The sequence below is a fragment of the Pelodiscus sinensis genome, chromosome 5 (genome assembly GCF_052426305.1).
Source record: "Pelodiscus sinensis isolate ZL-2025 chromosome 5, ASM5242630v1, whole genome shotgun sequence".
NCBI lineage: Eukaryota > Metazoa > Chordata > Testudines > Trionychidae > Pelodiscus > Pelodiscus sinensis.
Window position 1 is genome coordinate 92,695,939 of NC_143056.1, and position 288,358 is coordinate 92,984,296.

The window sequence follows — 288,358 nt, forward strand, 5'->3', positions numbered from 1 at the left end:
GAGCAACAGCGCCCGGTTGAGCTGCATTCATCGCAGTGCAGAGGGGGCGCAGTTTCTCCGGCCGCCAGCACCACTCGCCCTTCTTCTTTAGAAGCCGGTTGGCTCTGCACTGCCAGGCGCTTCAAGCGGAGCCGCTCTCGCCCCTTCACGCCACCCACTGTGTAAAGAAATGAACTTTAATGACATAATTGAAGAATGTGCTGCCAAAAGAGCTGGACAGGTATAATACATTTAAATACAAATGACAAATTTTAATTATTAATGCAGAATTTTGTTTAAGAATGAATTACAATATAATTAAAATAGAAATTATCCAGCTAAATTAAGTTTCTATCAAATTTACCCAATTCACATTTAATATGAAAATAGCCTTCGATTTGCGCATTTGACACCTTTTTCCTATTTTTTCTCCAAAGGGGGCCTCGCAAAATTGTGCTGCCCTGGGCCCCGCAAAACTCTCATCTGCCCCTGCACCCAGCTAACTAAAAATCATGCCAGACACATGGATGTTGCCAGACCAGAGAGTGCCAAATCTTGAGAGGTTCAACGTGTGGTAGTTGAATTACTTTGGGGATTTTTTTTAGAAAAAGATTGACTGCAAATTACATTGGCAAAAAAGTACAAATTACAGTTAAAATTTGTGAACCCAAAACTATTTTGGGAAGCTTGCCCCATTCCTAATCTTTACCATATTTTTAAAAGGTATTTCATTTGGAAACCAACCCACTTGGAGCTGACAATAATACAGAAGATACAAATTGTGGAATAATATATATAAATCCTAATCCTGATTCTGAAATATCCTACTGAAGGTTCAACTTGATTTTGGCCTTTAATTCTGTACGTAAATGATTCAGAATAACAAATATTTTAAATAGCACTAGGGATTGTACATTTTCCTGCTAATCTTTTAAATAGCATTTGGGATTGTGTATTCTCCTGCTACAGTTGTAATGTGGAAAGTTGGTGTAAAAGCATATTCATCCTGTTTGCAAAAAAGACAATTAAAACTCACTGATTTTTATCCCTCTTAGGGTATATCTACACAGCAACATTATTTCAAAATAACTAGCATTATTTCAAAGTAACTTAGTCCACGCCTACACAGCAGGCAATTATTTTGAAATAGTGTCTAGATACTGTCAAGCTGAAGGACTTCTTACTCCGATTCCTGTAACTCTCAGAGAAATAGTGCTCTATTTCAAAATATGCGCTGTGTAGATGCTCCCAATTTCAATTTCAAAATAAGCTGCGCAATTGATGTAGCTCAATTTGAATAGTTTATTTTGAGTTAAGCCCTGCTGTGTAGATGTGTATTTTATTCCATGATAGATAATCCTTAATCCTGCCATAAATGCAGGGGACTGGACTAGATGACCTCTCAAGGTCTCTTCCAGTCCAATGATTGTATGATTACTGGCAGAAAATTGTACCTTTGCAATGCTATAGAAATCCAGTAATTCAATTAGTTATATCACATAACTGTACAATCAGGAAAAAATATTCAAGAGCATTCTCGCTTAACATTTGGTTTTTCAGCCTGTCCACTATTATGTCAACCTAGTAGTCCCAAAGGTTGATCAATTAGCCTAAGCCAACATAATGATTACCATATTTGATTAATAAAAAGGTTGAACTGGAGTCTAAACCATTCCTTCTTGAGTATCTGTACATGGGAGAAAACAAGCAGAAGATTAAATTTAAGGAGTTTCATGTTTGTGCTATAATTTCTTCTTGATTATAAGTTATAACACACAAAACCAAATCTTCATTGTAAATAGCATAGGCTTGATCCTCCACTGCCATACACCTTGTGTAGTCAGCTACTCCTGTGCAAAGTTAACGTCCAATGCTAATCTTCTGGTATGTTACAGGTACGTCAGCATTTCACATTAATTTTTCATGGATGTAAATGACTACAAGCAGGGCATGGCAGTATAGACTAAAGTCTCACATATTTACAGAAAAGTTTAAAAGATATCACTTTGCTGGAAGCTAAATAATATCAGTTAAACCATGCAGAGCAAAATTACATGCAACTGATAGGAAATCTTTTCATATATAGTATGTCCAATTCACTGAAATATTACTAATCAGAAAGCAATGGCTTACTTGTGCTGAAAAAGCAAGCTACACATGAGGAACTGAAAGACTAATGAGAAAGGTGGCTTTAGCCACACTTTCTAAAATAGCTGGCCCATAAACTAAACACAACTGCCTTTAAAACCTCCATATTCCAAAATTTCTACAGTAAATGTTCCTCTACTGGAATGTTCTGTTCATGGAACTAGACTATAAATAGGGATATAATATCTTTAATAGGTTGCAGAAACCATACTCTGTTCAAATATCCTGACTTTGCTTGAGGCTATAATGACAACAGTGAAATACCTTAGATACCACTGGGACCAATTTGCCAATGCAGTGCACAGGGTCCAGCTTTTTCCTGTTGTAATTAGTGAATGGTGTATGCTGGCCATTAGCTTTGGTTACTATAGTAATTCCAGATGCCACCATATGTCTGTTGACTAGTGAGGTGCATATATATTTATATCTCATGTACCTTTTGCAAATTGTTCTTGTGAGTCCCCTGCAATATGTTTCTAACAGCAATCTCAAACTGACAGCATCAGTGACACATGCTTTTGACATTACTGTATTGAATGACGTGTGTCATTTTTCCCCTCCTCAAATTAACCAGCTACAAAATGTAGGCAAGTAAGAAAAATACAAAAACACCTGACTTGGATTGGATAGGGAGAGAATAATATGCAATTCTCTATCCATTTATTAAATAAAAGACTTTTTCAGTTAGAATATTTCTATGCTCTCCTAAAATGACCAAGTGACTTTGCATATTGCAAATTCTGTACACATAACCTGCTACTCCTAAGCACTTATTTGCCCCCGTATAGATGCATACATGGCTTAAGCAATCGTTTATTCTTGCATTGCTGGGGATAGCACTTCTGCCATTTGGAACCCTATTTTGCTTGCATTACAGTCCGCAGCTAAAATTGGATTGCCTTCAATGGGAGTACTATTGAGCTCATCCAGACAAAACTTATCTTCTCACTCCTAATGGATATATTCCAATAGTCTTAACCAATGTTCTGTTCACAAATATTACAGCTTTTCTTTTAGCCATTATGAGCCATATAATCTGTCCTATTCTCACCAGTTACAGGAGATCACCATCAAAAGGTCTGATAAACAGCTAGGTACTGAAATGGGGAAAGGAAACTACTGGCAAGATGACCTACCAATATTTGGATCAGACATTCCACTATAAAGATGCCATCTTTGCTGAATATGAAAAAGTCCTTGGTTTGGAAAACAATTAGAGGAGCCAGGAGGAATACTGTCACACTACAGCATAACTCAATGTAAAAACGGCATGGTAGGTTAATGTTTCAGTAGTTGTCATTATCTTTCAGACCACAAGTAATCCACCTCTTTGTTTCAGTATCACTAAGCATCAATAGCTTGTGGATTGTAGAAGGCCATTCTGGATCTGCTAGTGATGGCAGAGACTCCTTGTTAATATGAAATGACTAAATGGTGTTAGATCCGTATCCTCATGCCTTCCAGTAGGCATATAAATTTGGTTCAGAACAATATATGTAGCTTTCTGCTGTGAATGACATAGGCACAGTTTTTTAAACAGATGTCCACTGTGCTTCGTACTGTGTTAAAGAGTGTAACATAGAATATCTGACATGAACATTTTTCTGGTATCCTTTTCAGCAAATTTTGGGTGCACTGTAAGAGGTACTGATATCTAATTTTATACATAGACTTTATAAAAAGAATCAGGAAATTATTCTTCTCCACTATTCTAGCAGTAAGAAGGTATATTTCAGTACCACACAACTATGCTGCGAAAGTTACTTTCTGAAATTTAGCACTTTCTTCTTTGTCATTCTCCTATGCATGCTACCTGAAAACTGAACCTATTTATGTGCTTTTTTAAGTGCTGTGGATGGAAAGGTGTATCTTTGGTTTTGTAGACAGCAAATTTGATCATATAAATTGCAAGTGAATTCATGATCAGAAAATAATATATGAAATATCTAGTGACAAATTCCATCTGCTCTGAGCCAAATTATTTCGGACACATCCCCTCTTTTGGATTGCTTATGTAACAATAAGGCTGTGTCTAGACTGGCCAGTTTTTCCGGAAAATCAGCTGCTTTTCCGGAAAAACTTGCCAGCTATCTACACTGGCCACTTGAATTTCTGCAAAAGCACTGACTTTGTACTGTAAGAAATCAGTACTTTTTGCGGAAATACAATGCTGCGCCCGTTCAGGCAAAAGTCCCTTTTGCGCAAAACTTTTGCACAAAAGGGCCAGTGTAGACAGCTGAGATTTGTTTTGTGCAAAAAAGCCCCGATCACGAAAATGGCGATCGGGGCTTTTTTTGCGCAAAAGCACATCTAGATTGGCCATGGAAGCTTTTCCACAAAAAGTGCTTTTGCGAAAAAGCATCCGTGCCGATCTAGACGCTCTTTTCCAAAAATGCTTTTAACAGAAAACTTTTCGGTTAAATGCATTTCCAGAAAATCATGCCAGTCTAGACGTAGCCTGTTTTTCAAGACCCCCAGACTTACGAGCAAATTGCACCATACTCTGCCTTTTTCTGGCTCCCTCTAAAACCTGCAGAAGATTTTTCCCTTTCTGTATCATCTCACTCCACTCCATGCAAGGATTTTCCCACACAATACAATTCTAAGATGAAAATTATAGTATTTAGACCCCCCTCACAGCATATACAGCTACACTTACAAATGCATAGGGGTTAACATCAAGGAGGATCTCTTAAGTGCGGAGAGAGCTGGTTAAAGCCCTACAAAATCTGGATAATAAGTCCTGACAACAGACTGGCTTCAATAAAGGCTGTGGCTTCCTATGTGTGTATTTGGAGAATTGAGTTTGAAAAGTATAGGGGATAAAATTACAAAGCAATCATAAAACATCTGAGTTCAGACACTTTCTCTTCAGTATGAAGAGTAATGACGCTAGGGCACAGGGCAGTACAAACATTAATTGTCAACAGCCTAATGATTTAAACCTTCCCCCCAGGGCATTCCATCTTGTCCCAGCTGAAAGGACAAGCATAGCCCATTGTGACATTAAGCAGCTGATGAATGATCTTGTTGTCACATTCATGATTCAGAGATTGATCATGTCCAATTAATTCCTGAAAAAAATCAATTGTTCCTACCTAGATCATTTACATTGATAAGAAACTATTAAAGAATACACTGCCTACATATATTTACGTATTAAAATAGTGAAGGCTGCAATTATACCTCAGCCTGCTTGTACTGCGTCCTAGTAGTTCAAAATTGCTTCATATTCTGAAAAAGGGCTCTGTATAAGCTTGAAATCTTGTCTCTCTCTCCCTCCAACAGAAAAGCTGGCCCAATAAAATATATTACTTCATGCACTTCGTCTCTCTTATATTCTTTCTGGCATTTAGTAGCCAGAACTAGAATATTGCTTTCTGCATTTTACTGATAGTTATACCATACAACAATCATCTGACGAAGTGGGTCTTTGCCCACGAAAGCTTATGCTCCTACTTCAGTTAGTCTATAAGGTGCCACAGGACTCCTCGTCACCATACAACAATGTTTTCTTTGACATTTCTTCTTGGATTATTAATTTATTCCTACTGGAAGTTGTGGTGTCATACTGTTCCTGTTGCGAGGCAAGATGGCAGCCTCGACTGGCCTCCAGGCAAGGACGGGCAACTCTGCATAGCCAGAAGGGGTGGGGCCTTTGATAGAAGGGGCTAGGCAGGCAGCTGGCCCTTGGTAACATCCAGACTGTACCTCCCCCCATCCAGAGCACGCTATCCAGGCCTCTGCAGTGTGTGGCTCCAATGGTGATTTAAAAGGCCTGGTGCTCCAGCCATTGCCACTACTCTGGTGGCTCCCTTTGAATCTTCAGGCCCTGGAGCAGTTGTTCTCTTTGCCCTTCTCCCCCCATGGATGTGTCTGCCTGTTGCACACTGCAGAAATTATTCCATTTGCAGTAACTGCAACCTTTCTATGTAAAAGCAATGATGTGGTTTTTGTTCAGAAACACTAGATGACATAAGACTTCCTCTTTGCGCTGTTGTAAAATGTAATACATTCAGAGGCACGATGTTTAGGAAATTTAAGAAGGCTTGTGTTATTTGATTTGGTGAAATAATCCCAAAGGAAGCATACAAACTGAAACTCTTTGGATTGGCATTCAAAACTCATCACAATTTCCACAAACAATGCTTTCTCCAATGCTGAAATTAGCCTCTTTGCAAGTTAGAGTAAGTATGTTATGTTTCTGAGCAGTCATTTTGAAGTTTCATTAAAGTGGGAAAAACAGTAGGAGGGCAAAGCTGAGGACTGAATTCAGGATCTGATTGTTATACTCCCAAAGTAATGTATATTAGGAACATTTCTGCTAAAATGTTCTAGGTTAGGGATTACAGTAAATTGATCACATAATACTAGAGGAATTTATCATGTAACAGAAGAGGAATTTAAGAACTGAACATTTCATATTAATAAAACAGGACTACAGATAAAGACAGTTGGGGTAACAATTTTTGTTATTACTTGGAATAATCCTCTGCCAATTTCAGGACCTATTAATACCGGCATGAAGGGATTAAAGGAGTAGAATCTTTATGAGGTTTCCTCATGGAGATTTATCATTGATTGCTTTAGCAGGAGAATGTAGTTTGATCCTCTTTCTGAAGTTTCAGGCTCTAGAGGTGGCTTTGCTGACACTTTGAGATCAGGATCATCTGACCAAAGACTCTTAACCTTCACAGCAGCTTCCTCTTTCATCCATCCATCCCACAAAGCATTTCAACTGGTCAGTAGCTGTTCAAGACAATGCCCATCACTGAGTCCTAGGAAGAATGACATCAGAGTGGCTAAGTACCCACCCTGTGTGAAGGTGATGCAAACTGCCCAGAGAATTATAGGAGATTAGGGTTGGTTGGAAGAGACCTCAGGAGGTCATCTAGTCCAGTGTTTCTCAATCAGTGCTTCGACTACCCTTAAGGGTACTTGAGAGAAGTCTGGGGGGTATGTCAACACAACTGAAATTTGGAGAAAACTGAATTTTTGTTTTAAGTTTTATAGCATTTTATTATTTTTGTACTTTTTACACTCACAAATTTTATCGCCCGCCTGGCTACAATTAAGTTGTTTAAACAAATGTATGGCAATGGTAGAAAAAAATTGTGCGTCTGAAAACTGTAGGTACTGGGGGTACTTATATATATTTTTAAAGGGGTACTTTATCAAAAAAGGTTGAGAAACATTGATGTAGTCCAAGCCCCTGCTCCAAGCAGGATCAAACCCAAGTAAATTATCCAAGCCAGGGCTTTGTCAAGCCTATCGTTAAAAACCTCTAAGGATGGAGATTCCCCCGCCTCCCTGAGCAACCCATCCCAGTACTTTACTGCCCTCCTAGTAAAACAGTTTTTCCTAATATCCATCCGAGACCCACACACACACTGCAACTTGAGACCATTGCTTCATGTTCTATCATCTGTCACTACTGAGAATAGCCTGGCTCTGCCCTCTTTGAAACCATTTTTTAGGTAACTATCAAATCCCCCCCATTCTTCTCGTCTACACACTAAATAGGTCAGACTAAATTCCCTCAGCCTCTCCTCATTAATCATGTGCTTCAGCCCCCTAATCATTTTCATTACTCTCTGCTGAACTCTCTCTAATTTGTCCACATCTTTTATGTAGTGGTGGAAGGGTCCAAATCCAATACTCCAGATGTGGTCTTACCAGTGCTAGCAATGCTCCCACTAACGCAACCCAATATTTCATAAGCCTTTTTGGTTACAAGGGCATATTGTTGACTCTATGGGAGACTATATCAAAAGCTTTGGTAAAGTCAAGAAATATCATGCCCACCAATTTCCCCATATCCACAGAGACAATTATCTCATTATAAAAGGTAATTAGGTTGTTCAGGCATGACATGCCCTTGGTGAATCCAAGTTGACTGTTCCTGATCACCTTCCTCTCCTCCAGGTGCTTCAAAATGGAGTCCTTGAGGACACCTGCTCTATGATTTTTCCAGGTGCTGAGCTGAGGCTTTCTGGTCTGTAGTTCTTCAGATTCTCTTTCTTCCTTTTTTAAATATGGGTGCTATGCTTGCCTTTTTTCAAATCATTTGGGACCTCCCCCAATCACCGCAAGTTTTCAAAGATAATGGCCAGTGGTTCTGCAATCACATCAACCAACTCTCTCAGTACCCTCTTATGCATTAGACCTGGCCCCATGGATCTGTGCATGTCCAGCTTTTCCAAATAGTCCTTAACCTTTTCTTTCACTAATGAAGGTTCAACTCTTCCCTGTACTGTGCTGCCCAGTGCAGTGGCTAGGAGCTGACATACCTTTAGAAACCTTTACTGTTATCCTTCACATCCCTTGCTAGCTGCAACATGAATTATGCGTTGGCTTCTCTGATCACTCTCCTGCATGCTCTAGCATTATTTGTATACTATTCCTGTGTCACCTAGTCAAGTTTCCACTTCTTGTAAGCTTCCTTTTTTCTGTTAACCCAAGCTGGTCACCTGCCATATTTGCTATTCTTTCTGCACATTGCGATAGTTTGTTCCTATGACCTCAATAAAGTGTCTTTAAAATACAACCAGCTCTCCTGGACTCCTCTCCCACTCATATTATTCTCCCAGGGGATCCTACTCATCAATTCCCTGAGGGAGTCATGGTCTGCTTTTCTGAAGTCCAGGGTCTGATTTTGCTGCTCCCCTTACTTCCCTTGATCAGAATCCTGAACTCAGCCATCTCATGGTCACTGCAGCCCAAGTTGCTACCCACTCAGGGGTGGCGGGGATAATAGGTGGGGGAAGGCATTGCCTTCTCAAACCACCAGCCTGACCCCACACAGAATCTATCCCCCCCCCCACCCCCGCCACAACAACAAATACAGGTGTATTGTGGGTGGAGTGTTGTTGCCCCGAGTGCCCCTTGCTCCAGGGTCAAGGAGACTGAGGTTGCACACTGCCCACCCTCCTTGTGCTCCGGGGCTAGGGAGGCTGGGGGCACCTGCTACCTTCCCTCCTTGTGCTCTGAGTGGAGGGGGGGGGGGAAAGAGGCTTCATAGAAGGGGTGGAGCTGGGGGCTTGCCTCCCCCAGCCCTACCTTCAGCCACCACCCATGTACTTCCTCTACCAATTCTTCCATGTTTGTGAGCAGCAGATCAAGAGGAACAAAACTCCTAATTGGTTCCTCTAGCACTTGCACCAGGAAGTTATGCCCAACACTGTCCCAAAACATCGTGGATTGTCTCTGCACTGCTTGCTGTATTGTTCTCCCACCAGATATCACGATGATCGACGTCCCCCATAAGTACTAGGGCCTGTGATTTGGAAACGTCTCTTAGATGTCTGAAGAAAGCCTCATCTACCTGTTCCTAGTCTGGTGGTCTATAGCAGACCCCTACTACAACATCAATCTTGTGCTCTCACCTTTAATCTTAACCCAAAGACTCTCAAGAGGTTTTAATCCAGTTTTGTACTGAAGCTCTGAGCAATCATACTACTCTCTTATATACAGTGCAACTCCTCCATTTCTCTCCTCTGCCTGTCCTTCCTGAATAGTTTGTACTAGAGGTCAGGAACCTCAGACCTGGGGGCCAAATGTGGCCCCCAGCTTGCCTGAATCTGGCCCGAGGCTCACAGCTCCCCCCTGCATTAGGGAGCCTGTGCTGGTGCTCCAGCCCCTGTGCTGTCCCATCACAGGGCTGGAGCACACAAAATCTACTAGGCTGGGCCCCCCTAAGCTCTGGTGTGTGAGGGGAATGTAAGGAGCATCTTTCTGGCTCTCAGTCAGGCACCACGTCAGTGAGGGGGTTTTGTGTGTGGCCCCCAACTGATTTTTCCACCTCAAGGCTTAGGTCACCATCCCCCAACCACATTTAAAGTCCTCGCACTAGGTTAGCAAGCCTGTTTGCAAAGACGCTCTTCCCATCTCTTCCTAGCAATCCTTCTTCCTGTAACATCCCATGGTTGAAGAATCCAAAGTCCTCTCTCTGACACCATCTGCATAACCATGCATTTATCTCCAAAATTTGATGCTCCCGACTCTGTAGTTGGGCCTTTTCCTTCAACCGGGAGGATTGACAAGAACATGACTTGTGCCTCAGTCTCCTTTTTTTCTTCTTCCTAGAAGATAAACTTAACACATGGATGTAAGAGGGCACTGTTATATATAAAAAAGCGAGGTTGAGGGTTTTTTTTTTTTACATGTAAGACACAGTTTATTCAAAACAAAATAAATATTACTATATTATAAGGAACACATTCTCTATCTACTTAGGACAGGTTATGCTTCTCACTGAACAAAAATCTACAAATTAAGCTTTCTATGCTTTTTGCTCAGGAAAAATGTTTTAAAAGTCATTGGTAGAAAATTAATTGGTAATAGGCAACAAAAAAGAGCTCCCCCCCATCAGCATGTTTTTAAAAATCACATCTATAGACCTTTGTGTGTTTGCTAGTACAGTTTATTAGTAAAGATAGCGGATTATTTCCAAAATATATAGAGAAAACAAAAAAATTAATTGTTATACATTTTCCGAGGTAAACAGGCATGGAAAAGAGAACTAAATTATGTAATTCATTTAGTTTTTTTATTTCCTGGGATAAAAATGCATTTAATCCCCACAAAATTGTGAAAAGCAATGGAAGGTGAACAGTCTGTCCTCTACTATCATATTTCGTGTACCAGCTGAAATTGCTTTGATTAATGATACTTAGGGTACGTCTAGACTACATGCCTCTGACAACAGAGGCATGTAGATTAGACTACCCGGCATAGGAAAATGAAGCAGCAATTTAAATAATCGCCCCTTCGTTTAAATTTAAATGGCTGCTGCGCTGAGCCGATCAGCTGTCTGTCGGCTCAGCGCGGTAGTCTGGACGCTCCATGGTTGACATCAAAGGCATTTGTCGACCTCCCTTTGACGTCAACCACAGAGCATCCAGACTACCGCGCTGAGCTGACAAACAGCTGATTGGCTCAGCGCGGCAGCCATTTAAATTTAAATGAAACGGCGATTATTTAAATTGCTGCTTCATTTTCCTATGCCGGGTAGTCTAATCTACATGCTTCTGTTGCCAGAGGCATGTAGTCTAGACGTACCCTTAGTCATGTGTCCTAAGGCCTTGGGCAGGGATGAAAACAGATTTCATCACACCTTTTCCTCCCTTGACCTCACTTTAATTTAAAAAAAATACATTTCTAGCCCTTATGATTACACACATTCATGTACTCCAAGTCTCCATAGATGCTCAGCTTCTGAGATGGAACATACTGCTATACAGCTGTTGCAACAGTAGCACAACAAATCCAGAGCAGCACCAGTATGGAAAGAACAAATGTAGTACTTAAAATCTAGCCAGAGTTTGTAGAAAAACATTTGAAAAAGCTGTGGCTTTCCTCTTCTTCAAAAAAATCCTCTGTGAGCCTCCATGCTGTAGGTAAGATGTTTTGCTTAACAATGATTCTTTCAGATCTGTTGTGTCTTGATCAATCTGTGGAATATATTGAACCTGTTACACATTTTTCAGGCAAACCAATGCAATGTTGCCTGCTTGACTCTCTAAACAGACTCAAACAATAGCAGTAAGAGGTTTGAACTACCCCATTCATTTAAATCAACATCATGCAGAAATTACCATTTTGCAAGCCATGGAATTTGTTGTTTTGCTGCAGCAAGGTGTCTGACAGCATGCATGCTGTCTCTCTGCCCTCCTGGGACTTGCCTATAGCTCTTTTTGTTCTTCAGTTTTCCTCATGAGGAGCAATTAGATTACAGTGCAGGCTACCTCCATGGTTGCATGGAGACAGGCAGCGAGATGGTAATATCCACTCTTTCTTTTCTTACCATTTCCCCTTTAATGAATCCTTACTTTTTTCGCTAGAATGCTGAGCTTGCCAGCTACTGCTGTACTGTGAAGATGTTGTGGCAGTAGTTAGCAAAGTATGATAGGTGCCATTAGAGCAGTGATGGACAACTTAGGCTAATTAGTGGGCCAAATGAGTATCCTTTCATTTCAATGGGCACAAGGCTGTCGTAAGCATGATAGTCTCCCAGGATAGGGTAGTTTTGCCTACTGCACTTGTGTACGTAGAATTTGCAGGGTGTGACATTTGAACCATAACAGCGCTTTGATTGGATACAGAGGGAGAGTAAAGCTCTCATAGTCAATGCTGCATGTACCTCAATTCCTGTGTCCTTGCTTTATGTGCACGTCATTTTAGTAATACCCGTACAAAAAAAATGACATGGACAAAAACCGGTGAAATCTTGCAACTCTGTGCATAAGCAATGGTAAACAAAATCCTGATGGGCTGCTTGTTGCCCTCAAGCAGCAGGTTTCCCACCACTGCCATTAGAGGGAATGAGCACTAAACAATTTGGAGAGCAAGTAACCCATCTTTATGAAAGAAATTCTTTGAATTCTTCAAACAGAAAGCTTATGGATTTACAACTCAGATAGTTTTATTATCTGCCAATACTGTAAACCTGAAAGTACTCCACACATCAGACTTAGTATCTTTGTGTATCTCCATGAATAACAAAAGCCGTCAACCCTCATGTTTGGGGAAATATTAATTGCATCATGTATCTTGGATATTGCTAGGATAAGATCTTCTGCTGCCAGAGTCCAAGCAACTCTCTTTCTTCATTTGACAGGCAATTGGTGAATTCATGACATGAACACCAATCTCAGAACAATTTAGAAAAGTTCAGAAAAGTTAGTATTTCTTAGTTCAGCTGAATGAAACTACACATTATCTTCTGCATAACTTTCACCGCTTTGAAAGTATATATCCTTCCCACCCATACATTTGATCAGTATATATCCTTCCCACCCATACATTTTTGGGTGCTGTGTTGCAGTGCACTGAGAGGATGTGCAACAGGAAAGCAAAATTCTTTGAAGTATTCAGATCTTGTAAATGGGTTGGATTATTGGAATTGCTGTATTGGTATTTGCACTGAAGGTGCCTAAAGTATGGCAGGGTAAAACAATGACTTTATGTCAAGAATCAAGTTGACTGCACCTCAAACCATTTGATACATTCTTTAATTCACCAGGAAAATACATGACTTTTAAAGTCTCCCTAAGTACCCTTTTCAGGTCTACTACAATCTACCTTCCAGTGGCAAGGTAGATTGTAGTAGACCTGAAAAGGGTACTTAGCAAGACTTTAAAAGTCATATATTTTAAAGAGGATCAGTCCACCCGCCAGTACATGCCCCTTCACTATTTCATGTGAAGAAAAAGGAACTCAATAGTGTTAGTTTTTCTTGCACTTGCACATGGCAATATTTCTAATGAGTTATTTGAGCTCATAGAACACACGAAGATTTCTCTGGTTCAGTGAGGATCAGTCAGTGCTTCATAGACCACTAACAAGCATTAGCTCACTCAGAATGATTCTCTGCAGAGACAGGAGCTGAAATGGGTTTTTAACCTGAAAGTCGTGTACTGTGACTACCCTATTATTTGATATTGCTAAAAGGAAGGTGGGTCTGGCTAAAGAAATAGGCCCCAAGTTAGTCCTGTTCTAGAAAAAGGAAAATGGTTATACTGATGACTCCAGCCTGCCTCCAATATACCTCATTTAGATCATAGGCTATGTCTAGACTGCAGGCTTCTTTCGAAAGAGCCTCTTTCGAAAGCATCTTTCGAAAAAGGCTCTTTTGAAAGAGCGCATCTAGACTACAATGCGCGGATCGAAAGATCGATCCGCTATTTCGAAAAAGAGCGTCCAGACTGCTGGACGCTCTTTGAAATTCAAAGCCACCCGGAACTGCTTCTGCCAGGGCATGGGGACAGCATTTCCTTCCGGGTGCTGCCTGCCTGCCCTTTGCAGAGACGCGTGGTTAAAGGGACACTCCTGAACACCCGTTGCTCTGCTCCTGCAGCTGCCTTTGCTGTCCCTTGAGGAATTTTGCAAGGCATTGCAGTGCTGGTTTGGAGTGCTCAGCTTCCTGGGACACCCCAGCAGCTTTTTTCTTTTGAGGTTTTTCTGCTTGCAGACCCTTATTTTTGGCATGGAGCCAGAGCTGCCCCTGGGCAGGCGATGGCCCCACACCACCATACTGCAGCTGTTGCTGCATCTTCATGACACTGTCATGAGGCTCCTTCCCGAGCTGCTCCCAGACCAGAGGGATGAGGGGTTCCTCCGTCAGGCAGCCGCACTGCTCTTGCCTCCGAACTTTTTCGTGAACAGGCGTGTTTGGAGGTTTGACACCAGCTCTGAATGGTGGGACCGGCTCGTGATGGAGATCTGGGATGACCAAGACTGGCTACGGAACTTCCGCATGAGAAAGACCACTTTCCAGGAGCTGTGTACCTGGCTCGCCCCTGCTCTGGAATGGCAAGACACCCACCTGCGGCCCGCCAGCCCCCAGGAAAAGAGGGTCGCCATTGCCCTCTGGAAGCTGGCAACCCCTGACAGCTACCGTGGGACACCAATTTGGCGTGGGGAGATCTACTGTCGGGGCCGTCTTGATGGAGGTAAGTCATTGTCTGGGGACAGTCACAGTTTGGGGTGGGGGGAAGGGAGACTGTCAGGAAGGGCCAAGTGGAGTGGGAGTGGGAGGGAGCTCCTCCACTCACCCTGAATTGTGTGTGGGGTGGTTCTGAGGAGGGGATTCCCAGGGTGTTTGAGAGGGAAGGTGGGCGGTGGGTTCTCCTCCTAAGACATAAGGCACCCCTTCTAACACTTTGTTGTCTGTCTCGTTCTGCAGGTGGTGAGGGCCATCAATTCGGAGCTGCTCAACAGGCTCATCTGTCTACCGGATCTGGACAGCGTCATGGCCGGCTTTGCTGCCCTCGGCTTCCCAAATTGCGGAGGAGCGCTCGATGGGACACACATTGCCATCCGTGCACCGCCCCATCGAGCAGCCCAATTCATCAATAGAAAGGGCTACTTTTCTATGGTCCTCCAGGCCCTGGTTGACCATCGTGGACAGTTTTTGGACATTTGTGTTGGGTGGTCAGGGCGGGCATACGATGCCCGCATCTTCAGAAACTCGTACCTGTACCGGAGGCTTCAGGCAGGAACATTTTTCCCCCATCGCCAGTTTGCGGTTGGGGATGTGCACATGCCGGTGTGCATAGTGGCTGATGCCGCCTATCCCCTGATGCCGTGGCTGATGAAGCCCTACACCGGCCAGCTGGATGCGAGCAAGGAGCAGTTTAATGCTCGCCTTAACCGGGCTCGCAACCAGGTCGAATGTGCGTTTGGCCGTTTAAAGGGCAGATTCCGGTGCTTGCTCACACGCCTCGACATGGGGGAGACCAACATCCCCGAGGTGGTGGCTGCGTGTTGCGTCCTCCATAACCTCGTGGAGAGGAAAGGGGATGCCTTCCTACCAGGGTGGGGGAGAGCTGCTGATGCCCAGGAGAGGCTCTTTGCCCAGCCCCGGACAGCTGCCATCCGCCAGGCTCACCGGTCTGCAGTTGGCATCCGGGAGGCCCTCCGGGAGCAATTCTCCAGTGGAGGCCACTGAGACTGAGTGCACTGAGGGGCTTCTGCCTGGGGACTGGGCCCTGGCCCAATAGAAGCTTCCCTCCACAACCCATCTCCTGACCCAGTTTGGACACATCACTTACACCATGGTGTGTTTCAAAATAAAATGTTCTCTTTACTTGTTAGGTAATATGTACAAAATTATAAATGTTGCAAACATAACAAAAATTTTTTTTCATTTTTGTTGCCAAACTATATACAATAAAGAAACAGTTCGTTTAACCCTTTGTTTGTGCTTTATAACTGGGATGATGGGGGTGATTGAAACCTGGAGGGGGGAAGGGGACTGGAAACCTGGAGGGGGGAAGGGGATCAGGTTGAATGGGACTTGGCAGATTTCCCTTTCCTGCCTGGGCCTCGTGTTTGGGGTGCTCCCCGGCTACGGGATCGGGTGATGCACCTGTCGGTTGGCTGGCTGCTGGGGTGCTCTTGGGACGTGGAAGCCTGGGGGAGAGGAGGGCCAGGGGGAGAGAGGGGCTGGGGAACTGTGGGGGCTGGGGGAGAGGGAGGTCCAAGGGGGGAAAGGGATGCTGTTGTGGAAGGGGGGTTTGGTGGGGTGGGGTCATGGGGTGCTGGAGGAGCAGGACCAGGCACAGCAGCAGGCAAGCCGCTGACCTCCCTCAGGGTGCTGTACAGGACCGTGCGCTGCAGGACCAGCTCGTTCATGAGCCGATCACGCCAGCGCTCCTCTGCCTCAGCCCTCTGTCGCAGGATGGAGTTCTGCTCCTGCACAGCCTCGACGTGCTGTCTGAGGATGTCCGCGTAGACACGCCTGTGTCTGTGGCTCCCATGTCCCCGAGATGGAAATGGAGGTGGGGCTGGGGTGCTGCGGCCCTCTTCCACGGCTGGTCCGGCTGTGGAGGAAAAGAAGAAGACACAATCAGTCCTATAAACTGGACTCTGTTGCACTGAAAATACTAACAGGATGGTTTATTAGGGGATGAGCTTTCCTGGGCCAGACCCACTTCCTCAGATCAGAGTAACATGGCTACATTTCTATCACAATCAGTCATGTGTGCAACAGCTGTCCAAAAGGGCATGCCCTCTCCCTTGAGACAGGGGAAGCAGACATTCTGAAGGTCACACTGTGTGTGTGTGTGTGTGACCTGGGCATCAGCCTAAGCATGACAGGTTTCCCTTGTGCATCACCCACTGTGCACCCACCTACCTCCCCCCCCCCCGGGTGTGACACAACCTCACTGTACTCACCTGCTGCTTCCTCTCCTGCGCCAGATGACGCCTGGGAGGCCTCAGAGGTCTGGGTGACTGGCTCCACAGTGGTGAGGGTCGCCGTCTCCTCGCTGTCCTCCTCCTCCTCTGGGACCATGTCCCCGTCTCCCGAGTGCTGTAGCTCCCGCTCTGGAGCGTCCACCACGGGCTCTGCCAGTCCGGATTGCACGAACCTCCGTGGTGTGCGTGCTTCTGCACTGCCACCCAGGATCTGGTCCAGCTCTGGGTAGTAGGGGCAGTAGTGGGGGGCTGCCCCAGACCGGGAGCTCTCCTCCCTGGCTTTGGCATAGCCCTGCTGCAGCTCCTTAACCTTGGACCACACCTGGTCCTGGGTGCGGGGGTAGTGGCCCTTCTGGGTCAGGGCTTCAGCCATGCGGCCATAAATTTCGGCATTTCGCCGCCGGCTTTTGAGGGCCTGTAAGGCCTCCTCCTCTCCCCACAGCTCCAGCAGGCTCTTTATCTCTGCGCCGGACCAGGATGGTGCCCAGCGCTTGGAGCCCTTGGCTGGGTCCTCAGAAGGCTCGGTGGAAGGGCCAGGACGGTCTTGGGGCTGGGACATGCTGCAGCAAGGTCGCCGTGTGCTCTGGCTCCTTGTCTGCAACAAGTGTCTGTGAGGGTGCCTGTCCCTTTAAGGAATGGCTGCAGCCAGGAACCACAGACGTGCAACCCATGCCCCAGATTGTCCACCAGGGCTTCTTCCTGGAGGCCAATTCTTTCGAAAAAAAGGGCTCCCCCCGTCCAGACTCACGTTCTTTCGACGGATCTCCCTCGAAAAAGGCGTTCTTCCTCGTGAAATGAGGTTTACCGCCGTCGAAAGAAAAGCCGCGTTCTTTCGATTTACTTTCGAAAGAACGCGGCTTGAGTCTGGACGCAGGGGAAGTTCTTTCGAAAAAAGGGTACTTTTTTCGAAAGAACCCCTGAGTCTGGACACGGCCATAGTGATAGCCTGTTTTAGTCTGAATCAAGACTTGAAAACAATGCAGTCTTTTCTGCATAATTACACACCAGCCTGTAGCCCATCAGGGCTCATGGAGAGGTTCTTCCCCTTCCAGGTCAGTGAGCAGCCACTCTGTCTAAGTCCACAGAGTCCCTTTAGTCTTGGGTCTGGGGCCCATGATCAGCTCCAGTCAATGGGTAATAAGCCAGTTCAAGTAGTCAGAAGCCCAGGTCCTGGTTCAGGATGGAGCAGCAACAAACTGTCCACTGCCCTGGCCGCGGGTCAGGGCAAGGTGGCAATACAAACAGTCACCAGTTGCAGTTCATAGCCCAGGCCCTGATTCAAGGCTGGGCGTCAAAACAGTTATATAGTTCAGTGGTCCAAGCCCTGTTCAGGATGGGGCCACAAGCAAACAGTAAATGGCTGGGTCTTCTTGTTCAGGCAGAGATCCAGGATTCTCAGGCAGTTAACCTGAAGTGGCAGAGGGGGGAGACTGCTACCCAGTGGTTGGGTGGCAGGGGAGACTCAGGCCTGCCCACTCCACTGTGTGCCAACCCAGGACCCTAACAACAGCAGAGCGGTCTGCTGCTCGGTCAGTGGGGATCCAGATCACAATATGTTGACTCCGGCTCTAGCTTAGCCAAAGTGTGGTCAGCTGTCCCTGGGCCACTTTCATTCTCTCTCTCCACGCATACCTGGTTCTCCAGAAGGTTCACTAGGGTGTTGGGTATTGGTATCTCCAGCAGAGGACCTGGGGGTCCAAGCCAGTCATCAGGCTCCTGCAGGAACAATGGTGGAGATCGCCCGCTGCACACTGAGGTTATATCTACACTGCAGAATTTTTGCACAAGAAAATTTACAGTACATTGTAAGAAAAGAGAGCTTTTTGCGCAAGAGTTATTCCTCGAAGAATAAGCCTTTTTGCACAAGAGCTCTAGTGCAAAAGGATATGTGTGGATGGCAAACAAGTTTCTCGTGCAAAAACAGCACAGGTGCTCTGATGGCCATTCTGTTAATGGCCATCAGAACTCTTGCGCAAGAATGTCCATGCAGTGTGGACGCTCTCTTGCGCAAAAGTGCTTGCGCTTTTGTAGTGTGGATGTGCTCTTCTGCAAAAAAGTTCTTGCATAAGATGCCTGCAGTGTAGACATAGCCAGTGTGGATGTTTTCAGAGAATTATCCACAATGACTCCAAGATCTCTCTCTTGTATAGTTATAGCTCAATTAGTTCTCATCATTGTGTATTGTGACGGACCGGGCCGTGTCTGGATACACTGAGGGCGTCCACTCAGGGCGAATTGCTCAACTTCGGGGCTCCTTATAGTCCCCAGACTGGTGACCTCTCCAAACAGGCCATATGCACCCCCTTCCCAAACCTCCCTGTTAGCTACAGGTAACATAAAAGGTTTACATTCATACATGCTTTGGGGTTGGGTCATCACATCAGCTGGGCAAAACACATCTGCCATATCATAAGCATACCGCATACCCACAGAATTATACATTGAACCTTCAGGTGGATACAGTCTCTCTTGTTCTTTTAGTCTCTTAAGCTGAAGTTCAAGTCTAACATTTTCCTCCTTGGCTAGGGCCATCTTCTCTGCAGGCTCTGCAATTCTCTCGGCATGTTCTGCTTTTCTCTTCTCAAGTTCCCGATCCAGCTCCTGCTTTCTCTTAGCAATTTCTTCATCTGCCTACTGCCTTCTTTCAGCAGCTTCCTTGGCTCGGTTCTGCTCCCTTACATCCATATCTCTGGCTAATAACAACACTTCCAGATCTAGTTTAGAGGCCCTCTTCCTAAAGGCAATGCCTCTCCCCAAGCACAAATCCTTCAGTGCACTTTTAGGTTAATCTATTGTCTGACAATTTTATTTTTTACTATAATTTCAATTAATTCGCCAGGTACTGACGTTAGACTTAACAGTCTATAATTGCCAAGATCACCTCTAGAGCCTTTTTTTAAATATTGACATCACTTTAGCTGTCATCTAGTCATTAGGCACAGAAGCTGATTTAAAGGATAGGTAGCAAACCAGTTAATAGTTCTGCAATTGCCACAACAGAAACTCATTTGTGAATGCGCCAAACAAACAACTGTTGTAGAACAACATCTTTGTCCATCTCTCACATCTTCATTTACTTCTTTCCTCCCACTCCCTGCTGCCCTCCCCCCCACCAAAAAAAGAGGAAGGCAGGAATTCTAAGTGCAAATTAATGATCAATTATGTCTTTGTCAGTGCTAAAGACCTCACCTAATCCCTAGTCAATAATAGAACTCCCTATTGACTAAAGGACTAAGCAGCTGGCTCTCCGGGAGCGGGTCAGGCAGAGCTGCTGGCCCCGCTCTTAGGGAAGCTTTGCTGCAAGGTCTGCGCAGTGCATGTAATCGCTATGATTTTTAGCAGTTACAAGGTTACATTTTTAACTGCATTTTTACATCTCTAGTTAAAACTAGGGATGTGAGATAGCATGTAATTGAATAGTCATGGAACTGCATCAAATATTAGCAGTTACATGACTATTCAATAGTCCGCAACTATTCAATACACCCTGGAGGTCGGGTTGGCAGCCATTGTGCTCCTGGCCCCAGTCTTGGGGAGCCCCGACCCACCTCATGCTGCTGCTACCTCTCTATCCAATAGTTTTATTATCTACCAAAACTGTAAACCTGAAAGCACTCCACACATCAGACTCAGTATCTTTGTGTATCTCCATGAATAACAAAAGCCACCAAGCTTCATGACTGGGGAAATATTAATTGCATCATGTATCTTGGATATTGTTAAGTCTATCAGAGGCAGCAGCACAAGGTGGCAGCTGCCCCTATCTGAAGGGAGCTCAGACCCCTCATAGACAGAGGCTGCTCTATGGGATACCAGAGCAGCCCCTGTCCACAGCGGGCCCAAGCTCATTGCGGACAGAGGATGCTTCATGGGATGCCAGCTATAGGATGTACGGGGGGGTTGGGTGGCTCTGCGGAGCCAGCATGAATGGAGAGCTTAAAAGCCGGCTCCCTACATTTACTGGCTCCCACCTGCCCCCTCTCAGCCTTCAAGCTGCTACATCTCTATCAGAGGCAGCAGTGAAGGGGTGGGGAGTACTCACTCGCACTCTCCCCCACCGTGCTGCCTTTGATACAGAGGCAGCAAGAGTAGGGGAATACCTGCAGTTGACAGGATTAACTGATAAATCCAGGCTTATCAGTTAATGCGGTAGCTTTCTATACATTGACATGACTAGTTAAAACATACATTTTAAACAAGATAACAGCTTATTTAAATATGTAATTGTACCAAATTTTCTTGGTGACTGATCAAATATTTTAACAACTGCAATTGGTTAATAACAGAGTAAATGCACCCTGATAGGTTAATAATTAAATCAGTTTTAACATAATGTGCTGTAAACAAGTGTAAGAGACACACTAAAGAACCACTTGGGGCTCATGAGCCTCTGTCTGAGAGTCACCGATCTAGGGCTGTGTCTAGACTGGCCAGTTTTTCCAGAAAATCAGCCGCTTTTCCTGAAAAACTTGCCAGCTGTCTACACTGGCCACTTGAATTTCCGCAAAAGTACTGACTTCCTACTGTAAGAAATCAGTGCTTCTTGCGGAAATACTATGCTGCTACTATGTTCAGGCAAAAGTCCTTTTGCGCAAAACTTTTACGCAAAAGGGTCAGTGTAGACAGCTCAGTTTTGTTTTCCGCAAAAAAGCCCCGATCGCAAAAATGGCGATAGGGCTTTTTTGCGGAAAAGCATGTCTAGATTGCCATGGACACTTTTCCGCAAAAAATGCTTTTGTGGAAAAGCGTCCGTGCCAATCTAGACGCGCTTTTCCGAAAATGCTTTTAACCGAAAACTTTTCCGTTAAAAGCATTTCCGGAAAATCATGCCAGTCTAGACGTAGCCTAGATGTTTTACTATAGGTAGGAATGAATTATCCCCATCCAGAGTATGATTTGAAATGCTAAGATAATTCAGTAACACTATGGAAAAGGTAGTAGCTTTAGTATTCTCACCAAAAGATGAACTACAGAGTGGACATTTGGATGCCATGTTTCTTTTCTCCTGTGCAACAGCAAGAAGCAGGTACCAACAAGGTATGAAATTACAGGATAAAATTTGATACCAGACTGAAAAGAAATAGGAGCCTGATTTTATTTTATACTAAGGGGCTGCACTCCCTTCTCATTATCCTCGCCACCCCTTCCACCCCTCGGAGGTAGAATCATAGAATTCCAGAACTGGAAGGAACCTCGAGAGAACCTCAAATCCAGTCCCCTGCTCTCACGACAGGACCAAGCACTCTAGATCATCCCTAATAGATGTCTATCCAACCTGCTCTTAAATCTTATCTCCAATGATGGAGACCCCACAACCTCCCTCGGCAATTTATTCCAGTGTTTAGCCACCTTAACAGTTAGAACATTTTTCCTAATGTCCAACCAAAACCTCCCTTGCTGCTGTATAAGCTCATTGCCTCTTGTCCTATCTTCAGAGGCCAAGAAGAACAATTTTTCTCCCTATTCCTTGTAACATCCTTTTAGGCACATGAAAATTGCTATCATGTCCCCTCAGTCTTTTCTTTTCTAAACTAAACAATCTCAGGTCTTTCAATCTTCCCTCATAGGTCACGTTTTCTAGACTTTTAATCATTTTTGTTGCTCTTCTCTGGACCATCTCCAATTTCTCCACATCTTTCTTGAAATGTGACCAAAACTAGACATAATACTCCAACTGAGGCCTACTCAGTGCAGAATACAGTGGAAGAATAACCTATCGTGTCTTGCTCACAACACTCCTGTTAATGCATCCCAGAATCAGGTTTGCCTTTTTTGCAGTGTCACACTGTTGACATATATTTAGCTTGTGGTTCACTATGACTCCTAGATCCTTTTCTCCAGTACTCTTTCCTAGACAGTCGCTTCCCTTCTGTATGTGTGAAACTGATTATTCCTTCCCAAGTGGAGTACTGTGCATTTGTCCTTACTAAACTTAATCCTGTTTACTTCTGCCCATTTCTCTAGTTTATCCAGATCATTTTGAATTATGACCCTATCTTCCAAATCACTTGCAACAACCCTTCCCAGCTTGGTATCATCTGCAAACTTAATAATCATACTTTCTATGCCATCATCTAAATCATTGATGAAGATATTGAACAGAACTAGTCCCAAAACGGACCTCTGCAGAACCCCACTTGTTATGCCCTTCCAGCTAATAATTACTCTCTGAGAATGGTTATTCAGCCAGTTATGCACCCACCTAGGTTGTATTTCCCTAGTTTATTGATAAGGTCATGCAAGACCGTATCAAACGTCTTACTGAAGTCTAGGTATACTATGTCCTCCGCTTCTCCCTTATCCGTAAGACTTGTTATCCTGTCAAAGGCAGCTATCAGATTGGTTTGATATGATTTGTTCTTTACAAATCCATGCTGGCTGTTACCTATCACCTTATTTTCTGCCAGATGCTTGCAGATGAATTACTGAATTATTTGCTTCATTATCTTTCCTGGCACAGACGTTAAACTAACTGGTCTATAGTTTCCTGAGTTGCTCTTATTTCCCTTTTTATAATTTGCCCTTTTCCAGTCTTCTGAGATCTCACCTGACTTGGATGATTTTTCAAAGATTATAGCTAAAGGCTCAGATATGTCCTCTATCAGCTCCTTGAGTATTCTAAGATGCATTTCATCAGGCCCTAGTGCTTCGAAGACATCTAACGTTTCTAAATGTTTTACTTTTCTTTTTAAACTTCTAAACCTACCCCATTTCCACTAGCATTCACTATGTTAGGCATCCCTTCACCATCAATCTTCTTAGTGAAAACTGAAACAAAGGAGTCATTAAGCACCTCTGCCATTTCCAAGTTTCCTGGTATTGTTTTACCCTCTTCATAGAGCAATGGATCTACCCTGTCCTTGGTCTTCCTCTTGCTTCTAATATATTTTAGAGTATCTTCTAATTACCTTTATGTCTCTAGGTAGTTTGAGCTCATTTGGTGTCTTTGCCTTTCTAATCTTGCCCCTGCATACTTGTGTTGTTTGCTTATATTCATCCTTTGTAATTTGACCTAGTTTCCACTTTTTATGACTCCTTTTTGTTGGTTAAGCCAAGGTGGTCTCTTGCCATACTTTCCTTCCTATGCAGTGGAATACTTTGCTTTTTGGCCCTTAATAATGTCCCTTTGAAAAATTGCCAACTGTCGTCACTTGTTTTTCCTTAGTCTTGCTTCCCATGGGACCTTACATACCAGCTCTCTGAGTTTACTAAAATCTGCCTTCCTGAAATCCATTGTCTCTATTTTGCTGTTCTCCCTTCTATCATTCCTTAGAATCATGAACTCTGTTTCATGATCACTTTCACCCACACTGCCTTCCACTTTCAATTTCTCAACCAGTTCCTCGCTGTTTGTTAAAATCAAATATAAACAGCTCTCCCCCCCCCCCCCTTAGCTCTCTCAACCTTCTGAAATAAAAAATTGTCTCCAATGTAGTCTACAAACTTATCGAATAATGTGTGGTCTGCTGCATTAGATTCCCAACATGTCTGGATAGTTGAAGTCTCCCATCACCACCAAATCCTGCACTTTGGATGATTTTGTTAGTTGTTTAAAAAAAGCCTCAGGCAGTGCTTCTGCTTGAGTAGATGGTCTGTAGTATACCCCTATCATGACATCACCCTTGTTTTTTACCCCCTTTTAATCTGACCCAGACACTTTCGACAAGTCTGTCTCCTATGTCCACCTCAGTCCAAGTGCATACATTTTTAATATATAAGGCAACACCATATACAAGGCAACACTGCCTCCCTTTTTTCCCTGCCTATCCTTCCTGAGCAAGCCGTACCCTTCTATACCAATGTTCCAGTCGTGTGTGTTATCCCACCAAGTGTCTGCAATACCAATTGTATCATAGTTGTATTTATGTATTAGCATTTCAGGTTCTTCCTACTTATTTCCCATACTCCTTGCATTTGTATAGAGGCATCTAAGATTCTGATCTGATAAGTCAGTTTGCTCATATTTGATAATTTAACAAAGGAACAAGATTTCCACAGCAACAGAATATCTGGAATGTTTTATGGCACAGCAAAAGAATGCTAGGGGCCCTGTAATTTGTCAAAAGTATCTATAGCATTTTATTTGAATCCTTTAGTGTCTTTGTGCTTTGAAAGTTGTGTGTTCTGCAAAATATCAACAAGGCAACAACAGAAATGGACTTATTCAACTTTGATTTAAAAAAAAAAATCTGTAAGAACTTCCTTAAGTGCAGGAGCTTGAATGCTCTGGCAGCAGAAGTTTCTTGCTTTAACAAGCCACTCTCCAGTTGAACTTATAAAACTCAGCATTACAAGATGACTCAATTGTCACTGAGAGAGATAATATTGTACAGAGCAGAAGTTCCATTTACCCTATAATAAGGAAGGGCCTTTCAATTAAGGATTTTAGTCTATTTTCCTATTTTCAAAGGTTTATCATTTGCCTATACAAACGTGCTTGCAGATTACACTAGACTGGGTAGTTTAGAGGAAGTTTAAGAATTCTAACATATTCCATTTATATAGTGTTTTTAACCTAAAGCATTTTTAAATACCTTAATAAAGGTGTCATTTTACTGATGCAGTTTTATAACAGTTGCTCACAGTGGGTCAGATGATGATTCCCTTTTTATGTTCCATGGATGAGCAGCAATTGCTCACGTAAGTAATAACATCACCTCAGTAGTCCCAGCAGTAGAAGGGTCATCATTTGGTCCTGTATAATCACCATACAGCATTTCAGTTGCTTTGAAAACAAACAAACCACCAGATTTGATATAATTTTATGTGTAGGTAGTTAGCATTATGGCTCATAAGTATATTGAGGCTGTAGGTCAAATGCATTCCATGTTCATTTGTAACATCCCACTCTTGCTTTGTGCAATAAAGTGTTTTATTAAAAAAAAAAAAAAAAAAGAGTGGGTAGTGAGCTTCAGCCTTTCACCAACTGCAGGAGCCAGTTAGGGTAATAACTATTCTGTGTTCAAATAGCCCACTATTTGAAGAAGTAGGCTGAGCCCACAAAAGCTCATGATACCATCTACATGTTTTGTTAGTGTTTAAAATGCTACCATACTATTTGTTGTTTTTAAGCTTATCCTGTACAGACTAACTCAGTTACTCCTCTGAAGCTTTTGAGCTATTTTATAACTCAGTCAATTTCACCATCTAACCTTAGTTTAGCAAATCCCCACCAGTAATTATTTCCCCCCCACACAGAGACTGACAAAAGTCAGTTTAATAATGACAAAGAAGGGATGAAAGCATTCCTGCTAGAGATCTACAGAATTAAGGGCATTACCACACCAAATGGCCCAACCATATGTACTGGGAAATATCAGAGCTGGCAACAAAATAATAGGCTAGGGAGAGGGAGGGGGAAGAAGTGAAAATGTAAAGAAGAGAACAAGTTGACTAGGAAAGAAAAAGTTAACTCATAACTGCATGGAGCCACAGCATAGGTGTACATCAGCATGTGCAAGAATAGAACCTAGTCCTACAGACACTTTTTGTTGAGCATACTCAAGTATTATGGCATGCAATCTAATCACAAAATTGTCTTTTCACTCCAAAAGAAGATATAATCCACTTGGCCTTTGATGTTACCTACAGAGAAAAGAAAGTTACTCTGTTTATTGGATTTCAGACCTTTTAATTTCCTATGAAACCTATTTAATATATCTATCTTCTCTTCCTCCTCCTCCCAGCTAAGGCTCTAGTCCAGTCCTTTCTTTAGCGAGGTGTCTGCCTGCATCTCCAGCAATAGGTCACTCCAGACACTCAGGCCACAGACTTCAAAATCACCATCCAGAGTCTTCAGTTTTTTCAGAGCAGACAGGGCTGCCTCTCGGAGCGGAGTCGGTCCCCTCACAAAACAGCTGAAGCGCTCGCGAAGCTCTTCCCAAGACAGCTGGTCCTCACTAGGGCAGCAGCTGTTGGCCCACTGGCCGCACAGCGGATTGTAGCTCAGGCGACTACCCCAGTCGGTAAGGAGCTGCAAATAAGGGGAGCCCAACTGGGGGTATCGGGCAGTAAGCGCAGCCAGGATGGAGCCCGGAAGGAGGCGACAGAAGGCGGAGAGCCGGCCCGAGTTCCCGAGCAGCCAGAAGAGCACTGCCGCAGCCAGCCCGGCTGGCTCTCTGCAACTGGCCTCCTCGCCAGGGTTGGCCCCGGCCTGCTCAAGCAGCAGCGCTGCCAACACCTGGTAGACCCTGGGCCCGGGCAGCTGCTCCAGGACTCTTCCCAGAGCTTGCTCCTCCTCCTCCTCCTCCTCCTCTAGCCGGGATAGCAGCAGCTGGGCCTCTGTCCGCAGCTGCGGCCCCAGCTCCTCAGGGCGCGCCGGGACGGAGCTGGGCGTCGGCAGCAGGTGGACGGCGGCCTTGCGGCGGGCCAGGAGGCCGAGGCTGCAGGGTCCCGCAGTGGCCTGGTCTCCGGGCGGCAGCAGGAAGCTCCGCAGGAGGCGGTGGCAGGCGGCGGGCGGCAGCGACCGGTTGCCCAGCAGCGACAGGCCCAGCAGCTCCGGGCAGCGCCCCAGGTGCGGGAAGCCGAGCGGCGGCCCCTGCTGCCCCCGGCGGAGCCGCTGCCCCAAGGCGGCCCGGAGCCGGGGCTGGGCGCGGAAGCGGCCATGCAGGTGCTGGAAGTAGCGGCCCCACTGCAGGGCTCTGTCCAGAGCTGGCGGGTCCCAGTCCCGGACCTGCCCCGAGCGGGACACGGCCAGGAGCCCGGGCAGCTGCTCCACCTGCCACAGCAGCGTCTCCATGGTGACGGCTCGCCTAGGCGCCGCGCGTTTCCCGCCACACGTTCGAGCTGCGGCTCTGCCTTTCGCCCGCGAAGTCGCCCAATCGGGACCCGGATGAAGGTGAGCTCTGCAACCTCATTGGCTGATGGTGATGTCAGTCTCCTGCCATTTGACTTCCGTTTCCCTCGATCGTTGGGGGTTAGGTTGCGTGTTGTTGGATTGGCGTCCAAGTTAGGTAGAGCGGGGCAGGCAGATGTGATTGTTTTGGTCGGTGCTGTCTCGGTGCAATGCTGGCGGGTAGCCCTCTCCTAGCTAGGCAGCCCGCGATACAAATACACCCTCCTCAGGGATCAGCCCCTGCTATTAAATGTTCTGTAGTTAGAAAGCAGCTGCCTTTAAGCGCGATTGCTACCAATGCAATAATACTGCAGTAAATGTGAACACAAGTGGACGTACCATGGTGCACATTGGAGTATAAAATAAATCCCACAGTTATGCCAGGGTTCTAACACTAACTTTCACGTGTATACATTGTATCCACACTTCACCCTATCAGCATTTGCACCCACAACCTTCACTTCCACAGCAACACAATCATTTCAGCTCCCCAGTGGTTATGAGGATTTGGGGGGGGGGGCCCTTTTGCTGTAATCTTGTGATTAAGTGTGGCTCAGGTTCATTTAAAAAAGTCTCTAGGTCTTATGCTGAAAATACAACGATCTCTAAAAATTCAAACGAAAAATAATAATCCCGAAATTGTTGTTAAATCATGACGTTTAACGCAATCATGATTTCGAGCAGGCTGATTCATGACTGAGAGTTAGTAATGTTAATCAGAGGCCTCTTCACTTTACCTATATCAAATAGAGGAATGGCACACACATACCCACCATGTCTCTCCTGGGTTAGGCTGGACCATATTAGTGGGTTACACAGCTATCTGTGATACGGAAGTGAAATAGCAGGCAACAGGTTGGTTTCTATTCCTGGTTCTGGGAGCAGATTGTGTTCTAGTGCAGCATTTTTCAAACATGTAAACGGCAAACTGCAGCCAATAGGAGCTGTGAGACTTTGTGCCTACAGACACATTAAGTAAACAAATCAGCACGGGCCCAACAGCAGCTTACCTTGGTGCCATGTGATCCAAGTTTGAAAAATGCTGGTGTAATGGATACGCTCAGCATATCCAAATGTAGCAATTCTCATATCTCTGTCATCGTGGGGATGGAACTCTTCCCCTGTTTATAAAAAAGCATGATCTTTGGCCTGAAGAAACAGATTTATTTGCCTCATAGGGGGAACTATCTTAGCTTCAAAAGCCCCTGTAACTTTAAAAGCAACTTTAAAAAAAGTTGTTTTCAGATGTAGTAGTATATAAGCAATTGTCATCTTCATTCTCTGTATACTGTATACTAGTCAGTGGATGACCCAGAGTCACTCTCTTAGTATAGGTTATAGTACCACAATTTGGCATGTTCCTTTTGAAAGACTGGCCAAGATTTGACTGGAAATTCATCACATACTCACGAAGTCACCTACAATGGGGAGTCAAAATTGTGACAGGGCAGACAATACCGTGAACTATTACAAACCACCACACATCCACATGGCATAGGCTTACTTCTACATCTCCCACTGTTAATTGCATCATTTGTCTCGGTGTGCCATAAATTCAGAGTATTAAGAGCAATTCTTCTTTAGCTCAAGTGGCAGGGGCCTATGTTTCTCAATTGGAATAATCAATTTTAGCTTCACTGCTACTGTGGAGCACCAAATGATGGCATAGCACACTAGTGTACAACTTCTCAGCTTCAGGGCCACATGCATCATATCAGGAGAATTAATGCTCTGGAACAAATTTTCTGCCTTGTTCTCTCTTTGTACCACTCAAGTGATATAAAGGGAGTACAAACCACCTGGAAGTTCCCAGCAGGCTTGTAGATAGTATAGCAAGCTCCAAAGGTCCTGGAAGCCTAAAGGGGTGTGTTAGCAGAAAGGGGAAGCAGCTGGAGTGTACTGCATTTTAATTGTCCCTAGACAGCATTTGGTCCTAAGAGATTGTTGGAAGCAGCGCAAGCACCTCTGACATGGACTGAAGCAGAGAACTGGGGAACCATGAATATTTGTAGTCAGCCTCTCCTGTTTTCTCCCCTCTTGTGCTATCTTAAATGGCTCTGTACAGAAGAGGAGCCATCCTTGCCTGAGTACTAGCTCTCAAAAGCAGTGAAGCACCTATCCTAGTCTCACTTTGAACTCTCCTACTAGACGAACCCTAAGGAGCCACTAAACTGAACTCAGAAATAAAATCTTTTTCCTATTTTGACACTATAGAATTGTTCTCCCACTCTTTCACACTGCAACACCTTCTAGACCAGAACTATCTCCTTGGAAGTCAAGCTTTGTACCCACTATTCCTTCTCCCAGTGGTTCCGCATCACCTTCTCCAGTGGGGAATACACATATGCTCACCTTCCCATCCAGGGTGCCATTCAAGGACCCTGTCATAAGTAGCTAAGATTTGCACCTTCAGATACCACATTACCTCCCTAGATTCCTTCCTATCTTAGTCTTCCTTCAGCCCCTTTCTTACAGCTTTCCCAAACTTCTTTTTTTCTATTCTCTGGGGCTACGCCTACACTGGCAGCTTCTTGCGCAAGAACTCTTTTGCGGAAGAGTTCTTGTGCAAAAACTCTTCCAGAAGAGAGCGTCTACACTGGCATGTGCTTTTGCGCAAAAACATCCATGCCAGTGTAGACGCTCTCTTGAGCAAGAAAGCTCTGATGGCCATTTTAACCATAGGGCTTTCTTGTGCAAGAAATTCATGTTGCCTGTCTACACTGGCCTCTTCTGGAAGAGCTCTTGCACAAGAGGGCTTATTCCTGAGTGGAAGTGTCAGAGTTCTCATGCAAGAAGCCCTGATTTTATAGATTAGAACGCCAGTTTACTTGCACAAGAACACGCGGCCAGTGTAGATAGGCAGCAAGTTTTTGTGCAAGAGCGGCCGCTTTTGCGCGAGATCGCGCCAGTGTAGACACAGCCTAGGATTCAAAGAAGGATTATGACCTATAGATCTTTTTATATGTGGGATTCTGTCCTTTATGTTCTACTTAGCTCATCCCCCAGCTGGGCTTCATCTTCTGATGGGCCTAGATCATCCTTCACGTGCAACCAACCAGTTACACTTATTGCTCCCTCTCTCACATGCACACACTCACACACACTCTCTAATTAACTGTATAATTATGTGTGTGATTCACACCCACAAAAATTGTAAAATTGTTATTAATATTAATAATTTATTCCAAAAGATTAAAAACCATGTTACCAGCTACAAATGCAAAACAACAGTTTAAGATAAAAAGTGGGAATACTGGGAATACTGTTTTCAGTTGAAACTACAAGAATTGTAGGTAGTCAGAAAACAGTTATGTGAACGGAAATGTGATCAGGATGCCAGTAATTAACAGAGTCCCTCTTCCAATAGGTGTTATGGTCTCTAAAGTGAGCAATTTCACTGACTTCTAAGCTCGCATATATTTCAATGAAGGATTTATTTGAAGGTTTGTATGCACCATAGCAGAAGTGAAAAATTTCCTTTTAGGAATTTCTCACAGGAAATCGTTGAGAGTTACAGGCAGACTTATGTCGGATCCGCAGTTACGAACGGGGCTTTTCTCACCCCGGAGGACACGGACTGCGGGACCTCACGGTCCCGCCGCCCGTGTACTCTGGGGCGAGAAAAGCTGCTCCGCGTCTCCCTGGTCTGCAGACCAGGAAGACGCGGAGCAAAGCAGCGGAGGGGCTCGGGCAGCCGGGCAGCCCAGGCGCGCCTGGGCTGCCCTGCAGCGCCAGCCCCTCTGTGGCTTTGCAAAGCCTCGGGGGAAGCCGGCGGCGGGACAGCCCAGGTGCCTGGGCTGTCCCACTGCGGGCGTGCTCCAAGGCTTTGCTCCCCGTCTCCCTGCAGACCAGGGAGACGGGGAGCAAAGCCGTGGAGCACGCCCGCAGGGGGACAGCTCAAGCGCGCCTGGGCTGTCCCGCTGCGGGCGTGCTCCAAGGCTTTGCTCCCAGTCTCCCTGCAGACCAGTTTCAGCTGCTCTGCCCCAGGCGTCCCCAAGTCAGCCGCTGCTGAAACTGACCAGCGGCTGACTACAGGAAGACCGAGGCAGAGTTGCTCTGCCCCAGGCTTCCTGGAATCAGCCGCTGATCCGTTTCAGCAGCAGCTGACTTGGGGACGCCTGGGTTTCTTAAGTTGAATCTGTATGTAAGTCAGAACTGGCGTCCAGATTCAGCCACGGTTGAAACTGATCAGTTTCAGCATCAGCTGACGCCAGTTCCGACTTACATACAGATTCAACTTAAGAACAAACCTACAGTCCCTGTCTTGTACGTAACCTGGGGACTGCCTGTACTGCTCTTAGCCTTATTGGATGAAATGTACACCGTTATATAACTAAAATGTGCCTGTACATTTCACTTGAAAGAAATCAAATAATCACATTTGGAGCACCAGGAACCTAGCAAAAACAGATTATGACTGCACTGGACAAAGCCCTAAGAAATCTGGAACATTCCAGCATGTAAAGGAAAATGAATGGGATTTCTAACTGTAGAGTTGATTGAAAATGGAATTTCCAGGCTATGCATAATTCTGGGATTTTAACATTTGATTTTGTCCCAAATTGGGGTGAAAAGTCAAAACACTGGCAATTTTTAATTGAAATGAAACATTTTGACATTATGAAATTAAATGTTTGTTTCAGTTTGTTGATGCATAATGGTGCAGTATGGGAGATGCAGTCTGTTTGGGTTTCACTAATATCAAGTAAACACAAATGAACATCCAGAAGACCCCCAATACAACAAATAGATGTTTAGCCACTCCATATTCTCTTCCTTGATGTTGTAAAATGAACTTGAAATCTGTATTATAAAAGCTAAAACAATTGCACTCTACAAAGTACCTGAGCTTCTCTTGTGGATTTTCAGGTTTCTTAGGCAAAGTCAGATGAGATTACAATACGTATACATTACCAAACATGCTAATTTCATGAAAGGATGCTAACAATCAGGGCAAAAAAAGGGTTATATTCAGCTTGTTAGTTTCCATGTATGAACATTAATTTACAGCAGACCAGTTTGATAACTTTTGTCTTGACATCATGGGAAATGTATGGGATTTGGGGCTCATAACTTGTGTTAGGTTTTCTAATGAAAAAAGGTGGCAGGTGTCCCCATGTTAGCTTTCTTTCCTGCTTTATTGCCTCTGAACCTATAAAAGAACATAAGACAAAGCCTAAAGCAACACAAATTTTTTGCACAGCTGCCATGGTAAACACCTGTAACTTGAACCTCCTCCCAACTTCCAAACTCTTTTTTTTTTTGCATTGTAGCAAGTGCAGCTAACGTGCCCCATGTTCTAACCAAAACTCTTGCATTTTCCCTTATTATGAACCTTGAATCTCAGCATGCAAACCTCCACTTCACACAACTCTCTCCCAAACAGAAGTATTTATCCCAGATGCCAAATTCTCTTCCAGATTTGTAATAAGCTTTTGTTATTTATTTATTTTTTATGTTGCAGAAGCACCTAGAAGTCTCAACGAAAGATGCCCCCCTTCCCCCTTTTAGGCTTGGCACCATACATACACACAGAATGAAAAGTTAGAATCTTGTCCAAAAAACTTGCAATCCAAGGCCAAAGATCACAAATATAAACAGATGAGAGAGCACAAGTTAGCACTGAGACAAGTTATGATATATGTAATAAGTACTGACCTTAGCCTAAGAGCTACCAAGCCATAAATTTCCTTTTCTACACTCTCCACTGAGTAAACTCCCTTAGGCTATGTCTACACAGCAACATTATTTTGAAATAACTAGCGTTATTTCGAAATAACATAGTCCACGTCTACACAGTCAGCAATTATTTCAACATAACGTTGAAATACTGTCAAGCTGGAGGACTTCTTACTCTGACTCCTCATCTTACTCTGTAACCCTCATTTTATGAGGAATAAGGGAAGTCAGAGGAAGAGTGCGCTATTTCGAAATGAGTGCTGTGTAGACAGCACCAAAACTCGAAATAAACTATGCAAATGACGTATCTCCATTTGCATAGCTTATTTCGAGTTAAACCCTGCTGTGTAGACTTGCCCAAAATGTCCTGTATCCTACTGCTAATATAAAAGGCATCCACGTTTATCATTTCAGTGTTTAGCTCCCCCAGTAGTGTCTTTTGTGGCCTTCCACTATGAGGCTATGTCTAGACTACATACCTCTTTCGAAAGAGGGATGTAAATTAGACATATCGAAATTGCAAATAAAGCCAGGATTTGAATTTCCCATGCTTCATTTGCATAAAGGCGGATGCACGTTCTTTTGAAAATGGATATTTCGAAATGAAACCGCCGTCTAGATGCAGTTCTTTTGAAAGAAAAACCCTTTTTCGAAAGATCGTTTTTCTTTCAAAAGAACTGCATCTAGATGGCGGTTTCACTTTCAAAATATCAGTTTTCAAAAGAACGGGTGGCCGCCATTATGCAAATGAAGCGTGGGAAATTCAAATCCCGGCTTCACTTGCAATTTCAATATGTCTAATTTACATCCTTCTTTTGAAAGAGGGGTGTAGTTTAGACATGTAAGTCTAAAGCCTGCTGATCAGCCTGGTCTATTGATGTGATCCAATAATCAAATTTAGTGGAGCAGATGGAGAATTTTCTTTGAAGAAGAGCATAAGCTGCTTCCTGTCAAACTAGCTGTCTTTTCCAGGTATACACTTTTTTCTCTGGGGGACGCTTTAGGCCTTAGAAGGCTCCTTTCTACTGTTGACAACTTCAATAATTGTCAGCATTGTAAATATGGTAATATGTCTTATGTTGGGTAAAATGTACAGGTTCACCACTTTCTTCAGGGAGAATAGGCAGCCAAAAGAAAACCATCCAGATTTTGTATGTTGTAGATGAGCTTGTTCTTTCTTTCTTTCGTTCTTTTGTTCTTTCTTTCGTTCTTTCGTTCTTTCTTTCTTCATAGCATTTGTCAAGCATTCCAAAGAGCTTATCATTTCAATGGCCAGCCTAAAAAATACTTTTCACTGTAATACCCTTATCTGTACTGCCTAGAGTTATAACAAAGTGTCAGATTCTCAGGTGGTGTAAATCACCATAATTTCACTGACTTAGTTGGAGCAAGGTCTATTCTTATCTCTTGGGAATATGGTCTTAAATCTTGTTTTTAAAATAGTATCAGATAGTTGAATATATCATCTGTTTGTGATAGTGTGACCCATTAGTAGTGTCTTCAAGTTTCTTTAATAACATATAAGTTGTTTTTTCTGTTTATTTTTGTTTTATTTCATGTGGCTGCTATATATATTTGATCGGATGTATTTTCCCATTTTAAGAGCCTAATTAAGAGAGAGAGAGAGAGAGATGTCTGAGACCTTTGCTAAATGCCATGTAAAATAGGCATGATGGAGAGCAGGCAAGACATACATCCAGGCTTTTTACTTTTTAAAATAAAGATCCTCAGTGTATTTTAGAAGTCAGATTTTAAGCAGGAGCAATTGTCTGGGAGAATGTTCAGCAGTGTTAAACAGTATTGGGGGGGGGGGGGATTCCCCTGAATATTGGCTTTTGATAAATAGGATGTGGAGTTTCCAGGGAGTAGTTGGATGAGATGATATTATTAATTAAAGAACCGAAAGGACAACAAACCAACTAAACCCAGTTTTCAGTGATCCATGGTAGCATGGTTTTACAACTTCTATATTTGTCTTGAATTTGTCTTGAATCTTGAAGAATCATATGAAACCTTCTGAAACTCATGAATTTCATTCTTTTTGTTATGTAGCCAGTAAAATTCCTCAGGCAAGAGTGGCTGAGTTTGCAGCAAAACTGATCAAATGTGCCAGAGATCTGTACTCTATTGTTCAATTCAGTTTCCTCTGAATAGTCACACTTACTGTAAAGTGGACACAATTTTTCCACTAAAAATAAGAAAGGAGGTATACTTTATTTACTACTCACATACCTAGAACTACAAAATGGAAAAGGATTGTGCAAAGGATTTACTTTTTCAAACACAAGCTATTTGGGGGAAGACAGTGTCGTATCACCTGTTACTGTTTGGTCAAAAAGTTCCAAAAGCTTCTGGCCACTTGGCAAATGACTAAATCGCCAATATGGCATGATCATCTTTTCTGGTGATTAGTGGAGAGTTATTTATGGACCTCTGACATGTCTCAGCCAATTAGATTTTGGCTATCAAGTGATAAAAACATGCCTGTCTCAGATATCAGAAACTAAGGCTGTGTCTACATTGGCACCCCTTTCCGGAAAAGGGATGCTAATGAGACCAGTCGGAATTGTAAATGCTGCGGGGGATTTAAATATCCCCCGCGGCATTTGCATGAACATGGCTGCCGCTTTTTTCCGGCTTGGGGTTTTGCTGGAGAAAAGCGCCAGTCTAGACGGGATCTTGCGGAAAATAAACCCTTTTCCAGAAGATCCCTTATTCCTACTTGAAAGTAGGAATAAGGGATCTTGCGGAAAAAGGCTTATTTTCCGCAAGATCTTGAAAGTAGGAAAATAAACCCTTTTCTGGAAAGTAGGAAAATAAACCCTTTTCCGGAAGATCCCTTATTCCACCTCTTGAAAGTAGGAATAAGGGATCTTCAGGAAAAGGGCTTATTTTCCGCAAGATCCCATCTAGACTGGCGCTTTTCTCCAGCAAAACCCCAAGCCGGAAAAAAGCGGCAGACATGTTCATGCAAATGCCGCGGGGGATATTTAAATCCCCCGTGGCATTTGCAATTCCGAAGTGTCTCATTAGCATCCCTTTTACGGAAAAGGGTGCCAATGTAGAAACAGCCTAACTGTTTACTGTCATATTAGAGATAGACTAAACCAAAAGTCAGATTGGATGGAACATCTTTGATATTTAGAGACATTTAATTCTGTGATCTAACTTCCTGGTCAGTCTCCTCTCTGAATAGTGGACCTGATCAGAATAAAACTCTGATCTTCTGAGAAGTTTAGATCAGTATCTAAGTTTTGTTGCTTGGGCTCAACTGTAGTTCTGATGTTATCAGTCATCCTTATAATATGACAGTTGTGACATAAAGCTCAATTCAGCCATGCTAGAGATGCAGTCAGTGCATCTGAGAGGCCTTGGATAAAGGTAGCTTTACACCACCTCTTGTGTTCTCCTGAGCCTGGGGCTAATCAGTTTAGCTGCTACTGCACCTTACAGATCCCTTGGGGTATGGCTACACAGCAGGGCTAAAGTCGAAATAAGCTACGCAACTTGAGCTACGTCAATGGCTCGACTTTTGGAGCTGTCCACACAGCAGGAAGTCCAAGAGAGTACTCTTCCTCCGACTTCCCATACTCCTCATAAAATTAGAAGTCGGAGTAAGAAGTCCTCCTGCTCGACATTATTTTAACATTACGTTGAAATAATGGCTTGCTTTGTAGACGCGGACTATGTTATTTCAGAATAACGTCAGTTATTCCAAAATAACACTTCTGTGTAACAACCCCTGAAGAACAGTTATACCAGACAGAGATGGCTGAAGTATAGCATACTGTGACCATGCATACCTCTGGCAGGTCTCCTATTCAAGGTGATAATTTCTTCATGTCAGGAAAGCTCTCTTCTGTTCATTTATGGTAGCATTGCAATGGGGTCTGGCTGGCATATAGCTTGCATGAGAAAACTCCAGATAACTATTACAGAATTTTAGGCCACATTTATTCTGGGTGTCTAAATTGAGACACATTGAGATCCTGGTTTTCAGAGAATGAATAAGCAGCACTCTCTAAAATCAAGTGTCTTGATAAGGTATTTCAAGTTGGATACCCCAAAAATGGGCCATGTAAAATCACTAATCACTCTTGAAAATCTTGATTTTAAATAGTAGGTTTATAGTATGTAAATGTGGTAGAGTGGGCGAGGACTGAGTTAACTTGAGTATCTCACAGCTTTACTTTTGAATAATAAATTGTTAAAATAAAATTGTACGTTTTAGAAAAAAAAAAACTTTAAAAGTTTTCTCCAACTGGTAGTTTTCATGTGTTTCGGTGACAAAATTTTATCCTCCACAAGGGTACAGGAAAGTTTTAAAAACACATTGTTCATGTTGGAGCCCATTATGTTTTAATGTGTATACAATTCAATGCAGGATAACTGAATAAATCTATTTCTATATCTGTCTGGATTCTAATAATACAGGCCACTCAAGTTTCAATCACATGGTTACCCTGATATCTCAGAACTACTCATTGTCTGGATAGATGATATCTCAGTTACCTATCTAATATATGTACATGTATACATGAATATATACACACATGGATAAAGATTTCTTTTGTGCAATAAGTTTTCTCAGTGTCTGTTGTTTCCATTTTCATGTCTCCAAAGTTTTTATGTGAATTCTTCCAGCACGTTTCTCATTATTCTCTCAACCTTTCCTCTGCTGGATGGCGGGGTTTCCAGACATATAACCTGAAATGTCCTGGGAGAATTTACATAAAAACAATAAAGCCAAGGAAATGGAAACCACAGGATATATACATTTTTTTCAATCTTTGCTAAGAAGATCATTAGTTCATATTTACAAAGGAATTCAATTTTCCATCCTTTCCTTGTGAAGCAAATGTGGGAGAAAAGGGATGGCAGAAATCATTAAGGCTGGCATTTACCTCATTACTTAAGTGAGTATTCTGATGGTAAGGGTTGTATGCTAATCTCATTAATGATTAAAGTGTTTCACATGCATTATTCACATCATATTAAAAAGAATGTACTGTGAAAAAGTAATATAAATGGTTGGATCAAGCATTAATGCATAGCTTGGAAGGTGGAGTTGGTTTGTTTCCCCCCCTCCACCAACACCACATTTAAGGAAAGTTTAAGGTGGTTTTGTTTTGTTTTATTTGCCAAAATTGAGTGGAATGGCGATTTTCTAATGTCTAAATTTAGCACCTTCTGAAGTAAAATTGATTAAAAACTGGTACATTTGTGCAGGGGGTAAGTAATGTCACAGAGAGACTTTAGGTTTCCACTTTGAGCACAGATTGGCAATAAGCAAATAACTTCGATAGACTTTGTCTGATACTCAGGGGACAGATTTCACATCACGGAAACCACCACCATAATTGCACATCCCAGACTGTGGACATTTTGTTCTCTTTTTGCATATATTACTTGGTTTGATGTTTGTTGATAAAGATTCTCTCTGGCTGAAAGAACTGACTGTTTCTGGGGGTGTTTTGTTTCTTGTCAAGGCTACAGGCCCTTTCCCTTTAGAGTTTTTACATAGTTTTGGTGGGGGGACGATTTTTTTGGATAGATTAAGGCCCTATTACAAAACTCTAAAGCTCAAATTACAAATTGCAATTTTTCCTGCTGATATGCAAAATGGGTGTCTTCTTTCTCCCCCTGCTTGTTTCATTGGCAATTGAGACACTTCTCAGATAATTTGAATTAACCTACTAAGGTAGGGGTGGGCAATAAGTGGCCCGGAGGGCAGACACGATTTGCCGGATTAGCCCCAGCAAGCTGCCAGATGCTTTATTTACCTGTGTGTCAGCAGGTATGGCTGCTTGCAGCTCTTGTTGGTCATAGTTTGCTGTTCCCTGCCACTGGGAGCTGGGCCACTGCTTCCCATTGGCCGGGAGTAGCAAACTGTGGCCAATGGGAGCTGCAAACGCTCAAATTTGCAGACACATAGGTAAAGAAAATATCTGGCAACCTGCCAGGAGCTAAATCTGATGAACTGCATCTGGCCTGTGAGCCGCTTATTGCGCACCCCTGTATTAAGGTTATGTTTACACTGAAGTTGGGAACAAGCCTCCCAGACTGGCCAGACAGACTTACTAGCAGAACTTGAGCTAGCATGCTAAAAACAGTATAGATACTGCAGCTTCATCTGCAGCTTTGGCTTTCAAGCCAAAACAGTCAGGTGCACAGGAGAGCATTGCATTCTGAGTTCCAATGTTCACACGGCTGTTGTTAGAATGCTAGCTCAAGCCCCACTGGTTTGAGTTTGCCTACCTGGGCTGGAGGCTTGCTCCCTTTTGCAATGAAGACACACCCTGAGAAAATATCCATTAGGGTGTCTGTCCTAAAGTAATACATGCAGATGATATGCTTTTGTTTGAGTTTAATCAGTAAACTGCATGTGCTCCATAGTCTGTATCCTACTCCTGTTTGATGATTTCTTGGGCTACAAAATTAACTGCCATAATCCAGAACTGTTGCCCCTTTCACCTGCCCCCTATTATGCATTTGAATTTGACCCAAAAGAGTTCAAATATGTATTTGCTGAGAACTCTTTGAGTATACCCAGCCTATTTTATCTGAGCTGTATGCAAATCACTCCCAGCATTCTTAAAGGCCTAATTAATTATTCTGAGCTCCTGATTTGCTAAGGGAAGAATAAGCCTTCCTAAAGTTGAAGTCCTGCCCAGACTTTTTTTTTTTTTCAAAGCTGTGTTTCTCGTGAACTACACAAGATGAGCCTGATTTTCCTCTTGCTAGCTCCATTTTTACTCTGGCATAAATCCATTGGCTTCAGTTACCGGTAAATGGCTCCTGATTTACAGCAGCATAATTAAAGGAGGCCTAGGCCATTCTCAAAATTTATCTGGAGAATTTCTACATTTTAGATGCTCAAATGCACTTATTCTCCTTTGAGCTTCCTTAAAATTCTCACACAGTACCTAAGAGCACTTGTCTTCTGGAGGTCACTTATCTTGATGTCTTGCACTCCTCTCCTAGGCTAAGTCTACACTGCAGATTTTTTGCACAAAAATGGCTGTTTTTGCGCAAAAACTCACAAAGTGTCCACACTACAAGCGTGTTTTTGCACAAGTAAATTTACAGTAAATTGTAAGACGAGAGGGCTTTTTGTGCAAGAGTTATTCCTCCTTCTACAAGGAATAAGCCTTTTTGTGCAAGAGCTCTTGTGCAAAAAGGTGTGTGTGGACAGACAACTAGGGGTTTTTGCAGCAAAAGCGCCAATTGAAAAAACCACAGGTGCTCTGGTGTCTATTCTATGAATAGCAATCAGAGCTTTCTTGGGCAAGAGTGTCCATGCAGTGTGGATGCTCTCTTTTTCAAAAGCGCATCTGTTTTGCGATGTGCTTTTGTAGTGTGGATGCGCTCTTGCCCAAGAAGTTTTTGTGGAAGATCTCTTCTGCAAAAAGCTTCTTGCACAACAAGCCTGCAGCGTAGACATAGCTAATGTGTTCTTGAGCTGCTCAGTCAGGCCATTAGGGATCTGAATTGGTGCTCCCAGTATTCACTGGGATCATCTTTATTCAGGTTTTTCAGATCTTGCTATCTTCTTTCCTTGTTTTGATTATGATTATTATTAGATTAAGACAGGCTCAGGTATAGTGGATTCCCCTACTTACTTTATTATTTTATCGTTGGCCAGTAAAACTTAGCTATACAGCCAGAATGATAAGGCAAGAAAGGTGAATCACCAGGCGTGCCCAGTCAGACCATTATATATTTGGCTATATACATTTTGTTTCATCTCTTCAGTAAGGAACAAAATTACAGGTTAACCCATAATTTCACACAAAATCTAGGAGACAGAGTTCAAAAGTTATTATCTCCTTTAGGGCTTGCCTACACTCAGTCTGCAGTTGCCCAACTGCATCAATGCATTGTAGCTCTTAGTGAAGACATTACCTACACAGACAAAGATTCTGTTGTTGGCATAGGCACTCCACCTCCCCATGAGGCATTAGCTATGGTGAGAAGAAAAGCCCCGCAATTGCCATTGTACTATGTACACAGGTAGTTAAGTCTCTATAATTACCTTAATTAGTTATACTGACATAAGTTATACAGACCAGGGCTTACTCTTGTATACATTACCTTAGACTTTGCTTCTTCTTTATGAAACACTGGGCTGTTACTACAGGTACTCTCAATTCTACTACCTTTCAAATCCTCAAAATTTCCTGATAGCTCAGAAATTACTATAGAAGGAGCATTTGAAGACAGTTCACTTATTTTTGTAATGACAGAATTATTAACACTCATTCACTTTAAGCAGATACTTAGTCTGAATATTAATAAAAAGCAAATTTTCTTGGGTCTCAGTGATTTTTACCTATTCACAGTATGAAATAAATTATGCACAGGGTTTTTGTTCAAACTGGCAGGATAATTATTAATCTGAATATTTTAATAAACTCTCTGACACTTGACAAATAAAAACATAAGTAATATACTAAATTAAAGGGTTTCCCTGTGTTATTTTCAAATGTGCCCACAATATTCAGAAAGGGTAAAACTCTGGCTTATTATCTCTGGCTTTCTCTTCTTATTGTTGGTTTTGAGTGTCTGGTTTTAAGGTTGGTCTGAAATTTGAGCTTTTCATAGTCTCTGAATGTGCTTCAGCAACATGTGTCATTAATGAAGTCTATTGGGTAACTAGTCTTACCACTGTTTGTAATTCAGCCTATGACAAGCCCTGGGAAAGCAAGAGAGCCTGAGCCAGCTCTAATTAGGAAAACATGCCTAAGGCACAGGCTGTAGTATAAACAGAGACAGGACAAGCCACTCACTAGAAGAAAACCAAAAGTGAGCATTTGGCAAAGATGTTGTGCATTCTTACCAAACAAGAAACCTGCTGAACATAACAAACCCCACATATGGACATCAGAATGATGCATTGTCACAAGAACCAGCCAGGGAATATATGAAGAGGCACTAGAAAGAAAGATCCTACAGAGGGTGCTGAAATATATTTAATCAGAATAACAATTTCTAAGATTAAATAATAACATCTGAATCAATGTACCAAAATAATATTATGCTAAGTATGAATATAATAACAGTAATTAGTAATGTGATGGCTTTAATCAGTACAGTAGACTTCCGATAATCCAAAACCTATGGGACCTAGGTGGTGCCGGATTATCAGGAGGTACTATAAGATGGTTCTATATATATACTTTATACATTATATACTGTATATAAAGTGTTCTTAGCCCTTTTAATTGTACATACTGTACAGGCAGTCCTCGAGTTACGCGGATCCGACTTATGTCGGATCCGCAGTTACGAACGGGGATTTTCTCGCCCCGGAGGACTGGAGCGGCGGGATGCCTGGTCCCGCCGCCCGTCTCCTCCAGGGTGAGAAAACCTGCTCCCCGTCTCCCTGGTCTGCTGGGGGAGCCAGCAGACCAGGGAGACGGGGAGCAAAGCGGCGGAGGACCCGGGGCCGGACCCGCGGCCGCTTCCAGATCAGCTCGAAGCGCCGCGGGTCCGGCCGGGTCCTCCACGGCTTTGCTCAGCATCTCCCTGGTCTGCAGATCTGGAAGCTGATATGGAAGCAGCCACGGGTCCGGCCCCAGGTCCTCCGCCACTTTGCTCCGCGTCTCCCTGGTCTGCAGACAAAACTCAGTAGTCTAGACACACCCTTTGAGTCTTACTAAACTAGACCTAGGTGGAGGTGCTGTGAAACACTGTAGAGATTGTATGGTGTGCTGCCTGAAGAGGGAACTAGGAGGAGCGGGGTGCCTCCAAAGGAATCCCTGGCCATGTACGGGTGCTCAGAGGCCATGTAAGGGTGCTCTCCCAGGCATCCTCCAAGGGGACGGATCATCAGGTGAGTGCTCTTTTATCCTGCCCTCCTACAATACAGGATAAAAAAAATTATATTCTATAATAAATGAATACTTTCAAAATATAATAAAATAAAAAAGACAAATCAATCACACCTTAAAAACACATCATATTACCTTGTAAGCAACCAGACTAAAAAGTCATATTACCCTCTAAGCAACTCTATAACATTGCTGTTGAACTCTTGTCCCCCTGTTACCTCTCTGGTTGCTTTCTGTGTCCATAGTGGGCAGATTCTGACACCTTTAGTTATGTTGAGTTGTACTTCACTGTAATAAGTAGCCCCATTGAGTTTATTGAGGATGCTGATAGAGTAAGTTGCTGGTGTGAACAAGATTAAAGATTTTAAAGATTAAAGATCTGACCTTTAGATTATAAAATCTTAAAAGCAGGAACTGTCCGTGTCATAACATGAGTTACTCCAGAAAAACAATACTTGCATCTGCACTGCAATTGCGTTCTTTTGACAAAAAGTCAAAAGAACTAAGGGTTTTTTCCAAAGGTGTTAAACCTCTTTCTACAAGGAAGAATGCCTTTTCCAAAAAAGTTTTTTTGGAAAAAGGCGTGTGTGGACATGGAAGAGGGAGTTCTGTTGAAAAAAGAGGCCCCCAGGAAATATCACAGGTGCCCTGCTGTCCACATTCATCACAACTCTATAGTTCCTGTCTCCTGCCAGCTCTTAAAGTCGTATGCACCCAGGCCAAGGCTTGTGGCAGGAAGCTGGCACTGGGAGCTGCACCTCATTGTGCTGCTCACTCTGCCACATTCCTTGGCATGGCCCATGGCCCAGCCTCGAGCCCCCTAAGAGCCGACTGGCTTTCCCAGGGAGCATGCCCAGGGATCCCAGGAGCCTGCCAGGGGCACCAAAAGGCATGTGTCATCATGGTCTGGGGTGGAGATCCTGGCCCTCCTGGAGGTATTGGGTGAAGAGGAGACCCTCCAGGATCTCCGCCCCAGATGGCGCAATACAGACATCTACGGCTGGATGAGCAAGGCCCTGGCCATGAGGGGCCACAACCCCAGGAGCCTTGAGCAAGTGTGTAGCAAGGTCAAGGAGCTGCAGAAAGGCTACACCAGGTCCAGGGAGCGCAGCTCTTGCTCCCAGGCAGAACAACACTCCTGCCCCTACTTTAATGAACTCCACCTCATCCTGGGAGCCAGGGCAGCCTCTTCCCCACCCCGATTGTGGACTCGGCTGGAGATGCCTGTCATCACACACTCGGTCACCCCAGAGGATAAGGTGGAGGAGGACGCTGAGCTGGAGGAGGAGGAAGAGACAGCCAGCACCTGCACCCTCAGCCTGGAGCCAGTACCCCAGGTACTCCCAGGCATCCTCCAAGGGGATGGATCATCAGGTGAGTAATCTTCGTTTTTCACATACAGAGGGCTGGGGAGGCAGGCGCTGGGGTGCGGGGGGCTGGGGTTCTTCTTGGTCTGGCCCTTGCACTGCAGTCCACACACGTGGAGGCAGCCCTGGAGCACCCCCAGGCTCCTGCTCACAGGCTCTGGGGAGGCCCCACACACATCTGACCCCCGGGGTCCATCACCAGCCACTGCTGGAAGCAGTCCGGGGACAAGGGCGCTCACACGCCTACACACAGACTGAGGAGAGCCGCATACGGCCATGCCTGCCCCCTTGAGGCACCACCTGCTCCCGGGGACAGTGCTGCCAGGTGCAGGTGTGTGTGCAGCCCTGATAGAAGCCTACGCTGCTCCAAGCTCCTCTCCCATCCATATGATCCCAGTGTGGCCAGACACTTCCTTTTCCTGCTTGTCTGTGGGATGGTAGGGTGTGTGTGGAGGAAATATGGTCCTCTAGGCACCTCGGGACCCCTGTAAGGCAGGGCCTGCTGTCCAGGTCACACATGGCCTTGCTCCTGGGACATCACTTTCCTGTGCCCCGAGGACTGTTGCTCGCAGCTCACCTAGGAGGGCAAGGCCTCAGGGACAGTGTCTGCGTGGATGACTGACCACCTCTCCCTCTTTATTCTCCACAGCCGGAGCAGCCATTGCTGAGGGGCAATTAGCAGTAGGCGAGCCAGCCGCCTGACTCCGGAGGAGCCACAGGCACCAGAGGGTCCAGGATGAGGTCACAAGGGAGCAAGTGGTTGTCCTCCGGGACATGCAGCAGACCCTGGCCCAGAAGGTTCAGGATGACTCCTAATGGCAGACCCAAATGTAGACTGAGCTGGTGCAGGGGCCGCAACATGTGTGCCACCATCCAGGAGATGAAGGCATACCGGGCTCCTGTCCCTGCTCCTGTCCCTCCCCCCCCCATGCCTGATCTCGCTCCAGCCTCCCCTCCTGCCTATCCCACTGTTGTCCCTGGCCCCCGCCATCCTGAGGTCGCTGAGGTTCCCGGACCCGAGGCAGAACTTCCAGCTGCAACACATGCCACTCCCAGCCCCGGCTGTGAGTCTCCCTCCTCTCTCCCCTTATCCAGGTTCTCAGACCCCCTCTTCCCCAGTTTCTTTTATTATAAAAAGAAAATACAAAGATTTTGATTGAACACAAACTGTTGAATTTATTGAGTGTACAGGGATGGAGGGAAGTGAGGGGTTGTGGTGGGTAAGGTGTAGAGGGGCAAGGCACAGGCCCCTAGTGGGGAGGCCCTGGGGAGAGTTACTGGGGTCCTTAAGAGAAACTGTCCCTCAGGGCCTCCTCCGCCACTTGATGAGCCTGGTGGATGGCAGCTGTGTGCGACTGCTCGGAGGCCCTTCCCTCCCGGACGGCCTCTGCCCCCCCATCCTGGAAGGAAGGCCTCAGCCCTTGCTTTCCACAATGTTGTGGTGAACACAACAGGCCGAGATCACCTGGGGGATATTGTGCTCCCTGACATCCAGGCAGGTCAGGAGGCACCTGAACCATGCCTTCAAGTGTCCAAAGGCACATTCGGCCTGGATGTGGGCCCTGCCCCGGCAGGCATTGAAACTGTCCCTGCTCGGGTCCTGGTGGCTGGTGTATAGCTTCATAAGCCACAGCATGAGGGGGTAGGCCACGTCCCCCACGATGCACAGTGGCATCTCAATGTCCCCGACCATGATGTTGCACCGGGGGAAGAATTTGCCAGCCTCCAGCTTCTGGTAGAGGCTGGAATTTCTGAAAAGGCGGGAGTCATGCACCCTCCCTGACCACCCGACAAAAATGTCTGAAAACTGTCCGCGGTGGTTGACCGGGGCCTGAAGAACGATTGAAAAATAGCCCTTGTGGTTAATGTACTGGGCAGCTCAATGTTCTGGGGCCTGGATAGGGATGTGGGTTCCATCTATGGCTCCCCTGCAGTTGGGGAAGGCTAGGGGAGCAAATCCAGCCACAATGGGATCCAGGTCTCCCAGTCGCATGACCCTGCACAGCAGGATGGAGTTGATGGTCCTCACTACCTGCTGAAGGAGACAAAGATACCCACAAAACAGAGAATCAGAGGGAGTGCCTGAATCCTTGGGAGGTCCCCCCCAAACACCCTAGGAGGCCGTCCCCTCCCACAGGGCTGTGTGAGGGTGGTACTGCAGACCCCCCCAGGGGCAAGGCTTCCCCCCCGGCCATGCCTACACCCTCAACCCCCCTTTCCTTAGGGTCCCCCTTTCCAGTATCCCCCCACTCCCGCTCCACGGTCTGCAGCCTGACAGTGCTTTACCTCCATGAGGAAGGAGGGCCCCACTGGTGGACTTTCCCATGCTGAACTGGTTTCCCACAGACCAGTAACTGTCTGGATTGGTGAGCTTCCAGTTAGCAATGGTGATCCGCTTCTCCAGGGGCTCGACGGGTCACATCTGGGTGTCCTGTCTTTGGAGGGCAGGGGTGAGCCAGGTACACAGCTCCAAGAAGGTGGCCTTCCTCATTCGGAAGTTGTGGAGCCACTGCTGGTCATCCCGCCACATCACCAGGTGTCCAGCCCCCAAAAGCGTCTCTCCATCATGGGGTGTGGTTGCGAGGGCCTTGCTCCCGCACACAGGCAAAGGATCTCGATGGTGTCAAACTCCAGCAGGACCATAAAGGCAGCTTGCACAAAGTGCTGCAGAAACTGCACCATAGAAGTGTAGGGCCATTGTGTGCCCAGAGGCAGCTCAGGCTCCATGTCAAGGAGTGTGCTGTGGTGACCAAAACTGGACAACCAGAGCGCACACTGCAAATGCTTTGCTGTCCCTTGGAGCGGTAGATAAGCAAGCAGAGGAATCTGAGAAAAGGCTGTCCAGGGGGGTCCCTTTAAGCATGCGTCTCAGATGGATTTAGGCATCAGGACCTGCAAGCAACTACTGACCTAATGCCCTGCCTGAACTGTTTCTGGGTGGCCTTAAATGCTAGATAGCATCCAATCAGTGTGCTATTTCATTGCACTTTTTGTGTCTGGACACTCTTTTTCGAAATAAGCTTTTCCGGAAGAAATCTTCTGGAAAAGCTTACTCTGAAAGAAGCTTGTAGTATAGACGTAGCTTATGTTTTGTGAAGCACAGAGCAAACTAGTGAGCATAGAAAAAACAACAGTAGTAATAAGAACATAACATAAGAACATAAGAACAGCGGTACTGGGTCAGACCAAAGGTCCATCTAGCCCAGTATCCTGTCTGCCGACAGTGGCCAGCACCAGGTGTCCCAGAGAGGGTGGACCGAAGACAATGATCAAGCGATTTGTCTCCTGCCATCCCTCTCCAGCCTCTGACAAACAGAGGCCAAGGACACCATTTTATCCCCTGGCTTATAGCCTTTTATGGACCTAACCTCCATGAAATTATCTAGCTTCTCTTTAAACTCTGTTATAGTCCTAGCCTTCACAGCCTCCTCTAGTAAGAAGTTCCACAGGTTGACTACACGCTGTGTGAAGAAGAACTTTCTTTTATTAGTTTTAAACCTGCTACCCATTAATTTCATTTGGTGTCCTCTAGTTCTCCTATTATGGGAACTAATAAATAACTTTTCTTTATCGGCCCTCTCCACACCACTCATGATTTTATATACCTCTATCATATCCCCTCTTAGTCTCCTCTTTTCTAAACTGAAAAGTCCCAGTCGCTTTAACCTCTCCTCATATGGGACCTGTTCCAAACCCCTAATCATTTAGTTGCCCTTTTCTGAACCCTTTCCAAGGCCAAAATATCTTTTTTGAGGTGAGGAGACCACATCTGTACACAGTATTCAAGATGTGGGCGTACCATAGTTTTATACAGGGGCAGTAAGATATTCTGGGTCTTCTTTTCTATCCCTTTCTTAATAATTCCTAGCATCATATTTGCCTTTTTGACCGCCGCTGCACACTGTGTGGAAGTTTTCAGAGAACTAATCTGTGCAGATAAGGTTTTTCTTATTGTTGAATGATTGTAAGAGCTATGGTACCATAGATTATTTTCAGACTATTCTAGAAGTACTAATGTCATAGATTGCAGTGGCAAGCATCCATTTTTCACCATCCTAGACAGAACATTGTACATTTAGCCAGATACAGATCAGCAGATCTCTTGTGATAGGGGAGGTTACATAAGAACATCACCTTGAGTAGTGATGCCTTAATTAATACATCAAGTTTAGGATAAAGAAGAACCAATTTACTATTATTTAGATTTGCAGTTATCCACACAATGTCATTTGGTATTTTTGCTCAGACTGTGTCCTATAGAAATGACGTTACAATTGTGACAGATGGCAGTAAAACTTTGTGAAAGTTTTTGAAGCAGTTATTATAAATGATGTACTTATGGAAATGTTTCTGGTAAAATAAGTTTACACAATAAGAGGTAAATCATATTTTCTCATAATGTCAAAATTGTTTGTAGATGTTATTCATAAAATGTACATTTTAGTGCATTATTGATAAATGCTTATGAAATCAACATGTGCCATGATTGTATAAAGACAGTGTTAACTTTTGGCATGCCCAATTTTGATGACAGTTAAAATAATGAATCCAGTTGTTACTTTCAATGTGTAACCGACTTCTTTTGAAAGTTTGCCCATTTTCAAAACATTTATTTCTCTTCTTCAAGCTTCCAAACACGGAGATGACACATATTACCCTAGATTTGTTCATTCATCTAATCTATCTAATGAAGATATAAAAACTGAGGCATCTGGCACCATAGCATGGATGCTGAATTCCCATATGACCAGATGGAACTTTTTGCATAATACAGGCCAGTGATTCCCAACCTTTTGTATACCGCAGACTGGCAAACCCATTCACAAACTTTTGGTGGACTGGTTACATTTTGTTTGCATAACTGATATACATGGAAATAAATTGTTACCAGTCCACCATATGTACCACAGCCCTGGCCCTGAGAACCACCGCGAACAGCTGGCTTGAGCTGTGGCAGCCGCCCACCACGTAAGGGCTGCTAGACTTGAAGCTGGTTGCTGTGTGGCAGTTCATGAGGTGAGGGTGTGCTCCGACCCCCAGAGCTGCTGTGAACAGCTAACTTCAGCTCCGGCAGCTGCCACAGGCTGGCGGGAACTGCTGATACAGGCCATACAATTTCACCTAACAATCCCTGCATCAACATAAATAATCTCTGAGATAAAGCTTTTATTTTAGAGGAAAAATCTAGTTTTGATTTAAAGATTCCAAGTGATGGAAAACTTATCACTTGCCTGAGTAACTAAGTAATTGTCCCCCATTTCAAATTTGTATCTTATTTCCAGTTTGTACTTTGCTGACTCCGACTTCCAGCCATAACCTTAAAACCTCAGGTTACATAGATATCTTTTCCCTGTGTAGATAAAAACCATGATCAAGTAATTTTTAAATCTTTTTTGCTAAGTTTAATAACAGGAACTACTTTAGAGACATATCAGGCACATTTTCTATACAAAAAAATCATTTTTATAACTCTTCTCTGAATCTTTTCCAATTTTTCAATGTCCTCTTCAAAATATGGACATCAAAACTGGAGTCACAAATGCCATACTCAGAGGTAATGTCACCCTTTCTAGTCTTAAACTTACGAGAATGGCCAGGTATGATACATGATATTCTAAATGTGGCAGTAATTTTGACAAAGTATATAAATAATTGAAGCTTAGTGTGCATTGACTAAAACTTCCGGTAGCATCTCCTCACAAACCTCTTTTCTCCTCAAGCCTCTTCAAGCTCTGTTCACTATGCTTGCTCTCCCTTTCTTCCCATGCCTGCTCCTCTCCCTGTTGTCCACTCATCCCCCAGGTTCCTTTGGTGATGGTCTGTGTCTGGATGTTACCAGAATGAGTTCATAAAGCTGAATGATTTGTGGGACTATTGCTGTTCAACAGAAGGACCAAAGGAAATATGAAGAAAACAGGACAAAATTTCAAAAATATTTTTGTGTTTCCTCTGCAAAAGTTAACAAACTGAAAAGTCAGTGATTCTTTGAGTTACTGTGTTCAATTCTGAAGCAAAATTCACTTATTAAAGTAGGAAACAGTCATTAGCCCCGACCTTTAAGTGCCAATCTCAATATACTTCTAACTGTGGTTTCACTATTGATGGTTCCAAAGCATATGTATAGTGTTGATTTCAAATCCATGCTTGGTAATCTGTTTGAACCAGTCTTTTTTGTACAGGGTTTAATCTAAATTGTACCGGTGTTGTGGATTTTAACTTGCACGGTATATTGCATATTCCCCTTCTGAAATTTGATTTTTTTTTTACCAAGTGATGTTGAATAATCATAGCAAATAAAACAATCAAAGTATAAAAAGATTAAACATAGTAAGGAGAACAAATTATCCTTTACTATCAGTCAGGGTGCTGGAACAATTTTTATAATGGGGGTGCTGATCACAGAAACCAGGTTTTTGGTGTTTGTTTCAGCACCACTGCTACCAGTTGCAGATCTTGGAATGTTTGGTAAAGCTCTTCATATGAAGGAGGTGTCCACATATCATTATGGCTAAGAAGCCTTTGCATGACCTTTTGGAACCTTCCTATAGTCATTACACACATGCACATTTGACTTTTTAATTGTTCAAAATCTGGAGCAGGGTTAGAATCTGAGTGCAGTGTAGGATTTCTCCTGAACATAATGGGAAGCCATGTGCTTTCAGGATAATGTAGGCATGGAACTACAGAAGAATTAACTAGAGATTTCTAAACTGAATGTTTTCTATTAGATGATAGCAAGTAATTTAGCAATATAGCGGTACTGGAAAGTTCTTTCTCTGCTCAAGATTGTTTTTAAGACTGAATTGATATAGAATATAAATATCACTCATTATCCTTTATAAGGTTGTTTTCAAAGTCACATAAGTCTACAGCTTCCCCTTACTTGTCTTCAGATTTTTACTTTAATGAAGTATTTGTTCTGTTAGTCTGCAAACTCTTTTCCTGACCTTAACCCAGTGGAGTTCAGAGGGCTATGCACAGTCTTAGAGCTATCCCTTTCATCTTCCTAACCAGAACTTTGGGCTAACCAAAGAGAAGACTTCTCACTCCCTCAGCATCCCAAGTTTTATACCATAAATGCTGAGCCAAGTGATGTGCAGATACTTATATTATGGATAAAGGTCATCATAGTTGTGTACTTCTCCATGGAGTCTCAGTGATTTCATTGAAAAAAAATAAAAACCAGCTGAACTTGTAATCACCAATCAAAGCAAAGAGGTTTGGAGCAGCCAGTCGGGATACATTAATTTACAGGAAGCCTCCATGTACTAATTAGCTGGTTGGTTAATAAGCAGAGTAGAGTAAATTGCTTACATGTGATATTGAGAAATAACCACGCATTAATTATGCAAATCAGATTTCTCAGCTGATCAGAATGCAAAAACAATTGCATCACTGACAAATAAGGGTCAGTATGAAATGCATCTCTTCCCTCTGACTGGTTAAGACAGTCAAGTCCATTTCAGTATAGTGGTTCATAATGTGCATTGGGCAGAGCTATTAAGTAGCACTATGAAAGAAAAATAATTGTGTGCTGTTCATCTGGGGGTTTCTTATGGAAAGCGATAACATGATGCCATTAGGAAACTCAACAAGACAATAATCTACATCCATTCACAAGAAGCAGCAGAAGTTTGAACATCTGTTTCCCTCTATTGAATTCATGAAAGGGCTTCTCTGCACATAGAAAAAAATGGACTAATAAACAACAGTTGGGGAACATTATCTCCTTCATTTACCATAACATTGAAATACACCAAGTGTAATAAAGGGGAGGTATTTAAACAGCTTTCCAAACAAAACACCCCACCAATTAGTAGATCTTTTAAAAGTATTACATTGAGTTATTACTGTATCTATTTACATTTCATAAAATACATTATAAAAGAAGCATGGTGTTGGGAAAAGGACAATTACAACTCATTATCAAAGATAAATTGCCTACAAGAAATAGAGCTGCAATTTTGGGCTACAAAATCAAATGGGTTATATTATAAAATGGTGCTAGTATGTGCTAAAAAAAAATCCTAACCAGCAATGTTTAGGAAAAAAAAAAGTTTAAACTTAAAATATGGGATTTTTCCCCCCAGAATCAGTTTTGGAAGGCGAATAATAATAATAAAAGGAACTTTGGACCCAAGCCTCAAGTTCCCTGCCAAAGGGTTGTAATACAATCTCGCAGAGTTTCAAGGGTAATTCAGTGTCAATTGCGCTTGCCGTCCCCCAGAAAAAGTAAGCATTTAACTTCCGTTCAGTCCATGTGGACTGATGAAATGTAGGAAATCTGTTTCTGGAGGGGGGGCGGGAGAGGGTTTCCAAAGAGAGCACCAAGCGGAGCGAGCAGAAGTATGAAGAGTGGCAGTGCTGCTGCTGGTGAGCTCAGGCGGGGAGAACCGGACTGGCTGCAGGAAGCAGAAGGCTCTGTGGCACTGCACGAAGAAAGTGAGTGAGCTTTCTCCCGAGCTTAGGGAGTGCGGGGTGAGGCACGCTGCACTCACAAATGGCTAACGAGGGGGGAGAGCGCTGCGAACGGCTACTGTAGCGAGCGCAGGGCAGGCATCTGGCTGGATTTACAGAAGCCAGAGCCCGGGTATCTTGAAATTGTGAGGTGCAGGGCTGCGTTTGAATGCGGACAGAAAAGGGGGGGGGGAGGATTTAAGCAGGGAATAAGGTTTTTCCCTTCAGTCTGTCACCTTAGAGCGGAGGTACCTTTGGTTTTCTCCCTCTCAGCTCGAACTTGCGAGAGATCTCACCCTCCCAGCGAGTTGGCAAGGCAGAAGATGAATGGACACGGCAGGGGAAGCGCCGCAGCAGAGGGAGGGCGAGGGAGGAGGAGAGCGGGGCTAGGAAGTTTGCAAAGCGCTCCTGCCCAGGTAAAAACCTTGCTCGTGCTACACGCTGGGGGAGCGGCCCCCACCCTCCTCGCCTTTGACGATCTGGAGTTTGCAGGTGTCACGGCGGCAAAGTGTCGGGTGGGGAGGGGTGCAATGTTCATGATTTGGGAAAGATGCTTATTTCCAGCTCAGGAGCTTGGTAGGGTGCAGCCTCCCCGCGCGAATAGCACGAAGGCTCGTGAATGGCGTTTGCAGCGTGTGCGCCTCAGGGAGCCGGGAAGCTGGGCTGCACACACGGCAAAGCCGGTGTAGTGAGCAAAACACGGGCCCAGCCGTGGGCAACGCCACGCTAACTCCTCCGAGGGGAGCTGCGCCCTTGCGTGGGGTCGGGCTGGGGGGGGAGTGGCGTGCCCCAACATGCGCTCCCAGGAAGGGGCTCTTCGTGCTTGACTGACAGTCTGACCCAGTCGGGACCCTTCTTTTCGGCCTGCCCCTACCCCCTTCCCTCGGGTTGCAAGACAAGGGACAGGTAGGCTGGGCCCGCATGGCCCATTTGGAAACAGCACCCCGCGCAGGAGCAGGGGTGTGGCGGGCGGCTGGAAAGCGAAAGGGCCACCCCTCCCCCGCCGAGCCGTGCCCCTGGAATTAGGCTAATCCTGCTCTTCACCCCCCCCCCCCCCCCCAAACCCTAACCCTAACCCGAGCCCTTTGCCTGCTTTCGGGCCGGCCTTGCCTCTTCTGGGGGCGCTCCCGCTTGGCGTGGGTTTTACCGCGCTCGTTGGAAGGGCGCGCTCCCCTTCCAGCGGGGCGATCCTCTAGCGCCGCAGCATGGCTTGCTCTGCCTCCGCGTGCAGAGGGGCCGAGCGCGTCCTTCGCCGGGGTCTGGGGCAGACGCGTTGCAGCCTCCCTCCCGAGCACGCCTGACATTTCTTTGAAAGAGTGTGCGGGGGGGGGCTTTTCTTTCAGTCTGCACAGCCCAGTCAAGCTTGGATCGTTTCTTCGCTGCCGGGCCGAGGCTGTGCCAAGTGTAATGGGTTTGTGATGTGGATGGTGATTTAATAGGAAATTATCTGACATTCCTAAATTCATTTCATATGGCACAATAGGCCATCTGATGAGAATTACACTGTGGGTCCCAGGTTGGAACCGCAGCCAAACAGTGATGAAGGAGGTGAGGCAGTGGGGAACGAGCATTGCTTCCAGACACCCAGCTCTTACTGACTTTCAGTGGGACCCAAGCCCCTGAATCGCTTAGGGGCTTTTTTTTAAAAAAAAAAATCACCTGTCTTCTCATAATTTGACCAGAAAAGAAAACAGGCTTAACATTAGGGGCTCCCATATTAGTCATTTAGGTTTGGCCATTGATTTCAGTGGAAGCAAGAGCAGGCCTAGCAACATTTAAGGATGGAAGGTTACACCAATTACATGCAAAAATCACAGGAGCTGGTGATTATTCACATGAAGCCTACATTGTTCTGCACAAATCTGCAGGCATTTTAAAAAATAAACTCATCAGACAAACGCCTATTAAAATCTGGAATCTGTAATACATATTGTCATTTCTTTAGCTAATAGACACCAAGATTTAAATTTGGCTGTTCTATATAGATTTTTGTAAAGATCAGTTTGAGCAGGCAAGTAGAAAAATGAGAAGCAAGGGCTAGATCCAACAGTCCTGCAAGTCAACAATCAGGATTTTTGCCTGCTTTATGAATCAGGGTCATCTAGAGCTTATCATTTTATGGCCAAGTTAATATTGAACATTACTAAAGCTTTGTTATTACATGTGTGAGAGAGACAAATGACATTCCTGTTTTCCTTATGGTGAAGCAGACATTTAACAAGACAGCAACACTGTCTCTGGTAAAAACAGTCTTGAAAATGCCTAGACTTTCAGTAACTTTGCTTTTTTTTAAAGTTCATTTGGTGCTGGCTTCAAACCAAGGGTCTTATAAGTTCAAAATATCAATATACAGGTCTGTGCCAGGTTCCAGATACACATTTTAGTACAGTGTACATTTGTATCCTGTATGTTCGTAACACAAGGGACAAAACCTTCTAGCGAATCAGAGTTTACTTTATCAGTCTAGATCACATTTTGATGTAAGCCCTTAAAAATTCTAATTGATTAATGAGTTTCAGATGGTGGTTCCCCTCTATTCCCCCGCTCTTTTAAACATGTACAGTATACTCTAAGCTAATCTGGAAGAGCACCAGGAACCCTGGGCTAATTTAGTTGTGGGTAGTTTATAAGGATTTTCTAGTAAGTAGAAAAATGTATTTCTTACAAAAATATCAACTTGCTTTCTTCATCTGTGACAATATGGTTTAATCTCACTGTTGCAGTTAGAAAAGACAATTAAAATTAATGTTGTAACCATGTTGGTCCCAGGATAACAGGAGACAAGGTTAGTGAGGTCCCATACATTATACTAATTTGCCCACCTTGTCTCTCTAATTAAAATGACAGATATGTGTATTTTAAATAATGTAGGTAAGAGTGACATCTAAATTATTATAGAAGAGAAAGTTCTTTAAATGTTCAGTAAGAATAATATGGCAGCAAAGTCAGAATTGGATAAGTACTGTCGCTGTTTGGTAAGAGTTAAAGGGTACAATGAGAGCAATCAATGCAGTACTCAGAGAATCTTAGAAGTCAGAGACGACAAAGACTGATTAGATCATATATTGTCCATTCTGTTCAATGGACAATATTTGTTGTCTTTATCTATAATATATAAAGGAGAATGCTTGTGTGCTAATAACTTGGACACTGTAAGAGCTACTGCAACCAAACTTTGCATGGGATAACTTTTCCTCCAGGAGGAGGTTTTAAGATATTGTGGGAGGGAAGAGATGACAGACTGATGCCTCTCCCCAGTGCTGCATGGAGCTTGGCAGTGCGGGGAGAAGTGGCTTCCCGGAGGAAGCAGCAGGGACAGTCACTCACTAAGGCCAGGGGAGGTTCAAGGAAGTGGAGGGTGGGCTTGGGTGCCGGTGGCAGGCGCACAGCTCCCTTCCCCCTCCCTCCCCTCAGGCTCCTCACCTCAGTTATATCAACTTTCCCGAGCAACACCGGGTAACTCTAGCTAGTTTATCTATATTTTATTTAGTACTATATTCAGTCCAGTTTTAAATGTCTCAAATGATGGTGCTGCTTCTACTTCTCCTGGGAGACTATTCTACTGTAGCAGATCTTGCTACTAGGAAGAATTTCCTGACATTAAGAAAAAGAATTACAAGAATTGTAATTTTCCTCTCTGGCTCTAAGGAAGATGTTAATCAATGTATATAGTAGAAATAAAACAAATATTTATTTCAAATGCAATATTTAGTCTATAGACTAATCTTGTACATATTCTGAGTCTGCAGGATCGCAAGCACTGACCGAAAGACTTGTAATTTTTTTTATAACCTTAAGATCAACATTTCAAATGCAGGTGTTTTAATTGCATCTTAATATTTTATGCTCAAACTCATTGCATAGCATGTCATCCTTACTTCTGTGATTCTGGCTGCAGAGCTGGGCCCACACTCCAACTGCTGAGCCCTGAAGGCGGCAGCGCAGAAATAAAGATGGCATGGTATGGTATTGCCTCTCTTAGTTCTGTGTTGCTGCATGATGGCACGGCCATAGGAGCTGGGTGCTCAGCTACTCTCCAGTCATCCAGTTCTGAAGGCAGGGCAGAAGTAAGGGTGGCAATACCACAAGCCCCTTAAAATAACCTTGAGATCCCCCTGTAACTCTCTTTTGGATCAGGACCTTCAATTTGAAAAATGCTGATCTGCTCCCATGAAATGTGTAAAGTAGAAGCACACAAGAGACCAAGTTTCACAAGGTGAGACAAGATTTCATGGTCTGACACATTTTTCATGGTGCTTAATTTGGGAGGGCTCTCTTCATTGTGCATGCAAAATCTGTATTTGTTCTCCTGGAAGCAATAATTACAAGCAAGAGATCCCTTTGTCATGCAGGTTCGTGTTTGCTTACACAAATGCATGAACACACTTTGTATGAGCAATTTATGTATGAGCTAATGATGAAAATTTGATTTATTAAAATCTCTATTTTAACATCCTTTTTTGCTAACCCCCAAATACATAGTTATATGCATATGCTTATTACAAAATGAGTCGACCAATGCTCCAAACACCATTCTGAAATTCTTTTGAAGGGCCAGAATTTTGTTCTTTTTCCATCCCCGTCTTGACATGATTAGATCTAGCAGGGAGATCCAGCAGAGATTCATGCCAGATACTTATGAGCTCTGCTTTGGCTTTTGATCCCCAGTTCTTCTCCTTTTCCAAAATGGCTACTATCCAAGACCATTACCTTCTCTCCAAGTCAGCAGGAGATTGAGAGGGACATCAGCTGCAACTGCAGACAAAGGCAGTGTATACTGCTTCTGTGTAGACTGCAGTCCCCTTGGTGAAAGCACTGGCTGCTCGCTTCCAAGATGTTTTCTGCTGCTGTTACCAGTGACTGCAGAGTTGTGCATCACATGAACTTTTTGCTTTTATAATATAGTTTGCTTCTTCTGCAGTTATCAAGGTCTGCCAATGTTCAGTGTACACAGGAGGAAATTTGATCCACTAGCATAAAAACTGAGTATTTGAGTTCTTTGCATGTGGAATGAAGTTCACCCCCTTAATCCAGCACCAAGATGCAAGGTTGTCACACAACCCTTCAACACCAATTGCGCCGAATATGGGAGCCACTAGATCAGCATAACAGATCAGCAATTCCTTCAATAGTCCTAGATAAACCCAGCTCACTTGCAAATTGACTTTCTGCATTGGTCTCACATAGGCTGAATCATGGATGGAAAGGACCAGTTTAAGTGTATTAGGTACAGAAAGAATCCTAACAATAGTATTGCTCCATTACTAAATAGAAATGGTGGGGATTATCAATGATGCAGAAAAGGCAGACACATTCCATACATTCTTCTGTTTTGTATTTTGAGAAGCAGATGATGTTGTCCTATCATATGATAACATTCTTTAGATACTGCCGGTGGTTCAGGAGGATGTTAAAGAGAAGCTACTGAAGTTGGACATATTAAATCAGCAGGTCCAGATAACCTGAATCCATGAGTTTTAAAAGAGCTGACAGAGTTGCTCACTGGACCATTAATGTTGCTTTTCAATAAGGCTCGGAACACCTAGGAAATTCCAGAAGATGGGAAGAAAGCTAATGTTTTTTAAAAGATGAAACTCAATGACCTGGGTAATTTTAGGTCTGTCAGACAGACTTTGATCCTGAGCACGATAATGGAGTGATTGATATGGAATTCTAAAAAAGAGTGAAGGGGGTGCTGGTTATATTAATGCCAATCAACATGGTTTTATGCAAAAGTGATTGTCAAACTTACTTGATATCTCTTCTTGATGAGATTAAATGTTTCATTGATATAGTATACTTAGACTTTTGTAAGATGTTTGACATGGTACTTTGCACAACATTTTAATTAAAACCTAGAACAATATTCAAATTACAGTGACAGACATTAAAAGTATTAAAAGCTAGCTAAATGTGATTGATTGTAAATGAGGAATCCTTGAGTGAGAGTGTTTCTAATGGAATCTCACAGGGGTCAGTTCTTGATCCTGTGCTATTAACATTTTGTTATCAATGACTGGAAGAAAACACAAAATTATCATTGATACAGTTGGCAAATAACCTCAAAATTGGAAGAGTGGTATATTATGGAGAGAATAGCGCAATCTGGATTACTCGATAAACTGGGTGCAAGCAAACAATGTGTGTGTTAATGTGACTAAATGTAACTACATAAATCTAGGAACCACAAAATGCAGGCAATATCTACAGTATGCAGACTCTATTCTGGGATGCAGTGACTCTATAAAAGTCGGGGGACATGGTGGCTAAACATCTGAACATGAGCTCTCACTGTGATGCTGTAGCCAAAAGAGTTAATGTAATCCTTAGATGCATAAATGGGAATCTCAAGTAAGAGTAGTGAGGTTATTTTACCTCTGCATTGAGCACAGGTATGATCACTGCTGGAATATTAAGTCCAGTTCTGGTACCCACAGTCTAAGAAGCATATTGACAACTTGGAGATACCGCTGGGAAGAGGCACAAGAATGACTAAAAAGTTAGAAAACATAACTTGTAGAGATAGGGTATGTCTACACAATATTCCTCTTTCAAGAGAGGAATGCAAATGCAGACAAACGAAATTGCAAGTGAAGCATGGATTTGAATTTCCTGTGCTTCATTTGCATAATCGCGTCCGGCCACTATTTCGAAATACCCTATTTTGAAAAAATAAATGCGGTGTAGAAGCGGTTATTTTGAAAGAAATCCCTTCTTTCGAAATAACCCTTAAACCTCATTTTATAAGGAGTAAGGGTTATTTTAAAAGAAGGGTTTTCTTTCGAAATAACTGCGTCTACACAGAGGGTACATCCAGACTACAAGCCTCTTTCGAAAGAGGCTTTTTCAAAAGACTCTTTCAAAAAAGCCTCTTTTGAAAGAGAGCATCTAGACGGCAATCACTTCTTTCGAAAAAGCGAGCCGCTATTTTGAAAGGGAGCACCCAGGCAGGCTGGATGCTCTCTTTCGAAAAGTCCTGTTTGCATTCAAGAATGCCTTTTTTCGAAAGGGCACTTTCGAAAAAAGGCATTCTTCCTCATAAAATGAGGCTTACTGTGGTCAAAAAAACCACCACGTTCTTTCGATTTAATTTCCAAAGAATGCAGCGGCAATCTAGATGCAGGGGAATTTTTTTTTTGAAAAAAGGCCACTTTTTACGAAAAAACCCCCTGTATTCTAGACCTACAGAGTTTCTTTTTTCGAAATAGGGTATTTTGAAATAGCGACCGGATGAAATTATGCAAATGAAGCACAGGAAATTCAAATCCACTCTTCATTTGCAATTTTGTTTGTCTGCATTTGCATTCCTCTCTCGAAAGAGGAATGCAGTGTAGACATACCTATATACTCAAATAGACTGAACTCCTTAGATTATCAAAGAGAAGGTGGAGGGATGACTTGATTATGGTCTATAAGGGTATGTCTACACTTGCACCCTAGTTCGAACTAGAAATGCAAATGTAGGCGTCTGAAATTTCTAATGATGCAGGGATTTAAATATCCTGCACTTCATTAGCATGATTTTGCTGGTGCATTACTCCGCTCAACAGCTGTTCGGAAAGTGAAAGTGTGTGCCTGGACGTGTTAGTTCAAACCAAATCCCTTGTTTTTTGAGGAGTAAAGTTAATTCAAACCAAGGGGTTTGGTTCAAACTAACGTGTCCCAGCGTGCACTTTCACTTTCAAAATAGCTGGTGAGCAGAGTAACGTGCTGGCAAGATCATGCTAATGAAGCACGGGATATTTAAATCCCCGCTTCATTAGCAATTTCGGTCACCTACATATGCATTCCTAGTTCGAACTAGGGGTGCATGTGTAGACATACCCTAAGTGTCTACGAGGGTAATATATATGAAATAATAGCTCTTCAGTCTAGTGGAGAAATTTATTACATGATCCAATGGCTGGAAGTTGAAACTAGAGAAACTTAAACTGGAAATAAGCAATGTGTTTTTAATAGTGAGGGTAATATACCACTGGAACAATTTAATAAGGGTGGTGGTGAATTCTCTATCACTGGAAATTTTAAATCAAGGATGTATGGGTTTGTTTCTAAAAGATACATGCTATCAACCATTTTGCAGAAACTCTGTGGCCTGTGTTAAAAGGTCAGACTAGATGATCCCAATGGTCCTTAATGACCTTGGACTCTCAATCTAGGCCAGCAGAGATACCAGTTCCAGAGCATGTAGCAGGTGCAGAGTTATCCCATACTGCTGTTCAGCATACCCATGCAGCTTTTTGCTAGGTGGTATAGAGAAACCATGCTAAGTGGTGTAGAGAAATGTATGCTAGGCCCTTGCACCAGGAATAAATTGGGTGAAAGTAGTGTGAACGCAGTCTCTATTTGGCTTCTGAAAATACTTCATTTGCCAAATGCCCTTCTTAAATCTTGGTGTGAGTGTAGGGTTTTTTGTTGTGGTGGTTTTGTTTTTTAATAATTGAATGCAAATCTTGTGAATGGTTTTGCTTTTTGCAGCCTTAGATGTTGAAATCTTCTATTAATCCACAAAACGCAGTGCATTGGTAGCTACAGAACAAGATTTACCATACTATTCTAGGTCACCTCTGACCCGGAAGAAAAAACCCTAAGGGTGAGAACAGGTGCATAGGCCAAATTCTTTTCAGCTCCTTACTCTGTCTGCTGAGACTGCAGACAGAGGTGGTGTGAATGCTCATCCAGTAGCAACTGGGTCAAGACAACAACATTTATTGTATGTGGATCACTGGAATAGCTTTGAGCTGGTAATAACTTTTCAGTCATTTCTTACCTATGCTGATTTGAAATGTTAATTTAGAGGTGAAAGATACTATGTCCTCTTACTAATTCCCTACCTATCGTATTTATATGTCTCCAATTAGACCAGTATCTGAGCAACTCACAGTGTGGGAAAGGGAAGTGCCATAGTCCCCATTTTGTAGGTTTAAGGCCCAGAACCTCCAAGGTATTTAGGCACTTTGCTCCCATTGAAATAAATGAGTGAGGTGCCTTAATATCTCTGAGGACCTAAGCCCAAGTGACTTGCTCAAGGTCGCAGAAGGCTGTAGTGGAACAGCAAATTGAACACATGTCTGCAGTCTCCAAAAGTAGGCCTTAGCTATTGGCCCACCTCTCCTCTCTGGTCTGCATTCTCTCTCTCTCTCCCACTCATCTATGTTTTGTAATACACAATGTGTGGTATTTTTGTGCTTTTTGCAATAATAATTATTCCAAAGAAAAATCAAGAAAAATTGCTTCCTTGACTCTATGGCTTACACCTGATGATCGTTGACAAACATGAGCAGTTTAAATTACCGTGCTGGCAACACACTCGGATGAGTTACAATACACAAAAAAACTAAATGTGCCACTGTAAAGCAAAATAAAAACTTCACTGTTTGGTGGGAGCAAACAAGGAGGAACGTAACTTTCCAGCTTATTGAAACTGTTACCTGTCATTAGGTGCACTATAAAGCATCCTGAACTGAGTTCTTTACTTGGACAATGAACCTAAGAATTTGAGATGCCTTATTGCTGTCACAGAGATGGGGGGCGGGGAAGGATCACAATGCATAAATATGACTTGCAAGTTTCAACAAAGCAGAATGTGAGTAAAGTTCTGCCCTACTTTACATTACTTTCAGAAGAGTAGCGGACAAAATTTGTTTCTCGAGGAACAAGGCAGTTTAGTGGTAAGTTTTTAAAATGCTTATGTGTGTCTGGTGATAGGTTCAGTTTTGTATGGAAAAGCTGACAGATTCCATAACAAGAGAAATTGTACATGCTTTTATACAAATTGACTTTAATGCTTTGTTACAGCTGATCTACCAGTGGCTTTAGTGTTAAAATACAATAATGTTGGGGGGGGGGGGGAGATGCTGGTAACTTAGGGTTAGACTGTATAACCCTAATGAGAGAGGGAGGAGACGGTGCTAGATTGACTTGGGAACCTTAGTTCAGGTCCGTGCGGTACCGCAGTCTGTACATTTGACATTAGGGAAGTCACTTAGGGCATGTCTAAACTGCAATTAAAAACCTGCAGCACTGAGTCTAAGTCTGGGTCAGCTAACTTTGGGTACATCTACACTGAAACATTATTTGTTGTTGGAATTATAACATTATTCCAAAATAACTTAGTCCACGACTACACAATAGGCCGTTATTTCAAAATAGTGTCAAAATAGTGTCAAGCTGGAGGACTTGTTACTCGGACTCCTGTAACTCTCATTGTATGGAAGAGTGCTCTATTTTGAAATAAGTGCTGCGTAGATGCTCCCTATTTCAAAATAAGCTATTTCTAAATAAGCTACGCAATTGATGTAACTCAGTTTGCATAGCTTGTTTCAAGTTAAGCAGTGTAGACACACCCTTAGACTCACAGGACTCAGGCTATGTATAAACTACATCCCTCTTTCAAAAGAGGGTTGTAAATTAGGCAAATCGAAAGTGCAAATAAAGCAGGGATTTAAATATTCTGTGCTTCATTTGCATAATCAAGTCACAGTGTTCTTTCGAAAAGGGGTATTTCAAAAGTGAAACTGCTGTCTAAATGCGGTTCTTTCAAAACCCCTGGGCCTTTTTTTCCAAAAGATCCTATACTCCTTGAGGGATTGAAAGAGGGATGTAGTTTAGACACACCCTCAGGCTGTAGGGCTAAACATTTCAGTGTAGATGTTTGGGCTGTGAATGGAGCACTTGATTTGAGACCTGCCATGGGTGGAAGGTACCAAAGCCTAGTCTTCAGCCTGTGCCCGAATGTCTGCACTGCAATTTCATAGTGCTTTGAGCCTCAGTCAGTTCACTCAAGCTAGCTATGGCTCTGCCATGGATCTTTTATCGCACTATGGATGTAAGCTATATTTCCCTATGCTTGAGTTTATCTGTAAACTTTTGGGATAACAATACTTCCCTATCTCACAACATAAATATATCAAAGTTTTTCAGATACTACGGTCATGGGGTTTCATTTCCCCTGAGTAAGGGCTGATGGGTCCTGCCTTGGTTATGGATAGAATTTTCAACAAGAGCGAGGAGCTCAAATCCCATTGACTTTCTGTAGGATTTGAGTGTCTGTCTCCTTTGGGCTTCTTTAAAAATCCTAACCAATGTGCAGAGAAATAATGCTAGACAACATTTGGGACAGTACTGCTAAGGGGAAAGGGATAGCTCAGTGGTTTGAGCATTGGCCTGCTAAACCCCAGATTGGGAGTTCAATCCTTGCAGAGGCTATTTGGGGCAAAAATTTGTCAGGGATGGTATTTGGTCCTGGTGTGAAGGCAGGGGACTGGACTAATTACCTTTCAAGGTCTGTTCTAGGAGATAGGCAATCTCCATTAATTTATAATTGAATTTATTTATAAATGAACTTAGACAAGTGTTTACATGGTACCCAGATATTTTATCACAGTCAGTGCAAAGGGTTACATTTAGTTTGGATGAACTTCCCAGATTTAATACGAGGAAGATCAGTGTGTGTTAGCGCACACACACACACAAATCTCCTACAATAAAGAATTCAGCAACTCTCTCCCACTGGTACTGACAACTTGAAAATACATAGCCAAACCTACCAGTTGTCAGCATTTCATTTTAGGTAGATCTTATTTTCAAAGTCATCATGGTTGTCAAAGGTAAGTAGTTAGCTGGAGCGGCGGGGAGAGTAAGACAGGTTGGTGAAGTGTGGAAGGGAGCCCTCCTTCGCTTTTAGGAAGAAAAATAGTGAAGCTTCACAAAAGTCAGTGGGAATCAGCATTTATCCACCTGCAATTTTTTCACTGTTCTTTCCTCATTTTAGCCTCACCCTGCCAATCTAGCTGTTACATTATGGTTTTCCCCCCCTCCCTTTTCACATTCACACATAGCCAATTCACATTCTCCTATTCACCAGTTTACTTGATTCACCCTGCACTGAACCATAACATATCAATGTGCCCCCCCCCTCCTGGATTACACCCCCACCCCTGCCCAGTCCTTTCCGCTCCTTCTGACCGGTACCAGGTCAGAAGAGCCATCCTCACCACTCACCCAATGTACTAGTGAGAACCCCTGTTCTTCTGCATAAACACCCTACCATTCAGAAACATTCTTTTCTGTGTGAACCTTCTCCCATCACTTACCTACTACACACCCACATCTCCATGATCAAAACTATTCCCCAATTCTGTGTCACTCCCATCCTCACCAGGCTCCTGCTGGAACCTTCTCTATTTTGTATTTGTGTCTGGGTCTGGAAGAGCACAAATTAGGTCAGCAGGGATTGTGTGCAAACAGCTCTTTACAGAACTGAAATAGCAACATGTATGTGTGAATTCCATGCTTTGTGCTGCCTTCTGCTGACAGAAGCCCATATGGGCTAGGCACTGCAGGGACTGTGAGCAGACAATGTTGTCCTTTGTTTCCATTTTTTTCCACTAGTTCCATACTCCCTGCTGTGTCGCCACCCCCTCCCCTCCGCCCCAAGAATCCTTCACATATAATTCAGCCTACAGAGCCAGGGTAGCTAGCCCATACACTGACTCAAATTCCTGGGACTGGGGCTAAGGGACTATTTAATTGTGATATGGACATTCATGCTTGTGCTGCAGCCTGAGTTTTGGGACTCTCACATCTCTCAGGATCTCAGAGCTTGGGTGCTAACCCAGTCTCAGTTGTTTCTACCACAATTCAACAGTCTCATAATCTAAGCCCCGGGAACCTAAGTCAGTTGGCTTGGGTCAGCCGCAGACTTTTAATTACTGTGTAGAAATACCCACAGTGGCAGCAGGTGGCACTGCACTCTACAGCATGACAGCCACATGACAGTTTTTAATTGGTGGGGCTCCTTGGTGGGGAGAATTTCACAATACATGTGTCCGCAGATGCAGAAAGGCAATTTACTCCTGAGGGTCCTACAGCCTAGTTCTTCTGGAGCAATGAAGTGATTTTTAGATTTTCCAATGATTATCTCAGAGAAGAAATGAAATACAATAAAAAAGATGATTATCATAAACTCTTATCTGTAAACCTAAAAAGTGACTATGCAAAAGTGATACCTTCTTCCTTTGCTTCTCTTGTGCATCCTCAGTCATATGTATTTATTTTAACAAGTAATATGTTTTTACTACTATTACCCCACAAAAACAGCTGTGCGAGAGAGATTTGCATTACATTCTGGCTCACACATGAGCATAATTGTTAACTGTAGAAGAGGAACTTTTTGAATCCTTTATAACTTCTGGAGAGGAAGGAGGAGGTAGAGAAGGTTTTAATCCTGACTGTCATAGACTCCCTGTGACATTTTGGACAAGTTGCTAAACATTTTTGAGTCTCGTTCCCCAAGCTGCAAAATGGCGATGAATACTGTGCCTTATCTCACTGTAGTGTTTGAGGCACTCAGCTACTCTGGTGATGAGTGACATAGAAAAGCTTTAAAATAAGTTATGATTGTGGAATATTTATTGTTGATGTATGGGCCAGAAAAAGCCCACTCAGAGAGCCAGATTCCATGCTGAGTTAGCAAAGCTGACAACTTGAAAAATCTTTTGTTGTTTGCCCAAGCAAAATGAGCATATTTGATCTGGATGCCATTAACCAAGAAATTATAAGCCCACAATGCCATTTTTACAAAGTTAGTTTTCAGAGCAGAACTGCATTTTAATTGCTCACTCCAAAGACCTTTCTCACTCCAGAGACCTTCATCTTCCAAAGGAGTTTTGCTGCACAAGCAATTTGAGATCTGGCCCATTGTTGTTGTTTTGTTTTCCACATACCAACATACATCTAAGAGCTAATGATAATTCAAAAAATGCTATTTACTTTGAAGGGGGAGTCAATTTAGTTTGTTTGTGTGTTTTTCATCAACCAAAGAAGCAGAATGATTTCTGTGGAAAAGTCATATTTAAAATAAATATGACTAGTCTGAGCTTACTTATTCAAAATGCGTCAGGGATATCCAAAACTTTAGCAGAAGCAGAATTTTGGATGAGGAGGAAAGTGATACACTTAAAGTATTGACAAGGGTTAAACAAGAGATTAAACAGATGTTTTGTCTAACAAGGAATTTGTAATCCAGGGCATGGTAACCCCAGGGAGGAATAATTTCAACCCATATATTATAATCCTTTTTAATATATATGAAATGCTGCAGTAATTTTTTTACAAAAGCCCTTGTATATCTTGCATCCATTTACTTTTCTTTGTATATAGACATTCTACTGAATCTATATCTTAAATTAACAAAATCTGAAAGTTAATACAATTGAATATTTCAAAATGACAGTAGATACAACATATATGTCAATTTATTCAATGTCAAATGATTGTCTATGTAACACGCAACGTATACCTAATTTTTCTTTGAGAGAACCATATCTCCTCTTTGCCACCAAATCTCTTTTCAAACCTTTGCAGCTGCTTGAACATTGGCTGGAGAATTGAAGTGATATTTATCATCAGAAAAATGACTTAATTGGCAGAAAAATGGCTCATATAACAGGTTGTTCATAAGATTAGTGTTCATAAAATCAAGTTTCCACTGTGTTACTTTTGCCATCCCTAACACTCTAACCACTGTCATAGAATAGAAAATTGTTTTCTCCTATTTTTAAAGTCACTGTTGCCTATAGGCCTACTCATAACTTGTAGGCATTCTGCAAGGGGTAGGAGGAAACTGCCATCAGAAGTACACCCTGCACTGCAAGTAGCTTACAAGTGCAGGCCACAATGGCACAGAATAGTTAGGGTACATAAACTTTTTCCTGATCCTTTGGAATAGAACAGTGAGAACTCTGCCTGATCCCACCTGCACAATGCAGCATATGAGTTATCTGACCAGGGCCTGACTCTTGGGCTACGATGAGCCATTTGAGACAGTAGCCAGTCCTCTAATTTGGCACTCTTTCTGGGTACGTCTACACTGCAAGCTTATTTCGGACAAAGCTATTCGGAAGACATCTTCCGGAATAGCTTATTTTGAAATAGAGCATCCACACTACAGGGAAGCCTCAAAATTAGTTCGAGGCAGGGTCCCCTAATGTGGACGTGCTATTTCGATGTAGAGCCACAGGAGGCACTGGGGAGGAATAACTTTAGAATGGCCCTGGTGAAGAGCTATTTCGACATAGCAGTGGTGGAGCGTCCACACATACCCTCTTCTGAAAGAGCTTTTTTGGAAGAGGAGTTATTCTTCATGGAAGGAGGTTTACCAATGCTGGAAAAACCCCTCAGTTACTTCAATTTTCTTTTAAAATAAACACAATTGCTGTGTGGACACTAGTATTGATTTTCTGGAATAATGGCCATTATTCCAGAAAAAAAGAGCATTGTAGACACACCCTTTAGCATTAGGCTGAAACCCTGTTGTACTTCATAGGGATCGGTAGAGTCTGCTGCTGTCTTCCTCCCCGAGCACACCTATGTGGCACATGGATGAATTTGACCTTGACTAAGAGGAACTACCATTCCAGTGGGCACTTTGTACCTCCAGCTGTTGAAATGATTTTCAAAATTAAATTGGGATTAAAATATTGAATGGAAAAATGAAGTACCCAGAGGCAGTTCTCACAGTTCTGAATTGAGGCCTATTGGCATTTGTGGAGAGGGATGGTGAACTCAGAAGTTTGTACTGCTACATTATCTGTTTTGTGGATAAATTCCATCCTCCAGGACTGCCATGCTTTTTATATGTGTATAAAATAATACAGTTACATTGAAAAATATCTTAAAGGGTTCTTTGTATTTTTTTATCATATTAAAGCTGTAGAACAAACTGATTTCATGTGGTGGAACGGGTATCTGTTTATTACTATTAACAATTTGTTTCAGTTGCAAACCGTCCTTACGTATGTGCTGTTTTAGGGCCTGATCCAAAGCCCACTGAAGCTTTCCCTGAGTTTCAGTGGACACTAGATCAGATTGTAATGAATTGTTAGCTCTGTGTCTAAAAATATTTTGATTTGGTTTTAATTATTGCTTGCAGAGTAGTGGATTGTTGGGAACATGTGTACCACTAGGTGAGTACAAAATAAAGTAGACATTATCCATATGATTACATTACCAGCAAAATGTTCCATTAGCAAAAAAGACTTTCATCATGTATGTTGTTTCCATGTGTTAGACCTGCATGGGGTTTGTCTGGTTAGTGCTGTGTATGTCTGAAACATCTTGCATCCCAGGATCATAGTTTCAAACACCATCAATAAACTTAAAAAGCCTTGTATAGTATAATGAGGTATTTTTTTAAAACAGGTACTACAAGTGGATAAACAATGTGCACTGCTATAAGCCCAAAGGCACGAGGACCTGGCCTCTCTGATATGCATCAATACAGCCAGTGGCTGGCCAGCAGACATGAGGCTAACTTACTACCAATGAAAGAGGATCTAGCTCTGTGGCTCACAAACCTACTGGGTAAGAATATTTATATATATATAGGCATGCCTGTACACTCACACATTTAAAATACAATTTTTGACAAATTACACTTGTTAGCATGGTAACTTTTGGCACTGTAGTTCAACTGGAAAGGTGGTTCTTCCAACTATTTTCTTTTCCAAATAGAGTAGTTACAATTAACTGGTTCCCTCTGGGTATGCTTCTACATTGTTTATCAAGCAGCTCCAGCAAAGAGCTAGGTAAACTTTGTTCTTCACTTGGTAACTATTGTTCCATGAAACATTCAAATATTGAAACACTGGACATTTTGAAACATAAAAATGAACATTTATTTGAATTGTGTCTTTGTGTGTTTGAGTATTATTATTGTTAGAGTAACAGATGTGAATGGTTGTCATCAATCATGTCTTCTTAATCTTGAGATCGATTTCAGAGCTAGTCAAAGTCGATGAGTGACTTTTCATTCAGGAAGAAGGGTAGAAGTATTATGTCCCTTTGTGTATTGATAGCTGAAACAATAAGAATTTGCCTCCAAAGGCAAAGCATTGTATGATAGGTTTAATCAGAGCTAAGCCATGTGAGCTGACGGGTTTTCCTTGGGACTAATTACCAGTGCAAGATTTGAGGTATTGACTGGTTAGAGTTGTGTGTCCATAAGTGGGATAGGCAGAAAGTGAGCAGACAGTGAGAAAAGTGATCATGGCCCTAAAAGAGAGCAAAGACAGATCTCTTTGGGGCACTAGACTCACTGGAGAAAGAGACTTGGGATTTATGTGCCAGGAAAATTCCCCCCGTTTGTTTCTACTCATTCAAGAAAACAAGACTTTGTCTAAATTCTGGATTGTAAATAAACAAGATCACATCACAGAAGTACTTGAGTCATATAATCTTTTTCTCCTCCTAACTGAAAAAACTTGGCAAGGCTTCAACTGTTAGCTAGCCCGTCAGGCCCCAAAGGGTGACCATATTTTAGAAGCCATAGTAGTAAGCACTGGAAGGATAAGTTATAACTTCCATTATAACCTCTGTTCTTCAGTTGCTAATAAACTGCTTTTGAGCTCATGTTCCTTACTTGATCCTTTAGTTCAGGTATGAAATGTCTGTCTTTTGGGACAGACATTTCAGCAAATCAGTCTGTTTTAGAGTTATAACATAGTGGGGAAAAACACAATTCAGATATATTCCAATCGAAATGTCTGCATTTGCACAACTCAGAAAAGGAGAACTTGAAGTTCAACTTTTTTTAATATTCCTCACTGAAACTCAAATCAGTTCAATTTTGAAGAAAATCATATAAGCACTTTTAAAACTGGGAATATTTAAAATGGATAATCCTATATATTCATACTAGAGCTGTTCTTTTCATTTATTTTTGCATGTGGTTAGAAGAAAGAGAGAAATATGAATGATTTAAATATATTTAAATGCCTTATAACTTGAAAGGCTTCCAGTGTACAGTATGCAAAACATTTGCACTGTCTTCAGATCAGACCGAAGAATATAGTGGCAGCATAGAGAATCAGTTAAGAATTGCTCTGGATAGTATTCTGCTCTACTACCACTGAGCATTTACCTTGGAGAAAACTGAAATCTATTTGGCTCAGCACAACAATTAGAAAATACAAGTTAAAGAGACTGTAAATTCATAGGGGCAGGGACCATCTTTTTGTTCTCTGTGCTAGACACTGTGCATTGGTTCTGCTCCACAACTGGCGCTTATAGGCTGTAACATAATACAAAAATCATTTGATGTCATCTAAAGGGAAAATGAGGAATTGGCAGAAATGCCAAATGATTTTTTTCAGTTTTCACCAAAAATTTTAGCAGCAGTTGGCTGTCTTACATAGTAAAAATGAGGTAGCATCTGAGGCTAAAATAGGGAAAGGACAAGTTAACAATTACTAGACAAGTTTGATGTCCTCAAGTTAGCAATACCAGATGAAATACAGGCTAGAGTGCTCAAGGATCTGGCTGATGAGATAGCGGAGCCATTAGTGATTATCTTTGAAAACTCATGGAAGATGGGAGAGATTCCAGAGGATTGAAAGAGGACAAAGATAGTGCCAATCTATAAAAAGGGGAAATAAAGGCAAACTGGGAAATATTAAGCTCAATACCCAGAAAGATATTGGAGCAAATAATCAAGCAATTGGTTTGCAAACACTTAGAAGACAATAAGGTAGTAAGTAACAGTATGGATTTGTCAAGAACAAATCATGTCAAACAAACCTAATAGCTTTCTTGGACAGAGTAACAAGCCTTATGCAAAGGGGGAAAGTATTACGTTTGGTATATCTTGATTTTAGTAAGGCTTTTGATAATGTCTTGCATAATCTTCTCATAAACAAATTAGAGAAATACCACCTAGATCATCAGTGGGCAAGAACTGGCCCATGAGCCAAATGCTGCTCCCCAGGGTAGTCTCTAATGGGCAATGGGTGCTTTATTTACCCACGCCTCCACAGGTACAGCCACTTGAAGCTCCTATTGGCCACGGATTGCAGTTCCCAGCCCAGGGGAGCTGCAGGAACCAGGGTCCTGGTCCATGCCAGTTCTCGCAGCTCCCATTGGTCAGGAGTGGTGATTCTCAGCCAGTGGGAACTTCAAAGTGGCAATACCTGCAGAGGTACAGGTAAATAAAGCACTAGTGGCTCATCACAGGTTAATACTGGCAAACTGCCTCTGGCTTATTGCCCATCCATGACCTAAATGGAGCTACAGTAAGATGGGTGCATAACTGGTTGGAAAATTGTTCCTAGAGAGTAGCTATCAGTGGTTCACACTCATGCTTGAAGGGCATGTTGAGTGGGCTTTTGCAGGGATTGTTCCTAGGTCCAGTTCTGTTCAGTGGCACAGAGTAGAGATTTTCAAACTAAGGGTCATGACTCAGTACTGGGTCATGGAATGTCAGGCACTGGGTAACCTTGCTGTAGGGTGACCAGCCAGAGTGCTAGGTTAGATTTCTTCACTGTCCTGACAATGCAGACCCTGCTGTGCCCCAGAAGTGGCCAGCAGCTGGTCCGACTTCTACATGGGGCTTGATGGGGCTCCCTACGCTGCCTCCACCCTGAGCATCGACACCCTGGGACCTGTGCCTGTTGGTGAAAGCAGAGTGCAGAGCCGCTTGTGCATCTCTGCCTATGAATCAGGCCTCCTGCTGGCCACTTCCAGGTCTGCAGTGCAGTCCATGGAGCCAGCTCAGGCAGGAGGTTAATAGAGAAGGTGTCAGTACAGGCAGTCCCCGGGTTACGGACAAGATAGGGACTATAGGTTTGTTCTTAAGTTGAATTTGTACATAACTCGGAACTGGCTCCAGATTCAGCGGCTGCTGCTGAAACTGACCAGGGGCTGACTACAGGAAGCCCGAGGCAGAGTTGCTCTGCCCCCAGCTTCCTGGAATCAGCCACTGATCAGTTTCAACAGTGGCTGAATCTGGAGCCTGGGACAGAACAGCTGGGGCGCTGCCAGGTAGGTCCCCCCAGGACCAACCCGGCAGCACCCCAGCTGCTCTACCCCAGGTGTCCACAACAAAAGCCTGGTCTGCTGTGGGGGGGGGGGGCACACTAGCTGCGCCCCCCCCCCCCCAGCAGACCAGGGAGACCCAGAGCAAAGCCGGGGAGGCGGCGGGGTCCTGCACCTCTGCGGCTTTGCTCCGGGTGTCCCTAGTCCGCTGGGGGGGGGTCCCCAGCAGACCAGGGACACCCGGAGCAAAGCCGCAGAGGCGGCGGGGTCCCGCGCCTCCAAGGCTTTGCTCCGCGTGTCCCTGGTCTGCTCGGGGTGTCCCTGGTCTGCTGGGAGGGGTCCCCAGCAGACCAGGGACACCCCGAGCAAAGCCGCGGAGGCGGCGGGGTCCCGCGCCTTCAAGGCTTTGCTCGGGGTGTCCCTGATCTGCTGGGGACTCCCCCCAGCAGACCAGGGACACCCAGAGCAGCTTTTCTCGCCCCAGAGGACGCGGTGGCGGGACCACTGCACGTCTGGGTGGTCCCGCCGCCCGCGAGTTCCGGGGCGAGAAAAGCCCCGTTCGTAAGTGCGGATCCGACATAAGTCGGATCCGCGTAACTCGGGGACTGCCTGTAGTTGACACTCAAGAATATGCAACATAATTCCTGTGCTTTATAGAAACTAGCAGGCTGTGCCCCTAATCGCTGCAGTCACCAACCCCCCTCTTGCAGGGGGTAGGCAAGCCCGGCTTTCCCCCAGCCACCAGGGAGGGCTGGGCTGTGGCTGCACCAGACCACGTCCCTTTTCCCTCACCCCCGCCAGCCTGGGCCCCTTCTCCTCCCCCACGCCTCCTGCTGAGCCAGCCTAAGCCCCAAGAGTGCCATTTTGGGAGGGTAGGGGGTCAGCAGCTCTGGGATGTGGCTTACTTTTCATCCTGTACCTGGGATTCTCAGGGAGTGACGGGAAAGTGTTTGCATTCTGTGCATGCCCCTCACACCTGGCTGCTGAAGGGAGCTCACCAGGCAGGTGTGAGAGGTATGCAGGGAATGCAAGCACTTTCCCTTCACTCCCTTAGCATCTGGGGAGCCAGATGAAAAGCTAGCCAGTCCTGGAGGGTATGGTTGCTGAACCCCCACCCTCCCAAAATAGCGCCCTTGCCAGGCCCTTTCTCTCTCCTTCCCCCTGTCCCACCAGCCCAGGCCCCCCCTTCTCTCTCCTCCACCCCACCCCACCAGCACAAACACCTTCTCCCACCCCCCGACAGCTCAGATCCCTTCCCCATCCCCCACCAGCCCCTTCTCCTGCCATGCCAGCCTAGGCCCACTTCTTCCTCCTCTCCCTCTCCCTGCCATGCCAGCCTTGGCCCCCTTTATCCCTTTGCTGGGGAGGGGGTGAGTCTCCGTGGGGCATCCAGACTCTGAGCAGTCGGGCACCGCGCTCCACCTCTCCAAGAGCCTGGAGGTGGAGGAGCCCCCAAGAGCCTCCTGCTGGCACATAAGCCCAGCTGGGAGCCCTGCGCCTAATGCCTGTCCCTGGGTTGCTGCCCTGAGCACCATACTCTCCCCCTCCCCCTGCCCTGCAGCTGTCATGGCTGAGATGTGGGGTGTGCCAGCTACTGTGCCATGTTTCTTGGTATTGAAAGCCCTGTGGGGTGGGGGGTGGAGGAAGGGGAGTAGAAGCTTGGTTTAAAATAGCAATTCCAAGTGGTGAGGGGAAGCAGTGAGGTTGGGCTCAAGCTGGTTGGGTAGGAGTGGGGAGAGAGGGAGGAAGCAGGCAGGATGCAGACTGACATGATGACATCACTCTGTCGTCCTGCAGGAAAAACTTTTTTGGATAGATAGAGACAACATTTCTTCTTGTTTTCCTAAGTGGTTGTTGTATAGCTTTATACAAGATCTCTCAACACATTACGCCAACTGCAGAGATGGGAAAGTATGGTACAGCAAATTGAAATGTCTGAGCAAGGCCACAAAGAAAGGGAATGATTTTATATGCCTTCTATGCATGGAAATACAACTGAAGTTAATGGGCACTGTAAGTATAGAATTGGCCAAGTGAGCTACAGAGGTGAGAATCTTGATGCCTAACCCTCACTTAACCACTAGAATTCCGTTTTTCTATTTTAACATTCTTTAAAGTCACAAGAAGCTCTACGTGGTTTAAACATTGAACACGGTGCTTAGACACTAAACAAAAAAGTATTTCAAATCACTAGTGAAGTAAAATGGAAACTTGCTTACAATCTGTAACACAGAGGTCTCACATTGGCAAGATCGTGAATGAGGTCACGTTTCAGCAACAAAGTGGCACCAGCAGGAGGGTCTGAATTGCCAAATATAATTAAAAATCTTATTTTCAAATACCTGTCAGACTGCAAACCTTAACAATGCTTTGGTAAGCTAAACATGTGCTGCTTAATGTTAATTATGCAGCATATATTGTCCAGAGGTTTCATTCTCTCTCTGCTTTTCACAAACGGATCCTTGCACTTTTTCAAGTTTGGTTGCAAGGGAATTCGACTTGTGTTTTTAAATCTAAGTTTCTTAACTGACTAAGCATTGTTGGTTTTGCTGAATCAGGACACATTTGTTTCACCTTCTGTTGATTATTAATTTACATTGCACTTAAGTGGCACAATAGGCAGACAAGGAATCAGACACATGTGGACTCAAAGCAATACAGAAGAACCTCAACATTATGAACACCTCCAGAATGGAGACTGTAACTCCGAACAAAACGTTACAGTTCTTTCAAAACTTTACAGCTAAATATTGATTTATTACGGCTTTGAAACGTCTCTGTGTGAAATAAAAATGCTATTTTCCCTGTATTTTTTTTTAGTAGTTTATGTACCATACTGTATTTGTGAGGGTTTTTCCCCCTTCTGCTGCTGATTTTATACTTCCTGTTCCAAATGAGGTGTGTGGTTAACTGGTTGGTTCATAACTCTGCTGTTCATAACTCCAAAGATCTACTCTGTGCAGTTTTACAAATACACAAAATACCTTCTTTTGCCAAATGTATTGTCTGAATCACACCAGAATTCCATGGCCGGAAACATCAGAGGTCCGGCATAGGTGGTGACTCCATGGGTGTTCTGGGGCTGGAGCACTCACAGGGAAAAATTAGTGAACAGGCCTTGACACAGAGGTGGTCTAGGTATACTTCATCCTGCCTCAGTGTAAAGGGTGAACGAGATAATCTCTTCCAGTCCTACAAGTTTACGAAGACAATTTTAGAATCGCAGAGATCCTGGTAGTTTAAGCACACATCCTGCTGATTATCTGGGACACTATAGGTATGTCTAGACTACAGGCTTTTGTCGACTGATACTGTTGACAAAGCTTCTGTTGACAGAGCATCTAGACTACATCCCATTCTGTCGACAAAGCAAGTCGCTTTGTCGACATGATAGTGTAGATGCAAAGGACAGTGGAGATGCAATAACGCCTTCTGTGAACAGAGCTCTGTCGACAAAAGGCGTTATTCCTCGCAGAATGAGGTTTACAGCCGTCGACAAAACTGCTGAGTTCTGTCAACGTTATGGCAGTGTAGACACAGGTATAGTTTTGTCGACAAAAGTCCACTTCTTTCGACAAAACCCTGTAGTCTAGACACACCCTATCTCAGTAGAGTGTACTGTTCAGAGTGGCTCAGAGGGCTGTTTCTGACAACTGCTGAGTCTGTACACATGTGGCTGCTTTTCATTACGCTGGCCCTGCTGCCCTGCCAACTCCACTGACCAGCCATCACTGCGGTGGCTCTCAGCCCTGCTGGGAAGCCACATGCTGGGGCTCCAGGACCCAGCTGACAGTCACGTGCCATGGCTCTGGGACCATCAGGCAGCCACGCTCTGGGGCTAAAGGACCACTGGCAGTCGCTGCCGTGCGCCATGGCTCCCTGCCCCACTGAGCCACTACTACTGTGGCTCCCAGCCCTGCCAGGCGGCCACGCACTGGGTCTCTCAACCCTATTAGGCAGCCTTGCTGTCATGGGCTATGTGGCCCTGCTGACCCTGCAGGGGTCTTTTCTTCTGGCCTTCCACCAGGACTCTCCGGTCCTGCAACCTCCATCCTGGATCATGGATGTTTCCGTACCGAAAAATCCCAGTTAAGAGAGTTTCAACCTGTTCCTAAAATCAGTGATTTGGATAGTCAAATCATTCTCTCTTAGTTCTGTTTGCATCCTACTGGGGAAGATGTTTCAGTTGGACTTTTGCTTGGGTAGGGACAGCAAGACTGTATCTCTGGAAAATATTTTTAGCTCTGGCATGAATGTATACTCTTAGCTATTTCTGTTTCTTTGTTTGATTTTTCTTTAGGGACTTTTGAATTTACTTCTGTATTTTGTTTTGTCTCATCAAAGATTCTACTCCTTGCTTCCCATCTTTATAATTCTTCCCTCCCTTACACTTTTTATTAGTACTGGAATTTCATGATCCTTCATCAGTTCTTTGTTTTTTGTCTTTTAGAAATGGTTACATGTAGCAAACCATATTGCTGTGCTTGTTATCGGAGCACTATTCATGGAAAGGACAACGTATCTCTTGCCTTCTGCTTTTATTTTTCAATAACATTAGTGAGTTTGTCCTGCCTCATGCAAGGTAGCTGGATGAACCAGGCCTTTTCAATTTAGCGAAATGTTGTCCTTTTCATTAATTCATCCATAAATAGTCAATATGATCTTAGGCTATGTCTATGCTACAATGTGATTCCAGGATTAACAGAACCTGAGTTAGCAGACCCTGCATTTGCTAACATAGGGCTTGAGCATCTGCCCTGATTTGTTACCCCAATTTAGGAATTGTTGATCCCTGTGTCCTTATAGCATCTACCCTGTATTATGTGGGCCCATATCCCAGTCTTCCTAGTAACCTCTTAAAACTGCTTTAGCTCTTTGTTCCCAGTGAAGTCTGACAAAACTTGACTGTCTACCAAACCTGACTGCCCAGAGGACAGTAAAAGACAGTCCATTGAACTTTGGAGTACTTCTGATGACTCTTAGAGCCTGGGTCCAGTGGATGTGCATTTACAGTGGAAAGAAATAGGGCTTGAATCTGGGCCCCAGCTTGAGTCCAGCTCAGATCCTCCTTCCTGGTGGGTCCTGGGACCTGGATTTTAGCTCTGGATTTGCATGATTTGTGTGTAGATAGAAGGGGGATGGGCTCCAGCCTGAGTCTGAACGCTGTGCTTACATTTCAGTGTAGATGTAGCCTCAGTTACAAATGCTGTTTTTGAAGGTCATCTTTGGAAAACTGGGATTATTCACAATTGGTTTGCACGTGTTTAGTAAGAAATTCTGGTAGTTTTGAAGATACCTCACAATTTTATATTCATTACAACTGCATTCAGGTGGTGGTAATCTGAGTATTTCCCAGTTAATATGCACAGGCATGATTACCTGCCCTTTCCTGGTTACTCTTTGTGGCCAGTCGCAGTCATGTCCAGTAAAGAAAATATAATTTACAATATAGTCATCATAATCCAAATTAAGTATTTATTAAATAGTTAAAACCTTCATATATGAAAGCACAGGTGAAAGTGTAGATAAATTAGTGTTAAAATGACCTCTTTCACTAAAGTATGGGTCCTCCAAGGTGTCTAAATACTTAAAACTTGGATTAAAATAATTTACGCTTAAATTATCAAAAGTGCCATTGGTAAAAACCAAAGGTAAAAATGGTCCTCACCTAATACTTGACATTCCTCAACTCCCATATTTTGTCTGTTTGGGGGGGTCATCTATTTTAGTCTTTTGAGTTATCTACTCAAAAACATTTTATTCATAGGCCCAATGACCTGAATTAAACACCTAATATACTTTATGCTGTCAGCCAGAGCAACAGAACATACACCAGAGGCATTGTTTATCCAGTCCAGTGCCAATCCAGTATGAAGATGAAAAATTCCTTTCCTCCATAATTAAAAGGATGTAACCCTTCTCAGGGAGAAGCAATTCCGTGCCAAGGGGAGGATGTCCCTTACCAAGGGATATCAGTGTGATTTATATTCCACATAGAGATAGTCCTCCTCTCTTACACTAATTTTGCTTCATCTCACTTGGGTTGAGCTATTCTTGATTCACCCAGGGATGAATGAGTGGATAATCAAATATCAGAGGGGTAGCCGTGTTAGTCTGAATCTGCAAAAGCGACAAGGAGTCCTGTGGCACTTTATAGACTAACAGTTTATTTGGAGTGTAAGCTTTTGTGGGCAAAGACCCACATCAGATGCATCTGATGAAGTGTGTCTTTGCCCACAAAAGTTTATGCTCCAATAAATCTGTTAGTCTATAAGGTGCCACAGGACTCCTCATCACTTTTGGATAATCAAAGAAACTTTACAGCTTCAGCATTATATACAGGTTGAACCTCCCTAATCTGGACTTCCCTAGTCTGCTACACCCTTGGTTCAGAGTTGCAGGATCAGGGAAGAGCAGAGCTGGCAGTAGGCCAGAGGAGCAGGGGGTTGGCAGCCAGGAGAAGAACCCTGTATCCCCAGGGACCGGAAGCAGAGCTGAGCTCTGAACGGCTGGCAGAGGGGAGCTGAACTCCAGCTGGCTTGATGAGGGGAGCCCCACTAGACCACAGGCTGGCAACTGAGCCCCTGGGGGCCAGCAGTGGAGCTCCAGTGCCCCTAAGTAATGGAGAGGCTGGTGCCCCAGAGGACAGTGGTCAGGAGAGGAAGGGCCTGTACTGACCTCCCACACCTGGAAAATTCCCTGATTTGGGACCAGTCAGATCCCAAGAGTATTGGAGCAGGGAGGTTCAATCTGTATTTGATTCTAGGTGATGATGAAGACAGAGGGCCAGGTATTTGGCTGCAGTATTGTCTGTTTTCTGCTACTCTGGTCCTATTGAAGCAGTTGGAGATTTCACATATGTATCTACACCACCTCTCAGCTTCCTGATGTTGGGGGCATGTTGGAGTACGATAGGTGTGAAAAGATGCAGGCCAAAGTGCTTTGTGTTTCAGTGGCCTTTAATTGCTAGAGAAGTTCCTGCTGTTGTGACTCAGAGGAGCCCGTTCCTTGTTTTAGGTTAGTTGGGAGCTGGTCTCCATCTGGTCCCAGAATTAGGTCCTTTACAAAGCACAGCTCAGCCAGATCAGAGAATCTGTTCCAAAATGTCTCACTTTACAAAGCATTAGTTCATGACATTAACATTTAAAAACTCAAATAAATACAATGATTGATAATCTAATTGTAAGTACATAGGCTAGAGTGATGATTCAAAACCTACTATCACTGCCAGAGATCCTTGGCTCCCATGATTTGACTACTAAAGGTTCTCAGAATAAAATTGGAAAGTCTGATCCAGCATCAGCAGGATTTGGAACCTAATCTAAACAGCCCTCATTTATGTAAGCAGTGATCCTAATTCATGCAAATAGTTCCATTAAAGTCAGTGGGATGACTAGGATAAGCAGTGATTGCTAGACTGAAGATGACTTTCTTTTCCTGTTTGAGTACCACTAGTATTTGTTTTTATTGTATAGTATGTGGTTTCTATCCTATAGACACGTTGTAACTGCTTTCTTGTAATTATAGCTCTTAAAGATTTTTTTAATGGAGTTTAATGTTTTTTCCATCCAAATATATGAAGACATTTTTTTTTGTTTTGTTTTCAGGCTATGAACACAAGTTTCATTTGAATCAATACATATAAACTCTTAAATATGTCATGGTGTCTCTTTTACCAAAGAAGTGCCACCTTTTGGGGCCATAAAATACAGTGAATTGAAAGCTAACACCTAATATATTTTTCATTAAATACAGATGTTCAGTGCAAAACTCATTTTTTCAGTATTCATAAAAGGCAGCAGAACCAAAGTATTCCATCTTAATGTACAAAAATGCAATAATCAAACTGCTAATGTAAGTGTATTGTTAAATGGCAAGAGAAGATAGAAGCATTTTTTCTGCATTTGTTTAAAAAGGAATAAATATTTTAAGCTTTTTGCTTTAATTAGATTTATAAAATCAGCGAAGAGACTAGCCAAATCTATAAATCACAGGACAGCATAGGCATTTAAAATGAGGGTTATTTTACCTAGGTAGAAAATCCTAAGAGTCTGCATTTAAAACAATAAAGCTTCAGTTATGGTTAAAGATATGAATGTATGTACTTACAATAGAGTTCTATATTAAAATAAATACTGCCTTTTAAAATAAAACAGCTTCTAATATGTCCATTCTTTAAATTAGCTTTCTGATCGTTTCATACTTTTTGGCAAAGGTCGAAGGGACAAAATGGAAAATATTTTTCATTATTAACAATAGAAAATGTAGGCCAACGTGGTGGTGAAGGTATTAAGGCACCGGGATGCTGACTTTTTTTGTGTCTGGGGGCTATTAATTTAATTCCTGGCTCCAGAAGCGCTGCATGTACCACTAAAATAATGTCAGTTATGCACAGACTTCCATTGTGATGCAGTGCTGCTACTGCTCTTCTGCCACCTGCAGAAGTCATTATACACACCAGAGGCTACAATGTGAAATATACAGAGGAAAGAATCAAGGCTAAAAAATGAAGGGGGAAAAGGCTTTACATCAAACAGATGTTCTTGAGGAACAAATGTATTGGAATCAGCAAGTTTAACCTGAACCAGAAAAGTGAGTCTATTGTTGCACCTGAGAATCTTATGCTTTAAAAATCTTGTTTTATTCATCTCTGGTTCTAGTCTAATGAAGAATACTGGGAACTGTTTTCCTTCAAAGTGTTACGCTATTGTCAGAGTGCCTAAAAGCCTTTCAATAATTTCAAAGACCTGGGCAGATAAGTCCTACTGTGGTATCCTTTTGATTTTTGTGCTTTTTTTGTACATTACCACTTCCTGGCTGCCATATATAATTTTTGATTACCAGCAAAGAGGCTACTACTGAAATGTTTCTCATGGGTAATACATGTATCCCTTTTAGGGTTAGCAGACATGGTTGATTAAAAGTATGTTTTCTGATAATTTTGAAGGACTGGATTTGTTTTCATTTTTATGGAAATTGTGTTGGTTTATATATTTTTGGACAAAAAATCAAAATGAACTGGTTAAAAATGTATATTGTTTTGAAGAAGCAGAAAAAAAGGAGAAATGTATTTTAAAAAATGAAATGTGGTTCAAAACAAAACAACCGAACCTTTCCCTTTTCTCTCCTTTGCACTTTTTTAAAATTAGTGTGAGGCTTTAAAAAAAAAAATCATTATTATTGTTTGCATTGTATTATTGTATGCAGTCCAAGGTTTAGGGACAACTAGTACATAGGGCTAATAGGTCCATTGATGGCTATCTTCCATGAATTATCTAAGTCTTTTTAGAACTCAGTTATATTTTGGCCTTCATACCATCCCTGACAATGAGTTCCAAATATTAACTATGTGTTGTAGGAAGTACTTTCTTAGGGTATGTCTATACTACAGCGCTAATTCGAACTAACTTAGTTCGAATTAGTTAATTCGAACTAAGCTAATTCGAACTAACGCATCTAGAACTAAAAACTAGTTCGAATTAGCGTTTTTCTAATTTGAACTAGCATGTCCACATTAAGTGGACCCTGAACCGGGGTTAAGGATGGCCGGAAGCAGTGCCGGCAGGGCATCAGAGGAGGACTTAGAGCGTGGAGCTGCTGTCTCAGGCTAGCCGAGGGCTGTGCTTAAAGGGACCCGACCCCCACCCCGGACAGACAGTTCTCAGGAGTGCCCTGCTTGCAAAGCAGTCCTGGCTTGGAGTGCCCTGAGTGACCACACTGGGCACATCACAGCACTCGGCCATCAGACCGGCTGCACTTGCCGCAGGCTGCCATCTGGGCAGAGGGGGCAATTGGGGGGCTGCAGGACAGCTTCCACCCCCAGAAGCCCGCAGAGCCAGCCCAGTCCTCCCCATTGGGGCTCATACCCCATTCCTCCCTCACCTCCTTCCACTTACCCTTCCCTAGCCCCCCTTCCTGATGTACAAAATAAAGAAAACATGTGGTCAAAAATAGAATCTGTCTTTATTGAACAAAACTCGGGGAGACTGGGAAAAGGAGGTGGGAGAGGGGAAGAGAGAGGGTGGGAGAGAGGAGGGCAACTACAATGATCAGAGGTTTGGAAGAGGTCCCATATGAAGAGAGGCTAAAGAGACTGGACTTTTCAGTTCAGAAAAGAGGAGACTTGAGGGGGGATAGGATAGAGGTCTATAAAAGCATGAGTGGGGTGGAGAGGGTGCATACAGAAAAGTTCTTCATTAGTTCCCATAATAGAAGGACTAGAGGACACCAAAGGAAAGGAATGGGTAGCAGGCTTCAAACTAGTAACAGAAAGTTGTTATTCACAAAGCAAAGAGTCAACCTGTGGAACTCCTTGCTGCAGGAGGTTGTGAAGGCTAGAACTAGAACAGAGTTTAAAGAGAAGTGAGATAAAGTCATGGAGGTTGGGTCCATGGAGTGGTATTAGCCAGGGGGTAGGAGTGGTGTCCCTGCCCAAAGTTTGTGGAAGGCTGGAGAGAGATGGCACGAGACAAATGGCTTGGTCACTGTCTTCGGTCCATCCCCTCCAGGGTTCCTAGGGTTGGCCGCTGTCGGCAGACAGGCTACTGGGCTAGATGGACCTTTGGTCTGACCCAGTACAGCCATTGTAAGCTCAGGGCTCAGGGTCGGGGGTCTCAGTGGACCACCTTGATTTTCATGCACACCTGCGCCTGGGTGGCCAGGCTGGCAGCTCTCCTGCCCTAGACGGCCACTTTCCTGTGCTTAGTGCGGAGGTCGTGGACAAGGTCCACGATGTCCGCAATAGACCAGGCGGGTCTACACAGCCCTTAATTCGAACTAGTAAGTTCGAACTAGGCTTAGTCCTCGTAGAATGAGGTTTACCTAGTTCGAACTAAGCGCTCCGCTAGTTCGAATTAAGTTCGAACTAGCGGAGCGCTATTGTAGCGCCTATCAAAGTTAATTCGAACTAACGTCCGTTAGTTCGAATTAACTTTGTAGTGTAGACATACCCTTAGGCTACATCTACACTGGCCCCTTCTCCGGAAGAGGCATGCTTATTTAGAACTTTGGAATAGGGAAATCCGCGGGGGATTTAAATATCCCCCGCGGCATTTAAATAAACATGGCCGCCGCTTTTTTCCGGCTTGGGGAAAAGCTGGAAAAAAGCGTCCAGACTGGCGCGATCCTCCGGAATAAAGCCCTTTTCCGGAGGATCTCTTATTCCTACTTGCCAGTGTAGACGTAGCCTTATATTTTAAACCTGCTACCTATTAATTCCTTTCAGTGATCCCAGGTTCTTGTGTTCTATGAAGGGGTAAACAGCCTTTCCTTATTTACTTTCTCTACATCATTCATAATTTGAGAACATTATTGTATCTCCCCTTACTCATCTCTTTTCTAAGATGGAGTCCCAGTCTTTTTAAATCTTCTTTCAAGGCAGTTGTTCCATATCCTTAAACATTTATGTTGCCCTTCTCTGTACTTTTTTAATATATCTTTTATAAGTTGGAGAGACAGAACTGCACTGAGTACTCAAGATGTGGATGTACCAGGGAATTATATAGTGGCATGATATTTCTTGTGTTGTTACGGCTTCTCATATTTTGTCAGCTTATTTAACTGCCTTTGCACATTGAGCAGATGTTTTCAGAGAACTATCCACAGTGACTGCAAGATTTTTCCTGAGTGGCAATGACTAATCTAGACTGAATCACTGTGTAGGTATTGTTGGGATTATGCTTTCCAATATGCATTGCTTTGCTTTTATCAGCGTGTGCCATTTTCTTGCCTAGTCATTCAGGCTTGTGAGATCCCACTGTAACTCTTTGCAGTCAGACTTAAAATTAACTGTCTTGAGTAGTTTAGCATGGTCTGACTTAGCCACCCCACTGTCTGTCCCTTTTTCCAGTTCATTTATGAATGTGTTGAACAGCACAAGTCCCAGTATGTTCCCTTGGGGGTTCCTGCTATTTTCCTCTCTCCACTGTGAAAACCGACCATTTATCCCTGCCCCCAAGAGAGGTCCTTCTCTCTTATTCCATGACTGTCTACTTTGCTTAAAAGCCTTTGGTGAAAGATCTTGTCAAAAAGCTTTTTGAAAGTTCAAGTAGAGTATATCCACTGGGTCACCCTGGCCTACATGATTGTGATCCTGCTTCCTCCCCTACCCCAGAATGCTAATATATTAGTGAGGCATGATTTCACTGAACAAAAGCCATGTTGATCTTCTACAACACACTGTGCTCAGATGTGCCTGATATTATTTTAAAAAGAATATAATCCCAATCAATTTGCCTGGTACTGAAGTTCAGTTGCCTCTACTATAGGAAGGCTTGGCAGCATTCAATTTTTAGTTTTTTATATAATTTTGATTGGTAATATTGATTATTTTAAAGCATTTAATTGTTATCTTTTACCGATTTTCAAAGTTGCAGGAAATTATCCGGGATATCGGATAATTGTTTAATGATAGTAGGCAATGTGACTCAACGTTTCTAGAACAGTTAAAAAATAAATTGGGTACGTTTAGACTGTAAGGCTACCTCCGGTATCCCGAAATAGCTACCCTTTGTCTAAAGAACACATCCGCTATTTTGAAATAATTTTCGAAATAACAAACGTGCTATTTCGGCATCCCTGTAAACTTTGTTCCACAAGGAATAAGGGATGTCTCGAAACAGTGCTTTATTTTGAAATCTGGTGCCATGTAGTCGTGCCAAATTCTGAAATAGCCTATCTCTCAATAAAATCTTATTTCGATTTTAGAGTGCAGTCTAGACATATCCATTGTCAACTTCATATGTCAAAATATACATATTAAATATCCTTAAATCAAATTCATAAGTTTTCAAGTAGCATTTTCTTACTTCTCCAATCTATAAAATTTCAGTTACGATCAATGGAAACATTTTTTATCTTGCCTGTATAGTGACAGTTTCTGACAAATGTCCAATTCTTCCAAGCCTGTCTATAGGCTTGGCACCCAGATTAGATTACGTCTACCATAATGTACCACAATATCTTCTCTTGAAGAGTGGAAGCAGTGCATTATGTTGAAATATAGGGTGCGTCTACTCAGCACCCTAAACTTGAAATGAGATACGCAATTTGCACTATGCGTCTATACTGGGATGGTGAAATAGTGCACCAGTTATTTCTAAAAATATTTCAAAATAACAGGCGGCTTGTGGGGTACCTTTGGTATCGCGAAATAACCAAGCAGTGTAGACATACCCATCCATAGTCAAGCCCAGCCTGTAGAGATCAGTGTGGAAATGAGGCAACTGCTTCATGGTGATTGACATTTAATATGACATTATTACCAAAATGAAAATGTCTTTGTTCAAGGGCATTACGTTTTTAGGCCAAAAAATTGGTATTTTTCCATGGAATGAGACACTCCTTTAATGAAAATATTCATTTTGTCAATCTCAACTTTTCTTAAAAAATGTTAACAGAAAATTGTTAGTGTCTTCCAAGATCAACCCCTAATTAACAATGAAACGGAAATTAACCTTTCATCTCTAAAGCAGGAAGATTATACCTCGTTGGTGGATGGAAGTGAGGTGGAGCTTGCAGTGTACCTGTTGTGAGGATACAATTAAGACATTGTGCTGTAGGGCTGTCAATGTGGCACTTTTTTAATGTCACTAAAATAAAAGAGGGGTCCTGTATACTAAGAAATTATTAATAAAATTATCAAAATCTGGTATCTTATTTGGATTCATTTTACAAAAAATGTGTTATTTGATTAGATGAATGTTTGACAATATACCATTCCAAAAAAAAGAACAGATTATCCAACCTAAAATGGATCAAAAAATATTTGTCAGTGCCAGGAAAATAGCAGCAAGTCTAAATAATAAAAGTTTAAAAAATTCAGTATAATTTGAGTTATTCAGTTAGGGCCTGTTTCAATGGTATTTGGTTTATGCATTTTCCTTGCAAATCCAGTATTTAGATTTGCTGGGTGGGTTTGGGTTTTTTTTCCCCATGTTAATTTTCTTCTTTCCTTCCAGGTAGGGAAATAACAGCAGAAACTTTTATGGAGAAGTTGGATAATGGTGCGTTGCTTTGTCGACTAGCTGAGACCTTGCAAGAGAAATTTAAAGAAAATAGTTTTGATGCAAACAAGCCTGGCAAAGTAAGTTTTTTAGGTAAAATGTTGTAGTACATGCTATTAACATTTGGAATTTCATGGAGCTGATTGTATTTGAGAATTTCAGAAGTTTTGTTTCTGGAAACTCTACCACTTGGTACTTGGGAGCACAACTCCACATATCACAATTTATTGTATATTTGAGACTGTGTGCCTGTCTGAGTCTGTTCAAGAACTTTTCCTAAATAGTAAGAGCTAAGGACACCAAATCTGATATGCAGCTTCCTTACAGCAAGATTAGGGTTTGATTGTGCCTGGGATATGCCCGGAATGTGATTGTTTCTCATAAAATGGAAAGGGACGGGTCAGCTATCAGGGCCAGTTATATAGGGGAAATATTTCTTATAGTCAACTGCTCTTTAATCTAGCAAAGGCACAACAGGCTCCAATGGCTGGAAGCTGAAGACAAGCTCTGACTAGAAATAAAGTGCACTCTTTTTATAGCGGAAGTAACTCACCTTTGGAACTACATACTTTAAGGTGTGATAGATTTTCCATCACTTGAAGTCTTTCAATCAGGATTGGATTTCTTTCTAAAAGTTATGCCCTCACTCAACTAGAACTTATGGGCTTGATGAAGAAACCATTTGTTGAAATATTCTTGCACTGCACAGATCATAGATCACATTTGATGATTGGAATGGTCCAGTCTGGCCTTGAAATCTACTAAATCTAGATGCAGATTGGCTCATTATATATTTGCATAAAATATCACGCGCGAGTCTGTGCAAAATTTGGTAGCTAAGAGTTTTACTTAAGTTCTTTTAATTCTTAATCACTAGGCCTGATCAAAAAATTGCACATTCAAATTTTTTGACAAAGACACAGTGAAAAATTTTCCCATTCTGCAACCTATCCTATTTGACATAGTTTGTTTGTATATTGTATTAAGGAGGAAAATGTAATGCAAGTTACGGTGGTCCATCTAAAATATTGATGTAGAACTATGACTGGTAGCTCTCTTATACAGACAGTTCTGCTGTCTCTTGGTGAGCCAGAAAGTCCATCTAAAGAGAGTAGATAGCATTGGCATAAAAGGTTGGCATAAACTTTCAGAAGGGATAGACTAGCACTAGATGAACTCTTGAGGTCCATTCTAGCTCTACTTTTCTATGAGTCTACATTTTCTCCTCTCCTAGGGTATGTCTACACTACCCTCCTAATTCGAACTAGGAGGGTAATGTAGGCATACCGCACTTGCAAATGAAGCCCGGGATTTGAATTTCCCGGGCTTCATTTGCATAAGCCGGGCGCCGCCATTTTTAAATCCCGGCTAGTTTGAACCCCGTGCCGCGAGGCTACACGCGGCATGGAGTAGCTAGTTCGGATTAGGCTCCTCGTGGAATGAGGAGTACAGCTAGTTCGGATTAGGAAGCCTAATCCGAACTAGCTACTCCGTGCCGCATGTAGCCACGCGGCACGGGGTTCGAACTAGCCGGGATTTAAAAATGGCAGCGCCCGGCTTATGCAAGTGAAACCCGGGAAATTCAAATCCTGGGCTTCATTTGCAAGTGCGGTATGCCTACATTACCCCGCTAGTTCGAACTAGCGGGGTAGTGTAGACATACCCCTACTCTCTATATAGACTATTGAGGATTTGATAGATTGATGAGACAGGTTTTTGATGAAAAACATGAATCAAGATGGATTAGCCAATAATTACAATTTAACAAATAGTATATGAAATCGATACCTCAAGCAGTACAGCTCTGCTGGGCACTTGCACTTTGATTTTCTGTATCTTCACAAATTCATATACCTTCGTTATCTGAAATTACTTGGAGAGAGAGAGAAAGATATTAGCAAAGATTAAATGTATCAAAATATAGGAACTATCCTTAGATCTTTTGATATTCTGGGCTTACACTAACACTAGGTGAGAATTTGTCCCTAAAAGAGCCAAGATTCACTGATCTCACCCTTTGGAGTAAGTATAGCAGCAGGTAAAGTATAGGACAATTAGATTTTTGGTGATCTGTTATACTGGAGTTACTTAGATTTATAGGTAATTTTCTTTGTCATACTGGTATAACAAATTGAAATAACATAGAAAAATCTCACTCCAAAGCTATTTCTCAATGTATATTTCATATCTGGAATAATAAGAATTCAGAGAAATGGGAGTGTAATGGCTTTGTGTCATTACAAGCTATTAGGGTCTGTTTATCCTTTCACATTGTAATTCCCTAATGTAGCAGTTCTGGGCAGTAGACTTCACAATTGGAAAATTTGACTGTTGGTGCCAAGGAAATTTATATGAGAATCATAGGGTATGAAATTTAGCATAGTAAGAATTCTACAATACTCTCTGGAATCATTACTGTAAACCATGTTAAAATATATTTAGTATTCTGGAGCCATTCATTTGTTAAGAATAACATAGGAATAAAGGAGTGCATAGGAATAAAGAAACATAACAGGCGTTTACCCAGCAGCCTCCTTGAAGATGACATTTTTGGCAGCTGTGTCTATTAGATATTCCAGCTTTATTAAAATAGAGAAAGCACTTAGATCCTTTAAAAAAATAGAAGCTGACTGATCTAAAAGGAATGGCAGCCAGAATAACTGGTTTGGAGGCAGCAGCCAGGCCAAAGCTGAGTGAGGGGGAGGCAGACAGTGTCGGGCGAGTCCAGAGGAGACAGATAATGGAAAAATCCCGCAAGGTACCTCCATAAAGACTAGAGAGAATTTAAACAACTTCCAAATGTGGCGTTCTCGCTTCTGTATGAGCTGCTTCACAAATGGCAGTTCAGGCTCCATATATAATACTCTGGGTTTGATTCATTTTTACAAGTTTAAGGAAAAAATAAAGAAACTTCCTGTTACCTCAGATGTCCATTACTAATTCCTGTGCCCTTCTAAAAGTCTTTCAGTTTTCTGCCTTTGATGTCACATCCAGCAACATATCTAGGAATGCATTAAAATGGACCACTGAAGGAAGTTATTGTTCCTTTGCTCACTGGAATTGCACGGAGCTAGATTGTGTTATTCTTGAGCCCGAGTAATGCTTTACACCCTAGAGTCCCACTGATACCAATGGACCTACTCCTACTGGTAGGTGTTATCAAAATCAGGTCCTTTTAGTACAGGAGGGTATAAGAAAACAGAAAGATTCTCCAGTTTGGGGAGTACCATTTGGCTGAGATTGTTGCCCTTCCTTTTCCTCGCCTGCTTAGGAACCCAACAGGAATTGGTATTTGTAGAACAGGGAATGCAAGAATTAGGATGGAGTGAACCAATGGCAGAGCTATTTCCATGGCATTATCCTCTCTCCATACCTGGAGAACTCTGACAACATTAATTGTTTCCCCCCTCTGTATTGTAGAAGCATCTCAGTGGTATTGGAACTTCTCCAGAAGAAGAAGTGGGCTGGAAATTTCCTGGCAGTACAAGAGACTGAAAGGGAATGTGGGGACTCAGAAGCCAGCATGAAAGCATAGGGTCTGCATGGGACTTGAGGGATCCCTGATTTCTGGGGCTGAATTCCCTGATACTTTCACAGGCAAGCCCTGCAAAACCCTGCCTTCCTGAGGGAAAAAATTGAAAAAAGTTCTTTAAGATCAAATACCACTTCATGCCCCTTATGAAGATGAGGCACAATTTTCAAAAATGTATAAGTTATTTAGGAACCTATAGGTTTAGGTTGATAAATTATTTTTCCAAGATTTTCCAAGGTATTTAATCACATAAAGATGCAGTAAGGCAACAACTGGGATTTTTGAAAGCCCCCATTTTGAATTATGAAACCTGTGTGTTTTTTACAATCCTACTTGGTGCTTGTATGTGTTTAGGTACAGAAATATCACTGAAAATATAGCCCGCAGAGGCTTTTGAAAATTCTGTTCATGATTCATATTGATTAGGGGTCTGATCTTACACTGCTGAATCAGTGCTGGCATTAATGAGAACTTTGCCTGAACATAGACTGCTGGAGACCCTGGAGCACAATGAGTGTAGAATATGTTTTGCAAAAGAGGGGCTGGTTTTTTTTGTTTTTGTTTTTTAATTTCAGAAGCATAATAGGTGCTGTTTGCAATATCAAATGAGTCATAATCCTGCAGGTTTAGGAGGTTGGCAAATACGGAGATAGTGATATTAATAAATTCCAGAGAGTTGTACAGTAGTAAATGTCTGAAACTATCCATGTTGCAGTTAATGACTTGCTGCCCAGAAACTTCTTATTACAAGTGCAATTCCATAAAAGTGATTCATATTGCAGGATGCCATTTTGTAATTTTCTCCCACTGGCTTAGATTTCATCTCCTAACTCTCCAGGCAATATTTTACTTTTCCTGACAGATAGTTAATTTGAGAATTTCACAGCTGTACAAACAAATTTAAAGCATCAAGGCATGTGTGGTATGCACTGAGCGCACATTTGGTACAAATGATTTAAGCAACTTGTAAGATTTTAAAGTAAGCTTAAATAAAACGTGTTAATAGTTATCAGTATTTTAATATACAGACCTAATATTCTGCCCATAGTGCTTAAAGCTGCCTGTATATTTGTGCTGTATTGTCACTGAATTCCATTAAGGTCATAATGGTTGTATGGCTAATAAAAGCAAATAAAACATTCAATAGACATATATATTTTTTTAGACTCCAGAGGTTTGTACGTACTCATTCTTGGGTTTTTATTATGATCTCTCAGAAGGGGTGTCTTAGCTCAACTTCAGTTCCATTTTTTTTAAAAGATATAAGCCTGAATTATGTGTCTGAATCCAAAATTTTCCCCACAGTTGGGAGAGTCTGCATCTTGGGCTTTGATTTGGGCCAGTTAGCCCGGGTCTACATTAGGGACTTATTTCAAAATAACAAGTGGAGCATCCACACTATCAAGCCCGTTATTTCAAAATAAGGGGCTGGTTATTTCAAAATAATAACTGCTGCTTTCCATGAGGAATAACGCTTATTTCAAAATAGTTATTGCATTACTGTTTGAGATTCTGAAGTTGTAATTTATGTGTTTATTGTATGGGTCCAGGGCTTGAGTGGTTTAGGGCCTCACTAGATCATTTCCTTTGGAAGAAGAAACTGATTACATGAGATGACTTGGATATCTTTTTGACAGTCCTGTTTATTTTTAAAATGTGCACTGTGCCCTGTTTCTCTGAACAAAGTAGAAACACACAACAGGAGGTACTTTCCATCCAACCTGCCTTTCCATAGGGTCCTGTACCCCAATGAATTCTGCTTCTGTTCCCGCTTAGAGCCATGTTCACAACACTTCTCTCGCTGTCTGCTGCTTTTATTTTGCTTTCTGCCTGCTCTCTGCCAGTTGCATTCAGTGCTGCTGTAATCATCATGGTCCTAGGATGTTAGTGAGACAAGGTGGGTCAGAGAATATCTTCTATTGGACCAACTTCTGGTGGCGAGAAAGACAAGCTTTCAAGCTTCAGAGAGCTCTGACCCAAGGAAGAGCTCTGAGTAACCTCCAAAGCTTGTCTCTCCACCAGAAGTTGGTCCCATAGAAGATATTAGCCTCGATAGCACTGGTCCCCCACATAATAATGTAACACTCCCATATTAGCATTTGCCTTGCGTATATCGCTGCCAAACTTCAGCACCCACTTCATGAATATGACAAAGTTGGTTCTAGCCCATTTATGCCCAAATAAATGTTAGTCTTTATGGTGCCACAGGACTCCTTGTTGTGTTTACTCAAACAGACCAACATGGCTACCCCTCTGAAACTTGTCACTGAACTCAGTGGTCATCAGCAATGAGTAATAAATGTTTAGAAGCCAAAGCTGTTATGTCGCTAAGGGATTAGGACAGTGTTGGTGGTCATGAGTGTTATGTGCAGTGTTGAAGAAGCATTACATATTTCCATATCTGAATCAGGCATCTCAATGGTGGAATGAGGTGGGATACAGAAATCTGTGTTTAAGAATAATACCTGAAGGGCAGATTAAGACAGACACTGGGGAGTTCTAGCTATGCCCATAAAAGATTCCATAGAGTTTAATGAGATAATATTTCGGAGTGGAGAAGACCATACAGTAGAATGTGTATGATTACCGAATCCCAAGGCAGATATGAGCAAGTTTATAATTCTGGCTATCTGGATAGGAAAAGGACATTGAATATTCAATAGTGAGGGAGATCGGAGACAACTAAATCTAATAATGAGGCTATAATGGGTGACATCAGTACACAAACTGATCAAAAGTCACATTGGGACAAGACTTGGAGAAATATTTTCTCAATTTATTAAACAGTAATTTATTAAAAAAGCTAGTCCTATAGCATGCAAAATAAAAATTGAGTCCCTAAGTAGTAACTATAACAAAATAATTACATTCACCATCCTTGAGTGGTGGAGGCGAGATCATATAAAAACTCCAGCAGAATGGCAAATATGAGGGATTTTTTAAAATGGGGACATTAATGAAAAATGCCCAAAGATGCTGATTAAAATCTTACAGACACTCTAACTGGACTATTTCCAAGTTTATAGCAAGTGCACTAAATGCCTGATTCTGCAGGCTACAGACAAGCAACTCTCCACTGAGTTCTGTGGAAGCATTGTTTATCTGCTGAGGACTATATGGTGATGTAGAGTTGTGTGTTCAACTACACTAGCTGATGCTATTCTGGAAGAGTGATGCTTTGCAATCATATAGCACCTTCCAGTGAAGGATCCCAACACACTTTATAAATAAGGTTACCAGGTGTATGGTTTTGGACTGGAATGCCTGGTCGAGAAGGGACTCGGGTGGCTCTGGTTAGCATCACCGACTAGGTTGTTAAAAGTCTGGATGGTGGTGCAGCAAGGTTAAGGCAGGCTCCATGCGACTCCCAGAAGCAGCAGCATGTCCCTCTTCTGGCTCTTATGAATAAGGGCAGCCAGAGGCCTTTACTGCCCACACCCCTAGTGCTGGCTCTGCAGCTCCCAGCTGGAAACCATGGCCTATGGGAGCTGCAGGGGCAGCATCTGTGCACAGGCCAGTGTGCAGATCCATGTGGCCATGCTCTGCTTGGGAGCTAGAGGAGGATATTGTGCTGTTTCCTAGAGGTGCTTGAGATAAGTGCCACCTGGAGCCTGCACCCCTGCGCTCCCCCCTTGCCCTGTTCCAGCCCTGATCCTCTTCACACCCTTCGATCTCAGCTCAGAGCACCCTCCTGTATTCCAAACCCCTTGTCTCCAACTCAACCCCAAAGCCCATGCCCCCAGATGGAGCCCTCAAACCCTAGCCTCCTGCCCTAATCCCAGTCCCCCTCTTGCACTTCAAACTCCTCAAAAAGACAAAGATGCAACTTTTGTTTAAACAAATGTACAATGACTTTGGAGAATCAAATTAAACTGTCTTCAGTATAGTGATGCATGAAATCCTATATGAGTAATTTTGCTGTCAAATAAAAACTGCATCTTTGTTAAACAGCTGGAAATCTGAGAAGAAGCAGATAAAGCATTGCAAAAGAAAAACAGTCTAAAGAAAGAGAGACCGTCTTTCCTTGCTCACTATCTTAGTCTCTAATTTTAACATTTGGCTAATGCTAGGTAAAGCATTTGCAAGAAAGGAAACGACATCCCTCTTCACTGACACTACCACATTCGAAAGAATCAGAGGGCATGAAATTGAGAGAAAACTGGAAAGAGAAGGAATGAGAAGGAGGAGAAGAGGCTTTATATTAATATGACACTAAACACCATGTCATGATGGCTACTCCTAGGAATCTGTTGTTCAGCCAGCCAGTGGCAGGTTATCTGCCTTCAGTTCTGTAAATCTGTGCAAAATGCTAGTGCTTTGGGAGCAGTGTCACATTGTTCACTGAGTGATAGCAACAGCTATGATAAGGCTGCTACCATTTTCCTTTTTAAGCCTTATTTTAGTTGCTGATACCTATGATTATTGAGGCTGAAATTATAAGGAACTGTATGTTCAGTGAGCACAGAGGATAATTTCTCGGTGGTCACTCGATAAAGAGTACATCTTCCTGTCACCCTCCTATTTGTGGATCCATTGATGGCTGACTTGCCCAATTCTGGAGCCGCAGGTCTTATTGCAGAAGGAGCTGGTGATGGTGGCTATTGGAGGGATGGGGGGCAGTTTTTGCCGCTCTTTTCTCCTTCTCCTCCTCCTCCTCTCCTCATCTTCATTGCTGCAGTACCTTTCAAATTGTGCCACCCCCTTACAGATTACCGCTCTCCACTAGGGACAGTCCTGGGTAAGGTTCTCCCAAGTGTCGACGCTGATGCCATACTTTTTCATGTTTGCTTTCAACACGTCCTTAAATCACTTCCTCTGGCCCCCAACGCTCTTCCGTCCTTCCTTTAGCTCGGAAAACAGAATCTGTTTTGGGAGTCACTGATCAGACATCTGAACCAGTGCAGCAAAGTTGTTGGTAGATGAGGATAGCTTCAATGCTGGTCATGTTCAACTCTTCCAGGACACTAGTGTTCATGCGCCTGTCCTCCTAAGGTATATTTAGGATTCTCCTGAGGCAGCGTTGATGATGTTGTTCGAGTGCCTTCAGGTGATGCTTATATGTTGTCCAGGTTTTACATGCATACAGCAATGTTGGAACACCCACTGCACCATACACAAGGAGCTTTGTCTTGGCATTGATGTCCCAGTTCTCAAAGACCCTTCATCTCAGGTGGATAAAAGCAGACTTGTGCAGCTCAGGCGATGCTGGATTTCCATGTCAATGTTGTCTTTGGTGGAGAGATGACTTCCAAGCTATGGGAAATGCTCTACGTTTTTCAGCAGTTCTCCATTTACTTTAATATATGGTACATAAGATTGTCTTGTATGCAAGGGTTGATGGAGCACCTTGGTCTTTTTGATGTTCAGTGTAAGGCCGAGATTCTCATACACCTCACTGAAGGTGCTTATGTGGTCTGAAGAACTATGGGGGAAAGAGCAGTGACCATATTGTTATCCATGGACTGGAGCTCCACAATTGAAGTTGTGAAGGTCTTGCTTTTGGCCTTCAGTCTCCTGAGTTTGTCTACAGAATGAATGGAAAGCTTTTCTGTCTTCACACCATCTGGAAGCTTGCCATCAATGAGATGTGGGATCATGGCGATGAAAATACAGAACAGCACTTGGGCAATAACATAGCCTTGTTTGACTCCTGTTTTGACCTCAAAGAGGTTGCTTCAGGATCTGTTGTTACTCAGCACTGTGGCAGTCATGTTGTCATGAAGCAGCCTCAGGTTGCTGACAGATTTTTGGGGGCAACCAATCTCTGAGAGGATGGTCCACTGGGCACTACGATTGATTGATTGAATCGAACTCCTTGGTCAGGTTGATGAAACTCATGCATAAAGCTTGATTTTGTTCACAACATTTTACTTGCAATTGCCAAGTGGTAAAGATCATGTTCACTGTTCCTTGGAATGGTCGGAAGCCACACGGACTCTGGAAGAATTTCTTCTGTGTGTGACAAGAGTTGATTGGCAAGGATTCAAGCTAAGATTTTCCCTGCCATTTTCAGGAGGAAAGATGCCATGATAGTTTCCACAGTCCAATTTGTTGCCCTTCATGAAGAGACTGACGATCAGTGTGTCTCTGAACTCTTGCAGTATCTGCTCCCTATTCCAGATCTTGAGAATCAGGAAATGGAGGTGTTTGTGGAGCTATTGCCCGCCTTCTTTGAAGACTACGGTGGGGATTCCATCCAGCTCAGTTTCCTTGTTGCTCTTCATCGCTTTGATGGCAAGTTGGACCTCATTCAGGGTATGAAGTACTGCAAGATCTTCTGTAGGCAGTTGCTGAGGGATTTGGCCAACGGATTCTGGGACCATGGTGGAAGGGTGGTTCAGGAGCTCATAAAAGTGCTCCCTCCAGCGAGAAGCAATAGCTTTATTGTCTTTCAAGAGTTGGGTACCATCCTTTGATCTCAGGGGATTAATTCCATTGTTTCTCGGTCCATAAACAATGGCATTGAAGAAACCACTCGTATCCTTGATATCTGTGAGCTGCTGGAGCTCTCGTGCTTTCTTGGTCCACCATTGATTTTTCAGAGTCCTTGTTTTGTGTTGGACTTCTGCCTTGGCCTTGGCATGAGCTTCTCTCATCATTGTGCAGTTGATGTTGCTTTACCAGGCCCTGAAGGCTTTTCTTTTTACCTCAATCAGACGTTCAATTTCCACATCATTCTAATCAAATCAGTCCTGATACTTCCTGGACTGGTAGCCAATGTTTTTTCCACAAGCTCCAATGATGGGATTTTTCAATTGACACCAGGTTCTTCCATATCTTCAGGGTGTGCTGTCAGACGCTTCCTTTGGAGAGCTATCTGGAAGTGACTTCGTCTGGTGGGATCCTTCAAGCCTTGTACATTGATCTTTCTTTGGACAGTTTCTTCTGAGTTCTCCATTTGGTGACAATCCTAATCGCCATCATGGATTGGATGAGTTGGTGATTGGTCCAGCAGTAATCAGTGCTAGTCATTGCACATGTGAGAAGGACATCACACTAATCCTGAGAGCGGATGAAGACATAATCTATAAGGTGCCAGTGCTTTGATTGAGGATGGTAGTTGCTATAGGAAGTATAGGACAGTGGATGGTAGTTGCTATAGGACTGTGACCCAGAGCGACAGTGCCCTGCCACCCTCTGGTTGGCCCAGAAAGTTGTTTGGGAAATCATACAGACTTTGGTCTACTGCAGTGCCAGACTTTGCTTGGTCTCCTGTATCTGATTCCAGCCTGATTTCAACTCCAATTCTTGCCTCTTGATTCTAACCCAGAGTTGCCTTTGCTCTCATCTACGAGTCCAGCCTGATGCTCATCCTAATTCCTGCCTCTTGATTCGAACTCGGAACCATAGCCGGACACTAACCTGACTCTTGTTAATGGGATCTGGCCTTGTGATTCTACCAACTCCAACCTAGTGATTCTTATCATGGGGGCAGACCTCTGCCAAGTTGTGATTGCTAGGGAAGACTGCATCATTGAAGCTATTCCTGTCTTTTACAGAAATTTTCCATGCTTGGAGGCTTGATTTGGGGGGGGGGGCGGTTTGGAATGATGGGGGCAGGGAAGGAATGGCTCTACCATTTTTTGAGAATGAGGCTAATGAAAAACAGGAAGTTTTGTTAAAATTTTTTCTAATTTTCAGTTTTAAGAAAACCTAGCGCTTCCATCCTTTGGAGAAGGACCTTTAGATTTGCCAGGGTTGACCATGCAAGCATGGAAGTGTCTTTTACCATCCCTGTGAAAATCTGCTTAGATTTAGATGATTTTCCACAGATTATGAATCAGCACTTGTGCATACCAATAAAACTCATTCAACAATTGTTCCTTTGTTTGCTGAATGTTCCAAGTTCCCTGCATATGCTCACAGGCCCTGCCCAGCACCATGCATCATTCTGAAGCTGATAACGCAAAGCTTAGCCTCTCAGTGGAATATGGACAAAATTGATCCTCCAGCTTTCCCTCACCAAATTATCATGAAGGGATAATAAGCTCAAGTGGGAGTCATAAGTTCAAGTCTCACTAATTGATATTAATAATTCTGTGCGTTTCATGAATATCATTTTTAACAAGACCTCAAATCTATACCAAGGATTGGGAAGAAAGTTACAGGAAAAGAACATAAAGTTATCTGTGAAAATGCTGGGAATAAGAATCAGGTTTCTTACATTACTGCATCAAGTGTCCATGTGCCAGATATATTTTCTGTTTGCAATACAGTGGGTTAAGAAAACTACAGTATTGCACAATTTTCATTAAACTCTTGTGGATGTAGCTAGAAGAGAGTGTGCATTTCTCTCTCAGAATGAGGCACTGACAGAATGAATGTGCAGTGGCAAATGGTAGTGGTTTTGGTCTGGAATTCAAACTATGAGGAGAAGGGGGGCAGGGTGGAGAATGACACAATTGTTATCTAACTTTGTGACTGTGGAAGAAATAAATCCTTGAAAGTATGAATCAGGGATACACAATTGTTGTCCTCCTGATTCTGCAGTTAGCTTCTTGCACTGTACAGCATTGCAAAGAGCATGAACCAAGCATTGGAAATCTTTTTTCCTGGTCCATATATTACAACATTAGTCCCGAAAGTTTCCCTTCTCTAAGTCCTGTTAGACAGAAGGATTCTTTTGATTGGCCATTTCTCCAACTGCCCAGTAGCACACCTACTTTGACAGACACTCTGACTTCATTCATCATATATGGCCCAAATATTTCCTCCTTCCTTTCCACATAACTTTATAAAACAGGGTTTTTGAACTATTGAATGACTCTCGATAGTCTTTATAAATTCATTCAGTCTAACACCTAGTATTTTCCTGAGTCAGTTGCTTTCAAAGGCATTTAGACACTGGTCTGTACTTTTGATGGTTTTCCAGTTTTCACATGCATATATTAAGGCAAAAATAACATTAAAGGTGAAGATTCACAGGTTAAGTCTTTACATTGTAGATTTTCAATGATCAAATTTTGTCTCAACTGGTGAATGTAGCTGCCACTTTGCCAGTTCATTACATTATTTCCTCCTGGATATCCCTGCTGATTTGTACATTACTGCCAAGGTATGTAAACTGACTCACCTCTTGTACTACTTTGCCTTCCAACATGATGATTTCATTGGGAGTTGTTAGTTGTAAAGTATACATACCAACTGTAGTGTTCTGTGGAGTAAGGGCATTATGTCGCAGGGAGCTTTGTCTTTTGCATCTTCTTTTGACCATTTCTTTAGCTCTATGTTGATCTATATTTTCCGTGACCTGGCCAGAGGACTCTGCCCCCCTTCTGGTCCAACTGAAAGTCCACACAGATATCTATGTGATAATTCTGATTTCTTATGCGGCACTGTGATTCTCTGTTTCTTATCCCGTACTCCTGGGCTCCACAGACATTCGCCTATGCTACTTCCTATTAGCCAGTTCCTCCCCAGTGGCTCACCAATAAAAGAGGGATTTCTAGCACTTTGGAGAACAAGATTAAAATCCATAAAGACGTTGACAAATTGGAGTAATGGCCTGAAGTCAACACAATGGAATTCAATCAAGAGAAAAGCAGGGTGCTACATTTAGGATGGAAAAAAACCCAAACTCACAGCTACACAACAGGGAATAAATGGCTAGGTGGCTGTACCGCAGAAAAGGATCTGGAGGTCACAGTGGATCACAAATTGAACAGGAGCCAGCAATGTGAAGCAGCAGCTGTGAAAAAAGGCTAATATTATTCTTTGGTGTATTAGCAGGAGTGCCATATGTTCTGCTCTACTCGGAATGGTGAGGCTTCAGGTGAAGAGCTGTGTGCAGTTTTGGGTACTACACTTTAAGAAATATGTAGACAAATGGAGAGAGTTCACAAGAGAGCCACAAAAGTGATAAAAGGTTTTTAAAAACTGGGCATATGAGGGAAAAAAAGAGAATGATTTTTACAAAGAAGATGGTGTAATTTATTCTCTAAACCCATTATAGATAGGACAAGAAGAAGGCTTCTTATATATTTAACAAGGAAAATGTAGGTTAGATATTAAGAAAAAACTTTTTAAATCGTAAAGGCACTTAACTACTGGAATAGATTGCTATTGGAGATTGTGGAATCTCCATAACTGGAAGCTTTTTAAGAACAGATCAGATAAACACCTGTCAGGGGTAGTGTTGGAGGGTCCACCCCTGGTGTGGCGTGTGTCCCCCTTCTAAGGTCCCATGACCCAAGTGCAGGCCCCTTTATCAGGGCATATACGGCACTAGCGGTCCCAATACAAAGCCTAGGTCCCTCTACCAGGGCATATACGGTACTTGAGGCCTAGCTCTGGGAGAAACCTCTCCCGGCCGGGGTGATTGGCCAGGGTGCAGAAAAGGGTGCTAGGGGGACCCGGGCCCTCCCTTTCCACCGGGTCCCAGCCCAGGGCCCCTTAGGCAGGGACTCTTGCTCCTGCCTGCTCGGTGGGGAATCCAGCCAATACACAGCAAGCTGGGACGGCAATCCCTTGCCCTGGGCTGCTTCCTGCCACCCTATAGTCTGTCTGCCTCGGCGGCGGCCCTTGCCAGGGCTGGGGCTGGCGGCGTAGGTGGTCCGGTCCCTCAGGTGGGGTTGGCTGCCGGCTTCACTCCTGGAGTCCGATGCTGGCCCTCGCTCTGGCCTCAGCTGCTGCAGGAACACCGGGGTTGCAGCCTGGGCCCTTCTACCCTCCAGCTGCCTCCGCTCCTGCCGGGCTCCCTCTGCCTTTATATGCTGGCTCTGCTGGGAGCATGCCCACAGGGCTGGAGGGGCGGGGCTCTTTCCGCCAGTGGGGCCTGGGCTACTCCCAGCCCTTCAGTGCAGGGCCTGTTCGCCCCGTCACAGGTAGTCTAGGTAGATTAACTTGTTCCTGCCTCAACATGGTGGGTCTAGACTAAGGGTAAATCTAAACTATGTTTTTTTGTTCAAAAGATCTTCCGATATCACTTTTAAAAGAGGATCTTTCGAAAGTGAAAGTAGTCTGGATGTGGTTTTTTTTCAAGGAGAAAACCCCTTTTTCGAAAAATTCATATAAACCTCTTTTTTAAGGAAGAAAGAGGTGGTTTTTTTTCAAAAAAGAGGGTTTTTTCCGGAAAAAACCCCCCACCTCCAGACTACTTTCGAAAGATTCCCGTGGAATTTACATATCCTCTTTCAAAAATAGTCTAGACATAGCCTAAGGGTATGTCTACACTACCCTCCTAGTTCGAACTAGGAGGGTAATGTAGGCATACCGCACTTGCAAATGAAGCCCGGGATTTGAATTAGCGGGGTAGAGTAGACATACCCTAAGTGACTTGTTATAGTCCTTTTCAGCCTTACATTTTTAAGATTTCCTTAGTGGCCCTTGGTCTTCATCTGCAGCTGCCCCATCTTTTGCCTTTCTGTTTTATTTAGGCTTTCACTTTTTGTGAAGTGAGATGTCATAATGGGAAGATTTAACTATTTATTTTTTTGATCAAAGTTAATAGTTTCTTGTGGGGTGGCGCTGTTGAGTGTCTCTTGAATAAAAAAGAACCTGAATATAGCTTGATACAGGTGATTGTTTCCTAGGGGGAAGTGAACATTTAACTGGTTAACTGGTGCAGGCTGCTCCAGCCCCACAGGGGGCCTGCCACAGACAAGGGGTGTTCTCTCTGGTCAGGACACCATAGCAGCCCCTGACCTACTGCAGGCAGGGGCTGCTCTGGCATCATGGCCAGAAAAGCCTCTGTCTGTGGCAGGCCCGAATGCTCCGCAGGCAGGGGCTGCTCTGTCTGGGCTGGAGCAGCCCCTGCCTGCGGCGCGGGGAGGGGACTACTCCAACCCAGTGGTGGGCTGAGGGTTGCTCCAGCAGGGCTGGAGTGGCACTCTCCACCTGCTCTCTCCTTTAATTGGTTAACCAATTAAACAGTATTTTACATCCCTATTGTTTACCCCTCTGAATGTTTTCTGATCATTTAGACAGTGCTTAATTCATACTCACCTATGCTTGCCAAATTCAGGGTCAGTACCTCAGGCACTATACAGTAGCTGGAACCATTTTTTCCAGCCCTCAAGTGGAATACACGCGGGGGCAAAAAATTTTGAGCTGTGGATGGGGACTAAGTTGTTTTAGGAGGATCACTGGAAATGGGAGTGTAGCAACTGCATAAATGTCGCCTGGTATTAACTAGTGTTTATTATTCCTTCCTGTATATGGAACATGATATGGGGCCTATCCTGCACACATTGCTAGGCATACTGCTTATGAGACAAGATTCATTATAGTATGACAGTACAGTAAACTTCCGATAATCCAGCACCTTTAGGACCCAGGGGGTTCTGGATTATCAGATATGACGGAGTACCAGAAGGGGGGCTATGAGGGATCTGGGGTGGGGGTGGGAGTCGTTGTTGGTGGGGAACTGTGCAGTTTGGGAGAGGGCGGCGCTGCGAGACCAACCCAGCAGCACCCCAGCTGCTCTGCCCCCGGCTTCCCCAACTCAGCTGCTGGTCAGTTTCAGCAGCAGCGGACTTGGGGAAGCCAGGGGCAGAGCAGCTGGGGTGCTCTGCCCCAGGGCTTCCCCAAGTCCACCACTGCTGAAACTGACCAGAGGTGGACTTGGGGAAGCCAGGGGCAGAGCAGCTCCAATTGTCCGGCTGGCCAGAGCACTTCCGGGTTCCAGTTAGTGCCGGACTATCAGGAGTGCCAGACCACTGGATGCCAGACAATTGGAGTTTTACTGTAGTAAGTGTTTGCAAAATTGAGCCCTAAGTGTATTTCACACTTCACGACTTCGTGAAAGATAAGAGAAGAATTCCTGGCCACACTGAGTCAATGGCAGGACTCCTTTTTTGAGCTTCCTGCCCTAATAAGCTAATTCAAACTAAATATTAGGCTACATCTACACTTCAGCAGGGAATGACTCTCTGAGATTGATCCACCAGCAGTCAATTTAGTGGGTCTAGTGAAGACCCACCAAACCAAATGCAGGTCGCTCTGCAGTCAACTTTAGTACTCTACCCCCAATGGGAAGAGGTAGGTAAGATGATGAGAGAGTTTCTCCCATTGACCCCCCCACAGTGTAGACACCTTAGTAATTCGACCTAAAGCACATTGACTCCAGCTACATTATTTACATAGCTGGAGTTGCATTCTTTAAGTCAATTTTCTGTAGAAGTGTAGACATAGGCTTAGGATATAAACTCTATTTTAAGAAGGGTTTGACAAGGATCAAGATGGTAATTTCAGGATACGAAATGAGAGCCTGTTCCAAATATAGTGGTAGAATGAAAGAGGATAGGAAGCACAGACACTAAAATGGTTTGGAATGAGTTTTTTTTCTTAGTTATTTTCTTGGAGTGCCAATTTGTATCCCTTATTATCTAAATAAATCTCATAGATGTACACATCTATGGTTAGATATTGCAGTATTCAACAATATCTCTCTCTCCACTTTTTATATATTTTAGGCAATTTGGAACATAACAGAACATTTCCTGTCAGAGCCAGCCATAACCCCCTTCTTCAGCATTAAAAATGGCTAATTTATTCCCTGAACTTTGTGACAAAAATGGGGGAGAGAATAAAAGGAATGTACCCATTCTCAGAAACCTTCAAACCTGCTTTGGGTCTGTTTAAAGAAAATAGGCTTTTTTATAAAAAAAAATATTTATTTATGGACCCTCATTTTTGGAAAAAAGTATACAAATACATTTCTTTTTCCATGTGATTTCACAGCACAGTGAAACAGAGTCCCTCCTGGGTACAGAAGTGAACCTAACAGCATTTTTCCAGGATTACATCATCTGTTTCACTCACACTTTCACATCCTGCATTAAACCACATGTATGCACATCAACAAGACAAGATTGTAAAAAGAGTGTAACTGGGGAACTGTTTGCATGATATTTGATAGGCATAATTGTGGGCATTGCTATTTCAAAGTAACAGTAGATATACTATACTATGTCAACAAAAGTCACTCTTGCCATATGGAAACCTAATTATTTCTGAATGATCTGTTACAAAACGCTTTTGAGACATTCAAGCCATTTAAACAAATCAGTAAAGAATATTTGAGCATAAAACCTGTCTTTAATAAGAACTTTCATGTGTTTTAGAGTTGGGACTTACAGTAATAGATTTGGAAACAGTGGAAAAAAGCATATTTTAAAAGGAGGTAGGGAATTGTATCAGGTGTTTAGAAAATATTGGTATTCCCTTATGATTCTTCAGAATTGGCCCAGTCCTCCAGTAATTGAAATGAAAGGGCATTTTGCTGTTGGGTTGGGAGTAGGATTGGCTTTAAATCTGTGGGCAATGGCGTAGAATATAGTGTGATATATATGCAATGTGTGATACAGTTCTTTGGCACATAAGGTAACTTAGGCTATGGTACTTTGCTATTCTGTATTCTTATTATAAGCATTTTTTACGGTGATATCATTGGTACTGATAAATTCTGTCATCTGAGTAAATAGAAGTGTGGCCATGAATTATTTATAACACAAAACAACACACACACACACTCAATATTTACATGCCATTGCTTGTCACTTCTGATTTCATACTTGTTTCATACTTGTTCGGGTCACTTGTCAGTGACATTGGCAAGATGTCTGTTGGTTAGACTGGATACAGCAGTCAGTCAAACTTAATGGTTCAGGAACCTAGACTTGTGATTTGCCTTCAGTAGATCTTCATATAAATTGTGTAATCTAGAAGTCTTAATCATTATAAAAGAGAATTTGCTAGCTTCATGAAAATATCTGTTTCATAGTGAATCTAGTTTGACTGATATAGTTAAGGGGGTGACCTCAACTGTGACGGTGAATATATTTAATGTATGGGTAGCACGTTACATAACTATTATGTACTGATACTAACCCAATATGGGTTTGACACATTAACAGTCTATTCTGAATTGCCTTACTCAATTGCATATTTTTATCTAGGCTTTGCCATCTACTTAAACTAGGAAACATAGAACATTAAGAGTCAGATTCTATTGGTGTCAATGCAGAGCCACACTACTCCATGTGAAAGCTGTGAAAGACATTTTGTCGTGGAGTACAGGTAGTTCGGAATAGGAAGCCTAGTCCAAACTACCTAGTTCGTGCCGCGTGTAGACGCGGGCACGGAGTCCAAACTAGCAGACATTTAAAAATGGCGGTGCCCGGCAACATGCAAATGAAACCCGGGAAATTCAAATCCTGGGCTTCATTTGCAACTCCGGTTGACTACATTACCACCCTAGTTCGAACTAGGGTGGTAGTGTAGACATACCCTCGGATAGGAGCTCTTTAATCCTTCTCACAAGGTTTTTGGGGAGGCCAGCCTTAATCTTTCCTCCCCAGTAGGGCACCTTCCCTCGCCAGGACATCAGTAAGTGGTCTGGCATCATTGAACCACAAAGCAATGCAGCATTAGACCCAGGTGACTGGCCATATTCAGTCAACATCTGCTCCCGATCACTCTGTAATTCGGAGAAGATTGATATCTCGCATGATAACCTGGGGGAAGGAGGAGGGGAATCTATTAGCACTCTCCCTGGGAAGCCATGTATGCCAGACACACGTTCTCTCCCCTCCCCTTACCCCCCACCATGGGCATTTCCACCTCTGCAACTCTAATTTTTCTGTATTGGAAAAAAGGTGTCACTGCGCATCTTTTGGAAGAGGCAGGAGTTCCAAAAGATGCAGTCCTCATGCACCTTTACCGATCATCCCACAGTGAAATGGTCCTTGTGGTCCACCAGTGCCTGCAGCACCTTGGAGAAGTACCCCTCATAGTTGATATACTCAGTGGCAAGGTGGTCAGAAGCCAAGCTGGAGATGTGTATTCCATCTATGGGCTCACCTCTGTTCCAGAAACCCATGGCAGCAAAGCCCTCCACTATCGTGTCCACATTTCCCAGAGTTACAACTCTTCATAGCAGGATGTTACGAATCTCCTTGGTTACTTGTATAGCTGGACACTCTTCCCCGTGTGCTGTATATTTCCCCACTCCAAACTGATTTGCCAGACAACTGTAGGTGTCTGGCATTGCATGCTTTTGTGGGGCAATTGCCACACGCTTCTCCACGGTCAGAGCAGGTCTCATTCGGGTATTCTGGTGCCTTGGGGTAGGGGAAAGCCATTCGCAAAGTTCCAGGAATGTGGCCATCTGCATTTGGAAGTTCTGCAGCCACTGCTGATCATCGCATGTCTGCATCACACTGTGGTCCTACCAGTCTGAGTTTGTCTTAGCACCAGAATTTACATTCCACTGTGTCCAGAGGATTAACTGGCAGCTGCGCTAGTATCAGCATCAGGCCTTGCATGAGCAGGGCTTCCAGGCTCCACCAAGCTTTGTCCTCGTCCTCTTCCTGGAGGAGAGACATGAGTATGCTCTCCAAGTAGTGCGCCATTAGACAAACCAGGGCACATCACCATTACAATGGATTGCTGCAAAGCAGGCTCTGTGCTCACACTGCTATGGCATCTGAGTGGGCGACCAGGGCTCCACAAGGTGCAAGCACACTGCCTCCCCTTTATCTCACACAAGGATGGAGGGACTAAACAAGTGCTGTATGGAACCCTGGTGATATGAGCCCTTCCAACCATCCGCTGCAGAGTTTTGGTTACAGTGGGCACCATGAGCATAGACCAGAATGCAAAGCTGCCATGGTGCCTCGCTCTGAGTTGATGGTAGGCTCCCTAATGGGGATGCTCTACTTCCGACTACATTCGATTCTTGCCTGCAGTGAGGACACGGAGCTTTGACTTTGTAAAATCTGGTAGTAAGAAATCAACCATGTTAAATTCAACCTTACCTCATAGGGTGGACATGCCGTGAGGGGGCTGTTAGCACAGGTATTTCAGTGCTGATGGGCTGCTATCCCAGGTGTGCAAAAGGGGGATGTTTTGTGCCTGAGACTCTCAGAATTACCTATCAAGGGTTGTGGGAGTCAGTCAAGGTTTGGCTCTTTTAAATTAGCCTTGCATGAAATTATTACAAACCTAACAATTAAAAAGGGCAAGGTACCCAGATTTTGGGAGGTGAATTCATTTGATCTTCTTAATGTCACAGCTAACTGAGTAAAATGATTGTCCACATATCTCTAAAGACAGTGTGGTACAAATGCTCAAGTGATGTAAATGACTTCTTCATTGGCTTCAATTACATCAACTAACTATGTGTAAATAGCATCTGAGTGGGTTTTTTGGCATATATATATTCTAGTGAGTCAAATTAACAAATAATAGTGCAAAACAGCACACCTTTGAGTTCATCCATATATTGGCTTAATAATGAAATTATATTTTTAATGATGTTGAGTTCTTTTTTTATTTGCTTCTTGGTATTTATTTTTTATCACTTTTTAAATCGTTTCTTTAAAAGGGCTAGAAACCTACAACTAACAATGTGTAAGTCAAATGTTTCCTTATTGTAAAAAAATATTATAAGCCATTGGGCCAATTTCTGAACTCATTACATTGGTCTTGCACTATTTTAGCTTTGCTGATTCCATTAGTTACTCCTGATTTGTGGAAGTATGAGGTCAGATTTGGGGCCAGTGTGTGTCTGAAGGAAATCATATTGATGAAATAGTGGTATAATTTGTACTCATTATGAGAACCCTCAGCATCATGGTCTCAGTTCCATAAAAATCAAGATTTCTCTCTATTTTGATAGCTTTCAGCAGAACAGAACCTGGCCCTGAATCCTTATTCTGACAAAACTGCCATTGGTTTTTTTCATTAGCTTTCTTTTTGATTGTTGCTCTTCCTCTGAAAGCTCCATACTTTGATTTTTATTCCAATGAAATTCTCAATCACCGGAAGTTCACCTGTGAAAGGAATGAGTTAAAATGGATGAATGCTTCATTACATCACCAAGAAGGGTGATAGTCGTGATAAAGAACTCAAATGAACATGTGAAGCAGTCAGTCCCTCTTCGAGAGTGTTCTGATATGAAGAAGGTATTACTATAGTAATCTGATCCATGCTAATTGTTAAAGCCCAATCCTATTAAGAGGAACTTCTTTTGACTTCAGCTCAGCACTTCTCAGAGAACCTAAAACAGAATGGAAGGAAAAAACATCGGTGGTGAGGGGAAGAGGGACAGAGGGACGGGATGGTATTTCAAATAGTGGTCAGCAAACTCCTACTTATATTCTGGAGTATTTTTCCACCCTCCATATTTTCTCTGACTCTCACCCTGTAACATAAGACCTAAAATGTCACATCCTTGGTACTGCCAACCCCATGTCTACAAAAATCATGAGACAGGTTCCCCAAATAATGAAATTTGCTTAATAATGAAAAGATTTAAAAACAATTTTTTTGAGTTCTTTTTATTTGCCTCCTGGTGTTAATCTCTGAGATTCACTTTTTAAAAAATTTTCTTTAAAAGGACTGGAAACCTAGTTAAAAATAAAGTTGAGATTCTCACATAATCATCTTGCTATTGAGGATGGAGCTTTAAAAAAACAAATATCAACAGACTTGCAATAGAATTAGGAGTTGGCAAAAGTCTATTGATCTCAGAGTTTTATACTACCATACATCATATTATCTGAGATCCTTGCATGTAAAATCAATAGCATTAGCAAAGTCTCTAGCAGACTTCATAGATTCTCTGCAAATTTTCTTTTTATGGGGTCAGACTTTTGCTTGAGGTAGTTTTTTTTTTTTTGAGAAGGCTTAGAGGAGTTTGGGAATAAAAACATTATTTAGGCTGTGAGCATTTTTATGGTAGTAAATGCTTTCTCAAACAGGAAGGTTTTGCAACATTTTGTAAAGATAAATTCTAGATTTACCCGATCTTCTGTGGAAAACTGTTCAAGAGCTAAACTTCCTTGATCAAGAATAATTTGTCTTCAGCTTTCACATGCCCCATCCTGGACTTGGAGATCTACAGTATTCCACAGGAGCACAGCTGTTTGAGGGTTCACAGATCAATATTCAAGCTGTGATGTGCTTTGGCTTTGATACGGTAATTGTTTTGGGAAATAGGATCATGATCTTAAACTGGGATTGGACGCTGACTGGGAATGAGAAGAGGGACTTCACTATGGGCCTTATTTGTTCATAGGGGTCTGAGCCATAGAGTAGGTGGGTAACCTCATTCTGTACCAGCTGCAGACTGTGCATCCTCCTAATGTTCAGCTTCAGAAAAAGCAAATTGCAGTAATCTAGCCCTGAGTTGACAAATGCATGGTTCATCGTAGCCAGGTCCTCATCTGGGAGGAAGGGATGAAATTTCCTGGCAAGCTGGAGGTGAAAGGAAGTATTTTAGAAAACTGATGCTACCTGATCATCCAAGTTTCGTGAGGAGCCAAACAAGACCCTAAGGCTTCACACCACTTTGATGAATACGGCTATGTGGCTTAGATGGAAGGTGGAGACAGAGTTTTGGCCAGATCTTCAAAGTGTTTTCCCTTTCTGACCTGTATCACTTAGCCTTGCCTGGGTTTAGTTTGAGCCAGCTGCTTTCCATCCAAGAGCAAATTTCCTGTCGGCATTTTGCCATTTTACTAGTAGCAGTGGCCCCATCAAGTTCGGAATCAGATGTAGAGTTGAGTGTCATCAGCATCACTGAATTTTTTTTCTTAATACTTCATTCCAGTGCCTTTCTTAGTTAAAATAAAATAGTGAAACAAATGGTGTTTGGACAGTTGCATGGTTCTACACTGTCTTTTGGTCATTAATAAAAGGAATAATTTATTTTTTCAAAACCGTATAACTCAACATTATTGTGTCTAATTCTTGAACCAAGATAAGGTATGCTTGCCACAGGCCCCCAGGAGGTGACTTGTGGGAACATGGATGTATGTGGCTTTTATACCCTTCCTCTCCCAACAGCCTTCCCTAAGAGACAGGGAATCAGGGCGACCACTCTGGCCCCCACACTTTTGAGGGGCCCTTCAGGCTGCTGTAGTTTATCACTTCTACCCAGGCCCTGCTCCCCCTTTGAGACGGCTCTGTCTCTCCCTATTCTGGTCCAACTGGGGGCTGGTTCAGTGCCATGGCTACTGAGCTACTTTTAGCACTCTGGCTACACACTGTAGGATGGAGTCCAGAAAGCAGTTTTCATTCAGCTTTATTGCACCTTAGTACTACTGGGCAGCACAAGAAGTCATATTAGACAAAACAGTGGGGTGTGTTCTCTTTGTTACACATTACTGCCGTGTAACATTTTATACAAACTATATCTCAGAGTTCTTCATAGAATTATATCCTAAAAAGTGGGCCAAATCCTGGTTTTGGTGAGGGGATGGAAACCTTGCAATTGACTTCAATAAGATAAGTATTTGATACCCCTCCCCTGACTGCCCCACATAAGCCAGCTGTTCCTAAATCCTGTAATTAGAGTGCTGCTAAGCAGCTGACGTCAAGTGAAAGTCTTCTAAGGGATTTGATTTTTTTTTCTGCAGTGTTTTATAATGTGACACTTCCAAGAATTAGTTGGATCATTGATAGTAACTGTTGGACCTAGAATTGGAAACTTCTGCATATAACTTTTGCATTTTCTCAGTTCTTTTAGTTAATGGCTATTGGATCTAACAACCAGCTCCAGAGCAGAAGCATAATCCATAAATCACCTTAATAGAAAAGCTGCACAATACAAATAAAGTTGGGGTCTGAATTTCTCAGTGATGGGGCAACTTTGAAAAGTTATGGAGTAATGACGGTCACTTCTCTTCTGTGGCAGTTACAGTTTTTGATACCATAAAAATGAGATGTACATAAAAACTAACATTATTGTTACAGGTTTTGTATGTATCTCTTTCAAATGCAACTAGATATAACACTTCCTCAGCTTTTCTGTTCTGAGCATTCTTTTTGGATCAGATTCTGATCTCAGTTATACCTAGCTAAATCAGTAGTAAATCCCTTGGAATCAATTATATTTGGTCAGAATTACTGTGGTATAACTGATATGAGAATCTGGCTCTATCCTAGTCCTTGATTTTATAAGAACTGGATGATAGTGTATGCTGCAATGAATGGGCTTGTGAGTCAGCTGATCAGAGTGTAGACTGAGCATAACTGCCAGTATTAAGAATGTTATGATCCTGAAAACTCACATGCATCATTACCACTGTTCCTAAGGAGTTTCTTAATGTACATGTACACTGCATGGCTATTTTGGGATACCAGAGGTATCCCGAAATAGCTACCAGGTGTCTACACAATTTTGAAATGTTTTTCAAAATAACAGGCACGCTGTTTAAGCATCCCGGTAACCCTCGTTCCACAAGGGTTAAGGGATGCCTTGAAATAACATGTTATTTCAAAATTTGGTGCTATGTAGACGCACCAAATTTCAAAATAAGCTATTTTGAAATAGATTCGAAATAAGATACTCAATTTGCATAGTGCACATTGAGTATCTTATTTCGAGTTCTGGGTGCTGTATAGACGCACCTTTACTTATTAATGAACGATGTGAACACAGTATTTTCAAAAACTGTTTTGTTGCCTTTTTAAATGGGCAGAAACTGGATCCCTAGCAAGCCATCCCAAAGTCTGATGAAGTTCAGATCCAAATCTGGATTCCTTTTCAACAGCCAATTTCTTACTCTATTAACTGAACCAAAACACTGGATTCTAACCTTCCAAACTTGGGGAAAGTTCTAGGACTGATCCAGATCCAAACTTGGTACTTTTAAAGTTCTGCCTAACACTAACACTTCAGGCTAACACTTTTGTGACACATAGATTGCACTATTTATTTATCTTTGGCTGTAATTCTTTAGGAAGCAAGCAAGAGGGGCCCAATATTCTATATCTATGCTGCACCTGCATGATGTAATTTCATGTTCCCTAGATACAAATACTGCCCTTCCAAATATTGTATACCTAGCATGAGGATTTTTTGTTTTCATTTTTTAGACCCTGCCAGTGCGGAAGATTCCATGTAAAGCCAATGCTCCGTCAGGGTCTTTTTTTGCACGAGACAACACAGCAAATTTCTTATCCTGGTGCAGAGATGTGGGCGTGGATGACACATGCCTATTTGAATCAGAAGGCTTGGGTACGTACTTGCTTATATGGTAATCAAGAATTTTAAAAGAAGTTTTGCTTTTATATTGCCTGCTGGAAGGTTAGCTGTGCTCCCACTGATTTTAATGGGAGTTGGATTACACCGATAAGGCAAAAGCACTGTGGGTTAAAAAGTGGAATTGGCTACTGAATATCTTTTCAGTTCAGGTGGACATTTTGCAAATGGCTTACTTTCATACGTGCCTTGTCACTTATGTTAGAAGTAGAATGTGATCTACTAAAGCAAGCTAAATGGCATTTCAAATTACTATAATCATTTTAAACAAGCAGATGACTAGGAACTAAAATACCAGCATGATGGTTTTAAAACTTGGAAATTAAGTTGTTTAATATATTGCATTTACAACCAGTGGCCCTTTAATCAATCAAAATTCCTGTTTATTTCACTGCAGTTCAGTTTGGATTAGAACTGTGCAGCCAGGAGCCGCACGAGACATTCTAGTGCCCTTTACAGCTACTATCCAATGGTGAAGAGAGAACTTTTAAAATGGCAGCCTCCGTCGGTGATATCCTGGCTGGGTCACCGCTGCCCAGAGCTTTTTATCTCACCACTTACTGCTAACCTGATGGTGTGCTTGCAGGCAGTGAGGAGAGGCATCTGGACACACTTATATTTATAGGAGCACGCAGTGGAGATGTTCAAAATTAGTCATATGTTAATATCTACATAGGTAAGACCATGCCATTTTTAGATACATAAGTCATAAGGCCAAATTACATAAACAACTAAGAACAGCCATACTGGGTCAAACCAAAAGTCTATCTAGCCCAGTGTCCTGTCTTCTGACAGTGGCCAATGCTAGGTGCCCCAAAGGGAATGAACAGAACAGGGTAATCAAGTGATCCTGGAAAACAAGCTAGGGACAGCATCCCTGCACATTCTGGCGAATAGCCATTGAAATTCCTCCCTTGTTGTTAACATAAATTTTTTAAAAATCTGTTTTTGGATTAAAAGTTTATCATTGGTCTGAAAATTTAATGAACCATTAATTAAATAAGCATGGGCAACATCCATCTCAGCTTTTACACTGTTTGCAACCTGCAGTAAAGAAAACCTGAATTTCATCTTATAGAAGTATTAGTAGTCCTAATAATAGTGTTACGATAAAACTAAAAAGAGCAGCTGGGACAGAAATTAGGAGCAAAAAGATAGCCCCTGAGTCTGCATTCAATGCCCCCTTTAGGGAATGGGTACAAGACCTGAGCACCACTTAAATCCCAGACTTTGTATTGGCTCCTTACATCCTTGTACATTTTTTTAAATTGTACAAATCCCTTCTATTAAGATGGACTAGAATTCTTGTTCCTTAATTCATCAAATAAAGACGATTTTTTTTGTCTCTGGAGGATAGGATCCAACTGTGCTCACAGTTTTGGCTACAGAAATTCACCATTATAACACAGATTTAGTGGGCATCTCAGAAAGGGAGAGAATATGAAATTCTTATCCTTGTCCCACACTAACTTGTTTTCAGCTGATTCCTCTGCACAGTTGATGAGGAGAGTGATATCCAACACTCATGCCTGCAGCTGTTCCACTACAAGAACGGATTATTTCAGCTAAATCATCATCCTAATAATGCTTCATACCTATTACTCTTCTCTTTTAAAAGAAAATGTAGGACAACTTGTTGCCTCAAGATTGCATTTCAGGAGAAAACACAGAATGAGGAGAATCAATTGTTTGCTTGTGATCTGAACTGGGATAAAAGCCCAAAGCTGTTTTGGTGAGACTAATCTGTTTGTACTGAGGATAAATGAACACACTGTACTGCATCAAGAGGCTTCTGTATTCAGTTGCTCAAAAGGTCTTTTACTGTATAAGTAAAGTCCTTATCTCTGTTGCAACTGATCTGTTCCCCTTCTGTTCTACTGTTGTGCTTTTTGAACACTATTATTTGTGAAAGGATCTTGCTTCACTTGTCACTTGATCTGTTCTATTCTCATCCCTGTTTTGTTTAATAAACAAAACTGGTATGTATCCCCGAGGAGAAAATGTTTGGCAGAGAGGAATTTAGCATGTGTTGATAAAGACCAGTTTTGAGAATATTGCTTTGAACATATGTGGATTGTTCATTTTATGTAGGTTAATTGTATTTTTCATCCCTCTTCTATGAAAAAATCACATGGAAGGCAAACAAAATGATCACACTCCCAATGCTCTGAAGCTGTGGGAAATGTGAGGCAAAAGGGTTTTGCAAATATAAGGGGGAAGCAAATATAAGAGGAATGGACCTCTAAATATATGGATATTGTGAGATCAGCAGCTGGATCTGTGGCTAATCTGGTATCTGTGTGAAAAGATGGTGCTTCCCCTATAGCTCCAGACTCAGTACTGCCACTGGCTGGCTGCTGTACCCCTTCCAATTCTACTGAAATATAAGTTGCTGAAAACAATTGGAATAAGACATTTCAATAAAACTTTGTACGACAGACTATTGGACAACTTCCTCTACTGAAAATTAAGCTAGCAAGGCACAGTTTGGCAAGCACAATTCAGCTCATGCTTTATGAGAAGTTGGTGAAGCCGCTGATTTTTGTTCACTGGTTAAGTGATCAGTTAAAATGGGGTTTCCTGTTTTGGTGGATTTTTTTCTTTTTCTGAGTATTAATGTGTACAAGATAGAACTCGTGGAAAAACTGATTAGTGACTGAGAGTTAGTCTACACAGTAACATTATTTTGAAATAACTAGCGGTATTTCAAAATAATTTAGTCCGCGCCTACACAGCAGGAAGTTATTTTCAAATAATGTTAAAATACTGTCAAGCTGGAGGACTTCTTACTCCAACACCTGTAACCCTCATTGTACAAGAAGTAAGGGAAGTCAGAGGAAGAGTTCTCTATTTCGAAATAAGTGCTGTGTCCACACTCCCTATTTCAAAATAAGCTACGCAATTGACATAACTCAAAATAAGCTAGGTAAATTGAGCTAAGTCCTTCTGTGTAGTCGCACCCTTAGTGACAGATGTAGACTCTGAAACTAATTTGAATTCTTTTTTCTGAAACTGACTACATCACAGATTGATGGTGTCCATTTAATTATAGAGCTTCAAGCAATGAGAATCAGCAAGTCTTTCATTTTACCTGCTTTTTTTTTTGCTTGAATTCTTAGCACAATAGGATCTTTATCCTGAAGAGGGCCTTTGAGTGCCAATGCAATGGAAATAACAAATGCGGTTATAGACCTTTACATTCATCTACCCTCTCCCTCCCCCCAAAAAAACCTATTTTCCCTCTGGACAGCAAATAAAAATTCAGTGAAGCTAAGAAATATAAAAGTTCCATTCAAAGGTGATGAGATAAATCTGCACATGACATACTGGTGTTTGCATTGCTTCATGAAAGACCTTTGTATCTTTGAGACTATACGGCTCTGGTGATGAGGTAGTTACTAAGGTAACTGCTGTTTTTTGTAATACACCAAACGTGTGTAAAACTTGTATAAATTGTCAGCGGTACAGAAAATGGTTGCTTATCTAGGTTCCATGGTCTTTAGTCTACCTGATTTTGTGCCCTTCTCTCTTCTTTGATGTCTTTCTTGTCAGCCTATGGTAAATAAAAATGGCTTTAATGAATTTAGAACCTATATTTAGAATATTTCCCTGTCCTCATTATTCTGTTTGAAATCCAAGTTCTTGCTCTAATTTTCTGTTTTTACTGAGTCTGATTTTATGAGGATAATTTTTGATAATGCTTTTTTAAATTGGTGAAAATGTTAGAGTAATTTATGATGAAATAATGGCATAATGCCTGAGTTCTTTGTAGGAGGGTGTTAAACTGGGAACATATTTGATAAATAATGGAAGTAATAATATTTAATATACATTGTTTTACTATTAATTTTATTAAATTTGTATCCTATTTCTTGAGGGAGGCAACATCATGTAATAAATCAGAGAAATAATAAGGGGCCCAAATATCCCTGTGCATCAAAAACTCCTATTCTGATTTGTTACTTAGATCACAATTGCTCATAGATATCCCCCTCAGAACTGGGCACTGTATAAACACAGAAGCAGATATAATCCAAGAGCTACATACTCTTTGGCTGTGTCTACATTGGCATCCCTTTCCGGAAAAGGGATGCTAATGAGACACATCGCAATTGCAAATCCGCAGGGGATTTAAATATCCCCTGCGGCATTTGCATTTACATGGCTGCCGCTTTTTTCCGGCTTGGGGATAAGCCAGAGAAAAGCACCAGTCTAGACGTGATTCTCCGGAAAATAAACCCTTTTCCGGAGGATTTCTTATTCCTACTTTTCCGGAAAGGGATGCCATTGTAGACACAGCCTTGATGTTAATGGGTGTTTTGTGTGTTATGGAGGTTTCAGTTCCTCAAGGTTCTGAGCACTCTGGGCCTGACCCAACAAGATATTTAAGCAAATGAATAGTCTGCCCCGATGTCATCCATTGTCTTTAGGTTCATGTGAGGGTCTGAATTTTTCCCTACCAGACTCTGCATTTGTCCATTGAGTAGAAATCTACTGAGGAATGTATCTGTAAAAAGAAAACAGTTGACTTTTAGGGGTTTTTTTCTCTGAAGATATACATCCAAATGGACTTACTACCTTTCTCCCATCAGACTTCTTGTACATTTTAAAGGCAGCAGAACTGCTCCTGTGCTTAAGGATAAGCACAAACTTAAAAGCTTTGTTGGCGCAAGCCCAGAGTGCTCAGCAGCTGTGGGACCAAGGTGCGAATGCAGTATCCTAGATAAGGAAGAAATAATATTTTTCCAGTTACAATTATCATGTCATCAAGTAACTTGATCTTACAAAGGTTCTTAAAGGGTATAAACCCTGAAGTATGTAAATAGTGTGTGTACACGCTGGATTTGATCCTGAGCACACTCATTCACACCAGTATGAGTCAGAGAAGTGAGTTCTGATTTACTCCAGTGTGATGGAGAACAGAATCTAGCTCATTATGCTTTATAGTTTGCTCTTTAGTAAGTAACTTATTGTCAAAAGAGATATGTATAGAACATTTTGAGCTTACACTGTTTCACCACAAAGGAGTCTGAGAAGTTGCCTCACTTCACGGGGAGTTCTGCGGCCCTTCCATCTCAGGCTGGTTTAGTAGATCAGATGGCCCACTGTCTTTCTTCTTATGTGGTTAGTTATACCTATGCAAAGTGGGTATAAAATGCTGTTATTGCTCAGTGATACCATGTCATATTCACTTTGCACAGGAATGAATGCATAAGGAGGAAGGCAGGAAAGAATCAAGGGTAATGTCTCTAGCAGTAGAAGGGACTTATGAACCTGTCTCAAGAACTACCAACAGCATCTTTCTCACACCACATTTCTCCTCTCCCTTCTACCAAACTTCGACCAAATCAGCAGCTCGGAACAGTCCTGAGTACTATAACTGCCACTCTGACCGTCCCCAGTGCAGCTGCACAAAGGTGTGTAGTCCATGGGCTGTAGTAGCATTTGAACCTGCAACATCCTGCAGAAGATCCCCTGTGCAGGGATTTAGGCCAGTGGATCCATGAGGCTATGATAATGCAATTTTCTAGAAGAAGTATGAATTTAATACTGACATTATCTTGGTATGGGGCTTAGACCTGAAGAATGCTGTACTCTGCAAAACTCTCATTGTCCTCAATAGGAATTTTGACAGGATAAGAATTATAAAATTCGGCCTGATGCACATAGTTGTGAAAGTTAAGAACTGTTTGTTGTTAATGACTGTGTCTATACTTTAATATTATTGGATGGTTATAGGATCTGAAGCCAAAGAATATTCATCTATTTCTTCGAAAATAATCTACACAAGCAAGAAAAGGGTTTGCCATCAACTATCCCCGCATGCTAATGAGTCTGATTTTTCTTAGGCATGTTTGCTAGTATTGTTCTATTAATTCTTTGTGCTTGTATGTTGTGTGTGTGTGTGTGTGTGTGTTGTGACATTCAACTTCTTTTGATGCAGTACAGCAACTGCTCTTTGGTAGAGTAGATTCTCTTAACAGTGGTCTGTATTGTTTAAATGTTAATGGTAGAGGTAAAACACAGACCTCTATGTCCTCCACTCTAGTGTTGCCTTTTCACTGTTGTCAAAATTAGCAAGCAAATATTTATTGCTTATATTTTATATGCGAAACTTGGAGCAGTTTTTTCTATGTAGTACTCTTAGTATTTGCTCAAATTTCTCATTTAGAAGAAAGTTAAATTAAAATCTATGACTATGCCACTCTTTTTGAAATGACTACTTTTCATATTGCTATAATAATACCAGTAAATCTCAAATTCCACACTTATACTGTACACAATTGAGTTTTAGAAGTCATTATGCATCCCAGTTGAAAAACTTTTACAGATTGAGAGTTATATCACTAATATAATTAAATACAGGGTGGGGGGAGGAGTATTGAAGAAATTCACTAAGATAAGAGTGTGATGGTGTCACTCTTTCTGGAACTTTGAGAAACTTGAACAAGATGTAGAACAATGAAAGTGAGTTTGGGGGGACGATAGACAAGAACTATTATTTTGTCAATTAATTATCACAATATGTGGGATTGTTTACCTCAGGCATTAGGAAGGTTCTATCTCTTTGGTGATTATGAGACGGGGACAAAGTATTTAGGATGAGAGTTTCAAAGCACAAATGGGGATTATGGGTCTAAATCTCATAAAAAGTCAGTGATTCCTAGGTTAATACATTTCATTCATGCTTTTGAAAATTTCCCCTATAAAAATCAGGGAATGTTTTAGAAGCAAAATCTACATTAGTGACATGCAATACCGTAATCATAAACAGTGGAAATTCAATTGAGCTGTGGTAATAGGCAGTGCATGTAGTGACACCTGTGATTAAGGTTGCTAGATAATTTCCATAAAAGCTTATTTTCATCTGCTTGTAACATGCCAGACTTAAAGTGTTTGGGCTGAAACCTTCCATGATGCATTTCTACCTCAGGCTGATTTTTTTTTAAGTTTTATTTGAAGTGCTTCATCCATTCCTAAGAGTTCAGAGAAAATATGATTTGCCCACGTTAAAAATATTCTTAAAATTGCTTAATTGAGAGGAAGCAACATTTCTATGCTTTGGAGCAGGGACTTGAACATTTTGTGGGGCAAGTTACCATGGTATCCAGAATGTGGCTTTTGCCATCTCTATGAAAAATTCCCCAGATTTGACTAAATTATAAACCTTGCTCTATAGGGAGTTCTTCAGATACTTCAGATACTTAGAATTTAGCAGCCATGTTTTCTGAAGATTCGGTGACAACTGAGTGTGCTCCATCCAGGGCCGGACTAAGGGGTGGGCAAGCTGGGCAGCTGCCCGGGGCGCCAACTGACGGGGGTGCCTGATGGTAGCTGTAAGGGGCGCATGGCCTCCCTTACAGCTGCCATCAGGCACCGCGCGCCCGACTCCCGGTGGGTTGCAGTGGCCGCCTGGGGTGGGGGCCGCGTTAATCCCCGCAGTGCCCTTCCCCAAGGGGCCCTGCGCAGCCCGCCCGGGCGGCCCTGGGCTGCGCGCCAGCGGCGGTGGCCAGGCAGTGCATGCACTGTGCGCCCGCCCGCATGCCCCGGGAGCAGGCTCGCGCATGCGCCATGTGCCTGAAGGCAGGCCTACATGCACTGTGCACCCGGAGGCGGGTCCATGCACCTCGGGGGCAGGCTCACACATGCGCTGTGTGCCCGGAGGCAGGCCCGCATGCCCCGGAGGGACAGGCTCGTGCATGCGCCGTGCTCCCGGGGGCGGGCCCACGTACCCTGGGGGCAGGCCTGCATATGCGCCGCATGCCTATTCTTCCTCCCCTCCCAGCGCTGAGGTGTGCTAGCAGGCAAGATGGCAGAATCCCAGCTCTACTGGCCTCTCTCAGTGATACAGCTACCCATTGGCATCCGGTGGCTTAAATGGGGGAAGGTTCTGTCTTCCCAAACTGCCAGGCTGGCCTTGCTCACACTTGACCCCCAGAATGCTTACTCCTTTGCCTCCTTTCCCTTCCCAGATGCACCGGGGAGATTGGGGCTCGCTTGGTGCACTGCCTTACCTCCTCCCCTCCCCGAGGGGATGGGGCCTCAACAGAGGGGGTGGGGTTGGGGTTTTGCCTCCCCCAGCCCCTGTTGCACCAACCACCCATGCAGCTACCCCCAGTGGACACTCTGCAATATGACTTTCCTCTGCTGGCTCGCTGCCCTCAGTGGCTACTCTCCTATCATGTCCTTCTGAAAGAAGCCCTCCCTTTGCATTTTATGGAAAACTGTCCTTTCCCCAGGGCTTCTGGTTGTCCTGGTGCAACCAAACCTTGACCTTGCTTTAAGTTAGGAGAAGAGGAAGCTACATACCAAGTTTGGTGGCCCTAGCTCTTACCGTTTAGGAGGAGTTCTTGAACAAATGGACAGGCAGATAGATGCATTCATAGATAGATAGAACAGCCTTCTATTATTACCAGTTATCCTTTTGCCCAAGTGGTCTCCAGTGGATCTAAATAGCCTCATTCTGCTGATGATCCTTGTGGGGGTCAATATGGTTTCACAAGATGAAATTCTTATTTTTTTCTATATTTACATTTTTAAAAATCTTAGGAAATTACATCCCCCCCCCCCCGCAAAAAACCCCCCCACATTAATTGAATGTTGAGGTTGAATGTCAAGCTATCAGAATGAAGATCATGATTAAATTAAGGCTGTTCATAGAAGGATGAACCTTAATTCATCCTTCTTGAACATATGCTTTATGCTATATAGTTTGAGTACATGATCAGATACTACTCCCTCACCCAGAGCCCAAGATGGTTTGTACTTTGGTAATAAATCAGGTCTATGTAGTGATGGAGGCTATACGACCCTATATCTATAAGACCCTCATTGGCTGCAGAAGTTGAAAGACAAGTTCTGCATGAGTAAGGAAGAGAACGGACAATCTAATGTCTAAAGCAGTTGAATGGCATCATGGAGAACTCTTTTATTTTTGCTTTGTCAAAATGTTCAGAAAATCACTGAAACCAAAATTTTCACAGGCAGTCACTCTATATTCATTTTTTTGGATGTCTGACTTGAGACACTGGGGTCTGATCTGTGGTAATGTAGAGCACTCGCAACTGTATCTGAGAGCAGTGGGAACTATGAAATGTTACCTGCTTTGAAACTTACCCTAATTAGTTGTAAATTTTGGCTTTAATTTCTATGCCTCCATTTCCATGTGTAAAATGGAAATGATAATAATACCAACTTCCCTTACATGGGTGTTGTGAAGATCAATTCATTAATGTTTGTAATATGCTAAGATGTCAGCACCACAAAAGAAAGCAGGAGGAAACTAATAATTCTGTACTCAGTGCAGGCTTTGGGTGGTATTCAGTTAATAAATGAACCCAGCCACACACTGAATGAGGCAGATTTTTTTTTCCTCCTGGGCACTCAACGAGTCAGAGATCCTGTGGAAAAAAGTAGTATTTGATTATGTAATTAAAGCCTTTGGCATATACCAATGCACAGAGGAGTCAAATAAACTTTGCATAGGTAGACAGGAGTGCTTGATTTTGCAACTTTAACAGTTTTTAATGTAGACTTTTTGGATATCATAAATGTTACATTTATGTGATAATAATAAGTGTGTTGGTGCTTGTTTAATAACATTGCCTTCAAATTATTATTAGAAATACATAGAATGTATGTGATAAGTAAATGAACATCAAAAGCAAAAGAGGAAACTTAGGTAGCAGAACAGATAAAAATGCACATTTGTGATTCATACAAACTGTTTGAGAGAGATTAAGTGGCTATCTAAGCTAAGTAACATTTTAAGTATTTAAGAATCTACAGATGCTAAATGGTGTGATATGACAGAATCAATTGTCAGCCGGAAATTATCGGCAGCACCGTCTCCTTTTTTACATCCATGCAACCACATTGACATGTATTATAAATAAGAAGAGAAGTTTACCCTAAATGAATACATAATGGACAACTGTCATTTATAGTGTAACTCTATAAAAATTGGTGGAGTTGTAATGGGAGTTAATGTGGCCCACTGAGGCTACATCTACACTTTTGCCAGAAGAGGCAATGCAAATGAAGCACAGATTAGCATTTTCTCATGCTTCATTTGCATACTGTTTTCCGATCTGTTTTGCCCTAGTGGTTTTTGCACAAAAGCAAGTAGTGTGGACGTTTCTTTTTTGCTCAAAACCCCCTTTTTTGAGACATAAGGATCTTGCACAAAAAGGGGTTTTTTTAACATCTGCACTGCTTGTTTTTGCGCAAAAACAGATTGGAAGAGAGGATGCAAAAGAAGCACGAGAAAATGCTAATCCATGCTTCATTTGCATTGCCTCTTCTGATAAAAGTCTTAGTATAGACATAGCCTGAGTGTTACTTCGTTGCTCATGATGCTTTCTTTGTCAAGATGCATGTTTATTGCTATAATTACAATAAATCCAGTATTTAGCAAACTTGTATTTGCCAGGCAGTGTTTGAATGACCAAGAAACCTTTCAAGTCAGAAAGTTAAAGATACTGGTAATAATTTAGAAACATACTGTAATTCAGATTCCAGTAAGTAATTCAGAAAATTATGAATATAGTTCCCACAGGAAGCAACAGCATACCACAGGTACAGATGTAAGATTTCCATCTGAGTCTGTAATCGCTCACTCCAAAGAGGAATTTCCTCTAATCCATGAATTGTATTATTCATTACTGAATATATAGGTACTGGTATCAAGAAACTGCTTTTTAACCCTTCAATGCAGACACATTAAACAGGATTCCTAATTTGCTTTAGTGCAGACAATGCATTGGCATTTTCCTTAAAATCACACGGTTTTCCTGTTTAGTTCCACATTTGCACTCTGAAATACCCTCTTACATCATTGTCAAAGAATAACATAAATGAAAATCACACAGGCGTAAAAAGTTCAAAAGATTTGCGCATCTTCTATCACACCTTTCCATCAAAGAGTTTAAAGCATGTTGCAAACACTAATGAATTTAGCTTTACAGCACCTCTGTGAGAAAGAGAAGGGTTATTCTCTCAATTTTGCAAAGGGAAAATGAGTAGAGTAGCAGTCACCTTTCAGAAAGTGGATATTATAATATGGGTGCTTCCATTTTGAGACAGAAGGCATCTCAAACTGACTTTCCAAAAATCAAGGCCCCCCACAATCATTGTTCACTTCTGAAAATTTTGGCTTTAGAGACTTTCTCACGTTCACGTAAGAGGTTTGCAGCAGATGTAGAAATGGACTTTGAGAACTCTGTCTTAGTTCTGGATCACATTGCCTTGTTAGCTAGTAGCACATTAAAAAAAAGCCTATTTGTTTAAAAAAAAAAGAGTTCTGTTTGAGAATCTAAACAATTTTCAGTGGGTACTGTGTTCTGTATAGAATGGCTTTTGTTTTCCCCTGGAGTTCATGAATGTGCATGCTGATACAGTCCTCAGGAATGCTAACATTTTGCTGCTAGAAATACTGTATCACCATATTCTTATCACATTACCAGATGTTTGTTTTTATGGTTGGTTATTGCCTGTATAGCTTGTCATGCTTTAACAATGATTTCACTCATTGACATTGTTCATTGTGAAATGCATGAAATGTGTCTAGAGCTTTGTGAGCCAGATTCACTAAAGCACATTGTTTTCATTTAAGAAGTAGAACTATGAGAATCGACAGAAACTTTATGTCTATCATTCAAACCTTCTTATATTTATGAATGCTTTCCCCCAAAATCCAGTTTTTTTCCTGTTAGCTCTACATCAGATGTGTAGAGATGTAAACTGGAGGTCAAAATATTTGCCCCTTCCATCTTTCCCTAAGATATTTCCAGAAGTGGTTTATTCAGTCTGTTCTGCCTGTGTGTGTGTGTGTGTGTGTATGTGTATGTGTATGTATATATATATATATATATATATATATATATTAATTAGCATTAAGATTAATTTCATATATTCACTAGGTTGGAACAGTTTTCAGGGGGAAGAAGCAGAATGTATGTATGGACCATGGGTGTACTTTTTAAATATATTGGTTTTTCAGTAAGATTAAATCTTTCATACATGAATTAGTTTATGGCAAGGACGAATATTAGGAAGGATGGAGTATCTGTGTTGTCTTTTACAGCTGTGATATGTCTTATAACAGATGTCAGTGGAATGGAAATTATATTCCCAGTGCCTTACTACTTTATTTTTATGTTGTTCAGTTTTCCTTTTAGAAATATTTTTGGTTCAAATTCTAGGGGGCTAATGAATATATATATATTTCTAAAGTATTGCTAAAAGTACAATACCAGAAGTCATCGGAACAGATCCTCAGTCGAAGTAAATTGTTGTGCTTCCATTGATATAAATGGAGCTATACCAATGTACACCAGCTGAGAAATTATCCCACTTTGTATTAATTATATTGACAAATATCTATTTCAGCAGTTCCCACTCAGAGTACCATGTGTACAGCATGTAGGACAAGATGAAAACTTCCTTGACTTTAAATTTTTACTCTCTGAGGCACCTTTTGGGTGCATTTTCCACCTGGCTGAGACAGATGAATTAGCACATTCCCTAAAATGTTCATATAACAACTGTATAAGTTATGAACAGAGCCAAGGCAGACCAATTTCTTCAGAGAACAAGATTTGTAGATAAGTAACTTTCTTTTCAAGAGCTGGAAGACTTTCTTGAGTACCCTATATGCAAGTTGTATTCAGAGGGATTATTTGGGTATAAAAGCAATGGAGGATCAATTTGATAGATTTGTTTTTACTAGTATAGTTTAATATTTGCTCATTTAAGCAGAGGGAGAAAAAGTTTCTTATAGAACATGATCTTTTTAGACTTAAAGAATTCTTTGACACTTCACTAGTTTGTAGGAGCCCTACATTTAGGCTACATCTACAATGCAGGCTTTTTGCGCAAGAAAAGTTTTGTGCAAGAGTTCTTGCACAAAAGTACATGCACAAGAGCGTGTCCACACTGCCATGTGCTTTTGCACAAGACATGTGCTTTTGCCCAAGAGCGTCCATTGCACTGTGGATGTTCTCTTGCGCAAGAAAGCTTTGATGGCCATTTTAGCCTTAGGGGTTCCTTGCGCCAGAAACCCCTGCTGCTCGTCCACACTGCCTTCTTGCACAAGAGCTCTTGTGCAAGAGGGCTTATTCCTTGTGGGGAGAGGAATAACTGTTACGCAAGAAACCCTCTGTTCCGACGCCTTACTGTAAATTTACTTGCGCAAGAACATGCATGCAGTGTAGACGCTCCGCAAGTTTTTGTTCAAGAACAGCCGTTCTTGCGCAAAAAGCCTGCATTGTAGACATAGCCTTAATGTTATAATGGTTACATAAGAACTGCCATACTGGGTCACACCAGAGATCCATCTAGCCCAGTATCCTGTCTTCTGACAGTGGCCAATGTCAGGTGCGCAAGAGGGAGTGAACAGAAGAGGTAATCATGAAGTGATCCCTTTTCTGTCATCCATTTCCAGCCCCAACAAACAGAAGCTAGAGGTACCTTTCCTACTCATTCTGAATAATAAATATTGATTATAAGAAGGTTGGTTATAAGCAGGGCTTGACAAATTGCTATATCTACTCACCTGTGGCGCGTAGATTTCAGCCAGTCGCCCCATTCACCGGCACTGCGCGCATGCGCAGTACAGGTCTCGCGCCTGCGTGGTGCGGGGTTGGCGAGTAGATCTCGCCATGGTTCGTTGAGCCATGGTTATAAGTATGTATTATTTTACCAAATTGTATAGACCATTTATTTGGTAATTTACAGAGTTTGAGAGGACCCTGAGGGAAATTCAGTGGAAGTTGGAAATATTACATCTTCGGTCTTAATCCTTAACTCTTTATTTAGGCAAAAGTGTCATGGCAAAACGGTCATTAGATTTCTAAAAGAGGCATTCAGGACTGACATGCTATTGGCAGCCGTTAGTAAACTGGGATCAGTTTATTACTGGGACCTTTAAAATACCCTTTATTTTAAATATTTTCTGTTTTCATTTTGCTTTTGCAGTCCTCCACAAGCAGCCCAGAGAAGTATGCCTTTGTTTGCTGGAACTTGGAAGGATTGCAGCCAGGTAGGTGAAAATATTTAGAGAATTATAAAGTATTTATATTTTGACAGCAGGGACTACTGAGAGACTTATTAGCTCAGTTCATCTTCATATTAACATTTAGACTGGCGGGGGTCAAGGCAAACACCCACTAATAATTATACAAGAACATCTTGTGGGCAGTTGTTCAAACAATGTAATCAACGTTCCCTTAATATAGAAATAAGGTTTTTCTGCTGTCTTCATATTACAAGGGAAATACGGGGAAAAATTATATAAAAAGTTTAAAATTAGAATACGAGTTTTCTAAATAAAGTTGTTAAATTCTTACTCCTTATAATCATGTTGTCTCTTTAAATAATTGAGCCATTTTCTCTCTCAATCTATATTAACGTTTAACCCTGATCTCACTGAGGTCACTGTGGTAGAATCTGCCTGCAGATATCCTAGATCTGATTTCATTTTCTCTGGCTGTAACCACATTGACTTCAGTGGAGTTACTCCTAATTTGCACCAGTCTAAGGCCAAATCTACACTAACCTGGAAGGTCATCTTAGGTACGCAACTCCAGCTATGTAGAATATATAACTGGAGTCAGTTTACCTTAAGCTAAGCTTGACATCATCCCCACCGCAGGAGGCCTGTGACTGCAAGAAGTACAGATGCCTGCCAGAGCAGCCCTCTGCGTTTGATTTACGGGTCTATATTAGACTTGCTAAATCAAACATCAGAACATTGATCTCCTGCACAGTGAGTTTACGATGTTCCCTAAGATAAAAATCAAGATCAGAGATTGAATCTCTCTTTGTTGATGTTTATGGCTAGCCATGGTACTCAAGAAAGAGTACAAAGATCTTAGATACTAAGATAACTATTGCTTTTTCTATATTTTCTCCATAATGTATCTTCAAAGATCAGGATACCCTTACAAAGCTACAGTAAACTGCATTCTCTTACATGAAATCAAAGGGGCTACTTATGAAGTAAGGTATATTTCAATGTTAGTAAGGATGTCATGAGCCTAGTCCTAAGGCATTATAACTCAACAAGACATTATTCTTTGTTTATAAGAAACATGTGCTTTAAATACATTCATGCCCTGGGAAGCAATGTTATTAGAATCATAGAATAGTAGAACTGGAAGGGACTTCAAGAGATCAAGTCCAGTCCCCTGCCCTCATGGCTGAACAAAACACCACCTGTATCATCCCTGATAGATGTCTGTCTAACCGGCTCATAAATATCTCCAGTGATGGAGATTCTACAACCTCCCTAAACAGTTTATTCCAGTGTTTAAACATCCTGACAGTTAGGAAGTTTTTACTAATGTCAAACCTAAACCTTCCTTGTTGCAATTTAAACCCATTGCTTCTTGTCCTATAATCAGAGGCTAAGGAGAACAATTTTTCTCCCTTTTCCTTGTAACATCCTTTTAGATACTTGAAAACCACTATATGTCCCCACTCAGTCGTCTCCTTTCCAAACTAAACTTTCCAAACTTCAAAGTAGGAATAAGATCCTCCGGAAAAGGGCGCTTTTTCCGGAGGATCGGGGCCAGTGTAGATGCTCTTTTCCGGCTTTTCTAAAAGCCGGAAAAAAGCGGCGGACATTTTTATTTAAATGCTGCTGGGGATATTTAAATCCCCCGCAGATTTCCCTATTACGATAGCTGAAATTAACATGCCCCTTCCGGAAAAGGGGCCAGTGTAGACGTAGCCACTCTTTATGCCATCATCTAAATAATTGATGAAGAAATTGAACAGAACTGGTCCCCAAATCAGACTCCTGCAGAACCGCACTTGTTATGCCCTTCTAGCATTATTGTGAACCACAAATAACTACTCTCTGAGGGTATGTCTACACTTGCACCCTACTTCAAACTAGGGATGCAAATGTAGGTGACCGAAATTGCTAATGAAGAGGGGATTTAAATATCCCGCGCTACATTAGCATAATCTTGCCCGCGCGTTATTCCGATCGCCAGCTGATTCGAACCAGGAAGTGCGCTCCGGGCTGCGTTACTTCGAATCAAACATTTTATGAAGAGTAATGTTAGTTTTAACTAAGGGGTTTGATTCAAACTAATGTGGCCTGGAGCACACTTCCTGGTTCAAATCAGCTGGCAATTGGAATAGCTCACGGGCGAGATTATGCTAATGAAGCACGGGATATTTATATTCAGTGCTTCATTAGAAATTTTGGTCACCTACATTTGTATCCCTAGTTGGAACTAGGGTGCAACTGTAAACGTACCCTGAGAGTAGTTATCCAGACAGTTATGCCCCCACCTTATAGTAGCCACATCTAGCTTGTATTTCCCTAGTTTATTGAAAAGAAGATCATGCGAGACCGTATCAAACGCCTTACTAAAGTCTAGGTATACCACGTCCACCGCTTCTCCCTTATTCACAAGACTTGTTTTCCTGTACAAGAAAGCTATCAAATTAGTTTGACGTGATTTGTTCTTTACACATCCATGCTGGCTGTTACCTTATTATCTTCCAGTTGTTTGCGGATGAATTCCTTAATTATTAGGTCCACTATCTTCCCGGGAACAGAAGTTAAACTGACTGGTCTGTAGTTTCCTGGGTTGCTCTTCTTTCCCTTTTTATAGATGGATACTATATTTGCCCTTTTCCAGTCTTCTGGTATCTTTCCCTACTTCCATGACTCTTCAAAGATGATAGCTAAAGGCTCAGATGCCTCCTCTATCAGCTCCTCAAGTATTCTAGGATGCATTTCATCAGGCCCTGGTGACTTGAAGACATCTAACTTTTCTAAGTAATTTTTAACTTGTTCTTTTTTATTTTAGCTTCTACCCCATTCCCACTAGCATTCACTATGTTAGGCATCCTGTCACCCTCAATCTTGTTGACAAAAAACAAAACAAATAATTCAGTAAGCACCTCTGCCATTTCCAAGTTTCCTGTTTTTTGTTTCTCTTTCTTCACTGAGCAGTGGGCCTACCCTGTCCTTGGTCTCCCTCTTTCTTGTAATATTTTTGTAGAATATCTTCTTGTTACCCTTTATGTCTCTAGCAAGACTCAGCTCATTTTGTGCCTTCATCTTTCTTATCTTGCCTCTGTATATTTGTGTTATTTGCTTAATATTCATTGCTTATATTATTAAATTGTTCCCTCACATCCATGTGATCCCATTCCAATGGGGATTGCTTAGGAATGAATGTAGGATTTTGGTAGCTGCATTTGACTTATTTCACTTATATTGGTATGTTCTGGGTTTTCCCATTTGTACTCTTTCATAGCAGTGTATTCCTTAGTTGTATAAACAAATACCAATCCATATCATTCTCTCATTTATTAAGCATAATTTCACTTAAAAAAAAAAGACCATGTCTGTTTATTTTAGTTTATAAAAGATACTCTCCATTTCATCATTCCATGCATAATCAATGGGAATTAAATGTAAAGCCAAAAAGTATCAAGATACTCTCTCTGAGTCACTACCCTAAGTGTGCTAAGGCCCCTCACCATGCCCAGTTGTCACAATGGATTGGCATACTACAGGTGTCACAGCCTCCTAGTCCTTGCAGTAAACCCCATCTTGGGAGCCTATTTACTTTGTTTACAGGTCAGGGAGGGGAGTAGGACAAAAGATCAGATTCAACCCAAAACAAGCCCCCCTGGAATAAAGGGGAAAAAAGCAAAAATGTTTGTGGCACCACCTTACTTTAGGGGTGCTTGGCAAGGTTGCCAACCCTCCAGGATTGGCCTGGAGTTTCCTGGAATCAGCACAGATCTTCCAGTGACTATTGAAAGTGATCCCGGAGATTTTAAATAGGGTACTTTAAGAAAATGATAGTACGCAATGTTGGGAGGAAATCTCATGGAAAGCTTCAGTCAGAGTTGGCAACCCTAGTGACTGGGTAGCATCTTTGCTGGAGTCCTTACAGCTGGGTAGCCAAATCAGTCTTTACTTTTCAGGGCTCTGGACTCCTCACAGAGCTGGGGGAGTTTCTTGCATAATGGTTTCTCCTGCTGCTCAGGAGTCATTCCTTCCTCCATGCTTTCTCTCACTGTCTGCGGCTCTCTCTTTTTTTAAAGACTTCTCTCTATCATGCTTGATTGCTAGGGCTAAGGGATGGGTTTATGTTAACATAGAGAACTTCCAAAGCCTCTTCCCTTTCATTGTGGGATTTATATACCCCATCATGTATGGCTCATGGGAGCAGAATCACCGGGAATTCCTTCTCATTTTGACGTATTCCTTTTCATCTCCCCTAAAATAAATCCTGTCCCAGTATGGGATTTTCACATCCTCCACAGTCTAGTAAGTTTTCAGGATGCACAAGAAACACAGGAAGGGATAACACAACAGAGTTATGTCATTTAAATGACGTATATCTAATGGCATCCTTGCTTTAAATGCTAAAATCTGAGCTACGTGGGAGACAAGAGTGGCTAGAATAAGTTCTGTTTTCGATGTTGGCTTGATTTAACAAAGAAAAGCATTTTAATAAACTGATCATTGCTACAGTTGTTGCTGCAACTTACCCATGAGGAACAATAAGATGTTGAACAGACGTCTTTCTTGCTTTTTGAAGCCCTGTTCACCCCGAAGGGCAAACTAACTGTACTAACAGTCTGTGGGGCCTGATTTTCAGAACAGAAACCTCAAAGGTATAACATTAAAAAGGACCCTTTACGGAGTCCTAAGGAACTAGAAAAGGAAGAGACCCTGAACAGTTAAGTACTTTTTTTTTTCTTTGTCCTTCAAAAGCTTGAGGAGGAATTTGGGGAGATTATCCATTCACCATTAAAAATCACTTACCAAATTCTCAAAACCATTCTCTCAGATTTCAGTGTTAAATGCCTAATTGAACTCCTCATCAAGTCAATGTTGTCTTACAGCTAATTTGAATGGAAGTTGGATCAGGCCTTTATTGAGGGGTAGATAGTACAGTTATTTTGGGGAGAAAAAAATAAAACCTTCCCTTCATCCTGTTAAATTGTCACTCTTTCTAGAAATAAACATTTTAAGATTTTGTAAAGATTAGAGTTTTTATTTTCAATCATAACTGGAATAGAGAAGAAATAGAGAAGAGATCTGATTTCATTTAAAACAACGTGAATTTAGAGTAACTGTTGACATCAGTGGAATTACACCAGACTGTAACTGACAGCTGAATTTGTCTGAGGGAGTTTCTCAGGAGACTTTCAGATTACTTATTTTGCTGCTGAAGGACCCTTTTGCTTACTCTGTTAACTTCAGTGGAGCTACACTACTTTATATCAGTACTGACTGATCCCATAGGAGTGCATTGACAGTCTTTATGAAAGACTGATTAATCCTATGGCGTAAATGCAGTACTGACTTTAGTCTATACAGTTCCATTGCAATCCGTGGGATTGTGCATGTCTGATTCATATTTCACACTGTTGTAAAGTAGAAGTAGCTTCAGTGAAATCATTAGAATCACACTGAGCATAAAAGGAAGCAGAATCCATCTCTTCATATTTGCAAAATAGTCTTACAGCATTCTTACATTCCAGAAAGCGAATTAGGTACAAATATATCTGTGTTGCTTTTTTGGTGATATGACATACAATAGCTAATCTGTCTGCTCTCCGAAAAGATTTGGAATTCTTCAGTTCTTCTTACGTGGCTGTAAAAGGCTTTGGTTTTTTTTAAATAAACCCCCAGATGTCTTTTGTTTGAAAATTATAGTCTGTTGAGAAGTTACAGTATCTTTCTGGTATTGTACTTAATTTTTCCTTGGGAAAAATAGGAAGTGGTGCTTTTAGAAGTCTATCCGAGATCATTTTACAGTCTGATGCTGCTCTATTTGTACTTATGGAGAAGACAGGCTAGAACAGAATAGAGAAGGAAATTCCCAACATAGTTCTCAAAACAGGCTTGCACCATTTTTTGCAAGGCAAATCACTGAGAGATGAGCAGAAGGATTCCTTTGTCAATTCAGCCTTCTAATTAATCTGTGTGATCATGATGCAATACTTAGTGGCTATATGTTTAAATTTAATTTCAGCTGATTAATGGAAAGAAGCTTGCTATTTATATTTATATGCTGCCTCTTGTAATGATAGAATCTGTGGGCAGAAGAAGCAAAGAAGCAGCATAATTGTGAGTGGAAAAGGTTTATTTGATGAGTAAGGCCCCATGCAGGTGTAGACTTAGAACCCAGGGGGAATTTAATGATTTACAGCCTGTCAGCATCTGCAGACAGACAGGAAGTAAATGGATTGTATATAAGCGTTCGCTCCAATGTTGGCTGACTTTTCATTAGGCAGACTGCACCATTTAGCAGCCAATACAAGCACAGATTTCGTTCTTAATTTTCTGGGTATTAATTTACAATGCAGAAGTGTGATTAGCTTGTAGTTTGTAATGAAAAATGCAAGGTCCAATATATACACTTATGCCCTTTGCTTGCATAATTTTAACTTCTATGAGAATGTTTGTTTTTATTGCTGTGTGTTTTTAGTACAAAACTTTAGTGGCTGGGTTTTCAGCTGGGGTAAATCAGCCTGGTTCTGAAGTTGACCCTACATGATACATACAATATATATATTTTCATTATAGAATTAGTTTGATGTGAAAAACTATAATTAGCATAGTAGTCTTTAAAAGGCAATTAGCATATAAAAAGAGATTTTTCTTGTCTTGTTCAGAGATCAAGTGTAGCTCAGTGGTTCTGTGAAGCTGGTCTCAGGACTCTGGGATTCTGTTCTGAGCTCTGCAACTCACTGGTTTTATAACACTGAACAAATAATTTACAACCAAACTTGTAAAAGTAGCCACTGCTTTTGGGTGCCTTAATTTTTTGAGCACCAAGCTTGAGAGACTTTAAGACAGATTTTCAAAGATTCACTTCAACTGTAGCAGTGAGTACTATGACATTCTTAAAATAGATTCCAAAAATATAACCCACTGATTCAAGAGTTGCACTGCCAAAAATTGAGGTGTATAAAATCAGTGGCCACTATTGAAAAATGGTGGCCTTAATCGGTCTCCATTCACTCATCCCTATTATAGTGGGATATGCTCAGGTTTAATAGATTAATCTTTTATCGTAGATTTATTGTGAAAATACTTAAGTTTTCATAATTCCTACAAAAAATCTTAGAGGATGGTGAAATGTGAAGCAGATATTTTCTGAAGGGAACTTTCATATTAAAACCATTTTTGGGATTTGTCTATCACATACCAAATACTATAGCATATACTTATAGATATTTTCTAACAAAAAACAATCTGAAGAGTAAGTTAATTTATTGCCAGTTTGTTAAAATGAGAGATGCTATTTTTATTTCAACCTGCATATTGTTTGTGATGGTAACAATTACAATAATATATCATGTACTCGTTCCTTCATTAGTATATTTAACAATTCTATGTTGCACGGCAGTGTATGTATGAAACTTATGAATCGTTATCTTTTAACATATGAAATTCTTTGCAAGCATTGGTAATTTGTTTGCATATTTTCAAAAGGTTTGGTGTGGAACCTCCAGGTTTAATAAAGCTGGAGAAAGAGATTGAACAAGAGGAAATACTTTCAGCCCCTCTTCCATCTCCTTCACCTTCCCCAACAAAGTCTCCTGGGAAAAAGAGCACAGGAAAACTGTTGGATGATGCTGTAAGTGTGTTTGGACAAGCTTCTTACCATGAGATATTGACAACAAATAAACTAACATCATTCTGTCACATTCTGACACACACAGGAAATAAGGGCCTGAATTTGACATCTCACCACATTTAGGGTGTGTCTAGACTACAGGTATTTTTTTTTAAAGTGGCCTTTTAAAAAAAAAAAAAAAACTTCCCCTGCATCTAGACTGCTGCCGTGTTTTTTTGAAAGTAAATTGAAAGAATGCTGCAGTTTTTTTGACTGAGGAAAACCTCGTTTTACAAAGGAAAACACCTTTTTTCGAAAGTGCTCTTTTGAAAAAAAAAAGGTGCTATGTAATGCAAACTGTGCTTTTTCAAAAGAGAGCATCCAGACTGCTTGGGTGTTCTCTTTCGAAAAAGAGGCTTGCTTTTTCAAAAGTACTGGTTGTAGACTAGATGCTCTTTTTCGAAAGAGGCTTTTTCGAAAGTATCATTCGAAAAAGTCTCTTTCGAAAGAGGCTTGTAGTCTAGACATAGCCTCAGAGGTCTAACTACATGGTCTACAAGCACCTACAGTTAACATCACTTATTTCCACAATTATTTGCATCTGCAGTTTGTGGAATTTTAGTGGATAGTGGAAATCATCAATTTGGCCCTGCTCTGGAGTGCTGGAGCTCTTACTAAGGGCCACTTCTGAGTTATCTGAACATCTTTTTCTGCTCTACTTCTGAATATCTCTTGTGGCATAAAACAAGGGCAAATTAGGCTCCCCCCCCCCACACACACACTATTACTAATGAAAATACCTTGCTTTTCATTTTATTAAGCGCTTTACACCATACTCCAGTGATCATTTCTCAGTTACGTGCCACTAGAGGGAGTCACTTTGAGACAGCTGGAATCAGAGGAAAGAGATATTTTGAGGCAATGAAGAGGTTAACTAAGAAGTTACATTGTATTCTATAAAAAGAAACAGTCACTATAGTAACTGCCTTGTCACATGGTAGATGGGCCACCTGGGAGTTCAAAGTGCTTCTTGAAAAACCCATGTGCTACTTTTGTGTTACAGTGAGCAGGTGGAATATAGTGTTCATTCTTTTCATGAAAAATATACTTTTAAAATGTAAATAAGTTACATTTAACTTTTATATTTTGAGACATCATTAACTAGGCAAATGCATTCATTGCTTCTCTAAGAGAATTGTGGAGAATGTATGTTTATAATGGTGACTATATATCTCAGGGGAACAGAGAAGAGAGTATGAAGGCTGTCTCTACCTATCTTTAATTTAAAAAGCACTGGGGTAAGAAAGAGTTGAATTTATCCAGTTAAATTCCTGAGCCTCACTGCCCCCAGACTCACCCACTATCAACGAGTGGCATTGCTCACACAATTAAGACACAAACACATGCGGTTTAATTTTGCCCTCTACTTCCATATTTGGTTTTTAAATGCCAGTCAATAATACAGGGTTAGCCTCCTAAATCCGTGACTCTCTGACCCAACAACATCTGTGGTCCAGCAGACTAGAGTGCCCCGGTGCCCAGGAGTGCGAGCCAGTTGGGAGTCTAGCAGCGGGAGAGCCCCACCATTGGGACTGGTGGGCTCCATTTTGGGGAGCTCCAGCTGGACACACACACAGTGGGGCAACTGTGGAGCCCCGCCCATGGGAAGCCTCGGCTGGGTGTGACAGCAGCCGGGCAGCCACGGAGCTCCAACCTAGCAAGGCAGCCATAGAGCCCCATCCCCAGGAAGCCCCAGACAAGCGGGACAGAAGGGGCAGGTCGGGAGGCCATGGTGGATGGGAAACTCCATCCCCAGAAAGCCACAGCCAGCTGGTAGAAGCAGACCAGAGCCAAGCCCTCTAGAAGCAGGGCTGGAGCAGATTCTCAGTAGGAGGGAGGGGCAGAGTCCTGGGAGGCTTTCCCTGATCCAGCAAATTCCCTCATTTGGGACCGGTCAGGTCCCAAGGGTGCTGGACCATGGAGGCCCAACCTGTACTTTTATGCCCTTCAGGCCAATGAGGTTGTAGAGGCAGCAATGGCAAGTGCCAATTATCATCTAGTTTTTACCAGTTTTACACTTGGGGTAAATCTATTGGCTTTGACTCTCCTCAACACTGAGCTGCTCTATGCTACTTACCCCAAACAACCCAACCCTAAAGGTGGGAGACCTGGCTACTAGAGGATTCCCCCTGCTCAGGTAGCTAAAACCTTATATTCTGTATAGTAGATCTGTCCCTATATTTTTGTCAGACAACCGAAATACTTAAGAGCCCCAGTGTATGACCGTGACCATGGCCTTTTCCTGTCTAATACAGTGTTATTCAAATTTTCATTAGTAAGTTATTCTAGCAGCTTTCTTTCTGTTCTTGGCCTCTTTTTATGGGGCCTTAGCTTACAAACTGAATCTGAAAAGGTTTCTTGAGTGTTATAGGAAATGGCCAAAATCTTTTGAAAGTGCCTCCTGCATTTTGTTTCATTTGACATCAATACATCAGGTCAGCTTTCATCTAGGAGAGCAGCAGTATGTGGAAATGATTGCCTTCATGCTCTTGTCAATGTTGTTTCTTAACGGAAGTGCTACTTGAATGTCAATTTAGTGTTCACTCAACCAGATCTGCTCTTTGGCATTGATGGTTGTGCTATTTTAAGATCACCTAAAAGTTCAGAATACACATCTACTAAATATTAATGTCACGGGTATTCTATTCAAGCATGAATTCTCAGTTGGGGCTGAAATTTGGCTCCTATAGATGAGGAATAGGGCATGAGGAGCTTTCAAAGCAGCCCTTGTTCATCCCTGATCCTTGGGTTTGTGGGGTCCAGTAATTGACCTCAGGCAATTTCACACCCGGCTATAACAGCCCTCAGTTGGCTAATGGGCAATCACTAGCGTGTAGCATCACATCCTCTACCTCAGCTGTGTGGCTGCACTGATGAATATCTCAATGCTGAGGCTAAAAGGGACACAAATGGCCCTTTTTCCCTGCCACTTTTCTGAATGGCATTGAGTTTAGCTTGGGTCCATACTCATAGCTGGGGCATAGTGTTTTACAAGGATGTAAATGGCTATCAAAGGTGAGGATAGTGGGAAATCAGTCCCCTATCTCTAAGCTAAAATAATGTTAAATTTATCAGTACGGAAAGCCCTCCCCCTGTTTTGTATCAGATATACTCAGGACTCCAATATATGGACTTCCTTTAGTTTTCATGTGAGATGTTTTTAAAAGTGTAAAACACGCTCCAAAAATCTGTGGCGTTCAATTCCATTCGCATGCCATCACCCTCTAATCAAAAGTGAGGGCTAAGTTCATCACTCTGTTATGCAGCGCAATTCCATGGCAAATGGTAAGTCTGAAAGCATTGCTGGCCCCTACTCTCTTTCCACATCTGGGAATTCCCTTTTGATTTGGGAATCTCCATAGTCTTGGATTTCACAGATGCTTGAAAACACTGCTGTTGTGTTTATTTTTCATTTTAATGTTGTAATGGGTAAGAACATAGGTTACCACTGAAAGTATCTGTAGATTTCAAGTAGAAATTATGGAGCAATCCTTGGGTCCATCTGAATTTTGTCTGTTATCCAAAGGGAGGGACACATCATCTATGTTGCCATTGCAAGATGATAACAGAAGATGCTGACACAAAGGGGGTCTCTGAATATATTTTAAGATACATAGGGTCTTTCCTATGGATCTCCAATCTATTCCAGAAATTCTGCATACTGAGAAAAAATTGGCCCTGAAAAAACCATGAATCACAGATTTTTGGTTTACCTTACACACAATAGGTAAGAGCGGGCATGAGTTGCCAACACCTGACTGCTATATGAAGTTTATTACTATTTGGCTCAAGTCTCTATATGTACCTAAGGTGCCAAGTCCTGAAGTTTTCATTTAGTGTTTACTCATTCTTAACTCAGCAAAAAATCCCATTGACTGCACTGAGATAATTCCCTCTGGACCAGACAGAAACTGAGTAAAGATTACATGATTTTGCCCATTAGTAGCAGTTGTGGTATTGAAATCAACGTCTTAAAAAGTCACTCAGTGCCAAACTATTAAAAACATTATTGTTGAGGGGGGAAAAATAAGAGAATTTCAGGAATAGTGCCTTAATTAAAAGCTTGAAGAGGTGTTAGTAAAGCAATATTTGTCATAATGATAACTTTTGATGATGCTCTTTTGAACAGTTTGCTATTGATGCACTCTATTAAAAAGATACAATTACTTGTTTTTCAGGTCAAACACATTTCTGAAGATCCTCCTTGTAAATGCCCCAATAAATTCTGTGTGGAGCGTCTTTCACAAGGACGGTACAGAGTTGGAGAGAAGATCCTCTTTATTAGGGTAAGAAGTTTTCATTTTTCATGTTATGCAAGACCCCTTTTGGGTCAATGGTATCTGCCATCTGAGAGCAACTATTTTGTAATGTTTGGACTGCTTCTTTCCAGGTGAAAATGGCATTATTGGTTAATGAGAGGTTTTTTTCTTTCTGACAAGTACAGATTCTCATACACAGCACAATCAGGGATGTATAGTCCAGAGGTGGTGGGGGAAGGGAAGGAAAGGATTGGGGAAGGATAGGGAAGGGCAAGTTGGTTCAGGGAATTAATAAGGTGGTAGATCCTTCTACTTGTAGGTCATTGATTCCATGCCGGCTGTAATCAATGGTCAATGATGACCAAAAATGTTCACAAACAGAGATGATGATTTTTCTATTTCTGGTTGGAATAGTATTCTTGTCAGAAAAGCTACCAGCCCACTTTGTGTTAATTGGTACCCTTCTTGACAGTCTCAGGAGAGAGATTAAAGACAGAATGAGAATCTGAATTACTCTCCCATCCCTTCATTCCCTGGTTGACATACATTGGTAGGGTAGCACGGACAAAATTGCACTACTACAGGTGCCTTTCACAGGTACTGCGCTAACTCACATATTGCACAGTTGTTTTGGTAATACCAAATTATTGAGTTTGTAAAGATAGGCCAAGATCCAGTCTGTCAACGAGACTCCGTTTCACACACGCAAACACTTCGCAATGTACTTGTGCTAGACCCAAGTAGTGGCCAGGCAGAATTGCGACTCCTTCTCATGGAAGCAAATGGATCTTGTTATCTCTACTCTACCAGGGGTACATGGTTCTACGCTGGCATAAGTGGAGAGGGGGATTAAGGCTTGATCTAAAATCAGTAGAAATTGGTGGGAGTCTTTCTAGCCAGCTGAAGCCAATGGGAATCTTAGCTTTTGAACCTACACTCTAATATTTTCTTCTTCATATTCTTAGTCCTGCATTCCTTAAGGTCCCGATTCAGAAAAACACTAAAGTATGTGCTTAACCCTAAGAAGATTCTTAAGTCTCTTTGAAGTCAAATGCATATGTAAGGGCTTTGCTAAATTGGAATGGAGTTAAGCATGTGATTAAAGCTAAGCACACATTTAAGTGTGTTATTGAATAGAAGCCTAAAAACTCCTAATGCATTCAGAAGGAGTTTGACATGTACAAAAACTGAAGGTTTGACACGTACAAAAACTGAGCTACAGATAGGCTTTGCAAAGGAATTTTAATGTGATCAAGTAAGGAATTTAGATTTCATTATCTATGAAACTTCCTTTTAACACTGCAATGTTTTAAGACACTAAACTACTACTTTTTAACCAGTTTGTGCAAAAGGTACTGTTAATCAACGAAAGGCAATGAGTGTACATTTGTGTACATAATACATGAGGTTTTATAATTCACATTTCTACTTTTTCCTCTATTACATTTCACAGTATCAAGTTTCACAAGTCACTGTTGTTCCCATTAAAAACACATTTTTAACAGTGGAAAATGAGTAACTGTAGTTTTTCAGCTGTGCTTTTAAATAGTCTTGTATAAAACTAGTGCTTTTTAGCCAGCTTGCACTTTTGATTTCTTCCTTTATTTTTAGTCTTAAATCACAAATCTTAAATCATTATTAACCTTCTCCTTTTGATAAACTAAGTTTTCCTTCCAAAATTTTGTATCTCAGATTCCCTACTGCCGGCTTCTTTGTTATACAATTCATTCCAAGTCAGTTTTCCAGCCCGTGTGTGCAAACAAAACACCCCTTTTTCATATCATGCTTTTGCATACCAGGTAGATTTGTGCCAAAAAAATCTAACTGTGATATGGATTAGACATCAAACTACAGTATTAGGGCCAAATCCCGGTTGACTAACGTCAATGGAAATATTGCCATTGACTTCAGTGTGAGTAAGCTTAACCCATAGCTAAAGTGCTTCAGAATTAAAGTACATTATGTTTTGGTTGTTCTAAAATCTGTCTCATTATGGAGCATTCCACTGGGTTATAGCAGTTCTTCATCAGCCTGTCTTACCTCTTCAAGGTATGAATTTTTCACATAAGTGTAAATACATTTATTATGTGTGGGGTTTTTTTTGTTTGTTGACCCTTTAGAAACTTTTGTACATAGATTTGAAATGCAGGTAGAGAGATGCTTAACAGACATTTAATTTCACCGGTCACTTGACACCGTCACTTGTTGTTGCTGGGGATACCTTTTCTTTCTGTCCCGTTAATGGCATAGATTGTTTCCCTGGTCACTGCCATCATCTGCTGCCTTCCATACAGAGTAACTGGCTAAAGGACTTGGAAGAAATTTCTAGATTAGTCTGTTTCAGCAACCATATTATGTGGATTAATGGCTCCGCAATTAGAGCTCAGTGGAAAAATGTGCTCTGACTTCAACAGGACAAGGATTAGGGTTTTATATGGTGAAAATCTTTACAGATGTAATAGTTAGAAAAATTCATACAAGGATTTTTTTCTTAAATGTAATGAGTCATGGAATTTGAAATATCCCAAAGATATTTCAACACCGTTTCTCTGGAAACCAAGCAAGGTTCTGACAGAAACTTGCCTGGTTTCCAGCCAGCTTGCCTGCCTGGCTCCTTGACTGTCTTGGCATCTGGACTGGAGTCTGTGGCTCTGGAACAGCCCACCAGGCAGCCCACCCCTGAGTTGGGACCCCCCAGGCCTTCCCTTTTGTGGACATAATCAAACTAACATCATCTATGGACCAAAACTATCTTTCTGAGGTCTAGTGCGAGCTGCTCTGCTGAGTTCAATTTCTGCTATGGAGTGGCTTAATGTTATAGAAAAGAGCTTTTAACTGGCTATTTGTTCTGCTCTGCCATTCTGTATCTAACTTTTCACTGATTGGCATCAGATACTAGGGTAATATTTTCAAAAGCACCTGAAATCCAATGGGAGGTAGGCACTGAGATGTTTTTGTAAATTCCACCATCTGCACCTTTAGAAACCAAAATCTCTTTGAAATCTGTCCCTCACTGCCCAAGTTACTTTAAAAAAATGGGGCTTAGACTTCTAAGTCACTTAAGCACTTATGAAAATGTTAACCACTCACTTCTGTCTGCTGGCTGAGTATTTTGTCCCTTGTCCCTTTTGTCTCCCACTTTTAGATGTCACCCACTCCACAAGCACCTAGATGCTATTGTCTGTGAAACTTGTGATATAAGAAGATAGGCTCTGTCTATACTTAGGGTGGTGTGTAAAGTACAGGCATGTGAAAAGCAGACTAGAGCCACACCAGTCACTGGGCCACAGTGAAAGGCTGTAGAGTGGAGAAAGGCTTTGGTGGTAGAACATTACACTCCTAAACATAGCAGTGTAGACACGAGAATCATTTATTTGGCATGTAAAAAGCTATGTAGTGTCTATACGCTAGTTGCTTAAGCCATGCCTCAGAATTTATTATAATGCATGCTAATTCCTTAAAGTATATAAAACAAAGATGGTATCCAATTGAATAACATAAATCTGATTTTTGGTTTAGAGTTAACACTCCTGCAGGAATATACCATATATATGAGAAATCACTTGCACTTTAGCTCTTGGAGTAGATGGATTAAATGATTTATTGAGGTTTCTTCCAGCCCTACTTTTCCATGATTTTGCTCATTGTGTCCCGTTCCTACCATTTTGTCACTAAGTGGTTTTGTGGCACTCATTTGTTCCCTAATAGTCTTAATCCTTCCACTATAGTATTTAAACTGATAAAACATTTTTGAAAATATAAATCAGATCATGAGATGATAACAGAAATATGATGAAAACTGTAAAATGTCACTGAAGGAAACCTTTTATAACTTTCCGTTTTAGCTTTTGTTAGCATTATATCATTCAGTCCTCAATTTCCATTAAAGTAAGGGACACTTCTGAGTACTCATCTCCTCAGTACATAGTAGTATCTCAAAGTTACAAACACCTCAGGAATGGAGGATATTTGTAACTCTGAAATGTTTGTAACCCTGAACAAAATGTACTGATTGTTTCTTCAAAAGTTTGCAACTGCACATTGACTTAATTGTTCTGAAAGAACTCAAATGTGAAAATGCAGAAATATTAACTATGGTTTGTAACCTATCCTTTAAATCAGCTTCTGTACCCAATGACTGGAAGATAGTTAATGTAACTCCAATATTTAAAAAGGGCTCTAGAGGCGATCCCGGCAATTACAGACAGGTAAGTCTAACGTCAGTACTGGGCAAATTAGTTGAAACTAATTATTAGTAAAGAATAAAATTGTCAGACACATAGAAGAACATAATTTGTTGGGCAAAAGTCAACATGGTTTCCGTAAAGGGAAATCATGTCTTACTAATCTATTAGGGTATGTCTACACTACCACTCTAGTTCAAACTAGGGTGGTTAATGTAGGCAACCAGAGTTGCAAATGAAGCCCTGGATTTGAATTTCCTGGGCTTCATTTGCATATTGCCGGGCGCCGCCATTTTTAAATGTCTGCTAGTTCGGACTCCATGCCCGCTGCTACATGCAGCAAGAACTAGGTAGTTCGGATTAGGCTTCCTATTCCGAACTACCGTTACTCCTCGTGGAACGAGGTGAGGTGGCAAAGTTTGCAGACAATACTAAACTGCTCAAGTTAAGACCAAAGCAGACTGTGAAGAACTTCAAAAAGATCTCACCAAACTAAGTGACTGGGCAACAAAATGGCAAATGAAATTTAATGTGGATAAATGTAAAGTAATGCACATTGGAAAAAATAACCCCAACTATACATATAATATGATGGGGGCTAACTTAGCTACAACTAATCAGGAAAGAGATCTTGGAGTCATCGTGGATAGTTCTCTGAATATGTCTAGGCAGTGTGCAACGGCAGTCAAAAAAGCAAACAGGATGTTAGGAATAATTAAAAAAGGATAGAGAATAAGATGGAGAGTATCTTATTGCCCTTATATAAATCCATGGAGCGGTGTGGAGAAAGTGAATAAGGAAAAGTTATTTACTTGTTCCCATAATATAAGAAGTAGGGGCCACCAAATGAAACTAATGGGCAGCAGGTTTAAAACAAATAAAAGGAAATTCTTCTTCACACAGTGAACTCCTTGCCTGAGGAGGTTGTGAAGGCTAGGACTATAATAGGGTTTAAAAGAAAACTAGATAAATTCATGGAGGTTAAGTCCATAAATGGCTATTAGCCAGTATGGGTAAGGAATGGAGTCCTTAGTCTCTGTCAGAGGGTGGAGATGGATGGCAGGAGAGAGATTGCTTGATCATTACCTGTTCGATTCGCTCCCTCTGGGACACCTGGCATTGGCCACTGTCGGTAGACAGGGTACTGGGCTGGATGGATCTGTGGTCTGACCCAGTGTGGTCATTCTTATGATAATACATCTTTGAACTTTTATTATGCAGAAGAAAAATTCTGCTTTTCATTTGTTTTTAAGTAGTTTACTTTTAATGCAGTACTGAACTGTATTTGTTTTATAATTTTTTTTGCCTCTCCTGCTGCCCGATGGCATAATTCCTGTTCCAGAGAAGGTGTGTGGTTCACTAGTCCGCTCATAATTCTGCTGTTCATAACTCTGAGGTTCTAGTGTATTAAGTAGATCTTTAAGCTAGTGGAGAAAGGCATAACAAGAACTAATAGCTGGAAGAAAAAGTCTGATAAATTCAAATCAGAAGTAAGGCTTAGATTTTTAACACTGAAGGTGATATAATCACGTGAACAAACTACCAATGGAAATGAATTCTCCATCTCTTGAAGTCTTCAAATCAAGATGCCATTTAGAAGATATACTTAAGTCAAACTCAAGTTGTTGGGCTCAAAACAGGGGTAACAGGGTGACAGTCTATTGCCTGTGATACACAAGAAATCAGACTAGATGATCTAATGGTCCCTTCTGATCTTAAAGTCTGTGAATCTATGAAAAGTGCTCCATACCTTTGCAGTATCTTCTCCTATGAACCAATACAGTAATACAGAATCTCTCATACATAATCATATTTTATTATCTGTGTGTTTTTCTCATACTATTGTAACCCTTCTGCCGGGTAGGCCTGGCAGTAACCAGGGCTGGGTTCAATATCTTGGGGTCAATTTCACAAAGAACCGGCTCGAGCCCCCACCCAGTGATCTGGGAAATTCACGCACCCCTGGGCGCCTCTGAGAGGCAATGCTTCTCCCCTCGCAAGCACTGAGTCGGAGTGTAGGAAAAGAACATTTAATGAAACAGAGAGAGAATTCATACGGCATTAGCTTGGGGAAAACACCACAAACAGAGTTCATAACCCAAACATGAGCCAAGCCCCCACCCCAGCCAAGAATCACCCGAAGTCCACAGAGTCCGACTCCCCAAAAGTCTCTGTCCTCAAAAGTCTAAGTGCCACCCAAAGTTCACCCGCAGGGTTTCACCTCCCAACCTGGGTAGAAATGGGGGTGGGGAGATAGATAGGGGGCACCTTATATGAAACTCCGCCACGCTTCACCAGCTGTCTCGTCCCACACCTCTGGACGCTCCACTGGGCACCTGTCGCCGCTCCTCGTCTGCTGCCGCCACTGGTTGCCGCTTCTCGCCTGCCGCTGGTCGCCGCTCCTCGCCTGCCGCCGCTCCACACCATGCCGCTGATGGCTGCTCCTCGCCTGCCGCCGCTCCACGCCACGCTGCTGATGGCCACTTCTCATCCGCCGCCGCTCCACGCCACACCGCTGATGACTACTCCTTGCCTGCCGCCGCTCCGCTCCACGCCACGCCACTGATGGCCGCTCCTCGTCCACCGCCGCTCCACGCCACGCCGCTGGTCGCCCCCACTTCACTGGCTGCAATAGGTCTGGCTCTCAGCCAAACCAGTGATTTCAGCTCAGTGATTTCAACTCTCAGCCAAACCAGTGATTTCAGCTCCCAGTGCCTTCAACTCTTTAGCCACCAGCTGGGCTGCCAAATGAATCCAGCTTTCACTGGACTAGCAAACAAAAAGACTCCTCAGGGAGTCTGCTTTAGGTCTGTCCTTAAAACAAAGGGGGAAAGGTGCAGGCTGGGCCAGTCTTATAGCTCACACCTGGCAGGTGTGAAGCAGGCTGACTCAAGTCCTTTAACCCTTTCCCCCAGCTCTGTCTACTCAACTCTGGAACGGGGGAGGCTTGTTCTTCCGAGACCTCTTACCGTGATGGTGGTGTCTCTCCTGCAAGCACTGGTGGCATGTTTTACAGTTCCCACATTTAGGGGTAGCATAATTAGTTACCCCCACAACAGTCCCAAATTATATACAATTCTCCACATTCCATTCCAGCACTCACCATCCATCAGCCCTGGCTGAATGGCATTTACATAGCCACACCTTGGATTCTCTCCTGAGCAGTATTTACATGTCAACAGTTAACAGTTAATTACCTTGCAGAGCTAAACAATTGTAGTGGGCACACCCACCCCTCCTTTTAGCTGGCTGATAGCAAGCAGCAGTTCAGCCCCTGCTTACACTATAATTCTGCAATATTCTGTTCTAGTAATAATACCAAAGGATTCATCTTCAACTAACTCACTGTATGAACCCATGCATGGAAAGTCATTGTAGTTTGGTTGCTATGGAAACAGACCTGGGCATATTCTTTTGGGATTCAGTATGGAAAGGAGGCACCAATATGTGTGTGTGTGTGTGTGTGTATGCATATGATTAGTCTGTAAACAATAATTTAGTATACACTACTGGCCTTTCCTGGAGAGAAGAATGCATTTTTATAAAAATATACAAGTACATTGTTGTTTCATACAGATTTCCATCTAGCCAGAGAAATCATCACAAAATTAACCAAGAGAAATATGATAATATGGCCATTTTGTGGAATAATAATATGGAAATTTTAAAAGCATAAATGGTGCTCATGAAATTGCCATGAGCCCAAAAGTTTTGTGCTATCATTCAGACCCAGAGATGCATACACAGTTATAGTCACAATTTTCCTGTGAATTATGTGCTGATTATGCCTGGATTTGTCTCCAGCATATCTTTCATTGTTCTGACTTTACTCATTTCCCTCAGCACTATAGCAGAGGTTCTGCCTCTTCTGAACCTGGTCTTCTAAATTCTGTATCATTTTCTTATCCATTTCCTCTGTTGCTATGCTTGTGACCCATAACTCCATCCTGGGGACTTCCTTCGTGACTGACCTACTTCCATCTTCTCAGCAAAGGTATCATGTGAAAAGAGAATTGGAGGTCAGAGAAGGGAAGACTTTTTTCTTTGTTTTAATAGTATTGTTTGTTCCTTTGAACTAATACAGTGGGTTCGAGGATAGGAAACAATTTCAATTTAAAGAGTTGAGAGGACACTTGGGAAGAAGAGACCATTTCCCCAAATAAGGTTTTTGGAAGCTAATTCTAAAGATTCATGGTGCCTCATAAGAGAATAGCATTAGGCAGATAAAGCCTCTGATGAGGAATTAGAAGTGTCCACTAACATCTGTCAGCACATGTATTTGATTCTCTACTCCAATTAAATTCTCTTTCCTAATGGGTGTTAACATTCTGTTAGCCTTTTTTTAAATAAACTGCCTTTGCACACTGGGCATATGTATTCTGAGAACCATCTACAGAGACTCCAAGATCTTTTTCTTCCATGGTAACAATTAAATGAGATCTCACCATTTTGTATGTATAGTTGGGATTATGTTTCCCAATGTGCATTACTTTGCATTTATCAATGCTAAATTTTATCTGCTATTTTGTTGCCCAGTCAATCAATTTTGTGAATCCCTTTGTAACTTATCACAGTCAACTTTAGACTTAATTATCTTTAGTAATTTTATATCATCTATGAATTTTCCCACCTCATTGTTTATCCCTTTTACTAGATATTTTATGAATACATGGAATAGAACTGATCCCAGTAGGGATCTCTGGGGGACCATACTATTTACCCGTTTCAACTATGCAAAGTAAACATTTATTCCTATCCTTTATTTCCTATCTTTTAACCTGTCACTGAGTCAGGAGAGGACCTTTCCCTCTTATCTCATGACAGCATACTTTGCTTAATAGCCTTTGCTGATAATATTTTTCAAAGATCTTCTAGTACACTATTTTCACTGAATCACCCTTGTCCACATGTTCATTGACATCCTCGTAGATTACAGAGGCATGATTTCCCTTTATAAAAGTCATGTTGACTTTCCACCCAACATATTGTGTTCATCTATAGGTCTGATCATTTTTCTTTTCTATAACTTCAGCCAATTTGCCTGGTGCTAAAGTTAGGCTTACCAACTTGTAATTGGCAGATCACATTGGGAGCCTTTGTTAAAAAACCCAGCATTATGGAGTGTTGTTCTTTAAGAAATTCAGTGTAGTTCTCTGATCTTACTAAATAAATATTTATTTAAGCATAATTGAAAGTATCCATGGAAAATAGAGACTTTTCCTATACTTCAGTGTTACCATTTTGCTATGGTAATACGTCATGAGTAACTGGAAGTTATGGTTTTCAGTGCATACAGATGTTTTGTATTATTAAGGAGTTACTTTCATGGTGTAAACATAAATGATGATATTATCCTACAGCTGAGAGAAATTATTGATACCAGCAGAAGGCTCATTTATTTCTACAGCAAACATGTCTCTGTGTGGTAGAAGAAATTCTCATTACACACTCTGGACTCCTGCATAAAGATACTGTTTAACCACAGTCTCTATAGATTTATGGTCATGCTCTGGTTTTGAATGTTCTTTAAATGACACATAGTTTATATTGGTATTTCCAGTGAGATTTAGCAGCTTTACATTTTGACATGAGAATAGTATTACTGTGTAATTAAAGCTGAAGTGGCCAGTGGTTTGGCAATACAGTATGTAGCATTTGGATTGTGATGTCTGTGATGTGTGACATAGTCTTTCTGCTGCTGAAATAAAAGGGACACATAGAAGTGTATTTTTGTAGGGCTCTTGTTTTACTTTTCGATTCCTTTTAATACTTACAAACAGAAGCATACATTTTCTTCCCCTACTGAATCTTTTTCCTTTTTGAATGTACTTATTTTCTTTCCCCCCTCCCCCGCTCTACTGCAATGGGACAGGACACAGCAAGAGAGCTGGAAGTGCTAGAGCACTCTAGTGGAGTATAGCATTGTCATTTGTGTGTGTGTGTGTGGGGGGGGAATTCTCGGACCAAATTCAGCTCTCCAATATCACTCTGGAGTAATTCTCCTAAAAGCAATGGGGTTACTCCATCTTACATAGGTACAAATGAGAGTTTAAGGAATTAATTAATCTACTTTGCTAAATGCTGTTTATATTTATAGGTCTTTACAAGGACCAAAATCTGATGGCCTTACTTCCACTAAATAGAGTTGTACTACAAGTAGACAGATGCAATCCAGCAATGCTAATAGCAGAGCAGTGCACTATTCACCATGAATAAAGGCATCAGAATCTGCTCCTTTTTATTTAATAATTAGTTTGTGTCACTATGGGTATGTCTATACTACAGGGCTAAAGCCAAATTAAGCTACACAACTTCAGCTACATCAACTGCGTAGCTTAAGTCGAAATAGCTTAATTCAGCTTTTGTCACTGTCTACTACAGCAGGAAATTGAAGGAAGAACACTCTTCCTTCCACTTCCCTTACTCCTAGTGAAAGCAGGGTTACCATGAGTCAGAATAAGAAGTCCTCTAGCTCAACATTATTTCAAAATAAAGGCTTGTAGAGTAGACGTGAACAATGTTATTCTGAAATAACGCTGTTGTGTAGACAGACCCTATGTGCCTTTTCTGGCTCTGAACAGATGCAAACTCTCAAACCCAGTTCCTAGAGTGTCCTAACTTTGTGCCAAATCCTGATCACCACATTCAGGAATGGGCAGTGTTTTCAATGGAGATACTTTGGATTTACGCACCAAAGAACTTAACCCAATTGTGCTCTGCTGGACTGTATGTATCTGAGGACAATTTTTTAAAATGTCTCTTCATCCCTTAGTGAGAGGGGTTTTTTTTTTTCAAAAAGCCTCAAAACAAAAACTCATTACAGCATTTGCAATCTTAACGACGTTCATTAGGTTACATGGAAATGCTAAAACCGAGCCCTTTTTAAGCATATAAAAGAGAAGAGATTATTGTCCTCACAAAACTCAGTCAGGGGCGCAATTCTCATTGACAGCCAATGGTAGTTGTGTTCCTTACCCCTGTTTGTGCCTTTGGAAATCTCCCTTTTGAGTATTCCCTCTGGCAAAATTACTTAAACTTCATGAATAAGATTTGATGCACACCATGTATTGGAGACTGAACCTAATTCTCCCCACCTCTCTGAGGTTATAGATGTATGAAAGAATCCAAAAACTAATGAACTGAGCTACTAAACACTCCATGGACTTCCATTGTACTTGACATTGTCACTCAGATTACAATAATACAAAAAGGGGGAGGAGCTTTTCATAGAATCATAGAATACTAGAACTGGAAGGGACCTCAAGAGGTCATTGAGTCTAGTCCCCTGCCCTCATGGTAGGACCAAATACTGTCTAGACCATCTCTGATAGACATTTATCTAACCTATTCTTAAATATCTCCACAGATGGAGATTCCACAACCTCCTTGGGCAATTTATTCTAGTGTTTGACTACCCTGATGTCAACTTTTTCCTAATGTCCAACCTAAACCTCCCTTACTGCAGTATAAGCCCATTGCTTCTTGTTCTATCCCCAGAGGCCAAGATGAACAAGTTTTCTCCCTCCTCCTTATGACACCCTTTTAGATATCTGAAAACTGCTATGATGTCCCCCCTCAATCTTCTCTTTTCTAAACTAAACAAACCCAATTCCTTCAGCCTTCCCTCATAGGTCATGTTCTCTAGACCTTTAATCATTCTCGTTGCTCTTCTCTGGACCTTCTCCAATTTCTCCACATCTTTCTTGAAATGCGGTGCCCAGAACTGAAGACAATACTCCAATTGAGGCGTAACCAGCGCAGAGTAAAGCAAAAGAATGACTTCTCGTGTCTTGCTCACAACACACCTGTTAATGCATCCCAGAATCATGTTTGCTTTCTTTGCAACAGCATCACACTGCTAACTCATATTCAACTTGTGGTCCACTATAACCACTAGATCCCTTTCTGCCATACTCCTTCCCAGACAGTCGCTTCCCATTTTGTATGTATGAAACTGATTGTTCCTTCCTAAGTGGAACACTTTGCATTTGTCTTTATTAAACTTCACCCTATTTACCTCAGACCATTTCTCCAATTTGTTCAGGTCATTTTGAATTAAGACCCTATCCTCCAGATTAGTCGCAACCCCTCCCAGTTTGGTATCATCTGCAAACTTAATAAGCGTACTTTCTATACCAATATCTAAATCATTGATGAAGATATTGAACAGAGCCTGTCCCAAAACAGACACCTTCCGGAACCCCACTTGTTATGCCTTTCCAGCAGGATTGTGAACCATTAATAACTACTCTCTCTGAGTACGGTTATCCAGCCAGTTATGCACCCACCTTATAGTAACCCCATCTAAGTTGTATTTACCTAGTTTATTCATAAGAATATCATGCGAGACCGTATCAAACACCTTACTAAAGTCTAGGTATACCACATCCACTGCTTCTCCCATATCCACAAGGCTTGTTATCCTATCAAAGAAAGCTATCAGATTGGTTTGACACAATTTGTTCTTTACAAATCCATGCTGGCTGTTCCCTATCACCTTGCCACTTTCCAAGTGTTTACAGATGATTTCTTTAATTACTTGCTCCATTATCTTCCCTGGCACAGAAGTTAAACTAACTGGTCTGTAGTACTCTGGGTTGTTCTTGTTTCCCTTTTTATAGATGGACACTATATTTGCCCTTTTCCAGTCCTCTGGAATCTCTCCTGTCTCCCATGATTTTCCAAAGATGATAGCTAGAGGCTCAGATACCTCCTCTATCGTCTCCTTGAGTATTCTAGGATGCATTTCATCAGGCCCTGGTGACTTGCAGGCATCTAACTTTTCTAGGTGATTTTTGACTTGTTCTTTTTTTATTTTACCTTCTAAAACTACCCCCTTCCCACTAGCAATCACTATGTTAGGCATTCCTACAGACTTCTCGGTGAAGACCGAAAAAAAGAAGTCATTCAGCATCTCTGCCATTTCCAAGTTTCCTGTTACTGTTTCTTCCTGCTCACTGACCAGTGGGCCTACCCTCTCCTTCGTCTTCCTCTTGCTTCTATTGTATTTATAAAAAGTCTTCTTGTTTCCCTTTATTCCTGTAGCTATTTTACTTTTAAATGATTTACTTTTACCATGGCAATTATGGCATGTTGTGGACTTATGATTTTATGCTAAAATACCTCAGCACCTTCCACAGTAATAATTGCAAACAGTAAGAATAAGTCTGTTTGTTTTTTTAAAATTAATTATGTACAGAAAATAAAGTATTCTGGTGCTGAATGAGTAAAAAAATGAGACCTTTATTAAATAATATATTGTATCTTTCAGTTATTGATTAATCTGCTTGGCAACCAAAGATATATCTTATGAAATATAATGATGATTGTAAATTCAGTATGCATCTCCCCTGTGTTAAATTATATGATATGCTGAACAATGCTTTTGTAAGTATAATTTTTTTGAGCTTATACTAACTTGATGAAGCTCAATAGCAAACTTAGCAAAGTATAATACTAATATTTTAAGTTTATAGTGTTTTACTGTTAAAAACATTTTGCAGGCTTCAAGTAATTAATTCTCACAACCCCATTGCCAGGTACATAGGCTGTCAGGTAGTTGTTATAGTTATTGGTTTACAAATGGGGAGGATGAGGAAATGAGGTTATGGTCCATTTTTGAAAAGGTTGTGCTTGTGTACAATCTGCAAGGTAGACACATATACCATGTTGCACATGCACAGCTCAAATGTTGTGTCTGCGAAACTCAAGAGCCTGTCAAAATATATGCACAATTGCATATAGGGGTCATGGAAGAATGGGGAGATTTCAGAAGACTAGAAAAGGGCAAATTTAGTGTCCATATATAGATTGGGAAATAAGAACAATATAGGGAGTTACAGACCAGTCATCTTAACTTCTGTACCAGGAAAGATAATGAAGCAAATAATTAAGAAATCCATTTACCAACATGTAGAAGATAATAAGATGATGAGTAACTAAATCAGCATTGATTTTTCAAGAACAAATCACATCTTATCAACCTGATGGCTTTCTTTGACAGAGTAACAGAGCATGTGGTTTGGGGACGTGGTAACTATAACTAGATTTTAGTAAGGCTTTTGATACAGACTTGCATGACCTACTCGTTAAAAAACTAGGGAAATACAATCTAGTTGGAATTACTATAAGGCGAGAGTGGTTGGATAACTATTCCCAGAAAGTATTTATCAATGGTTCACAGTCATGCTGGAAGGGCATAACAAGTGGGATCAGTTCTGGGTTCAGTTTTGTTCAATATTTTCATCAATTATTTAGATAATGGCTTGGTGAGGGTAGGGCAGACACTGGGGCCTTCACAGGTGGGGCTAGTACTGAGGGCTCTGGAGGCAGGGGCTCTAAGAGATGGGGGGCTGACACTGTGGGGCACTGGGGCATCCTGGGTGGGGAGCTGGGTTTGGAGAGCTCTGGGGGAGGTACTAGTAGTATGGGGGCTACAGGAGCACACCTAGCACTGGGGGACTCTTGGGAGGACTGGCACTGGGGGCTCTGGTGATGGGGGGCTCTAAGGAGTAGGAGGCTGGCACTGAGGATTTTGGGATGGGAGGCTGGAACGGAGCGGTTGGGTTCAGAGGACTCTGGAGTCAGTGGCTGGGTTGGTGGTGGAGGGGTCTAGGAGTTGTGGCTCAGGAGCTGTGGTGTACCCTGACCCCCAGAGCCACTGTGAACAGCTGGCTTCAGCTGTAGGAATGCTTCCAGCTGTTCATGGCAGATCTGTGGGCTGGAGCTTTTGGTGGTCCAGTAACTTTTATTTGCATAGTTGCATAGTCATTTGCATAACAAATATGCAGATATGCAAATGCAATGTTACTGGACCAGCAAAAGTTTGTGAATGGGTTTGCCGGTCCATGGTATAAAACAGGTTGGGAACCACTGGTATAGATTATGCTTTTTCCTGCCATGAGTGCAGGGGACTGCACTTGATGATCTCTCATCTCAAGGTTTCTTCCAGTCCAAGGATTCTTTGATTTATCAAGGAGGCAGCCTTGCCTCAGGTGGTAAGATAGACCAGAGTGCCCGAGGGACTTCCTGTGTCTCCATAAGACAGCTGTTATCATCCTTTAAGAGTTCACACTTATAACTCAGTTGGTAAATCTAATTACAGAACACACAACCAAATTGGAGGTGCTATCTTATTCCTGGGCAGTCTGCCCTGAGGCTGGCATTCACATTTTTGAGCCACTTCAGATAATATGACACCTAGTACTCTAAGCCCTGAGGGCAGCCATCTGGGAAGTGGGAAATCTAGGATAAAGCCCCTGAAATTTGCTCAGGCAGACCCACAGCTTGGATATGTGTTCTAACTAGTCATCTACTGAGTAAAATGGGTCAGGTACCACCACTACCGCCAATGGCTGGCTTGAAAAATGACTGACCTGACTTAGGCACCTTACTCCAGGAGAGGTTTCATAGTTGTGAATTCTGGGTGGAGGGAGATAGTTTCTCTGACCTGGAAACTTGCACTTAACTCCTTGTGGAAATGGGATTTAGGCCGCACCCTTTTCCTTGGGTAGTTTAGGCTGTTCCCCACTCAGATTGCTGGCTTCTGTCAATACCATGCTTTGGTACTTAGCTCTCCTCATGCACTGTATCGGAAGCCTGGGTCCTCAGTTAGAATTGTACATTCCATATGGTTGCAGGATGTCTAAAAAGTTAGACATTGCAATGTGAGCTAACTCCCTCTTCTGTGTTCCTCCCCTTTGGGTAAAATCTTGGTCACATTGTAGTTAATGGCAGAACTCCTTAGAATTCAGTGGAGTTAGGATTTTGCATATGTAACAATCCCCATCTATAAAATGAGGTTAAAACTGCCTTTCTGTTGCCTATACATTAAACCCTTTGGGTATGTCTACACTGCCACCATAGTTCGAACTAGGGTGGCTAATGTAGGCATTCGAACTTGCAAATGAAGCCCGGGATTTAAATATCCTGGGCTTTATTTGCATGTTCCCAGGCGCTGCCATTTTTAAATGCCCCGTAGTTCGAACTCCCTGCCCGCGGCTACACGCGGCGTGGACTAGGTAGTTCGAATTAAAGCTCCTAATACGAACTACCGTTACTCCTCATTGTAGTTTAATTAATAAATACATTTGTGGATGCAGATAGCCTTGGATTTGCAGGTCTATAGAAATGAGGCTTAATTCAGATGCTTGGGTAAAAAGTGCTAGAGAAATACAAAATTCTACCTAAGAGGAAGTTATTTTGCCTCAACAGATCTTAGCAAAATCTTTCTGTGTTTTTTTTTTTGTACTGTCTGTCTTTTCTGCATGAAAGAATTGTGATAATCTTGTACATGGCTACATCCTGCACCTAATTAACATAGAGCTACCTTCAAGTGTGCCTTAATGGCTTCCATTGTACAGAAATACAAATGCACAGCCAAAGTCAGAATCTGGCTTTAAGTTTGTGTTGTATTTCATTTTCTCTTAGTCCCTTCATTTCTTTTCAGTATGTTACATCATTGATCATTAGGCTCTGTACATCAGCTGTTAATGGATTTTAGCAAATGTTATTTCCTAAGGTTCCCTTCCCTTTGCACATCCGCACGAAGGCAAAAATTAGTGTTCTCTCACCTCAACTCCAAGAATTATGTTTTGCCTACAATCTACTGGGCCAGACCCTGAGCTGAATCTGGAATAGCTCCACAATAGTCAATGAAGCAATGCCTTATTGCGGCTTCTGCTATTATGCAAGCTATACATAAAATTACATTCACATTTTGTTATAACACACAACTATTGCAGTTGTTCAATTTCTCAAATTTGTGAAACAATTACCTTTTGGTGTGAACACTTAATGAGCTCAGAAGTGGTTTTTTGGAAGTGAGGGTAGCTTTGGGCTATATCTTTTTGTTTTGAGGGCTATGTGTTTTGTCGAAAGCAAATGTTTCCCTTGGATGTTATGTCTGGTAATTTTACATACACTTAGCACAGAAACAAATGAAACAATGTTAGTCAAACTTCATTTGGTTTAGAGATCTCAGTGAGACCTAAGGAATGAATTTGAAGAGAATTGGTTGAGAAATGTTAACATTTATGAGCGTTCAGAATCTGTTGACACACATTCAGTAGCATTTGCAATTTTGGTGTTAAATTATACAGTATTTGTCTCTTGAGGGTCTCATAGCAATCCTGTGTTGTAAGGAAGTATTAAATACAGCCAATAATTCTCCATGGGGAAATTAAGAGATATGCGACTCTAATATTTATTGCAGTCAGTATTTCCTAAATCCTAAACTATGCAAATGAAGGCCAGATAGACAGTATGACAAATTTGCATTCCCAAGATTCTGTCTGCACACCAGCTGATCCAAGCCACTTTATGCTGTGCTTGTTTTTCTTGAGAGAGAATCTAGGAACAGGATAACTAAAATGATAACAGACATCAATATTTTTGTAATACTGGTGTTTTTTCAATCGGTATTCCAATCTGTGAGCTACACGCTGAAATCCTTACTCCATTTTTACTCAGTCTCTATTTAAGCAACATTAATACTGAAATAAAAAATGATCTGGTCAGTGTGCAAACAAGCTTCATTGTTGGAAACATGCCTTCTGGCTACATAAACAGATCAATACCTGATTTACACAAGCTTATAAAAATTGCATAAGTGATAAAAACTGAATGCATGGAACCTGCAATTAGACATTGTGCAGTGAATGTTTTTATGAACTATTCTGAAAATATCTCTGCGTAATATTTTTAATCTATATAGAAATCTTTCTTTAAATCCCTGACTGCAGAATATATGGTCAAATTGGAATACTGTAACTCCATCTACCATGTTTATTTAATAGAGCCTGTGATAATTTGGCTTTTCTTAATGTTATAATCTTTCAACATCTTAACAAATAAATACATCCATATGAAATTAAATAAGAGAACCTGGCTAACTGTCTGAGAAATTCATAGTTTGAAAGGAATCTCTAATTTAAATGAAGGCTCCCAACAATTCCAGACTAAGACTGTTCTTAAATATATAGCAAGAGACTTTGTGTTTTCAGTCCCAGAACATTTATGAAGTCTAAGTCTATCTAAGCTGGTAAAAGTATTCTTACTAATCACATTTAAGGCAGCAGTGACAGAGACTTTGGGTGTACGATTTAATCTCCTCCCCCTCCCCCGGTCATCCCAGTCATTCTTCTTTTCCTCCCACCAATCCACTCTGCTTGGTACCGCACCAGGCCTCTGATCCATATCTTTTCTTCTTCCACAAGTGTGTCGTGTTCTCCTCTGTCCCAAGACAAGAGTAAGGACCTTGAGTCCCTAAGAGTATGTTTACACTAGCCCCCTAGTTCGAACTAGGGAGGCTAATATAAGCATTTGAAGTTGCAAATCAAGCCCGGGATTTAAATATTCCGCGCTTGATTTGCATCTTCCCGGGCGGTCGCCATTTTTTTTTTTTTTTAATTTACAAGTCCAGACTAACTGCCCGCATCTACACGCGACAGGGATCCGGTAGTTCGAATTAAAGCCCTAGTTCGAACTACCTGTTATTCCTCCTGGAATGAGGTTTAACAGGTAGTTCAAAATAGGGCTTTAATTAGAACTACTGGGTCCCTACCGGACTTGTAAATTTCAAAAATGGTGACCAGCTGGGAAGATGCAAATCAAGCGCGGGATATTTAAATCCTGGGCTTGATTTGCAACTTCAAATGCCTACATTAGCCTCCCTAGTTCAAACTAGGTGGCTAGTGTAGACATACCCTAATATAGGTGGGTAATACAAGACAAAACTCCTGATCCAAGCACTCCAAACCCTGGGAAAATTCACATCTGGATTTGAAATTTGTAGTACAAGCCAATTTATAATTCCCATATATGACTTGGGATCTTTTCCCCCCAAGGCTGCACTGCACCTAAAAGGATACTAAAGCAAATGATGTGAGGGAGTCTGGCATGCTGCTTGATTGAAAAGGTGTGTAAGTAGAAGCATGGGGAACTCGTATTGAAGCTGAAAATGGGAGAAACAAACTCGCTAGCTTCCAAAGAAAATATCTGAAGACTGGCTTTTTTATGAGTGACCATTGGCCAGTGTTCTTCGATTTGTATTACCTCAGGTGTGATGCCCTATGGAGCTATCTTAGGCTGACCCTGGCTACAACAAAATCACTAAATAAAAAATTCTGTTGTCAAATGTTTCACTTTTAGAAATATAGGATAGGATTCTTTAATATTTCTGATGTGATTTAAGGTGCAAAACACTCACTGCTAGAAATTAAAGATGTACTGTGTGAGAAAAACCATCACCTGCCACCTGGATGTTTTAAATAGAATGAATCTCTGCTTTAGGGTGACTTAATTCACAACAGTTTCAAGCATGTTGCATTTTTATGAGAACTCATTAAAAAGATCTAGCACAACAATGTCTTTTCAGATCACAAATCAGTGCTTACTTTTTTCATTAGAGCTGAGAAGTATTTTATCATCAGTCATGCTCTGTCCTTGGCCATTAGTATGGTACATCCCAGATCAAACCTCTTGTAAAATAGTTAATCACAATATTTATAAAATGTTCTATCAGGTGCATTTAGTGGCATATACTGGATTTTTACATTTCTAATTTGAAAATTTGTCATCTCAAATGACTCCTAAATTAGTTTGGGGAACCCTCACACCTGTCTCCTTTATGTATTAATCTTTGTTTTTATCCAGTAATGTATTGATTTGATCTGTTATATGCTTTATTTCATTATCTTTGTTATGCTTCCTTGAGCTCCTAGTATCAGATGAAAACAAGCAAGCATATGGAGCTGTGCAGACTAACATTGGCTGAAGAGGTGGATCGTATTGTTTAAAGCAACACTGTTTTAGACAATCTCATCACAATGCTGACATTTTGGCATCCCTTTCTGGTTTTGTTTAATCATCCTTAAAACTCAAGTGAGAGTCTCATGGAAAAACAAACATGGGAGCACTGATCTTAGACTGAACATCAGTGAGAGTGTTTACAAAGTTGTAGGCAATTTTTTAATATTTTGGATGCCTTCCAAAAGTCAGATGGGAAGAAATATTTCAGGGCTCTATGATTCATAGCAAAGTCCTTTCTGACTATTTATTATTTGTGGCAGCACCCACCAAATGGAAAGCACATTCCAGACTTTTTAGAGGGATGGTCCCAGCCTTGAGGCATTTATAATCCAAGGACAGAGGCAGGTGGATAGAGGTCATAGAGAGGGAAACAATAAATAAGGATTTTTTATACAAGTTAGTTAGGTTCACTATAGGCTGCATGGGAGAATTAGATCTTAAAGATGCAGACAGAGTTAAGGCATGAAAAAAGGTCTGATTAAATTCAGACAGAAGGGCAAACCTGCATAAATCCATCAAGATTCCTGATCTGATGCCATCTAAAATGTAGATGAGATTTATCAAGCAAGAAGGAGCAAAGATATATAATTCGAGGATATTTAAATAAGTGAATGTTAAAGCAGCTTCCACTTACCATTTCTTGCTGTCACTATAAATGTTTCAAATAGATTCCCTTACCATTTTAAAATAGCTACTTTTCTAGACAGTAAAAAAACCCCAACCCTATCAATATGCCATATACATCAGCATAATATCATGGATCTTCTTGCTAAGCATGAAACTTTGATTAGTCCATCTTTAACTGCCTAGTCTTGCTTTACTCCTATTAGAGCAATATAAGGGGGTGGAGGAAGGCACAATCTGTTGATTTTGGACTGCCAAGGATTGTTGGCTGGTACAGCAGTCTACTGAGTGCCAACATGTCATAATTTCCACTTGTAAATAAGGTCAATTTCACTAGTTTGGCATGATTAGACTGGTGTGATATTTTAATGTAAAATTAAATGTACTTCCCGTTAGTTCCTCACTGAAACAAGAGACAGTGGACAGTAGTAACATCTGCAAGTGGGAGGTGATATTAACACAGACAAGTAAATTCAGAGACAATTTATAATCCCAGGTAAAAATCATAATGTTAGAGCTTAGGGTACATCTAGACTGCAGGCTTTTTTTGAAAGAAGCTTTTTTGGAAGATATCTTCCAAAAAAAAACCATCTTCCAAAAGAGAGCATCCAGACTGCCAAAGCGCATTGAAAAAGCAATCTGCTTTTTCAAAAAATAGTGTCCACACTGAACGGACACTATCTTGCATTTCAGCTGCGATTACTATGGATGGAGTAGCCTCCAGGGCACCTGTACTTTTTCCTCTTTCCTCTTCTTTTGAAACTCCCTCTTCCCTGTTCACACATGCCTTTTCCTAAAGAGCTCTTTTGGAAAAAGGCTTCTTCCTCATAGAATATGGTTTATCAATGTCAGAAAAACCCCTGTGTTCTTTCAGTTTTCTTTCGAAAGAACACAGTAGTGTGGACATAAGTAAAGTTTTTTTTTTTCAGAAAAACTGCCTTTTTCCAAAAAAAACCCTGTAGTCTAGACGCACCCTTAGATACTGTGTGTTCTCTATATTTATGAATAAAAGAAATAGCTCTGATTCAGATTGGCTAAAGCCTTTGCCCAGCTTGAGGAGACTCCACTGGGGAGAAAAACAATAAATAAGATCAATATTCCATTTGTTCTTAAATTTTAGGTCTATAGTGGTCTTTACATTCTGTTAAATCTGCCAACTAGAGTCAAATCAATCAGATAAAATGATCGTTTGGCTTTTAGTTAAACCTATTTTTCAGAAATAACCATGTTATATTTTTGTGTTAATTTCTTGCTACTTGGTTCATGTTACTTAATTGCTTTTCTGTGATTTAATAATGACGACAGAGTGCATTCATTTGGCATTTGTACAAAGAGCTGTCTGTCTGTCTGTCTGTCTGTCTCTCTCTCTCTCTCTCTCTCTCTCTCTCTCTGTAGATATACACATACAGAGAAAGAGAGAGCCAAAGAGTGATATCATGTCATTTTCATGCTGAAAGTATATATTGTTTTCAGACTCTTTCCCATTTCTTGCCAGGATGTTCTTTGTAGGTTTTTCTTTTTAAGAAATAAATGTAGTGTTTGTGAAAGGTTCCAAAATGACATCCCTGAAAAGTGAAGTTCTTCCAAAAATAGTATGGGCATCAATGTAATATTTTAGAGCCATTGCAAACATGGTCCAGGTGTCATTTGGAGAATTATGCACGCGATCCTCCATAATTCTTGCGCTGTGGCGGAGGATGTTAACTCTACTCAGATTTATTGACAGGACTACAAAGGTTGGACTTATTTTGGAAAGACTCTTAAACTGAGACAAGTGAAGTCAACAGAGTACATAGGAGAGAATTTTGTTTTGTTTTGTTTTTTGTCTTTTGTTTTTCTGTGTTTTCGGAGTACCTGGTCAACTAGTGCTCCCAGGTTAATTTTTTTAAAAGCCTTCAGTGTTGATCTAACTCTGCTTCCACTGAAGTCAGTGGTAAAACTCTCATTGATTTCAGTGGTTCCAGAGTGAGCCAATGCTGAGTGTTTTTGAAAATCTCTCAGAGACAGTAAAACGAGAGGATAAGTATCCTGTTAATACACGGAAATAATCCTGAACTCTAAACCTTGTTTAGTCCCCATTCGGAAGAGTTCATTATCTACATGTTTGTGGAACTCTTAAGAAAAAAGAGCAAATTTGTTATGTTTCACGCCATCCAGTGTGCTGTATGTCCAAATTCCTGTTACAGTTAGTGAAGAATATTGCAGTCAGAAAGAGCCATAGCACTTATGGCAGGGCTTGCAGCCTTGCAGCATTGTTTTGTATCTCCTGTGTGACAATTTCCTCTCTCTCTTACTCCCTCCCCCCACTGCTTATGAAATTGACATGGATACCAGTATGCATAACTCGAAGGACAAAATACCTCATGTAACCTATACATTTTTTGTGTCTCAATCTGATGGATCTGCATATCTTATTTTGGTGTATGTATCATTCTTGTGTGCAAAGTTAGATATATGGTTTATTATTTTAAATGGGCAAATGAAAGCCATCCAAGGGTGTTTCTGGGTGATCACAAAACAGCCTCTTTTGTCCTTTGAGTCTAAGCAGTGGTTGGTCTTAGGAAGTCACATGACCACCCAAACTGGTAGGGTCTGACCAGATAATTTTTCATGAAAGGGTGGAATGTCGAAACAGAATTCCTATCCAAAGATTATGGAATCTATAAAACAATGGGAAACTAGCAGTCCCTTTGTCTTTGGCTGGCATATCACTCCCAGGAGAATGAACCAGAGACCCCAGAGGAAAATTATTTTCACTGGTTTGGAGGTTTGGCTGAAATAAGAATAGCTTTAGGGTGAGTTTGTTTTAAGCTTTAGTGTGTTAGAACTAGCTATGCATTTTCTGTTATTTTAAATTTGTAATTTGCTTTATTCTGCCTGCATTCACTTGCAACCACTTAAATCCTATTGCTTGCACTATCAAGCCCAGTGTAAATAACTGTTACCTGGGGGCGCAATCAGTATGGACATCCTCCTTTCATTGTTAAAGGTTGATTACCTGACTGATTTATTTGGCATTCTGATTCCATTTGGAGAATGGTTTCCCTGGAAGGTGGTCCACAGCTGCATATTCCTTGGACCTGAAAAGATTAAGTGTCTGCATTGCTCTTCCGGGTGGGGGGTGGGAGTAGTGATCTCAGCTCTGTGCCTTGACTCAGGGAGACTCTAAGACAGCAGTCACCAACCAGTCGATCGGGATCTACTGATAGATCTTGGAGTCTCTGACAGGAGATCTTGACTGGTTTGGCCAAAAGACTATCGAGCCCAGCACTTCAGCTGCCCCCCACAGACGCCTGCACATCTCCTGCTCTTTGCCTTGGAGCTGTCCCCTCAGGAATCTGCTGTGCAGGGCAGGGGAGACAGAGGAGGGTGCTGATGTCAAGATGCCTCCTCTCCCACCCTGTATCCTATCTCCACAGAGCAGAGAGGGGGCACAACAAGGCTTGGGAGGGAGTTTGGAGGGCTTTGTATGGATATCAGTGCATTTTAGCATTTATAACTTCTAATTTTTAAAAAAAAAACCATCACAATTAGATGAGTGTAATCCATGCTGAATGTTAGGGATGGAAAAGTAAAAGAAAAGATTAAGTAATATAACCAGATTCGGGAACTCAGTGTTAGAACTAGGATGAAAACATAGGAATCCCTTGTTTTCAACCCTGTACTGAACTCGCTAGGTGAGGCTGCCTCTCATATTACCTAGCTGGTCAGCATCCTCAATAACTGCTCAACAGATGGCCGAGCTCAGCTGCAGAAGATCTTTGTTCGGGAGAGGGAGGGGAGCTCTCAATAGCCTGACCATTATCATTGCAAGCCCATCTGGCAAGAGCTCCTATAACCCTGTATTTCTCTGAGGGCTGTTGTGTGGGATTAGTGAATAAACCACGGTCTTTGGAAAAATCAGAAACTAACTTCCAGCCTCAGTGACTTCATTTTCAAGCTTCTCTCTGTAACAAAAAAAGGCTAGAATGCATCTGTGCACCCACATGTCTGGTGCTGATGATGCAGCACTGCAAAATATCCCAGAATATCATCTCCAGCAGACACAAAAAACCAAGCAGTGTATTTGCATTTATAAATGTTTGTCTTCCTTATTGGTGGTGTCACCTAGGCCCAGGGAGCCCTGCCCATGTATTATTTATGGATGCTCTCTCAGCTATAAGTTCACACTGAAGTAATTCTTCTTAGAAAATATAATATGATGCCAACTCATAATAAATAGAAAAAGAAATTATAGGATCAAGTGAAATTTTGATTCACTAAAAATTTTAGGTAATGTTTTCAAATGCGCATTAATGTTGATTTTTTGGTGGTCCATTAGCACTTCAGTTCTAGCATAGCATCTCAGGTATTTCTGTTTTTTGAGGACAGCGATGCATGTAAATAGTTGGTCATATTTTCATTTTCACAGAATACTGACTGAAATCAGGATTTATAGAACTTCCAGGGAAGTGATTCTGGCAAATCTGCCCTTATGTGTTCTGATGTGTGTATTTTGTGTGTATTAGCTTTTTTCTTGTTAATCAAGGAAACAGTTTCTGAAAGGAAAAAGTGCACCCTCTAGTGAACATTGTAGCAGTATGAAGGAAGGTTGTGTTTTTCTCCAGAATTTTTTGGTATAGGGTTGAGAAAAATCTATGATTTATATTTACATATACCCAGTACTTTCCAAGTGAAGATCTCAATCTGTTTCACAAATGACAGGCAAGGCATACTATGTCAATGAAATGCAGCCACCTCTAGGGTGGACAGTGAGAAAAGACTGAACATTATATACAAATAGATGAAAGAAAAGTATTGGCCAGCAGCAATTGGGCAAAGCACTGCTCTCGCAAAGAGTGCTAAGGAATCACTGCAACCTGGTTTTCAAAAAGTCAGGTAAGTGATATATTGGTTCACTTATGACTACCTAAATACATTATTTATCTTTAAATACGTATTAAATTTCCATTTTACATACAATTTTGCATGTAAATTGGTTGTGCAATTGCACATGAATTTCTGCATGGTGACCTGGGTGAAGAGGATCATTTCAAAGAACCAGACATGCATCATAATAATATCTTGAAAAGGTGACTTGAACTTGTAGTTCCAGGAAATCTGTCTATATGAGACCTGATGCCCAAACCCGCAAATTTGTTTAGAAAGCTTCATGCTCTGTCAACCAACTGCTAGAGTCCATAGGCAGTTAAAGGTCTTGATGAATATAAAAGGGCTTATAGACCTCCCTATAGACCTATTGCAAAAAATAATTTCTTTTCAGGATGACTGTTCATGCCAAAGACCAAAATCCTGCAAAAATGCTTGGGAAGGAATTCTGAGGTATATGCTTCAGCTATGCATATTGCCATGACCAATGCTAAAACATTTTTAGCATCATAAGCAAATTAGAAATGCCACACAGCTGTAGACATATATATGTCATTACTACGCAAGATGTTCTTGCAGACATTTTTGCCACAAAGTTCTCTATTGTTGATTGTGGTGTAGTTGTCTCACAACATTCTCTGTGAGACCAGGAAACCCAGCTAAATGTCAGACTAACTAAGCAGAAAGATAGTACTCAAGGAGAAGTGGAACATTTTTAAAACATTTTAAAGAGAGAGTTGTGTGCTCTGGTTGTGCTCTGTAGGTGGACTTCTTTAAAATAAAAGAAAAATGAAGGCAAATGATTTTTTTACCAGGTACAGAAGTCATGGCAAGAAGAACATAGATGCTGTGTCATATAAGCAACCTCTGTCCCCGCTTTAGCTCCTGTATTCACCCTCTCCAACTCCTCGGCTGTATCTACACTGGGCCACTTATTCCGGAAAATCAGCCGCTTTTCCGGAATAAGCTGCGAGCTGTCTACACTGGCCCTTGAATTTCCGGAAAAGCAACGATGCTCTACTGTACAAAATCAGCCGCTATTCCGGAAAAACTATTCTGCTCCCGCTCAGGCATAAGTCCTTATTCCGGAACACTGTTCCGGAAAAGGGCCAGTGTAGACAGCCCATTAGTCTTTTCCGGAAAAAAGCCCCGATCGCGAAAATGGCGATTGGGGCTCTTTTCCGGAAAAGCGCGTCTACATTGGCCACGGACGCTTTTCCAGAAAAAGGGCTTTTCCGGAAAAGCAGCCTGCCAATGTAGACGCTCCTTTTCCGGAAAAACTGAAAACGGAATAGTATTCCGTTTTAAGCATTTCCAGAAATTCATGCCAGTATAGACACAGCCCTCTTGTACAGTAGCAAACTACATAAGTGTTTGATACTGATCACTTTAAATGGGCTGGAGTGGCCATGGTACTCCAAGACAGCAGTGTTACTGATAACCAAGCTACACACAAATTATCACCGAAAAAACACCATCTGTCACAAGACTCACTTCTGCGCGAGAATCCAGTTTTGCAGAAAAAGAATAAAAGTTCCAACATACTCTGTTACAATAATCAGCTCCTTGGCAGCTAAAACGTATTCCAAGCCCCTTGCCAGAGTCTAAAAAAGATTTTTTTTTTTTCTGGTACAGGAGGAAAGATATAAAATTGATGAGTGCAAAGAGCTCCAACACACTAGCATTTCTGCAGCAGGGGCTTTTCATGGGACTAAGCCTGAGGCCATCAAGTTACAACTGGCAGCCATCAGAAATGAACTTGACTGTAAATGCTAAATTCAGATAATTCATCCTCACATCAAGGGAGATATCAGAGCCATAAGGCTATCAAATCCCGCCAAGATAAGGATAAGTATAACATGGAAACTCAATCTGGTGCCCAAAGCATGTGCTCCATCTCCTTTTGAGGTTGTCAGGTTAGTATCTACATTTCCACACCAGAAAAGTGACTTTTCTGGTAACAATCTCCTCACGTAGATAGATTTCTGGACTTATCAGCTTGGCAGTCACTCTTCAGTGCAAGAATAAAGTGAAACAGTAAACAACCCCAGAACTCGCTTTAAAGATAAACTCAGATGTTCACAGAACAAAATAAATTGTATTGCCATAGTGGGTTTTTTTTCCTGGATCCTTCCTATGTAGAGGACAGGATTAGATGGAAGCTCAATATCAAGCATGCTGTCAGAATAAACATGAAATAGACAGATCTTTGGCACGTCATTAGTATTTTTCTCTTTTGCCACCAATGAGGCACAGGGCAAATCTTGCCCAGTTTCAAGCTTATCTGAGATTGTCTTTATGTCAAAACTATGGGAAAACTCATGGCTGCACATCAAAGCCACATGAGTTACTGTGGTTTCAACTGAATTTTAAATTGAACTTTGGGGTTATTTCAAACGGAAATGCAGAGAGAAACTCAGAAGATGCAAATCCATGTGGATTGACATCAAGAGAAAGGTTTTCAAAATCCCTTGTGGAGTTTTGCATATCGAGTCATATTCAACATTGATGCAAACAATGGTGTAGGTTACAGACTGGGTATTCACAAGGTGGCCAAAAAATGAGTATATTGTAAATGACAAAGTATTGCGTAGAATGACCATCTTGGATGAGTAAAATGAGTGTAAGTTAAACGTCAGAGCAAAGTCTGCACTCAGCTACGCCAGTGTAAATTCAGAGTAAGTTGATGTAAAAGAACTTTAAATTTGGTGTAACTTTGGACTTCAGTGTAAATGAATATAGAATGTGGCTCCAAGGTGAAAGAAAAAGAGTGGAGCAGGAAAAATAGCTATCAGAGTACCATAAAGTAAAACAGACCCTACAACATGTGCCCATGTTAATTTATGTCCACACTGTCCTCAGTACTTCAGTTACACTACTGTATAACCAGAATAATTTAATTGAAATCAAAATTTGGTTGACTGACATTCCCATGTGAATTGCTACTCTTTATCCAAGGATTGAATTTGTTCCCCATTTGCATTCCACATTAGTGCAAGTTACACTACTTTGATTCCTTTCATGTTTCCAGAGCAAATTACACGTGTGTAGTTTTCACTACTGCATCCATCACTGTTGAATTTGGCCTAGAGACTTACAGGCTATCTGCATGCACTGAAGCCAGGTAGACTTGGGTGGATGAGAATTTGGGCAAGATATTCCAGGATGCATTTGGCTGAGTTTGACCCAGTATATTAAGACTGATGATTTTTATGGCAGAGCTAAATCATAATTTCTGTGCTTTTGTAAGTCTGACTTCATCTTAATTTTATTTCATGTTTAATTTGCTTAGATTGCTACTTCTGCAATGATTGTATAACATTATTAATATAACCTTAGTTCATTACTTTTATACAATGTCGCATTCATAGACTTGCACTGACATCATTTCATTCCCACATTGTAATATTATCCCTTGTAGGTTTGCAGTGATGTCATCTTGAGAACTTTGTGAGGATGGTTTGTACTGCTTCAAAGAAATAAGGTCTAAACATAAACATTATATAATGTGCAGAGACCTAATTCTCCTCTCATTTGCAGCAGTGTAAATCTGGAGTAACTCTAAAAAGTCAGTGGCATTAAACCAGTGTAGTTGTATGAATAATCTAGTCCATTGACTTTAACAGAGTTAGGCTCAAATATACAAAGGGCCTTAAACATTGCAATGCTAAGTGTTGCAATACTTAACTTTATTGCACCTAGCCACCCCCTGGATCCATAAAGCCTGACTTGACTGCCTATCATGGGAAGAGATAGGCACCTAAGAATGGGATCCTTAAAAGCTAGTAGAGGTTGGACCTTCCTGGTCCAGCACAGTCTGGACCCGAGTGGTACTGAACCACTGGACCAGGGGAGGTCAAAGCCTGCTAGGGCCACCTGGATGCCACCGACCCTGCTCGGACACCGGCACTCCGCTGCCACTGGGGATTCCCCGGGGCTCCCCAGCCAAGGCTCACCTGCTGCCTCCCAGCCCCACTGCTGCTGGGGGTTCTCTGGCTGGGGCCACCCAGCTATCTGAGCCCCACTATACTGGGGATTCCCAAGGTTCCCTGGCTGGGGTTCCCCAGCCCTGCCTGGCCCAATAATGCCAGGGAGTTTCCTGGCTGGGCTGCCCAGCCTGCTACCGCTGGGGGTTTTCTGGGGTTTCCTGGCTGGGGCCACCCTGCTGCCACTGGCCACACTGCCGAACAGTCCTGCTCCTACCAGGGCTTCCTTGGGGTCGCTTGGCTGCTGTCTGGCCTTGCATCTGCCAGGGGTTCCCTAGGTGGGGCAGGGACTCTCTGTTTGCTGCCTGGCCAGGCTGACACCAAGGGTTCCCTGGCTGGGGTAGGGGCTCCCCATTCACCACCTGGTCCTGCTGATGCTGGAGGTTCACCAGCCAGGCCAAGGCACCGACCTGGCACAGTCACTGCTATCCCTGCATGCTCCTGTCTGGCTCCCGCTCTCCACCTCCAAGACTCTTTGATCATCTGTGGCCCTGCCAGATCACAGATGTTGCCAGCCCAGCAAATGCCAGATTTGGGAGGTTCAAACTGTATTTGAGTCAAACAACTGCCTGAGTTAGCCTATGGAAGATGTTGACACAAGAGGTGTTCCTCACACGGAGTTCAGTGCCTAACTCCAGGCTGGAGGGAGAAGTCTACCTTCTCTTGGGGCTTGCTGGTGGGAACTACTCTCTTAGAATCAGGCACCTCAGCATTTTGTTACAGGAGCAATGGTGCAAATAGGGGAATCCAGCCTACTCTTTGCCTCAGAACCTGTCATATCAGAGCCAGATTGTGTCATTAAAGCATAGGCCTGTATTGGCAATAATGCAGGACCACTCCAATCTCTCAGGGTACGTCTACACTAGCCCCCTAGGGAGGCTAATGAGGGCAACCAAAATTTCTAATGAGGCGCGGGATTTAAATATCCCACACTTGGTTAGCATATTCCCGTCCGGTCACCATTTTGGAAACTGACTAGCCCGAAGTAACTACCCGCATCTACACGCGGCAGAGAAGCGGGATTCCGAAATAAACCCCTTAGTTCAAATTAACTGTTAAACCTCATTCCACGAGAAGTAACAGTTAATTCAGACTAAGAGGTTTATCTCAGAATCCCGCTTCTCTGCCACGTGTAGACACGGGCAGTTACTTCGGGCTAGTCAGTTTCTAAAATGGTGACCGGACGGGAATATGCTAACCAAGCGCGGGATATTTAAATCCCGTGCTTCATTAGCAATTTTGGTTGCCTTCATTAGCCTCCCTAGTTCGAACTAGGGGGCTAGTGTAGACGTACCCTCTGTTCTCAGATGTTCTATTTTCCAATCCTAGGCTTGCCCCTAGACAGAAATCCCGGGCAAGTAGATACAATCATCCTGGCTGGGGGAGGAGTAAATTGTAGAGTAATGACTCAATGTTTAGCATATTAAATTTGCTAAATGTTAACCACTCCCTCTCCCCAAGCCCATGATGTTTTCTCAGCCCCATTGCTAGTGGAAGAGGTTTAGAAACCAATCTCTGTAAAATAGAGACATCATGATGGAGAGTCTTTTGTTAGAGAATGGTAATGGGGCATTGTGTTCACCTCATTATCAGATTATATTTTAAGGTTATTTAATTGGAGGATTTGGCATAGATGTAATTATTTACCTAAACACTACAGAAAATTAACATGTAACCCTCTGAAAAGGAGGCTAGCATAAAGCCCCAGTGAGCATCTTTTTGTCATCATTCTAGTGTTACTAAGCAACCAAGGACACATTGCTTTGTATTCTGAATGGTATATTATGTAGCCTGTAAAGGCCTTTAAAATGACATTGTTTTGGACTGGAGTAAATGGAATCCAAGGATATTATGTTTGTTCTCAAATAATTTGTTTTTTGTTGTGTTGTCTCGAGCAGGTCAGAGCAATCCCACAACTGGGGCTCCATTGGCTTCAGACTCCTCACTTAGTGGTTTAACTTCAAGACAGTTCAATCTATCATTTCCTTTTGAAATTTGCAGCCAGCTCATTCTGTCATTTCCTTTTTGTAAGCAGCTGTCACTGAGAGAAAGAGGCTTAGCCCACATTGCGATAGTGCAGTACAGCTACTGTATCTTTGGTGTTCATGTCCTACCAGGCTAGCTGAACATATTTGTGCAATTTGTAGTCTCATTTTAACTGAAAGCACTCAGAGGCTATGTCTAGACTGCAGGCTTCTTTCGGAAGAAGCTTTTCCAGAAGAGGTCTTCTGAAAAAACTTCTATCAAAAGAGAGCGTCTACACAGCAAAAGCACATTGAAAAAGTGATCTGCTTTTTCGAAAGATAGCATCCACATTGAATGGACTCTGTTGTGCATTTAAGCTGTGGTTACTATGGATGGAGTGGCCACCAGGGTACCTGTGCTTTTTTCCTTTTTCCTCTTCTTTCAAAAGAACTCCTCCTTCCCTGTCCACAAATGCCTTTTTCCGAAAGAGCTCTTTCGGAAAAGGCTTCTTCCTCATAGAAAGAGGTTTACCAGTGTCGGAAAACCCCCTCTGTTCTTTCAATTTTTTTTCAAAAAAACACGATTGCAGTGTGGACGTAAGTGAAAGTTTTTTTCGGAAAACAGCTGTTTTTCAGAAAAACCTTTGCAGTGTAGACATACCCTCAGTGAGAATGTACACTACTGCTGCTTGTCTTCTCTGAGTTGTTTTCTTATAAGCCTGCCCTACTTCCTAACAGAACTTTAAGAACTGCTTTTAATTACAACCTCGGATACATTTTTAGTTTTATAGTAGTTTTTACAAGCCTTGGCATAAACATAGTCAGACAGAGTCCTGCCCCAAATAGCTTGTAGACTCAATATTCAAAGAAAAGGAGTCTTATTATCTCCATAATGAGCAACTGAGACCCAGAGAGTTTGATTGACCTGCCCAAGGTCACAAAGGAAGTTTTTGTCAGAGTCTGGAATTAAACCTAAGTTTCTTGAGTCAGTTCCAGGATACGGAATAAGAGACATCCTGTGGCTAATACTCAGGCCAAGAGCCTGACTAGGATTCATAGCCTAGTGAATCCATGGCATATGTGGGGATGGGAAGGAACCGGAGGATTTGTGGAACAGTGGACTCTTTGGCACTGCTTATACCAAAGAGCTATGTCAGGCAGCCTCTGCAGGAGTCCCAGCAGATTTGAACTTAGAGATGTACCAGAAGTATGGAATCATGCACTGTATCCCTCTAAGCATCAAAACCTATGGTAGGGGCCTCTGGTGTGGAGGACTGTTAACATACTGTACCTATTGTATTTCTGTGGTTTGTGAGAACCATATTGTGAAAACCATATTGTTGTTGTCTTAGGAGAAAAATAACAAAATAATTCAAATTCTAAGGTCAAGATTGCCATACTAAAGTACAGTCCTTGTTGATGGCAGTGTGGCTTTGTATCATCCAGGCGGAACACTGGGAATCATATCTCCCAGAGTTTCCCAGAATACAGCAGCCTGGTTTTCCTGTCTGTTGCTGGACAGCTGTAAGGAGCAATGACTTCCCATATCAACTTTTCAAGGGGCACCACAGTTGAGCCTCCACCTTCCATTTCAGCAGGGTCAGACAGACTCTTGGCTTGCCTCCGTGCAGTTTGCAGAAGTGCACAAACAGGTGATGGGGCTAGCAGTTGCCCCAATCCAAACAGATTCACAAGCAAGCTGGAATGAATTGTATTGTCTGAATGCAGAGGATATGGGTAAACTGGTCATAGGTTTGGAAGAAAGTTACATAAGTGTCCTGTATCTCACAGCTTTAACATAAGGCTATCTCTGTCACAGAGAACTATTTGGTGTTATGTCTTTAGAAACTTATGCTTTCAGGTTGTCTAGGGATTTCAAATCTGATTCTTACTCTACTCCTTTACAATGATTTTGATAATATAAGCTAAAGAAAAATTAAAACTAATGTATACTTAATTGGTCAAAACTGCCTCCTCCTTGAGCTATAACTGGCTTGAAGGTCCTCTGATATAGATGCTCCAACCATAGCGTGTGTCTGCCACCCACTGATTTACTTTGTAACTGCAGCTCCACAGTCTTCTTCCCTCCTCCCCTCAGAAGACTGGAAATAGGCATAGAGCCCATTAGTCAGCTAAATAATGCAGTGACATATGTGGTTCTTTCTTTCTTTCTTTCTTTCTTTCTTTCTTTCTTTCTTTCTTTCTTTCTTTCTTTCTTTCTTTCTTTCTTTCTTTCTTTCTTTCTTTCTTTCTTTCTTTCTTTCTTTCTTTCTTTCTTTCTTTCTTTCTTTCTTTCTTTCTTTCTTTCTTTCTTTCTTTCAAGATGTAGGAGTGAATCACTTAAAAATCTCACAAATTGGGCTTGTTAATGAACTGATGGTCACACTATACTGTTTTGTCATCGTATATCACTGCCTGAGAATGTCAAGATGTCATTACCAAATAGAGCAGCAGCACATCTTCCCATTGCTGACTGGGTTTAAAAATCTTATGAGTCAGCAGGCCAAATGCTGCTCTCAATCATAGCAGCCTGAAAGCATCTTAATCAGCACATATATAACTTTTGCTTTCCAGGAAATTGTGTTACTTTAGGCAATTACCCGTGTTATCGGAATGACGGGGGTCTTAGGCCTATTTATGTGTCTCATGGTCACATTGACACATTACACATGAGTGCATCTATGATAATTCTGTTCAAAGAGGATTGTTGACAGCAAAGTGGTTGGACCTGGATTACATTTTATACAAACCCCAAACTTCAGGGGAATGAGGATAAATGTTTCTAGTTTGGGCCCATCTCGTTAATGGGCCAAAGTTGGAGTAATTGTATTTTCACAAACCTCTTGATAAGATTTTGCTTTGATAAAATGGAAGTAGTTTGGTTCCTGGTCCCATTTGATATTATTGCTATTAAGTACTAATGTTTTGTATTACTGCAGCAGCTATCAGCCTCAACTAAGGTCAGGTCTCTATTGAGCTAGGGACTACACAAACACACAGTAAGAGATTGACCTGGTTTTTGCCCATTTGGATCCCCTGGATATTACTGAGGGAGCAAACTTGAGCTAATCCCTGTGCTACCTATATTGCTATTTTTAGCGCACTGGCTTGAACAGAGCTAGCAGGGTATGTCTGCATGAGCTGGGAATCGTACTTTCCAGCTTAAATGCAGGTGTACCAGGACAGTAGCAGTGATAGCTCTCCTGCAATGGCATTCCCATGGATGCTGGTGCACAAAAAAGGAAGAAAGTAAACAAGCCATTTTTAACTTGAGAAATTGAGAGAGACAGAGAGAGAGAGAGAGAGATGTTTAAAGCAGTTGAGGGGCTAGACTGTTAAATTAATCCCAAAGGAGATGAATTAGTGTGCAGGTGGTGCAGTGATAAAAGTGATACATTGCAAAGGCATATGTTAAGTTTATTTATCACATATCTGTACCGCATATGGCATCTACATTACCTCCATATCAGCCAAGTGTAATTTTGACATCAAATTCCATATTTTGTGGTAGAAGAACATTAATAAGGCCGTAGAGCAGTTTTTAAACTAAGAGATGGGGGAAAGCCGATTGGTGCGGAGATGCACGTAAATCGGAGAGAGACTTCTCTTAGAGGAGAATCCGTTGATAGAGATTCTCTAAGCTGTAGTTGGAAAGAGAGGAGGGGAGAGGGCAAACCATTGGCCAGAGCTGACAAACAACTGCATAGAAAGGAATCCAATGCATCAGGGAAGGGCAGACAAATAACCAGTGGCAAATTTTTAAAGTGCTTGTGCACAAATGCTAGGAGTCTGACTAATAAGATGGGTGAACTAGAGTACCTCATATTAAATGAGGAGATAGACATAATAGGCATCACTGAAACCTGGTGGAATGAGGAAAATCTGTGGGACACAATCATACCGGGATATAAAATATATAAAAAGGATAGAGCAGGCCGGGTGGGTGGCGGAGTGGCACTGTATGTGAAAGATAATGTAGAATCAAATGAAATAAAAATATTAAGTGAATCAACATGTTCCATAGAATCGCTATGGATAGAAATTCCATGCTCCAATAATAAGAAATTAGCAGTAGGGATATATTACCGACCACCTGACCAGGACAGCGATACTGACGTAGAAATGCTGAGGGAGATTAGAGAGGCTACCAAAATAGAGAACTCTATAATAATGGGGTATTTTAATTACCCCCATATTGACTGGATACATGTCACCTCAGGAAGAGAAGCGGAGATAAAATTTCTCAGTGGCTTAAATGACTGCTTCTTGGAGCAGCTAGTGCAGGAACCCACAAGGGGAGAGGCAATTCTCGATTTAGTCCTGAGTGGAGTGCAGGATCAGGTCCAGGATATAACCGTTACAGGACCGCTTGGGAATAGTGACCATAATATAATAACATTCAACATTCCTGTGGTGGGAAGAACACCTCAGCAGTCCAGCACCCTGGCATTTAATTTCAAAAAGGGGAATTACACAAAAATGAGGAGGTTTGTTAAACAGAAATTAAAAGGTACAGTGACTAGAGCCAAATCCCTGAAAGCTGCATGGAAACTTTTTAAAGACACCATAATAGAGGCCCAACTTAAATGTATACCCCAATTAAAAAACATAGCAAGAGACCTAAAAAAGAGTCACTATGGCTTAACCACCATGTAAAAGAAGCAGTGAGGGACAAAAAGGTATCTTTTAAGAAGTGGAAGTCCAATCCTAGTGAGATAAATAGAAAGGAACATAAACACTGTCAAATCAAGTGTAAACATGTAATAAGAAAAGCAAAAAAAGATTTTGAGGAACAGCTAGCCAAAAACTCAAAAAGAAATAACAAAATGTTTTTCAAGTACATTAGAAGCAGGAAACCTGCTAAAAAGCCTGTGGGTCCCCTAGATGATCGAGCTATAAAAGGAGCAATCAAGGACGATAAAGCCATTGCGGAGAAACTAAATTATTTCTTTGCTTCAGTCTTCACGGCTGAGGATGTTGGGGAGATTCCTGAATCTGCACCGTCCTTTGTGGGTGATGAATCTGAGGAACTGTCCCGGATTGAAGTGTCATTAGAGGAGGTTTTGGAACAAATAGAAAAACTTAATGTTAACAAATCTCCGGGACCGGATGGCATTCATCCAAGGGTTCTAAAAGAACTTAAATGGGAAATTGCTGAGCTATTATCTGTGGTTTGTAACCTATCCTTTAAATCGGCTTCCGTACCTAATGACTAGAAGGTAGCCAACGTGACACCAATATTTAAAAAGGGCTCTAGAGGCGATCCTGGCAATTACAGACCGGTAAGTCTAACTTCAGTACCGGGCAAATTAGTCGAAACAATAGTAAAGAATAAAATTGTGAATCATGTAGAAGAACATAATTTGTTGGACAAAAGTGAACATGGTTTCTGTAAAGGGAAATCCTGTCTTACTAATCTATTAGAGTTCTTTGAAGGGGTTAACAAACATGCGGACAAGAGGAATCCAGTAGATATAGTATACTTGGATTTTCAGAAAGCCTTTGACAAGGTCCCTCACCAAAGGCTCTTGTGTAAATTACATGGCCATGGGATAAGAGGGAAGGTCCTTTCTTGGATTGAGAACTGGCTAAAAGACAGGAAACAAAGGGTAGGAATAAATGGTAAATTTTCAGATTGGAGAGGGGTAACTAGTGGTGTACCCCAAGGGTCAGTCCTGGGACCAATCCTTTTCAACTTATTCATAAATGATCTGGAGAAAGGGGTAAGCAGTGACGTAGTAAAGTTTTCAGATGATACCAAACTGTTTAGGATAGTCAAGACAGTAGCAGACTGTGAGGGACTCCAAGAAGATCTCACCAAACTGAGTGATTGGGCAACAAAATGGCAAATGAAATTTAATGTGGATAAGTGTAAAGTAATGCACATCGGGAAAAATAACCCCAAATATACGTACAGTATGATGGGGGCTAATTTGGCTACGACAAATCAGGAAAGAGATCTTGGAGTTATCGTGGACAGTTCTCTGAAAACTTCCACGCAGTGTGCAGCGGCGGTCAAAAAGGCAAATAGGATGCTAGGAATTATTAGGAAAGGGATAGAAAATAAGACCCAGAACATCTTACTGCCCCTGTATAAAACTATGGTACGCCCACATCTTGAATACTGTGTACAGATGTGGTCTCCTCACCTCAAAAAAGATATTTTGGCCTTGGTAAGGGTTCAGAAAAGGGCAACTAAAATGATTAGGGGTTTGGAACGGGTCCCATATGAGGAGAGGCTAAAGAGACTGGGACTTTTCAGTTTAGAAAAGAGGAGACTGAGGGGGGATATGATAGAGGTCTATAAAATCATGAGTGGTGTGGAAAGGGCTGATAAAGAAAAGTTATTTATTAGTTCCCATAATAGAAGAACTAGAGAACACCAAATGAAATTAATGGGTAGCAGGTTTAAAACTAATAAAAGGAAGTTCTTCTTCACACAGCGTGTTGTCAACCTGTGGAACTCCTTGCCAGAGGAGGCGGTGAAGGCTAGGACTATAATAGAGTTTAAAGAGAAGCTGGATAAATTCAGGGAGGTTAGGTCCATAAAAGGCTATTAGCCAGGGGATAAAATGGTGTCCTTGGCCTCTGTTTGTCAGAGGCTGGAGAGGGATGGCAGGAGACAAATCGCTTGATCATTGTCTTCGGTCAACCCTCTCTGGGGTACCTGGTGCTGGCCACTGTCGGTAGACAGGATACTGGGCTAGATGGACCTTTGGTCTAACCCAGTACGGCCGTTCTTATGTTCTTATGTTCTTATGTAAGAAGAAAAATTTGGGGGACAGGTTGATTTTCTCTTTTGGTGGCTATTTGAAGCTGCTGCTTAGAAATTTGGAATGGTAAAGTAAGTTTTGAGGGACTGGTTTTGAAGGCAGGGAACAGATTTAGGTACTTAAGCAGGCATGATAAATAAATTTATCACGTGACTCAGCAGTTGCGGGCACTTGTGTGGGGGGAGCTATATGTAAAAACACCAAAGGGCAAAACTTTCATTGACATCAGTGTGGCTAGGATTTCTGTTTGCACACACTTTCTGAAAAAAAAACCCTAAAGGACAGTAATTTTGGGGGCCCTAAAAAGAGTACCCCTTTAAATGAATAATTTCCTTTTTACTTAAAGCTTTGTTTTGTAGTATTGCGTCTCATAAGCACAACAATGCTTTTATTTGTTTAGGGCTAGACTCTGCTACCTTTGCTTATGTCCTCACTCATACCCTCTCCTCTACTGGTGCTACTGATTGCAATATTTAGTCTAAATAAACAAGGCAGAATCTGTCCTTAATTAATTATTTGCCTTTAATAAGTGACTCTCCGAGGCACTGAGTGCTTGTACAAACATTATGGATACAAAAACTAAGAATTAATAATTCTCTTCTGCTAAGAAGGGACATCTGTGCTTTTGATTCAAAGATTGTAGTTGGCCCTTCCCACTTCAACCAATAATGCATAGTTTTGCCTTGACGGTTTTGTGTGTTTTGCACTGTTATATATTTTCTTCTCCTTCCCATATTATTTAATCTTAATACATCTGGTTTTCCATATCTCCAGGCTGTTGCCAGTTTACATTTTTTGTCTCCCCCCCCCCCTTAACCTCATCAACTCTCCCCCTGGCTTTATGCTTCATATTTAATCTATTCACCATATCACCTTTTCTGCTGAGCATTGCATAAAATATTTGTTATGAGTCACTTGCTCTGGCTGGAAATGTGCAGCAGCTTAGTACTTAAATTTCTGCTAAACAGCCTAGATTTAATTTGATGGAGAACTTTGGCCTACATTGTGACTGGCCCCTGCATTATCGTGCATAGACCCTGGAACTGGATGGGGGGAGGGAGAGAGCTGCAGCACCCTCCATTTCGCACGGAGTCTCAGGCGCTGGTCCTGCACCTAGGATCCCAGCCCAGAGTCCTGGCTGCAAGATCTATGCCAGGGATCTTCTGTCCCTGCCCCTGGGTCTCAGCTTCCATCAGTCCTGCTTACAGAGTTCCAGCTGCAGGATTGCTAGCTGGGGCTCTGCTCCAGCCTGAAGTTGTGTTCCCAGCCTCAGCTCCCTTTCCCCTGTCTGCATCCTCCTATCCCCTTACATCTGAAGCAATGGCCTCATCCTGGCTGCAGCTCTGGGAAAAGAGGACACAGATAGGGGTAAGGGAGGTATACAGTAAAAAGCTTGGGGACCACTGGCAATCAGCACTCAACTGTAAAAAGTGTTCCAGCGTCAATGTAAGAGTACAGAGAAGAAGTGCACAAGAAGCTTCCATCTCTTGGTCCTCTGACATGGGGCCTTACCTAAAGTGCATAGAAGTCAATAGATACTGGATTAAGCCCACAGCCCCCGTGTTCTCCTAATTGCACAATGGCAATGGGATGCTGTGAGGTACTGTGGAGATGGAAAATGCTATTCTGTGAGTGAGACTACCACATCCAATTAATTTTGCTTCATATTGTTCCTCCTACACCAATGCCTCATAAGCCCCGGGCTTCTCTTGCCTCCTAATGAATAAACAAGCATGTTTACTCCTTTCTGCAGCTGAATCATTTCTCACGCAAGGTGCTCGCCTACACACGCTTCCTTTTTGAAGCAGGAGTGTTAATTAGACACCCAAAATCAGAACATCCCTGTCCCTTATTTAAGGGGCGGGAGAGCAGCATGTGCCAGACGCAATCCAGAAATAAGCGCAAAGAAAAGTTTAATCACAGAACTGTGAATCCCGAAAGGCCAAATCCTGCTGTTATTTTGTATCCAAAGTACCTCCCTTGACTTCCGTCAGTTACCCAGGATTTACAGTAGTGTAACTGTAAGCAGTTTTGAACCAATTATTGCTAAGGATCTCATATACTCTGAATATTAGGAAATAAAAGATGTAAGATTTCAAAGGCTTCAGACTTCATAGTTTGCTATACAGATAATACTTTGCACTTCCCTCACACTTTTCATTTCAATGCCCTTTATACAGATATGCTGGGTGTCATTACCACATCTAAATGGATGGCTGATTATATTTCACCTTGGTATGACCTTAGCTGGTCTGAAATCAGACTTTGCTTCCTATGCAAACAAAGGCACAGACTGGAACATCGTGGCCGTATTTATACCCAAATAGAGGTTGTGTACGATGGCCAATATGGGGTCTGGCGGCCAATCTCCCACTACCCTCAAGGATAAAAAGCTCCACATTTAGAATCCTGTTGGAATGATATGTTCTGAGAAGAACTACAAGTAAATACTTTTTATTTAGCAGGTTCCATAGTAATACTGGTCACACTTACTGTGTGATTGTCTATTAATATGCAGCCTGTGCTAGTAGTCTGGTTTTCAGTTGATCTATTGAACACCTGTTTTCATGTTCCTCAGTGTTTCATATGATACCAACGTCTTCAATTCTGGTTTACATCAGCAGATTTATTGAGAGTACTCCACCTTAGAACACTGTTACATATAACACAAGGTTGATTCATAAAATAGCTTTAAAAGATGCATAAATGTCAAAAGACTCAATTGGAAATAAAAAATCTCACTCAAGGTGCAAATAGCCTGTAGAGACAACCTGTGAATGGAATAAGTAATAAGGTGTCTGAAAACACACTATGGTGAGTCCCGATAGGCAAATGTGTTCTAAATTTAGGTCAGCTTTATCCATACTCCTGCTGTTAAAGGCTGACTAGCTCATAAAAAAGTTTCCGGCAAATGAAAGAAGTTGCAAAATGGACAGTAATCTGAGCCTTGTAGGGAAGGGAAAGTAATATAAAAGCAAAATTACTGTCTGATCAATTAAGTGAGAGTAAAGCATGTGAAACCTATAAAACAATTCATTCTATCCCACACTTATATCTCAACAGAGTTGAGTTTCTACAATGAGGAAACTAATTATGTGAAGTGATTGAGCTGGTGACGTATTTTACTCTGATTTTTATAGGAATGCCTTTGAGATGAAAGAGAACACTAGGGCATCTGAATTTGGAGTGCACTTTCTTAGGACATGCTATATAGTTTTATAGTGTCCATCATAAGAATATCTGAATTCCTTTCTCTGAAAAATATTACCTTTTTCCTGTAACAGAAGGGTAATTTTTGGATCTCATAAAGTCAAGTATGTGGGGGCAAAATTAGAAGCTCAACTGGCTAGAGACAGAAAGGGTAACAAGAAAACATTCTACAAATATATTAGAAGCAAGAGGCAAACCAAAGATAAGGTAGGCCCATTGCTCAGTGAAGCGGGGTAAACAGTAACAGATTTAGGTTGGCATTCCATCAGTTTAAATCCCTGTGTAGACAGTGCTAGATTGATGGAAAAATCCTTCTATCACCCTAGCTACCACCTCTAGAGGAGATGGATTGCCTGTGCCAAGGAGAAAATCCCTTCCATTAGTGTAGGTAATGTTTACACTGAGGTGCTTCTGCAGCATAACTGTAGTGGCACAGATATGCTGGGATAGCTTTTTAAGTGTAGATATATCATTGGATTAGGCCCTAAATGAAAATGTTGCATAATCTGACTGCCAGTTTTATGAAATTATCAATATTATCTTTGTAGATTTCAGGGCATGTTAAAGATTTGATAGCACGGAAATACACTTAAACGTATTTATCTACCTGCTTCACAGGTTACAAATAATATCCTCATGCCAATATTGAAATTTACATTTTCAAGCATACTCTTTTCATCTGCCATTCAATACTGGCCCCTGTACCGATGTTTGTTAAGCAATCAAGTACTTTTCATGTATCACAGGAAATCCAATGGGCTGGAGAAAAAAGATGAATAACAAATTGAGAATAGTTTTCAGAGGGGTAACTGTGTTAGTCTGTTTCAACAAAAAGAACAAGGAGTCCAGTGGCATTTCAAAGAGTAACAAATTCATTAAAGCATAAGATTTCATGAGATACAACTCACTTCTCAAGCATCTGAAGAAGTGAGTTGTATTTCAGGAAAGCTTAAGCTCTAATAAATTTGTTAGTTTTTAAAGTGAGAATAGGGTCAAAATTGTCAATGCACATTCTTTCAAAGTGTTAATGTTCTAATTATCTAACAAAACAGGTTCAGCACCAACACTGGCAGTGCAAATTTCCCTAAACTGCCTGATCAAGTGTTTCAATCCTAAACTAGCACAATTGTCTTGAGGGATGAGAGGGTAGTTCATTCTCCATGACTAGCCAAATCCCTGGCTTCTCTGCTGAGGTAGCCAGAAATGCTTATTTGTATAGTTGGCATCTGTCGACAAGTAACTGGATTCAGCTTACATAATTTACTAAACAACTATCAGACAGTGGTGAGGTAGATGTAAGACTCCATATGCTGTTTTAACCCCTTATCTTAAGCCATCCAATCTATCATTCCCCTGATTTTATCCTTTTAAAAAGAATAGTAGCAAAAGAAAATTAATGTACAGCAATCAAATATGAACACAAATCTGCTGCCGAACTGTGTTTAAATCATTTTGCTTTTCACTTTCTCTCTGACCTAAAGAAAACATTTACAAAGCCTAATAGCCTTAAAGAAAGTGTTAGTATCAAGAGCATGGCTATGATTATTAACTGGTTTTCTGCTGACAATTCAGTAAGCTTTCTTATTTGGTTCAAAGACAAAGAAACAAACAAAAAACCCTGCCTTTCCATGTACAACATCAGTATTTCCATTAACTCTTCAAAAAGAAAATCTGATATGAGGCTGTTCTGTACTATATACCAATAGCTTGCCTCAGGTAAAGAATTCTTTCATACATTATGAATTTAAGCGAGCAATCCTGCAAAAGTAATGTTAGAATCTCAATGTTTTTCAGGTCTGCTTAGGTAGCTGAAATGAGTGTTATGGTGGGGGAGGAAAAAACACCTCCTCATCCAAATACAGTTGTATCATAATTCAAAAGCATCTGGTCCCATGGTAGAATGGTGACATCTTAAGGCTTTTGTTGATTGATCTCTAGAGCTTATGAATCTTTTATTGTGTCCTAAATGGCTTTCTTTCAGGGTTTTCTTTGAAGTCAAGGTACTTCCTATAGGCTGTCTGCAAAACATCAATAAAACTATTTTATTTTCATTTCTAAAAAAGAATATTAAAAGGAAGCTTTATGAATCTGAATTAATGCGCTCATGTTCTTCTGAAGCAGTTTGAAATGTGCCCAAGTTAAAACAGCATATACATTTGGCATTATTCTCACTTATTTGCCCTGTGATATTCTGCCCCAGAGATGGAGGCCTTACTGTGCTAGGCATTGTAAATAAACATAATCAAAAGATGGTCTTTCATCCACACTGCTTAAGAGCAGGTTCTCAGTGGATTTGCACATCTAACTTCCAGTGATTTCAATGAAAGCTAGGACTCTATGCGCCTTTGAGAATACTATCTAAATAACAGATGGTAAATTATTCTTCGTATCTTATTTTTCTGAATATACTGATGCTAATAACAATCCTTGTTTAGAGAAAGTGATGAAAATAGTGTGATGGTTTCCAGCTTCTTGTAAATTGAGGAAAAACTTAAAACTGCATGATCTATTTCTTTTTCTTGGCTGGCTTCCAAAATGGAACTGTTTGCTGCTAAGAGACAGCTATCTGTAGGCTTGTTTGATTGATGTTCCCCTATTGACTGATATTTGTGGCCAGCTTCTGAAAAGGGCAGAAGCAGATATTTCCCTCCACAACTCGAGTGATTCATATTCAGTGTGGGTATTAGCACATACAAAAGACCAACAAGATACTTGTGTTTACAACTACTAGATGTACAAGAGCCCCCTAGATTTCTGCTCTCTGAAAACCATCTGAAGAAGTGGGTTGCGCTCATGAAAGCTCAAAATACCATCCGCATGTTTTGTTAGTCTTTAAGGTGCTACTAGACTATTTGTTGTTTTTTAGTTTTTCCTGTTACAGACTGACTCGGCTACCCCTCTGAAGCTTTTGACCCTAAATCATGTGGGAAAGAGTATCATTGAATTTACAGCTGAGTGTCACCCTAGTTTCCCTGTCTGATCATCATATTTGGCAGTCACAAACTTTACTCCTATGAAATGATTAGGAGCAGAATGTGGCTGTGGAAAATGGGAAAGGTAGAAGCCTCTCTTTCTGCTAGTTCATAGCCTATAGCATCATTGAATCAGCAGCTGCCAAAACTCCTTCCAGTTGGATGGAGCTTTTAGCACTGTCTGTTAAGTCCGTGGTACTTGCATGCAAGTGCTAACTTTGTATGTGCGTTTTAAATGCAGGTCAGTATGGTGAGATGCATACATGTGGCAATTTTGTCACAGCAGCTGGTAATTGTATTTGTTTCTATTTGTTCTTTAAGGCAAAGATAGAAAGAAAGAATGAAATATAATGGCAAAATCTATTCTGGTCACAGCTGGAAATTTAGTGACTCCATTTCACTTTATTTTTTAAGACACACTCATTACAAAATCAGAAAATATGTATTTGATTTACTCTGGAACTGGTGACTTAAATCAGTGAACCTAAGTTCTAAATATGTATTAGCAATGGATTCCTAGCCTGTTCTTTGGGTATGCAGTATATCTATCACAATGAATCATTCAGAGGGAAGAGGGTCCACTAATGTATTGTTTTGATAAACAAGGCAGATACATTTTAGCATGTTTGATAGAATCTTTTGTTGTAAAATTCATATAAAATTCTTTAGAAGTACAGCTCAAAACAAAGTATTATTTATAAAACTACCTCTTGATAAAGCGGGATATGTTGTGACAAGCAATTAACAGGTTCTAGAGATACTAAGATTTAATATAGGGGATTTTTTTTCATCTCATGTTATAGGGGATTCATTTAATGGGATTTAGGCATGTAAATCCCCCAGCAGTGAAAAGGAAGTGTTACCCCAATGTATTAACTATTCTCTGTGTTCATTATCACAAGTGTCCCTTGAGGGCAAAGCCATCATTTCAATATGCATTCCTTTTTCAGAGAGTTGGAACTTAGAACACAAAATCTCAGAGGACATTTAAAAAAAAATTTGTTTGAAACGATCCATAGTTTTCCTCATGTGGTAGTGAAAGCTGCAAAATTTGAGACATTTAGAACAAGATGTGATAAATCACTTCAAAATAGTATAAAATATACTAAAATATACTCTCCGTACTGAGAGTGGATTGGACAAAATGGGACTTAAGGAGATTCATTTGTTATCATAATGAAAAAAGGAGATAGTCTGACTGATCTTTCAAAGCTGGGAAATGTTTCTTCTGATTTAATTTTGTTGTTTATGAATCCATACATGACTAATGTATATCAATGACTGAAACATGGCAAAATTAATATGTGAAATTGGCTATTGAATTTGCACTGCATTTCTTAAGAGGCAGTCAGTCCAGTGTTCCCTCTAAACTGCAGGGCAGCACAGCTTCCCAGGTGATTAATCAGCCCTGCCCAGTCAGTCAGCTCAGTGCAGAGAGCTCTGAGCCTTTGACTGGGCGGGACTGATTAATCAGCTGTGAGGCTGTGCTGCCATGCAGCTTAGAGGGAGCACTGGTTCAGTGCCTGTATTTACATAAATTTGTGTGGGCCGCTCAGATTTCAAGTATGGTTCCCTAAATCTGCACTTAAGCATCTAAGTGGGTCTATTTTCTGACACACTCAAATCAACCCAAGGTGGAATATTTGAGGCACACGCACATAAAGTAGAATGAAAGATAGGAAGTTTTCACTACACCAGCCACGAGCATAAGTAGGTGCGGGAGAGTTCTGCCTTTAGAAGAGGGAGAACTATGCTTTAACTCCTGCCCTTATCCATGGGGACCTCCTCAAGTACCCCCACCTCCTCTTTCCCTTCATGCTGTTATCATTTTTGGCCAGCTGCACTACCTTATATCTTTGAGGGGTTATAAATAGTTGTCTTCACCATTTTCAGGGGCCCACCATATAAGGTCGTATTGCCCAAAATCCCAAGGGTCTTGGCAGGGAGCTAGGAACACCCACACCCATACATACCGGAGGAAAAGGGGAAGGAACCCCCACCCCTCACAAGGCTTGTGGTAAACCCTGTGTGCAGGTGGAGCCTCCTATAATATAATACATGGATCTCTGCTTGGCTTCATTCCTGCCTTAAGGAGAATGGGAACACTGCATTTAGGGATTCAGAGACTGATTGGGGGTCTGGCCTTGTCCTTTCTCACCCTGACATATAAATAATGAAGCACTGAGTTCTGTGCTTACCTGCCTTTGTCATTACATCCGTTTCTCATTACATGCCCAGGTTGCTTAATAAGTTATACTTTAAAGACTAAGAATACATGATTCTCTCTTGATCTATACATGTAAACCACACTCCTCTGAATAGTACCTGAACACCTCTCAGCATAGTATCTGAATCATTTTTTACCAGGTCTGAAATATGTGATCATTTGCTAGAACATCATACAATCCAATATGCACTTTGAGGTGATATGTTTTCACGGTAAAATAGGGGACGTATAACAGATTCCCAAAGAGAGTTGGATTCTTAACTGTCAGCAGAAAACTAGTTTTATAAATAGGTATACTGAGACACTTACACATGACCATACATTCATTAAATGACTGTCAGAGTTGATAGAAGAACCTAATTTTGATAGCTTCCAATCCTCTGCCGTTACCAGACGGCTTCCTTCAGATGTGTGTTATATCTGGAAATGTTTGCAAATTCAATTTACTGATATAAAGCATGGGGGCAAAATGGAATCTATACTAGCAGGATTTGGTAACTTAGCTATACTGATAAAATCTGTTCTTGTATAGACTAGGCCTAAATATCACAATTGCCAAACCACGACTCTAACTAATTAGACCAAACCATTAGTGTATGATCCGGAGTGTGCTTTTCTGTAGGGAGTGACTTTACTCCAGACAGACTTTTAATTAAAGAGAGACAGAGAGAGCGAGAGAGACTATACAAAACAAATGGAGATGCTCTACTACTGATACTTACACACACATTTGGATATCAGTTACGCTGATATAAATACAAACTAATCACATTGGTTTAACTCAGTAACATTACTCTGTCTTTAAATCAGTGTTGTTTTTCTGGATTAACATGAGCAAAAATCTGTCCCTTAAACTTTTTAAATTTCAGGTTTTGTTCAAAATATTATGGAACAATGTTGGCCATTTTAGTTGGTATCCATTCAGTATTTCTTTCATAGTCATGCTGGGAATTTTCATTTGCTCATTTTCCTGTTTTGATTAGTAGGCATTATCAAAGCTATTAAACATAGCAATAGTTACCCATGATTTCTAAAAAGCTATTTCCTTATGGGAATGTATAAAGAAAATCTGTTGAAAAGTGCCCAATACAAAACTAGATGGAAAAATATTGGCAGAAATTACTGATCCCCAGTGATGAAGTATAAATAAACATTCAATATGATATTGCATTAAAGATACCTAAAAATTCAACTTGCATGCATTCTCTTGAATGTAGGTTAGTGTAATAATTTTTAAAGCAGGGTACTTTACAATAGTAAATCCAACTGGTATTTTAATTTTTCATGGACTGCTGAAAACACATGATTTTTTAGAAACACATAATACCACAAATACTTAAAACAGATGGAGCTCTTGGAGTTAGTCCAGACCTATGCTGGTGTATTTTGATTTCAAATGTTGACTTACACATCTCCTAGATGATTCCTGATCTTGGAAACTTAAGAAAAGCATAGAAATTTAAGAGATTTTGCATGGAAATGTATTTATATTAAAGAACTCATAATATTTGAATATTAAGGTCAAGCAAATATTAAAAAAATGACAACTTTTCATTCACAGTTTTAAATGAATTCTCATTGATAGCATTTTTACTCTTTTGGGTTTTCATTTCATGAATATTCTAAAATTATATTACTGACAATAATATTTACAGAAAATGATATTTTTAATCTAGAATTTAAAGTATTTGCACACTGCAAATCTAACTTTAACATTTTGTGTTTAACTAAATGACATGTGTCCAGTCAAAGCAATGTGAATTTGGGACAGTGAATATTCCTGTGAAAAGTGAATTATCTGAGAGTTATCCACAGGCAGAAACATATTTGCATAATGTATTATACAGTATATATTATAAAACTATTTTTAAATTAATTTGAATAAGAAAAAATCACAGAAATAATGATCTGTTGATACGCAATTTACAAACAGTAAAAGATCTAAATTCATTTAAAAACCTTGTTTCTTTTCAATAATTTACCCATCCTCTAATTAATTTTTAGCATTTCCCATCCCAAAGTTTTTTACAAAATTATGCTGTGCTCCTGCTGCACATAGACAAACCCTCATGACTTTAAAGAGCTTCCCTGCGTTCACTGAAGCATGTTGGGCGTTGCTTAAATGCCTCACATTGTAGGACTGGGCCTTAGCGGTCCAATCCTACAAACACAAGCACAGTATAGTCTTACTGTTTTAGCAATCATATACCAACAATGGACAAGGATAATTTCCTCAACCATTGGAATGCAGCCACCTGTGGGGTAAAATGCTGCAGCTGATTAGCAATGCACTAGGAATTTCCACTACTGAATTATATTAAACATTTAATACAGTTGCTACAGAAATGCAGTCCTTTCATGATGCATTCTTATCCTCCTCCCTCCCTCTCCCACTAAAGAAGTGTCAACAGCATTTGTCTCCTTGCCTATATAAAAATTGATGATTCTAGACATCTGTGGTAGTTGTAGTGCTAAGTACATTTCAAAATGGGATATTTAGTGCTAAACTATGGCAAATGCGAGTTGTGCCCTCTTATGACAAGAATTAATTTGATTATTTGGCCCAAATTCAGCTGAGGTAAGTTGAAGTGGCTGTGATCTTCATTCTAGAATCTAGAGCCATATACACCCACGAGTAGTTGCTTTCCCTGCTGCACAACCTTCCATCTTTTCAGTGTATAAATTGCATAACTTCTGAATATCAGATAGTTGCAAATAACTCTACCCTGTCACTAGGCCCCCAGCACTTTATGACCAGTGTACGCCTAATGACATTAGTTATGTCACCACTAAATATGACCTGGAGGCTTCCAACTTACTTCTGGCTGAATTTTGCTGATTTTGGTTTCTAGGGCCTGATACAACTCTAATTAAAGTAACTGAGATTCCTTCCTTTTGGCTCTAATGGGATTGGGATTAAAGTCACAGTGTGTAATTTCTCCCCACCTTCCAAAGTGCATATTTAAATATGGCTGAAATATAGTATCAAGAAAAATATACTGGGCCAAATCCTCCACTCTTGTAAACCATCATAGCACTATTTATTGAGTTACATTTACATGAGTTAAGGGTATAGCCTAATATCTCTTCAGTAAACCCTGAGGCTCTCTATACTTGAGTTTCTGTGACACACACATCCATTTTTAGTATATATTCACTGTCGTTCCAAAGTCTTGTGTAATGGCAGCTCAGTCCACATGATTCGTATTGCAAATGTTTCTCCATACATTTATTTCATGTTGCCTCTTGAGATTATATTAATGTATACTGCAGAGGTATAATTTATATATTCCTTTGTGATACTGTTGCCTGTTAAGGATGTTTTCTCATATTTCTACTACAGGTTGGACCTCCCTGGTCTGGCACCCTCGGGACCTACTGGTGCCGGATGAGTGATTTTGCCAGACCAGAGGAGGTCATTTCTGACCCCTCTGCTGCTGTGCCCCTCCCCTGGTACCCGCCCACCACCCCACAGGGCTTGCCAACTTCCCAGAGCAGCTCACCTGGAACGTGTGCTGGGCTTCCCGGCCCCTCCCTTCCACTCAGCTGAGCCATGCAGCTGGCTTCCCAGCACCTGTCCTCCACCCCCGCAGCATGGCAGCGTCCCGCCCTCCCTCCCCCAGCGTCCTAGTTCAGCAGCACACCAGGCTTCTGCTCCTCCCTACTCCCAGCAGTCCAAATGGGACATATGCCAGGCTCCCACCCCCATAACCACAGCCCAGCTCTCCCCTCCCCCTTCAGCAAGCCAGGTTCCCACCCCTCCACCCCACCCTGCCTCCCCCCACAGCGCGCTGTGTCTTTCTGCTCTTGGAACATGTTGTTAGACCAAAGAGTCCCGGTTTATAGAGGTGCAACCTGTATACCACTGACTTCAAATTCAGCTGGTAGCAATATGAAAATTCCTGCATGTCAACACTGAAGTCTGACTAATAAGCTTTACACTTGCTGGATCTTGCTGGATCCAAATTCTTACTGTTTCTGAAGTTCTCATCCAACAGAGTCTGATCAACTATAATGTCTCACACAACAAATTAATAAGAGGTTGAGCTGTAATATGCAGGACAAAGATTGTGTTTTGTTTGTTTTGCAGGAGAATGCAGTGTGATATTTCATGTATTTCATGTTTTATCAAATTGCTAGCTTCTGGGCTCAGTGATACTAGTATAATTTGAAGCCAGAAGAGTTACTCTGGTGTAAATGAGATAACAATACAAGAATATATAATTAGTATTGGAATTTTCTATGGCACAATATTGGGCAAAACATTGCATGCCTTTGGGAGGCGACAAAACGTCCCTTATTGTTCTTGCGCCTAGGGGCCACTGGGACTTGCCAGCTAGCTGGTGTGTACAACTCTAGCCCTATTGGGGGTGCCAAGACTCAGGGCTTCCAAGAATCTGGCCCATAGGTTCCCCACCTTTTGCATATCAAGAAAAAAATACTTTTAATAAATAGAATTGCAACATTCCACAATGTGATACTTGATTGCAATACTATATCACAGGCCATGCGCACACACGATAATAATAATAATAATTAATAATAAATAATACATTGAGCTAGAGAGTACAGCTGATGCATACTTGCCTCTTATGAAAATAAGGGATATGCATACTTACCTCTCATGGATATAAGAGATTGATAACTTAGCATTAGAATCAGACATGATGCAGATAGGCAGTTTTCATGTTTCTCAGTACACCTCTGTTAATGGGTGTCCTAACAGGCAACAGCCGTATTTTTTTTTAATGTCTAAGGGTCTCCTAAACACAGATTGCAAGCATAACGCATAGTGTGGTTACTTTGGAACCAACAGGGATGCTAATTAGTAATAATTATTATAATACCTCTGGACCTTCATTTGTATTTTCACTTGAAATTTATTTCTGAAATCAGAAATCTCCATGACTGTTTCGGGCTACTGTCATTATTTTAGATATCCTTCATTTTACACCCACCGTACTTTATTCTTTCTCTCTGTTACTACTGTACACGATGCTAAATCATGTCACTGACGCTAAAGGAAGCTTCATTTTATTCATTTATTATTCTTTTATTAAAGAAATTAACTCCACCTCTCATTTAACAATTTTGGGCATAGATTATTTTCAATGTCAACTCTTTCTAGAATTAGTTTCCCTTTTCCATAATGAACCAGAAGCCAGTTTTTACAACATGAAAAGCTGTATCATTCCTAAATATGATTGCAACAAATCCAGGTAAAAACATCTAGTTTTACTAAGGAGCTTATCCTTAAACATCTAAAGAACAACATCACCCCCTGGAGTATGGCAAGAACATAAAGTGAACGTTTTTTAAGAATGCTAAAATCTGACTGAGTTCTGCATGTCCTTACATGCAATTTCTTTTCTGTCTCCCCTGTTTGCTTTTTTTTTCCTTTTCATTATCTTGTGGTGCAACCCAGAAGCAACTGCCTCTTCCCATTTTTGTTGTAAAACAGGCTGCTAATGATCTAACTTGTAATTATAGTAAACACAACATGTTCAAACAGAAATGTGATTTTCAGCTCATGGTAGCCCTTCAAGATTTTATCTTTTCTGCAATTTCAGATGCTGCATAACAAACATGTGATGGTTCGTGTAGGAGGAGGATGGGAGACTTTTGCAGGGTACTTGCTGAAACATGACCCATGCCGAATAATACAGATCTCTCGGGTGGATGGGAAAACCTCTCCAATCCAGAGCAAGTCTCCGACCATCAAGGACATGAATCCAGACAATTACCTGGTTGTTTCTGCCCACTACAAAACCAAGAAGGAGATTAAGTGAAATTAATTTCTCAATTGATTGGGACTTTATATATGTAGGTCCAAATTATCTTTTTGAGTGTAGTAAATTTAGTTCATGCTTTGAAAGGACTTCAGAAAATTTAACAGAATGAAAATGACAATCTGTTTTGAAGATCTTTGAACTGTAGAACTATTTATTTCTAGTACTGTACCTTTTATAGCAAATTATCCTTGATAGGTTAATTACTACAATCAGATAAGAAATAGACATATATATTTTTAGCCAAATCATTACTCTTAAATATGTGAATGTATACTTAGAATGATTTGAAGGATGTGGTTCATGTTAAAGGGGAAAATGCAGTACAGTATATTTGTATGAAAAACCCGTAACATTGAGTCCATGACTGTTATTTAGGTTAGTTGGAAAAAAATATATGCAGGTTGAGTATGCAGATATATGCAGATGAAAGCTGTTTGCTGACTCTTTCTCCCAACAAACTAAAGCCAAACTGGACTATTTTTATAAGTTACAAGTTTCTCTTAAACAATATTTAAAAAAAAAAAAAAGATTATTGCCTAAATAGGCCACTTTAAAAGTGTGTATATCCTTAAGCTACTGTGAGAGAGCCAACTTTAAGATCCAAATACAAAGGTATTTAGGCACCAATGCCCCAGATTCGGCCACCTAAATCCCAGATTTAGGTACCGCTGCAATCCACAAAACCCACTTGGCTGCCACCTAATACTTTGAGTGCCTAAACTCAATTTTGGTTACAAAAGTTCTCTAGGCACCTAAGCTCCCGCCTCCAGACAGGCACACAATCTCATGTTAGGTATCTGGATGCCTATCTCAATCCCCAGCAAGTCCTCAAATCAGGCTAAGATGGGCATTCCTCTGCTTAACTTACCACATGCCTACCAGATCACATGCTCCACCTGCTGAGGAAGTGGTGACAGTGCCACTTTCTCCCTTAAAACCCAGCAAGTAGAGTATTCACCTGGGATCTGGGAGACCCGTGTTCAGTTGAGCCCTTCTGCCTTTTTGGGAAAGAGGATTTTTGAAGCAGGGTCTCCCACAACTCAGGTGAGTGCCCTAACCACTAGGGGATGTTCTGATGTGTGACTCCCTCAAACTCTCCGGTTCAAGCTGTTCCACTTTGGAAAAAAATAAGTCATTGGACCCCATCTCCCAAGGGAGTGCCCCCATTTCTAGGTTAATTGCAAGGTTAGCTCTCTGGCCAATGGTTAAGTCTTTATACAAGATGGAACAGCTTCAACAGGAGAAACTGAGGAAGTTGTACATCAGGCTATCCCCTAGCTCAATGGGTAGAGTATGCCTTCCCCCCCCCCCCAACAAAAAAGTATGGAGCCCACTGCTCAAATCCCTTCTTGCCATCATACAGAAGGGGGCTTTAAATGCAGCTCTCCCATATACGAGTAAATGATCGAATCTCTGGCTAAAAGTTATAAGGTGGGCAGGTCCCCACCTGTGTCAATGTTTGTTGTAAGAAATGGCCTCCGTGCCTGATTCCTGGAACTCTGCTCTGAATCACAAGCAGAGACAGGACTTCTCAAGCTTGGACTTAAGTGCCTAACTGTAGAGGAGAGGGGCTTACTACACATCTCACTTCTCAGCATCTCCTTCATTTAGGAGCTGTTTTTTGTGAATCCCATTCTTAGGTGCCTAACTCTCTCTATGCCTTTTGTAGGGACCCTATGCACCTAACTCAGGATTTGTGGAATTCAGTGCTTTGTCTAAGGGTACGTCTAGACTACATGCCTCTGTCGCCAGAGGCATGTAGATTAGGCTACCCGGCATAGTAAAATGAAGCGTCGATTTAAATAATCGCCGCTTCATTTAAATTTACATGGCTGCCGCGCTGAGCCGACAAACAGCTAATCAGCTGTTTGTCGGCTCAGCGCGATAGTCTGGATGCGCGGGTGTCGACATCAAAGGTATTTGTCGACCACCCAGGTAAACCTCCTGGGATCAGCTGTTTGTCGGCTCAGCGCGGCAGCCATGTAAATTTAAATGAAGAGGCGATTATTTAAATCGCCGCTTCATTTTACTACGTCGGGTAGCCTAATCTACATGCCTCTGGCGACAGAGGCATGTAGTCTAGACGTACCCTAAGTGCTTAAGAGTTAGTCTTTGCAATGCTGAGCATTGAAATGCCTAAGTTCCTTTGTAGATCCAGGCCTGAATCCACCTGCTCCCTCCATGGCCCAGGGTATGCCAACACTGCAGAGGTGTTTTGGAAAAGGACATTTTTCCAAAAAAACTTCAATTACGTCCACGCTGCAATCATGTTCTTCCGAAAGAAAATGGAAAGAACAGAGGGGCTTTTCCAAAATTGGTAATCCTCATTCTATGAGCAAGAAGCCTATTTCCAAAAGAGCTCTTTTGGGAAAAGGCATGTGTGGACAGGGAAGAGGGAGTTCTTTCAAAAGAAAAGGAAAAAGCACAGGTGCCCTGGTGGCCATTCTGTCCATAGTAATCACAGCTGAAATGTGAGAGAGCATCCATTCAGTGTGGATGCTATGTTTTGAAAAAACCAGATAGCTTTTTTGATGTGCTTTGACAGTGTGGATGCTCTCTTTGGGAAGAAGTTTTGTCAGAAGATCTCTTCTGGAAAAGCTTCTTCCGGAAGAAGCCTGCAGTCTAGATGTAGCCTGAATGATGGAAGGATTTAAAGAAGCTACAGGGAAGAGTGAGGCTTGCTCCCTCTACTATCAGTAGAAATGGTTGACTGCACTAGGGCTTGTACTCTACAATGCACAAAGGGATGTAGTGATGGCAGTGCAGACTGGGTGTGCATGGGAACTCAGGTTTAACTCTGTTGGTCAGGAGCATGAAAAATCCACACAGCGGAGGGGTGCTGTTAAATTGACTTCATTCCCCATGTAAACGGTGTTAGCCCATCAGAAGAATCCGCCTCGGCAGCAGAGGTAGGGTATGTCTACACTACGAGTTTTCTCGGTAAAAAGTATGCAAATGAGGGACTCATTTGCATGAGTTGTGATCTCATTTGCATGTTTTCTGCCAATCTGATTTTGTGCTCGGGTTTTTGCGCAAATACAAGCAGTGTGGATGTTTTCTTTTTGCGCAAAACCCCCTTTTCCCACAAGATTGTTATATCTCCTTTTTTGGGGCTTAAGAATTTTGCACACAAAACAACCATCCACACTGCTTGTTTTTGTGCAAAAACCCCAGTGCAAAAACGGATCAGCAGAAAATATGCAAGTGAAATTGCAACTCAAGCAAATTAGTCTCTCATTTGCATATTTTTTGCCGAGAAAACTCGTGTCAACGTAGACATAGTGTCTACACTGAAGTGCTATAGCGACACAGGGGCAACGGCCGAGCTGTGATGCAGTAGCGTTTTTCAGTGTAGATAAGCTGAGTCATGTTTCCCTTGTGGCAGTTGACCTTCATTCAGCCTTTTACTTGGGTCTGACTGAAAGGTACGGCCTAGCCCTACTTTTCTTCAATGATTTGGGTCAAATATGAAAAGTTCCATTGCCCACTGTTTAGAGCAAATCAGATTTTTATAAATCATTCACATGCCTCTAAAATATATATAGGGATTGCGTGTGGGAGGGTATATATTTTTTTGCTACTTTTCCTTGTTTATATTTAATGACTTCTGTGCCTTGTAACTTCCTAGAAAAATAATTTGATAGGGTTATCTGAATGGCTATAAATTTGAGCAGAAATCAGTTGTTTCCTTAGCAACAAAATAAACAGAAACTTTTTTTAAATACTCAAAAGGTTTTTTAAGTCTCATTTATTGTTTGCAACATCTGATGCCTCACTGCAATTACACAAAAAATGCAATGTACACAAAGAAAGCAAGCTACATAATGTATACGACTGCTATGTGTGGCCTAAATGTGAACAGTGAAGATCAGGGTCTAAAAAATTATGCACATGGTAATTTTCAGCCAACAACAAAAACAAGATATCAATTCTATTGAAAATCCCATGAAAGGAACTTTTTCTCATTTTTAGGATGGGGGAGAAGTTGATTTTTTTTTAAAACCAGAATTTTTTAAAGTGCAATCAATGTTTTCTGTTACTTGTCACCTTACATTTCAAATTGGAATCCCTAATTATGAGTCTGATCCCATTTCCATTAAAAATCAATGGCCAAATGTCCATTGACTTGAACTGGGCAGGGTCAAGTCCCCAAATGCACTCTGAGTGAAACCCTGCCCTTATTAAAAACAATAATATTTTACCAGTAACTTAAATGGATCCAGGATTATCACCTCTGTCCATATGTGTCTACTAAATGCAGACAAAACACATCTGCTTAATTACTTACATTTAGAAATGATAACTTGTAAAGTAAGTTGCATGTGATTTATTTTTAAGAATTCTTTTGAGAGTAAATATTTGCATTAGCATTAAATCCTTATTTGGTAGGTAATAAGCTAGTTATCTTCAGTAAGGGCCTACTTTGAAAGGAATCAAACTACTGTGGCCCTTTTGTCTTTCTTTAAAAAATAAATAGTCTGTAAGGATATGTCTTCAATAACATACCTGTGGCTGGCCCATGTCAGCTGACTTGGGCTCACAGGGCTTGGACTACAAGACTACAAAATCACTATGTAGACTAGGGATGTTAAATATTGGTTAATTGAATAGTGGAGTAACCTCATGAATTCTTATCAGTTAGTCGACTATTCTATAGTCTCCCGGGGGGCGGGGCCAGCAGCCAGTGCGCTCTGGCCTCCCTCCTGAGGAGCCCCGTGCCACTCTGCACTGCTGCCAATGTATCCAAGGCAGAAGCCTGGGGTGCCAGGCAGGAGTTGGTCTGTGAAGAGAGCCAGTTTAAAAAACAGCTCCCGCCTGGTCCCCTCACAGACCAGCTGCCTGTTGCCATGTGCTGTTGCCTCTGATAAAGAGGCAGCAGCGCGGGGTGGCAGCAGCCCCTTATCTGGGGGGGACATGTCTGAGCTTCTGGATCTGGCATGAGCCGGAGCTGAGCTGGGCTGCTGGCCAGCCTACTAAAAAATTTACTAGCATGGATGGGGGAGGGGGAGGGAAATGAATGTAGTCTATAGCATTAACCTATAAGCTTTTGCTTGTCGGTTAATTGGTTATTCAACTATACTATTACATCCCTAATATAAACATTCAGTTTCTGCAGCTGGAGGCTGGGCTCTGGATCTGATCTCTCTCCCCCCTCCTTTGCTGTGCAGGGTCCTACAACCTGGGTTCTAGCCTGAGGCAGAACAGCCACACCGCAATTTTATAGCCCCACAGCCTGAGCTCCGTGAGCCCAAGTCAACTGGCACAGGCCAGCTGCAGGTGTTCTGTTGCAGTACAGACTTGCATGGCATTGCAGGATTCAGTCAATAGACAGCTTAAGCTGCTCATTGTTCATTTAAAAAAATCTTTCTTCTGTCCGGTTAATTGCTGGTTATTTTGGGACATGCAGTAATAATCATAAGAGGATTTTTTCTAGATTGGGTTCTTTGCGTTTATTACACTTTTAATAAATGTCACAATCTTCATGACAGAGCAGAGCCCCAGGCCTCAATTATGGAAGTGTCGTAGAAGAGTCGCATAAGATGCATTTTGCATCTGTAGGCTCCAGCTATTCTTGGCTGCCAGAACAGCCTCTTCTAATTATAGAGAGACAAGGCAGGTGAGGTAATACCTGTCAGTGGACCAGCGTCGGCTGGTGAGAAAGACATGTTTACGAGGCAACAGAAGTTGATCCAATAAAAAAATATTACTTCCCCCACCCAACTGTAATATCCTGGCTACAACTCGACATCTCCTCACTATAGACAGCAGGGCAGGGGTTAGAGTAGCATGGAGGTGGCTTATGCTGGAGTAGAATCAGCCCCTATATTTGAGAGCCAGGGAGGTGGCATAAAGTCATTTTACATGTTCCCACGCCTTGTGCAGTTCAGTTGGATGTGTGAATTGAGCCAGTTGGGGTGTCACACAGCACACCACAAATCAAACTGAGTGTCTGTGAAAGTTTTAGTCCTGAAAAATAAGAAACCAAACTCCTACAACTGGGGGTGGGGGAGTAATAAAACTCCCAGAGTATGTTCAAGCAAGATTGATAGGCAAACTGTTTACCATGGGACAAAAATCAGTAACTACACTGAGGCAGGACTGCACCAAGCTAAACCACTCAGCTCTTTATGTTATAAAGCAGCTAGTGGACAAATACCAGCCTGTGAGATGGATCCATTCTACCAGGGTTAGTCCCTGGCGCCCTGCACCTTATTTATCTGCACCTCCACAGTTATAGGGGATCGCAGATCCCATTGGCCATGGATTGCCATTCTGGGCCAATGGGAGCTGTGATCACCCATTCCTGTGGAGATGCAGGTAAATATAGTGGCTGCAGCCCACCAGGAGTTAACCCTGATAATCCACTGCCATGTTATTGCCCACTCCTGCTATAAAGGCACTTGCAAAATGCCTGCTTGTAGTGAGGCAGTGACCCTGCTCCAGGTGAATCAAGTGTGAAACTTCAGCCCCGGGAGAAGGCTGGAGCTGTGGCAAGTAGCAGCCAATTAGGGCCAAGCTGGGGCAGCATAAATATGGGCTGCTATGCTCAGGCCCTCACAACTGTTCCAGCTGTGGAGCTGGAAGGACCTGGCTTCTGGTACGCTAGAGAGTGTAGCTGAGACTGAGAAATTCTGGGGAAAGGCTGGCAGAGTTGGAACGCTCTAGCCTGACCCAACTTCCCGACTGTAGGCCTGATACAGGGGCCTGAAGGGGCCTAGAGAGGCAGCCAAGGCAGGTGAACACAACAGGTCCACGACCATTGCTAATGACGAATGGCTATTTCAGACGGAAGTTTGCCCCTGGGGCAGGGGATAGACAAAGACTGGCAGTGGGTTACTGTGGCAAGGTGGGTATAGGGGATTGGGACACCCTAAGATGGGAGGACCCCAGAATGTGGGATCACTGCTGTGGGACAGTACCACGAGGAAAGGGCACCATGGGCCAGCAGGGACGTAGGGCCTGAACTAGCACAGAAGACAGGTAACTGAGGCTGAGACACTGGCCAACAGAAGGTGCTGGAAGAGTTAAAGAGACCAGCAGGAGGTCCTATGGTGGTGAGTCATGACCCCACTATGCTGCTATAGACAGTTCCAGAATGATTGGAAAGCAGGGATAGGACACCACATATAGTGAGTGGGCTGCACGAGTGGCCCTCCACCTCAGTGAGCTGTAGCAGCCTGCAGCCTGTTGTGGTTTCCCCTGTGGCCTGTGCACCCCCTCTCTGTCCACTTCCCCCACATGCCTCTTGCATAGTGGGGCACAGAAACCCTGCACTTCCTACTCCTCCCTCCCTGCAGTTTTGGAGCAACGTGAATCCACTGATTTGCATTCCGCCCTCACTTCTCCTCCTCCCTCCCAGAGCTTGAACGGCTGGTTCATGGCATCCCCGCTCTGTGGAGAGGGGGAGGAGAAGGGATGGAGCGCAGGCACTTGGCGATGCACTTGTGAGAAACCACATCCATACAAAGGTTTCTTGGAGGAGGATGTTAGTGCCTGCAGGATATGGAGGGAGGCAAACTCAGATGAGGGTGCAAGGAGAGGGTCATGTAGAGGGCAGAGATGGAAGCACTCTATTCTAAGGCACAGAAAGGGGTTGCACCCAGTAGATGGCATCCCAGTATCTTCTGTTACCCATCAGGTTCTCCAAAAACCAGTCCCTTTGTCCCTTTATCTGCTTTCTGGCACAATCAGTCCCTGAAACCATTACTCATGTACTAAAGCTCCAAACCTTTAGAATTCAGCAGCTGTTCAATGTGGAGGCTCTGGGGCTAGGCTCGGTCCTTCAGGCCACCAGATTTTCTGCCTCTGGCGGTGGAACAAATTGGCAGTTCAGTCCTCTGTTTTGCTCTGCAGAGAGAAGATGAGCGCAGTAATATTGTTTACTGGACTAACTTCTACCGAGAGACACACGGTTTTAAAACTTTACTTTTATTTTCACACTGTTGCTACTTCCTTGCCTAGACTGAATAACTAGCAGCGTGGTGATTTCCACTACCTGGATCTGTGTCTCCCCGTGGGACGACTCTGCCCCATTTGGGCATGAGCTGTCCTGCAGACATTTAGCTTAAATCTAAGCAGTGTTTCCTGAATGCAGCAGTGCTTACAGACTTTACAGAAGGTGAATTGGACCAACTAGCCGAGCCTTGCATTGCTAGGATGCAGAGCTTGAATTCAGACTGTCATGTCAGATCCCTACCCTGTCCTGAGGGTTCATAACTCCAGTGCAGAAAAGCCCTGTCAGAAACATCTATTTGTAGAAAGAGTGTGAGGATGAGGAGGCTTCTTTCTGGCCAGCTCCTGAGGTAAGTCCTGGAAGAGTCTCAGAGCCCCCCCCCCCCAGCATTGAGGAACCCAAACTGGTGCTTCAGCCGTCCCCTTGCTCTCCCGCTGCCCCACCATGGGGCTGGAGCACATAAAATCTACTAAGCTGCCCCCCCGACTCTGATATGTGAGGGGAATGTGGGTAGTGTCTCTTCTCAGTTGGGAGCCATAGTGTGTGTGTGTGGGGAGGGGTTGCTTCTCACTTGTCTGTAGCCCTCAACTGATTTTTCTGAGGGTCAACCACCTCTGTTCCCAAAAAAGGTTCCCCATCCCTTGCCTGGAACCCCCCGCTCGGAAGGGAGCCAGCATCCTCCACCTACAAATACTGAAATGGATGTTCAGCTTCATGGACAAAAGGATGAGAACTTCTACAAAGCTCCTTTGTCTCCCACTGTCAATAGGGAATTCTCAGGGATAGGTCCTGCAAATCTGAGAGACCCTCCAAAAAACAAATGTGTTCTTCTGTGATTAGTAATTTGAGGAAGAAGCATTTGTTGAGATTTTTCTCCTTCAGAAAATTTCTCACAGGAGCCCCACCATGCTCCTATACCCTTCAGCATGTCTGAGCCTGCAGGAAAGCCTGTGCCTCCTGGGCAGCCCTGTGTCTGGCTGCAGCCTCATGCAGATTAATCCTGTATGTCTTCCAGCCCAGGGATCCTTGCTTTGCCAGGGAAAGAGGCTCTGACAAGGCAGAAAAGGGTCTTTCTCTCCACCCTTCCCCTGCTCCATGGAGTGGCTCCACATTAATGCCTTAGGAGCATTTGGGGGCATCTTGTGGCGAACAGAAGCACCTGAGGATTCCATTCTGCATCATCATGGAATTGCAAGGAGGTACATAAGAAACCATTTCCCACGTTTACAATGATTCTGATTAACCGAGTAAAGGCCAGACTGGTAGCAGATTGCCTCTGTAGTAACCAGGCTGCCGGGGGAAGGGGAAGGGGTGGGAAGGCAAGCAGCCTTTAGATTTCCAAGGAAATCCTGTGGCTACCATTATCCCTCTTCTGTGGTGTCGTCCGCATGCCAGAATGAATATTGTATTAGCTCCCCAGTGTAAATAGCCTGGGCAATAAATACCTCTTCATACATGCATGCACACACACACCAGCATATACAATCTTTCCGGGACAGGCTGTTGGTCAGTCGCTTACGGTATGTCTAGACTACATCTCTGTTGCCAGAAGGATGTAAATTAGATATACCGAAATTGCTAATGAAGTGGGGATTTAAATACCCCACGCTTCATTAGAATAAAAATGGCCGACGCTTTTTGCAGACGCGGCACTTTGCTGGCAAAAAGCGGCAGTCTAGACGGGGATTGGTTGACAAGGAAAGCCTTTTCCGACCGATCCCTTATGTCTCATGCAACGAGGCCTTAAAACAAAAACTACTCTGCAAAATGCAACAGGTAAAATTCCTAAGTTTTTTTTAATAACTTACAAATGTGGCGCTAGAGCGTTGATCAAGAATTCCCTGAAAACCCATACCTGGAGAGGATGACTTTCAGTGTCAACATTTGTCATGCTCCCCTTAACTTTCTATTAAAATAAAAAATAATAGAAATTTGTATATGCATGATACAAATGCTGAATTAGGATACTGAAATATAAAGAGGAAGAATTGTGGAATGGTAAAAGTAATAGAGATTCTAGTTTAACAGTTTATATTTGTGGATAGTGGATGAGTTTGGCTAGGTTAATTAGCATAATAAATACACACTACATAATGCTTGAGGTCCCTGTACTGGGACAAACAAGATCCCGCTGATGTAAAGACATAATGACATGAAAGTAGTTGTGAGGGTGTATTCATCCCATGCAGGCCCTGAATAAGTTAATGTGGGCCAGAAGGGACCAATTACCTTATGCACTGCACCTGGAAGGGAGCCAGTGCTTGACCTTAATAGCAAATGAAATGCATCTGAGGAGGAGCTAGAGTAGGGTTATAACCATGAAGCAAGAGCAGGAAGGAGCTGAGTTGGGTCAAGTCAGGGATGAGGTGGAGGTGTGAGCTAGGACCTGAAACTCAGGGAAGTTGGACTGGCTGGTTGGGTAAATAAAGCTGGGAAATTAGCTGGAAGGGAAAGGCTGGAAGTTATGTTTGAAAATGAGGGAGAAGCAAGAGATTGGAAAGGAGAAAAAAGAACAAACATCTAGTTGAAGAATAGGGAGCTACAACATCTTGGCTGTGTCTAGACTGCATCCCTTTTCCGTAAAAGGGATGCAAATTAGACACATCGCAATTGCAAATGAATCGGGGATTTAAGTCCTCCCTGCTTCATTTGCATAAACATGGCTGCCGCTTTTTTCCGGCTCGGAGCTTTGCCGGAAAAAAGCGCCAGTCTAGACGTGGATCTTTCGGGAAAAAAAGAAGCCTTTTCCGAAAGAACCCTTATTCCTTATTTTAAGAGGAATAAGGGATCTTTTGGAAAAGGCTTTATTTTCTGAAAGATCCATGTCTAGATTGGCGCTTTTTTCCAGCAAAGCAGACCCAGGGCTGGATTACCAAATAGGCAGACTAAACATATGCTAGGGGCACCAAAAAAAAAAAGAGATTTTTACAGTATAGTATTGTTTTTATTTTGAATTACATATGGGGGGGAGGCATCATAATCTTTTCAGTGCTTAGGGCCTCTAAAGGTCTTAATCCAGCCCTGAACAGACTTAAAACGCAGCAATTGTGAGGATAAGCTGAGTGCAGCATACAAAGAGTGTGGCAGTTGTGTACACTAGAGAGATACAGAAAATTAAAACTATCCATTAAATGTCCTAGGCAGGAACTGGCTAAAGAGTTGTACAGTGGAATGTAGAGGAGGAAAATGCTGGTGGAGTGGAAAAAGCTACTGATACAACAACATGCAGTTCATGACCGGAAAGAAAAGGATAATAGATGAAGATGTACCACATGTCGGCAAAGAGAAAGTTGTGGTATTTGTGCAAAAATATCAATTTCACTTTACAAAGAAAAGACAAAACATAAAAATGATCCCAAAAGCAGGAGAAAAAGATTTGCAGATAGTCAATCTCTTGATAGATCACATTCATGCAATTTTAAATGAAGGCAAGCATGCAGTTTAAGCAATGATTCTAACAGTTATTTTTTTTCCCTGGAATGTACATAGTTTAGTAACACATGGTCAGGAGTAACAGAACTTTTAAAAATGGAAAACAAAACTGACATGATGTGTACAAGAAACATGCTTAGTGAAAAATTATATTTAGATTTTCAGACTATGATGTAATCAGATGTGACAGAAATAACGATGAGGAGGTCTGTATATTTATAAAGAAGGCCTTAGTTACGTTGACATAGAAGTGCAGAATTTAAGAGCATTCTACTCACAGCTTGAGATTCCACTGAAGAATAACATGTTTATAGGAATCTGTCGAGTTTACATCAGTTGTAAACATGTTAATCTAGAATTGCAAGAGTTGAGAGCTTTAAAGGCCCGTATGCTATTAGTGGAGCCCTTAATGGCCCTAATGATTAGGGGAAAGCAGGAAACTGATTATAATGGAAAATGCTTAGAGCAGGTCATGAACATGCACAACCTGGTGGTGCTCAGTATTGGAGAACCTGCTCAGTTTAATTCAGTGGATGGAAGCATTTCATGTTTAGATCTGGCATTGCAACAAGCAAAATAGCAGCCAGGAAACTTATAAAAAGGTGAAATGGGAAGTGATCAGTTGCCTTTGCTAATCATATATGAAGGCCAAGATCATGTTTAAAACTCTGAGGTACATCTAAACTGCAGGCTTCTTGTTCAAGAACGGCTGTTCTTGCGCAAAAACTTGCGTGCAGTGTAGATGGTCTGTACATTCTTGCGCAAGTACATTTACAATAAAGCATTGGAACAGAGGGCTTCTTGCACAAGAGTTATTCCTCTCCCCACAAGGAATAAGCCCTCTTGCACAAGAGCTCTTGTGCAAGAAGGCAGTATGGACAGGCAACAGGGGTTTCTTGCACAAGAAACCCCCATGTCTAAAATGGCCATCAGAGCATTCTTGCGCCAGAGAGCGTCCACACTGCCATGGATGCTCTAGTGCAAAAGCACATCTCTTGCGCAAAAGCACATGGCAGTGTGGACGCTCTCTTGTGCAAGACCTTTTGCACAAGAACTCTTGTGCAAAAACTGCTTTGCGCAAAAACCTTGCAGTGTAGACGTAGCCTAAAGTAATTCCTACCTGAAGCCTTAGAAAAGAAAAGTGGGAACTCTAAGTACCAGCTGCATCAGTGATAATCCAGAGGAATTTCATGATGATATAGTAAAGGAGGATACATCAACCACTAATCTAGCTATCAATAACACATCGAATTGCCTCAGTCTTAGAAAGCCACTGGGAGAAGAGTTCAGCATCAATTATACTTCCGATGCAAAGGGAAGCAGAAAACTCCTTGGAGCAGAGATTGCCTCTGTTTGTACAATGTCCCACACAAGGAGGCCCTGATCACTAGCTGCTACCATAATACAAATATTATCAAAATCACCAAAGTGTGTGTATTTCAGCAATAATAGGTTGGGGTTTTTTTGGAGTCTTGGTTGCATTCCTCAGTCAAGCACTTGCAGAAATGCAGGTACCAGCTGTAGCAGCATTTTGTAGTTAAGCCCATTGGATCCTCCATTTGAGCATTCGGTGCCAAGTTTAATCATAATAACAAACTAGACAAGCCTCTGGTTGGTCTTTTAGTTACCATTACCTCCAAAAGGCAAGTTTGGGAATTACTTCCCATATCCATATGTAGCCCAAGGTCCAGCATGTTTCAGCAGCAGCCCTGGGAACTACAAGTCGTGGACTACAAACGGCGGCATGTTGGGAGAACTTCCTGGTTCCTGCCAGGATGTGCCCTCTGCCCCCAGCAGGGTCTCAGCAAGGACTGTGCTAGAAGCAGCACACAGGCTGCATGCTGAGAGAAGGGGCTGCTGAACTGTTTTCCTCTTCTATGTTTTTTACATATACAAGAATCACACTACTGTTGCATGAGGACCCAGTTCTTCTTATCGCTCCAGAAACCTTTCGGTTCAAAGTAAATTCTTCCACCTGATGGGGAAATAGTTCTCTCATAATTCTTTGACTGCCATGGCATATGGGGCCATGCCTAGAGCTCTAAAGATATATCATAAGCATATGGAGCACATGTACCAATGGCTGTTCATCTCATCCTGTCCAAATGTTAAGATCTTAGTTTGCTGCAGGCAAGATGTAAAAGTCCTGCAGCAGTTGGCATGGTAGGCATCTGGAAAGAGATTCACAGAAATCTCTAGAGACCCTTTAGGAAAGCATATGTATGAGCCTTATCGAGAGAGATCCGTTAAATAAGTTTCTGAGGAAAATCTGAGAAGTCATGCTTTGGTACATTGGTGCTACTGGACTGGTTCCCAAAACTCCTTGGGCTCGTCTACACTGGCCCCTTTTCCGTAAGGGGCATGTAAATTTCACCTATCGTCGTAGGGAAATCCGCGGGGGATTTAAATATCCCCCGCGGCATTTAAATAAAAATGTCCGCCGCTTTTTTCCGGCTTTTAAAAAAGCCGGAAAAGAGCGTCTAGACTGGCCCCGATCCTCCGGAAAAAGTGCCCTTTTCCGGAGGGTCTTATTCCTACTTCAAAGTAAGAATAAGACCCTCCGGAAAAGGGCGCTTTTTCCGGAGGATCGGGGCCAGTCTAGACGCTCTTTTCCGGCTTTTTTAAAAGCCAGAAAAAAGCGGCGGACATTTTTATTTAAATGCCGCGGGGGATATTTAAATCCCCCGCGGATTTCCCTACGACGATAGGTGAAATTTACATGCCCCTTACGGAAAAGGGGCCAGTGTAGACGTAGCCCTTAAGTTTACAAAGTTCTTGCTATATATGAGGGGAGCTGCCAGTGCTGTCTATTAGTCTACTACAGGTTGAACCGCTGAAATTCATGGTTCTCTGGTCCAGCAACATCCATGGTCCAGCAGGACTACAGGTGTTGCTGTATCAGAGAGCTCTGGTGTCTGGGAGTGTGAATCCCGTTCCTGGGGAGCCCCAGTTGGGGGCAGCAGTGGGGCTGCAGAGGCTGGGGAGCTCTGTCCCAGGGAGCCCTGGCTGGGTGCAGCAGCAGCGAGACTGGTGAGCAGCAAAAGTGGGGCAGCTGGCAAACCCTGTCCCCAGGGAACCCCAGCTGGCGGGGCAGCAGCAAGACAGGCAAACTCTGTCCCAGGCGGGGATCCCCAGTTGGGTGGAGGAGAAGAGAAGCCATGGAGCACCAGCAGGCTGGAATCCAAATCCAAGCCCTGCAGGCTGGAGTCCAGTGGTAGTGGGTCTGGAGCAGGGCCAACTGCAGGGAGGGGGAGTGTCCTGGGAGGCCAGTGGGAGGGGACCACCCCATATTGGCAAATTTCCTCATTCGGGATGGGTCATGTCCCAAGAATGCTGGACAAGGGAGGACCGCTCTGTATACAGCACTCTGCTTACCCTTTCCCTCCTTACTTCACCGCTCGCTCATTCCTATGAGCAAACAACAAGAGCAGGTATGCACAGAATAAAACATCCTACACGATAATTTTCTTTTTCGTAACAGCGTCTCTTCAAATTCAGCTCACCCTGACAATCTTACGAGTAACAAGGATTCAAATTGAAAATGTTCTCCAAAGGCAGGCAGACTAATATTGTCTTAAGGATAATTTAACACGTTTTACCTACTTGTCTTAATGCTACTAATTGGTTGCTGGAGAATTTCTACAGCTCTGGAAAAACTCTTTTAGTGGCCTATGCTGAAGGGCAGAATTTAGTCCCAATGGCTCCAGCAACAACACTGGACTGCTTCCAAATTCCACAAGAGGGGGCATTAGCCCATGAGTAACAAATTCAGAAAGTAGCTGCTAACAAAGAAAACTATTGGGTATGAAATGATTAATTTCTTCTCCACAAATATATTAACATGTAACTGACCATTGGAACAAGGCACTGTAATTCATCCTCATCAATAGCATAACATTTTAGCTACAAGTGTTCTCCTTTCCATGGTAAAATCTTGCTAATTCTCACTCAGTAACTTGTAAAAAATATATATATATTTTAAAAGAAGTGAGGCCCTATTTCTCAGAAAAGCTTCAACAGGAAATAGCTGTATTGAGCTCACCTATTACTTGATTTTCATTAATCTTACAAAATATATCCACTGGATTTCTAAATACTAAGTGATATATTTAAATTAAAGTACAGTCATTTAAAAAACAAAATTTATTCTTGGCTCTGCAGCTGCAGCTCTTCAATGTAAGATGATAATGTTCCCTGCCATTTGAGGAAAGGAAGCAAAACCCTTCAGGTGCCTCTCAATTCATTTCTTTCTGCATGGCTGCATAGATGTGAACCCAATCTTTATCTTTGTATTGGTATTTTTGCTTGAATAATGCATTGTTTCAGAATATTTGTCTACAAATAAGTTTGTGCTTAACGATTAATTTTTTTGTGCACTTTGATGGATAGATTGACACTGTGTTACAGATGGGGAGGGGGAGACTGGGATTCAGGACTTCATAGAGATATTTTGTCAGGGCATAGCCTCTTCTCCGTTAGGGGTATCAAAATATACAAAAACCATCTAACTGATCAAAAACCCATCAGTTACATGGTTAAATGTTTTACCAGGGATCTAGGAATAGAGAGAGAAGGGTGCTGGAGGGCTCTCCGCAATCCTGGGCTCCATGAGCTGACCCTCACTGCAGGGTCTGCCCTTCTCCTGTGATCCTGGCTGCTGGTAGCGAGCTCTTGGCCTTCCACGAGCTCATGGCAGCCGAGTTTAACCATTAACAGACACCAATAAGCATGAGCTTCTCAGTTACACAGTTGAACTCTTACCTCCCTAATCTCCATGAAGGGTCCCTGACTACAACGGAGGACTTGTATCCATCAGAAAAAGATCCAGCTGCATGGGGCTGCATTATTAAAAGGAAATTCTTGTTTTGCTCATATAGTCTAACTGGAAATAATTTAAGAATTTGGGGAACCAAATAATGTGACTATGACTTGCCTTTTGTCCGATTACCCAGTTATGTTGCATTGTTCTCTGTTTAGTAGATTTGGTATTTTATTTGGCTGTGTGGCTCCAGGATCTACCTTTATATTGCTGCTCAAGGATGCTCAGGCTCGCACTGCACTACGGATGGCAGTCTTCTGTAACTCTTTAGAAAACAGTATTTTAAAAGTTTGATGGACATGTATATTCAAAATCCTAATTTGCAAATCCATGGTGTTAGACATTATAGGGTTTGGGGCTTATTTCTGCCCCCTTATTCATACCACTACCCCCCACTTATCCCTCCTGGAGCTGGTTACTGTTTGCTGCCCGTGAAAAATGTCAAACCAGAGATTTTAGCCATGCCAGTGCAGCAAGTTGATTGAGAAGGAATTATACCAGCAATACAAGCTACATCCAGCTTCTATGTTAAATGTGAGACATTCCCTCAGACAAGGCTCTTTCACAAGCATGCATTGACAATAGATGCCTGTTCCACACATTGCCTGTCTGGCAAACAGGGAAGGTGTTTGCCAATCTATAGATCACACCTTGATTATTCCCTCTTGTCTGGGTCTGGTCTGTTCCACCCAAGCAAGAGCTTGGTTGCCTTGAAAGCCCTCTGGTTTACAGTCCCATAATCCACACAGTGGAACATCACTAGCTTCTTCAAGTGCGCAAATTAGTTCCCACCACCAAGCAAGCTGGTACTTTTGATTCTCTATTCTTATACTGTCCTATTTGACCCTCCACAGTTAGGGAAACCCACCTGCAAAGCCATTTAGTGTTTCACACACATTTCTCAGAGTCCTTCAAAGCAGGATGTGATTTATCGCCCTGCACACTTCCATTAGTGCAGCCCGGTGGAAAACTTCCCCACTCTGTACTGAACTGTGTCCAACTGGTAGCAGTCTGGAGCTGCCAGTTTTCAGACTGCCATTACCACACACTTCTCTGTGGTGAGAGCAGCTCTCCTTCTGGGATCCTTGTGCTACAGGTCTGGAGCCAGCTCAGCTCAGTTCCAGGAAGGTGGCTTTATAAATCTTAAAGTTTTGTAGCCATTGCTCTTCAACCTGTATGATGATGTGATCCCATCACCCAGTGCTGGTTTCTCCAGCCCAAAAGCAAGGGTCCACAGCTGCACTATGAATGCCAGACTCAGTGTAAGGTTGCTGCTATCCAGATCATGCTATGCAGAATATCAAGCAGCTGTGAGTCTTTTTGTCCATAACTTAATGATTATGCTGAGTAAAAGTGGGGTGACTGTAGATAGCATGTTTCCTTGCCCCTTTCAAAAATACTGTTTAGGTAAATGTTAGTAATACATCTACTGGGCAGGTTTTTGAGGAAATATGTAGCACACACAGTTCAATTTTAGCACCAGACCACTTTGCAACAGAGCACATCAATAAGAAGTAGTACTTCTCCATGGTGTTGCAGGTGCTTGTGAATTACGGTGGGCATTTTACAGACATCAACAAACAATGGTGTATAACATGCCCATTTTCAGGAACCTCAACCTATACAGAACGCTGCAAGCAGGGTCTTTCTTTCCAGACCACAAGATTACAGTGAGGAATGTGGAAATATTCATTGTGATTATAGGGGACCTACCTTAGCCCTGGCTCATGAAACTTTACATGGAACATCTGGACAGCGGTAAGGAGAGTTTCAACAACAAATTTAATAGATGACAGATACATGGTTCTTCGGCAGATTAAAGGAATACTGGGATGGCCTTTATGGCAGGTTAGACCTTATTGAGCATGGTCATAGCAGCATACTGCATTTTGAACAATCTCTGTGAATTTAAGGCAGAAATGGTTGCTCAGAGATAGACCTCTGAGGCACAGGACTTGGCTACTGAGTTCAAGTAGCCTAATACTAGGATTGCCAGAGAAGCCCAGAGAGTGTTAATTGCACTTTGACAATATAACAGGGGAAACAGAAATGTATATCCATTGCGTCCATGATGCATTCTGCAGAAGGCTATGGTGACATCTGGGGCAACATACCTGTCCAAAACTATTAAAATTCCTGTACATGTACTTGTAGCGACTGCAATGTGAATTTGGAGAATACCAAATACAAATATTTACCCTTATAAAACTTTGCCTTTATTGATCAAGAAAAAGCACACTGACACATACTAAAACATAGATGCTTGTTGCAAAAGGAGGGATGGGGAAAGGGCAGGCCCTCACTACTGTGTATAGGTCCAGCTATCATGGGGAAAGTTGTACAAGGGGATGAAGTAAAGGGGAAACTGAGGAACACCAGAAAGTGGAAAAGAATGTATTTGCGGTGGGTGGGGGGTATGGTAAAGGATTGTGCATGGACTGCAGCAGAGGTTGGATTTGCATACTCTGCAGTATTATCAAAGACTTGAGCATCACTGTTTGCTCTTCCGTTACTTTTATCAACAACTCACTTGGGCTGTGTCTAGACTATAGAGTTCTATTGGAAAAAGATATGCAAATTGCGGTTCACAATTTGTGTATCTTTTTCCGCTTGTCTTCCGAAAGAGGCTTTTCCGACAATTGGCCCATCTACAGGGGGCCAACTGTTGGGGGGGAAAAGCCTCTTTAGGAACATCCCTTCTTCCTCGTAGAATGAGGTTTACAGTGATCTCAAAAAACCACGTCTGCTTTTCTGAATTTTTTTCGGAAAAACAGACGTTCCTTGGACACGGAAGAGCTTTTCCGGGATCTCTCTGGTATCCCAGAAAAATTCTGCAGTCTAGATGTACCCTTGTAGCCCTAGCAAAAGCTCAATTTGCTTCTCTGGCCTGTCTTTTGGCTTCCCAGCACTTTCATTTCCTTTTCTCTGTACTGGAGCACCAAAGTCTTTCCTGGAACAGTGATTCATTCCTGTCTCTTAGCCTCTTTATCTGCTGAATCCAGTCAGCAGGGATGCGTGAGGTGTTCCTGAAGGCCACCTTTAGTATAGCATAAAGGGACATTGCACAGAAGCAGGACAGTTAAATTCAAGCACAGCATTGAAACATTTCACTCATATGCACCTTGAGCAACACACCAATCACTTTCTCACTGACCCTTGGCAACCTCCCACACCATGGCAAATGTTAGATCCCTCTTCTGCCGTTTTGTGCCCTCTGAACTATGCAAGAGGTTCTTGGCAGTGGAGGTGGGGTTACCCCTGAGGATAGCATCCAGCTCCTCATAGAAACAGCAGGTCTTAGGTGGAGCACTTGAGCAACTTTTTGCCTTCCTTGCCTTATGGTGCACCTGCCTCAGATCCTTTCTCTCTGCTCTGCACTGAAGCATGTCCTGAACATAGCACTTTTCACATGGGCCTTGAGAAATTTGCCCACAAAGGTATATCAATTCCTATGGGTCAAGCACAACCAGGACTGCACAGACTCCTCCCCGATACCGATCAGATCCAACAGCTCTATGGTGGTCCAAGGGGGAAGAGTGTGTGATGTAACAGCCAGCTATGATCAGCTGGAAGGATGAGACCTCTCCCTGCCAAGCCAGCAAGCAGGAAATAGAATTTAAAAGTTCCTGGGCTTGGAAGCAGGAGTGCTGTTTACCTGGATAAAGGGCAGCAGAATTCAAATGGCTGACCAGAGCAGTCAGGATAGGCATTGTAGGACACATCCCAGAAGCCAAATAAAGTGATTACAGCAGGTATACTGTCTTTGTCGATAATAAAGGGGAAAAATTAATCTCGTAGGAAAGAAAGTATTTTTTGCCCAAACTGGGTAGGTTTTCCCAGCAAAAGTCATAGCCCATTGCATAAGCAATCATTGTTCTGTTGCCAAAAGGCAGTTTTTGGCAACAAAATTTGGTAGGGTAGACAAAGCGTTAACTGGATCTCAGACTTGAGGTGTTGTCTCTTTCTCAGGGTGATGATCCCATGTAAACAACATCATGGGTTCTTCTGTAACTTTTTGTTCTACCTGTGTAAAAACGGAGAGAAGCAACTCTTAATGGATTAAAAGGGAGTGTAGGAAGTAGGGATGTTAAAATACAGTTTTCTGGTAGAGGTGTCACTTCTGATGGTTCAGCAGTTACATGTTTACATGTGGGGGGGTATAGGCGGGGAAGGGGAGGCTCAATGGTGCTGTCTCCATCACAGGCAACAGTGACGGGGCGGGGGGCGAGGGGATAGGTGTCCCCTGCTCATAAAGATGGAACCACTTAAAAGCTGGCTTTCCACAAGCACTGGCTCCTGTCTGCTCCTACCACCCGCCCTTGCATGTTGCTGCCCCTGTATCAGGGGCAGTAGTGGCTGGGTTGGGGGGGGCAGGCCTTGCAGTTAATGTTCATGTTTACATGATGAGCCCATGCATCCCTAATAGGAAAAACCTCTGTCAAATTTTGGTTTCATGGCTAGGACACAGATTTGTTCACCTTTATTTATATTTACCGACGTCACATACGGTAATACAACTGACATATTCTGCAGCATGCAACCACCCACTCCTAAACATGATTGGGAACTTGTAAGACCTTAAAGATGCAACTGGATTTGCACGTGTGGACCCCGAGGGCAAGTGGATGTCTGAGGCCAGTACAACTGCTTACAGGTGCAAAGATCTACCTGACTAGATCAAATTGCAGGATCAGGGCTTTAAACTTATACATGGAAAGTCTCTTAACTTCAGGGGAGGACAGATTGGGGGGGAAAAAAACAGCTACAACAACAAGGAACCCTAAGGATTCCACAGTCCAAAGCACAGACTTGTCATCTTCCATAAGCAGCATATACTTTGGCACAAGGATATCATTTCATAGGGCATGTAAGTGATACATTTTGGAACTCAACTCAATGACAATATTAGTACCAACTTTAGTGAGGCTTTTTTAAGAATTGTGCTTTTGTTGTTCTAAAGGGCCGTACATGACAGAATACATATTAAACCACACATTTTGCAATTAACAGAAAGATATTATCCTTCAATTTTACATAATCTTCAGATAAGGCAGTCCAGTACTTGGTCAGTTTATTTTAAGTACAGTAATTTGTGATACAGTTGTAAAGTCTCTATTAGTCTTTGCAAAAATCAAACAAGTACAAAGCACTCCGTTAATGTTTTATGCAATGCAAACCAGAAGGACAGGACTCTTTGGCACATGAGGGCTAGCTAGTTATTCTGGGACTACTGAGTCCACCACGTGTTGTAATCCATGTATATTTTCCTATCATGGCTCAGTTTTGCCATGGTCAAGATCCATATTTTTTGAAGTCACTGATTTAAGTGGGTAAACAGATTTTCATACTACTGTTTGCTAATCTAGCTCAGATTGTGGACTCTCTTCTCTACCTTAAAAGTACAAAAAAAAAGCCACAACTATAAGATTAATCCACTAAACAAGGTAAATACTTGTAAATGTTTTCAAAGTATTTAAAATTCCTCAGATCGTCACATGACTGGACAGAAATGCAGAAATTAATTCCAGATAAATTCCCTCAGAAAGACCCTGATCAAAGGCACAAACAACTAAAACAAAAAACTCACCACCAAAGTGGTACTTAAAATGACACAACTTGTGTTGGCATAATAATACTGTAGGATACTCTAGTAAAAATCCTGGACAGAAAGTTTCATTCTGCATTACACATACTGCATTTTATAGCTGTCTTCCATTGCAGTCTAAGGGTACATCTACACAGTAACATTATTTTGGAATAACTGACATTATTTCAAAGTAACACAGTGTGCACTGGTATAGCAAGCCATTATTTCAAAATAATTTCAAGCTGGAGGACTTCTTACTCCAACTCTTGTAACCCTCATTTCATGAGGAGTAAGAGAAGTTGAAGGAAGAGTGTTCTTCCTTTGACTGCCTGCTGTGTAGACAACACCAAAAGCCAAATTAAGCTATTTCAATTTCAGCTATGCATCTTACTCTGACTTTTGCCGTGCAGTGTAGATGTGCCCTAATTCAGTGAAGTAGGAATACAACAGTGAAGAGGGCAAATACCCCCAAAATAAATGTGAGGTATTAGTATCTTCTATGAAGGCCACAGCTTTTTTCACTGAACTAATACTAGTATACTTGTGTTAAGGATTCCTTTGTTATCATGAATTATGAAGGCAGAAGCCAGAAAGCTAGTTCTTTCTAGAAGGTGGACTTAAGATGATAGTTGTGGATTTCAACGGGAAAGATCATTTATTTAATTCAAGTAACACTTCCATAGTCTCATTTGGATAAAAAATTGAGGCACTAAGACAGAAATAGGCCAAATATAGTGCCCTCCAGGGAAAGTAAAATTGTATTTACAGCAATAGGGTAATTCCCTCAACTATTCAGTAGTGGCCTGAGGTCATTTCTAGTTTTGGAATAGATTCATAATACACCAGTTTAGTTAGCTGTAAATAATCAAAAGTAGTTTCACATTTGGGAAAAGGATTACAGACATTTCTGGATACGAAAGAGCAGTAAGAGTGTTTCTGGCACTTGGCAAATATTATTGTACTATTTATAGTTAAGCCACCCAAGAGGTACAGAAGCTTTTAAAGAATACCTATCCAGGAGATGACCTAATAGGTCTTTTCCTTTTCCATTTCTTAATATTTCCAGAAGCACAACATCACCCTCTTGTGGCACAAAAAAAACAGCCAACAATGTTTAGTTTAGCTAATTAACATATTATAATACATGGATGCACTGGAAGTTAATAAGTATGTACTCATAAGAAATCCATAATTGGAGAATCAATAGAAAGAGAACAGGCATACCACACAAGATATTTACCTCAGTAAAAGCATATAAAGGGATTATAATTCAAAGAGATTTTTTACAGCACATTTCACACAATTTCAATCTGCAGAAGCTGATCTTTTCCTCAAGATTTTTAAAGGTTTGAAATTCAGTTGATTAACCAGCAATTAGTACAGAAGAGGGGGATGGCAGCACATTTATTTCAACTATGAATATATAGGGAAGATAACTTTTACAAAGGGAGGCAGAAAAAGCTCAATTACAAAAAACTTTAAATAAAATGTTAAAACAAAAATCCCACACACTAAAAATTACCCAAGCTATGAGTTTCAGGAGAAAAAGAAATAATACAATTACTCTATCACCTTTTAAATACTGAGTTCATTCCCAAACAACTGTGCCTCTCCTAACTCTCTACCCCACCCAAAATTGAAACATGAGAAGTTTAAAAAATAATGGAGATCGAGGTTTTAGATAACTAGTTTTGGCCATCTTTCTTTTGCATTCTGACATTTTGTTTGACACATTCCTTGCATACATTTCTATCCTCTGTCATACTGCAATGACGAAGTACTGTTGAATCTTCAAATGCAAACAGCAACAGCCACACAATGAATAAGTGCCACTCAGTGCAGAAACTGGCAAGTTATTGGCAGTATTTATTCCCCTTCTTCTCAAATCCCACACTTCTTTATCCAACTTGCCACTAGAAAAATAAAACAAAGTTGTATGTGTGCAGTCAAGTCGATTCATTACAGTCCAAGTATTTCAATCAAATCAACATTTCGAATCAAATTTCAACATTTTTGACGTGCAACAAGAGGACACATAACTTCCTAGATACTATCCCTGTTCCAAAGAGTTTACCACCTAAAAGGAAAGCATATTAAAAGATAAGGGGGGGGGGGGAGTATAGATCTCTGCCTGCTTGACTGTTATCAGTTGGCCAATTTCATAGAGGTTGGACCTCCCTGCCCTGGCTCCCTCAGGATCTGACTAGTCCTGGACAAGGGAGTTTGAGAGACCAGGGAAGGTGTGGGAGGGAGGGAAATCAGCCTTTCCACTGGGCTCTTCTCCTCAGCCAGCAGGCACCGCTGTCCCTGTCAGCTCCAGCGGCTCTGTCAGCCTCACAGCAACCTGGCTGTGGGCTCTGCTGCCCCTGTCAGCCTTGCTGCCTCCAAAGCCCTGCGAACTCCAGTTCCCCCACTGCCACAGGTTCCAGCAGCTCCTCCGACTTCCCTGCTTCGGGCTCTGGTGCTCCACGGGACAACTCCGCCCTCAGCCACCGGCAACCTCTGCCACTGGGCCTCTCTGGTCCAGCAATATCTATGGTCCTGCTGGACCATGGCTGTTGCCAGACCAGAGTGTCCTGGGTCACAGAAGTTCAACCTGTATAAGTGCAGAGGAAATAGTGAAAGAGGTTGTCAGTATTAAAGTACTTTGAGTCAGGGTGTTCCATGCGCAAAGAGCAGCCTGAAATAAGATGAGACCAGGACTGGGAAAAGTTGATAAATGAGAAGTCAACATGAGCATTAATGGTGGAGCAGAGAGTATGGCAGACATTCAGTAAGAGACAGGATTGGATAAGTGGGAAAGAACGGAGCTGTGGAAACTAAAATCTTAAAGGTTAGGACAAGTAGCTGGAACTTTGTGATACAAAAGGAGACAGAGGAAGAATAAAGAGGGGGAGATATAGTAAGAAATATAAAGAATGGATTGGAGGGAAGATTCTCATGGGCACTGGAGAATAAGTCAGTGGGGGATACAAGAACCTCAACATGTTTTAGCTGTGGGAATACAAAGGAAAGGTTGCATCTTATAAACTTGACAAGAATTGAAAAATTGACAAGATTTGAATACAACCTAACACACGTGCGTTAAGAAAGAAGGAAAAATTAAGCAGGAATCTTAGATGATTGGCCGCAGGTGACCGGGAACCAGATGATACTTTAAATAACTGCTGAGGATGCACATGGATAAAGAGGAAACTTTCATTTGAACATGTGAAGTTTACTTGTGTCTACTGCTGTTTTGCATAGATCTTTAATACAGGTTGAATCACCCTGGTCCGGGACCCTCAGGCTATACACTGCAGCCTTTGTCAGCAGAGCTCTTCATTTGCATTGTCTCATTAGCATTTTTCGCGCTCTCATTCGCATAGTCTTTTCCGATCCATTTTGCAGAAGAGGTTTTTGCACAAAAAACAGTGTAGACGGGGCCATGTTGCACAAAAAACCCTTTTGCACAAGAACCCTTATTCCTCCAAAAAGCAGGTATAGAGGATCTTGCGCAAAAGGTTTTTTTTGCCCTGTCTACGCTGCGGTTTTTTTATGCAAAAACCTCTTCTGCAAAACGGATGGGAAGAGACTATGCAAATGAGAGCACGAGAAATGCTAATGAGCTCTTCATTTGCATTGTCTCTGCTGACAAAGGCTCCAGTGTAGACGTAGCCTCAGGACCTGACTGGTTCCAAACGAGGGAGTTTGCTGGACATGGGGAGGTCAATTCTGGCCCCTGTGCTGAGGGACTCTGGACTGTCCTGAGGTCCATCAGCAGAACCAGCCGTGTACCCCTCCTGGTTTTGGGTTCCGCTGCAGGCCTTGGGTGCTGGGCTCCCTGCCAGTGGGACTCTGATCCAGCAAAATCTGTGGTCCAGATGTTGCCAGACAGAGAGGTTCAAGCTGTAGATGTATACAGACAACACTGAACTTACTAATAAAGCTGGTTCAACCTGAAAGCAAAGACATTTTTAAAAGGATTTAACAAAGTAAATCTTAAAAAAAAAAAAAAAAACCTTACTCTAAGTCCACCTCCTCCAGAGCTTGAAGATGCAATTTGTTTCTCCATTTCTTCTTGTTTCTTTTTCTTTTGCTCTACATAATATGGGTTCTTAACACCCCGAGAGGAGGCCTTTAGGGAAATAAGATTGGATAAAATCAGCACACTGCAATCCAGTCTCAAAGAAAAAATATCTTGGTAGCTACATTTTGTGGGTTTTTATTTGGGAGCAATATTGAAACAATAATATTATGTAACACAGCAGCATAACTTTTTAGGTGCTTTTTCATATCGCACAGTATTTGTCAGAGATGGCAATGGGGTAGTCTTTTATTTCATTTTTATTTTGTATATCCAACTGGGCATAATATAATGAGTAAATGCATGTGATTTGTATTCACTTTGTAAAATTAAACAAGAACCCCCACGAACTTTGATGCTGCAACATAATTTTAACTTAAAGGATAGTTCAGGCAGTCAACAGCATCCAAGAAACCAACTTATTTTTTTTATGAGATCACTGCTCCAGCTTCTTCCCTTATCACATGGATTTCTGCAAGTACAGGGCATCCTAGGCTAACAGAAGAACACTAGCCAAGAAGTCTTCTTACAATTTACAATAAGTGAAAAAGGGGAGAGGACATATTTTGTTTCCACATCTACAGAACTTATGAGCACCCTTAACACAGAAGACATTGGGAACATTTACATGGAGCAGAACTGCATGGCCGAGTGATTAGGTGTGCAGTTTAGGATGTGTGAAATCAAGGTTCAGTTCCTTTATCACAAGTATTCTCTTACCCAGGGCGAATAGCTATTTGTGCTTCAATGGCCCATCTGTGAAATGGGTATAATAATTTCCCCTACCTCATAGGGATGTTGAATAGAATACTATGGCGATGGGGATAACTCAAATACCTATATTAGAGTATATAATGTTCTAAAACAAAGGTCATATTGCAATAGCCTCTTCTTCCTCTTATTTTGAAAGTTAACTTTATAGATTTAATGCACCGTGATGGTGACTGGTCAATCAAGGGACTGTTGTGACAGGGCAGGACTGTAGATGGAGTAAGGATGTGAAGAGATACATATAAAATATCTCTTGGTAAAGACCAAGTAGGGTGATCTGAACAGTATATTAGACTAGCACAGAATTTGCTAACAAACAGAATAACACTACTCCAGCATGGTCTAAGCACAAGGCTGGGAGCCAGAGTTCTAATTCCAGTTTAGATACCTACTTGCTGATGCACGTACTTAGTCACTAATAATTTACACTAGTCATTTACACACAAAAACACCTACATTTTAACATTTAAGTCAACAGAATTATTTTACATGTGTTTGCAGAACAGGATGTTTTGCTTGTGTCTGTTTTTTACTTTCTCTCTTTCCACGTGGTATTTACCTATGTTCCTCTGAGGGTTGTTGCAAGGATATATATTTAGAAAGTACTTTAGTTCATCTATGTTGTTTTGAATCTCAAATATCTCATTTTTTACAATTAAAATGTAGTCCATAGCAAACTAGAAAAGGTTTTAATAAAAAGGCTTTTAAATATCACTTCAATCCTGCTATAATTTAGAAAGTGCTTTTATTTACGACTCAAATATGAATAATGATCTTTTAAAACAGGAGCAAACAGAACATGCCCGTACCAGGAAAAGGACAACAAACTACATAAAGGAACACCAAGAATGTGCATACAATACACACATTCATGATCTTCAAATTTCAGCTGCATATTTGAAACTCATACAAGACACTGTAGAGAATTTAGATTATGCAGTGTTTATAGTAAATCTGATAAGGTGCAAATAAGGCTACAGTGCTATTGATTTAGGCTTCTGTATTTCCACTCTCCTAAATTACTAGGGATGTCAACATGCAGACAACTACATGATTAACCGATAAGCCTGGGCATCCCCCCATTGCTGCCTTTACGAGGCAGCAGCGTGGGGGATGGAGGACAGGTGGAAGCCAGTACATGTGAGAAGCAGCTTACAAGGCAGCTCCCCAGGCATATCGACTCCCACAGAGCCACCTGCCCCTTCCTACATGTAAACATGTAACTGCTAAAATTTCTAGTGGTTACACATTTACACAAATACCCAATAGTTAGCATCCCTGCTTATTACTTTTGTGCATAAGGCACATACTACATCCACCTTCCTAACTTTAAGACCTCGCAATTAATTACCCAAATCCCCAACTTTTCAAGTCCAGAGTTCATCGATGCCACTATTTAATTGACTAGAATGAGGTAAGAGGCTCATATTTCTCCCAGAATATGGAAGCAAACAGCCAACAAATTCAGCTATGTTGAACTTTCAGAAGTACCAAGACTCAAAATACTTGCAAATGCCATCAAAACAATGAAACATCTTTGAAAAATGCAGCTGCAATCTCTTTAATGTTTGTGGTCAAAGTGAAACAAAATCTCTGACAAATCCATTTCTTCCTTTGTTTAAATTTTTTTGCAGGTTTGCATTCACATTGTTATAATGGCGGGGACTTTCAAAGGCACTCAGCAATTTAAATTTCAGTGGGAGTCATCAGGTGCCTAACTATCTTAAGTGCTCTTAAAAATCCCCACCAATATTCCACAATGTTTTTATAAATGTCAAGTTACTGTATTGCATGACAGCCAAATGCAAATGAGGAATTTCACTTGCCTACAGTCCACATTTGCTATTTAGATGCATTTGGGCAGCAGCAGCAACAACAAAAAAAAAGACCTCTGATGTTTTCCATATTAAAACCAGTGGCTACAAAACTGGTTTTGTTATGTAGAGGTATAGTGTACAAGTGTAATGATACCTCCATCTGCCTCTTTTCTGCAGCTTCTGCAAGTTGTCGTCTTTTACTCTCCTACGAAAAAGTTGAAAAAGATATTACTCTTGTAGAGAAAGCAGAATAAGTTAACAATGACAATGTAATAGTTTAAAAAAGATTAAATGACAATGCATAGACCAGTGGTCTCCAACCTTTTTAAACACAAGATCCCTTTTTCAATATAAGTGCAATGTAAGATTTACCTAAAACCCAAATATCCTTGCTCTGCTTCCTTTCTGCCCCTTCTTTGAGGTCCTGCCTCTGCTCCACCTCTTCTCCAAGACCTCAACCTGCTCACTCCATCTGCCTTCTTCCCCCAACCTCACACACTTTCACCAGGCTGGGGTGGGAGGCAGGCTCTGGTCTTGGGCCAAAGAGTTTGGGTGCAAGGGGTGTGGAGTGTGGGAGGGGCTCCAGGCTTAGATCGGGGTGGGGGATTGGGGTCCAGGAGGGGCTTCAGGGTGCAAGCTCTGGGAAGGAGTTTGGGTGCAGGGGGACTCACGTTAGGGGCAGGAGGTTGGATCTAGGAAGTTCGGGGCGGGGACCATCAAAAAACAAAAACAACATACTTTGCAAGCATTAAAAGCAGTAACAACAACCCCCCACGTATGTGCTGGGGCAGAAGATGAGAGTGAAGGACAGTATGTGTGTGTGTGAGAATGACAGACACACACCCAGTGTGTGAGTGACAAAGATTTGCATTGCCAAGCTCCCTCCATCCCCTTCTCTCTGTGTGGAGATAGGGTACAGGAGTGGAAGGAGGAGGGACACCCTGACATCAGCGCCCCCCCCCCCTTCTCCTTCCCACACCCTGCACAGCAAGCAGGAGGCTCCCAGAGGGGCAGCTCCAAGGCAGAGGGCAGGAGCAGCATGACAGTGGGTGGAAGGGCAACTGAAGTGCCAGAGCTTAATAGCCTCCTGGCCAAAACAGTCAGGATCACCTGTCAGAGGCTCCAAGATCTACTGGTTGATGACCACTAGCATAGACTATTATAAATGACAAGGAACTATATATGAACGGAAGCTATTTAATCAAATTCTGAATTTAAGTCAAAGAACAGTTTCTTCTCTTTATTAAAGAAGCTAGATAAGAGCAATATGCTTTTGTTATTAAGATAGTAGAGTATTATTGCTGGTATGGTGAATTCCAGTTTTTGAGTAACAGCAGTTAGGGTTATGCAAATATATCCATTAGAAGGCCACATTTTAGATGACTTTCATCTTTACCACAAAGAAAAAAGAAATCATTCTAGGATGAAACATACAAGAAGAAGAAAGTCCGTAAGATCTTCCTGTCATTTGAGAAAAATGAGATCTTGGTATGAGTGCTGTTTCCCTTGTGGTTCTCACGAAAATGTCATGGTGTTATCACAAGCATAAATACCACATTTTAGATTACTTGCATCTTTACCATAAAAAAAAAGAAATCATTCTAGAGTGAAACATACAAGAAGAAGAAAGTCCGTAAGATCTTCTTGTCATTTGAAAAAAATGAGATCTTGGTCTGTCTGAGTGCTGTTTCCCTTGTGGTCCTCACAAAAATGTCATGATGTTATCACAAGCATAAATATTTTAAAAACAAACATCATGAAGTCTCTCATAGTGAAATTTACAAAACAACTGTAACTAGAATAGCTATCACTGTTAATGGAGATAAGCTCACTAAAATCAGGCTTCTCTGTATTCCAGAGTTAGAAAAGCAGATTCATTTACTTAACAGTTAAATCCCAACTGGGCTTCTGATCCAACAATCAGGTCAGCTAGCATGAATCCCTAAACCCATTGATTCTGAAGTCAGTGGGCTTCCACAAGGATGCAGGGAACTAAGCTAAAGAAATTGGCAGCAATAAATGGTACTGATTACTGTCTGCTGGCATATGTGAAATGAGTTCACCATCTCAGTATAATTTCTAGTAGGAAGGCGCCTATTACAAACAGGAGTGTAATAGACAGCCCAAGGATTAAATGGCCTGAAAGACAAAACTCTCCTCTCCCGGTTAACAGATAGTTCCTACAGATACTTCAAGCAGAGGTCACCCGTGACTGAGACTGACCAACTTCAAATTAGGTTAATTTTAGTTCATGCTAGAGATTCCAGGCCTAAGGGGTGCATGGATCACCATTCACATGATTCTACCAATCAGTACACGGCCCAAAGAAACTAATGATCCAACCAGCAGACCAAATTCGATGATGAATCTCTTGATCATCATATGCCACCTGAGGGATGTTGCATATATGCTAAGAGACGAGATTCTACCCTATGATTTTTGTTCTCTGGTTACATGTGTGGCGAGGTACTGACTCTGTGGCAGATGGCCAGTAGAAGGAAAGCTTGTACTGAGAAGCACCTCCTAGATTTTTGGACGGTCTAAAATAAATAACAGGGTTTTCAAATTGAGTATCTTCTTAAAATATTGACAAACTAATTTTTAACAATATTGGTGGGTTTTTTTTGAAGTGCTTAAGTTTTCTGTTGACTTTTGTAACCCTGTCCCCATCCCCCCTCCTTGCCAATCAAGGAAGAAACTGACTAACAAACATTGGTATGACACCACAGATATGTGCAAATACTTGCAAGATCTGGGTCTATCCAGGGGGAAGTATGAAACAGCCATACCAAGCACGGTCAAATGCCCAAAACAGGCAAGATGAGGTGAGGGGGAAAAAATAGTTTTTTTGCCCTGCAACTTCTTATAGTTACACGTAAGACCTAAATTGTGACACTGAAAATTTTCTTTCAAAAATATAACTTCCAAGTTGCCTGTGTCCCTTTAAGGCAAAATGTACTCAACAAAAACAAACTTATGCATCTGATGAAGTGGGTCTCTGCCCAGAAAAGCTTATGCGCCAATAAATCTGTTAGTTTATAAGGTGCCACAGGACTTCTTGTTGTTTTTGCAGATTCAGACTAACACAGTGGCCCCTATGACACAAAAACAAACCTCGTGCACTAGGGCCCTGATTGTGTGGATGCATGAAGCTCAAGCAATGTATTAAAGAAAAAGTTTAAGCCCTTCAATATACATTGAAGGCTTAATTCCCTGTCCCGTTAACAATGCAGCCCTGTAGGATCAGTCACTAGAGAAGGCGACGGGTGCACGGCTCCACGCCCCACTGCACCCTAGGGGGGCTGAGGGATCCCAGCGCAGATGTTCAGTCCGTAGGCAGGGCAGGGCGGGCAGCAAAGAGCGGCCAGTTCCCTCGCCTCGGCTGCGGGATGTTATCCTGCCCGGATGGGGAAACGCCACCAGGGAAGGTCGCTGCCAGCCGGGGCAATATCACAAAGCGGAACATGCCACCAGCAAACCCGGCCCCTACAGGGGGGCTGCAATGAGGCTGCACCTGCCGGGGGGGGGGGGGGTGTCTGTCAGCCCTGCCCTGCGGGTGCGCGGCGGGGCCGGGAGCGGCCCAGCAGGGCGTGGCGGGGGAGAGGCGCGGGGGTGCCGCACTCACCGGGTCTGGCGTCTCCACCACGTCCTCGGCGGCTCCCCCCAAGCAGGGCAGGCAGAGCCCCATGCCGGGCCCCGCTCCTCCCGCCTCAGGCAGCCGCAGCGCCGGGGACTCAGCGCTCCCGCCCGGCGCCCTCGGAGCGCGCAGCCCGGCAGGGCCCGCCCGGCGCTGGGATCAGGAGCGCACGGCGCCACCTGCAGCTCCGGAGCCGCCGCTGCCGCCGCCGCCCGGTAGGTGGGGCCGGAGGGGAGCAGGAGGAGGGCTCGGGAGCCAGGCAGGGCAAAGCTCCCCCCTTGGTCCTGCCCATTGCGGCGCGTAGGGCGGCGGCGGCCGCGTTTGCAGGGGCTGCTTCCTGACCGCTCCCCAGCTACTGCATAGGCTGGTGTCGCCAGCTGCCTGCACTAGTGCGCTCACCAGCCGCACTACGGCCCTGTCCGCAGGACAAAGTTGCACTCCAGCTGAAATGTGGGTTCTTCAAAAAGCGATTCCAGTACCGTTTTAGTGCAGTTCTCTCCGGCTTCCTGTGTAAGAAGAGATTAGTTCTCGTAGACTGATTCCCGGTGTACTGAAAGCCAATCTGAACACGCCCCTCTTAAATACAAACAAGAATGTGCTCCCAGGCTTTTGGAAGAAATGTTAAAATCTGGCTTGTCAATGAAACCAGTGAGGCTTGCTGGGGTGGACAGTCGTTAAGCCTACATTATGAAGTGATTTGATTTTCACTGACACTGTTTTTAAAGTTGATTATTTTTAAACTCCTGTGTGGATGCTCTTAAACTGATGTCAGCCTGGTTTGTAGCTGTTTAAATTAATCTATTCCTGAATTTAAAATGCTAAACTGAAGCTAACAGGAGGCGCTTGATGATGTTTCAAATCATGAAAAAACTTAAAACAGCAAAAAGTCTAGCAGCACCTTAAAGAGTAACAAAACATGTAGATGGTATCATGAGCTTTCCTGAGTACAGCCCACTTCTTCAAATAAGTGGAGTATAATGTGGCTATACCCCTCTGAAGGTTTCAAATAATGTTTAATAGCTCATGTTAAAAATGGTTTCTCCTAGAATATTCCTTCAGGTACTTCATTTAATTTTGTAAGACATGCTGTGATGAACTCTTATTTCTATCCAGCTGGACTCTTGGATAGAAGTCATCCCTCCTATTTGCCCTCTTTCCTCAGTTATTTCTCTTAATTTATCCTAGCGGGTCTCAACTGGTAGAGCCAATGGAAATAAATGTGTTGTCCAGACAGGCTAAAATCTTCAAAGACATTTGTCCATCTATATATCTCACATGTGAAAGCCTATGTGGATGAATTTGAATTTAGTGACATTAGTAGGAGAGATCAACATTGGGTTCCCATTTAAAAAATACATCAACTAGCAGGATATGCATCTGGTTAGATAGGAAATAGGGGTTGTCTCAATATTTATATGTTCAGTAGTTTTTCCCCCATTGGATTTTTATGCTCTTTTTCCTCTCTATTTCAAGCAGCATGAGAACATGTTAACATTTGTTTTTGAGTTGAACTTTAATCCATAATGTTAGAATGGGTTTGAAATTAAGGAAAGTGAATACTTCCATCCCAGCAACAAAGAACCTGATCCAAAGCCCATTGAAGTCAATGGAAGGATTGCTTTGGATCATTCAGGCTCAGGGATTGGATCACTAAGAATACAGTATGTATAGCCAGCTATAATTATCTATCTAGCTATCATAGTGATAGAAAACTGTCATCATCCAATTATGAGACTAAAAGATCAATCCTTAGCTGATGGAATTCAGCAGAAATCCATGGTATTTTGCCTATTTATACCAGATCTGTCTCAAAGAGTTTATAGCATGGATGGAATCCTTCCAACACATCTTAATTAAAGACTCACTAATTTTCTTCATCCTTTACAGGAATATACAGGGCCTGAACTTGCTCCCATTGTAGATGTGCAAGGCTTACTTAAGCACATTGTCTGACTGAAGTGAATGGGACAACTCACATGAGTACAGCTTATGGATCCAGTTCTCATTGGCTCCAAATCCAAATAAAGTAAGTAAAAGGCTTGAAAGTTGAATGAGGCCCAATATAAGGGTTTCAGAATAGTGGCCACTTATTAATTGCTCAGGGTATGTTTACTCAGCTTACAAATGACAAGTCTGGGTCAATAGAGCCCTGTTTTAAAACTCAGTGTCTGTGAATGCTGTTTGTCAGCACTTTTTGCTGAGACAATACTTCCACCCACGACTGGGTTTCACTTTGTCAGCAGGAGAGTACTCCTTCCGACAAAGCAGCATTTACATGTGCGTTTGCTGCAACAAATCTTGTTCACGGGGGAAGAGTTTAAGCACCCATCAGTGATGAAAGTTTTATTGTTCAAGTGAGAGCATCATGACAAATGTTTCATTGCGGTTGACTGGAAGAAAAGAAAAACTTCCGATAGCATCTTAGTTCAACAAAAATGGGAAATTACTGATGATGCAAATATTCAGCTATTAATGACTAATGGAAGCCTGATTTGGCCTTGTTAGTGACTTCTTTTTTTATATTTTTCTCATTGTTATTTGTCTTCATATTAAAAAATAAACACAGTAAAATACAAATAATCATCCTCTTCCCATATAGATTAGAACATCTGCCAATAGAAGTAACAATGTCTATCAATGAAAATGTTCCAAAAGAGATTAGCTAATGCTCTCAAGATAATAGGGTAAGGGAATAACCTGCACTAACTACAGGAGATTGGGCTTTATGAACCGTAAGGTCTCTTCAAGCCATAGCTTTTTGATTCCAGATAACAATTGCTTAGATAGAAAAATGATTGGGTGCACTTACTGCTTTATTAAATTACCTTCACTATTCATGTAAAAGATTGCTTTCAGTTCTTTTTGTAAATCACAATTTGAGACCTAAGAGCAAACTGTTATTGAGAGAATGTCTCTCTATAAATAATAGCTAATCAACACTGACAGGTTTAAAGATTTGTATATGTCTTTATTCACCACTTCAAACGAGTAAGAGGATATTTCAATTTCAGTTCACTGCTCTATCTTTCATCTCATTCTGCCCTCATGCAAAATGTTCCAGGTGTCTAGTCATTCGGTGAATGGCAAATATAAATGCACTGGAAATTAAAACTTAGTTGAAAAAATAGTTTTAGGTACAAAAGCCCAGATCCAGGTAATCTAGGTATTGAGACTCAGCATCTTTCTGCCTATTTTGAAAATCAGAGGCACCCAGAGGAGAGAGAGGCACTTTAGACCATGATCCACAAAAGGCAGCATGCTATGCAGGGACTGTCTAAGATGGGCATTGACAAATGGCCACTAAGAGGCGGCTAAACTCTGTCATTCTTACAGCGGGGAGAATCTGGTTTTGCTTATGGCCCTTGAGCTGGAGGAATATCTGCATTTTCCTGCCCAAGTTGGGCATGGTCTGAGAGGCCACCTAACTCCACAGAACAACCAGGGGCAGCTTCTTGGCACATCTACCAGAATGGACCTTTGCAAAGCATTTAGGTAGGCAAGCAGCTGCCTTCCCAGATTTGGGAATTGTTCTGGAATTGCTTGGTAGTTAGGCCTCTGGGTCCTCAAAGTAAGACTGCATTGTGTATGGTCAGAGACAACAACAGAGAGGTCCACAGGATTAGGTGAGCTGAGCGTGAATTTTGTGTAATACAGTGATGCCCAAAAATAGGATTTAGGGACTAAAGCTATATTTACACTATGGACCTTACAGGGGCATAGCTGTACTGGTGCAACCGCTCTGCTGTAAGGCCTGGAAAAATAATGGAAGGGATCCTTAAGGAATCCATTTTGAGGCACTTGGAAGAGAGGAAAGTGATTAATAATAGTCAGCATGGATTCACAAAGGGCAAGTTGTGCCTGGCCAATCTGATTAGCTTCTATGATGAGGTAACTGGCTCTGTGGACGTGGGAAAGTCAATGGATGTGCTATACCTTGGCTTTAGCAAGGCTTTTGATACAGTCTCCCACAATATTCTTGCCAGCAAGTTAAGGGAATGTGGATTGGATAAATGGATGGTAAGATGGATAGAAAGATGGCTAGAAGGCCGGGCCCAGCGGGTAGTGATCAACAGCTTGATGTCAGGATGGCAGTCGGTTTCTAGCGGAGTGCCCCAAGGTTCGGTTCTAGGACCGGTTTTGTTCAATATCTTTATTAATGACCTGGATGAGGGGATGGATTGCACCCTCAGCAAGTTTGCAGATGACACTAAGCTAGGGGGAGAGGTAGATACACTTGAGGGCAGAGATAGGGTCCAGAATGACATAGACAAATTGGAGGATTGGGCCACAAGAAATCTGATGAGGTTCAACAAGGACAAGTGCAGAATCCTGAATTTGGGACGGAAGAATCCCAAGCATAGTTACAAGCTGGGGACCAACCAGTTAAGTAGTAGTTCTGCAGAAAAGGACCTGGGGGTTACAGTGGATGAGAAGCTGGATATGAGTCAACAGTGTGCCTTTGTAGCCAAGAAGGCTAATGGCATATTAGGTTGCATTAAGAGGAACATTGCCAGCAGATCCAGAAATGTCTATTATCCCCTTTATTCGGCTTTGGTGAGGCCACATCTGGAGTATTGTGTCCAGTTCTGGGCCCCTCACTACAAAAAGGATGTGGACACATTGGAGAGGGTCCAGCGGAGGGCAACCAAAATGATTAGGGGACTGGAGCATATGACTTATGAGGAGAGGCTGAGGGAGTTGGGTCTGTTTAGTCTACAGAAGAGAAGAGCGAGGGGGGATTTGATAGCAGCCTTCAACTTCCTGAAGGGAGGTTCCAAAGAGGATGGTGAGAGGCTGTTCTCAGTAGTGGCAGAACAAGGAGCAATGGTCTCAAGTTGTTGTGGGAGAGGTCCAGGTTGGATATTAGGAAAAACTATTTACTAGGAGGGTGGTGAAGCACTGGAATGGGTTACCTAGGGAAGTAGTGGAGTCTCCATCCCTAGAGGTGTTTAAGTCTCGGCTTCACAAAGCCCTGGCTGGGTTGATTTAGTTGGGATTGGTCCTGCCTAGAGCAGGGGGCTGGACTTGATGACCTTCTGAGGTCTCTTCCAGCTCTATGATTCTATGTAGGTGTTTGGTGCCAGCAGATGAGAGCTTTCTGGCTGGTATAATTAAAATGAATGGTGGTAGAAGATGTTCTCTTGTAGATATAGTGCTGTCTTCACCGGGTGCTTTTGTAGCGCAGACAAAGCCTAAGTATCTTCATGGATTGCACCCAAAGTCTCTAATTAACTTCTAGATCATTCTTGTAAATCCTAGACCGACACTTGGATTCCACCTGCAAATTGCACAAACTATTTAACTCTGTCTTTTCAACTTCTTCAATTACACTGATATTTGGTGCTGAGCAACAATTAACACTCACTGATTGCTCACTTTAGTGATCTCTGCACTTCATTACATATGCTTTGTTTTGGTAATAAACTATCCTGAACACTAATAGTGTATTATTAGACAAGTGTTAAATTCATTTAAATCCACAAGATCTGGTACATGTGGCTAGTCCTTAAACTGGATTTGCATTAACCTCAAAACTAGAAATACAGGTTTAGTGTAACCGGGAATGGCCATTTTAAAGGTACATTCTCATAAGCTATTCATGTCTGGACTTGAATGGTTTTTGTTTTTTTGAAGGCCAACTCCAATGTTGCTGTCACTAACATACAAAATGTGAATTGTGATGATTTAATAAACATCTGTGTGATGGGTGTATCCAATCCCAGGCTGACACAACTGTGGCTTCTTGCTCACTTAATCACTTTAAGGCACTTGCTAGCAACAGATGGGTGTGCCTGGTTCAATGAAGGTTAAGATCCACCTGGAATAGTTAATGTAAAAGGAAGGGCTTTCAGGCACAAGGAAAATAGATGAGCTTTACCATCCTTTCCTGAGGGAGTATTCAAAGTTATTCAAAGATTAGAAGAGTTACTTAGAGAAGCCATAAGAGGTGGAGTGAGTGAGTTCTTGTGCTGAGCCCTGGTTAAAGGACAGATACAAGATATTCAAAGATAAAACTTTATGGAAGTGTTGCTTGCTATATAAGGTTGTAAAAGCTGGGATAATTTGATGAGGGCATGCTTCCTCCTTTCAAAGGGTGAAGCCAGGATGATCTGGCCTCTTGGAGCTGAGATGGGAAAGTATAATCGTATTGTTTTATCAGTCACCATTTAGTCCTATCTCCTTTTCGCTTTGAAAAAAACCTTAAACCCAAAGTAATAAGAAACAAAGATAATACTATTCCTACTTAACTTCTGGCTTCTAGTGTCCCCACATATAAAGAGACTCAGATCTCAGTTTAGAATTCTCAAATTTCTCACTCACAGTGATGTTTCTTTTGTCTGACTTGTCTAGTGAATGATAATGACTCACAGGAGGGTTTTAAATCTACCTGCACAATATTTTTCTGTGGGGAAAATTGCTGCTGTAACTGGGTGAATGTTGCATATTATAGTGAGGGGAGTCTTCAGATAACAAGACGTGATAAAAACCATAATTAAAAGCTGTCGGGAGCAAGTAAAATTTAGATTATTATGTTGCCTAGGTTTAAGGGAAGTGTTTAGTTTTAAGGCCACTAGAAAGGGTAGTCCGAAATGCTGAATTACTTAAGGCTCTCTCCTGCAAGCATTTCTGAAATGTAGTCTACTTACTCCCATGACTAATCTGATACGAAAAGCAATTTTTATGATGTGACAACAGTGCATGTTTCTTTATAATGGAGGTCAACCCTGAAAAAGAGGCAGCACAATAGAATTAATAAATTAATAAAATAGAGAATCCTTCCCCCCTCATGATCAAATCTTTGTGAAATATTTCCAGGAGTATCTGTTATCTGCGGATCAGATCAGTGTGAGATCCTACTTGGTATGAAAGTGCTCATGCAGAGGTGGATGAGCAAATAATAAAATGATCTGTTATTTCTTATGCATGAGTAGCTAGAGCTCATGGGCGGATGTGAGTTGATAATTAGAAACAAGGATTAGAGACTGTAAACGCTTTTAGGTTGACTTTTTTTTATTCCTCTGCTGATCCATGATTGGTCTCTACAATGGTTTGTTGGTGGTTGTTTTATATAGTTTAAATATTTTCACATCTGGTGAATCCACTTCAAACATCACATTGAGGCATGCCTGGGCAAAATACGACCTGTGGGCTGGATCTGGTCCACCAGATCCAGCCTACAGAGGGAGTGGGGAGTCTCAGGCAGGCTCCTCTGCTTGCCCTGCAGCCCCGCACGCCATTCAGAAATGCGGCTGCCAGGCCCCATTTTTGTTTCAGAACTGGAGGGAAGTGGGGGAAGCTTCAGGAGCTCTCCCAGTACAATCCCATTGGCCAGTTTCTGGTCAGAAACTGGCCAATGGGAGCTGCCTGTTTGAATAACAGGCAGGTGAGAACCATGTCCCCTCTCCTCCCCTCAGTTATTCACACAAGCACATGGCTGTGAAGGCAGACTGGCTGGCTGAGAAACGTTTTAAGCTCTGCAGGCTGGCAGGCAGGCAGGCTGGCTGGTTTGGCTGCTGGCTGGTAAGTCTGGTCAGAGCCTGTCTCTGGCACCCCAACCCTCCCTTCCCCAGCCCTTTGCCCTCCCCCTTGCACCCAAACCCTTTTCCCAGATCTGGCATCCCAATCTCCTGCCCCAGATCACTTTCCCACCTATGTCAGATTCCAAACCACTGCACTCTAGGCCTCTGCCCTAGGTCACAACCAACTGCTTCACCCAAACTCCCTCCCAGATTCCAGTCTCCCTCCTGCACCACAAGCTACCCTAGGCACACAACCTCCATTCCAGACCCTACATCTCCTCCATTAATATCATGGAAGAGTGCGGACCTTGACCACTTTCCAAAATTTGGAGTGCCCCCCCCCATCAAAAATTAGTGCCCACCCCTGCATTAAGGGCTACATTGTGTCCTTGTTGGTGCAAAGTACTGCCCTCATGCCAAATCATCCCTCGTGAGCTGTGCTAGCATGATCTCACCAGGAGATTCCCATCATGCAGAGAATGTGTATAGTATCTTCTTTCCAGACTGGAGAGAGGTTAAGAAGGATATGGTTCTGCCTCATTCCTGTCCACCACCTAGCCATCACCTTATTTAGGGTGTTGCATTGCTCCTGTCTATCTTTAAATGAGAAGTGCCCCCAATGCTATTAGAAAAAGACCAGTCATTAGACTGCTTCGAATACAGGGACTGTGCTCACCCCCATGGAGGAGGGTGAGTCGCAAAAGGAAAGGATGATCCCCAATCCTAGACCACAGTGAATTAAACTTCACGGAAATCTTTAGATCCACTGAGACAATGTGCTTAAGTATAAGCATGTTATCTGCATCACAAATGAGAAGAGATTTGGATTTTCCATATCATCTTCCGAGTGTTTGCTAATGTAATGTAAACAAATGACAAAAGGTATCTGGGCTGGAGGAAGAAGGCCAGTTACTGGTACAGGAGATCATACGGTACTTTTGAAACCAGGTTATCTGGCTATCGCTGGATAGCAGCCAAAGAGATGCAGAGGTCAGATATTGGGTTATGTATCTTACTGGAGAATAATGTGACTACCTTTTCAAAAGGCAAAAGTGGTACACATGCAGGACCCCTGATCCGCTCCTTGCTTCTCCTCCTCTTCCCCTGAGGCCTCGATCCCTTATTGCCCAGAGTGGGCTTTGGAAAGAGATACCCAGGAAACCTTGCCTGTTGAGGGGATCTCTGACCTTCCTCCTGAATTGGGCCTGGACCTGCTTTCAGGCACCTCCCAGGGTGTCACTGCACAGGCCAGGTGAAAAGTCTGGGACTCCCTACAGCTGGCCTGGCTGGGCCATGGCTGTGGCCTGGTTGTGGGCAAAGAGGAGGAGCAGGGCGTAGGTTTACCACCTGGCCATATTTAACTGGCAGATTATTTTTCTGGCAAATCCATTAAAATGCAGATCTTGTTTTTATGTGGCTCCAAAGAGTTATATTATTACATAAGAACATAAGAATGGCCATACTGGGTCAGACCAATGGTCCATCTAGCCCAGTACCGTGTCTGCCGACAGTGGCCAATACCAGATGCCCCAGAGGGTGGGAACACAACAGGTAATCCTCACATGATCCCTCTCCTGTCCCTCATTTCCAGACAAACAGAGGCTAGGGACACCATTCCTACCCAGCCTGGCTAATTGCTGTTCATGGAGCTAACCTCCATGAATCTATCTAGCTCTTTATTAGAACTCTCTAAAAGTCCTAGCCTTCACCACATCCTCTGGCAAGGAGTTCCACAGGTTGTGTATTGAGTGAAGAAAAACTTCCTTTTGTTTGTTTTAAACCTGCTGCCTATTAATTTCATTTGGTGACCTCTAGTTATTATATTGTGGGAATAATTAAATAACTTTTCTTTATTCACTTTTTCCACACCTGTCATGATTTTGTAGACCTCTATCATATCCTCCCTTAGTCTCCTCTTTTCTAAAGTGAAAAGTCCAAGTCTGTTTAATCTCTCTCCATATGGGACCCATTCAAATCCCTCATCATTTTTGTTGCCCTTTTCTGAACCTTTTCCAAAGACAATATATCTTTTTTGAGATGAGGCGACCACATCTGTACACAGTATTCAAGGCGTTGGTATACCAGGGTTTTATATAAAGGCAATAAGATATTTTCTGTTTTATTCTCTATCCCTTTTTAAATGATTCCTTTTTAAATGATTCCTAACATTCTATTTGCTTTTTTGACTGCCACTGCACACTGAGTGGATGTTTTCTGAGAACTATCCACAATGACTCCAAGATCTCACTCTTGAGTAGTTGTAGCTAAATTAGTTCCCATCATATATTATGTATTGTTGGGATTATTTTTTTCAATGTGCTTTACTTTACATTTATCAACATTACATTTCATTTACCATTTTGTAGCCCAATCAATTAGTTTTGTGAGATCTTTTTGAAGCTCTTCACAGTCTGCTTTGGTCTTAACTATCTTGCGCAGTTTGGTATTATCACGTTATAGCAGGATTTCTGATGTTAAAAGTTCTGTGTCTAGTTAAAGATGCTTCAGTGTTCCCACTTCTACAGTTTAAGCAATAATAGATCAACATTGTTGAAAATGCACCAGTTGTCTGCCCACCACCAACACATAAGCTTCTCACACACAAAATATGTTTACACGTCTCCCCATCCTCATGTGATACAATGAGCTCAGTCTTATACTAGAGAGGCAACATATATACAGCCGGTTCCTGCATCAGTGTACAACCAACTGCACTTATCACCCGACTCCCATTAAGCGCGGCCCCGACTTACGAACGATGATCCACGCTTTTGAACAGCGCGGTTGAAATGAATGGAGTCTGACTTACGAACACATTGAGTTATGACCAAGTGCTTGGAACGTAACTCATTCGTAAGTCAGGGACTGGCTGTAGACGAGTGGCTGCTGAAGGGTGTGTGGGGGGAGGGGTTTTTGAGTTGCTTTGGGTTGGAGTTGCCATAGTTGTATGTGGAGGGTGCTTTTTTGCTTTTCAGAAGTGGTGTTCCTAGTCGGGGCTTATGTCATGGGGGAGCTAAGATTCACCTCAGCCCTCCCAGTTGCCCCCAGTAGATGCTGGAGCTGCCTTTGAACCTTGGGCAGGCACGGAGTGTCTTGGGGGAGAGGGGTCATTCAGATCAGGATTTGAGTTCTGCATTTTGAGAAGTCTGCATTCTGTCTTGCCCTGTTTGGGATGTGTGGTTACCCTCTGGGGAAGCACGGAGGCAAACTTTTAAGAAGTGATTGATTTTGGGGCGTGTACGTAGACTCCCAGTTTGAGATATCTTGGGATTTGGTGTTAAGATGTGCTGAACATTGACAATTCCAACTGAAGTGACTGGAAGCTGTGAACATTCAGCAGCAGCTCTTGACAGTTTCATTAAATCTATCTTTCTGGGTGAACTTCACATAATTAGCATAAAGTCTGAGTATGTGAGTGCTCCCGTAGGGACCTATGAGGAATTAAAGTCTATCTTCTATCTTGCAATCAACAGCCAGGGTTAAAAAAAACACAACCCCCTACCCCCAGGCCCTCAACACATTCATGGATGATAGGTCCATCAATGGCTATTAACTTGGATCGGCAGAGATGCAAAACCATGCTATGAAGTATCCCTAGCTTTTGTCAGACACTGGGAATGGGTGACACAGGGAGGCTCACTTGACTACCCAAGCTACAGTGTTTAAATGGACCACTGGTTTGACCATTATGCCAATGTTATGTTCTGTATAACAGTGCTGAGGAGGGTGTAATTCTTAAATGGTACAGGGGGCTTTGTGCTAGCAGCAGGGGTGAATTTCACTCTCTGAATAATACAGGAATGATTGTTTAATTTAAATGTGCTTTTCTCAGTTACATAAGAAACTGTGGTTTGTTTTTTTTGGTAACTGAATGCTGAGTACACGTTGATGTAAGGTCAATAAGGTTACTGCCTAGCAGCTTATAATGAGAGACAGTTTTTTGCTGTAATACTGAAATGGAGTAATTGCTTTAAATTGTAATCCACTTTTTAACCTTGCTTCACAGTGTGCTCGAGCAGTTTCTTTCCAATGACATCAGTAGCAGCATATATCTTTAAAGTGTTATTATGAGGTGACAGTTTTGCTATTCATATAATTAATGGAGTGTAGTTGGTTTTGAGTGTCTGCTCTAACAAGGAGTGTAAATCTTGACATTCCAGCACACTGAAAATTTTTGGCAAATCTTCAGAATAGGTGACAATTCATTATCACTTCATTTGGAACACATTAGTCTTGATGGTATTTATGTGGGTGTGATATTTTATTCCATAAGGATTTGACTGGTAGTTAGCATGGAAATATATCTCTTCAGTTCCAGGAGATGGTGCTGTATACACAAAGATTTTTCTGTCTAGAAGTGTGAAACCATGATTAGTTTCACTGTTTTCCTTTAGCTTTCTGAAATGGGCTGTTATGGACAGCATGGCTTTGAGTAGCAACAGAGGAAGAATTGTTGGGCTTGTAAAACTTAACTGTGTTAAGGTGCAGGGAGTCCTGTGAAGAAAAGCTGAAATTTAGCCTGTTCCTCTCCTTCAGGTCTATAACGGGTGGGCAATAATTTTAGATGGGAGGGCATTTCACTAATTTTTAAGTGGCCCTGGGCTGCCCTGGAAGGGTCAGGGCCTCTGGTGGAAGGGGAGGGGCCAGGACACTTCCATGCTCCCCTGTCCACAGACCCTGATTGGCCTGGTGGAATGGGAGCAAGTGAAATCTTTGCCCCACCCTCTGCCTATAGAGAACTGCCAGTTGTTCTGAACAGTTGGCAGTTCCCTCTAGGCACCCGCCCCCTTGCAGGGCAGGAGGAGACCTTGTGCGCTGTCCTGCCTCCAGGCCAATCATGACTTGGGGGCGGGAGGAGCGGGCAAAGTCTCTCGTTCCCTGCCCTGGCCTGCAAGGTCCCTGATTGGGACCTTGATTGGTCTGGGGGTGGGGGAGTGGCAGGGTGTCTGCAGGCTGGATCCACCTGCTTGGTGGACTGGATCCGGCCTGGGGAGGCCCCTTTGTCCACCCCTGGTCTATAAGAATATTTGCCTGGGACTGGAGACAGACGAAAATGTCTCAGAAAATGTTGACGTTACCTAAAGAAGGAAAATAAGTCTTTAGGCTATGCAACTATCATTAAAATGTTAGCAAGAAACTTGCATTAGGATCAGATTAGTTTATAGTTGCCTACCATTACTTTCTTGCTATAAATACTAACCCCCTAAGAGAGAACCTGCTGACTGTCTGCTTTTTTTTTTCCTGAATCATTCTGCATGGGACATCACTTGCTATGGGGGGACAACTGTCCTTCAGACCTTGATTTCCATCCCCTGCCCCAACTTTTCAGAGTTATTTGCCAGCTCTGGGACAGGCTGAGGCTCCAGTTTATCCTGTTATCAGCACTGCTTCATCTCCCCAAATACCTGATGTCTAGAAAGGAGAAGGCAGCAGCCTGGGTCAGAAACTGAGCATAGAGAGTTGACTTGTACTCCAGTTCGTGTTCCAGGCCAGCCACCAATGATACCTCTTGCCCCACAGTCTACCATCAAGGGTGATGGAAAGACTGCAAAAATTCATGTCATGATGCCACTCACTGAAGTTTGGCTTGGTTACCTCTCCATCAGCTAGCAAGGAAAGGATTCTACTGGGAAGTCTGAGTGTTCTTCACCTTTGGTGCCCAGGCCTGTCATGTTTCCCTGTTCCCTTATTGGACCAATAAACTATCTCCTCATCCCCTTCCAGCATAGAAGTAGTCTGTTAATCTCCCCTGAAGCAGGCACAATCTCAGCAAAAGATGGAAGCAAAATTAGGCTTGCCAGATGTTTTCACACAAAATCCCAAACATGGAAGGAAAAAAACTTGCTTGAGGGGGGAAAACAAACAAAAACAGGAGACCAAACTTGTTGACCCAAAAACCCAGGAGATGAAAGTTGTTGAGCAAAAAAAATAGTCACTGCGCTTTTAAGACTCCCCACTCCAGACACGGCAGGGGAACAATGTCCTCACCGGCCTTCCGTCCAAAACAGAAAATACTTTTCTGGTTTTTTTTTTTTTTTTTACCAGACTGGGCCAGAAATAATGGCCAGTCTGGGCGAAAACTGGACACCTGGCAACCCTAAGCAGAATCCTCTTCCCTCAAGTTTTCTGAAATGATGTCCTGCATTCTACCAAATAATAACTAATCCAAATGTTACAGAGATTACATCTCAATGTTTCTGTTTTAGAACTTCACCTGTAATAGCTATTCAGGTCTTTGGCAAATTTGCCTCAGTTTGGTATCTTACATTTTTGACTATCTACATCTGGGCTTTTCGTGTCTAACTCTGCAAATCTCTCTTTCTGGAAGAAAAAAGTCAAGGGCTGTACATAAGAATAGCTTTGATTTAATTTCGCCTATTCATGAATCACTACTGCCCACTATCTTTGTATGCAGCCCCCCCCAGATGGGGTGCAAAAGGGACAGTTGCCTTAGAGCCCAGCGATTCAAAGGGACCTGGGAATCTGGAGCACCACCCTCCATGGCTCTGAAGGTTAGGGGGTGGCAGCACCACGGTCTGGGGAGCACTGAGGGCTGGCTGCATCCAGGTCTACCCCTTCTGTCCGAGGCTCCTCCCCTTCCAGGAATACAGAACCTCCCTTCCACACATTCCCCAGGGGCCTGCTAGAGCTGTTTGCTCCCCTGGTGTCATGTATATCACTCTGTCAAAATTAACAAATAACAAATGCTGGATGCAACACATTAAACAATTGCATATTGGAAAGACTTGTAAGTGCACTAATATGAGAGCGTGTACAAGTTTAGATAGGCATCTGCAGAGTTACTGAGCACTTAGATGCCACTTTTTAAATATAACTCAATAGTTAATGAGTCACCTGCTTAAATGTTTATGTGCAATGCTTGGAACCAGTGGACTCGAATATACTCAGCATTTTGAAGGCCTGGGCCCTTAGCCTTCGTTCAGCATGAAGTCTAACCGACCTGCGAACATGCTTAAAATTATGCATAGGGTTGTACCAAATTCGTGGTCCATTTTGGTCAGTTTCAGTCATAGGATTTTTAAAAATCATACATTTTATGATGTCCGCTATATAAATCTGAAATTGAATGGCCTTGTAACTGTAGGGATTCTGACCCAAAAGGGTTGTGGGAGAGCCACAAGGCCATTGTGTGTAATGGGGGAGGGGTGTTACAGTACTACTTCCCTTATTTCTGTGCTGCAGCTGGTGGTGGTGCTTCTGTCAGAGCTGACAGCCTCCACTCTCCAGCTGCCCGGGCACTGCCTTCAGAACTGGACACCGGGCCCAACAGCTGCCTTCCTCTTAAGGCTATGCTGAACTAAGCAGGGTAGTACTTCAAACCTTGTGACCCCTTCGTCCCACAACTCCCTTTTGGTTCAAGACCCCCAATTTCAGAAATGTTTGTCTCTATGAAATCTGTATAGTATAGGCTAAAAACACACAAAGGAACAGATTTCATGGTCCATCACATGTTTCTGATGGCTATGAATTTGGTAGGGTCCTAGTTACACACATTTGTAAGTATCTTGTTGAATTTAGGAGCCCATATAAGTGAGTGGCAAAATTAATGCCACTAATCAATTGATTGAATTATTGTACAAGACAGACCCTATTACTGTCATTCTACCCTATTTTTTAAAAAAAAGTATTTTAAAGTAACAAAACTGTCCTAAAAAGCTAGGAAAATTTAAGCCCACTAAAAAAAAATAACCAAAAGAAACAAACCCTAGATTTGGAATCATAAAGGTAGAGATGGTGAAGACTTTCTAAGCCATCTACATAATTTTCTCCCAGTGCAGAATTGTAGTCTTTGACTTTGTCCTTTATTAGGCTTCCTTTAAACAAAACACCATGGCTGTGTCTACATTGGTGCGATCTTGCGCCAAAGTGGCCGCTTTTCCGCAAAAACATGCTGCCTGTCTATTTGGCGGGGAGTTCTTGTGCGAGAACACTGACATTCTAATGTGTGAAATTAGTGCTTCTTGCGCAAGAAACTCTGATGCTCCCGCTCAGGAATAAGCCCTCTTGCGCAACTGTTCTTGCGCAAGAGGCCAGTGTAGACAGGCAACATGAATTTCTTGTGCAAGAAACCCCGATGGCTAAAATGGCCATCGGAGCTTTCTTGCGCAAGAGAGTGTCTACACTGGCATGCATGCTCTTGCTCAAAAGCACATCTCTTGCACAAAGGCACATGCTTTTGTAGATGCTCTCTTGCGCAAATACTTTAACGCAAGAACTCCTGTCTTAAAGAGTATTTGCGCAAGTTCATGCCAATGTAGACGTAACCCATAAGCGTGCTGCCTTTTCTGATTTTCCTTAAAAAATCTTAACTCCTACTTAAAAAGGGAGAATCTTTTAAATGGGACTAATTCTATAAAATCAACAGCAGAATTTCTATTCTCTCTAGGGGGATAGCAGGCCTCACACTGATTTGGAGTGTTTGAGTTTGGTTTGTTCAGCAGATTTCCAATCTGTTAATCTTCACATTTGTTCCAGTCTGTCTTCTGATTCAGCCCTGCCTTTTGAGTAATAAATTAAAGGAGAGTTCAATTTCTGGTTATAGAAGAAAGTCTGTCTCTCAAAATGCCACCTGCAATACAGGGAAAACACTCCTTATAAATCTGTCAGTTACCAAACAGCAAGTTTGGCTGAAACAGACTACTACAATTATAACTATCTGTGTTCCAGACCACTAAAAGGTCCTATTAAATATGCACCGAAAAAGAGCAGACTTGCTGCCAAAAAGAGATGGGCCTTGCTGTACTTCAGGTATATACTGAAGTGGGCAATTACGCTGCTTTTGAAGAAGCTTTGGGACCTCTGCTTCTTCCACTCTAGCTTCCTCACTCTTGTAGGATTCAACGGTCTCAAGTGCATTTAAGGTTTTTGGCCCCAGAGGGAAAGTTTCCAGAGATTAATTATTTAATTGCTAAAGTAACACTTAGAAGCATAATCAGAATTGGACTTTGTTGTGCTCAGTGTAATATACACAGGAAGATATGTTCCCTACTACAAAAAAGGTGTAATCTAAAGCCTTGATCCTTCAAAATCAGGCACTGGCTTAAATCCTTTTACTGTGAGTAGCCTGCCATATTGAGACGTCAGTGGGATTACTTGCAATCGATAAAGTTACATGGGCTCAAGTCTTCATAGCATGAGGGTGTAGATTTATGTAAGGCACAACTAGTGAGTTAAACAAAAAGAGAGAATGTGGGGACATGGGGATGGTTTTACAGAGCCATGAAGTTGTGATCATAGTGAGTACTTTCAAGAGTTAAAAATATGTAGAACTCCTTGCTTAAACTACTTCAGATCTGGACATCTGGAACTCTACATTTCCCTCCTCTTCTCCATGGGTACGTCTACACTACAGCGTTATTTCAAAATATCTAATTTCAAAATAGTTAATTGAAAATAAAATATTTCAAAATTACGCATCTACACACAAAATGCATTTCAAAATAGCATTTTGCTGTTACATCCACGCTGATTGGATGCTGAATCGCATTTACGGCCAGCTGAAACCACTTCTGGCAGGACAACAGGTCAGGAGTTACTTTGTGTGGCTGCTGCCTGAGGCAATCTGAGGCCTGTGCTTAAAGGGACCCCCCTGGACAGCCAGTTCTCAGGTTTCCCTGCTGGCTTGCCTACCTTGCTGAAGGACAGCAAAGCATTTTCTTCTCTGTGTGCCCTGGTTCCCCTCACTTGGGGCACCACAGCACTCTGCAGCATGGAGCCAGAGCTGCCCCTGGGCACCCTCGTGCATCTTTTGGATGTGTTGCTGCAAGCCTGGCAGCAGTTTCTAAAGGCTGTCTTGCAGCATCTGCTGCAGCCCAACCCCCACGCCCTTATCCAGACCCTCCTGGGGTACGTGGAGGAGCAGCTGCGGCTCTTGGACACTAGCGTGTCCGCCTCAGCTGGCGTCTGGACACCAGCAGCAACTGGTGGGACCGCATCATCCTGGAGCGCTGGCAACACTAACAATGGACCCAGAACTTTAGGATGAAGAAGGACACCTTCATGGAGCTCTGTGAGAGCCACTCATCCTGCTCTGCAGCAATGGGACACGCACATGAGGCCCGCCATTGCCCTCTGGAAGCTCTCCATGCTGGATAGCTACCGATCTGTGGGGAACCAGTTTGGTGTGGGGAGATCCACTGTCGGAGCAGTGGTCATGCAGGTATGGCAATCTCCAGCCACTGTGCCAGGAGGGGGGTTGCAAGGAGGGGATGGGCTGCCGTAGGGAAAAGGGGGGAGGTGGTGAAAGTCCCCTCCCTGGGAGGGTTTGTTCTGCCCCGCCCATACTAAGGACTGCCCGTGGTGGCCAGGATTGCAGAGGGGGTTGCCCCTGGGGAGTAGGTGAGTGGGGCAGTGGTGGGGAAGGAGCACTCTCAGCCACCCTGGCACCCCAGTGACTATTGGTGGGTTTGTGTGTGCCTCTGCAGGTGGTCAAGGCCCTCAACAGAATGCTGCTCCGCAGAGTCATCCTCCTCATTGATGTGGACATGGTGATCGATGGTTTTGGTGGCCTGGGCTTCCCCAACCGGGGGGGGGGGGGGGCAATCGACGGGACGCACATCCCCATCCGTGCCCTGGACCATCAGACGTCCCTGTACATAAACCGGAAGGGATACTTCTCCATCATCCTGCAGGCTGTGTCTGACCACCGGGGCCACTTCATGGACGTTAACGTGGGCTGGTCCAGCAAAGCACATGACGTGCAGGTTTACCATAACTCCTCTGTGTGCCAGAGGCTGCATGCCGGGACTTCCTTCCCCGACCTCACATCAGGGTTGGGGACATGGATATGCCTGTGTGCCTGGTTGGGGATGCGGCCTGTCCCCTACAACTCTGGCTCATGAAGCCCTACACAGGACACCTCAACCCCTCCCGACAGGCCTTTAATGCCAAGCTCGGCAGGGCCTGCATTGTGGTGCAAGGTGCCTTCAGTCGGCTGAAGGCCCGTTTTAGAAGCCTCCTCACCTGCCTGGACCTCTCCGAGCGGAGTATTCCGTATGTGGTGGCAGCGTGCTATGTGCTGCACAATTTGTGAGAGAGGAAGGGGGAGGCTTACTTGCCAAGCTGGATGGCAGAGGCCGACCACTTGGCCAACCAGTACATGAAGCCCCGCACGACTGCCAGCCAGCAGGTCCATCTGTGGGCTGTCCGTATTCGGGAGGTCCTGTGGGAGAGTTTCCACCCAGAGGAGGACTAAAGTCTCTCTGGTGTGCCCCACTGGGGGCTTGTGCCTCCTTCCACCCTCACGTCCTTCCACTTACCGCTCCCTAACCCTTCTTGATGTAAAATAAAGACACATGTGTTGAAGAAAACAAACTCTCTTTATTGAATAAAACTGGGATGGGACGGGAATGAGGGCGGGAGAGGGGAGGCGAGAGAGTGGGAGGAGGAGGGGTAAACTTGGGAGGAGGGAACTGGAAGGGGGAGGCATAGAGGAGGAAGGGAGAGGAGAAGCTCAGGGTTGGGGGTCTTGCTGGCCCACCTGTCTCCCAGCACTGCGGGTGTGGGAGCCTCAGCATCCCCCGGGAGTGCGGGGGAGAGGGTGGGGAGGAAGGAGCGGGAGGAGGAGTGGTAGCTGGGGAGGCAGCAGCGGCTGGAGCAGCAGGAGGCAGCAATCTCTGCGCCAGGGTCTGCAGGTGGTCAGAGATGGCACGGCCCTGGGCAAGCATCTCTCCCACCAGAGCTGCAGGTCTTCTTGTACCCAGTAGTTCAGGTTGCGGTGCTGGCCTTGCAGGATTCCCCAGGTGCTGCCGCTGGTACTCCTCCTGGTTACGGGTCAGCCTGCTGGCCCGGATGCGGGAGGATGTCCTGGGTGGGGTGGTGCGCCCTGCACTCACAGCTGATGTGGCTGTGGAGAAAATGAGCAGTGGTCAGTTATCCCTGGGGACACAGTGGGTGAAGCCCAGCCCCCCTCTGCAAGGCGAGGACGGCAGGTCTGTACACCGTTGGAGCCTATGTGCTTGCACACAGGCCATATTCAGCATGTCCTGTTATCCCCGGGAGTGGGAGCTGGCCCGGGACTGCATCCATGCCTCTGTGCTGTATATAGTGTGGGGGCGGGGAGGGGGGAGATGTGCCCTGCCTCTGTGTAGAGGGGGCTTCTGGAGGGAGGGCATCGTGCAGTGTCCCACCCCGAAGTCAGGAGCATGTCATGTTTCTTCATACATACACGCATGTGGGTAACAGGCCAAGGTCCCTGTGTGGCAGCCAGCTGGGGCCACGTGCCCACGGGTGGCACAGCATATGCACAGGTTGTTGCTTGATCCGTGGTCAGCAAGGGCCATGCATGTGGTCCCTGGTGTCCCTCTCCCCCCGCATAAGGGGACAGTGATGGTATTCACATTTCATTGCCTCCCCAGCCTCGGACGACACCGGGGCGGCCACCCCGTTCACCCTGCCCAATATCCGCCCCTGCATTTAATTTGTAAGTAGAGGTGAGTGAAGTCCCATTAGGGGCTACATTTCCAGAAACTATTTTGTGAGCATTTTAACTTCATATTTATCTGTTAGACACATAATACGTTAATTGTGAAAATTTGTTTGAAATCCATACAGTGTTGCTTCCTAGTGATAAGTCAGATGGTTGCATGGCGTTGTCTGTGATCCTTGACTATAGAAGAGCCTGTAGCACATGATGCACAAATGCTCATGTGCAGATTTAAAACTCAATTCCTATGAATAATCGCCCAGGGGATATTAAAATTAGCTTCCTGTAAAACACTATGCTAATGAAAGTTGGTAGCTGTCATAGTCATAAATGGCAAACACACAAGGGGAGTAAATATGACCAGCAAACTCACGTGAACATTTTAAAAAACGAATTATTTATTTATATTTGGGTCAGGCTCAGCTCTCTAACTGTGACAGTCAATCTATATAAAATTCATAAAGAGCAAAAGAATTTAATACATTAGATACATGGAGCCAAATAAGTACAAAGGGCCAGGTTTTGTAAGGAACTCTTCTCCCATTTAGATGTTAAATAAGTGGGTAGACTTTTAAAAGAGCCTAGTGCATTGGGCACATGTATACTGTATACTGTACGGTTTCAAATCTGGCCCAAACAAGTGTATATTTTGTAAACTTCTACAAGTGCATAGGCAAAGGTGTTCACATTTTAAATGTGCCAGTGTGGAGAGAAATTCATAGGAGAGTCAAATTTAGGTCTAAAATAGTTTCTTCCATTTTGATTTTGAAAAATGCAGTGTTGTAATTTGAAGATCAGATTTGCACCTTGCATGAATGGCATTTATTTCTGTGGCATAAGTCCAGTTCGGAAAGTTCAACTTTCACTAACATCAATGAATGACCCTTTTAAAGACAGGGTTAAATTTGATTTTTATGAAACTTTATGCTTAGATTGGTGACTTTTCTTGGTAGTAACCACTCCCTTTCTGTACTACTGTTTCTAGCTTAAGCAATTGAAAATACAGGCAGTCCCCGGGTTACATGGATCCAACTTACATCGGATCCCTACTTACAAACGAGGTGAGGCAACCCCGCACTAGCAGCTTCCCCCCACCAGACCAGGGAGACGCGAAGCTAGCGCCCTCCTCCCCAGCAGATGAGGGAGACACAGAGCGGCTTTTCTCAGCAGACACCTCAGTTTGAGAATAAAGGACTGAGGGAAGTGAGGTGTGGGAGAATAAAACTGAGCTCTGGAGAAATGTTTGGCTAGAGTTTCCCCTACAATATGTACCAGCTCCGACTTACATACAAATTCAACTTAAGAACAAACCTACAGTCCCTATCTTGTACGTAACCCGGGGACTGCCTGTAGCTATAGAATCTACTGCAGGAGCAAGATTGTCCATGTCAGTCTAGAAGATGTTTCCTGGCATTGGCTCAACTGAAGCATAACAAACTGGCAAGGAGTTTCCAATATATAGTGCTCATTGATATTTTCTTAACCTGTTGTATACTGGCAACCGTACAATGTTACTATCTTTGATATTGATGGAGCTTTTTGCTATAGTAAGTTTTACTGAAGCATATGGCATCTGCTATTTCATTTGATGGTTCAGCTTCTCAGAAGAGACTTCTATACCTGGTATGAATGGCTTGGATTTTTTTCCAGGTAAAGCCTAAGATTTCTATGAATTTTATATAGCACAGTTACCAATCCAAAATAAATTAGCGAGACTGTCCAGGGTCTGCCACCAGAGTGCACATACAATACTTTTTTCTTGAATAGAATAGTGTCTTGTCTAATTGTTCTTGTTTTCTTACCAGAGCTTGTTTGCTCTCTACTGTACAGCCTGTATCTCTCATAGCTTGTAAAAGTGTTCCCTGAAGGCTCATATTTTACAAACACTGCATACTTTCTCACCACAGCAGGTACAATTTGAGGATGCGTGTAACTCTTCTCTGAACTGTTGAACATGGGTCATCTTTAAGATCATATACAGGTAGGAAATATATTCCATGTCTGGATCTCTCTCTCTCTCTCTCTCGTCATATACTGTACCCTCTTTAGGACAGGGTCCAACTTGTCTTGTGTTCCTACAGCATCTAGCATGATGGAATCCTACTCTGACTAGGACTCCTTTGGGCTTTGGTTTCACAATCGCAAAGGGATGGGAACTGGTGAATCTTGGTCCTTCCACCCTCTGCTTGGCATCTGTGAGCAGGACTGATGCAATTACCTGTAACATTTCTTTCTTTTCTTTGAAGTAGGGAGTCAAACCCTATCCCACATGGACTAGAAGTTATTTGAATGATCCCATTGAAGTCAATAGTGTTCTGTAGTATCCTTGCTTTAGTGATGTCTTTCTTAGAGATGTGTTTGGAACACTTCAGAGTTGTGCATCTTGAGGGTGTTAGTGATACTTTCTTCTTGGTTTTGTCCTTCATTTCTTGGTTGCTCTTCAGCATGACTTGGCACATGTTGCCACTTAGACATGGGGAATACATAAACACACTTTACCACGTGCTTCATATACAGTGTATTTGTGAAAAATAGAGTTAAGTGAACACTGCAAAAATGTTCTACATCTTTGAATCCTTAAACAAATTCTCTGTGCCTGCATTTGTGCACTTTTAGCACCAATTTCTGATTATTTATTAGCTAGGATGCATGGAAAACCAAACTGTAAGCTAATGTAGCAGAAAACTCATGGACAATGAACTGTGAATTTTTAAACATGTGTTTGTTCTGGAAGTCAAATTAAGGATACACTACTCTAAATAAGGAAACAAATCAATGTGGCATGTCACACGCACAAATCCCCAAACCATTTTGAAATTGGATATTTCCAAAATAAGATGTCAGACTCTTGGGGTGTAATTTGTCTTTGTGTTGAATGAGTCAGGTTGATGTATAAAGGAGAGAGATGTTACTAAAATACAAATTCTCCTCACAATAGGTGTGTGAGGTTCTGATCTTTGTTTGGTCTCAAACAGCTTGTCACATCATTAAAAAAGCTTAGGTTCATGGAATTACATAGCCACATTTCATCCCAATTCCCTGACGCAACCATAGCCTGCAACACCTAAGCATAAATAATGTGCCTAGCCACCCAAGATTGGCTCTATCTGAGCATAGATGACTAGTCATAGATGACTCTGCCAGCCACACTATTGTTTTATTGTGCTAGTTCTAGCATCTTTACCTGGCTTTGGAGTGTAGTGTAGACCTAACCCACCTGGGGGGTGGGTGTCATGATTTCAACCATATACTCTAGTATCAATATTCACAGGGTTCTGTAGGTTTTAGGGTCATTTGTTGGTTTTATTTGTTGTACGGGAGCCTGCCATTATTGAAACTCTGTTTCACAGAAGCCTTCATGCTGATCCTTGCCATTGCCAAATTCTAAATGTCATACTATAAAAGGTGCTTGTAAGATGCTGATACGGAGGATCTTCTAGACCCCTGGTCTGCACTGACATCAACTCAGACGCCAGCTTGAAGCTCTATTTTTTTTCACCTTTTTAAAGAGAAAATCCACCTCAGAGCACAGAAGTGGCATGTCTTTTTATGGATACATAATTACAAAATTAATCCTGCCTTCAGAACTAAAAGGCTGTGTCTACACTGGCCTCCCTTTTGGAAAAGGGATGCTAATGTAGACTTTGGAATAGGCAAATCTGCGGGGGATTTAAATATCCCCCGCAGCATTTGCATTAACATGGCTGCCGCTTTTTTCCGGCTTGGAGATAAGCCAGAGAAAAGTGCCAGTCTAGACGTGATTCTCCGGAAAATAAAGCCTTTTCTGGAGGATCTCTTATTCCTACTTTCAAGGAATAAGAGATCCTCCGGAAAAGGCTTTATTTTCCGGAGAATCACATCTAGACTGGCGCTTTTCTCCGGCTTATCTCCAAGCCGGAAAAAAGCGGCAGCCATGTTAATGCAAATGCCGCGGGGGATATTTAAATCCCCCGCGGATTTGCCTATTCCAAAGTCTACATTAGAATCCCTTTTCCGGAAAGGGGTGCCAATGTAGGCACAGCCAAAGAGAATAACAGGGTTTTTTCAGTGCTTGTAGAAATCCTTTAAAAAAATGCGTTCCTCGGTCTGTGAGCATGTTTTTAAGGATCTTTGTAAGAGAGGGTATTTTGAAAGAGAAGGGCTTGTATGCTTCTCAAGAGCTGAAGTAGCTGGCTGTGTTTAACATCTTAGCACAGCAGGAGAGAGTATATACAACAGAAGTTAGGTATGCCTCTTAGGAGGTAGCTAGCACAATGGCTTCAGGATTCTGAAAAAGAGAAGCTTAAAAGGGCAGTGAGGAAATGAATAAACACACAAAAGACAAGCTTGTGAGACAATACATACACAAGGGTATGACACAAGTGTGAAAACCCACATCCAACACTGAGGTGAGGTGTGTATCTTGATCACGGCTACCAAGGCCGAAAGATGACTTGAAAAACTTTAGCATATACCCCTCATTGTAAGCATATGACCTCCATACTGCATACTTAATAACTTTTTCATTTATTGAGGGGAGGAGGTTGCACCACCTACAGTTAATGTTGCCTTGTTTCTAGTTGCTTTGCAAAACTCTAACCATTTGCGCTGAAATCTTCATGCTGGAGTTTGCCTCTAGTAGAACTTCATGTTGAGAAGCATGAAGAAAAATAGCTTGAGTATTTCGAAGGATGAGATTGTGGAGGGCATTGTTTTGCTCATGGTAAAAACAAAACACACAGCTCTTTCGTTGTTGAAAAGCTCGTCTTCCCTTATTCTTTGGAGAAGGGATTCTGAATTTGGCAGAGGTGTTGCCCTCATGTCAGGGAAGTGCCTCTTGGTATGCCGGAGGGAAAACTGCCCAAATTTGGCAAAGCTATAAGCCTTTAAAAAAATCCACAGGGATGAGAAGGAGTCAGGGAATGGGAGGAAGACAAGGATTATTTTACAAGGAGATGGAAGATGAAGACTGGCATTTCTCATCAATTGACTTACAGGCTCTGGCCCCATCTGTACACATCAGGAAGACATCTTCAATACTGATTCACTCTTCTTAGCCAGCCGAAGCAACTTATTTCTTTTCTAGAAGTTAAACATCAATAGTGATGCATTGTTACTAATGAAGCTTTTCATGATGATCGGTTATTATACTTTTCTTTGTCCACTTGCTGAATTTTGAGATCCTTTTATACACGGGATGCTCAAAATATCGTAATTTACATTCTTGTTAGCTTTTATGTTAGAAAGATTTAAGCTCACGAAGATGACTCATAAAGTCTCTGCTGACTGTTAGTGTGGCAGGATCCCAGTGTGTCAGAGAACACACTGAGTCATAAAACCATAAAAGTCTACATAGACTCTGAATGAGTTTCATAATTTCATTTTTATTTTAACATTTTATACCGCTCTCATGTTTTAAAAGACTGCATACTGTGCCATTCTGACATTATATGGAACAAACCCTATGGAAATTTCCTAATGCCGTACAGTTAATCCTAATATTGTATGGGTAAACATAATACCTTTATGGTGCATTATATTAAAATGCAATTTTGTATGTTGTTCCATTTATATTCTCTAGTAAGAGGGAGATGGTAATGTACTTCCTCCATGTTCAAGCACTTTGTATCTAAATGCAGGCCTCCATATACTGACTTCCGCATGATATTGTAAAGCATGTAATACATGACACATTTTTTGTACAAGCATAACCAAGCCATCTGTTGATCATATACTAATATAAAAACCATTAACCATAACTGTTCTCCCTCTTTGTGTGTGTGTGTGTGTGTGTGTTTACAAAATGTGGGAATTAGTTGTCTAGCAAGGTGTACGTAACTTCTGTATTGAAATCAGACAAGAGTCACTTCTCCAGTATTGAGAAGACAATGACCATTTTGGTTTGACTTTCAGAATTACTTCAGTTAAGAAAGAAGACTGTTTGGAGAGCAAACAGACCTTTTATATGACAAAAGTGTGAGATTCTTTTGGATCAGAATTCTACTAAAACCTAAAAGAATAATCCAGAAAATGGGCTAAGTTAATGTTCTTGTAGCTGGCACTTGAAACAAAGTACCCTGCTGCTTAAACATTACTAAATTTCATATTCACAAGTTGAAGATCTTCCTAAAGCCAACCATGAAGGAGTGAGTCAATTAAAGTATAACAGCAGCTGATATTTGAATCTAGCGAATTCCCTAAAGTGCACCTTCCTCCTCATGTAAAACTACAGAATATTCAATTCTGAATTGACCAAGCAGTAAGAACAGCTCAACTTAAACAGCACTCAACACAGGCTTCACCTCTGTCCAGCGGCTCCTCTAGAAGAAAAATGTAGCTGATAGCTAAGGTGGAAAACCACAGTGTAGCATCAAGAAAATGCAGCTTTCCAGTTCAGTGCTCTTCCTGTAATTTGGTGTCATAAGGACTTGAGCATCTATGACTTGATGTCATAGGACTATGAGACATGTTTGGTAAAAGCACTGCCTAGGAGTTAGACTTAAATTTTATTGTTGCGACTTTCATGGGCATTGAATTGCTGTTGTACGTTAAGATCATATCAACTTTTCCTGTTAAATGCCAGATAGTTTAAATTATATTTCTAGAAAGGAGACCTAAGCCAGCACAAGTAAACAGTAAGAAATAGTGAATTTAACTTGAATTCAGGATCTAAATATTCTCTAAGTTGTTGGGCTCAATGCTATGTCTTGAATGACATTTAAAATGTGAAGTGTAGTTGACCCAAAAGACATTACAGACTGAGTGGGAGAGGTAACATCTATTGGGGTAAGACCATTTGGTGGAAAATAAACTTCCGAGAGTAATGAGTTCTTCCCATATGGGAAAGGCATTCCAAGCATCACTGCTTATGTAAACAATCTGTGTTCTACCTTGCATTTAGCTGTGATGCTGTGAGTTAAGCCATATCTCCTCTCACCTGCCAAAAGTATTGCCTCGCCCACCTTGTTGCTCTATTTAAAATTATTTCTTTGATTTCCTATGACTTAGCTAAGGTCACATTTTACTGATTTTTATAAACCATTCAGGCTCCTAATGATAAACTAAATAGGATTTAATTACCCATCATTAAATTTTATATGGGCCAAGTTTTCATTTATCTAGTATATGTCAAGATAGGATTTTCAACTGACTTCTTTTGGGTGGAGAAAATAATGCACAGTGGGTTGGTGGGGTTTTTTTTTGGGGGGGGGGGGGGAGATCATGTGGTTGTAATTTCTGTCTGTTGCTTTTGCTGTTTTAAAGCAAAACAGCCAGAATCTATGGTGCTAACAGGGACTGGACAGTATGAACGGTAGAATATGTATAATTTTCTGTACCTAGCAATGCAGGTTATGTTTTTTGGGCTTGCTTTGTGGGATGGAGCAAGGAGTAGTTCTGCAGTATTTGGGGTTATGAGGGTTGATCAATACAAAACTACAAGGCTGGCAATGTAATAAAGCTCAGTTGCATGGGAAATAAGGCTGTTTTCAGGAAACTGGTGGACAAATCAGAGGATGTTCAAACAGACCTTTTGTCTGATTCAGTAAAGAGAGAGGATCTTTGGTCCTCAGGTGGCTTCAGCCCTTGCAGAAGTGATGGAAAGACTTTTGATATACCAGATTCCCCATGTTGGAATATGGGTGATTGCTGGTCTGTTTAGTGAGAATTCAAATCCTTTTGACTTCTCTATGGTGTTTTTGCCCTAAGAATTTTTGCCAGCAGCTGAAAGTATCTTCCAAAGCACGGCTGGATTTATGGGGCCCTATGCAGTACTGTTAAACTGGTGCCCCATGCCTAATGGCATCTGAGGGAAAGGCAATTTTTTAGATTTGTGATTTTATAATATTTGGCAACATACTAATGAAATATTTTTAAAGTACATTTTAAAATAATTCCTGTCAACTAGCACAGTTAATTCAGAAACTGACAGTATATTCCTGGGGTTGGCAAATGCCTCTTGAATGATTCTTTCACAGGTTCAGTGTTCTGCTAATAGGCTGGGCAGGCTTTTTGGCTTTTAAGTTGACTAGATCTTTTCTGAAGGAAGCAGAGCCACATAAAAGGGATAGGAAGAGGCAGGTGCATGGACATTATGACCCAGTGGTGCCCCAGATTTTCAAGTGCCCTACACGTTCTGTGTCTGGGTAAGGACAGCCTTGTTCCAAAGCCTACTGGAATGTCACTGTATTATAGCTGGAGCTTTTCAGCTTTAAAGCCCTAATCAAAAGGCAGTGGAACATAGGTCTCTTTCACAGATAGGTGATACCTGGAGGCCTTAAATCTAACTGGGCTCTCTTGAAGCAGACCATGGAGGTGGAATTTTAGGTGCAGTTACCACAGACTGAGACAGTCTTATCTTACAGATCTGTCCTCATCAATACAGGTCTCACTCTTAAGGATATAATCTGTTAAAAGCTCCCCAGAGTCATACGGAAGAGACTATTGTGGGGTAACTAGTCATATTTAATTGACTTTTTATTGCATATTTAACTGTGACAGTCCCTAGGAGCTAGTAAAGAACTGTAATGTAACTAAAATAGCAGAAGTAACACCCCTGAGATGGTTTTGAGATCATTAAGATCTGGCTTGGTATAGCTCTTCTCTGTAGACAGATATATTTAGGGGGAGTTAGAATAAAATTATTTGGTGATTAAATGATGAAACAGCTCTTTCCCTCAACTTTAAATATTTTACAGATCAAATCACCACTTCAGTGAACTTGGGATTTTTGTTTTCATCGTATTTAAATAAGCATCCAATTTTGTATTTGGGTAAACTTTAAATTCAGAAAGGCACATACCAAGGAACTAAAATTTAAACTGAATTAAGATAATCATAACTAGCTTATCAGCATGGATATTACTTTTTCTGGGAAGTGAGCTTCATCATGCTGCTGTACTTCAGTTCATGATTGATTACAAATGTGGTTTATAAATATAATACATGACTCAAAAATTGTCCAGTGACTAACCGGTTTTTCTAAAACATAATTATCCTCTTCAGACTTCAAAAAATCCTCTGAGGAGTTTTCAAAGTGAATGTATGCTCTACGCAGAGATATAACAATCCTGGGATTTTTTGTGTATTTTGGTAACAGTACACCTGTGAATAGTCTCACTGAGGTCAGTTGCTCGGAACTAACTGTATGCATATTTTTGCTGATCGTATTGTGTTAGCAAACATTGAGCACCTTTTCAGTTTTATAGAAAAGCATAGATATAATAATCTTGCATGTTATCAGGCATCATTGAAATTCACTGCAACCTAATAATGCAGGTTTATTTATTTGAAAAATCAAATGCTATGATTCATGAAATGTGTTAATGTAAAAAGACATTGAAATTCAACTAACTGCAATAAACAGAGGAAATGGGCAGTAAAACACATTGCCATATAGGAATTCTATATATTCCTGCTGAATATTAAAAGAAAACTAGTATTTCTGGCTTATTGTGGATCAGTTTTCACCACTACCCTTATGATCCATTTTTTACTTCTCATTTCAGTTAACCTGAAATAAGCTACGCAACTTGAGCTACATCAATTCCGTTGTTTGTCAGAATAGCTTATTTTGGCTTTTGGCACTGTCTATGCATCAGGAAGTCCGAGAAAGAGCACTCTTCCTCTGACTTTTCTTACTCCTCATAAAATTAGGGTTACAGGAGTTGGAGTAAGAAGTCCTCCAGCTTGACTCAGTGTGTAGACGTGGACTATGTTATTTTGGAATAACTGCTGTGTAGATGTACCCTAAGAGAGCAGTGGTACTAAAACAGAACATTGCATCTGCAATACAGTCAATGATTAAATTGCTTGAAGGTTTGCCCTTCCTTAATGAATTAAAAAGGAAGCATCAGACCTACCAACACTTTTCAGATGCCCTGAGATCTATCGAGATCTTTGGTATTGGTTGGTGCGCAATGAGGCGTTCTCCACAGGTCCTGTGCTTTCATAGAAGCACTGGTTACTAAATATGACTTACCCAGGATATCCTTTATACAGTGCAGTAATGTTTTTCAGAGGCCCCACTGAAAGCAGGGCTCCTCTTTATGTATAAGGCAAATGAGCATCCCTGCACTTTTGGTTGTTAAACTCCGGGTCAAAGGATGTATCATCTCAATTTTACAGATAAGAAACTCTCTTGTACATAGAGCTATCCTGTCCATAGGACCAATTGGGGTGGCTGCTCCAAGTTCCACACTTTGGGGGGCCCCTTGGTGGCAGCCCAATCATCCTATGGATGGTGGGAACTTAGGGGATTGGTGTGGGGTGGCAGCTGGGCTAGGCCCCCCACAATAACCATGTGGGCAGAGGTAGCCGGAACAGTCCGGCAGTCTGCTCTGCTCCACTCCATTTCATCCCACCGTGCTGCCCCCTCCTAGCCTGCTGTGCTCAACTTTGCAGCGGCAGCAAGAAGCAGAGCTCCCCAAACCCAGAGTGCTCCACTTCCCGTCGCTGCGGAGAAAGAGGGGTGCAGCGGGCCGGGAGGGTAGTGTAGAGCAGACTGCCAGGCCACTCCAGTTCCTGTTTCCTGCATGGTGAAGCGGGGAGGACAACCTCTGCTACTACAGCACCAGGCTCCCCCAGTAATCCCCCAGGCCGTATTGCTTGGGGGAGGGAGGAAAAGCGGCAGGTGCAGGGCCTGCGGCAGGGGGTTGCCCCGATCCCTGCACCTGTTGATCTGGGGTGGGGGGAAGTTGCCCCAGGACCCACACCCCTGTTGGGACAGTCCTATATGTACATCGGGTCAAGTGACTTGCCCAAGATCTGAGGAAGTCTGTGGTAGAATTAGGAAGAGAGGCTGCCTTTCCTGTAACTAGCAGGAAGTTCTGTGGCCTACTATCTTACCTAAGACACAATACTGTATGGTCCCATCACACACTTGATTTGTGCATGAGTAGGTGTGAGAAATGAATACGAGAGGAATCTGAAAGCTGGCACTGAGTAGCTACTGTAAATTAAGCAGGGAACTCTGTGATAAAGAAATGTCATCTCCTTCAGGTACCTGATGGGATGTTCTACTTAATCCCTTAGAAGCTCCTCATTAAGCCTTTGCCTTCTGAAATTTCTTGTGAAAGCAAATTCAAGGCTTGTGTATGCATAGGCTCTAATTTCTTTTAAGCTTCTTCTACTTTTCTGTCTCTTGCATTAAGATGTAAATGCAAAGCAAAATTCAGTTGTCAAATGTGAAGCTCTTAGAATTAATGAGTGGTTAAGCTGAATTGCTGAACTTCAGATTGCAAGAGCTGTTACATTTTGTCAATTTACCATACTTATATAATGACTTAAAGATTGATACAGTAAAAATGATTTCCCTAAAGTTAAAATGCACAGAGGTGTTGAATTTTATTGTCATTAGCATGCTGCACTCTGGTTTACTTAAATATGCCACACTGTGTATATTATCTCCAAAGGACTCCAATTGGGATCTACATGTTGAACAATCCAACGTTAGGAAAATTGGGTCTGGGGTTTTGACCTTGTCTAACATACCTCCACTAACTGTTTGTTGATCTGTCATTTACTAAAAGTTGTCAGAAGTGTCATGCTCTTTTTCTTAATTTAGGCCAGATATCTGATTTGTTTACACTTATGGAATTCAGTAGAACTAGCTGGTATTTTTATGTTTGATAGCCATTCTCTTCTAAAAGTAAATACATAAACCTGTTCTCTAAAAACCTGTATATAAAAACCTGAATTCTGTCTTTTTAAAAGCTTTTGAACTGTTCTCTGGAATTGTTGCAAAAATCCTTCAGTGCTTGTGGTATTTGAGCTGTAGGTTTTTCCCACTGTCCTTTATTTCCCCATAATTTATTTATGATGATAACTATCGTGCAGGTGGGTGTGAGTGAGATGCCACAGGATTTGGATTAAAAAAATAGTATGAAGTGTTTTTTGCTTATTTTAGTGCAATACATTAACAAAACAAGTAAGAGAAAATGGTCTTTAGCTTTCAAATATTCAGGTGTACAAACATGACATTGACCCACATAAATTGTCTTTTATTCCTTGGCTGACTCAATACTTCGAATCACAGTGTGTGCCCAAGTCTGCATGTAGGCATGTGTATAAAGGATGAAGGAAATTTTGGACCAGTTTTCCCAGCTGCCAGCAAGTAAACAGAGAATAGCCCACAATATATGTGGGTTTTTAAGCCTGCTTTTCTTTGAGAAGTGCCTATATTACTTTGATTAAACTAAGTGCATATATTAGTATGATTAATCTAAGATAGAGAAGCTGTTGACACTCAAGAAGGCTGAGCTATTATATAATGCTGCGTCATGTCATTTTATCTTCTCTAAGTTGTGGAATCTTGTCTGTGGAAAATATTTTAATGAGTTACAGAATATTGATGAGCAGTATATCACAGCTGATGTAGTATGGTCATGACTGCATATCAATAAATATTGACATACATACTGACCTGTGGCTTGGACTACTTGGCCACAGAGTGGCATACAGAGGAGAAGAAAGTCTTTCCACTCACATGGTCAGATGTTGGGTACATACACGCAGGAGTAAGTAGGTGCTGCAAACTCACTATTTTCACACTAGCTATGATGGAAATAGTGGAAATGTTTTTCGGATGAGCCAGTGTGTGGGATGGTAGTACAGGCAGTCCCCGGGTTACGTACAAGATAGGGACCGTAGGTTTGTTCTTAAGTTGAATTTGTATGTAAGTTGGAACTGGCGTCCAGATTCAGCCGCTGTTGAAACTGACCAGCTGCGGCTGAATCGGACACGCCTGGGGCAGAGCAGCTGGAGTGCTGCTGGGTTGGTCTGGTAGCACCGACCCTTGTTGCGGCGGGACCAACCCTGCAGCACCCCAGCTGCTCAAGGGGATGCCTGGGGCAGAGCAGCTGGGGTGTTGCTGGGTTGGTCCCGCAGCGCCGCTCCTCGGTGCTACTGGGCCAACCCAGCACCACCCCAGCTGCTCTACCCCAGGTGTCCCCAAGTCAGCTGCTGCTGAAACTGACCAGTGGCTGACTACAGGAAGCCCGAGGCAGAGCTGCTCTGCCCCGGGCTTCCTGGAATCAGCAGCTGATCAGTTTCAACACTGGCTGAATCTGGACGCCTGGGACAGAGCAGCTGGGGTGCTGCCGGGTAGGTCCCCGCAGCGCCGCACCTCGGCGCTGTGGGACCAACCCGGCAGCCCCCCAGCTGCTCTACCCCAGGCGTCGGCGAGAAAAGCCTGGTCTGCTGGGGGGGGGGAGGGTACTAGCTCTGCGTCTCCCAGGTCTGCTGGGGGGAAGCGCCCCCCGTGCCGCCGGAGGCGGCGACTGTGCGGGAGGCACCCCGCACTAGCTGGGCCCCTCCCCCCCGTTCGTAATTAGAGGTCCGACTTAAGTCGGACTGACGTAACCCGGGGACTGCCTGTAATCGGTTATTGGTAAAGGCTATCAGCAATTAACTCCCTGAAGCAAAATAATTACTGAGGTGTTTCCTATATTGATGCATTCTTGGAGTGCCATATGCTCTACCATTGCTTGGAACTGTACACAGAGGCACAACTGAGTTCTATAACAAAGCCATACAAAAGTGTGTATTTTTAAATGAAAAAGAGTTTTAATTGGTGTCTGGACTCTCCAATCTGAAAAGGTTTAGCATTTGTTTAATTGGTCAAGTGTGTGCACATGTATAGAAAGTTGTAGTCTGGGTATCAGACTAAGTGCCAAGAATTCCTGAGTTCTCATCATGACTTTTCTATGACTGTGGAGAGGTTGCTTGACCTTTCTTCCTCATCTTCACATTAATAGGAGTGTTGTGAGCAAGACACAAGGCGCTGATTAGGCCTCAGTTGGAGTATTGTGTCCAGTTCTGGTCACCACATTTCAAGAAAGATGTTGAAAAATTGGAGAAGGTTCAGAGAAGAGCAACAAGAATGATTAAAGGTCTAGAAAACATGACCTATGAGGGAAGACTGAAAGAACTGACCTTGTTTAGTTTGGAAAAGAGAAGACTGAGAGGGGATATGATAGCAATTTTTAAGTACAGGCAGTCCCCGACTTACGTGGATCCGACTTACATCGGATCCCTAGATACGAACGGGGTGAGGCAACTCCCGCACATGCGCAGCAGCATTCCCGGGGCTCGCTCACCTGGGTCCTAGGATCCTCCTCCTCCTCGGGCCGGCTCCGACTGGGGTCCCGCAGAGCTGCCCGGCAGAGGAAAAGTGCCTCCCCACGCCCGCTGCCCCCTCCCCTGAGCAACAGGCTGCCGAACAGACAAAAGCAGCCTCTCTGCCCCTCCTCCCCTCTATACATGCAGGGCTCCCGGAGTGCAGCAGCGTCCCCGGGGCTCGCTCACCTGAGTCCTAGAATCCACCTCCTCCTCCTCTTCGGCCGGCTCCAACTGGCCTCTGCCTGCAGCAGCTGGCCACAGGGACAGGGATCCCGCAGAGCTGCCGGACAGAGGAAAAGTGCCTCCCCACGCCCGCTGCCCCCCCCCCCCCGCGGCCTCGCATCCTGCACGCCTCTCCCCTCCCCCCCGCCAGCAACAGGCTGCCCCCTCCCCTGAGCAACAGGCTGCCGAACAGCAGACAAAAGCAGCCTCTCCGCCCCTCCTCCCCCTATACATGCTGGGCTCCCTGGGCAAACAAAGACTCCACCAAAACAAACAAAGTGCTGGCCTCATTGTGTTAGCAAAAAAAGGACCCTCCTCCTAGAACCCTGGGTGGTGTGTGGAAATAAAGCTATTAGCTCAAAGCATGGTGCAGAGCTGTTTGGTATTTGATGAGTTACTCCTTTAGTCCTGAGTTTGTCACAGGGACAGAAATAGATGTGAAATCTTCTGAACAGGGGAACAGACAGCAAAACAAACATTAGAGGGGAGTTAACCTTTCCCTATGCTATCCAAAACTAAAAAAAATGTTTGGCTAGAGTTTCCCCTACAATATGTACCAGTTCCGACTTACATACAAATTCAACTTAAGAACAAACCTACAGTCCCTATCTTGTACGTAACCCGGGGACTGCCTGTACTTAAAAGGGTGTTACAAGGAGGAGGGAGAAAAATTGTTCTCCTTAGCCTCTGATGATAGATAAGAAGCGAGGGGCTTAAATTGCAGCAGAGGAAGTTTAGGTTGGGCATTAGGAAAAACTTACCTGTTGTGGAGATTATGAAGCCTCCATCACTGGAAATATTTAAGAGCAGGTTAGATAAACACCTATCAGCAATGATGACGGTGCTTGGTCCTGCTGTGAGGGCCAGGGACTGGACTTGATGACCTCTTGAGGTCCCTTCCAGTTCTAGTGTTCTATGATTTAAGTATTTACCCACTTAAAATGAGTGCAGTATGCATGATGCTTGCAGATTATGGGTATTGTTGGAAAAACTGTGTTAAACTGAGTCTTTCAACACAATTTGTGCTAAATTCTCCTTAGATACCTAACGTAAGACTTAAAAGTGCACATAAGAACGGCCATACTGGGTCATAACAAAGGTTCATTTAGCCCAGTGTCCTGTCTACTAACTGTGGCCAATACAGGTGCCCGAGAGGGAATGAGCAGAACAGATAATCCATCCCTTGTTGCTCATTCCCAGCTTCTGGTCAAAAGAAGACACCACCCCTGCCAATCCCTGCTAATAGCCATAGCTTCCATGAATTTCTCTAGATCTTTTTTGAACCCTGATATAATCTTGGCCTTCACAACATCTTCTGGCAAGGAATTCCACAGGTTGAATGTGTATTGTATGAAGAAGTACTTCCTTTTATTTTGTTTTAAATGTTTCATTTGGTGACTCCTAGTTCTTGTGTAAAGGGAAAGAGTCATGATTTTGTATGTCTCCATCATAAGCCCTCTTACTTACATTCCTTGTCTTATTAAATATTTCCTCATATGGCAGCTGTTCCAGACCCTAATCAATTTTGTTGCCCTTTTCTGAACTTTTCTCCTCCTCTCCACCCCCGCCCCCGGGCTAAGGTATCTTTTTTGAGATGAGGCATCCACATCTGCACACAGTATTCAAGATGTGGGCATATCATGGATTTATGTAGAGGCAATAAGATTCTCCATCTTGTTCTCTTTCCCTTTTTTAATGATTTCCAATACAGGCAGTCCCCGAGTTATGCAGATCCGACCCTGGGAGACCAGCAGACCAGGGAGACGGGGAGGAAAGCCTCGGAGGACGCCGGCAGCGGGACAGCAGACCAGGGAGCCGGCAGCCGGCAGCAGACCAGGGAGACGGGGAGCAAAGCTGCAGAGCACGCGGGCAGCAGGACAGCTGCGGAGGACGCGGGCAGCTTTGCTCCGGACGCCTGTGGTACAGCAGCTGGGGTGCTGCTGGTTGGTCCCGTAGTGCCGCTCTGGGCGCTACTGGACCAACGCGACAGCACCCCAGCTGCTCTGCCCCAGGCGTCCTCATTCAGCCACTGCTGGTCAGTTTCAGCAGCGGCTGAATCAGGACGCCTGGGGCAGAGCAGCTTGGGTGCTGCTGGGTTGGTCCAGTAGCGCCGAGGAGCGGCACTACTGGAGCAACCCAGCAGCACCCAAGCTGCTCTTCCCCAGGCGTCCCCAAGTCAGCCACTGCTGAAACTGACCAGCGCTGACTACAGGAAGCCCGAGGCAGAGTTGCTCTGCCCCGGGCTTCCTGGAATCAGCCGCTGATCAGTTTCAGCAGCAGCTGACTTGGGGACGCCTGGGTTCTTAAGTTGAATCTGTATGTAAGAACTGGCATCCAGATTCAGCCTGTTGAAACTGATCAGCAGCTGATTCCAGGAAGCCCGGGGCAGAGCAACTCTGCCTCGGGCTTCCTGTAGTCAGCCGCTGGTCAGTTTCAGCAGCGGCCGAATCTGGATGCCAGTTCCGACTTACATACAGATTCAACTTAAGAACAAACCTACAGTCCCTATCTGGTACGTAACCCGGGGACTGCCTGTATCCTGTTTGGTTTTTTTGACTATCGCTGCACATTGAGTGGCTGGTTTCAGAGAATTATCCACAATAACTCCAAGATTTCTCCCTTGAGTGGTAACAGCTACAGGCAACCCTCATGATTCACAGAATTGCTATTCATTTTTCTGCATATTTGTGGGTGCCTGAGGTGGTGGCAAAGGCTGGGAGTTCACCACAGCTCCCGGCCTGTGTGGTGAGTTCCCTGCAGCTACTGGGAGCCACAGTGAGTTTGGGAGCTGCGGGGAGCTCACTGCATGGGGCCAGGAGCCAGTATTCGTGGGGAGATCACCGTGGCTCCCAGTCTTCGTGAATTTTACCATTTGCAGTGGTGCCAGGAATGCATCCACTGAGAAAGTCGAGGGTCTCCTGTAATTTATTCCTCATCACTTTATGTAGGACCATGTTTTCCAATATGCATTACTTTGCCTTTATCATCATTGAAATTCACCTGCCGTTTTTGTTGCCCAGTCACCTAGTTTTGTGAGATCCTTTTGAGGCTTTTCACAGTCTTCTTTGGACTTAACTATCTTGTGGCAACATTTGCTGCTGATACAAAATTTCTTATCCCTCTTTTACCCTTTTCTCCAGGTCATTTATGAATGTGTTGAATAGGACTGGTCCCAGTACGGACCCCTGGGGTACACAGTTACCTCTCTCCATTCTGACAACTGGCCACGTTATTTCTACCTTTTGTTTTCTATCTTTTAACTAGTCATCCATGAAAGGATCTTCCCTCTTATCCCATGAACGCTTACAACATACAAAACAATTGTTTTCAGAAATGTGATAGTAAAATGGAGAAAGCATGGAGGGTGCTAAATTGCAGCCCAGCTGCAAGTGGAATAACTGCAGCATTGGCCTTGTGAATGGTGAAAGCATCACTAAGTAACAATGTTTATTCGGGAGCCCTGGCAGTGTTGCTGTTCCCTGGTTCAGGAGCAGAGACTGCAGGGATGAGAGCAATTCTCTATAGCTGCTCTGCTAAGTATTTTTGAAAAAAGCTGCTTGCTAAAGATAATGGAAAGAAAGCTTGTGTCTTTGCAAGTGATAGTGTGAGAACAGAGGAGTGGATTTAGTGACACTCGCATTTGTCACTGATCAAAATGACCAAGATAGGAGCTCTTACATATAGCACATCTGCAGTAGTTATCAGTGCCAGGGTGAATCAGTACCTCTGGAATAGGATCAATATCTAATTCTGCACTGTCTCATGTTCATTAGAACACATAGCAGTAGGAAACTGCAGAACTTGGGTCCATATTAAAAACTGAAATAGCATAGATCATGAGGCAATTAAGGCCAAATGCAGCACTCAGTGGCATTGTAAAAGTCTTCACTGAAACACACTTCTCTATACACAGATATAACTGACAGCAGAGTCTTCTTGTGTGTATATATGTGCACAGCTGGGCTACTAGCATGTTAAAACATAATGCCCCAGAGTGTCAGGGTTAGGCAATACATTATAAAGTGTGCTATACTGCTATTAAGGTTGTGAGGAGATGGTGTGAGCCAATGGATAAGGCATTGGAATGTGAGTAGAGAAACCTGGGTTCTGTTCTGGCGTCAGCTTCCAAGCCTAGCCTAACCATTTCACCTCTCTGTGCATCTGTCTTTCCTTTGGTTTGCTTAGCTCTACAAAGCAGACAGCACAATGAGACCTTGATCACAGTTGGGTGTAATGGAAACATAACAGTAATACCAGTATAACTACACTGTACTCCTACGGCTTGAGTGTAGTTACAACTATTTCTAGTGTACATTGGGCACTAGAAGCCAGAACATGGCTTTTAAACTTGTTGCTTCCCTATGGTGGATCTAAACAGTGTTAGAAGTCAGTTTTGCTGCAACTGAGTTACCCAAGTTCTAAGGCCGGCTTAGACAGGGCCACTGCCAATAGTGTTGTACAGTCAACATTACCAACAGCCTCGCTAGGCCCCTGGGCAAGATGAGGTTGGGGCCTGCTCCTTGTCCCTGGAAGGTAAGGCCTCCGGTAGAAGGGGCAGGTCTGGGGCTAGGCAGCCCTCAGCACCAGTCAGAGGTGGCAGTGGCCAGGAACTCTGGGCCCTTTTGTATCGCTGAGTCCTGGGACAAAGTTGCTTCCTCCTCCTTTTTCTCCCCCTCTGCCCAGCAGCAGGCCTGTCTACAGTCATGGTGGTCCTAATTGTTGCAGACTGCAACAGTAATGTAGTATTCGGGGCAGTGGCTGTATCCTGCTCTTAAAAATAGATATCTAGCTCTTTGCTCAGAGTAATCCCTTTTCGTCTGACAACCAGTGGTGGTATTCGTCTTCCATTGACTTCAGCGGGACTTGGCTCAAGCCCTTCAACAGTTGCTTTCCAGTACTGAGATGCCCAGATTTAGCATTGCAAGAAAACACTCCAGAATCATGTTGATGCTCTAAATAAAAAACATTAACAAATCAATTAGACTTTTGGTGTAATCTATTCTTGGAGAGCTGCAAACACTTGGATTACGGTGATATGGCCAGTTTGTTTAATTCAGGCTAAGAAATTGAAACAAATAAAAAATGATCCATGATAGTGGTTTCATTTAAGACATTGCTAAGTTAAGAATTCTTCCAATGTAGCTTGATTTCTTTTCTTTGTGTCAGCCTGGCTTCTGGTGCCTATGATGGCTAGATGCATTAGCAAATACACTTGTGTGCACAGTGTTCTTGGAGCCCCCAAATCAATGTACTTTCTTTTAATTTTCTGCCTTTGGAAACTTTACCCTCAGCAAGAAACCCTGACCTTATGATTGTCTTTTTTATCACATTCTATCTGTCTATTCTTGGCATGTTTATCTTGTGTTCTTCTTAGATTTGTTCTTACCTCACAACTAAAATAGTATTGATTTCTCTTCCAGAAGCTGTTTTTTGTTTGAAATTGAAGTACTTTTCAGATCACATTATACACAAATTTGTCACTGCCATGGTCTGGTTCTAAATGGAGTGCTTGCATGGATGGTAAGAATGGGAAACCTTTCTTGATAAAAAAGGAGCTGCCGAAGAAAGATTTAAAACAGGATGGGCAATAAATAGCCCATGGACTGGATGGGTTAGCCCCTGGTGGGCTGCTGGTGCTATATTCACCTGTGCTTCTGCAATTACAGCTGCTAGCAGCTCCCGTTGGCTGGAAGTGGCCATACCTGCTGGTGGCCCACCAGGGGCTTACCCTGGCAAACCCCGTCTGGGCCACTTATTGCCCACCCCAGTCTAAAATCAACAGTAGGCATAATTAGATTTCAAATACACATATAAGAGTTAATGGTTTTTATATCTCTGAAAGCAATGGAGCAAATCTTGATGCCACTATTCAGTGTCTTATTCTTCCTATGTGAGAATAACATATATAGAAGGGAGGAACAGGTAAAGTTTGACCCCTGTGGCAAAAGCCAGATGTTCAGTGCCTGAAACCAGTAGATGCACAGAGGCTCACCAGAGGTCAGGGCCATCCACATGGAGGCTGTGTGCTTCCAGAGCAGCTGTAGGGGCACGTGCACGTTTTCTGATAGTTAAATCCAATTTAAGTTCCTATTTGTGTGCTTGTGTTTGGTGTATGTGGGGAAATTTCTGGCTTCCTATTTCAGATCTACTTTAAGGTACTGTTCAGCAAACTCTTTAAAAGCACCTGCTTAACTTTCCATGTTAAGTAGCCCCAATGTTCTGAATTTGATTTTAGATCAGGGTCTAAGATAGTCGCTTGACAAATACAGATGCAATTATACAGTTCAGGCCCAGTGCCAATGCTCTAACGCCACCACTTGATTAAAGTTTATAAAGCATCCTCAGATTTCCCATCTCTGGGGTCTCTCTGCCACGTGGTTGAAAGAAGGCTAGGGAATCTAAATAGTGGTGGACTCCAGGCAACGAATGAAGATGTGGGGTGGATCTGAGTGTAGGTGTTTAGGTTTCATATTCATGCTGAGAGTCCGACATTTACGTGCAGAAACAAGGGTGGAATAAGTCTGATTCTGTTTTATGCAGAAGGTAGCAGAATGTGTGGGGTGTTAGTACAGGGGTCTATATCCCCTGCCTTCTGTGCTCTGTAGGGGCCCTACACCATAGCATAGGGTGGATAGGTGGAATTCTAGCTATGTGATAATCTGACCCATTTGGATGGTTATCCACTGCACCTCTGAGACTTGGCAACTTTCTTCATTTTTTCTGGGGGGCAGGGCAGGAATAAGATTTCTCCTTACCTATTGTTTTAATCCAGACTGTGGAAAAAAGTGAATTTATTTTTAATAGCTACTGACTAACTTCCAGTCTCATGGAAATCAATAAGCTGTAAGCAGTCACCTCAAAATCAGTATACTTCTTCAGGTGCCTAACATTTAAGTACTGTAATATCTTGACCTTAACTTCTGGGCCTCTTTCCCCACCAGCAAAAAGATAATGCTCTTCCTCTCCATTATGCAATAGATTGTGTTTACATGGCTATCCAATGCTTATTAGGCCTCACTTGGTTTCCCTGCACGTCTGCCTGATTGCCCTTCTTGTGTGCACATGTACAAGTGACAATTTAACAACTGATTATTTTCATATGTTCTGAGTTTTGTACTTGCATGCACATTCTTTTTTTTTGCTGCCATTCCCCTCGATAGAGAATGGATTTTGCACACTTAACTTTTGTGGATTCAAATGCAGACAATATAGATGTAAATGCATCTAGTCACATTTAGTCTTTTACTCTGTGAAAACCCCATTCTTTCCAAGAGTTCATTGTAAGGGCGGTAGCATCTGACCTTATGCAAACTCTGGGGTAGACTGACTTTAGACATAGCTCTAAGCAAGTAGGGGCAAGCATAATCCCAGAAGCAGCTCTGGCTTGGGCTCCGATCCAGTTCATCCCTACTCCCCATGCTGTTTGCTCTTATTCAATCCTCCCATCCATCACACACCCCTCTTTCTCACTTTTATCAGGCAGGCTTTGATTTTTCCATGCAGGAAGAGTATTGACAGTGCAAGGACAATCCCCTCCTTCTCCATGTCTGTACCTGGTACCAGAGCAGCCTTGTGCAGGAGGATTAAGTGAAGGGAGAGAACTGCTCAGCCCTCATTCCCACGTTTGGCACATACTCACTTTGTCTCTGTGCCATTCCAACAGTCTGATAACCATGAAGTTGCTGTAAAAGGTGAAGAATCTTAAAAGAATTTCGCTACCAAATTAAAGTCTGTGTGACATTTTTTTTAGAGGCTCACACACAACTTGGTCAAATTTGGGCAGATTTTCATAAGCCTAGGAAAAAACACACTCTTGGCATCAGAATGCACCCCTGGATGAATTTCAAGTTTTTGCTTCAGAATTTAGGAGGTGCTAGAATTCCTCAAAAAAAAAAAAAGAGTAAGAATATTTTCAGTATGAGCAAGACAACTTATTTGCCTGCTTTCATTCTCTTAAACAGCTCAACCATTTTAGCTGACACTATATAAAAAACAGCATGAGGCAGACACCTGGTATAGGAAACGTCAACCCAAATAGTGAAAGTCTAGAAAAGTTAAAGGCAACTGAAAATAGTCTTATGGAAAGTAATAAGCATCCCTCAGTATGAGTGGAGCTACAAGAACCCTGAATAATTTTCCTGAGGTTTTTCCCTAGTATGTGACTAAGCAGATTAGTTTTACTTTGAGAGGAAAAAATCACTACCATAAGACAAAGGAAGGTCTTAAATTATAGATGAGAGTTTTTCCTGTGAGTGGTAGCACCTCTGCTTTGCTGACAACCGAAGAAAGGATTATTTTCTCAATTCAGGGCACACCCGTGGGATGTGGGAGAATCCGCTTCAAATCCCTGCTCCAGTGAATATGCCCAGTGTGTATGTCTGCTGTGCAGCCCTAAAAGCCCCTCAGTATCAGCTGGCAGAAGGCCCACTTCTATAATTCCTAACATACTTTTCATGGTATTTATCTGTGAAGAGAGGCGATAACTTTTTTTACATAAAAGCTGGTGACATGCAGATCACTATAGGATGTGTGAAAACAGCTATGTATGTGTGCTGGAAATATTCCGAAACTGTCCTTGGGGGCAGAATTGACAAACAAGTTTGTCTTCAACAAAGGAATATTCATTTGTCTGGGTTTGTAATGTAAACAGAGTATGGTGACGCCAGACGCAGCATTTTCATCTGAAGTAAATAGTAGTCCTGTGGCTGATGCAGAAACAGCATGGCATCAGCTCACTGAAGGCCACTTCTTAATCTGAATCTCAGGCGGTTCATCCCCAGATTGTGGGACTGGTGACACTAAAATAATTGTAGATGGGAGAACTGTCTTAAGACAAGGATTGTATCCTACTAAGTGGTAGTCTCTGGAAAGCATGATATTTTTGTTTAATTTGTAACCTCTTTCTGTTTATCTCTACTTAGTATCTCTTGAATCTCAAACTTCATTATAAATTCATTCCTGCCATTAGATGAGGTGTGAACCTTCAGCTGAACCAACGAAGTGGTGTGTAGTCTCTCTGGAGATAGATATCTTTATGGGCACCTGATGACTTGCTGGATGCTGTGGGGAGATTCTGTGGAACCCTGGAAAAGTGAAGAACACCAAAGTTTAACCTGCAAGATATGGTTGAGAACTGGCAATGTTCTAAGGAGTTTGGCTAGCTATCAGAGTGGTGCATTAGGGAGCTGTCACATAGGGTAGCACCACCAAATTCCTCTCCTTGTAAGGGAGAAGGGTGACCCAACTCATTCTGGATGCCCCAAGAAAGGATCACAAGTGGCACATGGGGTTTCGCTTGGTGGAAACTTTTATGGTAGACGTAAAATATGCTAGCTTCCATCTGAGCTAGTGTGCTTTAATAGTAGTATGCTGTAGTTGTAGCAGCATGAGTAGCGGTATAAGTTAGCTGCCATATGTACTCTTAGGGTTCAGAAGCGTTTGTACTTGGGGCAGCCAGCCTGTGTCACTCCTACCCGTTCTACAATGGCTACACTAGTATCTTTAGTGCACTAGGTTAATAGCTAGCTGAGTATGTGTATGTGAATTGGGAATTCCACCTCTAATCACATCTATAATAAGCTGTGCATCAACGCTCTGGAGGTTGATCTTCTGGCATTTGATTTAGAAGGTCTAGTAAGGACCCGCTAAATTGAATGCCAAGGGTGCCCTTGTTGACACCGGTATTCCTACTCCTCGTGAGGAGTAAGGGAAGTCAGTGGGAGCATTTCTCCCATCAACCTCCCTGTGGCAGGTTTGCAGGCATGAGCTCCCACTCCCCTGCTGGAGGGTGGGCCCAGAGAGCCCACCGACTAGACCTTCCCATGGAGGACGGGTTTGCGGGCGCGAGCTCCCTCCCTCCAACTGGGAGGGTAGGGCTCAGCGAGTCTACTGCCTTAAGTATCTCGTGGGATCTTCAGGGTCCTTCAGCCCCTAAATCACGACCCCCCTCCCAGGGTCCGTATAGTGATATTCGCTGGCCAGTAGGCCGCTTGGCCTGCAGTACCAACTAGTCAAGTCAAAAGAGGTTGAGCGTGTGGTGGGGTGAAGGGGTAAATTAGGGGGACCTGGGCCCGCTCTCTCCACCGGGTCCCATAGGCACTAGAGGCGCTCTGCCCCGGGCTGCTTCCTATCCCCCTCCTGGGTAGAGACCTTCCTGGATTTGTTCAAGGGGCCTACCGGTTCATTGTCTTCTCCCGTTCCTTCGTCTCTGCTCTGGGTTCCTGGGATACACTGGCCGGTCCTCCATTGGGGTGGAGTGAGTCGTTCCCCGAGAGGCGCCTGGCAACGCTTGGCCCGGGTGCCCCCCCCATCTCCTCCTCTGGGCCTTTTCAAAAGGCCCACTGATGGCCACTATGGCATGTCGCTCCACCCCCTCAGCATCCCGCCGCTCTGGGTCGTCACGGGTTTGCGCCAGGGCCCCGCCCCCATATGCCGCGGCCATCCACCAGCGTCCCCACTGTCGCGGATGCTGGCCTCTGTTTACTGGTGTCGTGTCACCCCGCCCCCTTTCTGGCCGAGCTGCTAGAGTCCCGGCCATTTCAGTGCGGGCCTCGGTAGGCCCGTCACGCTCCTGCTGTAGGCATAGCGCCAAATTCCGAATTAAAGTATGTCAACTCCAGCTATGCAATTAACGTAGCTGGAGTTGCATATCTTAATTTGCACTTCACCCTTAGTGTAGACCTGGCCTCAGATGCGTAAGGAGTTTACAGCTGATTGGAAGTTTTGAGGATCTAAATTTTTGAAGTTAGGTGCCAAAAGTGGCCATTAAGCATTTAAATCCCTCTGTAGATCCAATCCCAGGAGCCTCTGTAGCACTCTGTAGGGTTTTCAGAAAGCTGTTTGAGAGGTGTTAGGCTGACAATGAAGGCTAAGTTCACAGATTTCCAAGGCTGCCAGGGAGATATGAGAACAGACCTGGTGCAGTAAGTCTGCACAACTAAGGATATGGCCCATAATTTTTATTAACTTCTGAATGCAAAGTAATGACAGTCCATCTGCCTTTTAGTTTTCTATGTTGGTCCTGTCAAGTCCATTTATAGTGAACAGCCAGTGAGACATTAAAATGAAATATGTGAACACTTAAAATGAAGTCCCAAAGTTATTGACCAGTTCCAGTTAATAATCCCGTCACAATACACTGGAGCACATAGATTTCGTGCAGCTCTTCATATCTTGTAGTTAAATACGATATTTTTGAACTGAACATGCATTTGCAGTGATGGCTGATATGTTTAAACAGTTCTGTGCCTTGAGCATTATTGATCAGGTATTTACTGTTTTATGAATTTTATGCCTATGAAAATCTTACAGCTCTCTGAAAAAGGAATCTTGTAAAATATTCAGAACAATTTAATTAATGTGCAAAATCCTGGACTCCTTCTTAGTCTAAACTACTATGAAGTCAGTGAGGCAAGTACTAGAATTCTTAGTCAGCGAGAGGTCTGCTTGTACTAGGCTGGAGTAAGTATCACAGGATCTGGTCCCATATCAGTCACTCTTATGCAGCTGATGCAGAGTCTTCTCTTCCCTCCTCCTTCCCCCAAATAAAATCTGGCAGCTTGTCTGTTACCAAGTTGCTAAAATATTGGCAGGTTTCAAAACTAAATGTCAGCCTTTTTGACAGTCAGTCAAAGGGCAGTCACTAGACATTGTCTTCTTTGAAACTATCCAGCGCTGCATTTGAGAGGCAAACTGTAATGAGACATTTCTTGAAGTGGTATCTGTGAATATGTATTAATATTGCATGTGGCTTGGACTGCAACCTCAAATCAATTTCTCCCCCCACAGAAATGTAGACAAAACTTCAAATAACCCTCTGAAATGATAGGCTTTTTCTTAAACTACAAGACTTCACTCCCATAGCTGTAGCAGCTGCTGAACAGCACGGGATGTAGTGAAAATTTAAAATGCTGAAAGCTTAGCGCAGGATGAGCTGTAATGGTTGGTTTAATCTCTCAGTGATTTCAAAGTTCCTGGGTGACCAGTGTTTGGACACTATTTGTTTATAGAGTAAAACATCAGCCACAGAATCCACAGCTACATTTCCCCTGAAGTGGTGGTTAAAATATAACTAGTCGGTAATTGTTTTGATATCAAAATAAAGGGACACCAGAAATCCACTCTCTCACGTCTCCTGTTGCTCAACTTGTTTCTTTTGCAAAGGGAAGTTTCAGTCTCTTTATCATCTGAGATACACAACATAGGGCCCCTGCTGCAGCTCAGAACCAAGCACGTTTTCAGGTGTGTTGAAGAAATAAGCGGGGCAGATGGCACCTGGGGCTCCCTAGTTGCACCAGTGGCAGTGGGGCTGGAGGTGGCCGTGGATCTACACCTGGGGCTCCCCAGTTGGGCTGGCAGCAGGGAGGGCCAGTATTCTAGGAGGGCAGCGGCAGGGGACCTCCCATGGTCCAGCAAAATCCCTTATTGGGACCAGTCAGGTTCCGAGGGTGCCAGACCAGGATGGTCCAACCGGTAGTTATGTTCTAGATGACACCAGACTTAACTTTCTTACAGTACAGACTAGAAAGGCCACTACACAATGAAATAGGCTGTGGTAGTATTTCTAGCCCACCTGGAAAGGCAAATCTTATGACAAATTGTTATTGTGAGATTTTTTCAGCCAAAGAGTGCAGACCAGAAGTTCTGCTTTGGATAAGCAGCAATTTAACTACTTTAACTGATCCGAACTTTACACCTCTTTACCCATTCACCCATCACTGCTTTTCAGAGTTTTTGATTGGATTCCTAGTTATTTTCAACATGGACTTACGACAGTGACATAAAAGATGCTGGGAGCTATTCTCTGCTCATTATATGAGTGGATTAACTCGTATAACAACTGTTAAGATTAATAAACATTTCCACTGTATATTGCCTGTGCTCTAATGGGAGAATAGTCTTCCCTCTCTACAAATACTCATAGCATTTATCTAAAGGGTCCTCTGGTAATATATGGCTGTCATAAATGTGTCATAAAACTGACACATAAAAGCAAAAAAGACATCTGGGATCCATTTAGCGTCTGGTCAAATCCTGCTAACCATAACTTATGGGAATGCAAAATAGTAAGACTATTTAAAAAAGAGCACACAGTCTGGACTTCTTGGTATGACTGCCTGAATATTGCATTTTTCGTGAAGGAGAGAAGGAGAGATGAATATAGGTAAGTGATTTTGTTTTTGTGCTGTTAACAGCAACAGGAGGAGCTACATGTTGCAATAGGCTTTCAGTAGTCTATGCAATAAAGACTGGTGAACTTGCTCCATAGGTCCTGGCACATTATCTTGGCCTTTGATTGCTTAAACTTGACTTCTACTCAGATGTGGTACACACAAAATCTTGCACCTGAAATGGAAGATGGCTACTTCAGGTACATAGGACACAAGGGACACTTGATACAGATTTTGACAAAGACAGGAATCAACCTGGAGTTTATTTAGCAGATGCTGACTGCGCTGAACTGACCTAGCTTCCTCCATAATTCTAACGTTAAGTAAAAACCAAAAAGCTAGTGGTGTCATTGAAGAAGTGATGCTTCCTTTGCAACTGTAAATCCAAAGCTTCAACTTCTGATAGAACTTAGAAATAATATTCAGTACATATCAGGCAATAGGAAGACCTTTTAAATCCTAATGTACAGTAAAACTCCAGTTGTCTGGCATCCAGTGGTCGGCACTCCTGCTAGTCCGGCACCACCTGGAACCCGGAAGTGCTCCAGGCAGCCAGACAATTGGAGCTGCTCTGCCCCGGGATTCCCCGAGTCAGCCACTGGTCAGTTTCAGTAGCGGCTGACTTGAGGACACCTGGGGCAGAGCAGCTGGGGTGCTGCTGGGTTGTTCCCGCAGTGCTGCCCCCCATTCTCCCCCACCCCCCTCATAGCCTCCCCCTTCCTATAGTCCAGCGTATCTGATAATCCAGCACCCCCTGGGTCCTAAAGGTGCTGGATTATCAAAAGTTTACTGTAATTGAGTAGAATTTCAATTTTGTTCTTCTCATCTTTACAAATTATCTTAAAACAAAACCTGGGAGATGGGTCAGAAATGGGAGGGAACATGGGCTATAATAGCAGAGAGAAAGAAGGAATAAGGCAGAACTGGGAGGCAAGATCAAATCAGTATCTTAGGGTGTGTCTAAACCACATGTCTCCGTCGACGGAGGCATGTAGATCAGACAGATCGGCAAAGGGAAAGGAAGCCGCGATTTAAATAATCACGGCTTCATTTAAATTTACATGGCTGCCGCGCTGATCCAACAAACAGCTGATCAGCTGTTTGTCGGCTCAGCGCGCTAGTCTGGACGCTCCCGCACCGACCTGAAAGCCCTTTATCGATCTCCCCATTATGCCTCGTAGGATGAGGTTTACCGGGGAGGTCGATAAAGGGCTTTCATGTCGGCAGGGGAGTGTCCAGACTAGCGCGTTGATCAGCTGTTTGTCGGCTCAGCGTGGCAGCCATGTAAATTTAAATGAAGCCGCGATTATTTAAATCACGGCTTCATTTCCCTTTGCCAAACAAACAAATCTACATGGCTCTGTCAACGGAGCCATGTAGTTTAGACGTACCCTTAGATGCCTATATACAAATGCAAGAAGTATGGGTAATAAGGAGGAAGAACTGGAAGTGCTGATAAATAAACATAACTATGACACTGTTGGCATCACAGAGACTTAGTGGAATAATACACACAATTGGAATATTGGTATAGAAGGGTACAGCTTACTCAGGAAGGACAGGTGGGGAAAAACGGGAGGAAGTGTTGCCTTATATATTAAAAATGTAAACCAGTGGTCTCCAACCTTTTTACACCCAGGATCACTTTTAAAATCTCAGAACAAGCAAAGATCTACCGCCCCATCCTTCCCCCAAGATGCCACCCCTTACTTGATGTCCTGTCCTCTCTATTCTCCTCCTCTCCATCACTTGCTATCCCCAGCCCTTATACACTCTATACTGCCGCTTTTTTCCTCCCCCAATTCTTATGTAAGAAGAGATTTTTTAACATTTGGCCTGTCTAGACTGGACCAAATGTTAGAAAAATCCCTTCTTTTGGAATCCCCCTTATTCCTCGTGGAATGAGGAACATAGGAGTTACCGAAAGAACATGTTTGCTCTTCCACTAAAAAAAGCAAAAGAACCAATGCATCCCTGGATGCAGAAGAGTTTTTCCAGTATCTCTCTGGAATCCTGGAAAAACTCTTGCAGTCTAGCTGTACCCTCACTGGGTTGAGACAGTATGTGTGGGCTCTGGGGTGGGAATGAGGGATTTGGGTGTGGGAAGGGGTGAGAGATGCAAGCTCTGGGAGGAAATCTGGATGCAGGAGGAGGTGGAGAAAGGGAGGGGGCTCCAGGCTGGGGAGTGTTGGGGTCAGATGGAGGGTTGCGGTACTAAGCAAGCCACAGGTGGGTGCATAACTGGCTGGATAACTTTGAATAAGACCCTCTGGAAAAAGGCGCTTTTTCCGGAGGATCGGGGCCAGTGTAGACACTCTTTTCCGGCTTTTCTAGAAGCCGGAAAAAAGCGGCTGACATTTTTATTTAAATGCCGCGGGGGATATTTAAATCCCCCGCGCATTTCCCTACTACGATGGCTGAAATTAACATGCCCCTTCCGGAAAAGGGGCCAATGTAGACGTAGCCATTAAGTTTGCAGATTTTACCAACCTGGGAGGAGTTGCAGCTGCTTTGGAGGATAGGGTCATCATTCAAAATGATCTGAACAAACTGGAGAAATGGTATGAGGTAAACAGGATGAAGTTTAATAAGGACAAATGCAAAGTGCTCCACTTAGGAAGGAACACATACAGAATGAGAAGTGACTTTCTAGGAAGGAGTTCGGCAGAAAGGGATCTAGGGGTTATAGTGGACCACAAGCTATATATAAGTCAACAGTGTGACGCTGTTGCAAAAAAAGCAAACATGATTCTAGGACGCATTAATAGAATCAGCTGTGCTGATGATAAACAATACCTGCATGTAGGCCTTTACTGTTTTTAGTTTGCTTTACTTGCTTTGTTCATTTTGAGGAATAAATAGTTTTTGTTTTGGAGTTGCTATTTCTGCATCTCTGCAAACATAAGTTGTAATAGGCTCCTATAGGGAAACTCCTGCAAGCAGTAGTTGAATCTATGTTATGAGTGTTTGAAAGCCCAGAGATCTAGTCTGAATGGCTAGACCATATGGTTTCACCCAGCATAAGGTGCATAAGCAAGGCCTGTCACTTAGGACATGTACTCAAGGAACTAAAAAGGGTCTGAGTTACCGTCCAGTAGTCATGACACAAGGTATGTGCCTAAGGTTCTAACAAAGAGGGATTAGCTCATAATTACTATATAGCACAACTACAACTTCAAGCATTCATCCCCAAAAAGATGTCAAGTTTGGGGCAGTTCCAAAAGATCTTTTGGAATGACGTTTATGAAGTCGGAATAAGCTGTCCATTATTTCAGATTTATTTCAAAATAACAGAATTGCTATGTAGACACTCACACTGTTATTTTGAAATAACAGCCATTATTTGAAATAACTGTTGAGTAGACGCACCCTTATTGTCTCTAGTACATTAATTATATCTTGACACAATCACCTGTGTGAAGGGATGCATTTCTACCTAAGTTAATGTTCTGATACTTTATCTGATGACTTAGTAAGCTGAAGCCAAAGTAGATGATATGACATTTATAAATTCATCTTTAGGGGATTTCAAGTATTCAAATGCCTAATTTGGAAAGACCACTGACTAACTATAGCTAATGCTAGAAGAGCTGCAAAAATGGCAAAATGTATGAGACTCATGATGGTTGATAAAAGCAAAGCTTTAAATTTCTCCTATAAAATGGAAAAGAATGGCCTACTGATGCTATATGTAGGTGGAGGTAACCTTGAATGGGTGAATAGTTCTATCTGGGTAGCTGCTTGACTTAAGGAGCTTCTGTAACCAAAAGTTTCATTTTTAACTGCTCTTGCATCACTGGAACTTCAGTGACTTCAAAGGCCAGTGATAGATTGGTGAAGATGTCTGTGTGATAGCTAAAACAGGAGTGTTCAATTCAGCGATGACAACTCTGCTATTGTAAGATCATGCCTATGGAAAATAGCTGAAGAGAAGAAACAAAGCAGTTTTCTGTTTCAAAACCTATGCATTCCATAAACAAGGTCATAATGAGGATCACAGCAAGTTGCAGTTTGTCACCAGTTGAGACCTAGATGACTGCAATAGTAAGGTGATAATCAAAGAGCCAAAGAGACACACTTTTACAAAATCTTTGTAAAACTCAGGATGTAGGTGATGGTAATGACCAATGAAATTGGAGGAGGCATCGAGAGAATTAAGAAACCTAAATCCTTCAGCAAGAGTCAATATAGAAGAAGACCTAAAAGTGGCCCTTCAATAAGGAAGTCTGTTCTATGTGCCACTATGTGAAGCTGCTTCTTCTGCCTTTTTTTTATATACATGGATATCCCTGTCAGTTGTGAGTGTGCAACTGGTTTGGCCAAACTAAAACTAATTTCACTACAACAAATATGGATTGACCTTTCGCTCCTAAGAAAGCAAGCTACTTTTTCCTTGTAACAAAGCCACTCATGTGAATGAACTACAAATAGTAATAAGGAATAGTTGATTCATCAGTTGTAATTGAAAGGTTGTTGTAGTCTTTATGATAGCAAAAAATGGAATTTTCCCATCATAAAACAGCATTTGTTACATTAGAGATCAAATATATCAGAAGACAAATATACAAAAGTATATTTTCCTTTGCAACAGAAAATTGTCTGCAGTTGCCAGGACATCTTAAAACATGAACCATCCTCAAAATGCATTGTTCTTCCTAAAAATGGTAGTGATGACAAAATATCTTGAAGTAGAAGGGAGTGGGGAAACAGGTTTCTCTTTTAATAGGTTTTATAAAATTCCAGCTCCGTTTTGATATAGAGACAAAAAAATTTTGGCTTCCTAAGGACCCAAGAGAAATTTTTCGCATTCATCTTCATGCAGGGTAATGAATCATCTTTTTTTGCTGGATTTCTTTCTTTGGGAGACCTTCTACTTGTAGTAATAACATGGGGAGAGAAGAGCATCCCATGTGGAAACATTGGGCTTCAAGAAAAGCTATCTGATTTGACCTTGTAACACTTTTTTTCAGATGATTGGAAAACATTTTGAATTTACCCAGCAAAAAGGCAACAAAAGGAGCAGTTTTTTATTACCAGAATAGTTAAACTTGAGTACACATTTCTTTGATTCTAATGCACATGCTTGTTCACTTGATAAAATGTTCCTCAAGTCAATTCAAGGTAAACACACTATCTGTAGAGGGAGCCTCTTATATAATTTAGCTTCTTAGTATATCTGATAAAAAGCATTAATTACCTTCTTTGTCAATTTTTATGAAACGTGGTTTTTGGTTTTTGAAGATCTCTCACTTTTGGTGTTCTTAAGTAATTTAAGACAGAATAGTTTAGTGCCTAAAGTGGGGAGCTGGAAATCAGCTGGAAACTTAACACTACGACAGAGTTATGTTAGCTTGGGTGATCCCTATGAACCTCCATTTTTCCATCCCCTAAATGGAGATAATTCACCCCCATGCTGTTGCGAAGCTGTTTGTAAAGTACGGGAATAGTTCTATAGCAGGTTAAAGGATTACAATGCTAAACTGACAATTGCAGAAGATAAAGTTCCAAATGTCTCTTGTTGCGACTATGGGGGTATGTCTACACTACAGCACTAATTCGAACTAACTTAGTTCGAATTAGTTAATTCGAACTAAGCTAATTCAAATTAGCACATCTAGACTTAAAAACTAGTTCAAATTAGTGTTTTGCTAATTCAAACTAGCATGTCCACACTGAGTGGACCCTGAACCGAGGATAAGGATGGCTGGAAGCAGTGCCGACAGGGCATCAGATTAGGACTTAGAGAGTGGAGCTGCTGTCTCAGGCTAGCCGAGGGCTGTGCTTAAAGGGACCCGACCCCCACCCCAGACAGACAGTTCTCAGGGGTGCCCCACTTGCAAAGCAGTCCTGGCTTGGAGTGCCCTGAGTGCCCACGCTCTGCACACCACAGCACTCAGCCATCAGCCCGGCTGCACTTGCCGCAGGCTGCCATCCAGAGGGGGGATCAATCGGGGGGCTGCAGGAGAGCTTCCACCCCGAGGAGCCCGCAGAGCCAGCCCAGTCCTCCCCATCGGGGGCTCGTACCCCATTCCTCCCTCACCTCCTTCCACTTACCCTTCCCTAGCCCCCCTTCCTGATGTACAAAATAAAGGGCACGTGTGTTCAAAAATAGAAACTCTCTTTATTGAACAAAACTAGGGGAGACTGGGAAAAGGAGGTGAGAGAGGGGAAGAGAGAGGGTGGGAGAGGGGAGGGCAACTAAAATGATCAGGGGTTTGGAACAGGTCCCATATGAAGAGAGGCTAAAGAGACTGGGACTTTTCAGCTTAGAAAAGAGGAGACTGAGGGGGGATATGATAGAGGTCTGTAAAAGCATGAGTGGTGTGGAGAGGGTGCATAAAGAAAAGTTCTTCATTAGTTCCCATAATAGAAGGACTAAAGGACACCAAATGAAATGAATGGGTAGCAGGCTTTAAACTAACAACAGAAAGTTCTTCTTCACAAAGCATATAGTCAACCTGTGGAACTCCTTGCTGCAGGAGGCTGTGAAGGCTAGAACTAGAACAGAATTTAAAGTGAAGTGAGATAAAGTCATGGAGGTTGGGTCCATGGAGTGGTATTAACTAGGGGGTAGAAATGGTGTCCCTGGCCTCTGTTTGTGGAAGGCTGGAGATGGATGGCGCGAGACAAATGGCTTGGTCATTGTCTTCGGTCCATCCCCTCCAGGGTATCTAGTGTTGGCTGCTGTTGACAGACAGGCTACTGGGCTAGATGGACCTTTGGTCTGACCCAGTACGGCCATTCTAAGCTCAGGGCTCAGGGTCGGAGGTCTCAGTGGACCACCTTGATTTTCATGCAAACCTGCTCCTGGGTGGCCAGGCTGGCAGCTATCCTGCCCTAGATGGCCACTTTCCTGTGCCTAGTGCGGAGGTCGTGGATGAGGTCCACGATGTATGCACTAGACCAGGTGGGCACCCGCCTCTTGCGGACCTGGGCATGCTCCCGGGAGCCGCCAGCCTGGTCCCGGGAAGAGGTGGAGGGCTGGGTGGCAGCGGGTGGGTGGCTTGAGCCGTGCCAGGTGCAGGGTCTGTTAGCTGGGTGCTGGCAGGCTTGCACCTGGCACGGTCACCATAGCCAGCCCATGCCCCTTTAAGGGCTCTGGGGCCGGGAGGGGGGCAGAAGAGTTTCCTTGGTGTTGCCCAGAGTGGCCACCAGGGAAAGCTGGGGAGGACTAGCCTCCCACTAGTTCGAATTAAGTGGCTACACAGCCCTTAATTCGAACTAGTTAATTCGAACTAGGCATTAGTCCTCGTAGAATGAGGTTTACCTAGTTCGAATTAAGCGCTCCACTAGTTCGAATTCAGTTCGAACTAGCGGTTTGCTAGTGTAGCGCCTATCAAAGTTAATTCGAACTAACTTCTGTTAGTTCGATTTAACTTTGTAGTGTAGACATACCCCAGGGATACAATGTTGAGGGAGGGCACATTGTGTAGTAGTGGGCTGGGTGTATGCCAGGCTAGTACCAAACATAATTGACATCTGCTCTAAATTACACAACTGACAATGGCCTTCAAAGTCTAATAAAACAGCCAGGAATAAACGGGAGTGGGAGGGGGAAAGAAGAAGAGTCTTTATGCTCGTTATAGGTTGGGGGGTGTGTGATGGGGTTAGAGCCATTGTGCTGATTCTGTACAACTGGGTGATTTCCCCCTTGTGTTTAATTGATGCTCTTTTCTGGTGATCTAGGGTGACCTTTTATCCATAAGATGCTGACTCAAGGCATGAGTGCATCCCATTATGTGAAAGGTAGGTAACTTTTTCTCCATCAAGAGAACAGTTAGGATGTGGGCACTATAATCTTCCTTGTAGTACCCTGACAATGTTGATTTCAAAGGTAGGAGAGAGGGTAGGGTTTGTTTCAAAGTTAACTTTAACTTCCCTGCTGTAATCCTCAGCCATATACAAAATGCTCTAAAAAATACTGTCTGAACAAATCGACAGTAAATGCAGAAACTGTTATCTCTACTCTTATTTCTAACATTCATAGCTATCTCCTGTAACTACAGTCAAACCCATGATGGCTATGTTCAGTGACAAAAAGTGATCCCAGAGCTCCATTCCGAGTATGCTATTCTCTCTCTATATATATAAAAAGTTTTTCCCGCCACGCGACAGAATGACATCATCAGCCTACTTGACAGTGGAGTCTCAGCATGTTGCTTACTTGCTCTTCAACCAGAACCAACTGTGAAACTGAGATCTGTCTGTAGATCCATCTGTAACCTGTAGTACGTGAGCAGTAGACCATTTAACAGGGTTTTTTTTTCTATATAGCTTCGTTTGTTCAGTTTTCTGTATCATCAGTGCAAGATTAACAGGCTCTCTGGCCATAAAAGAAGCCAGGGGAAGGAGGGTGGCGACCTTAGAGAGAATGGAGTGCAGTCCCTTAGTATATTTATATTGTACATATTTCTCTAAATTTTAATGTTTTTTTCTTTTTTCTATTGTGTATTATTAGTTGCTGGTACCTTGATACCCATGGCTACATTTTCACATGTCCTTTTATATATAAAGATTTTAATTTAATAAATACTCAGCAATTTCGATTATTATTTCATTTTAAATTATATTTTTTTACTGGATATGACTGCAGACTGGCTGCAAAGAGTAACCAGGAAAAGGCAGGTAGTCACACCTATGCATAAATAAAAGTATAGCTTCCAGGTAGAAAGGAACCCTGTAGAATTCAGATCTCTTGATTCCCAGCCTAGTAACTAACTACAGGACCATCTGTTGGGGAGTGCTGCTTGTGGTGATCAGCAGGGATCCTTGTTTTCTGTGATGTTTAAAAACCAACCTTTTCCACTGAAAAAAAAGCCTCATTTTTCCATTATTAAAACTAAATGCTGAACTTTAGTTACCCTAGCCACAATATATATATATGTAGTAGTTGAGCATTGTGTTGTATTGTTATACAGTGGAATCGAGGACAGATTGGTTGATCAAAAATTCAGATAATCTGGAAAGCTTCAGCCTCATGCAGCTGACAGTCCAAACCTTGGTTCAATTGAATATGGAGAGCTAGAAAATGAAGGTTCAAATAAATGGATTTCTACTGTGTATACATTTCACAAAATGAAAAAAAACCCTAAAAAGTCTCTATAAAAATATAATTGCCATGGTTTTTTTCCTGTGACAGGTGGATTTCTAGGATCCATAATTAACTAGATAAATACTGTGGTTAAAATATTCTTTAGGGCTACGTCTACATTGGCCCCCTATTACGGAATAGGGATGCAAATGTAGCACTTGGGAAGAGGCAAATGCGCGGGGGATTTAAATATCCCCCGCGGCATTTTCATTTTCATGGCCGCCGCTTTTTTCCGGCTTGGAGATAAGCCGGAGAAAAGCGTCAAGACTGGCGCGATCCTCCGGAATAAAGCCCTATTCCGGAGGATCTCTTATTCCTACTTGCAAGGGGACAATGTAGACGTAGCCTAAGTGTATGTCTACAGTAGCCCCCTAGTTCAAACTAGGGAGGCTAATGTAGGCATTCAAAGTTGCAAATCAAGCCCGGGATTTAAATATCCCACGCTTGATTTGCATCTTCCCGGCAGGTCGCCATTTTTGAAATGTACAAGTCCGGACTAACTGCCCGCGTCTACACGCGGCACGGACCCGGTAGTTCAAAATAAAGCCCTAAATCGAACTACCTGTTAAACCTCATTCCAGGAGGAATAACAGGTAATTTGAACTAGGGCTTTATTTTGAATTACCGGGTCCCTGCTGCATGTAGACGCGGGCAGTTAGTCCAGACTTGTAAATTTCAAAAATGGCGACCGGCCGGGAAGATGCAAATCAGGTGTGGGCTATTTAAATCCCAGGCTTGATTTGCAACTTTGAATGTCTATATTAGCCTCCCTAGTTCGAACTAGGGGGCTAGTGTAGACATACCCTAAGGTATTAGTTAAGATAGAATTTAGTAAAGGAGAAAAGAAATGGGACTTCTCAGAACTTTGTCAATATCATAAACTGAATCCAACTTCACATTGGGAGTTTTCTAGAATAGTTGTGTATCAGAATAGTTGTGATCAAAAGCAACAGATCACTAAGTAAAAGATGGTTTCCCAAATAATTGTTCATATTCTCCTTCATGGGAAGGATTGCAATCTAATTTATCCTGACACAATGCTCACCTTGGCTTTTAGTTCTTCTTATTTTCAGCATTTGAATTTAGTCTTGACAATTTGTTTTACATTCAGGTTCCACATCCACAGCATTAATTACTACTGTTATTTATATGGTGCAATGGATAGACAGTATAACAGCTGCATCAAACAAATAGCTGGTTCTTGTCCCTAAAAAGCTGACAATTAAATGACACAGTACAGAATATGAAATTCAGAAATGTAGTGGCAGGTGGCATTAATGATTCAGATTTGAAATTAAGGTAGAAATTAATATAACAATATTAAAAACGTTATTTCACACATTTTGAGGCATGTCATGCAACTCAGATTAGAAAAGTAATATCACAGTTTCTTATAGCTTTCAATCACAGTGTTGCCATCTTCTCTTTGTTCTAAAGCCTATCCCCTCTGCCACTTCACTGCCACCATCCTTCAGGAGTCAGAATAATCTTGAGACATATGTCTCCTGGAAATCAGTGCTGGCCATATGTTGATGTGGGGCCCAATCTTACGAGATGCTGGCTGCTTCCTGAGTATCCTTGTTTCTACGTCGGCCAAACCCTGGAGTCCTGATTCTGATTTGCCTGAGAAAGGAATGATGGAAAACTTCTTAAATTTCAAGATTTGGCCTATTTGCTCTAATAGGACTTGTATTATTTTCTAATTCTTAAGTTTTGGCCTTTGTGTGACACTGCCTAATATGGGACATGGAAGAGTGCCAAACTCAGGTCAGACTGACAGAATGTAGGACATGTACCCCAAATAGGTGGTATACTTGATCATTAGACTTCATCAAGATAGTAATAAATGTGTGCTTCCAGAATACTAGTGGTTATTATGAAGCCACATACCCCCTAGCATCCAATCCTTCAGTAAGCTAAAAGTGTGTGTATATATATATATATATATATATATAGTTCTTTAAAATTGAATCATGTGCATTACAGTTGATCTCAGAGCCTGTAGATCAGGATTATAGCAGTGAGGTTAAATATCCCTGTGTATGTGTAGACAGGCCCTAAAAATAGGAAAGTTGCTGATCTAACAGTCAAGCTACTTAGGGAAATCTTAAGTGAGTAGATAATGCTAGAACAGGAAGAAGGACAGGTTATTTGTAAACATATTGGCCAAAACTTCAAGCCTCCCCTTTTCTGGTGTCTACTGGTAGCATTGTTATAATAGCAGGTAACTCTTCTTTCACCACACACCTTGATTTTTTCCTTCATAGAGGAGGGCTTTTTTAATGTCTTCAGACTCTTGTCAGTTTTGACATCAAAAGATATTAAAGCTCATCATCAGTTATATGTTCCAGACCTTGTAAAATCTTCATAGGTGAGCTCTCGTGAGGTAAACCTCATAGCTGAATCCCCCTGAATTCAGACAGGGGAAGGAATCATGGCTGGAGTTTGAAACCTGAACCTAGAGTCAGATTTGTATTTTACACTGACCCTTATCTTTATAACATTTGGAACCAAATAGCTTTAATTGAGGAGTCGGTGATTGATCAGCTCTTTGGTCAGTATAAATCAGTGACTTCAAGAGATTTACACTAACAGAGCATGAATAGTAGTGCCAGCAAAGTGCTTTCTGGATGGGCAGTACCATATAATTGCAAGATGATCATTGAAACAAATCCTAAAGAACGTAAGTGTTTGCTCTAGTTGATATATTAATATATTTCCATGTTACATAGTAAGTTAAGCTCTAGTTTTCAATATACCTGCTTAAAATTCTTTATCTCATTCAGATGGCATATTTGCCAGATATACCCTTGAAAATTCTGTCTTGTATTTAGTTATGGCACTTTCTGTGCTTCAGGAACAGATATCTCCCTCTTCAGAACATTGGCCATGCCATCCAGGCTGTAAATAGACTCTCTCTCCACTCACTGATCCAGTTCCTGGTTGGGGGCTGCTATACCCTTTGCATCTGCTAATCTAGCCCATAGTTTGGCATATGTCTTTCACTGCTACGTTGATTCCATGTATGGGATCACTGGATCTGCATAAGAGTAAATCCACTAGCCTGAGATCTTTGCTGCAGTTACGTGGAGGTATGCAGGTATCTTTGTATGACTGTTCTGTCTTCTTGACTAACTCCTAAGAATAGCGGTAAGTGGTGCAGAGTTGGCTCTTGATGTCAAAGATGAATTTAACCCACTGTATCAGGGATATTTTTAGAAAACTCATATTTCACATGGTGCTGCTATCTATATATATTCCTATATCTGTTTGTTGGCTTGCCCAGATAGCATTCACTGAATATTTTGCTGATTTATGCTCTTTTTTATAGTAGCTCAATTTTTAAAAAAATACTATCCTCCCCAAATAAAACAGCAAACTCTGAAGAGACAACGGCCTGATCTAATCACTCTTTGAGTGTGAAGGACATGATTTCTCCCCCAATAGTTATTACAAGCATCTTAGACTGATGGATGTTAGCAAACTCAAGAAGGACTTCATGATGGATTATATAGGATCCACACTTTAAATGTATTGTGTTTTTGACTCAAGGGCTACGTCTACACTGGCATGATTTTCCGGAAATGCTTTTAACGGAAAAGTTTTCTGTTAAAAGCCTTTTCGGAAAAGCGCGTCTAGATTGGCAGGACGCTTTTCCGCAAAAGCACTTTGCAGATGCTTTTGCGGAAAAACTTGCCAGTTTAGACACAGCCAAGTGGTGTTCAGCTCAGTTATGCTGCTTCATAAAGGTATGTGTATAATCGCTGTAGATAGCACTTATGAATGACAGACTGGTGGACAGGGCAGTTAGATGGAACAGTCTGGTTCACTTGGTAAGCTGGGCTGATTTGAACAAAATATGTAACTTTTGCATTTGACTATATTAGAACACATCTATGAATGAGGATTGGAAGCCATGCTTACAGAATGAGTTAGCCACTTTGTTTTCATCTTAAATGAAATCTTACCAAAATTCCAGGTTTTACAAAATACTTGGGGTTTTTTTCTGATTTTTCAAGCTATGTAGTATTATTCAAATAAATAAATAAATAACTTATTTTATTAGGAAAACAATACATTGCACAAAATCTGTATTATGATAATACATTAATCTGTGAGTGCAGCCATGCAAGTTCTGAAGCGTGTGCCTGTCTGAGCACACTGACAAATACCATGCCCTCTATATACATATGCCAAGCTGTTAGCCAAAATTTGTAAAGATTTGATGTCCTAAAATGTGAAGAAAATGAAAATCTGTGTCAGAATGAATTTCAGAAAACTAGGAATTGCTCAGAGTTAAAAAAAAAAAAAAAAAAAAAAAACAAGAGAGGAGGATGAAGTTGACTGTATATGCTACCAATGGTATGGCCTTATTATTCAAGGTAATTATTTATAGGCTAATGGTTCTAAATCTACAACACTAAACTATTTAAAGAAGAAGTTTAGTTTGGGGATTAGAGATGCATTGTTTTCTTAAATTCGGAGGTAGCATTGTGTTCTGGATTCTGTTTTAGTTCTGCAACAAACCACATTAATTCTTTGATGAATGAAATTCTATCTACTGAATACTTTTTTCTCTAGTCCTTCTATCCACCAAAATAAACCCTACTATTTGCCTGAAATTTAATAGTTTTTTTTCACTTTCAGCTTTTTGTAGTAGTAAACACTGAAATTCCCAGGAAAAATAAAATAAAAACAAAAAATGAAGGGCCCTAAGAATGGGGGACTGGATATTGGAAACTAGTATCGCAAGCTAGTGGTGTGACTTCCCCTGCCCAATACAAATATTTGTTCTAGCTCTCCTCAAGCTAGTGTGACTATGTGCACATAAGCAAAGGTATCATTCTCCCAACTTGCACTGTTGACATAGCTTTAATAAGTTGCTTCATCAAAAAGGGCTAATGCGACCCTTGGATGTATAAACAGGTGTGTAATGAGTAGGAGTAGTGAGGTGATATAGCTCTGCATTCAACATTAATGAGACAGACACGGGAACACTAGAACCAGTTGTGAACATGCTTCTTACAGGGATAAAAAAAATGTAGAGGGTGCAGAGAAGAGCTATGTTTTTGAGAGAGCTTTACAGAGACAGGCTTAAAATGCTCAGTCTCTTCATTCTTCATAAAGAATGATTAGTGTGTAAATATCTTCACTTGATTAGTGTGTAAATATCTTCAGAGTGAAAATACCAGTTACTAATGGACTCTTTAATCTGTCAGAGAAAGTAAGAACCAATAACTGGAAGCTGAACCAGACAAAGTAAAGTTAGGAAAAAGGCCCTTTAAAAACAATGAGGGTGAATAGGCATTGGAACAAACTACCAAGGGAAGTGGTAGATTCTCAGTCTCCAAATATCTTTATATCAAGACTGGATGCCTTTGTGGAAGAAATGCCTTGTCCAACCTTAAATTCAAGTGATAGGGTTCAGTACAGTGGTGACTAGATTAAATATAATATACAGGGGGTCAGGCTAGATGGTCTTGACAGCACCTTCTGTCTTTGAGCTCTGAATTTTCATTGTGAACACGTTCTTCTCTTTTAGTTCATTCAGTGTTGCACATTTACCCCTATGACCAGTGGTGAGTTCAGGTCAGCTTTGCAGGTTCCCTCTGTGTTGTATAGCCACACAGCTGCCTAATAAGCCCCATGCAGAGGCTTGGGGCTGCTGCTCTTGGAGCTGCCAGGGCAAGAGGAGCATCACTCCACCCCAGGTGTGGCAGCTCACTCTGTCCGGGAGGGGCACAAGCTCCTCCAGCCCCAGCAGCAGGGCCGGATTAAGGGGTTTTAGGGGCTGCAGCCCGGATCCCCGGGTTGCAGACACAAAAGCCCCTGTTCTGGGTTAGCCCTTGAGGTGGGGAAACTTCCTCTGGCTGGAGTCTGGTTGCTATGAGCACCAGGAAGTCCCCATGCTGCCCTTGCCTGGAGGCTTTTTTTCCTGCAGCGCCCATTGGCTGGGAATCATGGCCAATGGGAGATGTGGGGGTAGTGTCCATGGGTGAGTGCAGGCTGCACGTAGTCAGCCTCCCCCCCCCACCACCAAATGGGAGCTGCCCTACGTAAGTGCCTTGCATCCCAGATAGGGTCCCCTCCTCACCTTAAATCCATAACTCCCTCCTAAACCCTACACACCATTCTAGAGCCACATCCCTGAGTCCACTCCACCATCCCAAATTCCTTCTACACTCCACACCCCAACCCTGAGCCTCCCTAACTCCTTCCCCACTTCCATCTCCTATCCTGAGTCCATTCCTGCATTCCAAACTCCTTGGCTCCCTCCTACTCCCTAAATACCTCATCCCCATCTCTCACCGCCAGCCAAAGCCCTGATCCCCCCCAACCATTCCCACACTCCAAATCCCTCTCTCGAACCTCAAAATAGACCATCCATGTGCAGAATGAATTTTGTATGCACCAATATGGAGGTGATATGTCATAAATCTCCATATTGCTACTTGTGACAAATTTCATTCCACATAGGGATATACAAAATTAAAAAGAATCTTGCTTGTAACCGTCTTTCTGCATATGTTCTAACTAAAGGAAGATGATAAAAAGCATTTCTAAACGTGTGTGCTTTGTCTCCTTTTGTGCCATGTAAGATTCCTATAAATGAAAAGCAGACACACTTTCAGTTTCTTAGTGCACTTGACAGTATTTTGTGCCCACTCAAAGGGTCAAATCGAGAAGCCCTTGCTCATGTCAGTGAGAGGTTGGTCACCTGAATAAATAGGACTAATCGTATGAGTGTTTATTCACCATAGTGAAAAAGGAGTTCACATTCTAACCGCATAATTTTCTCCTGGATTTGATGGAAAGCATTTGAAGGTTAACTCTGACTCAGGATCACTCAAAGCTTTTGTGGTTTGGTGTATAGATATTTTCTGGATATTGCAAGGCAGACTCTTGGCTGGGAGTAGATGGTATAGCACTATCAACTTCAATGGTACGACACTGATTTGCACCAGCTGAAGATATGGCTCTGTGTCTGTAGCAAAAGTCAAAGCCAGACAAATTTTTGTGTGTTTTTTCATAGGGAAAACTGCTTAGTTTTGTTTATAACAACACGACTTCTTGTCTCCCACGTGTACTCTAAAGTGCTCTCATGGACAACTTGACTGTTACTAGGTACCTGAAAGTGACAGATCAAGTGATCTGATTGATAGCATTAAAAGTGCTTTGTAATAAACATGGGAGAAGCATTGTTTTGACTAAATTTCCTGCAAATTGCTTTCCTGCCTGAACTATGTATTTCAATCTAAGCCAAATAGCAGCAACAAGCCAAAGAAATTGTAATGTGTTGGAGCGTTTAGCCAGCCACAATGAGTTTCCCATCCCCTGGAGAGCTAGCGAGCAGGGAAGACGGATTTATAGTTGATCATTTGCATTTCACTTATATTATTGCTCTTTCTGTTTTCGACATATTGCTTAAGCATGCAAAATAGGGGAAAGAAATAATTTTTATTAAAATGTTTGAATGACTTGATAGAATTTGAATGACAGTACATTGGCGTGTTTTGCTGTTTGTGAACAAAGCTGATAGTTTGGCACCAGGTCTGCTATCCTTTATCAAATAGCTTTTCCTACATTTATTTTTGCTACTGAAAATGATGCTTTCAGAGAAAATAGTCACTATAAATTTGGTTAGCAACTGACTTTTCCCCAATACAAATGTAGTGAATATTTATGAAAATCCTATATCATTCAGCTAGCTATTTTGTGAACAGCTTGCAAATACAGATAACAGGCACTAATGCAACTATAGCTTTTTATTCAGTAATCTGCCCAGACAGCCTGGTGTATTTTTTTTAAACTTAATTTTCATTGAATGCATCACTGGGGTTGATCAAAAATGACCTTCTAGCACTAGGGGGTCAAAACTAGAAAATCCACACCACCTAGGACTCATAACTTCTCCTAGCCAACAAAGCCAATCTAGTAAACTCTTCCACATGGCTTAATGGGACCATTAGTGGTCTCTTAGCCAAAATGCTGGTTAAGGGAATCTTCTCTGTGTCTGTGTTCACTTCTCGTTAGCCTATTGAGAAACTTCAAATGTAACTCTCTTCTCCTACAGAATAAAGGTCCATTACTGTTATGCCATAATCTCTGTATGTCTACTGCAGCTTCCTTCCTGGGTTGTATCATTATGTAGAACTGCCGTAACTTTATCAATATTATCCCTGTTATGCCCTCCAAGGTGCTCAGAAGCTATGCACACAACTGCAGTCCATAATCACATACTGGGGCATAGTCAACGGTTCCAAACTCACCTTTCTCTTTATTAATGTAATCACAAGATTTGTTTTTGAATGGAGGGAGGGGGGTTAACCCAATCTCCCAGGTCTCTACATCCATGCATGCTTAGAAATACAGCAGCATGTGTGGCTTGGACAAAAAGAAGGAAACTAGTTTGATGAGATCTGTGCTCAATTCCTTGCATTGCCACAGATTTAAAGTGTATTTAGGTGCCCGCAGGTTTGACACACGTATTTAAAATACGTTAGGCAATTGTGGATGCTTTTTGAAATGGGAACAACGAGAAGTCCCGTGGCACCTTATAGACTAACACATTTATTGGAGCATAAGCTTTCGTGGGCAAAGACCCACTTCATCAGATACATCTGACGAAGTGGGTCTTTGCCACCACGAAAGCTTATGCTCCAAGTGGGTCTTTGCCCACGAAAGCTTATGCTCCAATAAATCTGTTAGTCTATAAGGTGCCACAGGACTTCTCCTTGTTCTTGCAGATTCAGACTAACACAGCTACCCCTCTGATATTTGAAATGGGGGTAATTCTTCTCTTCTGCCTATTGACTGTCTCAACTGTTTTTGTTGTAAGCACGTTGGAACATTAACTCTCTCTTATTGTGTTTGTATATCACCTTGCATAATGATGATCTGGTCTTTGGAGTGACTTGTAGGTGCTATTTAGACATAATTATGTTTGTCCTAATGCTGCTCTCAAATTGGGGATGGCACATTTTTTTCTACACCAGGTTGGTGTTACTTTGACTCTCAAGAAAGTCAAGTTAGAATCCCAGATGGTCTGATG

General features: G+C 42.3%; 3 protein-coding genes and 2 long non-coding RNA genes across 9 annotated transcripts; 1 reads left to right on the forward strand and 4 right to left on the reverse strand.

The window, feature by feature from the left end:
• Positions 1 to 25,573: 25,573 nt before the first annotated feature.
• On the reverse strand, positions 25,574 to 27,565 carry FANCF (FA complementation group F). Its single transcript, XM_075927751.2, has one exon. It carries the CDS (start codon positions 27,563 to 27,565, stop codon positions 26,522 to 26,524), a length of 1,044 nt encoding a protein of 347 aa, XP_075783866.2. The 3' UTR covers positions 25,574 to 26,521.
• GAS2 (growth arrest specific 2) lies at positions 27,535 to 191,989 on the forward strand. Of its 5 annotated transcripts, XM_075927752.2 has the most exons (9): positions 52,758 to 52,982; positions 68,932 to 68,965; positions 69,201 to 69,362; positions 86,768 to 86,892; positions 112,170 to 112,311; positions 126,313 to 126,376; positions 133,826 to 133,970; positions 138,188 to 138,295; positions 190,458 to 191,989. In XM_075927752.2, the coding sequence occupies exons 3-9, from the start codon at positions 69,221 to 69,223 to the stop codon at positions 190,674 to 190,676; spliced, it is 945 nt and encodes a 314-aa protein (XP_075783867.1). In that variant the 5' UTR covers positions 52,758 to 52,982; positions 68,932 to 68,965; positions 69,201 to 69,220; the 3' UTR covers positions 190,677 to 191,989. The 5 variants fall into 5 exon arrangements, with proteins under 5 accessions (XP_006111559.1, XP_075783867.1, XP_006111558.1 ...); XM_006111497.4 differs by lacking the exons at positions 52,758 to 52,982; positions 68,932 to 68,965 and adding an exon at positions 27,535 to 27,664; XM_006111496.5 differs by lacking the exon at positions 68,932 to 68,965 and having other exon boundaries at positions 52,758 to 53,018.
• On the reverse strand, positions 42,307 to 53,378 carry LOC142829178 (uncharacterized). The gene is made up of 3 exons (XR_012903566.2): positions 53,250 to 53,378; positions 50,245 to 50,417; positions 42,307 to 43,200 (listed from the first exon to the last, which is right to left on the reverse strand). It is a non-coding gene; the product is annotated as an uncharacterized LOC142829178 (long non-coding RNA).
• A 19,949-nt stretch (positions 191,990 to 211,938) lies between the features above and the next one.
• On the reverse strand, positions 211,939 to 222,978 carry SVIP (small VCP interacting protein). Its single transcript, XM_089778594.1, has 4 exons — positions 222,751 to 222,978; positions 219,280 to 219,330; positions 216,478 to 216,588; positions 211,939 to 214,384 (listed from the first exon to the last, which is right to left on the reverse strand). Exons 1-4 carry the CDS (start codon positions 222,811 to 222,813, stop codon positions 214,370 to 214,372), a joined length of 240 nt encoding a protein of 79 aa, XP_089634720.1. The 5' UTR covers positions 222,814 to 222,978; the 3' UTR covers positions 211,939 to 214,369.
• Positions 222,979 to 241,678: 18,700 nt separating this feature from the next.
• Positions 241,679 to 257,144, reverse strand: LOC149524348 (uncharacterized). Its single transcript, XR_016349568.1, has 3 exons — positions 257,011 to 257,144; positions 247,702 to 247,788; positions 241,679 to 242,148 (listed from the first exon to the last, which is right to left on the reverse strand). It is a non-coding gene; the product is annotated as an uncharacterized LOC149524348 (long non-coding RNA).
• Between the last annotated feature and the right edge of the window lie 31,214 nt (positions 257,145 to 288,358).

Excerpts from the sequence above, each read along its gene's own strand:
- FANCF (XM_075927751.2), bottom strand. The coding sequence starts at position 27,565 with ATGGAGACGCTGCTGTGGCAGGTGGAGCAGCTGCCCGGGCTCCTGGCC.
- GAS2 (XM_006111497.4), top strand. The coding sequence starts at position 69,221 with ATGTGCACTGCTATAAGCCCAAAGGCACGAGGACCTGGCCTCTCTGAT. Across the intron at positions 86,893-112,169 it reads ATGCAAACAAGCCTGGCAAA|ACCCTGCCAGTGCGGAAGAT; the intron begins GTAAGTTTTTTA and ends TTCATTTTTTAG. Across the intron at positions 112,312-126,312 it reads ATTTGAATCAGAAGGCTTGG|TCCTCCACAAGCAGCCCAGA; the intron begins GTACGTACTTGC and ends TTGCTTTTGCAG.
- SVIP (XM_089778594.1), bottom strand. The coding sequence starts at position 222,813 with ATGGGGCTCTGCCTGCCCTGCTTGGGGGGAGCCGCCGAGGACGTGGTG. Across the intron at positions 219,331-222,750 it reads TGGTGGAGACGCCAGACCCG|GAGAGTAAAAGACGACAACT; the intron begins GTGAGTGCGGCA and ends ACTTTTTCGTAG. Across the intron at positions 216,589-219,279 it reads CAGAAAAGAGGCAGATGGAG|GCCTCCTCTCGGGGTGTTAA; the intron begins GTATCATTACAC and ends ATTTCCCTAAAG.